Source organism: Nyctibius grandis, chromosome 2, assembly GCF_013368605.1.
Source record: "Nyctibius grandis isolate bNycGra1 chromosome 2, bNycGra1.pri, whole genome shotgun sequence".
In the NCBI taxonomy this organism is placed as follows: Eukaryota; Metazoa; Chordata; class Aves; order Nyctibiiformes; family Nyctibiidae; genus Nyctibius; species Nyctibius grandis.
The window spans coordinates 20,734,515-21,022,872 of record NC_090659.1 but is presented as its reverse complement, the minus strand read 5'-3'; the positions used below and the strand labels follow the sequence as shown (position 1 = coordinate 21,022,872).

The 288,358-nt window shown below is 44.7% G+C and overlaps 1 protein-coding gene across 2 annotated transcripts; it reads left to right on the top strand.

Annotated features, from left to right (window-relative positions):
• The first annotated feature begins 97,120 nt into the window (after positions 1-97,120).
• On the top strand, positions 97,121-271,678 carry RUNX1 (RUNX family transcription factor 1). 2 transcript variants are annotated; one of them, XM_068425022.1, is made up of 8 exons: positions 97,121-97,185; positions 97,373-97,486; positions 198,140-198,393; positions 203,564-203,720; positions 221,112-221,216; positions 239,664-239,855; positions 267,436-267,597; positions 271,185-271,678. In XM_068425022.1, exons 2-8 carry the CDS (start codon positions 97,432-97,434, stop codon positions 271,676-271,678), a joined length of 1,419 nt encoding a protein of 472 aa, XP_068281123.1. In that variant the 5' UTR covers positions 97,121-97,185; positions 97,373-97,431. The 2 variants fall into 2 exon arrangements, with proteins under 2 accessions (XP_068281123.1, XP_068281124.1); XM_068425023.1 differs by lacking the exons at positions 97,121-97,185; positions 97,373-97,486 and having other exon boundaries at positions 198,124-198,393; positions 267,418-267,597.
• The last annotated feature ends 16,680 nt before the right edge of the window (positions 271,679-288,358 follow it).

The following is a 288,358-nucleotide window of genomic DNA, read 5'->3' as shown; positions in this document are numbered from 1 at the left end:
ACCTTACTTACACCATCAATCTTTCTGTTTCCTTCACTGAGAAGGAAAAGTTGATGAATTCTGGGGATGAAATTGTCCACTTGTCTCCTGTGGTTTGCAACCTCAGACTTGGTGCCAGAACACAGGAAAAAAATCACCTTCTCCATAGGCAGGTGTCCATCAGGAGGGGAATTTCTGCCTCCCTTATCCTGCTTGGTCTCTTTTAGAACCAGGCTGAATGCTTTTCCATGCCCACCTCCCATTTCCCACTTTGTCAACACTCCTCCAAAGTGTTCCTAGCTGCTGGTCCAGCTCACAAAGCATGACCAAGTCCTCACAGGAAAGCTTGGCTTCACTCCTACATATTAAAAAAGAAAGGTTTGCACTATTTCTGTATATCAGTGTGGAGGTCTGACCATGATAAAACTCTGTATCCTCACTGTTTCTCTTACTTTCTCTTTTTTTTTTCTTTTTACATCATCATGGGTCTGCTTGGATGTTGTGGCCCTTACTAATGTAGGCGATTATTGCAAAATAATGAAGAGGCAAGAGTAATGCTGCTATGTTGAACATTCAGTGCTAAATTGTAGTATTTTTAGTAAAAAAGAAAAAGAAGGAAAAAACAGGCTCAGAGTGACATAATTTATCTTCTCCTCCTCCACCTTGCACCTGTTCCCCCAACCCTCCTTTTTTGGCTTAACAAAAACCCTAACTTTTTTCCCATAATGTGTGGGCAACTCCAGTGCATATGAGTTTCTGAGAGAGAGGGGAAAAAAGGAGAAAGTGAATGACTAAGAACTGCAGCCAGGATGGGTTTTCAGTGTGGTGCTCGCCACTCATTTTAGTAAGGGTCTATAGGAAACCTGGGGCTGGCCCCTGGTGCTTTATTTTTGCCTCTTCGCTCACAGACAGTAGCAACGCAGCAGCAGCAATGCCTATGTCCTGAAGTTGAGCCTGCTCTGCAGAGATTCACAACTTCAAGAGCTAATCTCCGTCGAGTTGCTTCCTGCCCTGCCTTCCTCTCCTACCCCACCCAGGCCAAGGCAGGTTTAACCACTCCTCCCACAGCGGCTGTCACCGCGCTGGGGTGGCAGTGGGCTAGCCAGCAGTCCTTGCAGGGAAAGTGGGGGCAGATAGGCAAGGAAAACCTGTATGCGGTCCAAATGTACACAGACATTAACAGCAACACCAGTGATGCTCCCTGCGTGGCAGCAGCTTGGAGGAAGACAGGCTGGGCAGGCAGGGGTGCCAATTGGGTTAGTGTGTGTCTGCACTGAAAGGCACGCTCGCTGGCACCCATGGCTGCGTGGTCTCAGTTTGCAGTGGGATTTGTAAGAGGAGGGGTTTTTATTTCCATTGATGAGAAGTGCAAGTGGGAACAGCTGCTGACTGCTTGAAATAATAGCGGAGGCACTGGGATCTTGAAATGTTCAAGTCAACACAAGTTGGCCTTGAAAGTTTTGAGCTCTGGTTTAAAGTGTAAAATTATCCTTCAGCCGCAGGAAGCTGATCACCCATGCCAGTAAGTGAAGTTCAGTGGAGGTGAGGTGACTCACGCAATCACTTCAGAGTCTGCTCGGTTCCTGAAAAGGTGGTTTCTTCTCTTCCTCCTCACACAGGCTGGCCAGGACAGCCACAGTTTTACAACTGCTGCTTCCTCACAGTTGCTGCTCAGTGCTGCCTGAGGTGACGCAGCAGCCCTGGCCCCGAGGGGAAAGAGAAAGTCTTCCCCTGCTGAAGAGAAACACAAAATATGAACCACCCTGCTCCCCGTGGCAGATTTTGGGACACCAGCTGCCTTTTCCTGCTACCCAGAAGGTTTGTAGAGCCCAACCATGAGTCTTCCCTGCTATAGCCCTGCACCACTCCACTGCCACGACACCAGCACCCTGTGAACACTGGCTGGTGCCGTGCAGATGCTCTCACTGCCTGGGGACATTTGGGCTCCAGCTGTATCAGGCCAGCTCCACTGATTCACGCTGGCTGGGGACCACATGCCAAATGAGAAAAATCTCTTGTTGTGCCTCCCTTGTTATTTGGGATTTTTTAATTGGTTATTAGTGGCGATTCCCATTCATTAAAGAAAGGGCATGAGTAATTTTTATACATTGCTGGTTTTGCTAGTAATGACGTAAGGTGATTACAAATGAAAGAAATGAGAGGAAAACCGTTATGCTCTCTGTAATCACTTTCACTGTTTCCCAGGAATAATTACTCAGCTGCCTTTAGTCTTCTGTGGGAGTTTTTCATGTGTCAGAAAAGAAAGTGAAATAGTTCTAAAAATAAGAAAATATTATGATAAAATCCTAGACAGGCAAGAAGAGATGAAGATATGTTTAATGCCTAATGAAGCACTTAGGTAAAGATGTAAAAGGTGTCTAAAGCACAGAATGTAACTGAGATTTTCTTTTTTCCCTCTTACATTCCAATGTCTGATGGAAGAAAAGAGGTGTGTGGATCTTAGGCAGCCTTCTCTAGTACTTGGGCTGAGCTGGAAAACACTTTGGATGACACACATCAGCTTAAGTCTTTGAAGGGACCCATTACTGCTCTAAATACAGTTTGAATTTGATGTAAATTACCAAAGCTTCTGTGCTGGCAGTAAGTAAACAGACATATGCAGTGTAGATGTGTAAAAACCTTGCAAGCACTGTGGTGAGGGGAATGTCTGAAACACCATCCCCAGGTGCTGGGACAGGTCAGCCAGAAGTGAGGTGGGCATCTCTGATACCCGAAGGAGTGCCTTGGGCCTAGAGTGTCCCTCCTTGTGCTACCGGTTCTCACCCCCAGCGCACAGTAATATGGCCTTTTGTCTCCACTGACAGCAAGAAACAGGACCCCAGCAAACCACGAGAGACACAAGGATGCCCTCCTGTGCAAGACAGCTCTCCTTGCTTTCAGTGAATGTGCTCCAGCACATTAGGTTCCCAGTTGGAGAACAACTGGGAATATCCTGCTGGGTGGAAGCTCTTGGACATTGAGGGATGGTGTAGAAACATTATCTTGTGGCAGGAATGTTCCAGCTTTGATCAGGCTTTACCTGGAAGAAGACCTCCCAGAGCCAGGGGAGACACTGAGATGAAAGGGTGTTGCACAGGGCTGACTTCCTGGGCAGGTGGTGTACCCCTTTCTTTGGGTCATGGAAGGTGCAAGGTGATAGCCTGATTCATCCCGAGTCACAGCAGGAGCCAGAGCATGGGCCCTTCATGGCCAAGTGGGTATTACTGGTCCCTGGTTTCTTTTTTATTTTTACTATTTCTCTACCCTTTCTCCCTGCCATCCTCCAACTGCTTTCTCCCTTCTTCCACCCAAAAAGCATCTAGTCTCTTTCTAACATATTGATGTTCTTCTAAAGCCTGGCCAGCAGAAAGAAGATTGCATGGTTAGGCAAGGGGAGATCTGGATTTGGGTCCTGTCTCTTGTTTGCAGGGAAGAAGATAGGAAGTTATTCAACAAGCCTGTTGTCTTTTTGCTGAGATAATCCATCCCCTGGGCTCAGCTGCCCGGCTCTGGCGATGCTGGCACAGAGGTAGCTGTGGTGGAGACGAAAAGCTTTGCTAACCACTGCCCGAGAAGCAAATAGCCAGTGCTTGTTTCCCCCCTGCAAACAAGAAATTTGAAAACAAGAGCAGTAAAATGCGAGTGGTCATCCTTTTCCCAGGCTCCAGTATTGTGCAAGGAGTCTCTTCTCTGTTGCAGAGTGATTGCCCAGATCGGCCTCTCTGCTGCACGTCCCTGCCCGAAGCAAAGCCCCTTTGAGCCAACAGGAAGTCTTCCTTACGCATTCGGTGCTGGAGCATGCAGGCAGCCGACCTCGCTCCCCACAGCTCCCCCATTTATATTAAACTCTTCCTTGGGATTTTAAGATTACCAAACACACTGTTTCAACAGAACAAGGATTTTCAACATATCCTGCCCAGAGGACTCAAGTTTACCTTCCCATGGGGACTTTTTTTCTCTTACTGGGAGAAGCAGCAATCCATTTTGTTTGAGTTGGGAAACATCCCTTAGCCATTGCTGTAGCCCCTCAAATATTTAACCACGTGCAGTCACTCCAAGAGACATTCTTACATTTTTTTGCTGACATTCAAAGACTGAACACCGATATGTCCCCTGCCTAATTTGTACCCTCTGGTTTCAGCATTCTGTTTCTTCTCTTGTTTTCAAGATTTGCAGATATCTGTTTATATTTGTGGAAAATAGGAAATTAACATTAAACTAAGAGTGAATATTAAAACAATCTGTGTTGTGAATATTTTGGTCATATTTAAATTTGTGCAGGAGGTTTCCTATAGATGTCAACACTAACACAGTAAAAGCTACTTGCTTTCTTAAATATGTACAACTTCTCATCAATTTGTGTAAAAAATGCTTTTTCCTGCTAGACTGCCTTCCATGGAAACTCTGCAAGATTTTCATGAAATGACTTTAAATCCTGGACTTAACTGAACCTTATGGGTCTTTCCACTCATTTCTCTTTTGTTGTAAATTACTTAATGTATGAGCTGCTGTGAAGGTTTTCCCAGCTTTCCAGCCATAGAAATCCTGTTACATCTTCAAACTGGACAGCTTTGCCTGCTTTGTCAAATGTCTGTTTTGTTTAGGACTGCTTTGAACTCAGAAAACCAACTATTTCTCTTGTTTTTACCACTTTGAAGGAAAACGTTATTAATCTTTATCTTAGTCTGTTTATATGCAGCCCTTGCTTTTTGGAAAATATTTGCTAACTTCTTTTCTGACTTCTGGCTTATCATCAAGAGATGAGAAGAATTTTTATATTAATATACAGAATTTTTTAGAAGCAAAAGTAATGGTTTGATTTTTGTTTTAGAATTTAGTAGTCATCAAAAATATTGTTTTCTATGTAATGTCATGAAGACATCATGACACCACAGCTTGCATGATGGGAGGGATTATCCACCTATTGGTCTATTAATGATGCTAAATGAACACTCCTTTTTAAACTTGTATTTATCTTCTAATAGATATATTGATTTAAAGAAGCCAAACCCCTTCCTTCTTCATTTTTCCATTCCCTCATGTTCCCAAATAATCATTAAAACACATTGTGGTTTAACATACCTATAAATCATGCCACTATACGCACAGTAACTAACTGATGTGCTTTTCGTATGACTAGATGTTGCTGGTCTTACACCTTCAGAAAGGGCTGGTGCTACACTTGCCTGGACCCCAGGCAAGACTTCTTCCTCCACATTGCTCGGCGTGTGCTTCTACCCCGGTGAGGCTTGGAAGACCTTGTATCCATGCCAGCCCTAATTTGAAAATACTCACGTCAGTATCTTCCTCAACTCTTACATGCCTCCCTGAGGTAAGATGTAATGCTCTTATCTTTTCTCTTGTGCCAAATCTCAAACCACAAAAAGTACTGATTCAGGCTTCAGTGGCTCAGAGAGGGAGGCAGAGCACTGCAGACCAGTGATAGGGCAGTTGTTTGGACCCTGCTCTCTAAGGGATGGGGTTTCTGCTCTAGGTTGAAACTTTCTGTTATGTTAAACAGGATATAATATGCTGGCAGAAGTGGAACATCTCTATTTTGGCAAAGGTAATGATCCTGGCAGGGGAAAGAAGGTAGACAAAATAAGAACATTGGGTTCCAAAAACCTGGAAGTATGCTTGCACTGTTTTCTCCCTCCTTCATTCTCCTAGGCACATTGTGGCCGTAAGCACAGGGGCGCATGTACATATGGCTGCCTGAATGAAGTGTGTGTGTAAGTGGAAAGTGATGGGAGAGCGAGTGGCATTGTGCCTCCAAGGAGAGGATCCTTTGTGCCAGCCAGATCCCCAGAAGAGACAGCCTCTGACCACGCAGACACAGCAGCTCTCTTCCCCACCAACTCAGGATGTGCCACAGCAGCAGCAGCAGCAGCTCCACCACCAGCATGGGGATCCCAGACCACTCATGCTCTGGTCTGGCCAAACCAACCCCTGTCACCTCACAGCAGGTCAGCCCCTTAGCACCTGCGTGTGGTCCATCACGCCGCAAGGTGATAGAGTCACCAGGACACTGGCTCTGCCTCTCCTTCGATCGGGGCCCTGGCAATGTCACGCCGCTGTGAGCTGCCGAACGGCGAAGAGGACAACTGTAACGCTCATCCCCCATCTAATCCCTCACATGAGCCACTGTGCACGGGAGCCATGAGTTAACATGCGGCAGAGAAGCCATGGCAGCTCGGCTTTTTATTCACAAGGCAAAACAACCCCTACTGGCAGCTGAACAGGCAGCCCCTCGGGGGACCAATTACTCCGACGTCCGCTGTACAAACTGCGGCAGGCGGCTGCCAGCTCCCTGGGGAGATGCTCCGCCGGGCTTCGCGAGCGGGAGCCAGCCTGATCCTCCAGACACAAGTTGTTCCTCACGTCAAAGCTGCTGCTAATGACACAATTAACTAACTGGGGACTACTGAGGAGCTCTTAATTAGGTAAACACTGCTCGATGAAAAACGAGTGCCCGGTTCTGAGCGTACTTGTTCGTGTCAGGCTGTTGGGAGGTGAAGCTTCCGCCTGCAGATGAGGAATCTGCTTGGAGGTCTAATTTAGGTGGTAAAACTGTAAGTCAGCTGGGAATTCCCTTTCATGCAGAATTTAAAATAGGTGCTAGAAACCGCTCAATGTCTCACAGAGACACCCTAGAAGTATTTAAAATATTACACCACATATACAGAAAAAGATTACTTCCTTAACCAGAGCAGCAACACAGAAACTGCTGTCTAATTTTAAGTGGATCAACTGGGAAAAACTCAGACACAAAACCCAGGGGGAAACTGCAAAAGCATTTTGCATTCCTCATATGATAATAAGTTTGGTGCGGTGTGTGGCACTTTGAGAACTAACCGAGTATCCTGCAGCCCAAACAACTGCAAACTTCATGGACACCTCATCGCAGGGTCTGCAAAAATGAAGACCACCATGGCCATGTATTTCTTTTACCCCTGCAGTCTGTTATTACTAAGTACTGTGTATTGAAAGAAACCCCATGGTATTTAGTTGGTATTGGCTGGCTGAAATTTAGACTATGATTTTAAAAGGAGCCTCAGGGAGCTGACGTTGAGGAAAACGGGATTTGGGCCTCCAACTCCTGAAGGCTTCTATTGGATGAAATTTTGAATCCTGTCTTTATCTAGGTATTTCCAGGACCTTTTGCCACAGTTACCACACGTGGACGACTCACTGTGAATTCTCTTGCTGGATTCCTGCCCGCCCAGCGAGCAGGGAGTGGAACGATGCAGCACAACCACCGCCAAAGGTAAAGTAATGCCTGTGGCAGATAGGAGAGCTTACTGATGTACTGCAAAGAAAGAGCTCCGTTGTGTAGTGCTAATTAAACCAGAACGTCAGGAGAGCTCTTATCACATGCTAGGGGTCAGCAAACAGTATGTCTGCAATTGGTAAATGTGCATATGGGCAAATAAAAAATCTCTTCTTTCTTAGCACTTTTTACCAGCAGGTTTTACCATGTCTTGTCTAGTCAAGTTTTATTTTCATTAAGCACATAAAGAGATTACAGGAGAATTCAGCTAATCTATCTGTAGTATACAACAGAGCAATTTGCAGCGGGCAGCTCTAAAACCTCAGCTGTGACCTCCAGCAGGTACTGATACAGTTTTTCAGAAAACACTGTAGATGTGTCTCAGTCAGACCCCAGGATACTTTGTTATTTGTTCTGCATATCCATGCAAAATTCATGCTTGGTGGGAAGACAGAAGCAGCACTATCACTTAGATACCAATGATCTCAATGTAGATCTCAAGTTTTCTCTCAGGAGAGTAGGACCATAGGCATTTTACAAAGCTGCATTAGAGCAGCAGTGCTCCTTTGGGGCTACCTTGTAGCTAACAACACTAAGAAATTTGCAGGGAGTTCACCAAATCCTGTAGTGATTATTTATAGCATTATCTGTATATATGGGAACTTCCTTTCCACCCATGCCAATTAGTCATCAGTGCATGCTCTGATGGATATGAAGTTAACACCGTTCCCCTCACGATATACTCATTCTCTTTTAGATTAACTGTCTTTGTATCAGTGTAAGAGCTCAATGCTTTTCAAGATGAGACCTGCTAAGTTTGGTGATGCCTCATGACCATGATAACTCCAGTGGTACCTCTGCCTAATGGAGGAACGGAAACGATTTGTTATACATTGGTTTTGTTTTTTGGTGTTTGCTGATTAGCTCTTGGAGATAGATATTAACTTCATAGCAGGAGACAGAGAAGTACCTCACCTACTGTGTTACTTGTTCTGAAACATATCTGTTCTCTTGGCCCCGCTGTTTTCTTTGTGGACAAACTCTGACAGACCATCATCTTTGGTATCTGGAAAGAGTAGCCCTGGGGCAGGTATCGTACCACTGAATTCACTGATTAAGACAGAGTCAAGAAAACATGGTAGAAAAATCTTCCCTTTAGTGTCTTTATTAACCTGAGTTGATATGTTAACTTCCCAGGGAACAGTTCAGACCCACCATTTTGTTGTTGGGCTTCAGCTTTTTAACACATGGAAAGATATTTTTGTCATATGGATTTTTTAAGACTTTGCTTGCTCTCTTCACCCCCTCATCCCATTCCTCTCATTTCTATCTTTAGAACTTACCTGTGTGTGTTTATACTGTTTCTTTCAGCTGCACTAGATTCAGATTTCCATTTTCTGATGCATACCAGCACGGTTTGAATAACCTCTTGAACTCTGCCATTTAATCCCATGTGTGTTGTTTTATTTTTTGTCCACTGCTTCCTTTCCAATTTAGCCACATACCTTCTGTAGCTCCTCTTATGGGTTGTGCAGGGCATGCACTCAGTCCCCCTGCTGAGTCTAAGGATTTTAATTTCCCTGGTTTTGACATTAGGGTCTTTCTCAACCGCTTCCTCCATTTTTAGAAATCCCCCTGTCTGAAGTTCACTGTTGCCAGTGTAGTTTTGGGGTATGACTCTTCCCTTGCTGAGGTAGTATTGAACTATATTGTGGTTACTGTTGTTTTTGATTTAGCTGGAACTGCTTATCAAGTCAAAACTAGTTGTGCCATAGAAACAGTTTTTCTATGCAGCAGCTCTTTCAGATGCAGAGAATTTCCCCTAATATTAGCTGGGCTAATGGATGTGGATGGCTATGGATGTGGACAGCTAAGGTCACTGCATACCGTTGTTTTGTTTGACTCAGCTGCCTAGTCTTCCTCAATACTGAAAGTTCTCTACTCCACACCATTACTGGGGTAAAACAGCACCAAGTTTTCAGAGCTGTCTTGCTGTTTAAGAACACATTTGATGAAAAAATAACCTTTAAACTTGTTACTCCATCTAGAGTTGACCTGGTTGGAAAATTTCCAAAGGGACACTTTCTCGGCAAAAAAACAGAAATGAAATCAGTAGTGACCACATTGAAAAGAATGTAATGACATTTCATAATTGAAGATATCCGGTTCAGAGGGAACAATAGGTTTACGTTCTTTCTCGCTGTTTTCTCACACTGTCTTCTATAGATGCAGAAAAGCAAGGAGGGTGAAAGTAAGTGTCCCCCTCATTTGAAAAAGTGGAAATTCTCCAGTGAAACAGAATAGCTCAACTTAATTAAGAGTTGGTTGTTGTTCACTAGTCCTGTCTTCCTCCTTCCTCTCCCGTAACAGAGCAAAGCTAAGATGCCTGTGCTATGCATGGAAAGCTCCCTGCCACAGAGTGAGCTTGTATCCCATACTCCAAATGACTTGCGGTATTGGGGCTCCAACATCAGTACCAGACTGTGGTATCCACAGCACTTTCCGGGATACCTCAACAGAGAATGATGTCAGTTCACCATGCAGAAAATAATTTGACTGTAAGCCAGTTGTTGACACATGTAGACTAACCAACAACAATGCAATATAGATACATGCAATCAGAAAGGCATAGTACACGTGTCTGCAAACTGCACCAGAGTTTATTTCTGGCAGCTCCTCTGCTCTGGTCTGGCACAGGAGGAACCTCAGAGCCTCATTAGTGATGTGCTGGCGAGTGTGTGCAACACAGAACGAGTGTTGGCAAGCTGATCACTCAAACCCTGACCGAGCAAAATCCTTCAGAGTGCGCTTCATGGTGGTTCAAGTTCAGACCCCAGCTGAGGAGGGACCAGCAAATCACTTTGGACCTCACTGCCCTTCTGGGGCAATTTTTCTCTGGTTTTCAACTGCAAGCTGTGCCTGCCGCCTTGGCTTTCAGTAACTTTCAACAAGTGCTTCAATGTCAATCCACAATTTTTAATATTGTGGCTGTATCTATCTGGGCTTAAACCCAGATAGTTTGAGGGGTTTTTCTCATTTTTTTGGAAGAAGAGATTTTTTTTTTCTTCTCTACATGCACCAAAGCTATTGACTGTACTATGGCTCTGAAACCAAAACCACAATTACAATGTTTATTTTTAGGACACTGGCTTGTGTCACCAATTTAGAGAAGATGTGGTTAAGCTAACCGTCACTCACTTCTACTACTCGCAATTTTGTGTTTCACATTTGTATAAAGCCTATTACCAGAATAACAGAATGTTTCTGCTTGAGGACCATAGATAATTGATAATTTGAGAGGAAGTCAACGCAACTTCAACATTTCAGTTTGTCAGGTCTTTCTCGCTCAGTTTAATGACTGAATATAAAAAGACTGTCCCTAAAAAAAATCAAGATGGGAGAAAGGGGCTTTTAAGATATCACCACAAGCACCAGCCACCTGTTTTGGTAGACAGTAAGAAACAAATGGCAGTAGAATGGGTGGCCATGGGAAATAAGCAGAATTGTCACTCCTTGGCCTGACAGTTAAGTTTGGCTTAGCTGCTGTGCGTGTTTCCACGGCTCTGAGCATAGAAGATTTTAACTACAAATCAGCAGTAGTACTAGGCCTTGAGTATATTTTTTTGAATAATGCCGCTACCCCAGAAGTTCGGCTGTGGACTATTCCTGCTCTCTACCACTTGGCCATTTTGAAAATTTTCCCTCTGGTGGCTCTACTCAGTGCTTTGGTATTTAATCTTGAGAAAAGTGAGCACAGAACTGAGCTACTCTGATCTGGCAGTGCTCTACACTCATTTTGCTGAGGAGTAAAAGTTTAACATGTAAGACTGAAAAATCCAGTTTGCTGTGAAAGGATGTAGTTTAAAAAAACATTACTACTTATAACTCAAAACATTTTGGACCATGCACAGGTTTTAATATGGTACTTCTGTATCATCGAAAAGCCTTTATCACAAGAGCTTTGACATTAGCTTGACAAGTAAGTGACATCTGATATCACTTACCAGTGACTGTAATTCATTCAATGTATCTCCCTGCCTCAGACTGTCCAACAGTAAAAAGAGTTGGAAAAGGTGAACCTCCCAAGCTGAAGAGTGAAAGGGAGGAAGACTCTTCAAAGAGCTCTGGACTTTACCAGAGTAAATTCTGGTGCCTATAGAAAGAGGCTGTCGAGACCCAGCCTTACAGCTTCAGGGGAAAGTCTTCAGGAAGATGAAGACAAGAAGATCAGCCCCTGCAAATGAGAGATCGGCCTAAACCATCAGACACCTTGCTGTGAGTGGGAGTGTACATGGCTCTGCACCACAGGAGGACCAGACAGGAAGATCTGGGACTGACAGGATCCACACCTTCCCTTGCATCCCTGGAGCTCAGGGAGCAGGGAAGTTAATGGCATTTCTTTTGAGGGATGCTCCTCACCTTCCCCTGGCCCATGTCTTGCCAGCACAGGAGGTGCAGAGTGGTGGCACAACCCACCTCCTGGTCCTGCCACCTTGGTTCCCCCTCCCCACGCAGTCCTTTCTCCTCTCCCTGCACAGCCACTTCAGCAAGCTCGGGCATGGCAAAGGCTTGTGCTTGGCTCCATGCTCATCCCTGTGCAAGCTGTGAAGCCAGGGATAGCTCACCTGTGGACACCTAGCAGTAATGTTCTGATCCATCATCAACACTTCATGAATGGCAGCAGCCACTGACAGCAGTGCAATAGCAGTAAATATATCCCAAAAGACAGTGGTTTACACACTAAGTGAATGGGAAATGGTAAAAGGGTGGTTTTGTGGCATTTGAGAAGGGGGAAAACAAGCTACGAGGTATAGATGGGTGTGAAAGTACGCAGTGACAAGTGGCTGAAAGTGTACTGCTCAGTGGCATAGAGAGTTTCTGCTGAGACCCTGAGGACTGAGAATGCAAATGAAGAGGGTTGAGGTGAACCAGCAAAGAGTATGTAATATCCAGGACCCAGAAAGTCACTTTAGCAAACAGAAGACAACAATTAACAAGGACTTTGCTGGAAGGGAATAAGTCAGGAAGGAAACAGTTCTCATTAGGATTAGATAACAGGCAAGAAAAAAGTAATAGAAACCAAATGAGGGATAAAAAAACTAGAAAAGAATTAAGTTTTTGGCACAGACACTAAAAGCAATCCAGAGAAATTCATCCGCTCTGTTTGGAAAAAGAGATCAAGGATTAGGTAATTTATAAAGCTGGTGAATCATTTGCCGTGAATAATTTATTTTGTGAATGTGGCTTCATTTTCTGCTCAGAAAAAGTCTGCAAGCAGGTTATGAATTAATTGACATGCATTTGCCAGCTGTTTACGAATAATGTTTGGTGCAGTTTGTTCACAGGTATTCTTTGGAAGTAGCAATCTTTAATCTGCTCTGGCTTTGGTTAACAAAGCAGGTAACCTATTTCGAGTTTCCTCCTTTCTTGCCTGATGAGCATCTTTTTTAATCCTGTGTGAGCACTTGAACTAATGACCGAGCCTGGCCAGAAGTATGGCTCCTTTGGGCATTCGGGGTTCTCCATCCTTGAGATATTGTCCGGGCTGCTCTTGGGGTTGCTGCTGACAGGTTTACTCTCTGTACGGATAGCAAATCTCATCGTCAGAAGGCATTTCATGGCATTGCTTAATCAGAGGTTCAGAAATGCATGCTGGTGTTAAATTCGTTTCCCAGTGAGATGCTCCGAGACCTGTTCAGGCCTCCCTGTTGGGATGAGCTGGCTTGTACCGGGGCTGCACCCTCCTTCGCCTGAGCAGTACTTGGCACATCACAGGGTCTGCTGGGACTTTTAGGTGCCAACATGTGCAGCCAAAGGGAGAAAATAACATAGGCATAGATATCTGATCACACAGCTGTGTTCTTACACAGCCTGAGGAGAAAATTAGAGGGATCTACTAAATGCTTTGTGATACAGGTCCTCAGGGAGGCTGATTTTTTTGATAGGACTGCTTTACAAGAAAGCAGAACTCCCTAAAAAAGACCAGGGAGGAAATCCACAAATTTATCCTGTTTATTGCCCAGGAAAATGTTTTTCACTTCTGTGTGTCATATGGATTTTTTCAGTGGGAGGCATTTGTATCATGGGGGTTTTGCATGGAAAGAATGGCCTGTCTGTCAGGGTCCAGCCTTGTGATGAGGCTCCCTTCAGCTTTATCTGGGAAGCAGTAAAAGTGATTAGGTACAACATCAGGGCACATTCTGACTGAAAAAAAAATCTGCGGTTTTCTTTTAGTTAGAGTGATTGCAGAGGCTACTGCTAACTGAAGCAGGTCCAAAGAGCCAAGAACGCTCATTGTTTTTAAGTTGACTGTGCCTCTTTCAGATGTCTCAGAATTTAAATCCAAAATTTTGCCCTGAAATATTTAATTTTAAATTCATGCCACTGTTTCTGCTTCACTGCAGTATCCATCCAATTAAATCTAACTTAAAAAGAAAGAAAGAAAATAAAAGCTTCACATATATTATATTAAATGACTTTCTTGACATATTTGGGAATTAACAAAAAGCGAGAAGCTTATTTAACAACTTGCAATGTATATGATTTTTAACAGCCAAACTTACAATAGCTGTTCTTTCATCTATAAATTAAATGCATAACACAGCCATAATTAAAGACCTTACTAGCAAAACTTCTCAATGGTGTGTTCTTTGCAATGGACTTTGAAGCACCTTCAATTGGAGCAATGGGAATTCTTCTGGACAATACTACAAACTGCAGATACAGCTAGTTAATTACAAGCAGAGCTTTCAGTATTTATTCCTCCTGCCAAAATCCTTATGCATTGCAACAGAGAACTGTTTTTCCCTTGTGCTTGCTTACTAATGCTGCTAGAATGTGAATATAAAACAATACCTGTCTGTCTCTCTTGATCCTAGACATGATTATTAGGCTTTCATGCTAATTTCTCTGTCTATTGAGTTAAGACTGGATTAAGGAGGGGGAATTTCTATATGCAGTTAGGGTTCCCTAAATATTTCAAGGTAATGCTCAGTGACTGAAGGTACAAGGCAGCTATTGTTTAAATACCATGGGGTTCTGCTCACCTCCTCAGAGACAGCGCAGTACTGATGGCAACAGCAATGAGAATTGATCTCAGTCTACCTGAGTGCAGAATGGAGCCCAGAAATACTATCTGCTATATAAGATTAGCAAGCGTTCCTGGCACACTGCATGCCTGGATCCCTGGTCTAGGAATTCAAACCAGTGTGAAGCCAGTGCGGTGCATCAGCATACGGGAATCTCTTAGATCCCATCTCCTAATATTTGAATAATCCTTTCCTCGACTTTGCTCTGTTGTTTGGAAGTGTGCAATTAAATCCAGAGGGTTGTTCAAAGTTTCAGGGGCCACTCTGGAAAATAATAGAGACTTGGTTTTGGCATGGTGCTCCTCAAGCAGAGAGTTCCCTTTCCAGTCCTTTCACAGAAAACCTTTCAACACCTGATCACCCTCCGCATGAAGCCTGCTCCTCCTGGAAGGCTGCACCACAACCTCAGGCCTCTGAGGGCTGGAAATCTTCTATGGTTTCCAAGTTAAATCTACCTGTGGCTAATATATTTCCATTTCTCTTTATATCAATATTATTCTTTGCTAAAATTAAGTTCTGTTTTACCGTGGTGTTTACCTCTTCAGGTACTCTTGGAGAGCAGTCATATCCCTTTTCTGTCATTTGTTTTGCTCACTTCTGACACATTGCTCCCCAAGAGACCCCATGGCTATTCCCTTTTCTCTCCTGCCCAGCACATGCTGGGCATGTATTCGTGGTATTCGTGGCCGCAGTGGAGCCACAGTTTGCAGACTTTGCTATTTGGAAGAAACCAAACAAGATCCACTCTGGATAATTGCTGGGTGGCTGAGCCTTTTCAGTGAATGGCTGCACTGCAAGTCACCATGAACTCAGGCTCATATTTTTGTTTATTGCAAATGTTTTGCAATTATTATTGCATTTCTAGGTATAAAATCCTGTTTGCATTGGTACAGTGTGTGGTAGTACCAAAATGGTACTTGTTCTAAGTTTCCCCACAAAAGGTTTGCTTCCTCTTGCAGAAGGCTGAGCCACCTTTTCCCCTCCACGGGTTCAAGAAATGTAATATTCCACCAAATTGCCCTTGTTCTCCTGTTTCAGAAATGCTGGGGAGAATATAGCAGCACCAGTCTCATGTCATTTCTACTTCCAACCATCCCCTGGCATCCAGCACTCCTGTCCCTGTGGCTCCCACCGCGACTCCCTCTCCATGGGACAGACGAACCTGCCTGACGCATGCCCAAAGCATACTACCATTGCATGCCACGCCAGTACCAAGAGGTGGGCAGGCAGGGCAGGCTGTGGCATATTCCAGTTAATGTGGATGGCAAAAGCCTGCGTGGACTGCCTTGGTCCTCAATCAGATCAGGCCCCACAGATCCTGGAGGAATTCACATTAGTATCCCACCTCTAACTCACTCCTTCCCAGTCTGGCTGCAGTCTGTCCAATTATGTCCAATTCCTACATGACTTGACAGTTTTACACTTCTCCCCATTTTATCTATTTTAACTAAAATCCGCTTAAAACACACTATCAGGTGCCTTCCTGAAGTCCAGATACATGAGATCTACTGCATTTCTTTAGTCTGGAAAACCAGTCATTGTCACGGGAGAAAGATATGAGCCTGAAGTGGTGTAACTTTGGTAAATTCTTACTGACTTTTTCAATTCATTTTCTATTTCCTCCTATCTTTAACTCACCAATAACACATAAAACTTCAGTTCAGACTCTGAGATCAGATTAACAGACCTGTGGTTACCTGGACTGCTTTTTTGCCTTTCTCAAATATAGGAACTACATTTGCTGTTCCCCAATCCCATGGCCCCAGCTGAGCACAAAAAAGTCATTAAAGGTCTGTGCTGCACACCTGCAATTTCACATGCAAATCCTTTCAGAGGTGAAGATGTGTCCTGTACATCCGGTTTGAAGGCAATGAGCTCTTTGAGCTCTGCTTCCACCTCAGGAGTGATCATTTCCAATTCACCTTCCTTCCACTCCCATTAGTCATCCTGCTTTTGCCACCACATTTTGCAGCCTCACTGAAATATAAGGGAAAACATTCATTGAGTTTTGAGGCAGACTGCTTACTGTAGTTATGATCTCTAAGTTGGTTATGATCTCTAAGTTGCCGTCACCAAATAGTGTTTCCACTTCTTCTTTGTTTGTTCTCTTTTTATTTATATAACTGAAGAACGTTAAGTTACTATTCTTATTTCCTTTGCAAGATCTAAACCAGCTTGATTTTTGTTACTTTTCATCCTAGGTGTATCCCTGCTGAGGGGTCCTGTTTTTTCATTCCATGCAGGCTCTGTAATTATTCCTAATTTTCTTTATTTGAGCCGGTTATTTGCACTAGAAGGAGTATTGCCCTTTGCTGCACCATCCCTACATCCCTTTTGCTTGCATCTATGACAAGCAAATTTCAGCCTTTGCATGTTGGAGTACAAGCTGCTCAGCCCAGATGGCTTCAATCAGTAGTTCCCTAACTTTGTCAAACTTTTCCTTTTTTTAAATCAAGAATCTTATTAAGAGAACTGAATTAATTCCTAATCATTTGACTGAAGGTAATTTTCTACAATCAGATCTTCCGTAATGCCATCAGTATTGACAAAATCAAGCCAACAATCACTTATAAAGAAATCTGTCAACAGTCATACCCAGTAATGTATGGATCCTTCTGTGACTAGTCTACCTCTGAGAAGCTGAACTTTCCCACAAGAACAATTTCAGTCATTACTTGCTTCTAAGAACTCTGCAGAGATCTCAATCCATATCAAAAGTGGTTTTTACATCCCTTCCTGCTTTTTTTCTTCCTTGGCTAGGCAATCAGGATTGTAACTCCCTTCCCACCTAGCCTTCATCCATCATTTCTGTTTACTTTCAAAACTCTCCGGCAGTGACTCTGCCGCCTTGTACAGAGAGCAGTCTTGATTTTGTTTGGTCCCCAGACACCACCATAGTTATTAGTCATGTTTATATAGTTATCCTGTATCATCAGGCTGTTATGACACATTTTATTAATGTGTTGGCATCTCTTTGATGCTCAGAAGGGCTGTGAAGCAGAATTATACATCCCCAGCAATGTTTGCAGCAGTGGGGTAAGGAACGTGGGGCTTGTATCCCAACACCGTCTATGTTCTTTGTGGAACATGAGACAGTTGTTATTCTAACCATCGCATACCTCATCCTTTTCATTTAAACCGGTGTCAGCACAATGGCTACTGCTAGTCCAAAGTGTTAACAGCTGTGTTAAGTGGCAGCCAACCAATTTCCTGTAACTTGTGGTGAGGTAGCCAGATGCAGAAAATATATAAAGGCATCTTTTTTTTTTTTTCCTGGAGAGGAAATAAAAAAAAGCCCCTTTTACATTTGAGTTCAGTTTCCATATCTAGGCCAAGAATAGTGTGAGGGCTAAGAGCAAATGCCACCAAGTTGACATACCAGAATGGAGTCAAGAGGTGTTACGAGTTGGGAAATGGGATGAGGTTTACCCTAGGTCAGCTTCTGCTGTAATTTTTCATCCCTCTTGGCTAATCCCAGAAGACCTACTTCAGCTTCTCTTCCTTTACCAAGCATAGCAAGACGATATTCGCTTCATTGCCAAATAGGAGTTTACTATCATATATGTGTGCCTCCTGACTTAAACAACGTGGGGTCTCTCCACACTCTATGGCCGAACCCTTCCCTCTGTCCCTGCAGGAAGCCACACCAAGGGTGGGAGCTGAAGGCATCCTTCAGAAAGCCATATCTCTAAGGCAGGGGAAACTTGAACAGTGTGATAGGGGAGACAAGTCTCGCTGCTGTAGAGAGGGCAGATGGTGTTGCCTCTGCCTTGGTATTTACCTGCACAGCACAGCAGAACAGGGTGAGATGTTTGGTCTGTAGCTGGTGCTACTGCGACCCCATGGGGCTGTAACCTGAGGGTCCCAAGCACACGTCCGTCAGTGGCATCTCCTCTGCCTGGACCATGTCATTAAACAGCCTGGGCTGGAGCAGCTGTTTCGGGTCTGGCTAGAGGGAATGGCTGCAGGAAAGCCCAGATCAGAAAAGCCAGGAGTCTCCTCTGCAAGGCAGGAGGCACTTAGTGGTGGCAGGCAGACTGTGGTACATGTTGAGGTGACAGCTGGGTTTGCTCTTTTCTCCTAGCACAGGCCAGCCTCCCCTGGAGAGACATGGCCGGGGATGGACCCTGGCATCTTTCAGGGTCAGGCTGTTGGGTTAAAGCTCAGCAAGGCATTCAGTATGTGCTTGGCTGAACAGGCAGGGAACTGGCTGGCACACTGGGGTACAGAAAATTAAGAGGCTCCTGTGCCTGGTGCTATGGAGATTGCTTAGGGCTGAGACTTCCTGCACTCAACTTCCTTCCCCAGTACCTATGCAATTCAAGAAAGGACTTGCTTTATCTCTGTGTATTTTGGGCATGTATACATACATGCATGTGTGAAGGACCCTCTGAAATCTACCATGCCTGGAATAGGAAGGTAGTGAATGATGAACAATATCCTTAAAAAGTTTTATCCACTACTAAGCAGGTATGTCCCAAATCGTTTGGGACAGCACACCATTACGTCAATGTTAGGGAGTGAAGAAGGATAGGAAAATTGTCAGAAGGCAATGGAAAGTTGCTGTGGACTCATGCTCTTACCGCTGCAAACAGCACGATGTGATCTTTAATAACTAGACATGGTCAGGACCTCTATTTTATGTCTTGTCTGAGCAATTTGCAACAGAGTCCCTATTAAAACCATTCTGGGGGTATTGGTTTTCTCTTGACTCAGAGGGAAGACTGCTGCTTGAATCACTAACAAGAATTCAGCAGCACCTGGGTTTTCATTGGCAATGAACCATCCATATACTGACCAAGTGGGAGGCTGTGAAAGAACAATTTCCCACCATCTGGGGGAGGAAAAAAAGTATTCACTGTGCCACACAACTGTCTATAATCTGTGACATAGGAGTGATTTCTTAAAGAAAAATTCACTACTTTACTGGGGTGGGGGAGGGGTGGGAGTAAAGTAAGATAAACTCAGATACCCTTCCCCAGGGGGAAGAGTAACATTTTACTGAGTGAGCTGCTTGGACATTCTTTGTGTGTGTGTGCATGTGTGTGTCTAAATTCAGTCAGACAACACCCCTGAACATTTCCCTCTAGCAGCTGAAGGCACGAGGCAGTCAGCACGGTGCTGCAAACATATCATGCAGGCATCTGAACTTTGCTGTATTGGGAAACAGCAGCAGATAATAACAGTATGAACAGCCTTGTGCTAGGACACTGCCTTGTGGCTCTTGTGGCACCAGAATCCCTTCAAGGAGCTCAGACCCTTGTAGTTACATGGCTTTACAGGCCGCTTGTTGCCTTTGTCTTCAGGGCTTGTCACGGTACCTGTGAAATACTCTTCTTAGAAGTGGAGGGTTGGAAGTGCAGCTAATGGTAGTAAAGTCACCCTCCTCAAACCACAGACAGGGAAATTCCTGATGACTCTGACTGCTCTGTCCTAATTCCCAGTTCATATTTTGTCCCTTTCTGGGCAAGATCCAAAAGCTTGATATGCCTGGGGTAGACATAACCAGGTCCTCCCAAAGCTGGATGTGGTTAAGCATAGCCTTATTTATGCAGACTTTAGGATGTGTCTATGCTTGCATCTTTAATCCTGTTGTGGCACAGAAACAAGTACAATGGCAAATCCTCATTCAGCCAGGAAAGAAATGCCCAACGATCAGGCCATATCTGTTGCCACAGTGGCTGAATAACAAGAAGACAGCTATAGTGTCAAATGCAGATCTCTGTATAGAAAGGTTTCGGTTCCCACTCATAAGTGATTATGGAAAAAGGACTCACTTGCCCACTTCCAATAAATGAGAAACATGTTTCTTAGAGGCAGTAGGCTTCCTATGTTTGCAGTGCAGTGAAGCTGTTGGCTAGTCTACTATTTTTGACGTGCAGCTGTTACACAGAAACATCTGATAGTTTCTTTTCTTCAGGCTCAGTTGCTTCGGTGTCAGGAAACAGCCTTTGGTTTCAGTTCTTGTAAGATGTGAGCAGGTATGGGAGGCCAGAGCAATACCTCAGTAACACAGAAAAACATCCTGCAGATTGCAGAAGAAACTAGAGGTACAGAGGAGGGTAGGCTGATCAGTTCCAAATTCTCATTACAAATTTTTTTGCTTTGATATTAAAAAAAGGAGTGCTAAACAGCTAGTTAAAAAAAAAGTCACAAAACAGAGTGATACATGTGGTTTTTTTTCACTGTGAGACTGGGGAATGAGTTCATTCACCTATTGGGCAACACACTGATACTTTGGGTAAGAGCAGCTTCTCACCAATAAATGGAAAACTAAAAGCTCATCCAGTGACTGGTAACACAGAAGACTTAATTGCACATTGGCATAGAATAAAGCTGCTCCAAATCTGCAATGCTGTGAAACATAAATGCAGAAGTGGGAAAGTTAAGTGAAGGCCTTCAAGTACCTAGTATGGCTTAGGCCAATGACCAAAGCTTGTATATCAATTTAATACAAAATACAGGAGTACAATGTACAACATTTTGCAGGATCTCTAGATCAGCCTCTAAGAAACATCACCCTTACTTGGGATCCCAGAGTGGGAGGGTTAGTTCTCTCTGAGACAAACTCTACCTGGACAGGGGATATGCTAAGAAATCTAGATGCCAGCCATAGAAATCACAGTGATAGCAACAGGTCTTAGAGACTGCCCAATTTATCTTTCTTTAAATCCTGGCAATAACTGCAAAAACTGCAGCGGTATTAGCAGTTCCCTCCGCTCCCCACCGTGAGAATAGTGCAGTTCAACCCTTGCTCTGCAGAGTGTGTATGGGTTTTTTTGGAGGTTTGGGGTTTTGTGCATTTGTTTTTTTCTAAACCTCAGCTGACAAGAGCTATAGCAATCTGGTTCTGTATCAGGTTTGAAGCCTTTGGCTTCCACAAGCTGTGGCTTACACTGTGGAGAAAGAAAAGGTGAACATCCTTTCATGTGAGACATTTTTATGCTGAAGCTAAGAAAGCTTTAGTGTGAAAAGGTGTCAAAGCTGCTTGCCTCATACAGTGAGAAGCCTGTCAGTAAGCCAATGTTCACTTACAGTACCTGGTCTTGGGAGCACCCCAAGTCTTCCTGGACTGAGCCGATTGAGTATGGTCATTCCCTATTGCCGATGGTGACAAGCCATTACAGGTGTTGTATCTGCTGTAATGTCCTTCCTTAATGTGGGGAAGTGGGCCGAGAGTTTTGGGCGGGATAGCACCAGCAAAACTGATTTTCACTTTCAGGAGCCGTTTGTCACCTTTGCTCACTGCTGCAACTTGTGATGTAGCTCTGGGGCAACTAGCACAGCATAGCTGGGGGACTGTGAAACCTGCACAGTGACAGCAGGGGGATGAGTCAAGCTGACACATCCCCTGGGCATACAGGTGGCATATGTGCTGCAGCTCACCGTGAGCGAGATCTAGGTTGAGCTTTGTGTACCTGGATCTGTGGGTCACCTCCAAACAGATTTAGTAAGAGGCTACTGTTGTTGTGCCTGTGGATGCTTCAGACCTTGGTTTGTCAGCTCTGGCACAGAACCAGCAATAACAAAGCAGGTTTGTGACCGTTCCCTGTTGTGTTCATGTCTAACAGCTTCAAGCTACCAGCCACTGCCTTTGAGAAGGTGCTTGGAAAGACCCTGGTTTGTGTTCCACCACACTTTCCCAGAGACCATTTTCTGACCATGCTCTAGGATGAAGAACTGCCTTTGCATTCACCTGGTGTAATTTTTTCCATGCTCTCTGACAGCAAAAAGTGTCTGCTGCTCCTGAGGAAGCCCATGACATCTTGTTTTATTCCCCAAGAGTGAGGTTGGCCAGGAAAGGTCACTGGTATATCCTCATGTCTGTAGACTCAGGGATTCAAGGGCCTTGCTCCCACTCTTCCCTTCATCAGGGGGCAGCTGGGTGGGGATGTTGTCATTCCTACCTAGAGCCTCAAATACTCAGATCTGGCTAATAAGTAGCTAAAGCAGAGCTGTAATTTACGGCCACCCATGACAATGCAAAAGAGTAGCAGCTCAGTCCCTGGACAGAGTCGACTTGTGCATGCTGATCTACTTGGTAAGCTACTAAAACAACTTTTGTTTTGTCTAGCTCTACATCTCACCTTGTCTTTAGGGAAAGGAAATCCAAGCCTGGGATACAAAACAGAAAATTTGTCTGACTTAAAAATGCTTCTGTAATGCACTAACTGAAGTAATGGCTACATCCGTTTGAAAGACAGCTGGTTTCTTTTTCTTTTTCTTCTTTTTCTTTTTCTTTTTCTTTATCTTTTTATTTTTATTTCTTGTTCTTTTTCTTTTTCTCCTATTTTTTTTCAGCACAACAAGAAACTGGTGGCTGAAGGAAGAAAAAGGATATAGTTTTTTCTCTTTGGGCTATCCTGCTTTTGACAGAGGCAAACACTCTCTTCCTGCAAACACAGCTAATCCTCTTTATCTGGATATTTTACTAGCTGAAGTTTAAATCCTTGAACCCTCACTTTATCATGTGTTTCCCTTTACTGATGATGTCACCTACCCACCTCCATCTAATGAGTCACACACAGCAGCCAAACATAAGTGCCGGTAGGATATAGGGCTCTGCCAAGAAATTCAGCCTCCTAACACTTATCTTATTACTTGATGAAACAGGAATATAACTTATATACTAGATGATATACCCTTAAACATAAAGGAGGTCATTGAGAGACTATAATTACCTCCTAATTATAGGAACTGAATGCAACAGGAGTTGTTAGTAAAGGGGGAGGGAGGATTGATGCCGGTTCTGCCATGTAACCAACGACAAGTGGGCCATTTCAAAATTATTTTCTTCCTAAACATTTCCATATGCCATGTGGGCACTAGAATATCACTGTAAAGCATCAGCCCCCTGATGTCCCCTTTCAAAAGTGAGAAGAAATGCACTGGGCATTGTATAACTGGTGATGTCATCATGGAAAGCCAACATTTTTATGTTTGAGACCCTGAAAAAGAAGGTAGGGAAGGAAATGGAAAAAATGAAGAAGCGAATCAGACAGATGGAGAGACTAAAGGAGCTGGGCAAACCCCTGCAGGACAGATGACTAAGCTTTCCGTTCCAAGTCAAACAGCTCCATTTTGGGACAGCAACAGGTTTCCATTTAACCTCCCTAAATTTCTTGAACGTGCTCTGGGCTTCCTACAAGAATGTGGCTACTGTCTGTGTTTGAGGCTAGACAGGCAGCCTGCTTTTTCCACGCGGCTACCTTTGCACAGTATGTCAAAAACCTTACATGGCTTTGATAGAAGAACTTGCTCTTGGTCCGGCTGGATATCTGGGAACAGGCACTTCAGTGTGAGTATAAGCATGCAGGGAGGTCTGGACCTCCTAATCAAATTGTAATGTTTGGGACCCACCCAACAAAACTGGACAAAATCTGCTCTTAGATTTGAAGAATGGAATTTTCCAAAGAGTTCAGATCTGCTCCCGAAGAAACCAGTGAGACCAGCACTGGGCTGTGCTTCGAGGGCAGTGTTCAAGTCCCAGTGTCCACAGGGAAGAGTTTCAGGGGAGGATCTCCCATGTAGGATGTGCTTGCTGGGCCTCTTTGGCTGGGCAGGGGCAAAGGGTTTTTCAGTTCCTCATGGCTGTAAGTCTTCACTGCACCAGTGGTTGTGGGAAGTGACTAAAAAAGAGAGGGAAAGACAAATGGCAGTGAAATTCTCAGTACAGAAATGTTGAAGAAAATATTGAAATATAAAATGAAGGAGGAGGGAACCTGCAAGTTAATGTGACCCTTCCTGAACCCTCTGAACCCCTACCTCCTTCTTCCCTGCAGGCTTTTCCTACGCTTTCCCCCTTGCCAGTCAGCCCGCTCCTGTCCTGGGAGTGGCTGAAGCGTGGCCTTATATTTGGTTCCAGATTTGAAAATGAAGAGGCTGGCTGACATCTTCGTGATGTCAGCAAGCCAAATATACAAGGGTGACCGCATTCAAGAGCCCAATGAGCTGATAGGGAGGAGTGGGGTGGGGTGAGGGGAAAGACCAACGTAGACCATCAGTAGTCTCTGGGAAAGGTCCCACTGGAAGCAGAAGTCAGCCACTGAGTCAAAGGGGAGGATTTGCCCAGCTGTTTTGGACTGATTTTCCTTTGCTTTTTCACATTTTTTAAATATAATGCTGGATTTCTTTTGTTTATTAGTATCTTTTTTTTTCTTTTTCCTTTTTTTTTTTTTTGAGTCAGCTGCTGGCAGCTCAGGGCTGCTGATTTTACTGTTGAGAAATAAGAGTCCAGAAGCCAGTTGGAGGGGTCGTTGTAGAGGAGAGACACTTGCAGGTGGTGCAACCTCCCAGTGACGGCGTCACAGAACCCTTGCGGTTAGGTTTACGGCTGTTGTCGTCGGCTGAGTTGTGCTGTTCTCTAAACAGTATGATCTGAAAGAAGTAACCCCAAAGCTGCTTTGTAAATCAGAACCACCAAGTAAGGGCCGGGCAGGGAGCTGTGGGAGGGGATGAGGTAGAGGTGCAGCTGTGTGGCAGCCCTGAGCAGCTGAAGTGGTGCTCTTCTGCTATAATCTTTAGCCACACTTTCAAGGCAGAGAGCAAGGGCAAGGGAAGGAATAAACAAAAAATTGCCTTTTCCCCTAACAAGTAAGTAAACCAGGAAATTCCTTGCCATAATTGATTCAGAAATTATTTCAAAGAAGGCTTTCACAGACTCATAGAAGATAAATCCGACAAGGTTCATGGTAGCCAAAACAATGTTCTAGGACGGCTCAGAGTTCCCACACAGAGGAACCTGAAGAAGGTACCACACCTGACATGTATCCAAGCATTTGCTCCTGGTCATGTTGGAGATAGGTTACCAGGTAGACAGTCCTTAGGTCTGACTCAATACAGCTGTGCTTATGCTACCAAGTGCCCACCATATCAGGAATGAAGGAGGTCAATGCATCTAAGATGATGTCATTAAAGTCAACCTGTCCAACAACAGGGAGGAAGGAGCTACAGACGATGAAGCAGGGAAAGACAAGAAAATTGCAGCCTATTTCTCAGGAAAGATGGGCTCCTGTGCTCCACAGAGGCTGATGCATACCAGGCCCAGCTCAGAGGTCACTGCAATTTTCTCCACTGTCCCTGAGAGGTTTGAGATGAAGCCCATAGCAGATGGGAGAAAATAACTGCAAGGTAACCTCAGTGGATGAGTGGTGGAAGGCATGGGTGTGTGCTACATGTCATGAGGATGTCTCACAGATGCTTCTGCAGGCCCCTCTGCAGTCATTCTTTCCCTCAGTGACTTGACTCCCACACCAGTTTCTTGTAGATGTTTTCTCCTTATGACACTGGTGGCTACACCAGATTTGCCTGCAAACTCTGTGAACCCAGAAGCCCTCCTTAACAGCTCTATCTCACAGTCTTCCTGCTTACAGTTGCTAATCTACTTCATGAGAAAAGAAGATAGTCCTGTCCTGTGGCAGACATTTTACTCCTTGTTCTAAGGAGCATACAGCAACATCCATGCTGGAGAAGAGCATGAGTCCCTCCACATTCATTAAGTGCTAGCTGCCCTTGTCCCCATTCACCAGTGTTCAGAGAGGTCATCAGTGGGGAGAAAAAGCAGTTTACCACACAAAGCAAGCACCAAGTGAATAATGGGAGAAGTGGATGCTGCTAATGCTGTCACCCCAGACCATGGAGAGACATACTCCCATAAAAAGATTTAAAACTAAACAGTGGCTGAGCAGCTCAGTTTCACTGGAGGGGATGCAGGAGGAAAGTTCCCTTTCTCCTGTTTTTTGGGACTGATGAGTGATGGCCAAAGGGTGCTGCATTGCTACAGGGGAAGGGGAAAGCAGTGGTTAGGTGGGCTCATGGGGAGTGCACAGCTCAAATGCCCTCTTCTCCAGCATCCCCCCCAGCCGCTGCCTCCTACACTCCATGGCAGGGCAGGATCCAGCTGCAGGCCTCCCCCGTCTCTTTCTCACTGTGGAAGGGAAGATCCTCGTCTCTCCACCACTGCCGAGGCAGATGTGGTCCATACTGTGAGCAGCAGCATCACCCACCACTTTCTGGTGGAGCAGCCGGCCTCAAGCAGCAGCACGGCTTTCGTGTCAGGCAGCGAAGCAGAGGAGCCAGCGATATGCTGCAATAACACGGACGGCTCACTCTCACCTCATCGAGAAAATGGCAAGAGTGCAAGAGCTGCCTTTGGGTGCCAGGAACGGGGGAGCTCACATCGGGTGCTGCATCTGGTAGCACTAAAAGTGTCTCAGAGCAGAGGGCTGTCTCCTAGCACCAGACAAATGCTGGGAAACCTGGTCCCGAGCGATCCCACTTATTTCCTCTTTAAAAAAATTGTCCTCATTTCAAGTGGAAAGAAACGCTCTGAAAAGGTGCTGGGGGGAAACTAGACAATAGGCCTTCTGGCTTCTTTAGTCAGGAAGATGCCCCAAAAAAAAAAAAAAAAAAAAAAAAAAAAAAAAGAGAAAGTCATTCAAGAGTTGCAGGCTCCCAAATGAAGCCTGAATGCTATCTGTTGCCAGGGCACCAAGCGCTGCTGCTGGTGCTGCTGCAGGGAACAGCTGCACCCAGGCAACACCCCAGTGTCTGGGAACTGCCCGTGTAAAGAGATTATTGTTTATTCTTTGACATACAGAGCCATTACCTACCTAAGCAGCCTTGGCTTCATACTGGGCATTATGCTTAATCCTATTTTTCAAAAAGAAATAGCATTATTCTCTGAGAGTTCATCATTATTAACTTCATTGAATGAATTACTGAGACAAAAGATACATAGTGATTTCTGGTCCCTCAGTATCAGATGGGGGCAGCTGACTGGAATTTACTGTTTTCTTCATGAATTCATTTGATGGTGTCAGTCTTTCTCTCAGTAAGTCAACATGAGTCTCGTGTCTGTAGATCAGGATTTTTTTTTCTTTTGGGACTATAAATTCCTAATGGTGTGTTTGCAGCTATTTATTGTTTCTTTTGGGAACCACCATTGCCGACAGAAAATTTCTGATGAAAGTTATGTATAAGGGCAACATATTTTATGAAAAGCTGTTTACATGTGCATTTCTCCTCACTTGGCCCTGGCCACCCATACTTGAAGGAACTTTGCTTCAAGCTTTCCCATTTTGAATTTCTTTCTTTTGGGTTCTACTCTTTTTGTTTCATTTCCAGCCAACTTACATCTCCAGCAAGTTTAAAAAGCCTTTTTTTCTTTTGTCATTTTGATTACAACAATTTTTATTTTTCCAGTATCTAGGCCTAAATTTAGAGATTCTGATGCCAAAGATAATGATGGTATTCCCTTTGATATTGAATCATCTGGTGCTGCAGCAGCAAATAATTGAAATTTTCTTTAGCTCTCCAACTTCCTCTGTGAAGGAACACTTTTTTTTCTCTGAACATACTGCTAAATCTAGAACGCCTGTTATGCTTTGTTTTAGTGTTATACATTGGGCTTGGCTTGATTTTCCTAGGGCTATATCATTATAAGAATTAGATTCACCTTGCAGGAGAACTATTAAAGACTCAGATTTACTGAGGCTCCTAGTAAAGTGACATGCTAATTCTGCGGAGGGAATGGGAGCCACTGAGAGTTCTCAGAGAATTTCTCCTGAGACACTGAGCATGCTGTTCCTGGACTGCAGGTATCAACTGTCCACACCTATTCCTTTGCATGTGGCCCTGAATGGGTGGTGGCATCCTATTCTGCTTCACATGCAGCATAGGTGGGCTTAGACATGTAGCAAAAAACATTTCAAAAAGTTTGTATATGACTAGGAGTACAGCAGGGCATAGGTATCTGCTCAGACCTGGCAAGGTAGGCGTGCCTTCTCCACACGGTTCCTCCATAAGGTGTGAAGGTGATCCATAAACTTTGATTTCAAGATCTCTGGGGCAAGGAGCATCTCTTTGATATGGGCTTGTACAACCCCTTGGACAGAGGGGATCCTGCCCATTAACTGAAATTGCAAGCTGCTACAGCAATATAAATAACACATCTTTAATAATGATAGTTATGATGGGCAGACCGGTGAGTTTGGATTCCTCACATGGATCTCGTGTCCCATGAAAGTCAGTGGCACATTTCCCATCGGCTTCAGCTGAGCTGGGATGCAGCCTTTCTTTTCTGGCTGTACACTGCTTTGCAAATGGAAAAATATTTGAAGTTCTGTTTTGGTGCCTCAGACTCCGCTTCCTTTCCACTTTAAGAACTCTTCACTCCAGCCAAAAGTTTCCTTTGTCTCATAGCCTCAGGAAAAAAAAAAAAAAAAAGAGAAAAGAAAAGCTTTCTCCAAATAAGAACATGAGCAACAGAAGTGTTAGGAGAAAGGATACACTTATGATCCAAAAGAGAAAAAAAACACAACTTTTCCCACTGTCTAGATGTCCCAGTCAAGGCCAAAAGAAAGCAGTCAGCTTTGCCAGCAAAATCCTAAGCAAAAGAAATAAATGACATCCCTCTGGTGTCACTGGACGTACGAAGTATCTGGCTTTGCTGCTGCTCTGCTCCCCTTCTTCTTCCAGTGCAATAGCTGCCAAATTTGTACTGCCTCGTAGGCATAACACATCAAGCTCAGGGAAAAACCAGGTGCCGAGATGAATTCTGGAAGTCCCGCAAAGGGAGGAGAGCAACGTGAAAGAAAACACAGCTATGTTAAGAAGCTTCCTTCTAGGATAAAAATAGATGGACACACACACAGAGGAACTGAAAATCCCTCACTTCTGTTTGCTTTTTCTGTTTGATTTCTTTTTATTCTCTCTCACCTTGCTGTTCCCCTCTCCTATCCCAAATGAATAGTTGTTTTTCCCATCATAGCTCAGCTCTCTTTCAAGGCAAGATATTTTGGGCTTAAAAAGAAAAAAAAAATAAAATTTAGGAGTTATTTCCCAGTGCATAAAACAACAAACTCCCTTAAGGAAAAAATGAATGTTTAATTTTGCAGTGGAAGCCTTGCAAAATCAGGTTTTCATTTCCGCTGACTGCTTTGAGCGGAAAACTGCATAAACATGAATACATATGGCGCACGCATGCACACGCACACATATATATATACACACTAGTTCCTCATCTGCTGAATACTTGCAGCTTGAAATTGCAGCTTAAGAAGTGAAGTTTTGCCAATGTGGATTTTAAATGATGAGATAAGACGGGAAAATAAATTCTCCTTTGGTGTTGTTCCTTTCAGTTACATACTCTCTGCTTTTTAGCTAGTAGCCATGAATATTATTTTGCTTTTAAAAGTATAGCTCTGAATGTCAGGAGGATGAACCGCTGGCTCCCTTAACAGAGATAGATAGTAAAGAGAAGAAAGTGCCACTTATTGCATTGGAGGAACAGACGTAGAGGGATAAGGTGGATGGGCTAGGCTGCCCTCCTGCATGCATAGCAAACTTTCACACTTATGTTTCCTAGAAGTCAAACAGCACTTATTTTCTTAAAATTAAAAAAAAAAAAAAGTAAGTTCAAACTCAAAGGAATCAGGAAGCTGTTTTTACCAGGAATCGGAGGCTGTGGAGCTGGCTGGGTGCAGTCTGCCTGCAACACCCACCCAGCCCAGCTGCAGCCTATCTAACACAAACGTCGCAGCAGTGGCCGTTTGCCCAGAAACAGCATTGGCCACTGGAGCCCTCCAACGGAAGGAAGCTGGAGTGAGCCCCGGCCCCCCGCCACAGCCCCCCAGAAATCAGCTCAGGGGGTGGGAGGGGTGATTGGCAGCTCCCAATGGGGAGAAGAGCAATGCCCATAAACATCGCTGTTATTTTCTTAGGTGAAGAGGCTTTCCTCTGCTTCCTGTGATCAAAAAGGGTTGTTAACAGTTCCTGTTAAAAGCCAGTGCTCACAGCCTGTAAGTTTACATATGGGCAGCATTAGAGACAGGAAAGATGATTTTTTCCTCAGCATTAAGAAATGCCAAAAGCTTTACATTAACCTCCAGTGTTGGGATTTTATGTTTTCCTTGGTAGGTTTCATGGGGCAGTCAGGTTTAGTAGGGAATTGAAAGGACAAGTGAATCTTAAAGGGGCTCAAACTTATGGCTCCTACTCCTACGCTAGAGAAATAAGCTTGATGGAACTGTGGCCACCCCTACAGATTTTGTTTCTTATTTGCTTTTTTGTCGCCCAATATTTTCATCATAACCCACTTGTAAAAAGGTCTAGATGAGGTCTCACAGGTATGGAAATACCTGCAAGAAGTCATGTCAGCTGTCAGGTAGCACTGTAAAAACACAGTCATAAGGTGTTTATTGAGTCTTCAAAATGCTGAGAAAATCAAAACTCAGGTATGGATCCATGAGACTTCAAACAGCAATTGACCAAAGTATTTAAGAAACACTACAGATGCTCTTAAATTCATAGAGTCAAGCCTGGCACTTCTCTTTGACTAACAGGTCTGCACTAGATGATCCATCTTTTTACCTAGGCTTTGTCAACACTGGCTCCATCCCAAGAAGCGTGTCTTTGTGACAAGATCACGCACATAGTGAGGAACAAATTACTCTTTCATGCAAAGTGGGCCCCAAACCTGCCAGATTTAAGGTGTTTTTGCCCAGAGTGTTTAAATGTGGGGGTAAGCTGGGACTGTTTCAGCTCAAGGGGTTTTGAAGAGTGTAATGTGCCATTATGCTTCAGTGAAATCATGAAGTCTTCCTTTCATTTTCACAGCAGATACTGTTAGTGTCTCACCAAAGGCTGTCTCAGCAGCAGGCAGACACCGAGAGACTACTGACGGCTGCAAGGGTGGCCAGCTCTGGCTGATGTCAAAATGGTGACAGGTTTCACTGGAAATCCTTTATGACTCACTGATAATTTGAGTCAGGTGACATTCGTTCATCCCCCAAGCCCCTAAGCCAGCTGAGATGGTAGTTTGTAGAGGGCCTTTGCAGTTTTCTTGGTCAGGCTTGTGCGCTGCAAACAGCCACAGAGAACCTCAATTCGCTATTTGTAAACAAGGATAGAGCAGTTTTAAAGACGCTTTTGTTCCTCTGCAAGCAGTTGTCTACCATGGAAGTGTTTTTTTCTTCCCAGGGTTCATCTGGAGATGCATTCCCAGGCGATGCAACTCACCCCTCAGAGATGTGGTCTGCTAGCAGGGGGCATGCACTTGGCTGCATCTGGGCAGCAGCAGCCACTCTGCGGCGTGTTGGCAACAGCTACCCAGTGGAGACAGCGAGTCTGGGAGCATTTTTCTTTAGAATGGCATAGTTTGGCCATGATTCCTCATATAGACACAGCTCCTTACTGAGGCCCCATTCTCGCAAATATTTATGCCCATGAGTAATTTCAAGAGCATTAGTAATGAGTTGAGGGGGATGACTCCTGGGTTCACAGCAGACACTGAGGAAAGCAATCCTTTTGCAAGAAGGGCTTATATACTTGCTCAAATGTCTTTTGCAGTAAGGATGGACTTAAGTATGTGCTTAAGTGCTTTTTGGAAGTGAAGGATGAGAATTTCCCCACTGTCTGGGTTCCTTTTTATTTGCTGTCTATTGACAGATATTTTGTGAGGGTTGCCCAGACTCTTTGTGTAAAATTAATGGTTAAATGATTTGATTTCTGATTATATTTCCAGTTCCTTCTCCCTCTAAATATAATAAAAGCCATTACAGCCATTATTCTCTTTTACATTTGTTGCATATAAAAATACATTCCAGCTCTGAGACCTGAAAGATCAGCTTTTTCCTAAAGCACATTTAGTCTGACTTATAAAAGTTTTATGAGTTATAAAACCCCTGAAACAATAAGTTTCTGATGGAAATGATGACTAGAGCAAAACTAACAGGTGTTGATATAATACTCCTAGAAGCAGAGGACATGGAAGTCTAGCTCATCTGAAAATATGCACATTTTTATTTCTTCGTATTACATGTTTAATACTTGGTTCTTCAGGCTGAACAGCAGCAGGAGATCATAGGAATCCTGCATGAGTTTTTGCCTCAGCTTGTGAACTATTAGCAGGCAATGTGTTTGCATTTAGGAGCAAGCAGCTTCCTAGAGAGCTAGCACCACATCCTCGTCTGGTGTCAACTGGCATAGCCCTAAAGAAGTTGAGGGAGCTGATTTAATAATAGTTAAACACAATAAGACATATCTCTGTTTTGAATTGTGTAATTCAGTGTAGCCTAATGTGAGTTTATTGATGTGGCGGTCTTTACGACTATTGTCAGGCTATAGGAAAAAAGGGCAAATCCCCCTGGTTAACCTGTTTAGGTTTGGTTTGCTCATCTGGTCTTTGATCCCCAGGATCCATATGTTGGTGAAGCCTGCATCTACTGCGTAGACACATGGTCAAGTAATGATGCTAACCCCAGGCCTATGCAACACCTCTGTATGCTGATAGCTGCCTCTTTACTAAACCCATTCCCCACAAGCCCTGCACACACAATGGATTTGTAGCCCATCCTGAGAGATCCCCGCAAAGCGGAGGCATGTAAGTGAAGTGCCTGAAGTTGACCAGCACGAGTACCCCTGCTGTGCTCCTCACCTAGGCTGCATCTTCCCTGGTGGGGTTCACTGTATGTCATTATCTCTTCTTTCATGTTTCTGTCCTTGTCTGCACCCTTTTTGCTCATAAACTGCAAGAAACTGCCCCAGCTGAGATATTTTAAGACATGCATTTGTGATATAAATATATGTATATGTGTATAAAAACATCCTTTTCTTGGCCTGAGCAGAAATAGGAGTTCAGATTCTGCTGCCATCACAGTACAACTGCCTGGGGAAGTGATGCAGTATTAGCCATGCAGCTCACCTTCCACAAGGGCTTCCCACCGGGCCTCATTTCCTCGCCCACTAACGAGGGCCCTGTGCATTTGTGTTTCATTAGGGGCACAGATAAGCATTTCCCCAAAAGGTCAGCCTTGCTGATTGTTGCACGCCCTTCACAGGGAAGAATATAAATACAATAATGAAATACAAATAAATATCATGAGCTGGGAACTGATCATGTCTTTGATTTCTTTCCTGGCTGAACACATCCAGCTGTGACGTCCACTTTTTCCCTCCAAGTCCGGAGTGTGACTCAGCAGTGCCTTGAGAGATTACTGCTGAACCCAAATCCTCCCTTTGCTGCTTTAACTGTTTGTTCCCAGCTGTTTGCTGTGGAAATTATTTTACAGAATTGGTGATTGATGATTCAGTCCTATGTAGGGAATCCCCTTGAACCCCCCTATGGATTGACTCATCTCGTTGCTCATCAGGTCCACCTGCTCAGGGCATAACTGTGGTATAAATCCACACTCCCTTACATGGCTGAGGATCCCAGCTGGGGTAGCATATGCTGCCTGCTGGCAGTATGGAAGTGGGTGGTTTGTTGACCTTGGTTTTGTGTCTCATGACATTGTCTGGTTCTAAACTAGCAGTTCTAAATTAGTGTTAATCTAAGAAGTACCTGAACTGCTTCATCTCTCAGTAAGGTGGCACAGACAAATGATGACCCTAATCATCGGGTTTTACATATGTGCAGGTAACTGAAGTAACCTCACCAAAGAAACCAAACAGAACAGCTCTGTTGTGATTCAGTTTTAAAATGTCCTTGAACTCCTTCTGAGGAAGAGAGGCAGAATCAGCTGGTGCAGCTGAAGTCAAACTAGATGGGACATGGTAGATGGCTGAGAAACCAGAAAGTCAGATACCGCTGCTGCCAGCAGGCGCACTTACAGAGTCTAGTTCTCTCAAAGGCTGTGCTGTGAGAAACATTTTTTCCCTTTTATCCTTCTCAATGATACTGATTTATTTGTATTCACATGGTCCTGTGGTGACAATCCCTGGAGTTCCTGTACCAGTCGAGGATGATCACAATGCAGTTAGAGGATAATCGTGCTTGGAACTTGTAATGAACACAGTTAGTCAGGTCCCTGCAAGAAAATGAAGTGATTCAAAGAACAAGGCTAGACTCATTATGACTTTTATGAGGATGTTACCTGGTGGATAGATGATGGTAAAGCTGTGGATGTGGTCTATCTCGATTTCAGTAAAGCGTTTGACACTGTCTCCCACAGCATCCTCGCAGCTAAACTGGGGAAGTGTGGTCTGGATGATCGGGTAGTGAGGTGGATTGTGAACTGACTGAAGGAAAGAAGCCAGAGAGTGGTGGTCAATGGGACAGAGTCCAGTTGGAGGTCTGTGTCTAACGGAGTCCCTCAAGGGTCGGTACTGGGACCAGTTCTATTCAATATATTCATTAATGACTTGGATGAGGGATTAGAGTGCACTGTCAGCAAGTTCGCTGATGACACAAAACTGGGAGGAGTGGCTGACGCGCCGGAAGGCTGCGCAGCCATTCAGAGAGACCTAGACAGGCTGGAGAGTTGGGCGGGGAGAAATTTAATGAAATATAACAAGGGCAAGTGTAGAGTCCTGCATCTGGGCAAGAATAACCCCATGTACCAGTACAAGTTGGGGGCAGAGCTGTTGGAGAGCAGCGTAGGGGAAAGGGACCTGGGGGTCCTAGTGGACAACAGGATGTCCATGAGCCAGCAGTGTGCCCTTGTGGCCAAGAAGGCCAATGGCATCCTGGGGTGTATTAGAAGGGGTGTGGTCAGCAGGTCGAGAGAGGTTCTCCTCCCCCTCTACTCTGCCCTGGTGAGGCCGCATCTGGAGTATTGTGTCCAGTTCTGGGCCCCTCAGTTCAAGAAGGACAGGGAACTGCTAGAGAGAGTCCAGCGCAGAGCCACGAAGATGATTAAGGGAGTGGAACATCTCCCTTCTGAGGAGAGGCTGAGGGAGCTGGGTCTCTTTAGCTTAGAGAAGAGGAGACTGAGGGGTGACCTCATTAATGTTTATAAATATGTAAAGGGCAAGTGTCATGAGGATGGAGCCAGGCTCTTCTCAGTGACATCCCTTGACAGGACAAGGGGCAATGGGTGCAAGCTGGAACACAGGAGGTTCCACTTAAATATGAGGAAAAACTTCTTTACGGTGAGGGTGACCGAACACTGGAACAGGCTGCCCAGAGAGGTTGTGGAGTCTCCTTCTCTGGAGACATTCAAAACCCGCCTGGACGCGTTCCTGTGTGATATGGTCTAGGCAATCCTGCCCCGGCAGGGGGACTGGACTAGATGATCTTTCGAGGTCCCTTCCAATCCCTAACATTCTGTGATTCTGTGATTCTGTGATTACAGCAAAAGCTCCTCTCTCTCCTCTCAGAGCCCCAGGAAAGGGCCACAAGAGTGTGGCTACTGAGTCAGAGTAATGCATCAGAATTGCAAAGTGACACAGCAAGCAAAAACCAAAAAGAAGAAGACAATGGAGCAGAGAGACAGTTGTTGAGATGGGACTGTCTCACTAATGTGTGTATGGAGTTTACCTTAAATTTCAAGCAGAGATCACCTGTCAGTCATAGCACTGGTAGGTGGTGTTTGGGCACAATTTGTGCAAGTGGGAGGTTGTGATCCCAAAAGAGGAAGGTTAAGGTTGCAGGAAGAATGAGGAAAAGGAGAAAGAAATAAATCCAAATCTCTTGGATAGAAAACAGTTTATGGATGAGTCAGTTTGACTCTGGAGGGTATAATTCAGAAATACATGGTGGCACAACGATCCATCCAGCTTTCAAAAGATGAGATCCCAGTCCTAGTGCAGCATGTAAATAATCACCATTACAGCAAATGTGGAGCCTGTTGGATGTTTTATCTCTAATTTTCCCCAGAGTTATCCTTCAGAGACCTGGAAACATGAGGCTGAATCTGCTGTGTGGAAGTGCGTGTGAGTCTTCCCAGGGTCCTGCCCAGGGTCAGACATACAGGAAGTATCTAAGTGTCAGAGAAGACTGGGGGCTCATAGGTACACATTGAAGGCTTCTGCTTTCCTGCTCATAGGGATGTCGCATCCCTGGCAGAAGTGAAGGTGGAGATATGTACCTGGGGCTCATCAGGAGGAGGCTGGGTTCCTCATGCGGACCAGTGATGGGTGGCACACCAGCATCCCACAACTTGGATTTATTACCTCCAAACAGCTTGAGAAATGCTGACTGCTGGTCCTCAGCTGTGCCTGAGGTAGCCATTGCTTTTGTGTGTTTTTGGAATATTTCTTCTGTCAGTTTGTCCATCTCATGCCTGTGACTTCTCAGAAAAGGCATATTCCCTGGAGCTTTTTGAGGCTCTGAGGAAAATGAGACGAAAACAGAAGATACATTGAAATTGGCAAACTTTTATTGCTACCACAGGATACCAGGAGTTGAAATTGAATTTGTCCTCACCAAGATCTCAAGCTGATTGAATAACTGAAAAAGTTAATAGTTTAGAGTGAGTGATTTTTTTTGGACATTTTGGCCTTGGTCTGATACTGGAAGTAAATTAGGGAAAAACTCCGATCGACTTCAGTTAGGCCAATGCTGGACAGTTTTGAAAATCTCGCATGAAGGTCTGTGGGGCAGGGACACTGTTGTGCTCTGACTTGGTGCCTTCTCAGCATTGCTGTGACATTGCTTGAATGCATTCAGTGTTGTGCAACGTGTTTTTACATATCTTTGGCAGTCTTTCTTTTCAGAAAGCTTGGATATTGAAGGGTAAAGGAGGAAGGCATTTATGTTCAAAGCAGCGGCTATATCTCCTTCTGTCCCAGTCTTTAACCTCAGTTAAGGTCAGTTAAGTGCTGCCATAACCCGGCTAATGAAATCTAAGAATTTAGTTTCTTTTTCATGATGCATTTAAATTAACAAATAAACCAAACTTGATAACCCAGGGCAATCTCCACATGAGATGACAGGACAAGTAGCAGAGTATTAGGTACCCCTGCAGTGTCAGCAGGACTTAGACATCCCCTCCAGCCCATACAGCTCTAGGGAGCTCTGGGGTAATCATGAGGGCTGTGTAAGTTTTTAAAGATGACTGCAGGACTTTAAAGTAAAGATTTCCCACTCCTACTAAGCTGCAGAAGCTAAATATATCCTTCCTGTTTACCCTCTGTGTGATTTTAGACTAATCTCCAGTCTATAAAACAAAATGCATCTCTGGCGTCTCATCTCAACAAGGAGCAGTACAGCCCTGGTTAGTAATACAGCATCGTCTGACCATCTGCCTCTACCAAAGCTGGCAACAAAGCATGCTTCAGACAAGTTCAGGGGACAGCTGGTGATATCTGGATCAAAACAGTTCTGTGGTTTAGTTCAAACTTAAGGGATAAGGCATAAGTTAATGTTCTTTCTCTCTCCTTTTTAAGTAAGCATTTCCATTTGTAATGAGCCATTGATTTTGGAGGCTGCAGACTGGATTCAGAGAGAGAACCTATGGAGTGTCTACGACATGTTTGGCTTTGACAAAGACTTACTTTCCAGCTTCTCAATTCGTGACAGACTGATAGCTGGTTTCAGATATCTCATATTTAACTTTTCTGGTTTTCTTACTCTATGATTTTTTTTTCCTGAATCTTTCTGTTCATAGTAAAAACCTGTCGTAGTCCAATGAGACCCTCTGCATCCCACTCACAATGCAGAATTGCACTCAGTAATCATGGACGCTCTGGCTTATTCTCTACCCAAAACAGGCATCTTCTGGGAGGAAAGGGTCACATGATGATGATTTCTTTTTGTAAGCAGATGTGAGGAACATGAAAAAAAAAACTCTTAATAGCCAGTCCAAAAATGACCAGAGGCACTATTTTGCAATACAGGGTGTACAACTTAGTAAATCCAAACCTCTCTAATGTAACATAGCTATTCCTTCCCTACCTCTCCTTTTGTCTCAAAGAAAAAGGTCAATTTTGTATTTAAAAAACACTATCAAAGATTTAATGATTGTACCATTGGCCATAGTTCAAACAATACAGGCAGGAAAGAATGTACAGCTGTCAAGTGTAAACAGAAATGGGTACAGCTCAGAAGTGCTTCAGACAAATCATTGTATGTCATTGACTGGTTTTAATTAAGAACAGACCAAATATTCTCTCCCTTTCCCCTCCCTCTTTCTTCTCCCCCTTTTTCTTCCCCCCCTTCAGTAACTTAAAACGAAATGATTTGTAGTGTATTGTCTTATTGGTGTCTGTCCTTGTGGAAGTAAGCAAATGAATATGGAAATAGTTTGACTCAAAGTTCAAAGCATATTATGACATCCCAAAGAGACCACAAGATTGTAATCTTAAAACTGCAACAGCAATAGGTTAGACTTGTACCTTCCCACTTTCTGCATGGAAAGTCTTGCTTCAGGAACAGAACCCCATCATGTTGTTTCATGTTCTCATTTAAATCATTGTTTTAGAAGCAGATTTCAGGTTGATCACCTCAGTCAAGTGAGTTTTCTTCATTATGTGCCTTGTGCTAGCACCAGGTCTGGCAGGAGGGAAACCTATTTGCAATATATCCTACTTTCAGAAAGGAGACATTAACCAATACTTAGACTCTTCTGGATGGAACTGAGCCAGAGGCAATACAAAGGAACTGAGGAAAGATATGGTGCACGCATTATTTGTTTTTATGTATTTATTTTACATTAGCTTCTCTGGATTGCCCCGCTTCTGTGTTTTGCTGTTGTTACTGGTATGGGTCTCCTCTGACTCTGAGACTTCAAAAAGTAATATCCACCAGTAAACATACTGTAACTAAGGATCTGACACTGAAGAAATACCCTTAGAGTTACCTCTCTCCTAGTGCTGCAGCACAGAACTGCTTCTCTGGAAGTACCAAACAGCAGTTTATCATGCTGTGTTGTATTTTGGGCAAACTTCATCCAGTTTGTTTTCAGAGGATGAGGTGGTTGTATTTCCAAAGCAGCAACAGTATGGTCTGCACTCATACTGCAACCATTTTGAAGGGTAACTAGGAGAAGAAAACACACTGTCACAGTCCAAAGTGGAGCACTTCAACTCAAGGATGGAGAAATGAAGTCTCCGCAAGAAAAGAAACTGTAATAGATGTTCGGGTTTACTTGCCAGATCATCCTATATCTCTTTGCTGTGAAGAATAGCAATAATGGCAATAGTAATAATGTTATGGTACATCGTGAAAAGATCGTAAGGGAGGGGGTGAGAAAAACATTGCATGAATCTCTACTGCAATAGCAACAGTGTGGGCATCTTGTAAGAATGCACTCCTGCATTCCCTTGGAGAGCAGTTTATAGCTTCCCACATGAAAAGAATTCTTGGTAGATGTCATCCCGTGTGCTAATGACCGCAGAAAAGAGTAGACGTCATTAACAAATGCAGTATCAGTTATTTCCATATTTGCTCATAACAAGGAGACAGAAGCAATGAGAAAAACTCAGTTAATTTGTGCCCACCAATAGCTCCATACCAGTGCCAATCAATGAAAACTGCAGACAGGCTTACCCTGTGTAAGATTTCCAAAACCTATTTTGATTTGCTAGTTAAAGAAAGATTTTTGAATTAAAATATTAAGGAAATATTCTTAGTCCCTGAATTGCGTGGAAAGCAAAATGTCTCCCACAGGATAGTCCCCATATTTTTCTTTCTAAATGCTGAATTTTAACTAAAAATCTGTGACTTAAAGTGTAGGGAATTGTTCTTGGTTTCTTAGAGCACTGGGGTTCAAACTTACCTTGTGATCAAAGGCAACATGTTTTCTAGACATTAGGTGAAGGCCAGGGTATAGGCCCTTTTACTATACAGCACATGTGCTGCAGCTGTATAGTTACCAAAAGGCTATATGCCTCCTGATCTAGGCCCTTCAGTAGTTAGGCTAGAGGGCAGTTTATTTGGGTTTTTGTGGACTGGCCCCTTATTTAAATACTGTCAATTAATGCTAAATATAGTGCATGAATCTCTGCACAGGGGGTAAACCGCTTTCATATTTCATTTCCCTCTTCTGCATGTCTTTCTCTCCAAAAGAGGATAGTAGTCACAAACTAAGAGTTGGGAAGTAAAAAAACTTGAAAATTTTACTAAGGATATGTGGAGAGACAGCAGATCGGTCTTGACTCTGGCTCCACAAACAGCCTAACTTGTAACAGTTCTGAGACAAAAAAAGCAGAGAGAAGAAATGCAAATGATCATAGAAACATGAGATGAGTTAAGAAGACATATGGAGATCTTCATGAAATATAGCCTCTAAATTTACTGGGGAACATGTTTCCTATTTGCTTCACACGTTCAAATGTCTGTTTTGTATGCAGCAGAAACAGATTTTCTTGATGTTCTGTGTGGAGTTAGTGTAATATGTACATTAATTTATGAAACATAACTCTACAGTGCATGCATGTATGTGTTTTGTACATTAATTATTATAGTTATATATAATATGCATGTATTATATTGTGTTTATTGCATAATGCTTGTATCAGGTTTGGTAAGCAAGTCAATATTTCTCCCAAGTCACATAGACAGAGGCCCCCCAGATGGATCAGAAGGATTGTCTGAAAAAAGCCGTACTTTTTTACAAGGCTCAGAAGCCCAGTAAAACTTCTCTACATCCTCATGCAGCCTCCCAACAGAAAATAAAAATCCTTTATTAAATAATGTGGCCCTTTAGGGAGACATATATGACATCATCTGAACAAACGTATTTGATGAATAATACATCATAATGCACCACTCTGTGAGTGTGATTATGGAGCTTGGTGTGTGGGAGACTTCCAAAACGGACAACTTTTCTGCCTTAATTTTACTCTTGAAGATAAAGAGGATCTCAGTCTATCTGAGAAACAGGGAGGGATGTTTCCCTTTGAAATCAGTAAGACCCGCTACACGAGATTTACTGTTAAAAAGTTGCAGAGGTATTATGTTACTTTCAAAGCTCCTTTTAACTTATTTTTTTAAGAATCTATTCCAATTCAAACCAATTGAGACAAAACAATGCCTGTATCAGGGGAAAATCAAGTAAAAGAATGAGTTAGTCTCATGATTCATCAAATTCCTTAATTTTTTTTTATCTCTTCTGCTTATTCTGTTAAAGTAGAATGCAGCAGTTATCATGTTCTCTAACTATACCAACTTCAGCACAGTTTAAGCAAAAATACACCTTGTGTTACTGCACATGAGTAAGCAACGGGCAAAAGTCTTTATCTACGCAATGTCTCTTGTGGATGCGCAAGAAGCTCTGGGTTGATCTTAGCACAGAGTAGAAAATTTTTGAGAGGTGGCTCCTAATGACGTTAGTTGATTGGTTTTTCTCTTCCTATTGTTGCTAGGTCATCTTTGTGAAAACCACAGGATGACAAGTTGCAAAGAATAAGATCAGATTTTAACACAGGCTTAAAAAAAGAGAAGTCCCACGAAGTGAAAACCCCAGAAAAATCTCTTCCTTTTTGTTTGTCTAAAGAAATGAAAGATCAGGGAAATTCCCAAAGGCATTCAACATTTCATGTTTTGTTTGCATTGGCTCAGGTTCATATTTGAAGCTCTATATTTAACAAGCCATCCTGAGAAGGCTAGATAGCCATGGCTGATGACAATGGAAACAATTTCCCTTTGTGGTGTCTGCTGTCACAGTAAGCCCAGAGCTTTGATGTCTGCCTGACACCATTCAGAAGCATTACATTAATTAGGAATATAAAACTAAGAACTATTGCCATCTTAATTGAAAGCTCCTACTAATGCCTGGTGGAGGCTCCTCCGGCTCATGTTTGCTCTGCCTTGCATGTCTGCCCTTGGGCTCCAAGGGCTAGCAGGGCTTACCCAGCACACAGAAGTGAGTGCAGTCCATCCCTTGGACCTCTCTAAGAGAGTTTTACAAGATTTTTGGAGTTGCCCTCAGCTTCACTCCAAATGAAAAAGGAAGAACTTCTCTGGCCAGTTTTGCAGTAGGCAAGTTCCAAGTTCAGCTAAAACTAAAAGCGACACAGAAAGACTGAATGGTTCTGGGGTTTAATTACAATGCACTGAGTTACTGCGTTGCACAGTAGTATACTACTTGAAATCCAACTACGATCTGCAGCAACCAGCTGACAGTTTTTTCGCAGCGTGTGCGAAATGAGTTGTAATCACCAATCTGATTTCAATAGACCGACTATCAGTGTTGAAAGGAAATAAAAAGAAAAAAGACACACACTGTTTCTTTGGGGAAGATGTCAACAAATAAAACATGCAGGAACACTTTGTAATTTTTTTTTTTAATATCTTGTAGGCTCTACACGTGTAATTTAGAAAATCATAGCCTTTAGAAAAAGTACTTCGTAAGCTGATTAAGGACTTCTAGAAATAGAGAAAGTGAGGGTAACATGTGGAAACTTGTATTGCCACTCCTGTGGCTACTCTAGGTAAGACATGTAGAATATTTTCTGAGTTCTTAGTTCTGGTGGCACACTTTGGTTTTCAAGGATGGGGAAAACATAGGAAATTAAAACTAAAGAAATAGATAATGCTTCAAAAAAAAATCATCAAAAAGCACTTTTCAGCCAGAAAAAGTCTGCTTCACAGTCATTCTGGTTTGGTTGCCCCATGTCTTACTTCTCAGTGTATATGTGATTTTCTTGAGTAGGCTACGTGAACCATGATGCATTACGGGGAAATTCCCACCGTACACCCTGCCCCCTCACCTTCTTCCCATTAACAGTGTGAGCTAGGAGATGCGGTCTGGCAAGGGCATCTGCAAATTGAGGTACCTGTACTACAGCTCCCTGTGAAACACTGCACCAGCATATCCAGCCTAAAATATTTTGCTTTTTTCTGCCAAAAAAATAATGATATTTGAATTTTTACTAAAATTTTTCATTTTTACTCTCTCTAGTTTAAATGATGTGGCTACTGTGAAAGCCTGTTAAGTTTCCATGAGACTCAAACTTCATTGTTACAGATATGATAAAAAATTCATAGGCACTGAAAATTAACAAATCTATCCTAGCAGTCACAAGTAAACAGCAGTCATTTGTGTTCTCTAAATGACAGAATAAGCTAATGAAAAATGGCCAGAATTAGTTACGCTGCTATACTTTCAAGGGCCTGGGTTTATTGGAAAGAATTTAGTTAGAAGCTAGAGAACCCTATTCATAAAGAGCTTTGTCCCGTTTCCAATGGAATTTCTGCCCAATTTACTATTTGTCCAGTATGTTCCCTCTTCTTGTAAGCAGTTATTTTTACTTGATGCATTTTTCCTTCATGACATGGAGTAGGAACATGAACCTAATTCTCCGTTCTTCTGTGGAAGGATCCTAATCATTTGACTAAATTGCAGAGCATTTAGATTCAGACAGTCACTCCTTCGCTCTGTAAGGCTTTTGATACGGTTCCCCACAACATCCTCCTTTCTAAATTGGAGAGATATGGATTTGATGGATGGACTGTTCGGTGGATGAGGAATTGTTTGAATGGTCACATCCAGTGGTTAGCGGTTAGCGGCTCAATGTCCAGATGGAGATTGATGACAAGTGGTGTACCGCAGGGATCCGTACTGGCACCAGTACCGTTTACTATCTTCATCAGTGACATAGTGCAATCAAGTGCACCCTCAGCAAGTTTGCAGACGACATCATGCTGAGTGGTGCGGCTGACACGCCTGAGGGAAGGGATGACATCCAGAGGGACCTGGACAAGCTTGAGAAGTGGGCCCATGTGAACTTCATGAGGTTCAACAAGGCCAAGTGCAAAGTTCTGCACATGGGTTGAGGCAATCCCCAGTATCAATACAGGCTGGGGGATGAGAGGATTGAGAGCAGCCCTTCAGGGAAGGACTTGGGGGTACTGGTGGATGAAAAGCTGGACGTGAGCAGGTAATGTGCACTCACATCCCAGAAGGCCAACCGTATCCTGGGCTGCATCAAAAGAGGCATGACCAGCAGGTCGAGGGAGGTGATTCTGCCCCTCTACTCCACTCTCATGAGACCCCACCTGGAGTACTGCTTCCAGCTCTGGAGTCCTCAGCACAGGAAAGACATGAACCTGATGGAGTGGATCCAGAGGAAGGCCACAAAAATTATCAGAGGGCTGGAACACCTCTCCTATGAAGACAGGCTGAGAGAGTTGAGGCTGTTCAGCCTGGAGAAGAGAAGGCTCTGGGGAGACCTTATTGCAGCTTTTCAGTACTTAAAGGGAACCTATAAGAAAGATGGGGACAAACTTTTAAGCAGGGTGTGTTGCGATAGGACAAGGGGTAATGGTTTTAAACTAAAAGAGAGTAGATTTAGACTAGATATAGGGAAGAAATTTTTTATGATGAGGGTGGTAAAACACTGGAACAAGTTGCCCAGAGAGGTGGTAAATGCCCCATCCCTGGAAACATTCAAGGACATGTTGGACGGGGCTCTGAGCAACCTGATCTAGTTGAAGATGTCCGTGCTCACTGCAAGTCGGGTGGACTAGATGACCTTTAAAGATCTCTTCCAACTCAAGCTATTATATGATTCTATGAGTCAAAGCAGATACACATGGGACAAGCCTAGCTCTCAGAAGTGCCAGGGTGTTGTAAGGCTCATGGCAGTATTACGATAGCAAATTATTTTCTTAGTTATCTGAAATTTGTCTTTTCAGTGGGGAAGAACAGATTCAGCAAGTTTAAGAGAAAAGTGCACAAAAGGTAGCTGTGGATATTGGAGGATGTATGACCAGAATTCATGTTGTCCCACTGTAGTAGCAATGGAAATATTTCAAGCTGGAGTTTGAAAGTCATGTCAAATGCCAGCTCCACCAAAAAATCAGCCTCCACTGAGGGTAGGTACTATATGGCCAAACTGAAGATGTGAGGCTGAATCCAGGGGAGGCATGTGGCACTGTGATGGTCTTCCTGCTGCATGCCAAGAGCTATGTCCCTAAGACAGGATCCTTGGAGACCAGACCTGATGAGCATGGGCCACGTAAGTTGGCCTACAGGAAAAGCTGTAGTGCCAGTCACAGCTACATCCATGCTTCCTTCCCCTCAGGACCAGAGGTTAGGCTGAAGATCCAGCTGAAAACTGGATCAGTCCTTTCTCAGAAAGATAAAGAGAAAACGATGAGGTTGGTCTTCCCTACTGGTATCCACTCAGGTTCGAATGCCACCTCTTTGTGACCTGGAGTAGGAACATGAACCTAAGTCCCCATTCTTCTGTGCAAGGATCCTAGTCATTCGAGTAAATTGCAGAGCATTTGGGGTCAGGACAGTCACTCCTTCACTCCTGTGGAGTCTGTTGAACTCTGCATATCCCATGCCCTCGCCAAGATGAAATGTTTTCCAATCTGGTACATCCAGCCTTAAAACCTGGGTCTTATATTTTGCTTCATCTCAGTATTCTGAAGTATAAAACACCATAGTGGGATTGGGAATTGATTCTGTCTGGATTTCAGCCCGCATGATTCAGCTTTGAAGTTAACATTATTAAATGGTTCTTCTAGTCTGCCAGGAAGTATTAGAGGGTTGTAGGTAAAGGAGCTTTTACAGTTATCTAGTGTTTAATTGAACAAGCTACGACGTGTATCACAGGCAGTTGTCAGAGGAAGTATTAGCATATGCTTTTACATCAAGGGTATGCAGAGTGCCATGTGCATCTCATATTTAATATGGTAATAAATGTACAACAGTATATTGAATTCTCATATTCATAAAGGTGGTTAGACAGAAGGTGTGTACTTTGTTTAATACCCTTTAACAAGTGCTTCTTAAACAATCAATGTTTAATATGCTGTAATTGCTTTGTATATTTAAATTGAATGGTTCTTTGGAGCAAATTGGAGTGGCAGTAAAACTGTCTCTGGGCTGAAGGGGTGCATTAGTTACGGTACCGGTGAAGAAGAGCTCAGGTGAGAAAGGCTATGGGACTCACAGAGCAGCTGTGACATCCTCCCCACTCTCACCTGTGGGGTCCCATCTGTGGCCTCCTCCAAAAGAGTGGACAGTCACCATCCAGAGGTGAGGGGTTAACCTCAATTCTGCTGAAGCTGGTGGGTGTTATTTCACTTAACTCACCTGCCTTTGGGAGGGTTTGAGCGCTAGGGTCAGTTCTATGTAAAAGTGAGTGATCTACTTCTACTCTGTTATTTCTTCTTTTAATTTCACATCACTGCTTTGCTCACTGACAGCCTAGTTCAGTCCCAGAAGAAATCATGGGGACCTTCTCACTGGCTTGCATTGCTTCAGGGTGAGACCAGATTATTTGCAACAAAGTGCTTATTCACTTTCCAAAAACGTATTCAGATTTCTCAACAACCAACATTGACGGTCATTTAAAATAGGGAGCCACAGAGGAACATGCAAGCCACAGTGCCCAGCATCATGTCTGGGATATTACTTAAACTACTCACACAACCACAGGAATAGCTTGAGTCTCTCTGACTACAATACTTGCTGTTTTGATTTGTTACAGAGTTAATCCAGCCAGGAAACAGAAATAATGCCACATGATGTGCGTAACTAACTGACCATGGCACAGCTGAAAAGATCAGTTCTGCAGCTGAATGCATTAACCAAAATTTCAAAGTGTTACCAAAAAAAGGGGGGGCGGGCAGGGGAAAAAAAGCCATAAACCCAGTCAAACTGAAATTAACTGTTGAATTTAGAAGAAAATCTGTGAATTTTTTTTCAATTATTCATTCATCACTAGTCGCTAGTTTTGTCACAACTTCGGTGATAAAAGTGACACCCTAATCATGATTTAAACTAGTCGCAGGACACAGATGACTCAGCTGCAGTTCAAAGCGCCTCTCATTTCTGTCAGACCAAGGCCAATGGCATTCATGCAGTTTTTCTCAAGTGAGAAATGTTAAGATAGATACACCAAACTGAGTCATTGTGGGCAGTTCTCTGAATGTCAACTCAGTGCTCAGCAGCAATAGAACAAAAAATAGTGCTGTTAAGATAGTAGTCAGGAATAAAATAGAAAACATTATTGGGATACATTTTAACTCAAACTCTACTCTTGGCCTCATCTCAAAGTATGAGTGCAGGAAGGATGCATGGAGCGCAATATGGAAGAGCATCCAGCGCACTATGGAAGAACATCCGTAGAGAGACTAAATAAACTATAATTTGGGGATGTGGCAGTAGGAAAGGCATAATCAAAAGGGGGTGTGCAGTTACAGTTACAGCAGGAAGAATTGACTGGAGGAGGAACTTGTCATCACATGAGAGCTTGGGGGCAGCCTCCAAGACAGTCAGGCACAGGTATGGGATATGCCAGAAGGACTTTTTCCACATGACAGTTTTCCCACATGTTTTTTTAAGCTGTGGAAGTTTCTGCCATTGGATATTGTGGAAGCCAAAGTCTAAATGGAATAAGGGCCATTAGGGACTATGAAACACAACAGAGCAAATGCAACCTCCAGCTCAGTATCTCCCTAAAGCACTGACGGCCAGAGCTGTGGAGGAGGGAGGAGATACAAGATGTACCCATGCACGTCCACTATGTTTCTTGCTCGTTTTCCCTAAGTGTCCATTACTTACCATTGCTAAAAGCAAGATAGTGAGCCAAAAGGACCTCTGCTCTGACCCGCTATTGACTATCCTTTAGTTCTTAGAAAAGGCTTAAGGAGAAAAAGCTTTTGCTTGGAGATGTCCTACCACTCCTCAAGACAGAGCAGCTTAGTGCTAGGTCCTGGTCATCCAGACACTTACAAGCAAGTGACTTCACACATGTAAGTAGGCCCATTAAGTTCCCCAGGACTACTCAAGTGCATAAAATTAGGCATGTGCAAAAAACGCTTCCAGGGACTTTAAAATGCACTCACTGTGGTCCCAGCTAGGCAAAGCGCTTAAGTATGATGTGCTTAAGCCCCCCCGCCAAAGAACTTTTTGGTGTGTTTGGCCAAGCAGGCATGGACTTGTGGCAGAGCTAAACCAGTGATTTATAAACATGTAGAGCACAAATGATGATAATATCATGGGATACTTATTTAAACTCTGATTGAACAAATGAGCAACCAAGAGTACAGTGCACAGCTTTCACGCTGCAGTTGCAGGTTTATGAACTCCACAGACATGATGAAAGAAGACTCAAAATTCATCTAATATAGACATTTATTTCTGATCTTTCCTTTTACCAGACTCACTAATTGGACAGAAATTACCTTATTTGTGGGTATCAATTTATCATAGTCATGACTGTGTGCAGCTATGGTTTTACTTCTTAAAATCTCTTCCAGAGCAATAGGATTAGGTGAGACTGTCATTAGAGTATTCTGATAAACAACAAGAAAAACCTTAAAAACTCGCTGACTGTGGAACAGAGACACTTAAAACAGAATGTGGTGTTTAGCCCCAGGTCTTGGCAGCAATTGAAACAAAATGTTTTGAAACAAAGCAAATTGGCATTTTGCTGACTTTTAATGTACTGTCTTTCCAAGCAAGACACCTGGTTCAACTACACAAAACATCTATTCAGAATTATAGTCTGAGCTTTTGTTATGCAAAAGGTAAATGAGGGCAACATGAACTCTGTGAGATAGTCAGGTTTGGGTTTTTCTTCTTTTTCCCTAGGGTAATCTGTCAAGAAGATACTGGTTACTGACAGGAAACCAGGAGTCTTTTGAGGATGTGTTGGTTTCTTTTTTTGGGGGGTGGGGGGAGACAGTCCAGTGGAAAAAAAGATACCAAGTGAAGTAAAATAGAGTAGCTGCATTAACCAATTGAATCAGCTGCATTGAACATCAGGCTTTATAAAAATGGCGCACGTGTGTGTGCACATGTGCATGCATGCAGGGGCATTCCGATATATAAGAAGCGGAGATTTGCATATGTAAGAGGCTAGAAAGGTATGTGTCATGGCATTGTTCATGTATTACCTTAACTTCAATGCTTTCAAAGGCATTCTATGAGATCCCTGCTGGATGGCGAGTGAGTCATTTGTGTTTCCTTGCATGTCTGCTGGCTTGGAATATTAATGAATTCAAACCATTCAAATCTGATCAATTATCAAGTTTATTAACCATAAAGATAGATCTAAGTCCAGACTAATGGACACTGCAACCCCAGCTGTGGTATTTAAACTTATGGGAGTGTAAAGAGTCAATAAAATCCTTGCCTGCACATTCAGAACACCTCTTTTATTTTGAATTTCATCTGAAGGGCAAAATATGTCATATTTCAGTATTAAATCTCAGTCATGCTGATCAAAAGCCAGAAGAGCGTGACCAGTTTGACCACTCACTCCTCAAGCTCCTCAAGCTTTCAGGCAACAGCAAGGTAGCTTGAAGCCCTCCGTCAAATGAAGCAGGGTGATCTGTCAAAGTACCAATATTACAACAAAAAACCCTGTGTTTGCTCATCAAGCCTCACACATCTAAACAGAGTGCACAAAAAGCCCTCCGTAGCTGACACAGCTCTTGTTCAGGTTTTTTGGAGGTCACAGGAGAAGCAACAGTTTGATGCATATGATGTCTTTAACTTCAGCGCGTTAATCACTGCTGTACGTGGAGTTCCCTTTGCTGCTCATGGGCAGAGCCTCCCATTGACCAACAGCTAGAAAAGAGTTGCTTGGGAATGTTTCCACAAGAAGTACTTTGTCAGAGCTGCTGAGTAAAAACTTCTCAAGAAAGACTTGCCTTTGACTAATTTCTCTCCCTGAAAAAGCTATTGAAAAAAATAGGAGTCGTCTAAATGTCTCCCTTTGTACTTTCAAAGGAAAATTTGGGAGGGAGGAGGTTCTCTTTAAAAGCGCTTTTCATTTTGTAATACAAATAAGCAGTGTTTTAAAAAGCCGAAATAAAAATGAAAAAATGTTTGAAAGTCATTAAATGAAACCTGTTTTGGTTTGTTTTGTTGTTGTTTTTTTTTTAATTTCAAAAAGATACTTGATATTTTAACTATTTGTCCTGACATCAATGGATTTTTTTTTTACTGATTCAAGACAGGAAAATATTCAAAATCTTGAAAATTTCCCATGGGACAGAAAAAAAAAAACGTATCCTGCCCAGCTCTACTAGAAATCACAACACAAAAAGACAATCCTGACTTTATGCCTGAACATGTTTTTTTGGGCTGATGAGCACGAAGGAGGTAAACACTACTGTCAGTGGATGCTTGAGGAAAATCAGATCTGTGCTGGAGCATATGGGTGGCAGATAAATCGGGCTGCAGGGTGACTGGTCACGTGGGTTCTGTGAGATGATTCCCCGGGATAAAACGGTCTTACTGTAATAGTGTGCAGCGGACAATTTGCTACACCCTTCAAACAGTTATTTCTTAAGGCAGAAAGGCCAGTCCCCTTTGCTGGTGGCTGCCTCTAATATTATTATTTAATTACAGCCATGACAGTATTGCAAAGTGCTTCCGTGGCAAGGTATGACTGCAGCATTTCCAACGAGGTGGGAGAGCAAGGAATGGGAGCAGGACAGGTAGCCCAGGCATCGAAACAGGGACTCCAGCCCCAGCCCGGCTGCCCTAAAGACTGGTAGCTCCTGCCTGCCCTGGGCATTTAACCCCCCCGCCCTCTCTTCCCGAAGCTCCTTCAGCCCCGTATCTGCCTGAGGCTTCCCATGCATCCTTCCACGTCCATCTCCCTTACCTCCAATCTTGCACATGGGAAGCCCCCACCCTGTCCTGGTAGATCCTCTAGCCCTGTGCATCTTCCCTGCTTCAGAGCTACCCAAGCCTCCCTTCCCACCAGCACCTCCACCCCACCCCAAACTCCTGCGTCATGGCCCCAGCCCCTTCTCCTGACTCCCTGTTCCCATACACTCTTCTCCCAGCTCCCTGTGCCCACTCTCTGTACAGGAACCCACCTCCCCAGCTCCAAACTTTCCCCATCCCTGTAGTCTCTCCTGTCTCCCATCTGGCCTCAAATGAGCAGATGATTAAAATTAACATAATTAATCCCACTCTCTCTGTGCTAATGGAGACAAGTGCAGGCACTAATTCATGCTCCTGCCCCTTGATGTAATGCTCACTCTTGGCCCCCAGCCCACACCCCCTTCCATTGGAGGGCTTTTCTCTTTTTGGCCCCTTTCCCCATCCCAGTGTCCCATCAGAGACCCTTGGGACCCCTGGCATGCACAAGGTTCAGCCCCGTCCCATGGGCCACAGGCTGCTGGCACCCTTGGGGCTGTCTTGGCTGGCCAAACGTGCCTCCTTTCTTCCTCGCAGAGCTGCCTGGGCCCCTGGCAGAGATTTCCAAAATCCAGACAGGAGCTGCAGCTCAAACTCCACCTGGATTGAGCCTGGAGGGAAGAAAAAGCGGACATGTCTGGGAAAAAGGAGCTTTATGGTAATTCTGCAGCAGGCAACCAGACTTTTAGGATGGGAGCCGATTTTCTAGAGGCTTGAAAGGGGACGGGGAGCCCAATATCCATGCGCAAGAACAAGTGTGAACATAGCAAGATGAGAGTGAGACTAGTCCTAATCTGCCTGGTCAGATCCACACCTCACACCAGATGTATGCTGTCCAGGACAACAAATTACAACATATTCTTCACTCTGACTCACAGCCTGGCGCTGTCAGTGGCCATAACTTCAGGGGTGAGGGGTTCCTCAGGGCGTGCATGGAAAGGCAGTGCTTCTCCCGATCACCAGGGTGGCAGGGATGGCTGGCTGGGGTAGGTGGCCTGAGGGACCATAAGCAGCATCCTCAGCCCTCCCATCTGAGCAATTCCCTCTCGGTTTTGGTAATGTACCAGCTACAACTCTGCATGGGCACCAGATCCACAAGCTCCGACTTCAGCATCTCAGAGGTCTGCCAAGAACACCATGAGGGCATGCATACAAAAAACAGGAGAAAATTAAAAAAATAAAGACCAGGGGAGACTCGAATGCTCCAAACACTGACACACAGAAGTGAGAAACGTTGCTGCCGTTGCCCAAAGCAGAGTGAACAGGCGCAGAGCAGTGAAATTGGGCTGTCACTGAGCGAGTGAGGATGGGGCTGCCAGGCACAATGGTCAAACAGGGGGGCACCAGAAAGCCATGACTGCGTTGCCCACTTCTCGGGTGTCAAACAGGTCCTTGTCCCTATTGGGAGGGATGAGGATGGGCTGCCTGCACACCTCGGGCAAGCCATCTCAGACCTTTGGGCTCAGTTTATTGTTTGGTAAAACGAAGACGATAATATCTGCCTCACAGGTGAGTTGTGAGGCTTATTAACGTTTTGTCTAGTGCTTTGGGATCCACCGAGTGAAAGTCCTTTATGACTATTTTATTGTTTTTGTACGGAGATCAAAGTAAGAGCTCTAATCTAATGCCATCCCTTTTATGTTTTTACCACCCACTTGTATCCAGAAGTCAGCCTGACTGCAGAGTCTGTCTTCAGCCTCTTGGTCTTTCAAGGCTGAGAGTGTTTGTTTGTTGGTGAGGTTTTCCAGGGTAACTGGCTGCTAGTCAGTCGTAGTCTGAACCTTGCAAAAGAATGAAGGCAGACACAAAACTGCATCATTATTTAGCAGGGCTGGAAGTAAACCACTGAGCTCAGTATTTTCTCTAGTTATGTGCTATGTTAAATAGATAGGTGTGGCAGGCCAAAAATGTACAGTACCAAGGCAGTGCTCTATTTGAAATAATTTTTAATATATTGGTGTTCAACCTTTGGTCCTTCTATTATGCATGGGGAGTGTTCTTATAAGTACAGATATATACACAGGTACACGTGTGTTTTTAAGACACAGAAGTCTGTAAGTCACAGAACAGAAGGCAGCAAAAGGGTAATTCATGGATTTTTCTTACCCTATTTGAAGGAGCTAGTGTCAGAGCGTGATCTAATCCTAGAGAGATTTTTTTTTCCTGTAAGGGGAAGCTGCTGCTGGGAATCTCTATTTATTAAGTGTATGTACTTGTTTCTTCTTTGACATCAATTTTACAAAGTGCCTTAATGTGTGAACTATATGCAAAGGGTCCAAGATGTTGAAGGGTGACAGTAAGTGCTCTGTTGACAGGAGACTGTGTGGTCCAATTATTACTAAGGAAAAAAAAAAAAGCAAAAGCATAAGAAAAAAAAAATAGTATGCAACTTCATGTCCTAACCTGAATGAAAAGGAGGAAAAACATGAGCTCTATAGAACAAGTCATACTCCTGTTCTTGGAAGAAGACCAACCCCATGGCAGATATGTTTATTTTAATACTTTTATTGTGTTATATATTACTCTAAAACCTGTTCATTTGAAGTTCAGTACCAGAGGGTACAGCTCCCGCAAGGAACCTAATTCTCCACTTGTGCAGCAATTCACACCTGCCTGGGTATGAAATGTAGTGCTGTCTGGGTAGTGGAGTTTTCTCTTTAGTGACTAAAATGAAAAGGGGGAACAACAAGGATTTAAGAAAATAAGTTGTCCCACAGTGGAAATGTCTCAATTCTTGGCAAATCAAAGAGCAGCGTGTTTTATTTTGGACCACTCTCAAAGATTCTCTGGAGCCAAACCTAAATGTTTGGGGTGGAGGGGATGTTTTGTTTCAGGTTTCTTGCACTTTGTAGTAAGAAACAAAGGAAAATCAAACCATTAAAACAACAACGAAAAGCTCTTTTTAGATGAACAAGTAATCGAGATGAAAACTTAGGAGTTTCACTTCAGAAGTGCTGAAACAATGCATTTTGATGCTCTGGAAATATCTCTCTTGCTCTTTTTTTACCTCGCCTAAAACTGATCACTGAATTCAGCTCAAATTGGTGAAGTTTCTGACTGCCCAAGCCTGTGTTTTCGACTCATTTTTATTAGGCAGAGCAAGTAAGAGCATGTGTTGAAGTACTACTTACAAATAGAGAACTCAAATAATTCACAACTGTGGGATTTATCATGGAGCAGTTCCACAGCCTCATCTATCAGCAAACCAAGCCCTGCTTCATGAAAAAGTGGAAATGTGCATATAACCTGGTGAAAATAAATGAGAGTCTGAGGAACGCAGGCACATCCTGCGAAAATACGCAGGCAATCAAAACAAGAGAGTAAGGGGTAAGATGTTATAAAAACTGTTCGTGCAGTTCAAATAAAAAGGTGCACAGCAGGTGAACTGCGACCACAGGGCACTTCAAAGAGACACCAGTGCTAAGGCAGGTTTGAAATGGGATGTAATTGCAGAAAGAGATTTTGCGATATGGGTTATTTCCAAACGATTACCTATCTAGTTTCAGTGCCCCTGTCAGCTGCAGTATGTGTGTATATTTATGTATTTATATAGGTAAGTATATTTACATACATAATCTATTAAACAGTGCCAATACCTGTTTTTAACCATTCAAAATGTCCTTTTACTGCAAGAAAAAACAAACCTATATGACTGTCATCTCTAAGCCCTTGACAGATTCCTGTGGGTACATTTTTGAACTAGCATTCAACATCAGTAAATCTTCCACTAACACCCTTAGAAACTCATAGCCTTTATCTGCCTTTTTAGGGTCAGATTTTCCAAAGTCCTGAGTGTTTGCCTACCTCTCCCCTCCCAACAAGGCCTTCTCCTGACTTCAAAGGCATGAGAGACAGGCCAACAAAAATCGTTCTCAAAAAACCCACCCTCATCTATTTGGCTGCTCTCCCTGCCCCATCTGAGCATCTCCTGTTACCCTGGGCAGCAGCACACACCAGCTCCAGGTAGCACAGCCCTGACTTGTACAGTAAATAAGGAAAACTACACACTGCTACCCTGATGTGTGTACAGCGTTTCAGCAAGCTGTTGGTTAGTTTGACAGTAATTTTTAAAGATGATTGTGGAATTACATCACAGAAACTACTCCCCTCCAGGGTGGGTGGCACTGCTGCATTATAGGTGAGAAATTATCTTTTTTTGGTTCTTCCTGAAGTAAGGAGTCAAATATATTTGTCAGCAGGCAGCGTCCTGGGACTGCATTATCCGTAACAGGAATGCAAGCTCATTTTTACTGCAGTTCAGCAATGGGGTTTGATTCTTTTTTTTCCCAGGGTGGCCTTTCTATGTGCTAAAAATGCCTCATCATGGTAAAACACAAAATGGGACCTTCCTTAAAATCCCACCCCCTCTCCTGGGGTATTTGCCTCATCCACCTCTTTGGAGATCACTGTGACTCATGTAGACTGTACCAATATACTTCATCATTCCCCCCGCCTTCCCCCTTCATTTTCAGTGCTTGACGAGAGAGGAAAATGTTTGTGAAATAGTGCAGGGTAACAGCAGGGTGAAAGAGAGCTTGTGGAAAGCTGACATTGCCCTGGTGTTTCCTATCCCAGGGGCAAGGCTGCAAGCCTAGCATTAATACACCCTCCAACCCCGCACCAAATCATGGCCCAGGCCCGTAGCCAGTACCCATCAAAACCCACTTGTGCAGGGGGCAGGTGCCAGCCTGGGAATACATTTGGCCTGAATTTTGCCCATGCCCCTGCTCTCTGAAGTCCTTGCTGTGGTGGGCTCCTGGAGTTTGTGCTCCCAGGCTGACAGTGAGCCCTTCTACAGCGGAGCTGAGAAGTCAGCATCATCTTCCTTGCTAAGGCATTTTAGCCTGTTTTTTCTTACTGCCACATGCCCTGAGTAGCTTTTGTGAGAAGAGACTTAACCTTGGCCCCTCTGGAAAGAAGGCCACTTCCACCACAGATGGTGCCTCAGCAGTGCCCTGGGAGCTTCACGTGTGTCCTCTTGATGGCTAGCAGTCAGCTTGCTGCAGCACAGGTGGCAGCTGAACCACAGTTCCTGTCTGTGTGCGTGGTCTTGGCCCCCTGCAGAGGCAGAATGAGCCACCAGGAAGGACATGAAGGAAGCTCTGTCCTATCCAAACAAGTGTCCTAACTACAGGGACAGGGCTATGGGGACACTTTCTCCCTCACCCGCTTTGCAAACCTCTACTTCTGATAAGAAAATTTATCCCTGATGCAAGAGATTTCTGGCGAATCAGCCCTGCCTGGCAAACAAAATACCATCTGCGCTCTTGTTCAGTGGCAATCCATCCTTGCCCGTATGCTGTCCTGCAGGCACAGAGCTGCACCTACCAGCTGCACCCCACTCCTCTCCTTCCAAACAGTCTTGTGTGTACACGAGTGGGATCTCGGGGCGTTTTGATGCAGTTTTAAGATTTACAGAATTTTTGCAGCTCTTGAATGTAATTTAACAGAAAAAACTTAATTTAGTTTGCAAGAAAATAACCTCTTGATGGTACTAATTTGCTATACCCAGTGCCCTTGGGAAAGGCTTGTCTTCATGTTTGGTAGTAGCCTGTCACATTAGTGACTACATTGCAGGGTGCATGTCTGGGGTCCCCTCCATTCACTTACCAGTTACTGATAAAAGTCCCCTGTGATGTACCTTGTGTTGTTTTGCTGTTCTCCCCACTCCAAGCTGATAAATTCTGTTCACTTGGAGATCATCCTGTCCAAGGGAAGCTCTGGGTGTTTGTACATGTCTGTATGTCTTTGTGCCTCTGAAAATCTCTTCTATTACAGCAATAATATTTTCTTCATGATGCGCAAGTTCCATTGCAAAATAAAACCTCATGCTGACTTGCTTCCCCTCACCCCACCAGGGCCAAACTCTTTGTGCTTCCCTCCCCTTGTCAGGAGGCAGATAACCATCATACCAGTGGACTCTGTCTGTCCACATTGCACCCTGTCCCACTGGCGTGGCTCAGCAGTACCAGTGGAATTATGCTGCCCCTGCAACTGGCCTGGTGTGGTGATTTTCCAAGGCCCAGTATACACGAGTTAATTCTGAAAGGCCACGTCCTCAACAGAAGGAAATCAAAGTAAATCTGCAGTTGCTAATCACAGCTAAGCTAGTATTATGACTCGGTTGAAGTTTACACCATGTATTTCTTGGGATCGTCAGCTGCTCCCATTGAGAGGCAGTGAAGACTCCTGCCCAGCACCTTCCGTAGACGTGCTCTGGATTTGGGTTACTGGTGGGATGCAGGACCTCAGAACTGTCTTGACTGAACCAAAACGAGTGTTCACAAAGTATGTGAAGTAAAAAGTTAGTGGCTTTTTTTGTGGTACAGTTAGACACATTATCACTATATTTTCCATTTCGCTCTAAAAATAGAATTAGGAGCCAAATTTTCCTGTTCTTTATTAACTTCACTAATATAAGCTAGATTTACATTCATTGAAATACATGTGAGAACAATGTGGATTTATAATTCTACACCAAATTAAGCAAAGACACTAATGGATAGATTGTAATAATAAATGTATAACAATAACAGAGAAGAAAACAGAATCGAAACTTCAGCTTTAGTCCCAGGCCCACACTCCCATAACTTTCCTCACTCTAGTTTTATTCCATTCATCTTTGTGATAATGGAAGAGCTGAAATGTAAAGATCAGAGTTAAATCCTGACTTTGCAATAACTCACAGCATCTGGTCCCCCCTTCCTGGATTGCGCTCTCTGTCATTCTCCAAGCATCATGCTGATGATTTGCAGTGCCACTGCTATTTGACTACATTATGCATTTATCATCTCCACACTTCAGCATGCTCATTTTTCTTAATTTAACCAATGAATGAAGTAGCTCTAAATCACAAAATGGAAATGAGGGAAAGTGTTTAACTGGATCTAAGAAAAATGCTGGCTAGACTCCTCCATGGGAAAACAAAATAAATTTCTTTATTTTCAGTCTCAAGTTTGTCACAGACTTTCTCAGACTGAGAAAACCTCCCTTACTAGGTTTACAGTTTCCACATTGCACAACAGAGTTTGCTGTGACTCATCTGTACAAATCAGTCATTTTTGGATCTGGGTCCCATTTTTGCAGATCAAGTTGCAGGGAAGAAACATCTAAGTGCTAGAAATAGTCATCCCACACTACTTCTAGTCAATTAGTCCCCACAGATGGTCATCTAAGGTTGGTGCTCCTGCCTGCAGTAGATGTGTTAGGGGCTTTTACGCTTCTGTGAGTTTCTCTCCTTTCCCACCAAGCCCTGCAGCAGGGTGTTCCCCACCATTGTGTAAGGACCCACCACAGTCTGCCTTGTACCCTTGTCCTGTCAAACCCTCCTGGTGCCTCCTAGCTCCTGTGTACTCAGCATCGTTGGTCTCTGCTACACTAAAGAGTCCTAAACTAACTGCTCATTCTTGACACAGAAGCTGTTTGCACATGCTTGGTGATCCTTGCTACCCTCCTGTGCGTCCTTTCTTGTCCCAGTATGGCCTTTTATGAGTGGGGCAGCAGAACTGCACACAGTAGTCAAGTCAGGGACACACCAGGGTTTCATACTGGGTAGTAGTGACAGTGGTTTGGTTTGGTTCTTCCTTTCCCTAAGCACAAAGCTGATATTTCTATACTACTCTTGCCCCAGGACTCCATTCCTGGATGCTCACAAGTGACTCAGAGCCCAGTGCTGCATATTTAAAGTTAAGATCTCTTTTTTTCCCAGGGTGACATCACTTTACAGTGTTGAAATTCATCTGCCATTCTTATCTTCAGCTTAATTTCCTTCTGCAAAGTATGAATGAGGTCCTACGTCTTGGGGTTCAAAAGTGTTCGCCATCAGGATGCTTGTAAACGTCTTTAGAAACAGGCTGGTAGTAATGCATTCATAGTATTATAATTAATTCCTTCTATTGCCTAACATCAAATGCAAAGAAGTATACTACTTTCAAAGCCAGAATTTAAAAGAAACCTCACCAATGACCATTTGAGAACTGTGGAAGAAAAGTAAATAATTAAAAGCAATTGATGCCATCCCAGTTCTTTGCCTGTGAGCAAAGCAAATTATCCAGAGCACACCATTTTCTTCTGCTTTGAAAACGTGGGCACAGGGAAAAAAATCACTCTAGAATTCTCAGGCTCATTAGATCATGTTGAAAAAAGGGTATAATTGTGTTAATATTTTAAAAATATTTTTCACATCTTTCCCTTTCATGTGAATTTTTAAAAATTGTATTTTAAAAAATCATCATATTTCAAATTTTGGAACATTTCTGTTACCTCTGTATCCAGCAAGAGGGAAAAGAATAATACATTTTAAATTGCAAGTGACAGTTTTTTCCTCTACTGAAAATTACTAATACTTACGTCAAAACTACACATTCAAAAATTTCTCAACCTACTCAAAACAGGCATCATGGAACGAAGGTGTAGAAGAATTGAAAGTAATTTAGGGCACTCATGAGCAAAAACAGGCCAAAGTCACTGCTCACAAAATGCATGCGTGGTGATGGATGGGGTAAAGATCAAGGCTAGGAGTTTTCCAAAGCAAAATATCAGAGATTCCTCAGCAGCAGAAGAAAGTTCAGTGTGTGAGGAAATTGGAGCTCCCTTTTGCTAAGGGAAATGGAGAAGATGCATCAAAATAATCAACTGCAAAAGCATTTCATAGTCTATCCTTGACTTTGGAGATGACTGGGATATTATCTTTTTCTCCCTAAAGATATATGTGTGATGAAGAAACTGGTTCCAGTGCTACTATAACCAAATGAAAGATAAATAGCAATTAACAGATGAACATGCCACTTACAAATCAGGACTTTCAAAGCTAGCACAAATATTTTCCTCGAAAAAGGAGAAAAACTGAGCAGAAAATTTCACTTCAAACCAAACAAGTAAACCTGCTTTTGAAGCCTTACCTTGCTGGGTTCAGCCCTGCTCCTAAAGCACAGCGAGCAGGATGGGGAGGCACGCCAGGCACATGCTGGGCTCAGGTTTTGCCCAACTTGCCCCCCACAAGCCCGGACAGCCAGCCCACGGCAGCTTGGCCGCTGGCAGGAAGAGGGGGCACACCATGGCCTGACATGGGAAGGTGCTTGGAAAAAGCAGGAGCCAAACCCATCCAAACCAGGGTTTGCAGCAGGAAATGTTTCAGTGGGAAAAGCAGAGCAGCATCATGGACACAATATGAGAGCCAGAGCTGGGGGGCAGAGCGGTGCAGCAAGGGGAGTGCTGGCCGGTGGGAAAGCCTGGCATGATAAGGGAGGCACATCAAGAAACCGCAAAGTACAACTCTGCAAAGAGGCAGGCTGGAGGGAGAAACACTTGAGACAGAAGGGGAAGAGAGGTGTCTACAAGTGCTCCTGCCCGGATCTACATGCACTGAGAAAATTTATTAAAGCCTGGGCTGCATTTTTGGCTGAAGATATCACGTCTGCCCCTCTTTCCTCGTCTCCAAATTCAGTTTTCTTAGCCAGGTTTGGTTGGCTGGTTTAATCCCTATTTTTTTTTTTGACTGGGGCACTGAAGCTCCAAGGAGTGTTAACTTACAGTCACTGCAGAAAATCTTGAAGGGAGAACAAAAGTATCCCAACTTTTCCCAGGGCGGATGAGCAATGGCCAGAGAAGCATCACTTGGTCACAACAGGGGAGGGATAGCCGACGGGCGGCTGTGGGCAACCGCAGGAGGATGGGAGCAGTGGTTCAAGAGAGCAAGTAACAGCATGTGCAATGAACGATGATGAAAAGTGGCTGAACTAAACAGTTAGGGCCAGATTCTTGCCCTTCTTTCCTGAAGTCAGCAAAGTTTAGCCGACTTTACAGCAAAGCCAAGTGGGGCTAAGAAATCAAGTTCAGTGTCATCCAGTTTTAACCACCCCAAGTGCCTGCAAAGTGTACGCAAGGTTAAACAAAATTTACCGTAACTCATATTTTAAGTGTCTCTGAATTTGGCCGCCCACACAGGAAACAGCTTGGAGCAGGTGGTCAGCGAAGCCTGCGGATCACGGCTGGCTCCACTCAGGGTACTTGTGGGTTACTGACTCACTCCCGAATTATGAGCCCAAACAAAAGGCTTTAAGATAAACTCCAAGTCAAGAAATTGAAGAAGACAAGGTGAAGGAAATGATGATCCCAACCTGTGCCCTAAATGCACGCAATGGCTGAGGAGTTGGTAAAAAGAAAAGTAAACCAAGGAGCTGTTGTGCTGGGGTTTGCTCCTCCTACTTGCCAGAGCACCTGAAGGAGAAATCGTGAGAGTGTGACAAGAAATGGCAGGTGAGGGGAAAGCTGTTCACGATGTGTCATGCTGCTTCTAGCCTGCTAGTAAAAACAAAAAAAAACAACCCTGTATTTTAGAGGATATTCTAACCATCTATTGGGCTGAAGCTGTTTGCTTGAACATATTAATTATGGAAATTCTTACCGAATAGTCACTCCTAGATTAAAGTCTTGAGAATACTGCCAGAAATTATTCCTGATGCCAAAATTTAATTTTTTTTTCCTCTGTCACTTTTCGGAGCTAAAAATCTCACAACTGTGGGAGAAAATCCTACCAAACTGGAAAAAGTTTGCTGTTTGTTTATCAGCCGTATCGCATGCTGAAGTTTTATGTGAGTACTATTTTCAAGGTACTCAATATTATTAAAATAGGTGCTTTTATTTCAGATTTGAATTTCATTACTGCAGACATGAGGGTAAAGGAGAAGTCAGTTTTAGATGACAATATGTCTTTAACCCCTCCCATGCTCTAGTTTTGCTCTGAATGCTGTGCAGTGGGTGAGTTTAGGCAGTTCACTGTGCAGTGACAAGAATGGTTTTGCACAGTGACTCCCAGCCTCGAACTTCCCATGCTCCCCTCCACATCTATAAAACATACTGTATGATGACAGAATTTGGAGGCTTATCTGGTGGCTGAAGGGACCCCACCCAGGCATGTCCTCTTAGGCTGGTTCATGACCCTCTCTGGAAGGGAGAAAGGGCAAGCAGGAGGCCTGGGGGGAGCAGAGGCAGGGGAGGAGGTGAGCACAGCAATGCTACGCACGTGTTTACTTCAATATTTCTCCCAGACACCCCTGCATGGTGCGGATTGTTGTTTCATTTGGGGCCCTTCTGTTTTCTTACCTGACTGCAAGGTCTGCTGGCACCCCAGAAGTCCCCCACCGAAGGGGCCAAGTGAGCATGGTCAGCTCCAGACCCCGACCAGCAATGACATTAATTTGCTTTCTGTTCGTTCTGTTGGCAGGTCTTCTTTCTCCCACCATCCCTCCTGCCACTTTCTCAACAGCCTTCATTTTATGATCTCCCATTTATTTGGTGCATGTACTCCTGCACCAACAGTCCTTTAATTTCTGTTGAAAAAGAGGAAAAAACAATCGTGTTTCCTAAAAGGGGACTTTCATTCAGAGAGCACAGTTCGCACCATGAGTTCGCATACTGTAAACTAGGTCTGTTGAGATGACTCACAGCAGTTGCCAGCAGACATACCTGTACAAACACACACCCTGAAGTATTATAAATTAGTCTAGTTGTCTAATGCACTCACTGAGTGCCTAATACTGCTGGTAAAATATGTGCTGGCTTTGCTAGCACGGGAGGATGTTGTAAGGTCTGATCTGAAGCCAGTTTAACTCAATGAGCTTTAGATCTGGGTTTAGATGGTAAGAAATGCTCCAAAATAGCTCTTGTTCAGCAGAGGACATCAAACCTCTGGGGTAACCCTTTTCATGCTTCAAGTGGAGATTTAAATACCTGGTAATATCAGGGTCTATATGGTTAGCTAATGATGCTAAGAGCCAGCACCCTCCTTCCCAGGTTCCCTGATTTTGTGCTAGAATCTTGGGCCCGGGCATGTACCATAAATGTCTGCCAATGTAGCAACACAGTTTAGAGGTGTGAACTCTCATATGCATTTTTATACCAGGATGCTGTGTGAGCTGAGCTATACCACAAAAGCAATTGCACCTATAGTAGGAAGTTTTAGTGGTATCAAAGTTTTATGAAGAATTGCTCCCCTCTACTGCAAAGTTTCTGTGACAGATCAGGACCACAGAATCATTTATTAAAACTAAAAATGTAGGAAGATTAGTGCTGATCTGTACTGGGGAACCCTTTCTGCCTTATGTTACGTGTGTGAAAAAAAAAACAGAGGTCTTTCCCTTTTGGAAAGAGTGATATATTTCCAAATATTCATATTCTGTGGTTCAGCTTCCCTCAGCTGGGGTATGTGTTTTAAGTCACAAAGATATAATAACGCAGTTCTGCAGAAATCTCTTTTCTGATTTATTTGTGCTTGCTACAATACAACAGGAAAATTTCAAATGCTCTTTCTGAACTCCCCGATCACAAATTTTAAAATACCCATCCATGCAATGCTTTCCAAGAACACTTCAGACGTGACATGTCTTCAGGAAAAAGCCTACCACTCGGAAGCCTGTGTGCATCAGGAATTCAGTGGTCTTTTACATCTTATTGGAAATTAACTTGTTTGGTTTTTAGTTTCACTACCTTAAAAAACATTGCTGTGGCTGTCCTGTTTGCTGAAAGTAGCTGGCAGAGCTAGGAAACAGGAAACAGGAAGATTTCAGGAATAATGATTTCCATCCACAGTTATGCCATTTTTCAGGGCACCCATTTGATTCTCTTTACCTGCCCATGTTCCTTTAAGTCGGTGGAAATAGCTCTATCTCTCAGCAAGGCGGGCTTGGTTGTGGTTACACTCTGGTCACAAGCAGTCAAAGCAGCCTACAGAGGTTCAAATGAGCTTTCAAGAAGTGAGCTTGCACAGTGGAGCCATTTTGCCAAAACGTCACGAGGCTTGAGGATGAGCTACATGACATTTCTGAAGTGCTGAGTCCCAGGGAGCTGTGTGTTGGCTGCTAGAGCCAGCCCTATGCTGGTACCCAGCTGAAGGTTTTAATTGCACAGGAGCTTCTCTTAGTCCCGTTGTAGCAGCTGCGATAAGGCTCCTCTTGCCTAATTTGGCCCTCTAACAGGGAGGCATGTGGTTATCCTTCCCAGCTTTGGCAGCTCTTCTGCAGCCTCCTTCCAGAGAGGCAGGCACTTCCCTCCCTTCACCGTCCAGGGAGCCGAGGTAATTAGCTGGGACTACAAGTCTTGCTTTATACGACTGAAGTTGGGTGAAATTCAACCTTCCCTGCATGAATTCTGAGATGGCAGTGCCCTAAGTGGTTCCAGCATTGGCACCCTTCAGCTTTTGCTATATCTTTATTTCACCACAATATCCAGATTGAAAACACATTGCAAGGATTGTTTGGGGCATATGTTAGTGTCAGATCTGTTCTGTGAGTTTCTGAAATTTGGTATTCCCATGTTTGTAAGACAAGACAGCAGTTTCTGCATTAAGTTTTGGCTTTGATAGTTTGATGCTTTCTCTGAAGCAGATGGGTATTCAGTTCCATATGTCATCCAGCTTTGTTTTGAAAACACCAGGAAGAAAAGAAAAGAAGCGGCAACTTTTGTCAGATTTTAGCCTGGTTCATTGATCATCATCATCACTAAAAGCTGGACAGACATTTAACAGTTTTGTGCATGGGTCTGAACACAGAAACTGGAGCAATATATCTTCCAATTATATCTGCAGCATAGATGAGTCAAAAAATTAATCTGAAACTTTTTTATTGAAAAAAATTATTATTTTAAAATAATAAAATCTTCTGGGGTGTTTATGTCAGTTTTCCCACATTGCTTATATCAAAGAGGTATTTAAAGGCTGCATGACCTTGATGCATTCTCTTGGAGGTGACCTCATTATCACTTCCTTCCATTAGAGTTAAAAAAAAATAAAAATAAGGTTTTTTAAGGGCTTTAACTACAAAAGAGTTTTCTGTTTCTGTGTCAGCTGAGAGAGTTCATTAACCAAAATACACAGTTTTACTTGTTCACCCCAAAATCTCTCCCACAACTTTTCTTGGCATAAAATTGAGTTTCTCCCCATTTAGTATATTGCCACAGAAAGTATAAGTTATTTGTTTCATCTTTAGCCAAAAAGACACCTATGGAGTTGTATATTTGGTCCCCACAGCTCCCGCCTTCTTTTTTTGACACTCTTTTCTCCCCGGCACACTGCTGCCACACACAGCTGTACCTCCTGCCCCGCCACGGGGACAGCTGTGCTCCCAGTCTCTCAGCACCAGAAGCACCACAACGCACGGCAAGATGGGTTCACATGAGTCCTCCCCAAATTTGCCATTCCTGACAGCGGGAGCCAGGTCCTGAGCCTCCCTGGCATCCGCGCAGTGGGAGAGAGGGAGAGCTGGGGACGGCAGCCCCGGCAGACATCTCGGGTGCAGTCCTCCCTCTCGTCTGTCAGTCCAGCATCAGCTAAGGCAGCCGTCGTGGTCTCGTCGCGGGGCTGCATGAGGTATTTTGTACACAGCCGCAGACACGCACACGCGTACACAAGCACCCGCATTTGTTTTAATCGTTAATCCAGACAAACTAAAGATTTTGTTGTCGCATTAAAGGCTAATGTGATGAAAAGATCAAGGCATTTAATGAAGTGCAAAATTCATCCTACTTATGAAAAGAAACGTTGCTCTCTCCAGGGAAAACTCTGTACAGAAAATGTGGCTTCTTAATGAAAGTTATTTGTGTCTGTTTAATATTCTGGACCATGAGAACAGATTTTTGTTGTTGTTTTTTTGGCGTGTTAATAACGCAGAGTGCCGCACCACTTCATTTTTCCTAACAACTTGAACTCTTTGGCAGACAGCCCCGCACAGGAGTAGATTACCTCTCTGCTTTAATGGGATAGTTCATTAGCAGATTCGGTCATGTAATTGGGGGGGATAGTAGAAAAATTTTAAGAACTTCCTAGCTGTTGTATGCTCAGTTCACCTCCTATCGAGCGCTGGGAACCCAGACCCACCGCAGCCTCTGAGACACTCAGTTAATTACTCTCTCTCTCGGAGTAATTATTCATGTCCCAGCTTCCTCCTTGCGGAGGTTAAGCACTGTCTAATGAATGTGGAGGGAGAATTAAAAAATCACAACCCTGAGTGTGCAAAGATCAATAGTGTGAGACTTTTCAAGCTGTGTTGTAAAGACGGAGTTAGCAAAGTGCACGTAAAAGAGAAATCTCTCCAATGCAGGCAGCTGCCCATGACAATCGCTGTGTGAGCAACATCATAAAAACCTCTGAGGGAGCTCTCAGAGCAGGCTGCTTTGCAGGGATTGCTGTGCCTTACACTCATCTGCATCTTGAAATACTTAGATGCACCAGTTGAGTAAGCAGCTTCATACCACACAGTATTTTACTTGCAGTCAAGTACACCTATGTTCCTACCCTCCAATAAATTGCAGAGAGCTAAATTTAGAATTCCTTGTCAGGAGGATTTGAAGAAAAGAAATGCATTACAGATGAATGCTTTCAATAGTTTTCACAGATTCACTCTAAAGCGAAAAATCACCTGTTTGCTTTTGCTAAGGTGCTTTTCACTTACAGCTGAGATTTGTAACTGATGATATCCTTATAGTGAGTGACAGTGTTAAATTATTTATTTCCAGCAGTAAGGAAATTATGTATTATATTACTCACAAGAGGCACGGTGTATTCTGTTTTTGGAAGTTCATATTCATCTGTAAGTTTTACAGGAACAAGGTTGTCAGAAGCACTGAACACTCCTGGCCCACTCACGAAGTCAGTGCAAGCTGGGGATTTACTTGTAGTAATCAGAGTGTGATGACAGCTTGCTCTCAGGAAAACCTGAATTACAGGAGCCATGCAGCAGATATGGAAAGCCTGGACAACCTCATCACAATTGTCTGTAGAGAAGGGAATGCTGCCATAGGCTGACAATTATTTTTAAGTTCTAAAATGTTCCTAAACCTGGAATTTGTGGGAGTGAGGGAGGAATCTTCACCAAGCCGTCCTCACACTGTGATGTCTTAGAATAACTGAGTTTCAGAAAACTGTTCTATAAAATTGTGGTGTTACTTTTGCAAGCACTGGCTCAGGATAGACACGTCTTGTTTGGGATTTCTCCAGCTCAGAAGTATTTTTACCAGGAGATATGGTAGATGCTGAAGGAAAGGTGGGGACCCCTCTAAAACTCTCCATGTACGGAGCTACAGTTGAACATGGACCAGCTTTGGTGAGGAGAGCTCTGGCAGCACTGAAGATTAGACCAGGTACCTAGGGGTGAATGAAGTCACTCAGCACTCTGAATCCTGCTGCCCTTCTGCATTTCCAGACCTTTAGGTACCATCTTCCTGTCCCCACCACCAGGGAGCATAATCAGGGCAGTTCTGTTCATTTACACCCACTGAAAAACACATCACTGTGTGATACAAACCCTGTAAGGCTCTAGCAGACAGCAGGGAGTCAAAACTGACTTACTAAGAAGTTAGAGGTGGCCATGATGGTGCTGGGAGTACCCTTCACTAGGACATTGTGAAAAACACATGGCTTTCAGCAGGTATTGCCAGTTTCCTAACTAGGAGCAGTGAAAGTCCACTGTTTTATTTCAGATCAGAGGCTGCAGTTGTGTTAGCGCTTGCTAATAGGTAGCACTCATAGCCTGTCATAGTTTGTATGAGCAACACGCAATATATAAGTGGTAATATGTGTCCAGAGTCCAAGAGAGAGAGAATATCAGTAGGATGTTTATGTACACCCCAACCTTGATTCATTACAGCTGAAATGGCAGAAGAATAGGTCTTTAATATTTATATGTTAACAGCTGATGTAAACTCACTGTTTAGGGCTAGCCTTCATGGGAAATTTTGCCCTAGCATCTATGCCAGGGTAGCTTCCTTTGTGGACTCTATTCTGGAAGAAAAAATCATTTTACTTCTTAACAACACTTGTACGCACAAAATGGAAATACTATTCTGGAATAAAGGTATGTTTATTCTGGAGTACCACCCATACAGGGAGTCACTCAGAATGGTAACAGAATACCACTTCTGTCCAGAATATTTACTCTGGTTGATTTTTTTTTCCAAGGAGAGAGACTTTGACAAATACGTAAGGGTTGAGCATGCTGGATGCAGAAGGCATGTCTAGGGTAGGAACAGATTTAGAGTAGCTCAGAAAGACCCATTCTTTAAAATTTTGGAAAAATGTCTTCTTCAAAATGTTGACATTTTAGAATTCCAGGAAAGTTCAAGTCTTCAAGACAAACACAAGACCCTTAAAATGAGCAAAAAACACAAACACACTCCAAAGCAAAGCTGTCTATTTGGACAGTTACTACTATCACTAGTGCTTTGTCTACTCATGTTGAGTGCTGGAGTAGATTTTTACTCTCTCTGTACAAAATGGATGTAAGCGATTGCCATATTTCTGGTATTTTATCAGAAGATGAATGATGACCTCACAGGCCAACTGACAACATCCAAGTCACAAACTTTAGCCCAACAAAACACTGGGCTTTTGGAGAAGGTCTACTGAAGGAGGACAGCAGCCCGTGGCCTGTCCTTGGTATGCAAAAATGTATCTTTGACCAGAATCAAGCTTACAGTTTGATGGACAGCCCAGATATTAGGCTTGCCTATAAAACACAAACGCACAGATCCAGCAGTTGAAAAGGTTAAGATGGAGACTGCTCTTTACAGCTGCGCCTTCTGTTTTAATGCATTCTGTACAAAACCTTTTCATATGTCTGAAAAAGAAAATGCCTACTTTAAATGATTAGGGTGCTGTCCTCAGGGGAAGTTAAAGACATCCATGGTAACAAAATAAAGAATGGAGTAAAAAATGGGTCACACTTTATTACAGAATTTCACGATAACACAGATCTTTTTCTGAAGTGTTAAACTGTGTCTTTTATTTAGTAAAGCATACCAGCCAACACTGGCATTTGGCAATCTGCAATTTATTAGCCGTTATCCTCTTTCATCAGAAGTCATTCTAAATAAAATTGCGGCTGTTTTTTATTTACTGTAACTCATTGCATTCACTAAGAATGATGATCTGGCAGGTGAAAGTGAACAGCAGAGAAAACTGTCAGAGATTTTTCAGATGGGGCAGTTGCGCTGGTGGGAATGTCAAAAGACAATGGCAAACACGTGGAGGGACAGCAAGAATTCCACATGTGCTGGAGGTCACACGTGTTCCCAACGTGGGCAGCAGTTACAGAGACCTCTTTCCAGCAATGAGCTTCACTCCCCAGTGCAGAGCCTCCTCAAGGACCTCGGGAACCTGCCAGAGGACAACAATGAGCCTAGCACTGAGTTCATGAGGCAGGTTTGAGAGGAGGTTTAAGGGTAAGGCAAAAAATGGCGCCTCTAGGATGTTGCTGAACAGCTGAAGCTCTCCTCTTGAGATGTAGAAGATGCTGCTGGGAGCAGGGTAGAGGCTTAGCCTTCCTGAATCTTTTTTTAATTAGGACCTCACTTTCTGGGAAATGGAGTCTCTGGGATATACCTTATGTAAGGGCAGAGCACCCACTGCAACATGCCTTGACAACCACTTCAGGGAACGACCTCAGTTTGAAAATTTTCCCTTTATTTTTCCAGCTGGCATGTTACCAGTTTTTCTGAGGCACATGCAAGGAGAAAATCATCACCAGCTTTGAGTTGATCGCTCCTCAGAATCATCCCAGCCTGCAAGGGAGCCTCCTGACACTCAGCAGTCTATTACTCCTTGTTTCGAATTCTTAAATTCCCTGCTGAAAAGTTGAGCCTGACAAAGATACAGGTACATCCTGCCTCCTGTATCTTTTCATCTGTGCTATCCCTGGAAGACCTGGGATCCAACTTTCCCAATTTTCAAAAATCTACACAGTCAGGCAGCTTCCTCTATCCTCTATGCTTTATGATGAGAATAAGAGATATTACCTTTTTTCTTCAAGTCTGAGAGAGGGAAAGTGAGCAACACATAAGAAGTGCATTAAGGTCCCTGTCTAGCTGCTGTGAGAGTGGGGCAGCTGCAGAGGCATGGACACACCATGTGTCTCTTGTAACACCTTTGGTGTAGGCGCAGGAAGGATATGAGTTCCTTGTCCTGGCCCTCTCTGGGTGAATGTCACATCTAAAGACCAACCCAACACGCCATCACTCTGCCAGTCTCCAGCCTCCAGTTATCTGCATTTGTTACATGGAAACATGTATTCAGCATCACCTAGAAGTGGGAGATGTAGCCACTGCTCCAGCAAGATTTCCATCTAAATGGTACCTCAGTAATATAATCTGAACATCCAGCAAAGGAGTAAGATGTACAATGAAGACAGATGGAGTCTTTGATACAGTCATGGCAGGGCTTTTAATGCATTTTTCCTCTCTTCTTGGGTTATGTCTTTTGCAGACAAACACTATTTGGGTTTCCCATGCTCTGAGCTATGTATGCACAAGACAACTGTGCACCGGAAACCACATGGCCATGATTAGTGTAGCGCTGTGCCCAAACTAATAAACTGGTCTCAGAGGCAAGATATGTTAAGTTGGGCTCACTGACACCCTAATCTGCCTACCTGGCATCCATCTGGTACTATGTGAAGGCAAGGCATAGCTTCCTTTTCCTTCAAAAGACCATGTAACTGCACCCTCAGTTATCTCCCCAGTGCTTGGGGGTTAGCTCTGGAGAAAGGAGCATGTTGGAGGAAGGAAATGAAAGGGAGATGTCACTTACCTTCCAAGCAAGGGTGAGGAGGAAACTCTATGGACTGTGGTCATCTTGAAAGAAATTAGAGGGGATTGGAAGGAAGACGCAGTAGGAGCAGCCAGGATGTGCAAAGGCAAATGGAGAAAGAAAGCCTTCATTCACCCAGCTGTGGTAGATTTTATGGTGATATAGGCCCAAAGTTTTTCTGGTGACTGAACACGTTGAGAGCACAAGAACTCATCACTCACTGCCTCAGCCAGGTATGAATGTCCTGAGTAGAGGATACCTCTCACATTGCCATCCACATTGCTTAGCCAAACATCAAAAATCATTTGCAGGATTTTTTTATCCTCTTCCTTCTCAGGTCTCAGCGAGAGTGGGACCCCTTGATCACATCCCAGTCCTCTCTGCACTGCTTCCTGGGAGGCCCCATGGTCAGAAGTGCCCCTGACATCTTAGCATCAGCACCAGCTAAGTCCAGCTGAAGAAGAGGAATGGGAGGCAGTACGGGGAATTCTCCCATCAATTTCCTCCAGCTGTGGAGGTTTGTAAGATTTGGTATGAGAAAATTGCCAAATGAAAAGACAGACCTGTTGTGTTGGATAACTCTGGAGGTACAAGAAAAGAAAATTTGTCTAGACCACAAACCCTATGGAAGCAGAAGCCACAAGGATTTTGGTCTTCCCTTTCATTCCCTCTCTCATCCTCACAGTTTCAGTCCATCTCATACAGCTTCTTCCCATTTCTTTCCCTCCTGTTTCTCTTGAGAACTTGCCTCATGACTGTGGTGCGTTTGATGGAGAAGATCTGGCTACTTTCCAGACTGAGTCACCTCGAAGGGTAACTGCTGAAGCACCTCCTCTCTCAGGTGCGGAGCATCCAGTCTGTATGTCTCTGGTGAGCTGAAGAATAAGGCACGGTACTGCAGAGGTTGAATGTATTCCCTGTGGTTTGCTGTAAACAACTATTTTATTTTGCTGCTACCATTAGACCACCCTAGAGCCTCCTAAGCTTCTTTGAGGCAAAAAGTCCTCATTTTAGAAATAGATCCAGGGAATCATATTAAGTCCTGGATCAAGCTGGGGGTGGGGGCAAGGCTGAGTTTTGGCCTATCATAGACAGAGGGCTCACCCAAAATTTTTGAGCTGGAGCTGGATGCTGTCATGAGATGGGAGGGGGAGCGAGAGAAGAAGGCAGAGGTCCTTGCAGGCGCTCCTCTGGGGACCTGTAATAGATTCCCGCACATTCAATTAGTGGGATAGAGAGCAGATTAAAAACAGATTATTGTCACTGTAGCCCATGCTGAGTAGAATCTTCGCTCTGCTCAAGATGTTGCTCAGATGTGAGCCAGGGTGGCCCTTTACCTTCCCAGAAGTGATTCAGGGGAGCACTACCGCTCCCATCAGAATGGGTTTAGCCTGCAAATGTTCACACCATTTTTGCAAAGGTGACTCCCTGGGTATACATGAGACTGCAGTTAGTTAAAAAGAATTGTATTTATACATTATTCTTTCTTTTTTTTCTCCCTGACTGCTGTGTTGCTTTTAATCCATACTAGAAATTTGTAATTTCCTTAACCAAAATGCTCAAGGTCATTTGCATCATGACCATGCAAATATGTGCATAAACTTCCTGGTTTCTAACAATACTTTCTTCTTTGGTGGAGTTTGGTTGTGAAATTCTGACCTTTATTGTATTTGTGTTTGCATCTTACCTCATTCAGCAGGAACACAGAAAGAAACAGGCTGCACAAACCCTGTTCATACACAAAGCACAGCAGCAGCAACAACAACAAAAGACAGCTACGATAAGAAGAACGCATCTGATGAGAAGATTTTCAGTCCAAACGCGGGGGATGGATGGAGTCGAGGCATGGCGTGGTAACCTGGGGAGTCTGTCAAAGCTTTAGGTAGGAACAGGAAGCCAAGCAAGATGGGCAGCAGTCTTCACTGCTAGCTTGCAAAAAGTCCTGCTTCCCATTCAGCCTTGGAAAAGTAATTTCCTCTCTTTTTGCCTTCATTCACTTCATAAAATGGGGATGAGTGCTTCCTTCTTTCTAGCCCTTTCATTTGCCTCATGTGGCCACGGTAGAGGTTCGGCTTTGTTTCTCTTCCTGTGGACACTGGGTCCCAGATTGCTCCTGAGGGTGCTTGCTCCTACTGTTGTACAAGCAAACGAGATGGAAGAAAATCTGGAGGCAAAAAAGGGGGACATGCACCCTGAAAATGAACCTGGAAACAGAGAGGACACATATTAATTGGTGCTGTAACTTGCCCCAGTTCTTTTGACTGGATTCATGTTGAATATCTGGACAGGTTAGATAGATGAGCCGAGACCAACGGCATGAGGTTCAACAAGAACAAGTGCCGGGTCTTACACTTCGGCCACAACAACCCCATGCAGCGCTACAGGCTGGGGGAAGAGTGGCTAGAAAGCGGCCCGGCGGACAGAGACCTGGGGGTGCTGATTGACAGCCGGCTAAACATGAGCCAGCAGTGTGCCCAGGTGGCCAAGAAGGCCAATGGCATCCTGGCCTCTATTAGGAATAGTGTAGCCAGCCGGTCTAGGGAAGTGATCGTCCCTCTCTACTCGGCACTGGTGAGGCCGCACCATGAATACTGTGTCCAGTTCTGGGCCCCACACTTCAAGAAAGTTGTTGAGGTGTTGGAGCGAGTCCAGAGGAGGGCGACCAAGCTGGTGAAGGGTCTGGAGGGTCTGACCTACGAGGAACGGCTGAGGAAGCTGGGGTTGTTTAGCCTGGAGAAGAGGAGGCTCCGAGGTGACCTTATTGCAGTCTACACCTACCTGAAGGGAGGTTGTAGTGAAGTGGGAGTTGGCCTCTTCTCCCAGGCAACTAGCAGTAGGACAAGAGGACATAGCCTCAAGCTTCACCAGGGGAATTTCAGGTTGGACATTAGGAAGAATTTCTTCTCAGAAAGGATCATTAAACATTGGAACGGGCTGCCCAGGGAGGTGGTGGAGTCACCATCTCTGGATGCGTTTAAGAAAAGTCTGGGCATGGCACTTAGTGCCATGGTCTAGTTGACATGGTGGTGTCAGGGCAGTGGTTGGACTCGATGATCCCAGAGGTCTCTTCCAACCTGATTGATTCTGTGATTCTGTAATATGCTCCTCTCAGCCTAAAGACAGAGAAAGAAGTGATGCCATCAATAAAGGCAGAGTTTGGAGAAAAAGGACCATATGAAGTACAGTTAACCATAAGTTAGCTAACCACCTAGCAATGCAAAATGAAGGATATGGCCCAGGCAACAGCCAGAAACGTCTGCCAGACAGAGGAAACAGACTTCCAGGAACTTGGACGGCATGGAAGTAAGGAAGGGTACAGACTGAAAAATGCAGGTGTTTGAAGAGAGAGAAGAACATCAGACCACAAGGCACAAAGCTGGTGCTGAGAACTAAGAGGTAACTCAGAGGACAGAGCACACTTCTCTGTACGAAAGATCTGATCTTAGAGATTTCTATCAATTAACGTGGATTGACCGGCACAAGATGAAAACGTTTTCTCCTTCTCATGCACTCTTAGTCATTTTTGGAGGAAGTGGGCAGGGAGCAGGAGAGGATATACATATATGAATGTATGCATACACATATATATTCATGGTAGGACCTTTACATTGCACAGAACAGACCGTTTCTGGGTACTTCTCCATATTTAAAAATACGTTCTGGCAATTCAAGTGAATAACACCCAGCCACTTCCACTTTGGCCCGACAACCACCTTTCTTTTCTTGATTTTGTATGTCTCCCCCTAACAATGTGCTAAGCAGAGCCCAGGGGCTTGCCAAAGCAAGCCTTCTCACCACGGTGTCCTCCAGACACCTGAAGGCTAGCTCTGGCGAACTCTTGGAGGAAGCAAATTCCAGAAGCAAGAGTTCGCCATTGGAGCAGGCGCGCAGATGGGAATATTCCTCTGCTGCAGAGATTTCAGGTACGTGGTTGCTGCCCCTGTTTAGCAGACACAGTGTATGTTGGCATATAAGTGATACAGTTATGCTTTGTATAAGGTAATCTTCCTTTTTTATGTAAATAGCTTTCTGGTTGCAGAACAGATCTTTCAAAGTACAGTACAATGAGGTTGTCTGGAATTCGTGGATAATGTGAACCAAAGTCTCAGGAAAGTAAGAAGTTGCCCATCCTGTAATCTCTCTGCAGTGCTCACTCAAATGGATATATTTGAGGGGACCATGTGGGGAAAGGAATCTAAAAGTAAGACAGACAACAGGGTGAAAGAAGAAATACAAACCAGGTCAAAAAAGAAAAGAACATAAAGATTATTTTAGCAGAAGATGGTGCTGAATGCAAAAATATGGCACCAAATAACACTAGAGATGGCAACTAAATGCTAGTGTTTTTGGCTTTTACACAGCCAGAAGAAACCTCCCAGGCTGGAAGAAGGACACAATGAACTGCAGTCCTGGAGACCGGCTAGAGGGTGTCCTGCTCTGTTCCCATCACCTGGGACCAGAGGGCACATTCAGCCTCAGGGCTTGATCCTACTGTCACTGATACTGCAGAACCCATGGGGGTTTCTCTGGAGAAGCAGCTAGAAGCCAGGTAGGTGTGTTAGAGTACCACAAATGACATGGCATGCCCAAGTTTAAGTGAACGAATTTCACTCTTCTCGACTGGGCCATTTTTTGCTGCAAAACAAAAATATGTTTTTCTTCTTTGTCAAAGTGTGCTGTATGTTTTCATCCTTGCTTGTCAATACTACAGTGAAAAATAAAATAAACAGGCAACCAAGATGAATGGTCTGCATTTCTAGGTTGCTTTCCAAGGAAACAATACCTATCTGGCCACATGATCTCTTATTGTTCCCCTGTAATAACTTTTGGAGAGGTAGCCACTTTCAACCAAAATTTTGATGGCAAGTAGAAGCACCAGAGATTACCAGGAAGGGCAGGTAGAGCTCTGTCTCCCGGGAGACAGAGGCCGGCCAGGCAGCGTGCCTACACAAGGAGCCCAAGAACCATGGGCTCCTGGTGCAGCCACAGCCACTGGCTGTCCCCTGTACAGCTCCCGGCAGGGGACAGGAGAGGAGGAGTATGGCATGTGGGAGGGTGCTGAGGGCGTTGAGTCTGGGGACAGGAGACAAAGTGATGTGAAGATGCTTAGGAGACATAGGGAGAAAAGCTGGTGATGGAGGAGCAGGGGAAGATGGAGAGCTGGGGAAGATCTGGGAGCTGTACTGGAGAAATGATGGGAAACCGGACGTGACAGCTGGAGGAAAGATGTCTTAGCAAGAAGCCTCTCAGAATGCAAAACCATAATAAATAGTTATGGAATAACTTTTTATTTTCAGGTCAATAAGGGAAAGAAGGCACACAGCTGGGCTTAATGGAAGGACTTTGCCTTGCCTAGGTCAAACAAGCATTTTCTTCAGACCAGTGCTGAAGGTCTGGATCTGAACCTGCTCTCAGCAGTAGCTCTGTTGTAAGGGAGTAACAAGGACCAGCTCCAAACTCTGGGTTAGCTGGAGAGGTGCTGTTTACAGGAGTATGGGTACATCCTCCTTCCTCCATACCCTCCAGCTTAAAGCGATCTGTGAGGGGTTTTCCTTAGCCCGGACCCCTTCCCTGCCCCTTTCAACACCTTCCTCTTTTACAAAACTCAGAAGAAGTATTTTAATTTTTCAAACCCTGCAACTTCAGGGGAGAAGCAGGGGGCATTTGGCAGTCCTCAGATTTTTAAGCCCAGCCAGAGGCTCAAAGGGAAAGACATGGGCTGAGAGCACTGGAATGACTGAGCCTATCTATGGAAAAGTCTAGCAAGCAATAACAAAAAGTTCTGACTCAGCTTTCATCCTTATCCCACTACTTATGAAAGTTAAGCTGACCGTATTTGCATTCCCTCAGACATATACGCAGACCATCAGGTTTGGAGCCATTTGTCTTGTGATACACAAAGAATTATCTGTAAATGATAAATGTTCCAGGTCTTCCAACAGTAGATGTTCTTGGGTCTCCGACAGATATCTACATACCCCTGCATATAAGGGGTAGGGTAAGGAAGGGGTAGGTTGCTTTTGGAGAAGTAATGCATGTCCGTAATACCGATGGAATATATTGAAGGTGCAGTTTTAATTAGACGCTTATAAATGCAGGTTTTAATTAAATATTTAAACTATCAAGGATAATCTGTGTGCTTTTAACCTGACTTTACAAATCTCTAGTGCACCACAGAAGAAACATACCCACGCAGCTCCATAGCTGAAATAATTTGTTATACTGCCAACAGAGCTGTGATAACTCTTTGCAGTTAACTCTGCCCCCACAGTATTTTCCTCTGCTGTATACATTATGTATGTAACATTTAAAATTAATTACTGGACAGATAACACTTGACACCTGTAGCACTTTCCAGGTGAATATGAATGTATCTCCTGTACAAGGCAGAAGCATTTTGCTGTCCTTAGCTAAGTTGTGGAGGAACCAAGGCAGAGCAGTTAAAAGACTTGCAAGTCAGCACGGTGAGTGCTGTTTTCTGTCTGTCTGGTAAAAAATGCAGATGAGACACAAACCCTCAAATTTTAACCATTGTCTTGTGCACAGGCATCCTTTTGGGTCTACCCCAAAGTTTGGTGAGAGCTCCAGGGGGTGGCAGCTGGTGGAGAGCTGGCCTGTTCACGGGCCATGTAAGGAAATGGAAAGCAGATCAAAAAGCAGAAATAAAGAGTGCAAATTTTTAGTGATATTCAAAACAAGTCGCATGCAGTGTTTGCGGCATGTTTTCTGCCTGCAGTCTAGTCCTTGAGTCTTTTTGAACTCTGCGGTAAACTCACGTAGGCTTTTTTCAGCTTCCTCTTCCCTGAGTGCCTAGGAATAAATGCCACTTACCTCAGCAGGTCTCAAACTCTCAGCAGATGAGCAAGCCTGGGCGATATTTGGGGGAGCGGAGAAGGCTTTGTTGCAGGTGTTGGGAGAGCCAGGCTCTGCCCTTAGTCTTGAGGGGAACTTCTCCCAAGCAATTGCTCCAGCTCCAACATGGGGAGAGTGAAACAGATGTTTCTGTGCTTTAACATGCACTGGTGAAGACTGAAATCTTGCTCTTTCGAATACCAGACTCTCCAGACGAGTCCTCTTTCCCGTGTCTTAATTTTTACTGTTGTGGTCTTTTTTATTCCATCTATATTTAGACAGAGAAGGGATTTAGAGGAATGTAAATAAGTTGAATGTATGTCTGTAAACATATGAACGAACTTGGCAGTCCACTGTCAAGTGCTCTGTTAAATGTGTTGACATGATCATACTGTATTTTGACAGATTTAGGAGCCTGCCTGGTTTTCCACTCTCACTTTCTCTCCCTCACACACACACGTACTCATTCACATTTTAAAAGCTATCTAACCAGGCAGGCACTGTATTTGGCTGCACAAAAGACAAACTGAAATTTCTTTTAGATCTTGGGCACCTCAAGTTAACCAGTTACTGTTACACAGATAGACAGATGGATAGACTGTAGATAATTTACTTGTAGATTACCTGATGGGTAACATTCATTTTCTTTTGATGTCTGCAAATAGCTCAACCTTGCAGGCTGACAAGATAGATAGTCACAAGTGGAGTCATAAGGGTACTGCTTGCATGTCCTACAGCTTTGTCACCCTGAATAGTTTTTGAAAGATGTGAAGGCAGTGGTTGGAGTCCCCAGAAGTGAGTGCTCCTGCTTGTCTGCCAAGAGGCAGTCTATATCAAAAGGAAAAGCATGCTGGGCTGGAGCCTCTGGAGTGCATATGCTGTCTAATATATCCTTGAAGAGAAAGTATAGTCAATTCTCTGCAAATGGTCATCCGACCTACTAGCCAATAATATCAGGTGCTTAAAAAGTCCCTCCATATAAACTATCTCATATTATTTAGCCACCTCTTAGACTGTCTGGTAAAACAGAAGGATTTTTGCCAGCTATTTTAACAAGTTTTCCTGAGCAGCAGCAGCATCCACATAATAGGCCTTAAACAGTGCAGTGGCCAACAGTGAGATGACATGACATGTTCTGGAGAAGCAAGTTTTACCTGGAAATTAAGATTGTTTACTGAATTCTCCTGAAGTGAGACAACAACTGGTCTCAAAAGCCTTTTTTCCCCCTCTTCCTTCTCCCTCCCTTTTGAAAACCTGATTTTTCTGGAGTGTTTTGGGAGCGGGCATGCTCACATATGGCAGACTCCACAGTCTGCCATCTTCCAACCCACACAGCCACCCTGGGGGGAGCCTGCCCTGGGGATGTGCTTGGAGACCTGACTGCTGCAAAGACAACTGGTCTCATTCAGGGAATGACCTCAGGGCAGCCGGTCTGTCCACAAGGATCGTTTCCATTGCACTGGCAGTGGAGGCCATGACCACTGAGCTCTTGCTGCTTTTCAGGGATGTGGTTTTGTTCCATTAATAAAAAAATATGGAAATGCTCAGTGATGTCTACTAATCCAGAGTAAGCTGGGGGCACAGTAGACAAGAGCCAGTTCAGGGGGTTTGGGAGCTTGATTTATATGTATATACATAATTCTAATGAGAAGAGACAGAGGAATAACTCCGTTTTGAGCTGGGGGGGGGGATGTTGGAGTTGTTTTCAAGCTGCTCCACAAGGCATAGTAAAAAAAATAGCTGACTTGGAGCGAGAAAATAGGTATTTTCCTCAAACCTTTTTGACCTCAGTGGTTGAATTGCTGGTTTTGTTTTGTTTTCTTTTTAGTGTAGGAGAACAATGAATTTCCAGCTCCTCTGTGCTGATTCCATGTGGTTCAAAGTAATCACGATGTTGTATGTGAAGTCGCTGTTTAGTTTTCACTTTTGACCGCTGAAGACCAGGCACGTTTCAGAGGTGATAAACTGCTCAGTCTCTGATGGGAGAAAAGGCAAGCGGTACCTGCATCCCCTTTTAACCACCCATCGCATTGCAACCAGCCGCTGTGCCCTGCTCCTTGCTCTACGCAGCTTCACGCACACCCAGACACCAGCTGAGGCAGACAGAGCCTCTTCGGCGTTAAATCAAGCCTGTGGTTTGCAGGCACATTATTTGCAAACGCGGCCAGTGACCAGCTCGTGCGTAATGTCAGAGGTGGAGTACTTGGACAGCGTGTTTTTCTGGAGGAAGCAGGGAATGCCCCAGGAAGCTCCTGTGGAAGGAGCAGCATGGGCCACTTCTGCAGCCATCTGCAGGCAGGCAGCCAGCTCCGGTCCTTGCTGACTGTGAAACTGTGGGGAAGGAGGAGGGGAGAAACGCAAACAGAAACATCGTCGCTGAAATCTTTACCATCTGGCTTTGAGAAGACGAACATATTATGTTGTTGGTTTTTTAATTGACAAGCAGTGAAACGGGGGTTTTTTGGTTTCTGAGGGTTTTTTTTCTTTTTACATTGGCGTCTTTGACACAGTCTCCTAAACTCCCTTGTCCTGCCTCATCCCCCTTGCTTGTCTGTGCAGAGCCATTACAGGCTGATAATGGAAATATTTTTGCATCTATGTAGTGGAAAACACCCGTTCAAACCGGATGTTTGAGATCAGAAGGACTGACCCAGAATCTGCACTGAGGCAAACATGAAAGCATGAAAATTTCATTCACAAAGGTTTTCTGGGACCAGTTCTCTTCTGCCTAAGCAGAGTCACGCACATGCTGGCTCAGACGCTCCCACAGCATTTCCAGAGTGGAGTCAATTGCTTTTAAAGTTATGCAGGGCTACATCCTTAATGGACAGAGGCCACGAGCACGACTGGGAACAATTACCAGCTAAGATGTTCATCTGCAAGGGGTGCACTTTTGCCAGCTACTACCCTTGGATAGCCCAGGGAGCGAGAAGCACAGTCAATCCCACGCCTACTTGTTTTCCTTCTCTTCATCGCCACAGTTTCAACTGATTTTGATTACTCTGGCGCCAAATAAATGAAAACATTTCATAGACATATAATCATCCATCACTGTGAAGAAAGGAAAAAATCTTGTGTACTGTATGTTTATAAATACACTTAATGAAAAAAGGGACAGATCTACCCTTCCCGGCCTCATGCGGCTGTAGCCAGCGTAGCTGCGTGCCATGTCGGAAAAGCTGGTTGCTGCTTACGACCCGACATGGTCTCTGGCACAGCTGCAGAGCTGGCGGTGCCATGGAGGGATGCGTAGCCTTGCCCTTTCCCTTCCACCAGATTATGGAGGTTACTGCCCGGGGAGAGGTAAGTGATACGAGGTGTCAGGAGGCAGGAGCACACCCTGCGCCTGTGGACCGCAGCAGAAACACAGCACTGGGGAAGGAGGAAAGGTAAGGTGGGGAGGGGGGAAGGAGGAAAATAACTTGCAGACACAGTCTGCTGCAACTTGCTCTGTCCCTGGAATGAACCTGACTCGGCTCCCACCAGATCAGAGGACTTCAGCATTGCCAGGTGAAGGGGAAGAGCGGTCATTGCTAGCAGCGGTACAATAGCCTGAACGCTGCTCTCATCTCATGGGAGCATCCAGCTTGTCACACAAACTCTGTGTGCAGATGCTCATCAGGAAGTGTTTCTGACTATTTGGCAATGGACTTTCCTTACGTATTCATTCATTTTTTACTATGCGGATCATTTGGCTTGCCTCTGTTTTGAGGAGTGCACTGCTTGTCACATCAGGCTAAACACAACTCAATACAAGAATGCCATGCCCTAAATGAAACCTTTAAAAAGGCCAGATCCTCTTCTGTAAGAAGAAAATAAATGGGCAAAAATGTCATGAAAAACTGCCACTAGGATCTATCCATTAAGCTCTTTTGACCCTTCTTCTTTACATGTCAGATCTGCTGACAGGTTACTGTTTGCATCTGCCTTGGACCCATCAACACAGGCATACTGGTGGCCTTTTCCAAACTATTACCTGAGATGCAGTTTGTAGAAATCATTCACATCAAGCTTTTTTCTCTTTAAAGGTCTTGTGAGCATTGAGTGGAGACGAATAAAAATTAAATACATAAAGTGGACAAATTAAATGGACAAAATATTGTGGCAAGATGTTATGCCAGGTGCTTGTGGAGGTGGATGCTGCCGCCAGGGCAATTAAATTGCACCACACATTGTGCACTTACAGGACTGTGGTGGGCAGGGAAGGAGAGAGATTGGATTATCAAAGGCTCCTTCTAAGTTGCTACACCTAGGCAGGAAGATACTGCAATACCTAAGAGATGCAAGCACAGTCACTACTCAGCCCACAGTGAGTTGCTCTTTCTAAGGCACAGGCAGCTTGTAATTCACATTTTTATTTCTTCTTTTTTTTTTTTTTTCAATGCTGTGTAGCTGACAGAGCATTTCACATTTTATGACCCTGTTCTAAAAGTAATAGTGTTTCATGTTCCACTGGAAGCACCACATTATGAAGAGAAAATTATTATTTTTTCAGTGAATGGTCAATGATTTATTTTTCTTGCATCATGGTGGAGGATGGCTTTAAAATATTTTTCTCTTCAGGCATGCTTTGAAGCCTGTCCTGTGGCTTTTGACGGCTGTCTTATGATATCTGAAGGTTTCAGATGTGGCATCAACACCACAGCAAGAACTGCAGTCTGGTGTGGGCTGTAGAGCAGTGTCCTGCCTTCCAAGGTGGAGGATGACCCTTTCTTTCTTGAAGCCAAGACACCAAGTCATTGTAACTGTCCCCTGGGTGTAGGATGGCCAACAACACAGACTGGCTCTGTGGAAGGAAGGGCTGGCTATGTTGTGTGTCCTGATAGAAACACAGAGTTAGGGAGTTGGAAGAGACGTAGGAGGTCATCAGTTCTGTTCCTAAAATACAAGCAGGACCAGCTATATCTATGGGCAGGACTAGTATTTCAAGCATCCGTGCTCTTCAAAACTTCCAGTGATGGTGAGTTTGCAGCCTCCCTAGACAGTTTGGTCTAGTGCTTGATTATCCAAAACTGTAGAAAGTTTTTCCTCATGTTTAGCCTAAGTTTCCCTACCTGCAGTTGAAGACCATCACTCCTGTCTACCTACAGTGAATATAGAGCACAGCTTACTCCCTTCCTACTTGTTAGCTTGTGACAGGCTTGACGACAAGTATCAGCTCTCCCTTGAGAGACTTGGAAAGAACCCCACCTGAATCTGTCCTACAGACCACATTTTTCAAGACCTTCTCCATTGGTCTCTCCAGTTTGCCCACATTCTTGAACAATGGTGAACTGTGGAAGGCACAGCGCTCCCACTGGTGTTTTGTCAGTACCGACTGAAAAGTTGTGTGACTTGTTGTGTGACTTGCCTGTGACAGTCAGCACTTGCTTTTTCTGTAGCCGCATAACATGTTTGCACCGTGTGGACTACAAGCCCCATATCTTCCTCTGCAGAACTTCTGCCAAGCCAGTATTTCTCCAGCTGGTATTTGTGTATTTGGTTATTACTGAATATAAGACCTTGAACTTGCACAGACTGAATTTCACCCTCTTTATTCACACTGTTGCTCACTGGGTCAAGATCTTTTAGGATTTTAGACTTGTCTTGTGTTTGTGGTTTCCACTGTTTCAGTAGCATCAGTAAGAGTGCTGTGTCTTTAATTTCCCAAGGAGTTAACGCAGCATGATCACACCTGACGCTTGTTTTCTTTGTCCTCCTTAGCTGCTCCTCCATGCCATCTTAGCTTCTACCTGCTCACAGGCAGACAGACTAGGAAAGCATCAGAAATATCCTGGAGTTGGCTTCCCTCTTTTACAGTCTCCTGGGAAGTTATCCGTTACCTCAGGTTCCTAAGGGTAGTTGCTATAGTCCTGGGATAGCTTCAGCTAGTTGCCAAACCATCCCAGTGTTCAATTCTATCCAGTGTATCTGATGATGAAATGCCTGAGGGCGCATCCCCGCTGGCACTTCAGTGCGAATCAAGAGTGTGCTTTTGAAGCAAACTTCCTGCCCGTTCCCCAGATGAAGCTTTGGCTCACTCCACGGAGCACTCTCAGGACACGCGAACAAGGTGAGTTTCAGATGAAAGTAAAATGCAAGGTGTGCTCTGGGCCAGGCTAGAACTAATTTGAGGTAAACCTCCCTGAAATGTGTGTGATGTAGAGGTCAGGTCCTCAGCAATGGCCATTCCTTGGCACTATTACTTCTTGCCATTATTTTCTATATGAGCTCGGATGCTTGCCTCCCTGTCAACAGCAGGACCATGTAAGTCAGCTCCTTGTAGCTGACCATTTCCATAAAGACTTACATGAAAGATGTAATACTCACTGTGGTTTCCTTAGGATCTGTTATCAGATTTCCCTCCCCAGTGAACAGCAGACCCACTCTTTCCTTGGAGGGCAAGTGTTAGATTACTGCTTGTTCGGCACACATGTGCATGTGCACACAATCTCCTCGCAACTGCAAAAACACTCCCGGGGTACCGCTCCTCTGAAACACCCTTTGCAGCCAGGCATCTGTCTGTGATTAAGGTACAGTTTAACCCTATGAAAAATCCCTTCTTCCCTCTTCCCATCATTAAATACAAGGAATCTATCTGAAAGAGTCATTATTTGCATTAATGATGTTGCTTAAAGGGCTCAGAAAGGACAAAAATATTTTTCCCGCACTGACGGAGAAGTGAGTGCATACTTGGTAAAACCACACCTCTGTTCCCAGGAACACCATTCTCATCTGGTGACTAATGTTAAACAGTGCCGAAGTAGGTAGGCTTTAACGAACCTGACCTAAGCAGGTAACTGAAAGCAGATCATAACTTATTAAAAATACATATATTAATATTGACTTTCATTTAGGATACTGACCAAAGTGGGTTTTCTCACATATTTCTCAACTTAGACAATTTCAGGGCTGCTGTCCAGGCTCTGATATCAAGACATAACTGGCTGACTGCTACCCTCTGGAAATGCTATTTGAGGTTTTTCTTATGATATTATGTCATTGGCCATGGCATAATATTTCAATACCACGTAAAGTACGTGCATTATGCATTATTACCAAATGATATAGAAATGCATGAATTTCCTAAGTAACAAAGAAGAAAATCTGTTGTTGATCACTTCTACTCAACTTTGATGCAGACTGTTTTAATATTTTATTTAATTAGCATTTACTGTGCCTCCCATACCACAGCTATCTTTCCACTGAATGCCAGAGAAATGTCTGAACAAAAGAAAAATGAAGATAAAGTAATGGAATATCTTCTATTTTGCATGTGTGTATAAGGTACAGTTGTGTTTTGTTAGGTACGAGAGCTTATTTCAAAGGCTTATATGCTCAGCCTCACAGCCAATTTATTCTCTGGCTTGAAAGGAAATAAAAGGGAACAAAGAAACAACCTACTTTGTACAAGCAAACAAAAGCAAATTAAAAGATAGAATTCCAGTCTTTTACAGTAATTTTCTCCTACTTTGTAGTGCCACAGATCAATTTGCATTTGGAGGGAACTCTTGCTTCTGCTTTAGTTGTTCTTCACTCTGCTGGCAGCCTGAGAATGGAGGCAGGATTGTCGTCACACTTCACATCTGATCTTCAAGGATGTGCATCAGCTCATCCTGTACTGCCTTTTGAAGATGACAGAATTGAAGTGCCCTTTAGCTTAAAATCGTAAAAGTCTCAAAAGGTCTAAATAGAAAAGAAAACAAACTCAGACATTTATTAAGAGCAAGTAGAGGAAGCAAACTTGAAGGAAAAGAGCTGGCATATATTTGGCCCATTCAGCCATAGTCAAGATGGTTTATTCTCAGAGTAGCTAGAGTTAAGCCGCTTTGCTGTTGAGTTCTCTGCCCTCTTGCAGACTTCCTCGGCAAATTACTGCCACTTTCTGTGTCATTGTCCAAGCCTGAAGGGAGGATCAGTCATGTCTTATATACCGTTTAAACTGTAAACTGTTCAGATCAGTAGCAAAAACTTGCTAAACAGTTGTAGAGTGCATAAACCCCCAGGCTGGCAATACAGTTGCTAGGAACAAACAGTTACAGAAATGCATCACTGCCACTTCACTGATGTTCCCCCTTTTTTACTCCCTTACCTAGTCTGGCTCTGAGGGGCATTCCTTGATCTCTATGTCTTTGTTGTCCCGCTCCTGTCACCTCTTGCAGGTGCATGAGTGCACATTTCTACATGTCTTGACACTTTCTTCTGCACTCTATCACATGCAGATCAGAAGGCAACACTAACCGCTCTGTCACGCTCTCCTCCTAAAAGCAGCGTGGCTTTCGGGTTGAATATATGTAGTCTCCAACTCATAAAGTCATACCTTCATATGCTTCATATACTTCATATGGAGCTCCTAAACTGTTCCAGGAGCTTGAAAGTGGTTGGGAATATGAAAGACCCCCCACTGGGAGCAGGCACTGCCTCTGGGGCAGCTTCTGTTATCCAACTCCTGAACAGTGATGGGTTTGCACAGCAAGGTATTTACTTGCTGGACAAGAAAAAAAAATATACATATACAAGACATATAACTTTGTAACTTTATAACTATGTAACTTTGGTGGAATGTATTAGATAGTAAAAGCCAACCTCTGCACCATGGGCAAGCCAGTTAGTATAGACTCTGTAGGCAAAGCTTTGTGATGAGTACAAGGAAGGGCTTTCAGAGAGCTCAGAAGGGAAGCTTAGCTACAATGCTACCAAGCCTGCCACGCCCAGAGACTTCCCTTTCCTTGGCCTGCCTGGGTAAATGGAAGATTTCTAGTACCCCCAGCAAGAGAGAGATTATTCAGACATAACTTCTCAGCATTTTTTCATTAACCGCCTTAAAGGGGCACAGGAGGAAATAGTACGTAAGAACTGATGCACTCCTGATTAGCTCATCTCAGACCGTACCTCTTCTCAGACTCCACGGAGGAAGAAACGAAACCAAACTAGGTGACAGTCACTCTTCAGGTTTTAAAGGAATCTAAATAAGCTGCAACCACTTTCACTGGAAGTCCTAAGATTCACTGTAAGGCACAAAGTCTCCCTTCCCTTGAATGTGCTTGTTAACCCTTTTTTTGTTCTTAGCAGTGTTCACAGTCATAAGACCTTAAAGTTAGATAAATGTACAGATAAGGAGATAGTTCTGTTTTTTAAAGGGACAGAGCAAAATAAAGGACATGTAACATACTCTCCTAGCAGGATAGCTCTGTGAGGGATTAAGTTGCAGCCCCAGCATGCCTGAAGCTGCGTACAATCTCACAAACTCTACATAGCTAGCTTTAAGCAAATAAACCATTGCCAGCTCCCAAAGACAAAATAAATAAACCATAGACAAAAAAAATAAATGTGCTTATTTTAAGACTACGGTTCAAAAATCAGGGGCTCCCTTCCAGTGACATTATTTCCATTGAGTTTAGTAGGCATTAGAGCAGGCTTTCAGATGTTTGAAATGGTGATTTCTGTCGATATCCCAGTAAGCAGTCTCCTTTCATGGATTTCCTTCTGCTGACATTTCATCCATCTGTGTGGTCTGTTCTGAAGCTCAATGTGCCGTGATGCTGCAATCAGAGGAGATCCAAGGATTCCCCAAATGCTTTCCCTTGAGGGCACTTGGCATGAGACTTTGCCAGGGAAGAAGCACCTTTGAACACTGTTTGGTTGTATGTTTTCAGAGATGAACAGGCAGCAAGTAGCATTCAGAGGTTCAGTCTGGGAAAGATATCCCTGCCCCATTCACTGCAATTTCTCAAACAGGCACCCCCCACACCTCCAGCTAAGGGCTGTTCAGTTACACTGCAGGGCAAGAAACTCACGTGTTATGAATTGACAGTGAAATGTATTTTGTTATCGATCCACTGGCAAACTGACCCACAAAGATGAGAATGTCAGCTTGTTTCAAGGCATTTGCTCCTGGAAAGAGCAAGATCACTCTACCGTTGATGGTGAGTAATGCAGAGCAAAGAGGAACAGAGCTCCAGGGTATCCAAAAGTTTTCACTGGTCAAGCTACTGATCGCAGCAGGGTTTGGAAAGATTTCTTTCCCAAGGATCCCACCTTTCATTCCAGGTCTTTGTTCCACATCACTTTTTTCAGTTAGGCCCTGGCAGGCTGGAAGACATCATAATCCCTCCAGCAAAATGGAAACCTGCAGCAACTTTCCTTGATTGCCTTGAATGTTTACTGAACCTAAACCAGGAGGAACTACTTATTAAATAGAAATATCTGTGGTAGTTGTTGGGAAAGCATACCCTGTTGCCATGATTTTTATTTTGATGCTATTGGGCATTGAAACATTGGGAACAAGGGCTTCAGAAAAAATTGATAGGTAAGTATACACTATGACCAAGAGTTTCAGAAGCAGCTAATGGTGAAGAGTGCCTCTGTCTTCTGATAGGTTCTATGAACCAAATTAAGGGGACTTAATTTTCAGAAAGGACTAGACTTCCTGTTGCCAAATCTTTCCACAGGCTCATGGTGGGAGTATGGAAAATCATTAGGTACTACCAACAATTTTCACCATCAAGTCTACAGGAGACTTTCTAACAGAAGGATTGTTTCAATAAGATCACCTTCCCTCCCAAACCAAAGAGAGTTGCTCGTTTTTCCTACAGGTGTACTAAGTTCACAGCATTAAACCTTTGTCAACACAAAAACCAGTTTTGCATATTGTTGCTTTCTGTGTTGTGGTATGATCTTTTTTTATGTATATGCTTGTAGCCTGGGCTAAGAGGGCTCTGGTATGGTATTTCAGGGAAGATTTTCCTCATAATTTCTAGAACTACTGAATAGAAGTTTGCAGAGAGAAGCATGAAATTCTGTTCTCAGTAACTCTAAGCTTGTAACAACAAATTCTACTGAAAACTGGCATTTTCCTGTATTTAGCTACTGAACAAAGAGTAAAATTTAACAGAGAGGGTTGAACATGATTCAGTGCTTGTAAAAACAGAATCAAAACTTTTCATTTGCAGGTTTCCTTCCCATTCTGGTGTCTGCCTGTTTATTGCTATGCACTACCTTGAGGCTACAGGGAATCTTGCATCTTTGCAAGATGCAACTTTGTAGGTTGGCCAACAGATGACAAGCTTATTAAGTGATGTGAATGGCGCTCTGTTGCTAATGACTGGACCTCTCATCAACTCACACTCCCATTCTATGATCCACCAGCACTTCTCTCCTTCAGGAGCAAACCTTAAATGAAGGTGAAATTACAGTTAACTCTCATTAACCTTCTCCAGGCTACTTCATCCTGCTGACAAACATGAATACGCTTAAGTTTTTTTAAGGACTAAGAGAAATAGTATGTTGATTATGGCACTGCCAGCACATCTACATTATCAGATATACTGATATTGGGTGAAATAGTGGCCCAATATACGATGATCTACACAAAAAGTAAGACTGAAGCTCTCTTTTATGGAGCAATCTGACTACACCTTATCTTGCCTTCAGCCCTTTTATCTGTTGTATGAGTAAAGGTGTGGATGCTGCATGGGCAGGAAGACTGTAGTCTCTGGGAAAACAAATGCATTCTTTGCCTGCTCGAGAGACTTTTCTCATCACAAAAACGTGTCCAGTGCAGCAGCTGCTGGCTGTTTAGGAAAGCCTTCAGTCGCTTTCAGTGGGGGCTGGATCAGACCCAGTCATGCCTGTCACTGAATGGCCACACATGTGTAGGGGCCAGGCTGTTTGCTGGCCTGTAGGCGAAGGTCATAAGATACAGATACTCTCATAGCCACAACAAATTTTATTGTAATCAAAAGAGGGTATAGGTTTGGGATTTTTTTTTTTCTCCAGCCATTGTCCTGACAGGGACCACCAGGATGTTTGTAGTATATGTAATGGTGGAGATGTGCTGTGGCTGACAACAAGAGAAACTCAAACATTGTTTTGCAGGATGTGCCCAACTCGCAGCTGCCCTCCACTTCAACTTAGCACATCTGCAAGCCAGCAATTAAGACACTCAAGCATTTCATGTTGCGGAAAGGGGAAAAAACCCAGACATGCCATGAGGAGCACATATGGAAGAAGAGACGACTAAATCCAGCATGGAAAAATTAGGTAAACTACCCATTTGACCACTCTCTCTTTTGTTAAGCTGTTTCTCAGGATGCAGTCATAGCATTAAACCTTTCCTTCAAAAAGTCTGTGACAATAACTTTTTTGCACTAGTTCAGGGCAAATTGTCACTTCCACTCTTTCATTTAAGGCTGGATGAACAACAGCACTCCTCTGCTTCATTTAGTGGTAAAGGTTCATTTATATGATGCTACATGCCTTTTTCATGAATGTCTGGTTCTGTTTTCTGTAACAGAGTCCACCTGCCCTCATTGCAATTCCTGCAAGACTTGTCCGTTTCCCTGATCACATTCTTCTCTCTCTGAATTTATCTCTGACTTTCCATTTTCTTCTAGCTTCTCCTCTCTCTCTCTTTCCTTCTCCTCTTGACTTTTCTCATGTTGTGGAATTGCTATTGCAAATGGATGCTCCTCAATCTCTTGTTCACAGCCATATTTCCTCTGTGCTGTCTCTTACACCCAAAAGGTCCTCCCAGATCCTGCTTGTTAGGCATCTTCCCTGCTCCTAATCATGACTAGGCAAAATTAGTGTACTAATCATTATCAGACAAGGCAGGGGAAACCATTAAAGCTTGTTAGGAGTGACTTTTATTAAACATATATAAATAAATCTGGTGAGCATTTTTCAGCCAGATTCCTTTAGTATATGGGTGCCTGAATCCTTTGTACAGCATTTGGAAAATCTTCCCTGGGAATCTGTTTGTGGTTTACAGGGGCTGCACTGGGCAGGCATCCATCCGTCTTTCATACTGGATCAGACTGGACCTTGGTGCAGAGTCAGTAGCAGACTGTTTTGGCAGAGGGCAGTAACCAGGTGCAACTCCCAAGCCACCAGCTAGTTCACCCACAGCCAACTCATGTCATGGCACCATACTGGGAAGAGGTTGGCATAGCCATAAAAACAGCAGCCATCCCTGAGAGCTTGTTACCAGCATCAGATTTAACATATCCATCATTCGCAACATGCTGATATTCTTACAGTGAGAGAGCCCTGTCGTAAGCATTAAAGACTTTTATGAGCAATAAGACAGAATAAGGTAGTTTTGCTAGAATCCCCTGTGAAATACAGGTGCCAAGCACTATTCTCTAAGCCCAGAGAGAAGTACCAGATAAGTAATTTGAAGTTTTATCACTAAATTACCTGGATTACTTCTCTTTCTAAAGTAGCTACTTCTTATTAAGTAGATATTTAATTTCTCGTTTTCTACATTTGTAGGAGAACAACGAGTTGCTTTGAAAAGCATCACCTAGTACATCCTAAAAAGCAAACAGTGGAACAACAGCTCATATCTAGACAATCTTACTGGTGTGCCTAAAAACACAAAGCAAGAGATGGCAAACTCTGCAAAATTTTCCCCCACTTGTGAGTAATCCCACTGATTCCAGTAAAACAACTCACATGAAGAAAAGTGAGTATGTATTACCCGTTTCACTGTGTTACCTTTGCGACTTTACTGACAAAAGTTCAAATTCAGTCCTTGAATATTTAACCGAAGTTCACTTCTAGCCACTGATTAGTGTCACGATGTTGTTTAACTGCCTTGAGCTGTTTCTCTATTTTATTTTCATCCAAATGGGGTTTTGCTCGTGCAGATATTGAGACGGTGTAAAGTGGTGGCACTTGTGGATGTAAAGGGTGGGCTGGGACTCTGGCTGGAGTTTGCCCCTCAGGAGGTGATAAAAAAAGGAAAAAAGTCAATAGGGTGGGGAACTGCTTGTTTTTACCAGTGTGCATCACCTCTAGTCAGACATAGCTGTGTCTATCCCGAGGGAGTAGCACATCCCTGGCACTCACTGATTTTCACAGAGAGTTTAGTGATGTGTAGGACAGATCTGAATTGGGGCTGGCCTGCAACCTTTGCAATATTTGCCAGAAAATAAAAAATGCTCAGAAGTTTTATGTGAGCTACTATGTGCAAACATGTTTAGGTGCTTATCTGGATTTTTGAGACCTTTCCTTTTCCCCTCCTTCCCCACAAGTTTCTTGTTATTCCTTTTTTTCCCACTTTTCCACCTTTTCCCCCACTGCCCACAAGCATTTGACTAATCCACCAGCAAAAGGCTGATGAAAAACCCTTCAAAATCTATTACTGAAAATAAATTATTGGAAATAAATAAAACAACTCTTGTATTCAGGGAGAAAAAGGACCAAAAGTGGTGGAGTGATACTGGTCAGGTTTCTGTACCAGAGCACTCTGCAGCAGCACTGATGTAGCATTTTTGGTATGGCTGAAAAACAGGAAGACCAGACGGAAACAGTTCATTTAGGTCAGTCTTTTTTTAGCTTAGTTATTTAATCTGGGTCAATTTTGAAATGAAAACTTAAAACATTTTATTTTGAAACTGTCAGAGTGAAACATTCGGGTGTTGTTTTAAAATGTTTCCATGCTCTCCTCTGCTGTGTTGACTGACAGCATCAATTCACAGGCAGATCCAATTCCTCTGAAATGGCATCTTTTGGTGAATATTCTCCTTCGCATTTGTTTTAATTATTATTTTCATAACTCTTATGCCTCATTCACAAGATTATGAGAGGCCACCATAAACCAGAGCTCCCTGCTGATGGCAAATGAGTGCCAGCAGCTCCAGCTTACTACAATATCAGTTTGCTGTTCTGTAACTCAAGCTCTGCTGTTCCTTGGTGATTTTGCAGGACTGCCTGGCCCATGACATTCTCAGCCTCTCAGCGCTAACTCTATAAGTGATTCAGACTCAAGGTTCCTAATGCTGCCATTCGATAGCATCCACCTTTGACACACGGTGAGGGTTTAGGTTGGCAGCTGGCAGTATTTTTTCTTTTAGAAAGGCTGAGAACTTGAGGTCTCTTTCTGACACTGCTGGATAGAGGAAGACTCATGCAGGTGTTGGAAGCCTGAAGCCTTCACTTCAGCTTCCAGAAAAGTAGGAAGCAAGGGAGAGTGTTGAGGGAAAACATAAATTATATATTAAGCAAAATACACAGGCAGCTTCTCACCTCCTCTCAGTTTCCTCTCTGCAAGATCTGTGCCAAAAGCCTTAGCATGCAAAGTTTTGACAGGGAGAACCTGGGTCATGTTTCTTTTGGGTATGTTGGGCGTTGGTGAGAGGGTGCTGTGAAGTGCAGCGTGGTGTGCCTTGGCTGACTAGGGCGTTTACCGAAACTGGAGTGTGCAAGATTTGGAGTTTGCCCTTGCCCGCTAGCCTCAAGGAAATTTTTGGTCCTCTCACTGTGAGCATTTGCTTTGCTTTACTCTTGCTCTGTCCTGTTGATGGGACAAGTGGATGTAAAGGAATGGCATTCTCCTGGCATTCTCCTGCTCTGAATCGCCTCAATCCATTTAGCACTTGTCCATCCCTGCTTATGTTTGAACCCAACCAGCTTTGTCTGAGGCTGGTCAGGCACACTGTGCATTTCACTTGGTGAAGTCCAGGCTTTGCCTGTGATGGAGCAGAGCAGCAGAGTGCATCTAACATGCAGATTATGCCCCAGGGTTGAACACATCCTGCTGCATTGAGACATACGGTGTCTGTCTGGAAGATCTCAAGGGATTAAAGCCAGCCTAAATTGAAACGAGGATGAAAACTGAGAGGCTGCTATCAGTGGAGGGAAGGAAGCCGTTGTTTATATACAGCCAGTCATTTGTAGGGCAGATGGAGAGACTATGCGCCTCCCTACATTGTTGTGTCAAACCTCAAACTGTAAACCTGACCTCCCAACACCTCCTGAGAGCGGCCAAAATAATCCCTAAATCATTCTGTTTTGGGCCTCTCAGTAGCTTGCAGGATTTTGCAGCCTGCAAGGTAGCTGGCCTCTGAGGCATACCTTGGTGGGATAGGGTGATTACTGTGCTCTGCGAAGGGAAAAAGTTGGTTTAGATGTAGAGACTGATAAATCTTAGCGCTCAGAGCTTTTTCTGTGTCAATTTATCATTCCTACCAGTGAGACCTTAAGTATTTGCTCTTAAAAAACTGGACTTCTGTTGAGGGTTTGAGGGAGGGAGTGGTGGTGTTTTTTTCCAAATGTTGGCAACCTTATGAGATTCCAAATGGGACCTGTTGACCAAGGCTTCAGAGTTCATACATGCCTGGTGTCAGGGCTTGTTTGCTGGAGGTCACGTTCCAGCCATCAACCCCAGCCAACATGGCCATGCTCTGCAGTACTAACGCAGGAAATATATTCTTCAGTATGCCTAAATCTTTGAGTCCTACCCCATACACCGAATTAAACAAATGACTGCTGGCATGATAATTTGATCTTTCCATTGTCATGTGGTCGCTTGTTAATTTGTTTCATGATGTGTCAGCTTCTAGATCTAAGACTGATATTAGTCCCTGAAGGTTAACCATTATCTTACATCTTATTCATTAGAAAGCAAAGGATGTCTAAGTACCAGTGACATGAGCTTTCTAAGGGCTTCTGTTTACAGTAACTATAGGATAGCTTTAAAAAAAAAATTGTGACTGGCATTAATGGTGGCGCAGCTCACATAGCAACATTTGGATGCGGGGCAGGAATTGTGAAATGATCCAGTTTATTCCTCTCCTCTGAGCAATGCTAGCTATGCTAACAGTACATTTTGACATAGATTTGTTGTAAGGCTGTAGGAACAGCTGATGTGCACCCAGCATAAAATGGTACTGTGGTGCATTGAGCATTGCCAGCAACCCTTGCCCACTTTTTTAGGATTCATGTCTTCTCTGGTGGATGTAGCAGCGGCCTGGAAGAAGAGTCTTCCATCCTTCTGCTTGAGTCTAGCACAGACCCACATAGCACAGTCCTTTCCTTGAAAATTCAAGGTGGTTAGACCTTAATAAAGCATATTCCCATGTACTATTTGCAGCTGACTGTTGGCAGAGCAGAGACCGGAGTGGCAGGCTACATGTCGAAACACTCAGGCTTTTTCCTTGCATCATATGCCCTAGCTATGAGAAGACAAAACCAGCCCAACTGTTGCTTGTCGCATAGCATAGCTATGCCACGGCCTTCATGGCAGATGACTGAGGTGAAGGTATTAACATAGCTGACATTCACTGTGTGCTGGCATGCTGTGCTGCTGGGTGCTGCCCAAAGCTCTGCGGACGCTCATGGCACATACTCTAGCTGTCTGGGTGTCCATCCCAGCCCTGGCAGCTCTCCTGCCCCAGCCCATTGAGTGCTAGAAAAAGAGAAATAAAATGCAGCACAAATAGTGATTTAAGGCTGTGATGGCTTGTGCCTTCTGAAGTAGCCAGGGAGTAGATCTCCTGCAGGAAAGGTCTCTTTCCTGGATGCCAAGACAAAGGGTCAGAAATAAGGGGGTCTGATTTTTCCCTGCCACAGCAGTGAGCTTGCCCAAGCACACCCCCGCAGCAGCCTGGTTCCTCGGGCTCCCTGCAATACATTCCTGTTGGCCTTGTCTCAGACCTCTGATGTAACTTAAAATCTTTATAATACATCCTACCTTTTGGGAAAGAGCAGATAGATACATAGCCACAGGTAACTCAGCACATGATATATCTCTTCTATGTCCCTGATTTTAAAATCTCTTTTTTATGTGGTGACAGATCAGTCTGAAATTTGGGGGCTTGGCTTACACTTAGGTGAACGTGCTGTAAGGTCTTGGTTCTGCTCTCTGACCAGCCGGGTTAAACTTGTATAATCACGTTTCTGGGGCAGTTACCCTGAGAAAGTGAAGCTGAAATGAGCCGACATGCTGGATGAACGTACAGCCGGTTGCGTGACTTCCAGCCGCATCACACCGCATGGCACAACCCAACCGCACAGGCAGTGCAGGGAGAAATGGAGCCAACATCCCCCTCCCGGCTCGGCCACCCGCCGGTGCCTTCCCGGGTCACTTCGACTCCGAGCTTTGCGCGGCTTCGAGCTCTCTGCCCTTCCGAGGGAGCACCGCTCCCCGGGCTGCGGGCTCGTCCCGCCGCCCCGAGCTCCCTCTGCCGGCACCGGCCCCGCAGCGCCCGCCCGCGGGCACCCATCCCGCCCGGGGCCGGGGCCGGGCCGGGCCGGGCCAGGTGGCGGGGGTGCACCTCCTGGAGCATCCCGTCTCCCGGGCAAGCGCCCGAAGGGAGTCGGTGTTGCTGTCAGGTTTCGTCTTTTGGCGGAGGCTTGTTGAATTATTTACGTGGGAGTGGAAGGAGTCCCAGCTCTGGGAGTGGGGAGAGGTTTATCCCGGACCAGCCAAAACGTTGGTTTGGTCTGGTTGCAGAAGGCTCTGGAAGAGCCGGTAAGCAAAAAAGCCAAGCTTTGAGTTACTGGCCTGATTCAAGCACAGCAGGTGTTCGAGCTGGGCGCAGCGCATGGTAGCAAACTCTCCTAACCTTCCTGGTCTTGCTGCTCAGAATGGCTCTGGTTTTTTTCTGGAAATTCATTTGGGAAAATTTCCCAATTTCCTCGGTAATATGTGTCGCTAGAACTGCCACATCCTTTTGCATCATAAGAAGCTTCTGTTTCAGCAGATTGAATTTTTCTGAGGAAAACCTATTGCACGCACACATGTAGCTCACTGCTAACCCTGAAAGCAATTCAGGATGCTCTGGGTAGATTGCATTTGTGCTAGAAATGGAGGCAGTGTCATGAAAAGTCATTCCACTTCCATAGTTGCAACAAGCAGAAAAAATTCAAACGCATTAAGCACCTAATTTTGTCTGAGAATCCCTGCTCCTCAGTGCAAGAGGTGTTTCTGCAGAGTCCTACAGAAGTCTGGCATCAGGCTGCGCAAGTGGTATCTGTGTGCCAGGGGGGTTGGCTGTGAGCTCCTTGCAGGAGGAACTGTGTGTTGCTACGTATTTGTGCTCCACCTACCAGTATTTTTGATAATTTTGCAAAGGCTTCTTGCTTTTCTTCCAGGGGAGTTCTTTCACCGTGGTAGTCACTCAGAGGGTGCGGGGAAAGTCTCGTGCTGCTTCAGCCCTGCTGTCGGTGCAGTCCTTTTATTGCCACGGGTTTCTTGGCAAAGGTTTCATGGGTTTCAGTGTGCTGAACCTCAGGCTGTACAGGTGTGAGGCGTCCTCTGGTTTGCAGCGAGGTGGGAAAGGGCTGCTGCCGAGTGTTCAGAAGAGAGGAAACAGAGACATAAGGTGGCACAGCAGCTGTTTCTCTATGCTGTATGTAGTAAGTGACTTTTCTCCCCTCTTTTTGCATTGTCACAGCCAGAGCCAGAACTGCCAATTGATTATTAGGTTTAGGAACTTTTTTTTTCTTTTTTTTTCTTCTTCTGTGGAGGGAGAAGGAAATGGAAGAATTTTGGACAGAACAGATCTGTTATCACCTCAAGAGATGCTGAGATAAATCCTGAGGATTTTACTCAAGTTTTCTCTTGGGTAGGGATCCTTATGATAGGAATAGGAATTGTGCTAAACAAGGACTACTGGACTCGACCCTGTGGAAGCAACTTACAAACCTTTCCTGTGGGCTGAGAGACTAGTGACCTTCAAGCACTTAAAGGATGTCATCATGCACATTCAAAATAATGTTGGGGCTTTTTTTGTATCCCCTGACAGTTTCTTTTTCTTTTTTTTTTTTACTTTTTTTAAAAAACCTCTTTACAGTGTCCTTTCCCCAACCAGTGGTCTTTCCTACAGTTGATTTCTGATGTTGTACAGGGTGACTTACACATCCTGCCTTAGCAGCAAACTAATACCCGGGTTTGAGTTACTATTGAATAAGCAGCAATGAAATCTCTATCAAAATAATCAGTAGTTCCAAAAACCACAAACAACAAAACAAGCAGAGTTGAACTAACTCAGCAAGACCACTTGTAGCATCAGGGACGGTGAGTCATTTTTCTTTTCCCTCCCTCAGCAGACTCCATCGCTGCCTCGCAGAGCCCAGGGGAGGGCAGGTGGAGTGGGTAGGGCATGACTTCAGAAAGTTAAAAAAAAAAAAAAAAAAGTAAGTAGACATCACTCAGGTCACGTGATGCAAAGGGACCAATGGAGGCAGGTCCTGGAAAGGGGAACAGTTAAATTTGTAATTTTGGTTGTGTGAAACACTTCTTTGGGCCTCATAAACAACCACAGAACCACAAGTTGGGTACAGAGGCAGTCACACAAGAGCGGGTCCGGGATATTGGTCAGCAGGCAGGGCGAATCGTTTTGACTGCAAACCACAGAGTTTCATAGAGTGGTAAGCATCATCAACCACAACCGATCCGCTATTTTTTTTTCTTTTTAAGAAACAATTTCGGAGTTCTTTTAGCAAAAGAACCTTATAATCCGCTTTGTGCTGCTCGTGAGGCACCCGGATAAAACAGAGCGTGATGGCTGGGAGGAGGGTGGTAGCAATGACCATTCTTCATTTTTCACTCCCCAAGGTAGAAGAAATCATATATTCCTTCACTGTAAAAAGAGAGTGAGTTTTAAAGAGGAAACAATGGCTTCAAACAGCATATTTGACTCACTTCCTTCTTACCAGCACTTCTTGAGAGGTAAGTACCATTCAGACTTTCTAAATATACTTTTTACTTTCCCATACTTAAGAAAATGCATGTTTGGAGAGTATCTGGAGACATTCTTGTAGTACATGCTTTTTCCCACTTCAGTTTTCTTTGAGGCACTCTCATAGAAGCTAATATCTGAGCTTGCAGGAATACCATCTCATTACTTATCAGTCCATTAAAGAGATTATAACAAGGATTCATTTAAGCTGTTCAAACAGCCATTGCATGCTTGTGAATTTTCTCTTCATATACCAAAGTGTGCTAGAATAACTCACATGGATTACTGCAGATACAATAGCAGCTGCACAAGCCCCTTTTGATTCTTTTTGGCAGAATTACGACTTTTTGAGCCACTGCCATGAAAAATGACAGCCAACAGCACACGACAGACATTACAGGCTGAAAAACAGGGAGTGAGCAGCAAGCTGGTGTGTACAGCCAGCAGAGCGTGATGCTGTTTCACTTATGCTAGACCATCAGCCTGGGTAAGGGCATGTTCACCGGGGAGAAGTCAGAAAAAGCTTATAAACCTGCTTAAAGTTAGCTGCAACTCACGTGACTCAGGAAAAGAAGTGGCGTGGATAAACTTGGAGTTTCTGTTGATGCCTTGCAGTTCTCAGGTGACTGCAAGGCAGCCACCCTTAGAGAAATGAAGCAGCCCTGTGAAGGCTGAGGGGAGGATTGAAGGGCTTCACCCAGCAATCTGTCTTTTTTTACCAGTGACCAAGTGTGCTCAGAGGCTCCTTCTGATGTTCTCACAACCCCCCGTGGAGCTAGTGGTTTAGTCATGGGTTATTCATAGGAGTAAGCCAGGGACTGGCACGAGAAACTTGTCTGCTTCCTCGTAACTACCTTCCTAAATAGCTCATTCTACAGCTGAACTTTTCCCCTTTCCACGCAAGCCCTCAGACCACTCAAGCCCTTTTTGCAGCAGGGCTGCGACCGTTTGGATGACAAGGCACACAAAGCTCGTCGAGCTTGGCCCCGGGTGCTGCCAGAGAGCAGCACTTCATAACTCTTTATAGTTACAGACTACAGTTTCCCGGCCTCGCTGGCGGTGTCGGTGTGAGTCATGAGTTATTCGTATTAATAAGCGGGCTGGGGAATGCGGAAGGCTCATCCCAGCTGCTGTGTCACAGCAAGCAGCGGCTCTGCCGGCGCCCTGCTGCTGCTACTGTGGATCCGCGCTCCCTTGAGTGGGATGCGGGCGGAGGGCAGCCTGCCCAAACGCGAGCCCGCTCTCCTGCCTTGCTTCAGTTCTTTTTTTTTTCCCCTTCACGTAAAAAGCTTTTCTACCTCTGTCTTTCCTGGCACTGGAGGAGAGCTGAATCGCAGCGAGCTGCGTGAGCCACTCAGGCTCGCAGCACCTTCTAGCCTGGGCAGGAGAGATGCTGAAGGGTGAGCAAGAAGTGGCTAACTGCTCTGCGGTGCTCGCAGTGCTGACATTTCCTCAGCACCCCTAGCAAGCAAAGGAAGCAATACTGCTAGAATAACAAGAAGGATCTTCCTGCATTTCATCAGCCTTTTTTTTTCCATTCTTTTTTTTTTTTTATCTCACCCAACTGTTTACTGTTTAATCTGTAGCACAGGAAGACTTATTGAGGAAATTTTGTGTTTCTGATAAAATAACAAACAGAGTGAACCTCACGGGGCAGTGCTTGCAGCGAGTGCCAGAGCACAGCCAGCCCACGGGACAGGCTGAGGCTGTATTGCAGGCAGGAGCCCAGAGAGTCTGGGAGCAGCTTGTTGGAGATCAAGGACTGATTCTTCCAGAAAAGGAGGAGTTTCATTAAAGTTGGTTAATCCAGCAAGTGATTTAGCTCAACACTCCAGAATGGGTTTTATCCTCCTCCTTATTACTGTTCTCATTATTATTGTTAATGTTACTATAGTACCACTATTTAGTGTTTCTTCGCGGACTGGGCTAGAAGTCTTGCGCTAGACACCTTAAGACATTAATCCAGTTTTGGCAATCCAGGTACAGCTCCTGGTATGTACCCAGCACAAGCAAGATCAAACTCCTGCTGTACAGTGCTAGAAAAGCTTGGGCAACAGCGCTTCAGTTGAGTTATAAAGCAAATGTTTCATTGTTGTGAAAGAATATTGTGTTTGAACGTGGAAGGCTGTGACAGTTTTCCAGCAGTTCTTTTTTTGTTCCTTTCTTTATTCAAATGAACTTCACACAATTTCAAAATCCTGGGCACAGCAAAAGTAATGCTTGGGCCTCTTAGCAAGAAAAATAATCATCCCTAGGGTCAGTTGTTCTCACCCGCTTTCTCAACAGTGTTTACATAGACCGGTCATTCAACATGTCCAAAACTGTCTCTTTTTTTTTTTCCTGCCAAAACTTATTGCACTTTCTCTCTTAACTGAAATCATGAGGTAAAGTGAAAAATAACAAGTTGTTTTCTGCCATGGATTTCACTTTATCAGTCCATACAGTTCTCTGAGAAGGAAATCCATAACTCTTTTTTAGCGTGATACTATGTGAAAATTGGGAAAAAAAGAGAGGAGTGGGGAAGCAGAACCATTGTTCTAGCCCCTGCGAGCAGTGACAGACGTAGAAAGCCTGACATATTGATTGAATGTGGTACACCACAAAGGATATGGCCCTTTTTCTATCACACCACACCAGGTCCTCGCTTCTGCCACTAGGTAAAGAAATGAGGATTATACTGAAACCTCCAGTGGCGTGCTCTTCATGCTGATCACGATTCAAATGTTGACCAGCTCTGCTTTTAATGACATCCTCATTTTCCTAATGGCCTCTTTCAGTTTACCGTCTGGGCCTGGTGTCAGGAGTACAGGGTAGGAGCATTTCTAAGTGTCCTGCTGCAGTGCAACCCGCAGAAAAACATCACTCCATCTCTTTCTCAAATCTAGGACTGCACCAGCAAGGCTGTAGTTTAAACTTTTATTCTAGCAAGATTCACAGTATAAGGACAGGTTTGCTGGTTTTATTGAGGGTTAGACACAAGTTCATGTGTATTGGCCGGGTCAACATAGTGATATCTTTTGGGCAGGGAGACCAAAATGAGACCTGTTGGAGAGTCTTGTATTAAAGAGTGCACATATATTTTTAAAAGGGTACCTAGATAATTACATGGTATTGCTCCACCTCATAAGTTCTTTTAACTTCTTAAGGGCGTTAAACTGTCCTGTAAGGTTTCCTAATAGTTTTGCCTGTAAAGGAAGACAGAATAACTAATCTTTTTGCAGGGTTTTTACAGGGCTCTAAATAGGATGAAGGGTAATATTTTCCAGAAGGGCACTTTTTCCTCATGTTTCCTTTTGCTGCAAGGTCTAATTATTTCAATATACAAAGAAGGTTACTCCTGGTTTTGCCTTTGTTGTATTTTTTATTAATTAATCGAGGCAATGAAAACTTGTGGTGCAATATTTCGTTGGTTTCTTATCAAATGGAAATGAACTCCAGCAGAGCACTTTTACAACATGGAAAAATACACTGTACACACGTTCTTCTTAGTTCTAATACACCCCCAATAAGTAGGGCCCAGCCATTGTGAGTTTCTTCCTTTGCAAATAAAAAAAACTGTAGCAAGAAGCTATTCCTGCTCTGAACGGCTTCCCTGCCCAGACCTGTGGACACCTATACCTAAGCATACTGCTTCTCATTGAAAGTTAGTGGCTCTGACTTGCCTTGTGATGGGATTTACGTTGGTAGACTCCTAAAGGCACGGGCGCTGTAGGCGAGCGGAGGGATGAGGTGATCAGAGGCTCCCTGTTATCCAAGACTACATCTGCAGTCTCATACTCTCAGCATATGAGACTTCCCTAGGGGTAAATGTTTGTCTGCAGAGGGTGCTGCGTGAGGAGCAGGGTAGCAAATTGGTATTGATTTCAGCCCTCTAAAATTGGTGACATTAGGAGAAGTGGCCATATACTAGGAGTAACTCTGCCAAAGATGCGCTTCTCTGGGAGATGCACAGTACCCAACACTGCCACTTATTTTCATTCATTCGCCCAGTAGAAGAAATCTATCTTTTCACAATAACTTAAACTACGTTGTCACTGCGTGGAGGAGAGAGAAAGTTTTCCAGCACTTTTGCAGACTGCCTGAACTGTAACAAAGAGTTAATTTGTGTCATCATTATAAAATACTAACTGCATCTTGTGAATAGGAAATAGAACTAAAGCTCATAAAAACCTTGGCTTACTATAGGAAAAAACTTGCACAATGTCTGCCTTCTCTCTGTTTGAGCCTTTTTTCATTTAAAAGCCTTGAGAAAAGTTGCAAGACCTGAACACAGGGATTCCTGTGAAGCAAGGGGTAAAGTATCTGACAGAGATGAATACAATGCTTTGGTAAGATCAAGAGATTTTATCCTAGGCCAAAATATTAGACTGTTTAACCAGCCACACTCAGCGTAATGATGTGTTGTGATGACAGTCTTAGCAAGGACTTAGAGTTATGGCTGGCTTGCAGATCCCCCAAATTGACTTGCCCTTCATCATGTGGCCATTAATAAGCGATCGTTGGATGACAGCTCTGCCTTGGACCATGTTTTACCACGAGAGCCAAACTCCAGCTCCGAGGTATCTCTCTAGTGCGAAACAAAAATATCTTCCCCAGGCTGACGGTGCATGCAACATGAATAGAAAATAAACTGCATTTGTTTCACGACTAGAAGATAATCACTGTTTAGTTTGACTGCAAAGACATGACCCCAAAAGAACAGTCTGCTTATCTTTAAATGCATATGAAGGCCAGTGACACTGGCAAGTTTGTGAAAGTAATTTATGAACTCCTGAAGAATTTTACTTCAGAACACAGAATGAGTATCTGCATCATCCTGTTATTTGAGAGGGCAGAGTCTATACCTAAACCAAGAGTGACAAAGAAATTATTGTTCTTGGATTTAGAAATAGACATACTTGCTTTTAAAAGCTAAGTAGAAGCAATCCTAAGGAAATGGCAAAGGCATTTCCCTGTAAAACTATGAGGCTGTTAAAACAACAGGAGAAGCTCATCTGATTTTGACACCCCGCCACAGGCAGAGGGGATCTGCTGGGTCCCAGTGGTCTCTGCTGCACCTCAAAGGGGTGCCCTGAGGGCTGGGCAGGGGTGTTAGCCTAAGGTCCTCTTGTACTGTTGTGCAGAGCAAGGGTGAAATGCAGAGCAGGCTCGAGAGCTAAGGGGGATTGCCGTCTGCAGGAAAAAGTTAGGGTGGGCTAGTGCTCTGCAGAAGCTGCCAGCTGTGGTGCCTCATTAAGTGACAATTGGAGGTTGCTCACCCCTGTGATGAGACAGGGAAACTTGTCTTCCTCCTGCACACACAGGGCAAGGGTTTGCACGTAGGAGGCTGCCACAGAGTACCTGGCTGGCCCTGGTAGCTCGGCGGAGGAGGAGGGCTGCACCACGAAGCTGTAACAACCGCCGTCAGAGGCTTGGTCTGCTTGTGCCCAAATGCACGGGTGCCTGATGGGCTGCTGGGTGAGGGCGGCAGCAAGGAAGATGTAACTCTGGCTCTGGGTAAGAGGATGGATTGAGGCTGGCTGGAGAGGGACCTGCCTGATTGGCATCTCTATCTTCCCTGTGCCAGCACAGGCCTCCCGGACACGGAGTGTGAGTTTAAATTGGGGTGTGCAGTGTTTCGGGAGGGGTGGCTGCCATGAGCATCAGCCTGTGCACAGAGACGAGGCACTCCAGTGTGCAGAGTGGGAGCTCCGTGCAGGCCATGCAACCCCTTCACTGCAAGGGCATGAGCCTGACGGATTTTCTGTGTTCCTGCAGACTGCAGTGTGCAAGGATGTGTTTGCTCAGATTTTTTTCAATTTTTATTTATTTACTTGTGTTTTCTGTTTGTTTGGGTTTTTTTCTAAAACAACTCTGACAGTCAGCTCACTCAGTCACTCCTATTCCTTTCTCTGTACTTAGTCAATGGGGCAAGGTATGGTGGAATTTTTTTTAAACAGTGGGCAATTACAGCCTAGAACTCACTGCCATAAAAACCCATTGAAACCAAGAGTCTAGCAGGATTCTTAAAACATCTGTGTCTGTATATACACAACAGTTTCTTAATATGTACCAGCCAGGAAAAGAAAAAAGAAGCTTTGGAAGGGTTAAGTTCTCCCTTTGTCTCTCACTGCCATATTTCAGAGCACAAACCGATCTCTGTTAAATCTTGGAAAGAAAGCTTCCCATGTAAGCAGGTCTGTCATCTGCAAAATGAATTGTGGCTTCCTCCATGACATGTGGTACTGGCCACAGAGAGAGACAGACCACTGGACAGGTGAATCACTGGTCTGAGAGAAGGACAAGAAAACATTACACTACCTCATTACCTCTTCTGGCGTCCTCATTCCATTAGAGAATGGGTAATATTTGTATAGACTTGAGTCAGCTTCCCAAACAGTAAATGAGCAGTATGGATATCTCCTCTCTGAAGAGTATTAATGAACTGTACGGGGTGGCAACAGTGGTGGCGTTTGGAGCAATATAGCACCTGCAAAGATCTACACTACATTGGTGAGGCCCATGCATGCACCAGCATATCCACAGTGATACTGAATGCAAGACATCATTCTTGCTGCCAGTGGAAAGGAGACTAGAAATTATATATACAGATTCCCAATGCAATCAATTTTCATAAGAAATGCCTTTTCTTCCACTTAGGTCCCAGCAAAGTAAAAGTAAGGCGTGGGCTTGTGACTAAGATACATTTTAGTCCAAAACATCAAATTCTCTATAAAGATGTATTCAGACAATTGAAATAGGAAAAAAAAAAAAAAGAGCACAGAAGAATTGACTGTGAAAGCAGGGAAAGAGAGAGTGATTGTAGCTGCTACCTGGTAGAGTTTCCAATTCATCCTTAATACTGTCCACAGGGCTCACCACTTCTGCTTGCAAGTGAAACTCTGTGAAATTGGGTAGTTTCACTTCATGAAGATCTGCGAGAAGATTTTCTCTGGCTTTGATCAATCTGGGGTTTTTTTTCAGCCTCTGCTTTTAGTTTTAAGTTTCTGATTCCAGTGAACCCACAAGCAGTCTGAGTCAGGGGCTTGGGGCTTTTTCTTTTGCCTTCTGAGTATTTTGTCTTTCAATGTGTTTTCTGTTGTCTGGTTTCACGCTGAAGCTGTGCTTTTGGGATGTGCTCAGAAGCTGCCCTTTGGTAGGGTTTTGACTGTAAGTTGAAAGGCTCACCTCTCTTACAAACCTTTCTGTGAATGAGGTGCAAGGAAGCTTGAAACCTGTCAAGTTTTATGTGACTTGCTATAAACATTTAACTCAGCTGTACTATAGGGCAAGCCCTGCGATCATTCTCAAATCAGCAACCTCAGAAGGCATTGACCCAGCCCTTCAAGTGCCTTTTCGTGGTCTTTAAAAGAGAAAGATGACTCTTTGCAAAATACCTTGCATGTTCGGGGCGAAGCGGCACAGCGTGGGGCTGAGCATGTTTCTTTTGTGACAGACGTCTTGCATGTTCTCAGCCCCAGCACTGCCTGCATCTCTCATAAGTCCATTTTCTAGCCTGTTTTATGGCATATGCCTGTGCCATGCTGGGCAGACATGTGCCTCGGAGGTATCGGAGCACTTATAGGAGCCTTGAACAAGCACCGAAGGATGCTGAGCTCTATAAGCATTGCTAAAGCACCTTGCAGTTGCCAGCTTTGGCGAAGGCAAATGCTGTGAGTGTGCTGAGCAGGGGCTGGGAGTGGGGTGTCACAGCCTCTGCAGTGGGCAGGCCAGCCTCCTTGCCTGTCAGCGCTCAGGTCTCTATTTACACTTGCTGCAGTATCAAAAGGTAGTGGAAGGCAGGCTGGCACAGCAAAATTAAGGCTTTCATCTCTCTAGCAAGGATAACAGAGACAGATGCAATCGCATGGGTGTAAGTCACCGCCAGCCAACCTCTGGAAGACATTGGTACACACCATGGTGGCGAGCAGGGGCAGGAGACATACCTCTGAGTTTTCACTACTGTTGTTATACAGACTAGGTAGATTTAAGCTAGCATTGCTTTGCTCCCACGTGCCTGCAGGCACGCTTCCCCTTTTGTCTGTAGACATGATCAGGAGCAGAAAGCATGCCCCAGAGCCAATTCTTAGGATAATATCTTGACTCCACCCAGACAGGGACAAAATTGCCATCAACTGCAGTGGCGCAGGGTCTGTCATTTAAGAACAATGAAACCTGCAAGAGGTGAACTCTGAATGCCAGTGTTGACATGGGGGTCAAAGAAACGTAGCATTAAGGTGCAAGTGTAATTCATGTGACTCCAAGTAGCAGAACTATGGCTTGAGAATGAAAGTTTTTGTCTCTTACTCAGGAAATATTGATGTGGAACAGTTATTTGTGGCATATTGTGGATGGTTGTAGAGGGAGCTTTGAGTTGTCTGGGATTTTTTCTGTGGTTGGTAGCTGTTGGTTTGTACTTAGCTCGTACATCAAGGGTGTACACCTCACCCCGTGGACAGGTGAGGTGTATTTCCTCACTGAGCAGTGAGGAGAGACTGAAAGAAGCACTTTTTAGCATGTACCATCTGCTGGTCTTATACAGGACAGAGAGGGACAGGACTTCCATGAGCACAACCACAGCTTTGGAAAGCAACCCTGAAAGTGTTTTCCACATAAGAGGCAACAAGGAGGAGGCCTCACGTGTGCAGTCAATCTCCACAAGGCTGCTATGGCTGCTGGCCATCTTTCCAAGTTGCACATCATTCTGAGCAGGATACTCATATGAGACTACATCCTATGCCCAGTACATAGGAAATGTAATTTATTTTACAATACAGTTACTAGATAATATCAGACTTCTGTAAAGTGCTTCTGTTTTTCAGGACCTTTGTGTAAATGAGCTTCGGGTTTTGCATATGTCGGGTGTAACAGAATTCATATCTGGAAGACACGCTCAAGTTAAGACCTCATTAACCCCATTTGCACAGGGGTTGGCAAATCAGTTACTGCAATATAGAGTGGTTTAATGGATCCTATACACATTGTCCAAACACTTTGCAAAGAAATTCAGTACCACTTTGTTTATCTCTGTGGACTCCAGGGCAGAGCTGCCGAGGTTACTTCATGCAGGATGCTAAGCAGACCTGCATTCACCAGATCACTGAGCACGCTCCTGCACCAATCTCGTACGTGTTTTGTTGCCACCATTTCACCTGAACTCAAACTTGGGGGGGCAGGTAGTGTGTGGAAAACGTTCTACTCATGACTCCAGCTAGGAAAACAGGGTGAGCCTGACAGCTTGTCAGGTAGGTCACATTCTCTCTAGAGAAAGGACAGTACAGAGAGCTGCCATGTGGTTTGCCCCCCACGTACTTTCTAAGGACCTCCACTAACACAGCCTGGAGAGATGGCCACCTCTGAAAGGAAAAAAAGACACCTTAGTCTCTGCATCGATTCTCTATTTAGCTTCTGCACCAAGCCTGTAAAAAGTGGTAATATATGGTGCCAAACACCCACACATTTTTTTACACTAACCATAAAATAACTTGCATATTGAAACCAAGATTCAGGTGTCATATAAGAACAGGAACTTATTCTGGCTGTACCTCGCTGCATTGGAGAAAATTATTTGCTTTTCTAAATGAAACGGGGTGTTTCAAGTACAGTACATTAGGCTATTGTGGAAACTAAAGAATGTGAATGTCTTGCCTAGGTAAAAAGGAAAAGTAATAGGATAAACGTGAGTTCAAAAGTGGTGAACCACTTAAATTTTAGTGTAACAAAGAGAACTTTTATTGTTGTGGGGTTTTCTTTCTCCTAATAGGAATTGCAATGCAAATAGTCATTTTTTTACAGTTTCATACACAGTCCAAACAACTTTGAATACTACTTCTGAGGAGTGATATTAATTTTGTACTGATATTTTTAGGTGCATGTATTTTACACTATGCAGCAGAAAAGCTACATCAGCCCCAAACAGCTTCTTTCCTTTACTACATAGGAATAATCTTTACCAGCATGAACACTTTTATACCTATATAAGTAAGTCCATTCCCATTTTGGAAAGTGCTCTGCTGTAACATGTACCAACATGAAGAGGGATTTACAGCTCCCCTGAGGGGTGAAGTTATATCATTAGACAGATGTCTATACAAGGAAAGATGATTTAGATTCACATTTTACTGGGGCAATTAAAGCAGCCCAGTATTTCGTGTACATGGCACCTGATCCAAGAGCCAACAAACCAGTGGAAAGATCTGGCTGACATCCTTGGGCATTGGATGAGACCTGTGATGGCTGTTCTCCTCCAAATAAAGGTGCTAACCACCTGAGGTCACATCGCTGACGGCCCAGGTCAGCAGTCCCTTTTTGCACAGCTGTCCTTACACCCTCGCACATGTGAAATATGGGTGGGTGAGGCTGGCTCCCCTTCTGTGCCACAACCTGCCTTGTCTTTGGAGTGGTGTCCTGGCACTTTCTGCCCTTTTTGCCATGCTTGCAATAGCTGCTGAATAAAAAAATGGCATTGTGCAAGTTAGAGATCGCATTTCCAGCCACCCGCTGACAGGCTGGCTCCCTTTTATAGGCTCATTAGGGCAGCCCCATCCTGCTCCTTCCCTACCTCTAACAGCTCCGTGCTTCGGGCACGTCCCTGGCTGGCAGCATGGAGATGGGCACAAAACAGCTCCATAGGCTGTCATCCTCCAGGTTTCGGTGTGTTGCTGCTTTGACTAAACCGCACCACTTGGAGATCAAAAGTGTTATTTAAACAGAAGCGGTTGGAGGTTTTTCAGGCTGTCTCACCTCCCCTTTCAGCCTTCAGAAAAGCCTGCTCTAGCCAGAGGAATTAGGAAATACAACAGACCCCCGCTGTGTCCAAGGGGATTAGATGGTGTTGTACAAGCTCAGGGCAGTGGTTGGTCAAAGAGAGCGCCCTTGGTCTGCCTGCTGCTTTTGTGAAGCCCTGCAAAGGGCATCAGGGAGCCAGGGCTGTCCCTGCGCCCTGCCCAGGGTCTGGGTGTCCTGCCGTATGACTGGGAGACGGCTGCCCCATCACGCATCTCCACCCGTCCTCCGCTCTGTTCAGAAGTAAGAGCAAAATCTCACGTTTTGCTCCACAGTACCTAGGGGTAAATAGGAGCTCCTTCACGGCAGCAGTGAGGCTTGGTTTCAGAACGCTGGGCTAGCTAAATAAGTAGAAGGAGGAGAAAGGTAAACAGTTTTTCAATACAGTTTTCATCTTCAGCTTATTAATTATTCTCTCCCCATCAGACATGCTCTCATTTATTCTTTGCTAATTTCTTCAGCAAATACTGCTCAGTCTCCAGCTTGTTCACGAGCAAATCCTGGTATACCCCGCAGTCCCCACAGGAGAAACTTCCCTACATGAGTGGCACAGCTGCTGACCAAGCAGCATGCACAGCTAACCAAGGCAACACGAGGTGCCAGCTCGGTAGGTTTTGTCCCGTGTACATGCCTTAAGCCAGTAATTGAGCATTCCTGCCCAAAACTATAGCCTCCTCTGAAGTCTCAGGCTAATACAATTTGTTCACACACCCATCTTCATAAAAAACATCCAAAACATGATTTAACAGAAATTTGTTGTCAGATTCCAACTTGTTTTCAAGGAAAATCTTTTCACTCTTCCCCAAATTCCTTTCTGCCTGAAGTCCCTCACTTGTTAACACCTCAGTCCCTTCTCCTGCAAGGTCTTGTTGGATTTTTTTTTTCTGCAGGAAATACAAGCAACATTAAGGCATCCCTTATTTGAAACTGCAGTTCAAAGAGAGATTGAAATCAGAATTAGAAAAATAACCTATAGAAAAACATTAGCTGTCCTATTTTAGGAGATAATTAGCTGTAGCAAAGTTTCCCTCACTTATTTTTCCTTGGTGAGAAAACAAACTACCTTGTCATTGAGGTTTTTATAAAATGCTGCTGTTTGCAACATTTGCCACGAACAAATTAACCCAAACATTTCTAGTGTATGACTTACATTGCTAATTTTGCTGCTAGTTTTCATTTCTGCATCTGGAGACCAAAATGCCTTCACTTATCACATAGTAAAGGGAAAAAAAAATGTGAATCATATATTTGACTGCTAAGGAATATGCATGCAAAAAATCCTTACCAAGCATCCAGAACCCAGCACAGAAGGGAGGGTGCGAAAGTCAGGAAGAGAGCAAGAAGGGAAAGAAGTATTTTATTGTGTGGCAGAAGCAGCATGCCTGATTTAGCCCTTTTATTAGCAAAGGTACTTTTCCTCAGCAAACCTCTGGGACATAGTACTATTTCCACTGGGTACTGCATTTTCCAGCTTGAATAGGGCATAATCCCAACCAATTGTAGCTGACACGATTTCAGGGGATCGGCGGGTGATGGAGACACCAGCCCCAGCTGCTGACATTTGAGACACAGGTGCTTGGAGCTGCCTTTGCCAGCCCGTCAGCCAGAGCCAAAGCAATGCAATATAGGCAACTCCCACAGGTTGTGCTCCAAGAATAATCCACTGGCATTTGTTTGGGTTTTTTTAGAAGCTCTGTGTTTGAACTAAGTCCGCCGTTGCTCATAACATCATCCTACTGGCTTATTAAATTATCGACCTTTTCTTCACTGGTATCTTCCCACTTTGGTTAGAATCAGATGGATACAGGTGGCCGAAAGAAACCATGCTTCTGTGCCTAGCACCTGGAACCGGCCCCCTTTGATCACGATGTCTGCAGCCTCATCCCTTTCCAGCTGATACAGAAAGTCAGAAAGGGATGGAAGGATTGGTTTCTTGTGGTGCTGGTATGCAATCCTACTCTTTCATTTCTAAGCTTGCACATAGTCCTGAGACAACACGTTGTGTATTTGGTCCTTTCTATGTAAGTGGTGAATACACCCACAAGGTTTCTGATTTTTTTTTCTGAAATCTCAAATTTAGTACACTGTGCATAGGGATCAACAGGTGTGTGTTTCAGTGGGTTCTTGCTTTCCTTTTTCCAGCCTCTCCTAGAAGGCTTCTGCAGGAGACTTAGCCTGTTAGTTTAATTTTGATAATGCAATGAAATCAATGCAAAGCTTGAAGGTGGTGTGTGCTGGGTGTGGGAGGGCGAACAGAGGTAGGAAAAAGAGACGTATTTCTAGTCTAGTTTCTTAGCCTCTTACATTTCATATTTAGCATACACTAATAGATACGAAACTTGGTAGGCAACTTGTGTCAGAGTTCTGATGCAAGTTATGATGTGGTAGATAAATAGTCATGAGGATATTAAGCTAAAGGGTTGGTTCAAGTACTAAAGATTATACCTGCAGGATTTTTTTGTTTGTTTGTTTTTTAATCCTACTGTAGCATTACCTTTCAGTGTGCCTTACAATAAATAAGTAATGCTAATCATGCTGGCCTGCATTCTGCAGAGGATATCAGCACGTCATGGGGTATGTCCTCCAGCAAACCAGAAGCCCTTTGCAGTGTTAATAGTTACTTTCTTTGTGAGACTTGGTGTTGGACATCTGTGTTACTCTGCCTGAGCCCCATGAAATTTTAGGATGCTAGCATGAGATTTTTTTCAGTGTTCTTATTCGGGAGATAGTTGAAACTGGAGCATGCCAAGACCTGTCTCAAGCCACAGCAGATGTTAATGATGTGATCAGTGACATCATAAATGTTCTTGTTGTGTTATTAAGGAATTGTTGGGGAAGCACTTAGGGTAAGGATGGATTGAGATCTGCCTCAAACACTATGGGTAATTGTGCTGTGTATATTAACTCTATTAAACACAAATGCTCTCCTCATGTTGTTAATGTGGGCCTTCCCCACAACCAGTGTAATGTGGTAAAAAGCTCTCATGCTACTGGGGCTGTGGGAAACTTCCCATGAGAGTTTGTCGTGCTCTTTTCTGGGTAAGCCTTGCTTCACTGGGAAATTTCAAAAAGCTAATTTGGGTTGTTTGACTGAAAGCGTGCAAAAACTCTAAAAAATCTTCTCCATGGTAATGTTGGGCTTACGGTAAAATTTCAGACGGAAGGAGCCTGTGTTCTGAATTCAAGGTAAGTCTAGTTAGATGCATTTAAAAAACAAAGACAAGCTGTACTAGGCAGAACTAGTGAAGGCCGATTTCCTACAGACACGGGTCTTGTGGCTACATTCTCTATCATCCGATAAGGCTTTAATCTGATTGAAGGTTTTTCTCTTCTTGAGGAATCTCTAAAATCTCTCTTGGGCAGCCTTCAGCTGGGAGCACTGACAGAGCCTCTCTGCTACTGCCATGTTTCATGAAAACTGTAGGAACTTAAGACCGCTTCTGCTCTATCAAATTTAGTTAAAGTTGGCCCGCAAACCAGAAAAGCTAGGGGAAGTACACAGAGAATGTGAGCAATCACATAAACACTGCCTCTACAGAAAAGCAGGTTGATAAAGGAGTTTTGCAGTTCAGCTTGGCGTGCACTGGGACAAAGCGATACACAAAGATAGATAGTCAAATACATTCCGAAGCTGCTTAAACTACTCTGAGAATAGAATGTTCCTCATCTTCATGGATGAAGAACCAGGGAAGAGTGGTCATATCAGAAGTCTGGGGGAGAGACAAGTGGAAACAGAACCTCAAATTTTTTGACTTACAGTTCTGAGCCTGACTATCTACAAAATGATCTCTTGTTTACTTTGAATTTCAAATCTGATCAAATAGATGTTTTCATCAGAAAGTTTCATTAGCATTACACTAATTATTTCAGGGCCCAATATTGCACATCTCCAGCTGCAACTGGGCAATCCAGTTCAAATAGCAAACCATAATGAAAATCCAGGGAAAAAAAATGTTTTCCAATTACTTTTGAGCAGCAGGAGAACTTGAAAATATTACGAGCTGTTTGTGGACAATATGGGAACAGGAAAAGAAATAATTTATGATACAAGTCTTGTTCAGCTCATTAGAATTTCAGAACCAGGAGGAGCGGTGCACTAGGGTTTTCTCCAGCCTGGCTTAGCACCGTCTTGGCAGTAGGTGATGCTTTGCACCTCCTTGTGCCAGCAGAGCAGGCAGCATGGCCATGGGCAGGGAGAGCCAGAGTAGGGTACAGTTCAGTCCCACCGCTCAGCTGGAAACATCACTACTTGGAGACTCCCTAAAAAACACCCAGGGTCCAGCAAACCTGGAGGTTGGTGTTGTGGGACAGGGAGATGTGAGAAGAAACTATGCATCTGTTTAGAACTGTTTCTTCTTTTTTTTCAGAAAATATATCAAAAGGAAAGATCAATTTTTCTGAAAATTTCATTCTAGAGCTATATTTTTTCTGCTTTCGCTGGTGTTGATCTGCCACAGCACTGGGCAGTGCCAGACAAGCTTGCATGTTAGAGAGCTCTGCTGCAAAGCCCGAACTGCTGTTGGCATGGGCTCCACCTCTGCCTAACCTTTGGCCAGGCAGTTATCAGATCAGGGGCAGAGTGTGTTTTGCTTTTCCCATATCTAGCTTCTGAGTAGAAACCCAGGCTGGTACCTCACTTATTTGCAGAGACCGAAGGCTTCTTTGTAGGATAGCCCAAGTGACATTGAAAAACAGAAGGTGCTTGTTGAGGAGCCTGAGCAGCAAAGCTTTGTGCAGTGTTTTTGCTAACACTGGGGTAAAAACGAGCAGTAGGAGCTGCCGAGCAACAGTGTCAGGAGCCCTCATTCTGCCACAGGCTCTGGTGCTGCTGGCTGTGAGGGCAGTCACTCCTTTGCCTCCTCTGGTAGCATCTCCATTCAACCAGTCCTGCCTTGTGCCTTTGCTCCAGCCTGTATAGGGGGACTTCATAGCAAAGAAATTGTGCTATCCATGTCCCTGCGGCCATCGTGCCATGGGATGTCAGTGGCTGCTGCACAGGCTGGAGAGGAGGTGAGCAGCTTGGATGCGGCCTTAGTGCCTAAACATAGCACAAGCACTTCCTTAATAATTACTTTTAGGTGGAATAATAAAAAGTGAGCAAGATGGAAGCTCAGCCTTTCCCCTCTGACGCTACCAAGCCTGTACCGCATGCTTCTTGTTTTGCTCATCAGTGGAGGGCTGCAGGAAGGAGATAGGTCTGTCCCCTCCCCGGCACCCTGCCTGGGGTGCACCTGAAGCCTCCCTCCCCGGGAGAGAGAGACAAGCGGCCCCGGGGCGGCGAGAAGGACCCGCGCCGCCCCTCGCCCCGAAGTTACGGGGAAGCTGTCAGCCTAAGCGGAGGCATCCTGTTTGTTGAAAAACAAGTGGCAGTTGAAGAAGGGTTGCAAGAGCGAGCAAACCGCAGCCCCTGCGCAGGGCTGATAACAGCCCTGCGCCGCTCTTGCAGCAGTTCCGTCCCCGCCGGGGGGGACAGCGTGAGCCTCGCCGGTGCTTTCCTGTTTCGCGCTTTTTCCCGCCGCCGTTTCTTGCTGTTGAGTTCTGCTGTGTTATTTCAGTTACCCGCTGGTTTCTCAAAAGGGCCCTCCCCTGCTATAAATGGCGTGCCAGGGGCAGCCGGGCGCCTGCTCCCTCCGAGGGGGGACCGCAGGTGTCCGCGGGGCTGAGCGCGGGGATAGGCCCTGGTGGTCAAGAACGCGGCTGCAAATAAGTGCTCTTAGAAGTGTGTACCTGTTGCGGCTTGGGGTTTCGTAAGCTTGCACCCACGCCTGCCTCCCTGCCAGTGCTCCTCAGCCTGAGATCTCAGAGCACTTTATGAGGCTTTGTCTAACCCCGTGTTCAGAGGGCTTCTGGAGGAGACCAGAACTGGCAACACAAAGGGAAAAGCATTTTTGGGCTCAGAGGCCCGCAGTTAGGCAAACAGATCTGTGTTTAAATCTCAGTGCAGTGCAGACTTAGACCCCCATTCTGCGATTGCGTGTGACTTTATTGACGTGACCATCGCTGGCTCCCTTGGGTCTGATGGGAACCCTGCTGCGGTGGTGAAGTGTGTGCTGCGTGCGTGTGTGGTTTCTGTTTGCAGCAAGAGGATCCTTGACTTTGTGTACAACTATGTAAATGACGGTACTCACCTCTTCAAAGCTAAGCACACGTGTGAGGCATGGAAAGCTCAAGCTGACAGATGCATGGGCTACAAAAGTGTTGGGACACGTGTATCTCCCTCCACAGGAAGCTGGGATGTTCACTGGGCTTCCCATAACTTAGGTTTACTGGGTTTTGAACATCTCACCTTAAGGTTCAGACATGTGTTAACATAAATGGCTTTCCATTCTTTCTCTCTGATTAGAATGCTGGGGCTAGAAGAAAAAGGGTTTTCTTTCTTCAACCAAGAATGTTATTTTTCTTGAGCTTTGCATAAAGTTCATCAATATTATCAGAGTGCTCTTTCTCTGGAAAGATATCTCAGGACATGCTTGTTTAAAACAGCTTGACCAGCATTCTTGTCGGCATCAGTTACGTAATCCTGATAATTGTTTTTCATTTGCTAAAAGATAGGCTTCTAGTGAGGAATTCAATTTTCAAGAAAAAATATGTTGGAAAATTGCTTCAATAAAATGTCGATTCACTTTGTTCTTATTAAAGAATAATAATAAAAATGTGGACATCATTTTAATTTCAAATGCTGCCAAACCACTAGCTTTTGAGTTTTACAGTTTTCCCTGTGACTTTTCTCTCTTTTTACTAGCATGCTCCACTGCTGTGCTAGGCCCCGTACAAATGTACAGGAAAGCACCCTGAAGAATTTACAACCAAGAAACCAAATTGAAGATAGGTGAAGGGTACGGGCTAACTGGACCAGTACTGTTGAAACTTGGTTTGTGAGAAGCGTGAAATGAAACAAAGATTAAAATGGTTTTGGCAAGAGCTAACATCAGTCACACAAGTGTGCGGAGGAAGTTAGAGAGCCCTCTGTAAGGCAAGGCTGTCTGAAGTCACCTCACTCTCCACAAATTACTCTCCACACGTGTTTTTACTCCTCTGCTAGCTGCCACAAAAGTGCTCAAATGTTTTTGGTTTTGGTTTTTTTTGTTTGTTTTTTTCTGTCCCTGTTGCAGGCTGTCTCATTTCAGCCCAAATACTGGGATCCCTCCAGCCCTCCCGGGGCTCTGTTCTGTGTGGACACCCTCCCCAGGCATGTGCATGCTCCTCTCCCCTCTGCTCCTTCCCAGTGCAAGACCTTTCCTGGCCCTGGCTCCTTGCAAGAGCCTCACTCTCAGTGGGGGCATCACAGCATGTCCCCTTCCACAGCCACCTCCTGCCCCATCACCCACTCTGTTATCCCACTATAGAGGTGCCGTGGCCAGCGCTGCCCTTTGGTCTCTTCCCCTCTCCCTCCCATCTGGTGACACGTCTTCTGGGACTGCATACCCCCTGTCTTTCTCCCTGCCCAGATCATGAGAATAGTTGCAATTTTTCTTTGCCTTCTAAGTGGAAAATCTCCAAGAAATCTTTCTGCAGAGCTCAGACATTAGAAGGGCATTGATATTCGCGTGCTAGCGAGTGTTTAGCCTGGGATCTTCAAAGGAATCTAGGCAAGCCACCACCGATAGGCTTCAGAGTAACTTGCACATCCAGTTCCCTCAGTCACTCTAAGTCTCTGGGCTTGCTGTGGTGTCTCTCAGCGTAGCAAGTTGTGATGAGAAAGTGGAGTTGGCATTCATGAGAGACTGCTGCTGGATCAAACTTACTGACTTCAGCTTATTTTTTTAGTGCTTCAGGCTGTTTTTTAGGTGTCAGAAAATGAAGAAAGTGTGCTTTCCTGTGTCATTTATTGGTAAGTAAGGGAAACATACATGACCACCTGTATTTAGTAACTCATCTGCATTGGTTTCTCTTTTAAAAAGATTGGTTTAGGGTACAAAATCTTCTTTCCTTTTTCAGACTTTCCTTTCCTTGCCAAAGAGCATACCTGAAGAACAGGGCAAACAGTGAGCTGCCTCTTCAGCTGTTGGAGCCAATTAGCAGAAGTTGCTACAAACAGCTGTTCCAGCCAGCGTGGTCATTTCCCAGGGCTTGTTTTCCTTGTCTTTGAATATGAAGTCAGGAGGTGAAAAACAAGCTGGCAGCTCACCGCTCTCATTCCCCTTCCCACCCCATGCACCCCAAGGTGATGGAGGTTCCCCCAGAGACCAGGGTCCCTCAGGGACCTGAAGCTGGCTGCTGAGAGCACACCGAGTCCCCGTCCCAGGCACTCCGGCCAGCCAGTGACCAGGGCTATGGCATTGCTGCCCTCACTTAACAGAGACACTGTTGCTTTATAAGTTGTGGTAGCTTTTTATTTTGCTGGCATGAAAAGATAGCCTTTTGGTGCGTGGCTTGCTTTTGCTGAAGCCTTTTGTGCCCTCTCAAAAGATAAAGAGAGGAGAAACTTCCAGGTTATCCAGACAAAGCTTTTACAAGGCAGAGTTTAAGGGTTGCAGGGTACTTGCGTTGATGGATTTTGAATGCTGTAGTAATAAGGATTCTTTCCATCCCTTCCCTTAGGTCTTTCACTTGGAGAATTTATGGTTAGAGATTTTTCCTTAGCATTCAGCAAGTTTCTCTTCATCTAACTCGCCTAGTTACTGTAGACTATTATAGTTTATGAATGTGTGTTTGCAGTATACAATATAGAGGTGTATATACATGTGTGTGTGTGTGTGGGTATGTTCATACGCTATGTGTATGCACATTGTATTTTATTTACTTTACACCCTAAATAATACCTCTTCTGTGTTTCACACCCTCTAAGTGTTTGCAGGATGTGCTGACCATGCCACATACTCATTACTCGGCCAAGGACAAGCTCTCCAAGCTGTCCTCATAAACCTGTTCCTCGAGCCTGTTCGCTACACACTCCTCAAACCACCTGCTCGCTCTGCACCCAGGGACTACGGCGAGCACAGCAGCCCATCCCCTGGGCCCGCCAGGAAGGCGGCTGCAGCCGAAGCCCCGCTCGCATCTCTCGCAATATTTCTCACTGATGCATGCAACAGTGCCGCATTGTGCCACATGCTGGGAGGAGCATGCAGAGGCGCAGAGGGACAGTGTTTTTGCAGCACATGGCTTCGAGGGGCAGCCAGGAGGGAGAAAGTGGCTCCTTCTGTGCCCCGCGATGACGGCTACATGAGCCAGGAGCCTTGTGTCAGCCTCGATGCTGATATTTTACATCACCGCTGGGACCTAACCGTAAATTCTCCCAGTGAATGACCTAAGGGAAGGGATGGAAAGAAACCCTATTACTACAGCATTCAAAACCCCGAATCAGCCTGTAACAAAGCCGGCCAGCAGTCCTCTGTATAAAGCCCCAAAAGGGATCTGCTCTGGGAAAGATGCTCTTCTCCCTGGGGCTGGCTCAGAGCATCCCCTGAAGTGCTGTGACACCTCTGTTTGGGGCACTTACTCCTGTGCGTGGATCTGCTAGGTGTACAGGGAGGGAGCGAGATGTCCAGAGCACCGGCTCCAGCGCTGGGAGGGAGCGTGCGTGAGGCCGAGGAGGAGGCAGGAATGGGAGGTAGGAAGGAAAGGTTTGAGATGAGCTGAGAAGGGGCACAGAGTGCTCACAGGGGGCGGTCCTCTGGGAAGAACCGTCATTGTCCAGCACAAATAAAGCTCAAAATACTGTTTTACATACCGCTTCTCTTCATCCCCTCCTTTCAATTCGCAGCTACCCTCCCAAAATCAGAGTAGGTAGTAATCACTTTACTCTAAACTGAGACTAGGTCTCCTCACTGAGCTGAGTGCTGTGTAAGAGCAGATGAAAGAAAGAATCCCTTCCTCAGACAGTTTCTCAGCTTAAAAAGATAAAAAAGCCAGAGACAAAAAATGGGCATGCAGGCATCCAAAACGGGCTGGCAGGTTAGCCAGTGCTGTGACATGGCATCAGCTCACACCAAGTTTTTGTAGGTACCACAGCAAAGGAGGACTTGGAGGGGGATAGTGGGACAGTATCGCAGGTGTGCAAAAAAGTGAGGGCAGCGTAGGGGAAGGGTAGAGGCATTTGTTTGAAAAAAATCTCCTAAGTGGTTGTGTAACGAGGCACCACAGGCTGAAGACTGGAGCATTCAGCCCTTTGATCCTAAAAGGCAGGTGGTAAGCAGGGTGGGGCGGGCTGGAAGCCTGTCTTTATTCTGTCAAGGGAGCACCGCAGGTATGCGGCTGCGCTGCTTGCTGTCATGTCTGCGCAGGGATCAGAGCAAGAGCGTGGGGTGCCAGGCACTGCAGAGCTAACAGGCAGCGTGAGTGATTCTCTCCCTGTTCCCCTGCCGGCACTGGGGTGATCCTGGGCTGTGCCTTTGGCGATGAACCTGCCAGGTGTGCGTGTGAATCGCGGTCCTCCCAAGTGGGTGTCAATAGTCCCTGGCTTTTCCCCAGGAGATGCAGCACAGAGCAGTCCTTCCTGGGTGCTACAAGCTGGGACTTGATACCTCTCTGCACAGGTCTCCGAAGGAGCCTGCTGGTATCTTGATCTGTTGCCAACGTCAGTTCGCTTTGCTTTTATTTACCCTTTCTCTTCGATCAATGGAAAAAGCTGCTCCTTAGAAGACAACCGTAGTCAGCAGCTTTGACTTTATGGTCCTGTGATTAGCTTTGATTTCATCTTGTAGTTACCAGAAGTGTGAATGCGATGCCATTTGCCCCTACGAGTTTCATAGAAAGTGAAGCTGCAAAAAGTATTAGGTTTTCTCTTGTGGGAAGGCGAAAGCCACATACACCGCTAATTCCACCACAACCATTCCTTGGTTGCTGATGATAGGCAGGCTGGAGGTAAATGGGGTACTCTGCTGGGCTAGCTGACCTAATTTTTTCCAACAGCATTTCACATTTATTTTGCCTTATTCCCAACACATCCTTTTTGCCTTTGACAGAACAGCAGAGAAGTGCAGTGGTGCCACCCCTCACCTCCCAAAATTAGCAGCCTAGCTGGGGGACAGGAACATCATGCGGAAGGCTGGACTAGAGAGCTGATGGTGCACGGGAAAAACTTGCATCTGCATTTATGGATGGGCTTTCCCTGGACGGAGAACTTTTGATTTTTTTGTTTAATTTTTTCAGTCTTCTTCCTAGAAAGCATTTCTTTACTAAAATGCAGTAACAGAGCTAGGGTTGGAAAGAAGCACGACTGATCTTAAAATGTTGAAGTTCAACCAAAGCCTGCTGTAGGCATGAGATGGCCATCCTTTGTTTTGGCCGAGGTGCACTGTTCAGACTGCAGTTTTATTTCATGTAAAAATATAATCTTAAAAGGATTACTGGATTTAGCCACGTATCTGCAGTCTCCTGAGGGGGCTTTGCCTCCAGCCTGTGCCTCTCCTGATTCAAAAGAAAATTCAGGCAGAGCTCTGCCTGTCCTGATTCAGCACAAACTCTCATAGTCCAAGGGGCAGGTTCAACTTCAGGATTTCAAGTTGGCAAGCTCGGATCAGAGCTTCCAGTTTAAGCTGTAGGGAAAAACTTACAGCTTGTGTTTTACACTTCTGACTCTCAATAGAAGAGTTGCTTAGGTGTGAACCATGAACTTCTATCAGTAGACTTCAAAACACACTGTATGGTGGTTCATTGTCTGTTCCCTACCATCTAATTTGCAGTACAAATGGCTTTCTTCTGATAAGGGTTTTCCACTCAGATGACCACAAAAGCCATTATTTGTTAACTCAAGCTACTGTCAAAAATAGGTCCGTTTCCCTTACACGACTAGCTAAAGGATAAGTGTCACTATTAAACACCTCTGTAATGTGTTACTGTCTCTGAAAATTTTGTTTTCTTAACAGAAAGCCATAGAGAAGATGGCTTGTATTAATGACCGGCCTGACAGAGCCATTTCACAGGGATTTCATTAAAACCCAAGAGGTATCACCTCTTCTGGAGAATGTCACAAAGCCTTTGTGGCAGTTTCAGGCCACCCCTTTAAATGAACATAAGTCCCTCCTAGACTATTTGTGGGTATCCCTGCTTTTCGAGATGCAAAGCCACTTGTAAAAGTGTTTTAGGATGAAGAATATTTGGCAGCTGCTACAGTCAGCTCTTCTAAATCAGCTCTTTTGGTAAAGGCCGGGGCTCAGATGAATGGGCCCCCCTCTTCAGATTATTGAAGTTCATTGCATTGCTTGGGAAGCCACAAAGGCTGTACCAGAGCTGTCAAACCTGGAAGTCCAAACCCTCTGTGCACTGGTCAGATGAAGAAGAAGCAGCAAGTGTGTATCCCTCTCCAGAGAGCCTGGCTAATGCCTGATGTGTCTTTAAAGGAGAGAGGGCAATTCATGTACCTGTTCCTTGTCATTTTAGGAGCAGGCTGTGGGTTAGAGAAGAGCCAGAAGGGATCTTTCTTGAGGGGAGGCAGTTGCTGGGTAAGCCTTGAGCTGAGCTGCCCAGTAGGCACAGCAAACCCATGGCAGACTAAGACATTGAGTAAGGGATCAAACCTGGCTCATATCCTCATCAGCTCTCAGTGCAACAGGAGATGCTACTCACACTGTCCTCATCCGGTTTGCAAAGCCAGGTCGCTTACTCTAGATGTGTTATGTGGTTGGTGCTGGTGGCCTGGATGCACGACTTCCTAGAAACCGCAGGGCAAAGGCTGCTTATTGTGTGCTCGGTGAACGCCTCCAGGTAGTTGGGAGGATTTATGCTGTGCTAGAGTATGTATTTTAAAAGTCCCTGAAACGCAAGTGCCTGAATTCTATGAATTACTGTGAATCAGCCTCCGGTAAGGCTGCTACTGAGTAAATCAGGAAACACACAGTGTTGCGCATCCTGCTTGCGTGCTTTGGGCTTTGTGGTGGGCTGCAAGCAACTTACGTGGGCTCCAAGGGTGACTCTGCCAAGGGGATTTCGGAACAATTCCTGCTGCTGTCTGGATATGCCTTATGGAGGGTTAGGAGCTGGCGGCGGGGGGGCGCTGGTATGTTGATATGATGGCACTGCTCAAGTAGATGAAAGCTTCTCCTCTTGTATAAGAGCAAGCTGCCAGGGAGCAGCCTCATTTTCCATGAGGACAGGTGCACTCACTTTGTGTGGGAGATGATGCAGTGAGCTCTCCTTTTCATGTGCCTTCATTCCAAAATGAAATGACGCAGCTGATACAGAGGAAGGTCAAATGTTTGTAGATGGAAAAAAGGCATAAAAGATGAGAAGACAGATAGCTGCAAAACTAAATGCTATTATTCCTAGTTTAAAACAAACAAACAAACAAATATCTCTAGCCTCTATGAAACACTTTTCCCACTATGCTGAATTAGCTATCTTTTCTTATCGGTATGAAATTATTCCTTTCCTAATGCAAACAGTATGCTTGCCATACAAACAACAAATAGGTGTGAAGCTCGCACTGTAGAAATTTCTGGAGGATCAGTAACACTGACATTACTCCTCTCCTTATGAATTTGCCCCTGCCTCTTCAGGTCAAGTCTTCAAATTCAGCTCTTCAGATTCTGCATCTAGAGCAGAAAAAAGCAAGCTATGAAATCAGAGCTATAAAAAAGCAAGTGATAGTGTCTGGACAGGAGGGGTTGGGCAAAGCTTCTCCTCTGGATGAGTTCCTGCTTGGGCAGATGGGGCAGAGATGATTGTTGGGAAGGAAAAGTGCAAAGAGAATCGGAGAGGGTTTTGTAGGGGTGAGGAGGAACCATGAGCGACAGGAGGAAAAAGGAGCCCAGTTTTAGGGGAAAGGGGATAACAGCAGAAGAGGGGAAAGAGAAGTGGAAAAGGTGGGGAGGATAGAAGGGGAGAAGCCACTGAAGAAGGACCCCTTGGGACAAGCAAGGAGTCGGGGCACATCTTTCCCCTTAGTATCTCCAACACAAAAATCCCCCTCCAGGCTTTTGCTTCTTTGAAGTGAGAAGCTGGTTCATGTGCTCCTCACATGTTTCCCTCAACAGCAGGGAAAAGGGTCTCCCACAAGTCTCCTTCTCCTGCAGCTCTGCTGATGCATGGAAAGTGTGGTCTTTTCTGTGAATGCATGACTTGGTGAGCTTTAAAACCTAAGACCCCAGCTATGGGGTTTGAATGCTTATACTACCAGGAGACTATTCCTTATTATTCTACCACTCTGATGCCATGGCTTCCTAGTCAGTACAAAAACCTGGCACCCTATATTTGACAAAGAGATTAGCTACAGCTCTGAGTCCATTTCTCAAGGCACAGGACAACAGAAATAAAGCTGAGTGTCCTTGCCCTTGCTGTAGCACCCCTTTGAGCGCAGGTTGGGATGACTCCTGTCAAAAGCAACTGTTGTGCTGGCTCAAGTTTGGGGATGTTTTTGCTCAGTCTTCAGGGGTGAATTGACAGTATAGTGTCATGGAAGCTATTCAGAATGAGAGTATGTTATTTCTCAATTGCATTCAAGAAAACAAAACTGTTATATAATTTTTAATGAAATACGTACACACAAAAAAAAAACCTTTCTGCTACAAAATCTCAAATCACTGGTAGGAGATAAAGGAGGGTTACACAGCCAATGATGTCTACTTCAGTAGTGCAAAAAAAGCCCCAATTCAGAATTTGTGCATGGCACCCTTAATTTGGTAGCACCTGCCAAAGGACATCCAATAACCCACTCTTTAGCTGGGAGGGCACACACAAAAGAGATCGTGTGGCGCAGGACTCGTATTACAGGCCAGCTGCTCGCTAGGATCATTAGGCTTCTGGAGGAAAAAGGGTCCAGATCGCTTTTGTGGCTTTCAACTGAGTTTATTTAAAAGCTGGGGTGGGAGGCGGAAACTGTATGTGCAAGTGCTGAAGAAGAAGAGCTACTTTATAAGCAAGCTGAGAAGAATGTCTAGACTTGGATTTTATGCATCTTGATCATTGGTGTTAGCATGTGGTTTGAAATGTCAGGTAGTATTTATTCACTGTGTGCAATTCGTCCTTCCATAGGAAACAGGCTACAGCTAACAGTGGTAGGAGGTTGTGGTGCAACTCTGAAGTGATACACAATATTTGGTCTACTTAGGGGCACAACTTCACATTTCCAGAGATTCCCAAGGGAATTAGGAGTCTGTCTTCCACTTACTTTTAATGGGGCTCAGGTACCCAGCTTGCTCCATGTCCTTTCTAATCCAAGACTGGGAGGGGGTCGCAGGTCCAAAAGGACCTGGAGCTGCCATCTGCCCACCCACCTGATATCAGTGGAAGTTCTGTGGAAGGAGAGCAGAAGATGATTTTATGAGAAAAATCTCATTTTTCTTGTCAGATCCCAGCTTGAAACAAGTGTGGCTTTGACTGCTTCAGATTTTAGCCACAAATGCAGATCCAATAGGGCTGGTAGTATTTTGTGCAGTCTCTGATTAAAAAAGCAAGAGCCTCATAACATGGAAGCACAACCATACCAGGTCCATCCAAAAATGCATCTGGTCCCATATCTTCTCCCTGAGAAAGGCAACCTGCAGGTACTTAACGAAGACATGTAAGACATATAGCAAGCATGATATGGTTTTCCTGACTTGGGTAGGGGCTTTTTCTGCCGTATATTTGCATAGTTGCTTTCAAAACTTTTGACATCCCCAGCCGACTGTAACTTAAATTATGCATTGTGTGAAAAATATAGACCCCTGTGATGGGTGGTGCTCAGGATTTACATGGGTACATTGAATGGCTGGTAGGATTGTTCAGCTCTATCAGTCCTCCATCATTTTTCTTAAGGTACTTATGGTTTTATTCCTCAAACAAATTCAAGAGAGGTTGGATGGATGTGTCCTCTTTGGAGATATGACTATATAATAGATTTTTATGTAGGGCAATGAAAATAGTAATCCATTTGTTTAGTAGAAAAGCCTCCTTTTTGGAGACTAGCTGCTTAGAAATGGTAACTGCATAAGAAATTGAGGTTTTAAGGATCCTAAAGACTCTCTAACTTCAAATAAACATTCAAGTGATTGTCTTCTGTGAAAATATAATCCTAAAAATATACTGAATATATATATTCAATTTTTTCATTATATGTCTTTGAAGAAGTGTTCTTTTTAAAAGAGAAATGGCAAGTCATAGGCTTGGGGGGTGTTCTTTTAATTTTCTGTGGAAGTCTAAATAACTATTTTTCTTCCACTTAATGTCTTCCTCACACACACCCCAAATTCAATGATCAGAGGTTGCCAGCATTTCTTTTTCTCCTTTTTGCCTCAGACTTTACACTAAAGAAGTTTAGAAAGCTATAGTCCCAGAGACAGAGATGCATGTTCGCTTTAATCAATCTGTAACTCATCAAAATCAAGGAAGTTTAGCGAACTGTCAGAATAGTAAAAGAAAAAAAGGCAAATGGGAGAAAAGAATTAAGAATTCATTAAATATATTGCACTCAACAGAGAGGGGAAAAAACTGGAAGGGGAAAGTAAAACTTTAAGATAGAAATTGTTTTTTTAAGCTAGTATTGAGAGTGCCCAGATGTTCTGTTTCAACATATTTCAGATGTTTTGTGAAACTTTTTTCTATTTTTGACCACTTGTAATCCCCTGAAAATCAGTGTGTTCTTCAGTGAAAGGATACACCCAATTTAAACCACTTGAAATAGGTTTAAAAAAAAAAAAAGAAAAAGAAATCTAATCTACCGATTGCACTAAAAAGAAGGGGGAAAAGTTTCAAGGAAAGATTACTAAAACATCCCAGTGAAAATGGTTTGCCTGAGGTTAGAAGCAAATGAATCTCAGTACATGTTCTCCTTGGAGTTTTTAGTAGAGGCACCAGTTCAGTCTGTAATTCCCATCGCTGAGCAGCTGGTAACTTTAAAAGGAATGATAACTCTGGCCAGAGATAGGGTCAGCATAACACCATATTCTGTAGAAAACATAGGAAAAGATGGATTGATTTCTATTTGTACTCCTAGCTTGAATATAAATATTAATCTGAACTTCAAAAGTTAGTACAGTAAATACTAAAGGGAACAAAAAATCACTTTGGCTGAAAAATATGTTTCTTTAAATATTTTATTTGTTGTAACACTTCGTGGTAAACACACTTTACATTTATTTCACAGGCCAACACTTAAACTTGAATAATCATTGCTTTCATACCTTGGTCCTCCTCTAGGGTAGAGAGCACAGCTGCCAGATATAGCAAATAACTTCACATCTCACAGCTTGAGGCCAAAGGATGGGGTTTTTTGCACAGGCTGTTGGGTAACAAAGCCGTGTCGGTGTGAGACCCGCCAGAAGAGGTAGAAAGGTCTGTCTGCAAAATGCTCACGTGCTTTCTTCTGGCCAGGCCAGGGCATGTTGCTCCCTAGCATGGGGACAAGTCCTGCCAGGGACAGCAGTTTTGCGAGCAGGGATGTGCAGATGCTTCCTCACTGGTACCTCAGCCCTCGTGTTTCTCCCTTGAGTTTCTGACCAGTCAAAATGGGTCTGCACTAGGTTAAATGCACAAGCATGGGGGTGGATTAGCAAAACTTTCTTTGACTTTTCATATCAAACTCAACTGTGGAAACAAATTGGACCCTGGTCCAGCCAAACTGGCATAGGGTTAAAGATGCTGTACTGTTTTCTCTCCTGTAGATCAAGTTTCAATTTGATGCTCTTCTACATTCTTTAGGGCAAACAGTAAAACTGGCGATAATTGCCTGTTATTCAATGCACACACGACCAATTTTCCCTCTGAGAGCCACACATCTGCCTCTCCATTACCATCATGAGATTTATATTTTTTTGGACCAGTGGCTCTTTTTATGTACATGTCTGTTTGATGTCCTACGACAGTGAAATTTCATCTTGCCCTCTAAGCCTGTCCTGTTCAAAACCATTAATTATCATGCCATAATCACTAGAGCCTGTTCATTTGGTTTAACAGCATGTGCTCACTTGCTATTTAGAGTATACACTAATTATGTTATTACTTTGTCGAGAACAGGTACTGGGATAGATGGAGCGAGTCTGTGCTGGGTCTCCAAGGGGATGTTCAGGAAAAGGTGGAGTCCAGGAGGAGTAAGGTTTGCAAAGGCTGTGGCAAGGCATCACTGGCTTGTGGCAGCTGAGTCTGCGGGCAAGGAGCTCTAGCAGAGACATGGTGGAGGTGGATGCTGGAGCAGGGTGAGAAACAGCCAATGATCCACTTGTTTCTGTGCAAGGGGATTCACTCCCTTTCCCCTAGCAGCTTTGGAGATGGGGACCGATGAGCTTAAGAGACTGTCACCTATGCAACTTGAAAGTGTTTAAAAGCGCTATCAGGTAGGCCTTATCTCACAGTGCTGGTAACCCCAAGCAAGACAGACAGACAAAGAGTGGCAAATGGGGACCCGCCACCTCCTATTTCGCTGAAGGGGAAGTAAGACAGAGGGAATAACCATCTTGTGCAAAGTCATATGAGAAGTTTGTGCGAAGCAGAGAGTTAAAGCCAAGCTGCATGGGGAGGGCTCTCTGAAAAAACAGCGTAACTGATCAAGTCCCAGCTCTTCTTTTTAATTCCATTTCAGGTTAACCCAAACTGTGACAAGAATCCATATATTTTATATAGTTTAATATCATATTTATTTCTTTCTACCAGAGTAGAAAAAAAAAATGCCTTAAATGAAACTTTTAACTGGATCCCAAACCTTCCCTCATATTTTCAGTGACACAGAGTGCAGTGACACAGAGTGTTACCAGAACCAGGTGCTGTTGACAAGAGCAGCAGAGCAGGGGGTGATACAGGGTCTGTCCTCTGGAGGCCAGGGCTGCAGACGTGCATACAAGACCCGGAAAATACTTTTTGCAAACCCTGACTCAATGGCTGGATGACTCCTGTCCTGTCAGGAATTAAGTATACAGCTCAGTATTTCACACTTGTGTTTTTGTTTGGTTTTCCAATGAGCAGCTGAGGTGTAGGCAGCAGTCTGCATAGGTTAGCCAGAAAAAAAATTAGTCATTGGGAATTATCAAGAGGCTTCAGTTGCTCTGTTTTTAAAAGCCCAGAGTGGATGTTTTCCTCTTGGCTTCGTCATGTTTTCATAGCCACTTGGAAACTCAGCACTAGCATCATCTGCAGTGATCCAAGCTCCCCTGCTGCCAGTGCAGGATAGTTTCCTACTCTGCCTTCTTGATCGTTTTTTCCTGTGTAGTTTTAAATGACTCAAGCTATCATGCTTCCTACCACTTCCCTTGGGAAACAAGTTTGCAGTCTAAATAGGCTATATGGTAGCAAATTTTCCTCCTATTCAGCTTAATTTCTTTCCCCTTGGTTTCATCCCATAATGCCTATTCCAGACAGAGGCAAAGTTGTTGGAGCAGGAGGAAGCAGCCAGAAGAGCTGGCAGGACTTGTGTTGGCACCCCTCAGTGATGGAAAGTGTGACTGCTTTTCGTAACACAGGTGCATTACTTGGGTGCGATGATAGGTCCTGGGCTGCTCCTGGCTACTGAGGGCTGTGACCGAGTGTTGGAGAACCAGCAAAAGCCAAACCCCTCTGTTACCCTCTCCGGCATCATCATAAGAAAGTAATATGGAGCAAAGACAGGGCTTTCCCTACCACAGCCTTATTTCCTCTCCTTCCAACAGTTTCTTTTCCTTTAGTCAGGCAAAGTGAAGCAACTTCAGACCTGTGGTGTGCATTGACCTCCTGTTTTTAATTGCCTTCTTACCATGAAGAAGTTTCTTATTCCTCACCATTTCAATCACAGCATCACCCTGTCCTGTGTTCTCTCAAGCACATCACCGAATCCCTTCCCTAAACTGCACACTCTGCTTTAAAAAATTTAGTCTAGATCACTTGCACAGGTTTCTAAAATATTTTAGCGTGGGGGAGGGGAAAGGAAAGGGTTTCTCTTCCTTCATTTCTGTATTTGGCAGATTTCTAGTTTTAAAAAAAAAAGAGAAAGAGAGAAAAGCTGTCTGAACTGAAAGAGGGAGGGTGAATCTTGCTTAGAGGTGGTTCTAAAAGCAGTATTTTTAAAGTAGGTTTCCTGCAAATTGTGTGTTATGTGCAGAAAGCATGTCGGTGTGATATAAACGTGTTATTAGTATTGGATGGAGATGACCTCAATCAATGACTTTGCCACTCTCGAGTAGTGCAAGCTTTTCAACAATCAGTAGTAAATTTAATTTCATATGTAATATATTAGAATTTGTGCACATTTATTGTATTTACATATTGCTATTACCTAGCAAGGAAAGCAGCTATACCCTCCTACTCCCATCTTAAATTAAGACTCTCAGGACTGGTTTTCCAGTGCTGGTGACAGACAAAGCCCAACGGCAACGGGATATGAAGGGAGAGGACTTCATAGAGATATGGCTGGAGCCAGATCATACAGCCCTGAGCCTGCACGTCTCCAAGAGGAGGGCGCGGCCAGGGGATCTACAGCTCTCTGGGTTCCCTCCAAGAGACCGATGGAAAGACTCAAGGGACCTATGTAAAGACTTCACATAGGTCTTTGCAGATCACCATGCAGAGGAACATGCGCCTAGCAGAGCGAGCTTCCCGTCACCAGCTCTTTGCTGAGCTCCCCTACTCTGAGGGAAGAGTGAGGTCCACCTCTCAGTGCATGCTGACGTGCCTGTGGTTTGGGTAAATGCACTGCTGGCTGCCTACAGCTTCGTGCTATGGTGTAACCACCCCCAGCTGCCCGCCCCACCTCGTGCCAGTGCCGACTGTTGTACAAATTGGCCGACTGCAGCTCCTGGTGCCTGCACATCTCCCCAGCCCTGGCACAGAGGCAGCACCCCCTTGCAGAGGGATGTGGAGGAGACCTGAGGACTTTAAATCCTAGAATTGATAGAGGTTTTCTGGAATCCTCCTAAATCACTAGGTGAACAAATAAGCTTTTGTTTTTCTGCCCTTTCTTTTTTTTTTTTTTTTTACAAGAGCATAGAAGTGGACCAAGGAGGGCATGAGCATGAGAAACCGTTCTGCCCTTGTGCCCACAAGAGAAAATAGGTCATCCTAGGAGCTGGTGAGAGTCTCAGTGCAAAGCCCAAGCTGGAACAGGCAGTAAAATAAAGATTTTAACTTTGTACATCTTCAGCTTGAGAGGAGTATTCTGTTTCAAGAGCTTAATGTGGTGGAAATTGTCCTAGATAGAAACAGAAAGATGAAAGTTACAAAGTTGTGTTCAGCTAGTTCAGCTGTGTTGAAGGGAGAATGGGGGTCGAGGGGAGGGAGAGTAACCTGCTAAAACAAAACCACGTTTTTTGAGCTGCTTTACAAACTGGAGGCTATGCAATGACATGTTTCTTGTACCAAAGTGAGTTTGCTGTGTTGTCTAGTCTGGTCTGTGGAAGGATTTACACAGCTAGAAGTGCTGACATTGTGCGGTAGCTTCATTCCAGGAGGTGTTGCCAGTGTCAAGGCAGGACTTCTGAGCATGATGTCAGGACACAGCTGCATAACATATTTGTGGACATATGCACCCCTAAAATGCCCACAGGTACCAGACAAGCAATGTGAAGAGGAACTGACTTTTAGAAGTGAGACATGGGATAAATAAACATGTTATCTCAATATTCAGTAAGTAACCCAGTGGGTATTTAATGTAAAATGTGAGGATTTATTTTATTTTCTTCCTTTTTTTTTTTCAGATGTGCAGACTAATTAAATTACTCAGAGAGGGGGGAAAAAAATCAGTTTGATCTGACTTCAATTTGACTGAAGTCTGGAACTAAAAATGTGGTGCTTTGAAAGACAGAATAAGCAGTTTCCTGAGTCATAAATTGAGTCACACAGACCCCTAATGGTGTTTCCAGGACTGCAGACAAGCTGTTGCTCTTAAGACAAAAAGTAAAACCTTTAAAAACAAACTAGAGTTTGTGGCAGATGTCCAGGGAGATTTTTAATGTCCTGTGAGAGTCACTTCAAAGGTACAGATCCTGCCCCTGTGAGCCTGCATCTGCACATGAAGCAGGCGAAGGGAAAGTTCCAGCGATATGCAGACACGGGAGCTACATGATAATAATAGCAGGTTTGCACCCGGGGAAGCCCAAGAGCAGAGTACTTTACCGTAATGTTGCAGCATGCTTAAAAATAAAGATGTTATTTGCTGAGAGGCTGATGGAATTAGCTGCCACTGCAAGCACGCAAGCCCTCGTACATTTTCTTGTGCATGTAGTAATATAACCAGGCAAAACATCCCTGTACGTTAATCTGGCTCACTCTCCCGGAGGTTTTCAACAGCAAACAGAAGGCGATTGCTACCTGTCTGTCCAGCAACCATTCCCAAATAAATAGAGAGCCCATGCTGGACAAGAAGGAAAAGCCATCACGGCTCCGGTGTGAATGGAGTAAGGCACCTGAGCCCAAACCAGCAAATGTTTTAGGAATGACTGAGTGCCACGAACTGACTGCTAGATCAGAGAGTTCCTTTGTGGAATGAGTGGGCTGCTTTATATCCTAATTGTGAATTTGTTTGCTGTCAGTCCCAGCAGAGACTGGGCTGCCTGCAGTGTCTCCTCTTACCTCTGAAGCCAGTCCTTGCGAAAGGAGATGCATTGTGGGGAATGGCGAGTGGGAGAATTGTTTGCTTTCTCTCTTTTGTGGATTAACTGAGGATCTTAGTCTCCACAGCTATCGGTGAGTCACCCTTCACAAGCAATAAATTCACACAGCCACAAAAATGCTGCTTTATATTAATGCTTTGGTGCCATTGTTGATGATTTCTTACTGCAACCTATGCCAACACCACAAACATTCATACTAACATGGGAGCTTCCAAGCCAGCTGATGGAAAATATTTAAGATAAGAAGGAGAAAAAAATTGCCAGAATGAACCCAGAGGCTCCATTTTTAATTAAAAAAAAAAAAAAAGACCAAAAAAGAAAACCAACCCTAGAGCTTATACCTCTGACTTATGTATATTTTCTGAAGCAGATTTGGTCTTTGCTCTTGGCTATAATTCTTTGCTGGTCATCATAATTAAACTCCAAGGGGGGCGTGGGGGGGAGAGTGTCTCTATGATATAGAAGTAACCCACCACCTCATTTTGATTTCAGATATGTCCCATGTATTCTCCTTGAGACTGTGGTAAGAATTTAGACTATGGAGGATGCTCCAAAGCAGCACCTGAAATATTGTCCTTTGTGATGCCTCATGCCCTGGTGTGTGTCCTGTGGTACACGGCGAGCCTTAAGTCTTGCAGCTGGTTCCCAAGCAAGAATGGATCCAATCCTCCCCAGTCATGTACTTCCTGTTACACCATGGTGTACCTTGCTGGGTGTCCAGTCCATGGTCCTTTCTGACTTCCCTCTTACCCTTTCACCACCACCCCATACTCTCCTTTCTTTTCGTCGACAGTGATTATCCAGCAGGTCTGGTCTGATTATACACACATCTCTTAGACTACCTACAGTGTCAGAGTATCAAGTATCAAGTGCGGCTTGCCTTGGTTTTGTGCCTGGAAATAGAAATCCCAACCATACTGTAAGGGGTTTCATTTTACTTTCTTGAATACAGTACACCACTCTTTGGCAAGGGAGAACTCATTTAGAGAAGAATAGACTATACACACGGATGTAGACCTGTCATAAAATTAATTTTAGTTTCCAGTTGAAATTACCCTTGCTAAAAAGATCTCATTACCATGCGGTCTGACAGCATAAAGCCCTGTAGAAGAAAAGGGGCACCACCATGAGGCTGGGGGGTGGAAAATGACTGTAGATAAACCAGAACCTGTGTTTGCTCTGTTTTCACCAAACTCCTCCCAGCCAATGCTGAAAATCCCATCTACTGTATGGCCTAGGGTACGGAGAGCGATCACAAGGTAACACTGCTGGCATTGTTTGTATGTGTTCGGGGCATCCCGCGTAAGTGTATGCCTGGCCTTGCCCAGTGCGATGTACCTAGCTCAAGCCAGTGCTGTAGGAGTGGCTCTCTGGCAGCTTTCACACAAGATGAGAAGGTTTTGGGAAAAAAGCCAGAAAAGGAATTAGTTCCCAGGAGGCCCTATGGTCACTGCTGTAGAAGAGGACAGAGCCTGTGACCCGGGCCACCCCTGCATCTTTAAACTATAAGTCTGTTTTTTACAAACTGGATCAAGGATGCACGACGTAAAGGTGCAGGGAGGTGCAGACTGCCTCCCTTTCAAATCCATGCTAAACCCCTACAGGGCCAGGCGGGTGGCAGCCCCAGCCCTGGGGCTGTGCGTGGTCACCTCCTGCCCTCTGGTGTGCAGCACCAGGAAAGGGCACAGGCACCCCAGGGCTGGGGGAGAGGTGGTCACCATGCAAGGGATGGGATGCCCCATCCTGGCAGCTGACCACCAACTCCTGCCCAAAAGCAGAGTATTTCCCCAGGTGGCTGTAATCACTGTCTGGTATGTCACTGGCCATAGCACGCATGCCCATGTCCAGCAATAGGACCTGGCAGAAACCCCCAGTTCGGAAAGCCCCAAAGCAAGGAGTGGCAGCAGCTGAACTAGCTGGCACCTAAAACCTGGGTTTGAAAAGGTGTTTAGGAAACTGTCTCAAAGATTTTTTTTGAATTTTGGTTGTATTTACGAGTCTGCCCCTAGATGCTTGTTTAAGTAAGTGCAGCCACTTATGGTAGTTCAAGATGAACTTGTCAGTTCCTCTGTTTCAGTGCAGGACATCTCTTCTGGCTTTGCGGTTACTCTCTGAAACACTGCTTGTGCTTTCAGAAGGGAGATGTGCTTTTCCCATTGCAAACACTTTTCCAAGTCTTTCAGGTTATTTAGGACAGAAACATTGTCCAAAGCAAAGCTGTGAGGATTTCCTGAACGTTTTAGGACATTCTTTCCACACATATGAAAAAAAAAATTTTGATTTCTTCTCAGGTATGTTAACATACCATATTAGGCCCTCCGTTATTTTCATGTCCATCTATGTCCCGTAGATGGGATGAGCCTGGAGTTCAGCATCCACCAGTTCCCCTGTAGAGCTGGCCGTGCTGCTTTGGGTGCAGCTAATGGCAGAGCCATGGCCCTGGAACTTACAAGGAACATTTTCATGTATATTCCTACTATCGGTGATGTCATGCAGCAGCACTCTCTCACAAGGGTGGGTTTTTTTCTTCTATTTTTTTTCAAGAAAAAGAAATGGATGAGTCATGTCTTACAGGCAGCTCTTTCCCTTCTTGTTCACTCATCATCAAAGTGCAAATCATGACTTAACTATGTGCAATTGTAAATTGGTTTGGCATAGTTATGTCTAGGTCCACTGAGTTTCCCACTTGTGGGAGTCTCCCATTACCCTTTCTCCTCTCTGACTCACTTGCATGTGTACCAGTGATTTCACTACCAGCTGTCTCACTGCTGCAAAAGGTCTAAAATGGGATATATGTATATATTCCCTGAATTAGATATCTATCTTGCTGCCATTTTGGCATTGTGTGCATAACCTAGGATACACCTCAGCCCATTGACATTTCACTCTCTAATATTAAACTTGGGTGCAGTAATTGCTTTTGCAGACTGGAAAAATAATTAGGACACACATTTCCAAAGAAGTGTGTGGAGCATTAGCCATGCAGTTCCTTCTGACTCTAGTGGAGGGTTTGTATCTAAAGCCTTGTGCAATTGCTTTGGAAGTTTTAGGGGAATTTATTACATAGTCTACTGGTTGAGAGGTTCTGTTATTGTTTTACTGGTAGCCATAATCACCATAATGAAGTTAAGCCTTAGAAAAAGAAGGCTGGAAAACAAATGTCTTCTAGTCATTACACTAATGCTGTTAGATCAGTTTGTACAGCTGTTGAAAAAAACTTTGCATGTATGATAGGACAGTAACTATTTCAGATTTCTGTCAGTCCTGTATATCTGTAAGTTGTGCTCTGGATCTGCACACCAGAAGACTGCAAGTTCAAAAAACTGCACAGGAAAAGGTGACTGCTGCTCTGGGAGACTTGTAACAGAAAGTATGGGATGAGGATCCTCTCATGGATGGAGAGAGGCACCTCCATGTAGGGTTTCTTCCCATCACAAAATAAGTCTCTAAGATAAGTAGGTTGAATCACCCTCTGGCAGTGTCTTTCTAACCTCCGGTGACTATAAAGGGAGCATAGTTTAGACTGGCTTAGACAAGACAAAGCTAAAATTAGGTGAGACGTATCCCACCCTAAGCTTTGCACCCAGATAAATTGCTCTACAACAGCATGACTGGGGAATCTGAGACCAGTAGATTAGGATTGCTGACCGTTTAGTTTCCATGCTCTGTCATCCCTGGGCTACCATCTTGCTGTCTTGGAGAGAGAACCCTACCCCACAGGGGTCACAGGAGTCTTTACTAAATTTGAATCAAGCCTATGGTCCTTCTTGATAAGTTACACGTTTAATTGTTCTTTCAACTGGGAAAACTATGAGGTGTGGGAAAACAGGATTTGAATAGGATGATCATAAGGATTTTTACCAGTGCTTTCCCCTGGCTTTTAAAAAAAGGAAACTTTGGCAAGGATGCAAACCCCTTGAAGATCAGTCCACCTTATTTCTCTCTAATCTTATCTATCTCTTCTGCCCTGCAGGCAAAATGCATGGGATTCCACAGGCTGACAGTGCCTCCTTAGTTCTAGGAAAGTACTTAATTATCTCAATCACTTCATTATTGACTCACTTCCACTACTACAGAGAGAAGCCATACCAAGGAGACAGAGTTGGAGTGCTAAATCCCAAGGAGTATAGCTGGGGCAGTGAAAACTTGTCGATTTCTGTAAGTGTGCTTCCAGGAAACCTATCTCAGTCCACTGTCCTAGTGGACAGTGTCAGAAGGGCTTACTGACTTTTGTCCCCTTGTCACTGGCTACTGTGTTTTGGATTAGTGCCCTTCTGAATTGCAGAATTGCTGTCAGCATGCAACTTTGGTTATCTTTCAGGTTGTTTTACAAACTAAAATGTGATATTGGAAATACGTCCCATTCAGTGCCAACAGTCCTAGAGAGAATCTTGTTCAGATGCTTTTTTCCCCTACTTTCATAGAGCAGCTGCCATCAACAGGAGCATCACGGGTAGATGACGAGTGAGCTGTCAGAGTGTTGTCATCCATGTTGCCAAAATGCTTATCTGAAATGAACATAATTCTTGCGCCTCCAGAACTGGGCTGCAGTTGTCATGAGATTGGGATTGCTCGTGAGCTCCTCAGTGCTTCCCACATCAGGAGTGCTGGACCTGCCATGAGAATGACCTGTGTCAAAGGATTTGGCACCTCTACCTTAAACCCTGGCCAGACCTCCCCATCCAGAGTTCTGCAAACAGTGAAATCAACTTCTAAATCAGCTTAGAGCGACAGGCTCATTCACACAATTAGAAAACCACTTCTCTGCACTTTGTTTTTTAAATGTTACAGAAAAAACTTCCATTGCATGGTGGGAACTGTAGGATTTTTTAGATCAAAGGAAGTTTAGAACTATTTATGTCAGCATTTCTAGCAATGAAATATATGTACAACCAATCAAAAAATAGTATTATCTGAATTCTCATAAACAGGCATTCTCATTTTTAAGATGATAGTTTTTAGGAAACCCTGGGAAAAAGGAATGGATTTACCATCAATTAATCAACACACTATAAAAATGTCTAGTCAATTAGCCATTTCTATATAATTAAGTGTCGGGGGCTATGGCAATTAACCACACCACTCTGGAAACTATGTATTTTTACCCTAAAATTTTTTAAACAATTTCCGTAGTTGTCTGGTGGCTGTTCTTTTAACTTTGACATTGTAATAGGAAGAGATATAGTGTAAACTCATATTTATTTTTATGTGCATGTTGAGATGATTGCGGTAGCTATTTCAGGAGTCAGCCATTTGCTACAAAGTACAGTCTGAAATTACCATATTTTCTTCAGTAATGTAGGTATGAGATAGCAGTGCTGGCCTGGCAACTGCCTAGTTGTTTTATTCATTCTCTTATTCTGTAATAGCTTTAAGTCCCTCTCCCCCCAAGCCAAATCCTATTTGCAGAGGAAATATCAGAGGGGTAACTGAGGAATGAATTTAGACAGCATTTTGAAAGTGAAGCAAACTACCTCGCCCTGATGTCCACAGAGAGTATCCACACAAAGTAATTAGTCTGAAATAACTTGTGCACTGGGAGTTCACATTCTTGATTACATTGAAGTTCTTATACAAAGTCTGAGACATGTTTAAAGCCAATGGCAGAGTTTTATAAAGATAATCGTGTAGTTATCTACAATTTTCTGGTGCTTTCCAGTTTACCCTTGTGCTTTGCGATATGATCTCATAAACCAGACCCAAAATGCATTTCCATTAGTGAAAGTTCATTAGCAGGGTGACTACAGGGTATATATTAATAGCCTACTGGCTGCCAGGGAGACTGACCAATGAATTATGCCTGTCCATAGAAAACAGAAGATTTTTTGTGGCCAGCCATTTCTTTTGAAGGAAAGGAAGAAGTCATCTGAGTCATCTGGATTTCCTTGATCAGTCCATCTCAGTGAGTAGCTCAGGGTGAATTTTGTAAAGCTTATGGATTTCATACCCAAAACAGTCTGTGTTAAGGAATTATTTTAGACTCCAAATGTTTTGAATTTTCTTTGTATTTATAAAAATAAAAAAAATCCTTTAATGCTTAATGTGAGTAGATAAAGCTTTCTTAACACTTTTGAAAATGATTAAAAGGCTTTTGGATGCACCCTCCTTTGTTATAGGAAATTAGTGGAATTTACTCAGCTTTTACCCAGATACATCAGAACAAACTTTTGGCTGAAGTTCCACTTGCTTTCCAGGTCAAGATGAAGGACTTTTCTGTGCCTTTATGAGCTAAAGCCCTCTCCCTTAGCTGATACCTCTGTCCTTACATGATATCCTAGCAGCTAGAGAGAGGTGAAATGCTCAGACTGGCTTCTTCCTGAATTAAGCTCTGGTAGGAGGTAGCTTTCAGTGAAGGATTCCTATCTCTGACAGCTGCTGGACGTCCTGATTTATAAGCGAGACTGCCTACTTGGCCAGTCTTGCCATGAGCAGAGAAGCATGTGGGGACAGTGGTATGTGTGGGATGGAGATATTGAGTGTCTTGGTTGGGAAACAGGCTCCCTACTGCACATCTCTGCTCAGCATTTCAATGCAGCTTTACAGATTGGGAGAAGACTCTGCAGGAGGTTTTGGTGGTGGATAAGAGAGGTGATGTGTAGGCAGCTCTGTGGCTTCTCTTTTGAGCAGGGCCTTGATCTTGATGGTGCTTCACCTGCTGAGGATCGCTCTTGCTGAGCGCAATTGAGCTGACATTGGCAATGCAAAGTTACGACACCTTTCTTTCTTTCTGAATGGAGTGGGAAGGAAGGCAGTTGGGGGCCTTGAGGGGGTTTCTGCTAGGAGTAGGTGCTGGTGTTGAAGCCAGATATTTGTTTGCTGTAATCCTGTTTGTTTACAAACACTGTGCGAAGCCTTGTTTCCCTGAACGCAGCAAGAATCAAACAGAAGATGGTCTCTTTGATGGTGGTTCCAAGTGCTCTGCTCAGACATGCCACTGCACAGCCCCATGTTGTCTTTTCCCTGCTCTCAACTGTCTGAAGTCAGCTCTGGCCAGGGGAGCCATAGGTCCACATTAACTGGCCTGGGGCTGTATGTCCCACCAAGGGGCTGAGGATGCCTCTCAAATCCTTCCGGGCTGGAGCAGGTTCCTGTCCAGGCTGCCCAGTGCAGGGGCAGAGGACCGGGGTCTGTCCACATGTGGGTTGTGTAGATGTTCTCCTCAGTTATGCCAAAAAGCAAGTGATTTTGCAAACAACTTGTTAAGAGAATTTCTTGAGCAGCAGCATCTTTTTTGTTTTCTCTAAATGGAGTTATTTGCTGGCAATTATTTCAGACCGGAATAGCTGGAGACTGTAGAGTTGTATTTGCATTTTTGTTCAAGTGCCTGCACATGTACTGCACACTGTGTTCCTTGTGAGGCAGTCATTTATTGTCCAAAAAGCTTTGCTTTCCACATCCAAGCACTAGAGCAGGAACCTCACAGGCTGACCTGGGTTTGGAGAACAAAAAATGAATGGCCGTGCTAATGTAGAGCCACACTTTATTATTATTAAATTATTATATTAAACAAACAAGCCCTAAACCTTTCATAAAGTGGTTGTTTCTTCCCTCCTCTCTATTGCTTTCCCATAAGATTGTATGCCAGTCAGACTGAAATGTGGTCTTAGCTCAGCACCAGAAAGTTGCCTCAGTGGTCCCTGAAGGATATTGTCCCCTCACACGTCTGAAGGTGGATCTCCCATCCAGCATCTCGCTGTGCTGCTCTCAGGAGCTGCTGAGCTGCAGTTCATGGAGTCTGTTCAGGAATCAGACATAAGTCACATTTCAGTTATTCCCTGACATTATCTTTAATAAGTGGTCCTTTACAAGTCTGACACTGAGCTCGTTTGGTTTGAGCAGGTAGTGAGCATGGATCTCACTGAAGCTGCACACAAAACACTGGTTTCTGAAATGAAATGCCTAACTAAAGTGCTACCTACCCATTCTCTAGGAAACCCACAGTAAAAAAGTCTCCTAAAGACTGCGGTTATGTTTTTTTTCTCTTAGCTAGCACAGAAAATGCAGAGTCATACATGTCAAGTAGTATTTACTGGAGGCAACCAGTGCCAGTTTTAAAGGCAGCAAGAAATGACCCAGAAAGAAGGTCTTCAACTAGGACTCCTGCAAGAGACTCTTCCACAGGCTCTGATACAGATTTGAGACCAGCAAGACCCTAACAAGCAGGAAAGCAAAAATCCAAAGTGTGGTGGAAAGATTAAATCAAGAACAAAATTTTAGCAAAAAGTCATGGTTTTATAAGTAAACAGTAAAGTGGTTGCAGTATGTGTTAGAGTGCAAGCACTCCTTGCTTTGGTTTGGTTTTGATTTGTTTCGAGAGGATGGTTAAGCAGAAATTTTCAGCTTGCTGCTAAAGCAACACATTCTCAGCCGAACTGGGTCCCCAAATCTGTTTTAGAATCACCTCTTTCCAAGAAAGGGAGTGGGGATTCCCTCCTCTGGTGTGGGAGTTTCCGAAGGCAATCCCCTACCCCTCGGTCGTCAGCCAGCGATGCACCCGCCAGGCTGGAAGTCAGGACTCGGTATTTTTTTGGAAGGAGTCAGCTCCTAACCTGAGTTCCCACATCCAGAAATAAACATTTATATTGATCTGTATCCAAAGCGCATTTCTACAACATCAAATCAATGCCTTCCAGCTTGTCGGCCTGACAAAGTGCGGCATTTACAGCTCACCAGTGAAACATGGAGAGGGATTGCAGCACTGGGGTGTCATCTGAGCAGCATCACGTTGTGCGGCCCGGCAGGGTGGTTGTGGGACCAGTGAGAGCAGAGGTGCTCAGTGTGCTCACTTTCTGGGAGGATAACCTCAAAACCCATCAAGTAAACCGCACCAACTTCAACCTCCAGCTTTTCGTCCTCACCTCTCTCTGCAGCTCCTGTATTCCTGAGGTTTAAAAGAAGTTTTAGATGAGGGTTGGTTTCAGTATTGCAGTTTTGGATTTTTTTTTTTTTTTTTTTACTGTCCTTTGCTCTTTGCTTTGGGAGCCCACAGCAGGACAACCTTGGGGGCAGCTAAGCTGGCCAGTAGGTCGCAGGGGCTGCCATCTGGCACGCTAGCCCTCCCTGCCCCATGCCTGGCTGCCGTCTGAACCGGCAGGGACAGGGGCTGCAGCCGTGGAGCAGACTAAACGGGATTTAATTCAATCTTTAGGCAGCGGTTCACTGAACAAAGACCTGACTGTGCCTGGCCTGGCCCTCCCTCAGCAGGGAGTCTGTGGGACAGCCAGCCCGGACTAAACAAAATTTGCCAGTCTGGCACTGATTGAAGTTCAAAGCCCCACGAAGGCCAGGACCAGCAGGCAGGGTGGCTTTGCTGTAGTGGCGCGGTAGGGCGAATGATGTGGGACAGCTGCCATTGAGCTTGGTTTACCTGTTGCAGGTGATGCTTATCGGGAAATATTAACTCTGTATGAATAATTGCCTCCCTCCTAAACGCACAAAAACGTGGCAAGTAGTTTGTAGCTTACTACAGGTTATTCCCAGCACAAAGAAATCACCCACCATCTACCATCAGCTCAATCCACTTGTTTTCACTGCCTTCAGTCTGACTTACCTGTGACTATCCTAAAAGTAATCCAGGGTTTTACAGATTTTTAGATTTGTTTTTATTTTATTTTTTGAAATGCCTGTGATTTCTGACAGCTTGAGGGGTTGGCTGAGCAGCTGCAGCTCCTTCGGTGATCGGTTGCAGTGTATCTCCCCACGCCTAGTGTGTCTCCCATCACTGTCTCTGACAGGGGACAGAGCAGCAGGGGCTGTAGAGGACACCTCTACTTTTCTCTCACTTCTCCCATCAGGAAAATGGCATTTTTCCCACTCGGGAGTGCTGATTGCACCTCCTGTGTCCCTGGGCACAAACAGAGCAAAAGGTGATGCGGTGCAAGGCAGCCAGTCTGGGGACTTCACACACATCATTTGCTACCTGTTGCAAGCTCCTTCTCTGCGTGCTGGGGACTGGAGGAGAAAGGAGTCCACACTCCTCTGATATGGCCACCGAGGTATTTGAGCCAGTCCTCGTTTTCTCGTCTCCCTGGTGCGGGCTGCAATAAGCCTAGGCTGGCTTTCCGATCTCTCCCTCTGGATGTGGTGCCCTGAAGGAGTCTTTCCATGGGCTGGAGCGGACTTCTGCACAGAGCTTGCTTGTACTTACAAGGTAGCAGAGCAAATAAACTCTGTTGGTACAAAGCTACGCCTGTAAGTTTTTCCTCTCTTTAGGCTTTTTCTTCTCTTCCTGCATTTTTTCCTCCTCCTTTCTATGAAAACATTGTGGCTGCCTTGCAGCAAGCTGGCCAAAAGGGTCCTCTGAGCTAGGCTTTTTCTACCCAAAATCTGAGGCTGGGTGCTCGCTGCCAGCTGGTAGCCAACATCTTTTTGACACACACACTCTCAGTAGAAAAGACTAATCAGTGGTGTAGAAGTACGCATTTCCCTCCCTGCTAATCAGAGTAGTTATACTCTGTGCATGTATCTTAGCCTCATTCTATGGAATATACGAAATTTAAGACACTAGCTACCCTCTGTTTAAATGTCGTGCCGCCCCACAACATTGGAATGAGTAACCAAACTGAATCCTGAATCCTCTCCACCCGGGCTGCATCACATGTGAGCCTCGTTAAGAGCATTTAAGCAGTCATTCAGTCACGAGAGAAAATAAAACTAAATGAATGGCAACAACCACACTGGGGAGAATTATGCATGCTAATAATGGTGTCAGCACTTGCTGCCGGAGCGCTATTAATGTGAAAAAGCGCTGTCTGTGCTCGATTAGAGCATAATCCCGTCCCAGCCAGGGGTCCCGGCTGGTGCTGTTGGCAGTGCATTTGCTGGGGCCCAGATGTGCTGGCCTGGGGCTGCACTGTAGGACCTGCTCCCTCCCACAGCCCTCTTCCGGGCTGGGGGTAGGAGGGACAGCAGGCTGTGGGAGTGGGACATTTTGTTGTTGGGGTCAATGGTTATCAGAACCCGTACAATTCCAGTTTAGTATCCTCTGTGACTTGTGCCATGCTCGGGAGGGGATTGCGTCGAGCTGGCCGGGATTTTGCAGAGCACGCGGTCACAGTGATGGAGGGGACCTCAGCTCCTCCGAAGGTGTCCCTCCCGGGAGGCTGGTGTCAAGCTGGTGGTCACCAAGGGGGTCCTCCCCGCTGCAGCTGAGCAGTGGAGCTGCCTGCAAGGGCTGGGTCCTGCAGGCTCTGGGCTGTGCAGCCACACGTCTGTGAGCATTAATTCTGCTGGCGTTGCTCTTTTTCCTCACCTAGCTCTCCAAATCATGTCCAGAGGGTAGATGATGTCTGGTCTAAATAAATATGCCGGAGAGGCTGAGTTTCCTGCCTCCTTCTCCCCCTCCTAGCACATCTGTGCAGGAAGAAACCTAATTTAAGCCCTGTGTCTCTGGCACAAAAAAACATGAGCTCCAAGCCCTTGGAAAGAGTGGACTATTCTTGCTTTCTTACTACCTTCTTAGTTCTTGCTCTTCCGTGTGGTTTCAGGTCTCGCTGCATTTGATGAAGGGGGCAGCAATCCTGTTTTGAAATTATTTTTATTTTGTACGCCAGAGTAGCCTCTGAGTTGAATTCTGCTGTATGCAGCTTAACGCCCTGCCATTTTGGGTTTGCTTATTTGCTCAGCAGTTGCAAGAATCCCTCCAGCCCATGCATCCATCAGTGAGCTTGCTGTGGTTTGAAGTGGGTTTGTCTCAATCTGCAGAATGCGTAGCAGTGCATTGGTGACTCATAAAGGGCTCAGTCCCGCAAAAGCACATGTTCAAGCACATGTTTAACTTTCAGCACATTATTATGTCTCACAGAAGTCAATGGGACAACTCACTTTCTTAAAGTCGGGCTTGTTCTTAAGCACTGTTGAGGGCTGGAGTCAGAGAGCTCAACACCTCGCAGGAGTGAGCCCATAATGATTTTCTTTTCTTGCCTGCGTAACCACATTCCTGAAAACACGCTCTAAAGGATCAAGTTCTGCTACTGTTGAATAGCACATATTCACAGATAGTCTGGTTTTAATCAATCGGTGGATGACTTTGAGCAAATAAGATCCCCCTTCCTATAACTCAATTACCCATGTGTAAAGTAGAGATAATGATACTTGCCTTGTTTGTAGAACACTTAAAGATTTACTGAAAATTCACTCCATAAGAGAAAGGTTCTGTATGCAGCTCTGAATAAATCAATATTAACACATTCTCACACCAGTGAATGCAGAATCAGGGCTGGGGAGGTATTTTTTTAGTTTTATGCAGTTGCCGGCTCTCAGCTGTAGGCAAACAATCTTTTTATGAGAAGACTGGAGAAAAGTTTTGCAGCATATCTTTTAGTACAAGAGTCACAGCCTCAGGGGAATAGGTTCTCATTCTCCCTACGTGCACATATGTTAAGGCTATTACAAGGTACCTCAGCAGCAAAATTTAGGCTTGATGTCAAAGAGAAACTTTCATGCTTGTGAAACACCTTTTCCTAGGAGAGTAAAAACTGTAAGGGGTAGCGTTCCTGCTGCTCCTGGAGGCAGATCTCTGCACATAAAAACTGAATTTCCTGGTGACTTGGAGGCGGTTGAACATATTTCCTACCTTCACCTGAATGAGACAGGGTGACATTGTGTCATGTGCCAGCTGCTAGGATGGAAACCTGATGACTTGTCCTAGCTAAGGACCTCGCTCTATACATTTAATTGTAAATATTTTAAATAAAAGGAAAAGCTACCTATAAGGTATATTTTGAAAATGGTGTTGGAAGGATGGTCTCATGAGTAGGCTGTTGACATTTCCCAGCAAAATTCACCTTTGCATCTTTCTAATGACACCCACATCATATTGTTTAACCTTTTGGCTACATTTAATCCTAAAGCTTCTGATGTATTCACATTTCACTGTCTATTTTTGAGTCTTGCAGTTATTAGCATATGGATAATTCTGGTTTTCCAATCCTGCAGATGTAACATTGGTTGACTCTTAAACCTGTAAATCCAGTTTCTGCATTTTCCACATCTTTGTGTTTTCTTTTCAGTGGAGATTTTGTCTGCCATGTAAAACGAAGTGATTATTCAATCCAAAGCTTTGGAAAATTCTGTTCTTTGGCACAGTGTTGTGTTGTCTGATACTTCTTTTTTTTTAAGTTTTAAATTTCTGGAAGGGAAGCCCTTCCTATGAGGAGACTTAAGTTTCCATCGGTCATGAGAAAAACTGTTCCCTCTGGAATATTAGAGGTAAGCTTGGAAGACAACATTAAACAGAAATAAAATTCCAGATTGCTTCGTTTTGAATTTCAGCCCTGTTTCTTTGGAGGGGTTATTGTTTCCAGAAAACACCTTGTTTTTTAAATTTTCTTGGCCTTTTCAAGTTTAGTGCATTGACTGTAGTAGCCAAGACTTTTGGACATGCATCATATGGGAGAAATGTACATCTGTCAATAGATAAATATACACGTGTGTGTTATACAGGACATAAAACTTTGTGTTGTGCTGCTATAAATGCAAAGCAATCATGAAATGTTGCAACACTGTCTTTCCCTCTCAGTTGTTTTGCTTGGACCAAGAGAGGACTGGGGATTCTTGCAGAAAGCTGTTTTGCAGATAACTTGTGAGACATATTTAGAAAAGTTTCAAGTAAGTTCTCTGCCACTTTCATGGTTTGGATGAGCCTACCTTCTCCTTACAGCTTCTGAACTCTGCCCCTATGTCCGTAATATGTAGTTCAGGCATATGCTAGTTCATTCAGATTGCTTTTCAATGATCCTGCAAATTATGTTCTGATCTTTCTTAAGACTAACCTTATTTCTCTTGATCCCTGAGCTGTAGGTAAAAGTTTCTGTTCTGATAAACAGGCAGTGATGTGTAGCTACCAGTAACTACATGCTGTATAATTGAATAAATGCTGAAGCCTGCATTCTTCTTACGAGGGCTGACAGGGTTACAAATTACTCTTGGGGATAGGTGTCCCTAAATAAGTATTTCCTAATGCCACCAGTGTCTTGATTCTGTTGCCCACGCATAGACATCTGGTGCCATTTGAGATGCCCTGGGGTTTTCCAGATGGCCTCCAGTTGCTGCTTGGCATGGCTCCCCTGTGGTGAGGGTCCGCCATGGGTCACATAGGATGTCTGCTGTCACCAGGTGGACATCCTGGACTCCTTAAGGCATCTCAAAGGGCACTAGATACCTAATGGGGGTATCTGAATCCACTCTAGTAGTCCAACACAATTATCTGCTCTCAGCCAAAGACTTCCTAGAGATACGAGATTCAAAGACAGAGCTGTCCTCAAGGGAAGGAATGTTTCTGTGGTAAATCACTCAAGAATGGGTTTGTGGCATAGGAAAATGCCAGCTCTCCTTACTTCTCCAGATATCATGGGACATTTCATGCTGTTTCAGAACAGCTTTGCTCTCTGCAGCTCTGAACGTCACTGCGAAATATTAAACATAGAAAGGGCGCTATATGGCTTCCTTTATGCAACTGATTCCTAAATATTTGCTTTGGAAGGAAACAGCCTTGTTGTTTAGTATAAATGAAAATGTAATTTACTTCTCCTTTGATCAAACTGAAGCCAGTCACATGACAGGAGCACTGCTAACACACGCTGTGTGTCTGCTTTTGTCTATTCCCACCAGGCAAGCAGGGATTGCTTTCAGTAGCAAGGCATCCTAGTGCTTGGGCGTGGTACAGAGTAAGGTTCAAGTAATGAGCAAGCCCTCATTTCTCTCAGAAGACCTGGCAGAAGGCCCCGTCTATTCTTTAATTACATTTCAACAGCTGTTTTTTATATATTTGTGTTTCCTTATTCAAAAGTGTCTAATTAAAAAAAAAGAAGGGAAAAAAAAAAAAACCAAACGATGAGCATGCTTTTAACCAAGAAACACAAAACTCTGCAACACAAGAAACTGTCATGGACTAGCCAAAATCTTTCCAAGAAAAATTATTTCCTTCCCAGACCCACGTCAGTGTTGATGCCACTATGGATGAGGTGGAAAGAAACCAGAGCATGTTGGGACTGGATTAAGAGCAAAGGCTGTAATCTATATTGACTTGCAAAGAATCAGACATTGTTAGTTATCAGTCAGTCATCCTAACAGTGAAGTAACAGGCCCACATGACAGTACCCACAGGGTGAATGGAGAGCAACAGCTTTCCAGGTCATTCCAGGGAACATTCATGCATAAACAGCAGCTCCCAGACCTCAGCTGTAGAGCTGTGCTTGGTTTCAGGGGAGTGATTTGCAGTACTCTCCCCCATGCATGCCCACGCCTTTCCCCAGACATCTGCTTCCTGCTCAGGAAAGCCATGGTGGGAAGGGGAGCTATGGCTGTGAACATCATCTCTGCTCAGAGGGACTATCCCAGCCACCAGAGTCCATGTGCCATTTCCCCTCAAGGCTGATGCCAGCCCATCTGCCAAGAGGTGTGAAGACCCCTCCAGAAGACTCCTTCAAGATCGGTCATTGGGAGACAAAACTTCTCCCCATTAGTTTAGCTGATGTGAGCTAAGGGGAAAGTTTCCCAGCTGTGATGTGATCATTCATTGTCTTTGTTCCAGCAAAGGTAAAACTGAAAGGGTTCATGCAAAACCCAATGCGCAGAGGCAGACGTTTTTATTACTGAAAAACAAAAGAAAGTTTTGTTCTCCCTGGGCAACCTCAGACTCTAAGCTAAAGAGCAGGACTGCTCTATATCTTTGCTGATGTATGAGATGTTGTCTCGACCCATACATCATGTCTGTCATGCCCCTTCTTCACTGCCCAAAGTTGTAAAAATAGGTATGTGAGGATGAAACCAAAGGGTCATTTTGCCTCCAGCAACCATCGGTAGCATATGGTTACGGAAGGTATGTAGGACTTGGAACTCATGGCCCTTTGCAGCTTGTAGTGTTCAGCAGTGTGGGGATTTCTTGGGCTGGAAATTGCATATAGACTATTGTGCTTAGTAGATAGTAATAGACCTTTACTTCCATGGGTTCATCAAACATGTTCTCTATGAACATGCTTAAACTCCTTTGAATTCATTCCTAATTTGGCCTCTACAACATCCTGTGGCATAAGTTCCATGACTTAAATAAAAGCTGTGTGAAAAAGTCCTTCCTTAGCTCGTTACAAAAATGCTGATTGTTCTTCTAGAGTGAGAAATAGTGAATAATTTTTGCCTTCAGCTTCTTCACTCTATTTATCTTTCATACTTTTTCTACCGACACAAACACATGCAGAGTCTTTTCTGGTCACCAAGAGGAGAAGAAAATGGAATGCATAAGCATCTGGAATACAAGTGGCTACATGCCATCTAGTTAAAGCAAAATGGTTGTCTGTAACTATTTGTGTACACATCTGCATAAAGGGAAATTATAAAAACAAGAAGGCTCTGTTATCTTTGTTGGTTAATGAAGACAGAGCAAAGAAACAATATATTTAAACTCCAGTGAGGCTAGGTAGGCAAAACGGGAAGACAAAAGTCCTATCCTCTGTTTCCAAAAGGCTAGCTGTGGAACAAGTTTAGGACCAAGACAGCCAAGTTTGGACTAGATGTTTCCTACTGAGGAATGTGGTGGATAATAATAAAGTCCATTAGAAGTGGCTTCCAGCCCAAAGAGGATAATAAATGCAAGATTACAGTTGTCTCCTGAAAACAAAGCTGGTACTGTGCTCAGAAACACAGGTGTTAATGAAATGCATCAAAACCTAAAAATATCTTATAAACAAATGTGCCAAAGTGTCACAACCAGCTGGCGAAAAATAAGTACAGGCATTAAAATCAAGTGCATTTCTTGCGGGAGGTATGTGAGTAACCTCACCTTCAGAAGAGTCTGATATAAAACCTCTCAGAAACATTTGCCTCTGGTTTTGTTTAAAGGGATATGCTTAAGCACTGTTAACTTACAGTTCTTTGCTTTTGTTTGCACAAGTGAAAGCAACATATGTTATTTTATGAACTGCCAGACATCACGGCAGAGAAACAAGCTCTCCCCCCACGGTGCAGAGTGGATGGGATTCCAGTGCTTACCAGTGTTACCAAAGGTAGTGCTGAAAAAAGGGAAGGACAACCACCTTTCAAGGCATCTCACGTCTCATTCAGTGCACAAATCCCACCCCAACCTTAAAATACTCATAACCTGAAATGCTGCAACCTAGAGAAAGGGTCTCAAGGAGGTGAGGTTGCAGACCTCAGCATTTATAAGGTACCACAGTGCTAGAGCTGCTATAGTTCATCTTGGGTGTTTTCAGATTAATTTCTATAACAGATTGTTCATCCCTGCAAAAATATTCAAATATCCAAAGCAGATTTGGATCTGAACATTGTAAACTGCTCATTCAAAGTAATTCTAATGTATTGCTTTTGCTAACTTAGCATGACACCAACCTTTGGACTTTCTTTCAGTTCTCATTCCTTTTTTGCTTATTTGTGGAAACTTATAATTAGATTTTCCTTTTCCTCCTTCTCCCCCCACCCCAGCTGATAAACTGCCATAAATCCTGGACATCATCCATGAGTGCAGTCATTTATGAATTTTGCTATTTTTTGCACATTGCACCATATGTAAGACAAACTAACTTAGAGGCACAGTTTCTTATTCCTGGCATGCAGGAGAGTCACTGAGAGATATCATATGGTCTCCTGGCAGAAGTACAAAGTGGCTCTTGTTGTTTGATCTACTGTCTTAAACTTAAATGCAAAATCTGATAATTGGGTCAGGCAGGAGAAGAACCTTACTAATAAAGCTCTTTTCATTTCCTTTTCCTATATTTCCTCTTTTCATCTTTTCTTTCTCCCTTTCTTGGTTGGTCCAAGGAGCTGGAATCTGCTGTTAGCAAAAGGGTTAGCAGTGGAGCTTAGCTTATAGAATTTCATCTTCTCCCCAAAATCCCCTTCTGTCTGTCATCCTTCAGCGTATGCTGTTCTCAGCTGCCCTGCCAGTGGATTCGCTTGCTCTCCTGAGCTTGCTATGAATGTTTTCTCAGAAATATCTGTGTCTTTACAAAACCTGAATCGTTGAATGCATGGTAAACATTCTCAAAAATCATTGCCTCTTTAAAAACAAAAATTGTCTAGGAATCTCTCTTTCATCTAGGAATCTCTTTCATGCTATTTTTAACAAAGGCAGAGGTTTGTACTCCCGAGGATGCACAAGCTAAATGGATGCTGAACTTTCTTTGCAAGCCTAACTTTTCCATAATATAAGAAGCTGAGACCTGAGCACTCACTCAGCTGAGTGATTTTTTAAGCAGTAATAGAGCACTTCTGTTCTCTGCTAGGAATAGCACAGCAGGAACATTTCATGGTCAGTTTAATGAATGGAATTAGATACTTGACGGGTGCCCATGAAATGAAATTGTCTGTATTTTTTCCTCTGTGATTTTGCCCAAATTTCATCGAAAAATGTGAAATCTGAATTTTGAAAAATCAGCCTACGCACTTTAAAAAAGCCCTCGAGCTTCTGAAGCAGCCGAGTGCCTGCACCCCCCACCTCGGCAGCAATCAGGCATCCCGCGTGTGAGGGCTGTGCCTGCAGCTTTGTCTGCTGGGTGGCCACTGTTGCGGCTCCATCAGCCCAGCACTATTGCTGCAGAAGGGCTTTTAGATCACACAGGAGAGGGTTGCAGGAGCGAGTGGTTGTTGGCCAGGAGTGACTAAGAGCATTTTAATTGATCACTAAGCCCCAGCTGTAGCATGCTTAGCACACAGGAAGCCCAGCAGAGATTCCAGACCTTTGAAAACGATCAGTTCTACTACAATATGAACTTTCATTCGACTTACTACATGCTTGGACTCATGACTTTCTTCCATATCTCCCCTTGGGAGGCTTGGGGGTTCTTCTCAAGGCAGAAAACAGATTTGATATTTGGTGAAGGACCAAAGTAGGTATTTTTCTCCTCAAGTATGGACCACAAACACAGAAGATCCCTAGCTATGATCAGGAAAAAATATTCTGAAAGCTGTTTCTCTCTAGCCAGTTAGGTGCAGAGCAGGAGAGGTTTTGTGGGTATAGCTGTGCCTGCTCTCAAAACTGCATCTTGGCTGGTGTATTTGTGGGAGCAATTGCCCAACTGGAGTCCTTACAAGCCAAGTTGGCTTGCTGGTTAAGAATTCCTAAATAACACCTTGCTCAGGACAGAAACTTAGCTGATAAAAAAAAAAACAACCCACAAAACAAAGCAAAACCCTTTAAAAAACACCTACTAAATAATGTGTATTGGAAGGGGATATCTTTAGCAAAGATCAGCCATGCTACATTTTCACTGTGCATTCCAAGTTCAGCCTTAAATACTGCATCTTGGTCTGTGGAAGTGACACTTGAGCAGCTGGGCAGTTTCATAGAAGGAAACATAAAGCCAGCAAGTACAGAATACGTGAGCAGAAAAATAAAATTAAAAAGTTGTAAGGCACCCTCAAGAAAATGAAACTTGGGAAGAACGTAAGGTTTTGCGATTGTTAAATAAGAGGGAAAAATAATAAGGCGAGGGGCTCAGAGTAATTTTTACTTGTTCCCAAAACATTTTTTTCCTGCATTTCTCATTTGAAGAAGTTTAAACAAACTCACACAGCGAGGTGATAAGAACACAAGCAAGGAGTATCAGCAGGGCTTCTGGGTTATTTTTACTTTTGGCAGACATAAGAGGGCTCAGCTCCTAGTCCATTTCGTGTGATGACTTAGACCTTTTGCAGGTTTGAATATTTGAGCTGGGGGCCAAGTTACAGTGTCAATTTTCTCATGTATCAGCTTGACAGGCAGCTGTGTTGATCCACTGTCAGACCTCAGCCTTGCACACTACTGAACGTGGACAGGTGTCATGTGCATTATGTGTCTTTATTGGCCCCCATTTTACACCCTAAGTTGTTTCCATTCCTACTTTTATTGTCATTAATTACTTCACATCCCATCTAAAGTAACGTACAATCCAGGTGATGGGCCATGTGTGTACCGATAACAAGTGGCTACATTACAGTGTGCCTTTTTAGTCATTTTACAAACTGAACATTTCCAAACAGGTCTCTATGAGAAATGAATGAATTCCTGAGGGTAGCAAAAGATACTGGTGCTGATTTGCAAATTCTCGTGTCCTTATCTTTGAAAATTATCTTGTCTTTTGTCATTTGGGGTTATTGTGCTGTCATTAACCTCTCCTCAGTTTGGAGATAACTGCTTCAGATCAAAATAGCTGTAACATTATTGGCAAAAAGACCAGCATATTGCCCAAGCAAACAGATCCGTACTAACAGTGTGCACTTATAGGCAAGGAATATTACTGGTGAGCTTGGGCCAGACCCAGCAGGCAACCCTGGTGATCCTCAAGCGCCAAGGCCAACGTTGTAGACCAGAGCAAGCCTTTTGGGGGTGCTTTCCCCAGGACATGCCCCCCTCTTTTTGCAGCACAGCTCCCCAGGAGTTGTGTGGGATGCCCAGAGCCACCTGTGCCTGAGCACCAGCTGCTTGCTTTTTTCTCTCTGCAGCCACAGCATGAGGCTTTGTGGCTCAAGGGAGCCTTCAAGGACACCATGGGCTGAAGTAGGACAGTGGCTTCTCCCTCTGTCACATGGACATTGATCACCCAAGCCCACAGTCTCTGTCAGTGTTCACTGAAATGAAAAGTCCCTGGGTGGTGAGACAGAAGGGCAACGCCACCTTGGCTCCTTCCACCCAGCAACAGTCGGCTGGGCTACAACCACTGCACCAGGGAGAGAAAGAGAGACAATAAAAAGCCTTAGCCATACAAAGTCTGCCAGGAATTGCATGGCTTCAGTTATAACCGGTTTGTGTTGTTGGGTTTGTTTTCGTATCTTTTTTTTCTATTATTATTGTTCCAGATTCACTGGTTCAATATTTAATTCTATCCAGAACTTCCTTTGTTTGGTCCCTTCTGGCACAGTGGCTGAAGATTGCCCAAACTTTTCACTTGCATGTGTTTACTAGTTGACTTTAAAAAAAAAAGGTTTTACTTGAAAGGGCAGAGGCAGTAACAGTGTTGTTTTAGATCAAAAATAAATGTGAACAAAACTACTCCTGACAGTTAACAAATATGAAATACACTTGACTTCTAGGCTATTAAACAAGAGCAGCAAAATGTTCCCAGCAGTTGCTTAATGCAATTACTTGATTAGAGGAAGGCATTTCATTTCCTAACCGCTACAAGAATAAGCAATATAGCTGTCAATAATTTTGCAGTGAGGGCTGAGGGCTGGTGGTCAGCCTTAGACCGCATCTTTGCATGGTCATTAGCACATATCCATCAATGCACCTAGCAAAGCCTTAAGATTCTTAAGGGATTTCAGCAGTATGCGAATGACCTTTTCCTTCATCAGTTTCCAGGATGTTTTTCGTTACTGAATATGCAGCACATCATAATGTTTTACATCAATCCTCCATTTAAGTCATATCATGTTATTTTGAGAGAGCCTACGGTCTTGAGTGCCTATTGCATTAAAGAGTTGATGTGTAAGTGGGGTGTCTCCCTATCAGAAAACACCTTCAATGGGCTGCAAGACCTTGTAGGTGGTAGTGCTTGTACAAAATATATGTTCTATTAGGAGAAAGAGGGATTTGTCTTTTCTGTGACTAGTGTTGCAGCAAGCAACTAAGGGAGAGGTGGTGGTCAATCAGACAGCATTGTGCTCAGCTCCTGGGGCAACATCAATCCATTTCTGACTCGCTTTTACAGTTCTGAGGGCAAAACTGACTCCATCCCAAAAGACAGCGTTTCATCCCCCATTATGTCTGCTAGTGGGCAATGGTGGGCCTTCGTTTGCATTGCAATGTGATCAGGATTGCACCTCTGACAGGCATCTCCCAGCCATCCCCCACCACGCTGTGGTGCATATCATGGAGGAGTATCAGCAAGCATGAGCTGGCTCCCTTTCTGCTGAAATAAAACTGAAAGGTGGGGTCCAGGGTGTTCAGGTACATGCCCTGGCCAATGAAGGGCCCAGCCTAGCCTCAAGCAAATGTCTCTCAAACATGAATAGTGTGGCTATCAGGTCTACAGCACCAATGGTTTCTCTGTGCAGACCTACCCCTGTTGCTCAGCGCTACTTGTGCTGTGAACACACCCAGAGCTTATGCCTCCCAATTTAAAAAGCTGCTGGAGCAGTGTATGGTGGTGGGCCACAGCAAAATTGTTCTTCATTTGTCTTTCAGTCACAGCATATGCAGCCCAATCCAGCACAAGAGCTAGGTGCTGGTAGCCCCACAGGGAGGGTCATCTCTGCCGTGAAGAGCCAAAATCCACGTGCCTACAAAACCATGCACATATGAAAAGTGACATGCCTTTGCTTAAAACTAGGCTTCATAGGCAGCTATGGGGTGGCAGGGCTGAGTAGTCCATAGCCAGAAGGGGCTGTTCGCGTTTGTGTGCTTCCTATGGCCTGAAAGGCGGGAGCATTTCTGTTTCCATAAAAGATGGAATAGTTTCCCCCATTCGTCTGTCTTACTTGAGTCATATTTATAAATACATTCTGTCTGTGTTACTAAAGGAGATGTCTTGACCATGTGTTCAAAATTATAAGTGTGAACTCATAGTTTTCTGTTGTACGTAAATATTGTCTGCCACACTGTCATTCCTCAGCTTTATATTGACACCTTTATACTCATTTATGGTATAAATAATAATGCTTCCTTTCAGGGGGCTACTTCCTGAGTTGAGCGATACACCATGCATGGGTTTATTCAGAGGATGGAATAGAATTAAAGGCAGGTTTTTTCTCATCCTCTCTCAAGCTCCAGGTCACATGATACAGGAGGAAAGAGCCAGATCTGCTGTAAACTCTCCACCTTGCTGAACTCTATCACAGCTGAAGTCATTCATTCAAAGCAGGTGGATGACTTATGAATTTTGGGGTTAATTTCTATATGTAAAAAAAAAAAAAAAAAAACCACCACCACAGAAAGACAAACCCCTGGGGTTAAAAAAAAAAAAAAAAAGAAAAAATATTGTGGGAATATTAAAACCCTATAAAAAATATCAATTTAAGTTGGTGCAAAATACTTTTGCTCAACCTGAATGTAAATGTTTGAGTTAGGTTTAGCACTGTTTTATAATTTTTATAGTCTTCAAACAAAAACTACCAAAATGAAGAGTCAAAATATTCATTTAAAAAATACCTTAGTGCAGTTTAAAAAAAAAATCTCATTTAGAAAATATCAAAATGAAATAAACTGCTTCAAAACAATTTCCCCGTTTTTCTGCCCTGAATCTATATGCAAATATTATTCAAATTCATGAACTAGTTCATCCCCCCGAAATAACAACTTTCACTGGAAAAAAAAAAGTCTTCAGCTCTGCTCCGAACTTTTCTATGATTATTTCAGAATTGGAGGTATTATTTCCTGCATTTCTACATCCTGCTGCACATCGACACCGAGAAGACCATTTTTTTTCCCTTTGCTGTGTCTCTCGGATATTAAGGCTTCGAGTCAACTCCCCTTTAGCTACTTTTCAAGTAGAGCTTTTCTTGGCCAAGCCAATGGGCATGATACAGTTGAGCTTTTGCTAGAAATTGGGAGGTTTTCGGTGTTAGGACTACTTTGTGCATTTTAGAGAGATGTGAAATCAAGAAGGCATCTGTTCACAGATTATTAGTAATACACTTGTTCATATAGTGTGTAAGATCATTAGCATGCAGCTGTGTGCAGGAAGCCAGCATCCATCAGCAGAGAGTCAGTGGTACTACAGCTGACTTCTCTGCCTGGGCTTTTCATTCTCCTGCCTCTCTCTCTTATCGGTGAGTGAATTATTACAAATTGGGTGCAGATCCAGCGTGACACAAGGAAATCGGGTGCATCTCTGTTGTGTTCAGCATGCTGACAGAGCGGGTGCTCATGAGCATGGCGGGGGGCATGCAACCATTAGACATGGAAAGGCAAAATCCCCTGTGGGGGAACAGAAGGAAAATGCCCGCTGCTGTAACTGCTCGGCCCCCAGTCAGCCTCTGGTGTAGCCCAGCGCACACACCCGTTACCTTACCACATGCGGGAGCTGCTTTCTAATTTTACTTCAAAAGGAATTTGAGCATATGTATAACCATAGTTGGGGAAAAACAGAATCCAGAAGTGCTTTCCTTGATGTGTTATTCATTCTCCTACTTGGTGTATCGAGGGCAAAATTCTCTCTCCTTTGTGATCATGAGTGTAGATCAAAAGGAAAAAAAGATCCTGTATTTGCTGTTTGCATTTTCGGGATCCAGCCTTTACACACACATATACAACGTTAATGTTTGCAACCTGTATCTGAGAAAACTTCTGCGTGTTTGTAGTAGTTTGCAAACAAATTAACACAGCACTCGTTTCTCTAGACAAGTGAGTTTGTAATTGCAGTTCTGGCTACAAAATGCTACTGAGCTGAGCTGAGTGTCCTGCTGAGACTGGGTAGTAGTCTTTGCATTTGATACTCCAGAGTCAGATATTGCATTGGTAGCAAAGTGTCAGGTTTTTTATCCATCCAGTTCTTGGGCCTGCAAATAGTTTATTTGCATGAGCAACTTCTCTGCATTTTCGCTCATACATAGGTTTTTATGATATCAAACCCCTATCTTGCATTAATCACTAAAAGTGCCACACTTCATATGAAACCAGTGGGAAGTTTAGCTTGTGAAATATTTTTTCCTCTTAATTTTTTAGAAGTTCTACAGTGTTATCATAGGCTTCAGTTTCTTTTTTTCTGTCTTTCTGGGTGTGTGTGTATCCATATATATATGTGTGTATATACATATATACATGTAATGTGTGCTTGTGTAAGTTTGCATACACAAAACCACCTGTGTGCAATGCAATACATTTTTCATCTGAAATTATAAAATACAACAGCCACAAGGATTCTTATATCTTGTAAGAGGAAATCATGCCCTAGGAGCCTGAATTTCATGTTTCTGTATCTTACATAATTTCTCAGCCATTTCCATTGCAAATATGAAATGTATCATGTCAGTGAATGTGAGGAGAGATGCTTACTTTCCAAATCCCATACCTAGATATTGCATGTTGCAACAGTAAAGTGACAGTGCATTAGAAGCACTGGAATATAAAGCTGGTTGTAAGGTGGAGAACTATTCATTTTGTGAACAAAAAAAATGCTTTTTTTTTTTTTTTTTATTCTTCTGAAGGAACAGCCCCTCAGTTTCTGAAGCTGGGGGTCTTTTGCCCAGTGCTGTTCAGCTCTGTTATGTCCTCCCGGTCCCCCACCCTGGGGCAGTGGCTGTGCGGGGAGACCTCTCTCCACCCCAAGCAGCCCGCAGTGCGATGCTTTTGAAGTGCTGCGCCTGATGCACCCGCCTGCTCGCCCCTTTCAAGCCCAGCCCATTCCAATTTAGGCAGCTTTAATCTCTGCCTTTCAACCAGTGGGTGCGTGGGGGTATCTCCAAACACGGACCATGGGGCGCGCACCTCCTCCGCCTGCCCACGCTGCCCGCCCCGATGCCCCCAAGAAACCTGGGTGAGGGGGATCAGCACACTCCTGGCCTCGAGTGTCAGCCTCCCCCTGCCCCTTCATCAGCCTCCAGTCCCCCCACCTCCCCCATAGCCCCCCTGCACCCCCTGACCCTGCCACGGTCATCAGGCTGGGGTAGGCTGGGTGCTCACCCCGGCTCCGGCTGCTCTACTATATATATATACATCTAGGAGGGAGATCGCTCTTTTGGGAGGAGGAAGGAGAAAAAAGCTGTCCCTTTGGGTAGCATTCTTAAGTAGAGCAAGTGAGGAGAGAAAGAGTAGCGGGAGAGAGGGGAGAGAAAACAACTGGAAACCTCACATGAGGCGATGCAATTGGATGTCAGAGCAAGGGCTTTGATGTTGGCGGAGGAGATTAAATGTCCGCATAAAGGGCTGGACTCGGGCGGTCTGCGCTGTTTCCTCTCACGTGCGCTGTGGTGTGACAATTGCTTTTCAAACATTAGACACTTACCACCTTCTAAACCAGAACTTAGAGAAAGAAGGAAAAAAAAAAAGAAAAAAAAAAGACATCAAAGAGGGAGGACTTCTGGGAAGGGTCTGGGCATGGCACTGATTCATGTGTCACACAATCCCGTGGCTTCCCAGCGATGGAGCAGTACGGCGCTTTTGGAGATGGAGCAGAAATATAGCTGCACTGTCAGGCAGAAAAAATGCCACTGTCGAGGCCCCCACACAGTGACGTGTCCCGAAAGGAAAGGTCACCGGCAGTGAGTTATTCTTCCCGAACCCCCTGTGCTGGGCTCCCAGGCTTTCACCAGCGTGTGCTCCTGAAATGATGGAGGAGCTGCTAGAAACCAGAGTGACCCGGTGGTAGCATCACACATGTACATTCTCGCCTGGGCTCCCCTTCACAGGATAGCACCTTCCAGCACAGCACTTAAGAGCTTTCCAGATTTTTAAGCATGTTCTTAAGCCATATCACCTCTGCAAAACCTTAGCATACTATTAATTTTACATTTAAGTGCTTTGCTAAGTTTCAGCCAGAGCCCCTGCCAGTTTCTCTGCAAGTCTTGAGATGTGAACCACGACCTTATGAACCACTCTCCATAACAGAGGATTTATTAGACTATTATTATTATTATTCCTGGGCACAGATAGTTAGGAAAATTAACTTTGCAGATGAAGACAATCAAAAATCCTTACTACTTAAGATTTAACAAAATACACAGAAATACAGGGAGTGTATAGTGCTAATGTTTTGCCCCTTTGGTATCATTCCTGTAAGCCATAGCTTAAAACATGGTCTCATGCTTCAGTATGCTAAATATGACCTAAAGAAACCCATGGATGCAAACAGGAAAGTGTTGATTGACGTTAATGGGCTTTGGATCAAGCCTAAAAATAAGAAAGAATGTACCACAAGTGACAAACTGCAAACTCTTGTAACTAGGGTACTGGAGGCTGAGGCTTTTGCCAATGAAGTTAAAGTTTGAACTCGCAGTAATTTGGCTAATGTGGTTTTGTGCATTTTCTGCTGCAGTCAGCATTTTTATTCTGCTCTGATTATAGGTGCATTTGGAATTTTTAAAGACTTGGGTAGGGTTTTTTCCCACTGAATAATTACAGAATAGTATTTACTGTTATTCCCTCAAACATTTTTTACTTCAGTTATTTATTCTGTTCTTTTTTCTTCTGCACAAGTTTTCTGCAATCTGTAATTTTTTGTAAAGATCAGTAATCGTAACACTGAGATGTGTTCTGATAGAGACAAAAAGAGGAAGCATTTCTGTTCAGAAAGGTAATGTAGCAAAAATCTCATTGATTTTTGGTGCCAGAAAAATAAAACATCCTACAGATTAAACTGAACTGTGAAATCCAGCCAGACACTCCAGGCTTTATCAGGAAAATGTATATACACTAAGCATGACACATACACAGCATTTTAAATGAATATGCTAAAAATTTGCCTGAAAAAATTGCATCGATGCATATACACCTTATCTATTTCAGGTTAATAAACTAATTTGAAATATGTAATAAAATACTGCTGTATATTGTGTGTAATAACAGTTCTGGTTACTACGCTTTCACTCTCTGTCTGGTCCTAAACCCCTACCTGCAATATCTACTTAGACCATAATTCCTCAATACTGAGAGTTTCTCCTCACTAAAATAGAAAGCAAGAGAATGAGATGGTGAAGGTGAAATGGCTTAATTTATGGTAAAAGCACTAGGGACAAGTGAATGGAGTGTGGTTAATGTGGTAATTAGTTCACATTTTTGTCACCCTTAGAAGGAAAGTTTGCAAATCTCACTAACAATAGTGCAAGGAGTGAAGGCTTGGTCGTACTTGCAAGGAAAATATTTAAGTCTATTTGATGCATGAACTCTAACACTTCTCTCTCTCTCTCTTTCTGGTATCTCTAGAATGGATAAGATATTTGTATTGTGTGGTTCAAAATACCAAACATAAATCAAAGGATTTAGCATAGTTTTGTAGGACACAGAGACAGTCTTAGCTAACTAAGCTTAAGTTACAGCATATGTTTTTCATTAAAGGAACCAATCCCTGATCTTCATAAAAAAACCACCAAAAATTATTGTCTATAACAAAACATCAAACAATAAAATTATCATTAGCTTTCTAGACCATTACGAAATGAGAATCCCTACATTAATCTTACTGTTACTTGGTTTTAGTAAAGTGACCTTCAAAAAGAGTTGGGGTGAATAAAGCAGTGAGGCATTTGCAGCGGAGCAGAGAGCCTGACATTTAAGAGAATTCCCCAGTTTTACTGTAATCAACATAACATCACACATGCAGAAGCAATGATTTTAAAAGTAAGTCTGGGAGATAAAAAGGTCTGTTGCTCAGGGGAAAGACCTTAGAAACATTTAAGAAAATGTCCAGACTGTAGCACAAAACATATAGGATCATCTTGAGGCAGGGAAGTCACCAAATAAAAGCATATTGGCAAAAATTATTCATGAAGAATATACAGGTAGAGTCATGTCAGCTTCAAGGCAGCTCTGTGAATAAAAATAATTCCTTTACACGTCACTTGCAAGAAACATGCTCTGAGAATTTTCCCAAATTAAATGTATAAAATACAAAAAGGAGCTACTTCTGGCTGGAGATGCTGCAGGGTGGGGAAGGATGAATCATTTATCCAACGGCAAAGGGGCAAAGGAGCGTGTGACTGTAAGACTGAGCCCGTGCATCAGCTCTTGTCACCCTTGACGAGAAGCTGGCAGCAGCCCCGAAGGGGCTCAGGTGCCAAACTTGGGCGGCAGCTTGTGCTGCCAGAAAAATTTTAAGTTCTAAAAAGCCACACGGCTGCAGTGGCAGTGGCTCTTCCCTCTTATAATCACCTTGGTTTGGCACCCAGGAGGACCAAAGGGCCCGGGTGGGCAGTGGGGAAGATGCCAAGGAGGGGGCAGGCATGCTGCCCCTGTGCCCAACGGTGACAGCAAAGCCCACAGACCCTTATTAGGGGGCTGGACAGACCTGGTCACCCCAAAAGCCCACAGGCAGGGTGCGTCGGCGCCTCTGAACTTAGTGCAAACAACTTCCACTGGGCTGCCCTTGGCTTTATTTCCGACTTTATTATCTGTTGCTTCTGATTATTTTTTGTTACTAATGGATATATACAATAAAATACAGTTATTTGTGGTGTTTAGATACCTTTAATTCAGAACACATTTAACAAGGACATTCAAGGACGGGCGAATACTTAGCACATGGCAGATCACATGTTGTTTTTTCCTTTCATCTGAAGGATTTGGAACCTAAGCTAGAGTGGATCCTACTATTATTAATTATAGCCCAGATCACTAAAGTCCATTTGGCACTCCCAATTCATTGACTTCCTTGGACATCCTTTCCAGGCACCCATGCTACCCTGGGCACACCCCGCTATTTGGTGTAGGGGGACAGCAGTGAAAACCAAGAGGAGTCTGCTGGGGGAGTCACTCCCTGGATGGGCATGCTTTGCTGCCCATTACCTCGAGCTGGAGGGACACTGCAGAAACGTTTGTGTATGTGAACGTGGCTGAGAAGGTTCAGCATACGCACGCCATAGCAGATAGATGGTTTTGTTACCTGCAGCTGAGATTTGATCCATTCGCATAAGTCAGGCAAAGGCTGTACCCATGAAAGAGTCCTCCGGGTTAGAAGTCAGACATGAGGTTTTGCTAGTGCTTCAGCGTGGATCTTGAAGAAACCATAAATTTGTAACAGGACATCGTGTTGGGTTCATAGAGCCCCTGCCCCTGACTTCTCCCTGCAGGCTGCCAGGTAATTCATTCCTCTTCGGGTTAAAAAGCTCCCGCGTTCCACCTCAGATGTGGTTGCACCTATTTGGTGCTTCCAAATACTTTGTGATCAGAAACGCCCAACAAAATTCTTTGGGATGAAAAGAGCTACATAAAGGAAAATTAGTATTGTGTATACTGCTAAAATAGGGGGCAAAGGATTTTTAAATTTGCAAAGGCAAATAATGAGGTATTGAAAAATCCCACTTATATTGGCCTATGTTTTTTCTTTTGATTGCGTATTCGTAGGACTCAAAGCAATAACAAACTTGCATACCAATGTAAGATTTGCATATGGAAGAATTAAAGTTGCACAAAACATGCAAGAATTTACAGCAGTGTTTTGGAGCCAATATTATTATAAGATGCAGTTCCAGAGAAGCACAGTTCAGTGCTGTCAGCTTTTTTTAATTTATTCATTTGTGAAAGAAGATGGACATACACAGCTTCATTCCAGGCTGAGGAAACAAGAGCTCAGACTATGAAGAAATCACTCTGTTTTTTCTTTTTTCTCCATTCAACAAAAATCTGCTGGATCCAACGTGGAATATGAGTGCAAAATAGATTATTGGGTCCTTGCTTTTCATTTTTTTCACTCATACAGCTAAATAATTTTCCAAACAAAAATTTAATCCTGAATGATTTAATAGTGTAATCTAATTGCTTAGATATTAGACAGAACATGAAACAAATTCAGCCTTGGTACGTACAAACTTGCCTTGATTAATTCTACCTATTTGCTGAAAGGGCTGGGTTTGGTTGCACTTTTTTTTCCCCCATCATAAGGTTAAAAGCTGGTGTTGAGTGAATCTGAAAAGCTGCACTAAGCTAGTGAGAAACAAATTCCCAATTTTTGTCTCATTTTCCTCCAGGTTTAAATAGGGCTGAGAATGGTAAGCTTTTCAAAAAAAAACTAAGCTTTTCAAAAAAAAACCATTTCCTAGCCTGAAAACAGCACTACGAGAGTTTCAGCTTCGGAATATGAAAAAATCCTCCCTCCCTTCATACACTCAAGAAGTGTTTACTTTCAAAAGTGCCCCAGCATTTTGTTCAGTTCCTACGCTCTAATCCTATAAGCATGATAAAATCTCCTACAAAGCGTATGATGTTTGCCCTCCACAGAGGTCTCAGGGATTTCTGGGGTAACTGGCATCGTGCCTGTGGGCCTCTTCGCTGTTCCAGGCACCAGGTAAACAAAGAAAAAGGTATCATCAGTGTGTGTGACAGCACTCATGGAAGCACCTGGTCATGTGAATAGGTAAACCAGTGCCTTAAATTAATCCTCCACTTAAATTCTATTCAAGAAAAGCGTCGTTGGCTTTCGGGGGTAGGGGGGGTGCTGGGTTTTTTTGCAGCTGTTTAGCCAAATAGCATTAAAAGAGCATCCCAAACAAAAGAATAGGAAGGAGGAGAGGAAACCTCATTTCAGTTTAGACTTTGTGTGTGCAGCACACTGTACAAGCCTGGCAACGAGGAGCAAAGCCACAGCCTCCGCAGGCAGGAGCAGGCAGGAGCTGCCCAGGAGAGAGGTGTACATCTGAACCTTGTCCCCCTCGCCTGGGTCCAGCGTCAGACCATGGAGCAGCACGGGGCTCAGTGTACACCACGGCTCCCATGCTGGCTTACGTCCCTAGGAAACTCCTGCTCACCTCAGTGGTGGGAACTGGTTCTTGGTCTGCCCATCAAAGCTTCATCTCTGCTTTTGGGTTTCCTGCCTTCCCTTGGTGTCCACTGCAGACATAATCTGTACATTCAATTTATTATATCTTCTTAAGTTTGAAATACAAAGGGGAGGGGAGGCAGGGGGAGAGAGGAAACCATATGTCAAGAAGAGTGAATCAAAGTGAAAGTGGTGTGTGTGCATGCATCGGAGGAGGCTAAGCTTGGCCTGATGTTTTCTATTTTGACTATTGGAAAATTTTGGTGAGATGTGGGCTTGGTGTGACATCTGTTTAGCTTTGGGGAGCGTGTACGTGTCCGTGTGTGTGCGCGCGCGTGTGTGGCAGGGACTGATGTCTTTCTTTGTACAAAGCTGCACAGTATCATATGGTGATATAAAACATGAACACCCACTTAGAAAATCCATGCAGAGTCTGCTGGGGTGTTTCATCTCTCTTTATTCTGGTGGGTTTAACTCATGGGGCACATGCACAAAAAGCCTTTTTCATGGTCAATATAGTGTCTAGGAAAGCTGTACACTGGTGATGTCTTGTGAACCAATGGTCCAAACCTGGGGATTATTTTAAAGCTTCTTGACAGTGTATCTATCCTAACACATTCATCCAGGCTCTGAACAAATATTACAACAGACATCAAAGGATAGTGCTCCAGCTAATGTAGCTTCCTATCCCAGTCTGCTACTTACCCTAAAAGCCGTGATATGTGTGATTGGCAGAGGCACTGCCATCTTACATCTCCTCGTTTGAGTCACCCCTGGAAATCAGGCCACCGATTTTCTCTTCTCCTGATGAGAAATGAGACAACCACCCAAGGGGTTTGTTGTTGGTCTTTTTTCTACTTTCTCCATATTAACAGTCCCAATATTTGTTTATAAAATAAGGGGGCGGGGGGCTAACAAACCTATTTAAACAGAATTTATAGAATGTTGTGTACAGCTCTGCTGAAAACAGAGCCTGATACTTGAAGGGTAATAAAGTGCCTTCAGACCAGCTTTTCCACCACTGCTGGCAATAATTAGCCATTCAGACTGCACTAAAAGCTGCCTGAAGGCGGAGAGACGTCACTTGTTTGGGGAGTTGCTTTAAAAAAAAAATCCATCAATATTTCTTTGCTGCTGTTTTGCTTTAATTTCGTTCCATTTTCTGTGGCGTCTCTGTAGAACCTGGAAATTTGAGGTGCCTGAAGAGCAACACTCAATATTTGTCAGTTTTTCAGGCACTAAAGCATTTGACATTAGTGTAGTTTCTATTTTTGTGTAAAATCCCAAACATCTGTTCCACAGGAGATGGTTTTGCTACCAAGCACTACTGTTAGATTTCTCGCCAACAAGTTTCATTGCTTCATGTGGTTTGTGTTTTGTTCTTTAAACAGTTAATTATGTTTTATTCTTTCTTCCATAAAAGCTAAATTTAGCCAAGATCTTCTCTAATCTGAAACATTTTATGGAAATGACAGTGTTGTTAAAAAAAGCATTCTGTGTAGAGATTACAAATGTATAATATAAGTGAGCACAGTATCATTTACATCATATCTCTGTTCACCACTCCATCTTTGATGATACGGGCAAAGGCTGTTATAAATGGAGATCAAGCAGCCTACTACACATACACGTATGTATACTAGTACACTCACACACACGAATGGACACACACGCACATACACACAGTGGTTCGTATGCTGCTGTCAGCAGCTGGTCCCTGAATCACGGAGCTCAAAGAGGGAGATCACAATTCAGCTGATGGGATTTATACGAAAATTTTCTAGTATCTTAGAAAAGCAGGGCTGAAAGGGACCTCAGGAAGTCCATCCTCACTCCATCCATCCCCTGTCCCTAGAAAGATCAGCTTCATCTATATTATTGCTGAGGAGTGTTTTTATAACTAGCCCATAGAGACATCCTGTACAGGAGATTGCACAGCTGATCTCTGCTGTAGAGAGGGTTTGCTGCTGCCTTGCAGCCACACGCATGCTTTGTGTGTGCCCTGGGGTGCATCCCGGTAGCTGCTGGGCATGGAGCAGTGCTAGCGGGACTGGAGCCACTAGTCTGAGCAGGCAGAGCGATCCTGAGCTCCTACAGCAGATCTCTGATGCCAGAAGATCACCTAAGGAATGGAGAAGTTCTGCTATTCACTCAAGTGGTGTCAAGATTTCAGCCAAAACATATATGTTTACCACAGGGACATGAAATACAGGGACAAACTCATAAAATACTGCCAAGAAATCTGGCAGTCTTACTTATCTGCCCCTCAACTTTTATCAAACCAGAAGATAAAGTCTGTTTATGAGAAACTGCTGAGAAATTAGTCTGTAGTGAGTGTGCTTAAAACAGGTTACCAGCTTTTCCAAACATTCAGCATCTATATCTTAACCTGACTCCTACATATTTTATATGTTTTCTTTTTTCTCTCTATAGAAGGATACAATTTAATGCCCCCATCATCTCTATGATGATGAAACGGACAGCAACTAGTTTCGGCAAATGAAATGTGGGTCCCTGTACTTCAGCTCCATCAAGGTGCCAGTTTTTCCTCTGTCACGGTTTAAAGCTGGGCCAGCTATTAACCAGGTGGCAGATGCTCTCTGTTAACCCTCTCCCCCCCCCAAGGGAAAGGGAAAGTGAAAAGGGAGAGAGACTTATGGGTTGGAAAGTTAAAACAGTTTTAATAAACTATAATAATGAAAAAGAGTATAATAACAATAATAATAGAACTAATCAAATATATACAAATATATACAAAACCAAGACTGAGAGCTTGGAAATCCTCCTCAGGCAGAGTTGCTCCCCCCAGCACGGGCAGAGGGGAAAATGCAGTACCTCCCCCCAGCACAGGCAGAGGGGAAAATGCAGTAGCTCCACCCAGCACACCTGCAGGCTTTTAACTGGAAAATTGGCAAAGCTGGTACCAATCAGTGGGAGACAGGAGGGCCCCTCCCTCCTGGGCCCCACCTCCAGGAGTCAGTGGGTTAGTGATAAATAGGAAAGTGAGAATGACATGTATGGGATGGAATATCTCGTTGGTCAATCTTGGGTCACCTGCCCTGTCTGCTCCTCCCTGCAGGTGCGAGCCCCCTTCGGCTCTTCACTCATAAGCAGTGAGGAATTTAGCAGTGACCTTGGTTTCTCTAAGACTAATTGGCCTGGTTTGGGCCAAACGAGGACATCCTCCTTACACTCCCTTTGACGAACTGCTGCCTTCTTGGTCAGACCACACAGCGCTAGGGTCAAGAAGCAGAAACTTAAGTGCTCTCGTTATGAATCTCCAGTACTTTTCATACTGGCCTCCAGCAAAACATAAACGGGCAATATTTGTATGGAAAACTGCGGGAAGCTCACGGTTATGTATAACCTGAAAACCCTGTGTGGAGGAGGAGCTGTGCTCAGACAGCGTGCATCCTCCTGCTGCCATTCCGCATGTAACGGTGGGATGGTTGTTTCTGGCTACCCAGTTTGGTAGCCATAGATTTCTGCACCGCTCTACCTCACACCGAGCACAGGGTGCTTCCCTGTAAGGGAAAACAAACAAATCCCCTGCTAGTTTTGCATGGCAGTGCAGCGGCCGTTATCTGCTGCTGCTGCTTCACAGGATGCCCCACCACCTCCTAGCAAGGAAGGAGCTCAGAAAATTTGTATGGCATTTGCATGGAATAGCAGAGAAAGGCACGCCTCTTGGGCACTGAGCCCACTGAACACGGCCTGCTCTGCTTTGCTGGAGAAAGCAAAATCTTTATGGTGGTCACAGCAACAGCAAAATGCAGCACGTGAAAAGCGGGCAGGGTTGTGCTGGATCTTGGCACGGTGTTTTCCCACCTAGTCTGGATTTTGTACAAATGTTTCCAGCAAGCTCGTGAGGAGAGGTAAGGGGGCGGGGGGAGTGTGGTGGAACCAAAAAGAGGGCTAAATTTGCTTGGAGCAAAAGAGCGAGGGGAAAGCCCATCAAAATGGCAGCTAACGCTTTGTCTCCCTCCCGTGACTCATGGTGGGATCTAGCCACGCTGAAGGCCTCCCTGATGGGCAGCTCAGAGGAGACCTCGACTCAGGCACAGGACTCCCACTGATGCCCATGCACACAGCCCTGAGCAGGCAGCCCATGCAGACGGGGGAACCATGCCCAAACGCGGGGCCTCTTGGTCATTCAGGGGAGTTTTGGGAGGCTACAGCCCCGAAGGTGCATTGCTGGGGCCTGTGAAACTCTGTAAAGGTCAGTGCTGCCACTGGTTCACTCTCTTGGTGATCATTTTTTTTAATACCGTTATTTCTCTGTTTTTTTCTAGTTTTTTACTTTTGTATTTCACTGATTCTTCAGGGATTCAGCAGCTTTAACCATCTGCCTTCAGCTCTATGGCCCTCAGCCATCACTTAGGCTTTGATGAAAGACTCCCAGATTTCAGGGGCGAGGGCTTCTAATGCAGGGAAGTCATCTTCAGTCTCCCTTAGCAGGTGCTCTTTAAACATCTAGCAATACTAATTGTTGTTCTGCATGGAACATCGCCTGTATTGCAGAGTGACAGCTGCCTAATGAATAGTGACCATCAAACTGTGCACCAGCTTCTGCCCAGGGGCTGCACTGCCTGCGTCTAGTGCAGCAGGGAAAGGAAAGGGGCTAGAGGCAAGGATATATTTTTTTCTGCTCCGTATGTAGCTTTTGTAACACTTTGTTGCTCTGAGTGGTTATAGCTGTGTAGCAGATACCAAACAGTGACAGTGTCTGGAGGCAGAATTCAGGTCCATGGCATACTTGACACCAGAGCACATCCTCCTGTGTGCTTGTGTGCAACTGTCCTCACATCAGGCAGCACTAGAGCATCCATACCGCCTGGTTCCCTTACTTGAAAAGAGATATTGGTGCAGTTGTGGGTGACTGTGGATATCATGGTGTGTTTCATGGCTATGGAGGTAGTTAAGCAATTTGAAATATGTAGCTTTTATATCCAGGGATTAGGTTTTCCCTGCAGCCTTTCTGTGTGTGTGCAATACATATTTATGTCCAGGTTACACCTTGTATTGGGGAAATGAAAATGGGCAGAAATGCTATGGAAATACACATCAGCACCCTGTGTTTTTTCCAGAGCTACAATATTCCTCTGTGCTCCTCCCTTCACTACTTTGCATGCATTTGCAAACTTCCAGCCTCCATCTTCCTGGGAATTGTGTGACACATCCTTCTGAATTTTCTGTTCAGCGCTATCAAGCTTTAGCTTCAGAAATACCTGTCACTTCCTGGATCTAATTTCATTTTGGCTATAAAATAGACCACCCAACTGGAGAAGGAAATATCGTTATCTCCATGCTAATTGTTAAATGGTTTTGTTCAGTACTTGGGCTCCACTGGAAAGGAGCCAGATGTGTGGTCGGATACAGACCACTAAGAACTGAACAAAGACCACCAGATACACTCTTCTACAGGCAACTCATCAGCAACATACAAAACACAAAGCAGGCTGCCTTTCCCGCAATGTGAAACTGTTGCTGGAATTCAGCAGCACAATTTGAACAATTCTGCACTAGGTTCCTCATCTTTTGCTCAGTGCTAAGGTACCTATCGCCTTGCTCTTATACAGCAGATTTCCTTGTAAAATTGGCACTAATTCCAATGTACTCTAAACTTTTCTTGACCATCTCTTCACGTCACCTTTCATTGCCAGTCTCTCCCTTGCTTTTATCTGCCATCAGAACCATGCTAACCTTGTTGTCTTTCTACATTGCCAATAAGCTCACCATTGTTTTAAACTCCTGTGCTGGCATCTGCCTCTGCAAATCCCTTTTTACACAAAGAGGTCAGCACTGTCCCCACTTGAGGCTTTGCTAAAGGGAGCCCTGGTGCTTGGCTGGGCTGAGAAATGGCTTCTCGGGGGGGCTTCCCAGCATGGGTTGGGGTCTTGGCTGCAGGAGCCGGTGCCTCACCTTTGCATCGCCAGCCACTGTGTGCTGCCACCTCACATCCCTGTTTTCTTCTCACCATTGCCACCAAACGAACTCACTGAATTTGTGGTTCCTTCTTCACCAAGCATGCAGTGCTGAAACGCTAAGAGTATAGCATATGTATGTCCTTGTATAATTTTCTACTTCTCACCATTTGGATGGAAGGAAATCAGTAATCAGTCCTCAAGGTAAATGGCAGCATAAGCAAAGGGATGCTATTTCTTGCTGCGCTCACCTGATCTAATTCAGGGCAAATTATGACAGTGGTTTGCACCACCTAATGCCAGGAACCATTTTAACACAATTCAGAAGGCAGTCCAGATGTTTATGGCACAGGTAGATGAAAAGATCTTCCTCCCCACACACATGCATAGGCACATAGTTTCCACTGGAACAAAATTCGCAGCGAAATATTTCATAAAACAAAAATAAATATAAAATGCCGCTCATACTTATGTACTGTATTTAACCTAAATCCCAGAAAATACCATCATGAACTTAATTTCAAAATATTTCAAACCAGAAAGTGTACTTTTCCCTTGAGAAATAAGGGAACACAATGTCAACTATTAAAACATTTCAGACTATTTAAAAAATATTTTCAAGGAAAATCATCTGAAGCAGGTCCTTTTTGTTACGAAAAGTTCGAACTTGATAAATCAGTACGGGAAAAAAAAATATTGCACCGAAAAATTTACATCCAGCTCCAGTATGGATCATAATTCTCACTGTATCCACTAAAAGTTAGTAGCTTCAGACTGTTACTGAATCATAAAATAGAAGATGACAAATAATATTTTTTTTTAAAAGCAGCCACATATGAAACCGGACTCATTCAAATATGAATATGTCAACCCCAGAATGCTGTCTGTTACCTTAAATCTGACATCGTTCAGCAAATTTCCAATGTTTTCGTAATCTCTTCATCTTCCGCTTTGCAGTTCAAAAATCTGTGAAGGATAGACTTCTACTTTTCCTTCTTGCTGCTCCAGGCTCCAAAGGCTGACACGGGGGCTTATCACCCCAGCTCTCCAGTAGAAAACATATTTAATTTTCCTGCTTTGGGCAAGTGATTTGTGAGTAGGAAGAGGGCAGCAGTCACACAAAGGCTAAAGGTGGCTTGCTCGTCTCACGAGCTTACAATCATTTCTAGAAAGAAACATGCCTTTTTTTCTCCCATAAAAAGTGACATAATAGAAAAGAACCCAGGCCTTTGCTACCTGTGCTGATGTGGACAGGTAGCATGTCCTTCTGTGAGTCTGGGGGTTGAAATAATAAACTGAGGCTTGAAGGATGCTCAGTTTTCATTCTGACTTTTGGTTAGGCTGGTGAGGAAGCCCTTCAGTTTACGCTGTTTCTTCCACATCATCTACATTTATAATTTAAGAGAAGAGAAAAAAGTGACACTTGGAAAGGGTGAGACCAGTGGTGTCCAATATCCTTGTTCTGGCTGACAGGAATGGTGAGAGGGGACATACAAAAGAGGTATTTCAGAAAGGTGAGTTGTTTCTAGATACAATGACTGTAGCTGTTTGTCAGTGCTAGCTGTGTAAAAAAAAAATAATTGTAGAATACCTCAGAAAATATTCTATTTTGAGTTGACTCAAAGGAAATCATTAAGAATTTTGGCAAACTACTTTAAAAATTAATCTAGAACCAAGAAAAACCCCCAAGAGTAATGGTTTCAGCTGCCAAGGCTCTCAGCCCATTTTAAAAATAAAATTAAATGCAAAGTATTATTTACAGTAAAAATATTTGATTAAAAATTTCATTCTGAAGACAGTCGTAAAGTATTTCATTTTTGTATTTTTCACTCCTCCTTGAGCAAAATAAGTTAAAAAATATGCATAAATGCATGAAATGTCATTTTAGTCTAGATCTGCATTGCTTCAGTGGGCAAAAAAAGGTTTTGGCCTTAACATTTTATCCAGCTCTATAAAGCAGGATTTCTTTTGTCTGTTTTCTGTTACTCATCCATCCACCCTACAATTTGTTGCCTACTTTTCCCACTCTTTCTTCCCCATAAGTATTACCGTGGGCTATATAATACGGCGTAATCAATGGCGCATGAGCAGTGCTGGTGAGTGAGAGGAGGAATCCCATTTACCAATGGATCGTATATCGGACACTGCCATCCAAGTGGCTGCTTTCACATCTTTTCAATTATTGTGTCAGAAAATCAATCCATGACTTCAGCAAAATCTTGACACTTTCTCCCATCTACGAGAGGACCGTTAATAATTCATGACCTCTCTTCTTTTTCAAAATTCATTTATTCTGAAGCTGAACACCCCACAAAATGCTCATTGCTGAATCTGCCACCATTCTTCTGTCACTCTTCTTCTGGAGTAAAAATAAGTCATAACAGGGTTGCAGGTATTTTTAATGGCCAAATCTCAGGAGAGGATTGGTGATAAATAATTCTGAGGGTGGAGATTGTTTTGCAGTGTGGGACTCTGTTCTGTGCCTTGTACGCAGAGCCAAGTCAGCTAATACTGTAATTGCATAAACAGGATGGTCTTGGTGAAGTTAATTTCCTGTAGAGGCTTCTAGATTTTGTGACAAGGCTGAGTGTGTATAAAAAATGTTCTCATATTCTTGATACACAAAAGAGAAAAATGACAGGCTTTCTTGAGGTAAATATGGATATAAATAGATGAAGAAGTGTTTGTGCACCACAAAGATTCGTTTTTCCCTGTTTTTACAGCTGATACAATAAAAGTACTTACTTCTCCCCACAAACACTTTAACATAAAATATCCATAAAATATCTATTAAAAGAACACTTTTAGAGGAGAATTGGACTGTTCCTCAACTTACGTTTCAGTGGTATTTTGTAGCAAGGGAAGGAAGGAGAAAAAATACTCTCTGAGAACAGAAGCAAAATAGTGTTCAACATGTGAAGTATTCTGGAACACATAAAAGCTAGGGATTTGACCTTCTAAGTTATCCATGATGGGATTACCTATATCAAAGCAGAGATCACAAGCAAGTAAGCTCATATCCTCAATAATGAATGAAAATATTTCCAGTAGTGTCCCCCACACACTATCTATCCAGGTCAGGCTTTTCAAGCCGAAGTAATTAAACAGTAGATTTCTGAATTTGTGATTGTGGAGCATAAAAAAGGTTCATAAGTTCCTCAGATACTTTCATTAAAGCCAGAAAAAGCTGGTCTTCTTTTATTTAGTTATCTAACAGAATATGGCTGGTTTGAACATTTCAACCACAGTAATTCATTTAACCTGCAGTTGCCACCCAGCCCTGGAGTTTATTAGAGTTGGTGACTTACAGTAAAGATAAAAAGCTGTATAAACCACCTTTAATCCCCAGAAACGGGTTCTGTCTTTTTGTCTTCCTGCTTTAGACTCATCCATATTCACGTCTGTAGTGCTCCTGGGTTTCAAACAGGGAAGGCAACTTAGTATGGAGAAAGGACATGCTCCAGCAACCTCTCCCAGTTCGGCTATATATATGCACATAAAGCCCTTCTGCAAACTCCCTTCTTTCTGCAGTTCAACATGTGATATTGTCTCCAGCTGCCACAAATTGTGTTTTCATATCTACCGGATGTTCTAAATTTGAATACTATTGGTCTACTGTAAATAACAATGAAATACTTTACTCTGACAGCATTTGAGGCAGCATATGGATTCAAGTTTTAGACAACACTACATGTAAAATGTCTTTCCTTTTATAGCAGAATATATTTAGAGTCTTTTAAGTTCAGCTCCTGAACTGAGTATGATGCATCTAGTCATCCAGTCCAATCAACAGCAGAATCACAACTTCATGTCAGTGCAATACATTGTTAACTGATATGTCAGAAAATCAATTAATTACTTTTAAGTAGCAGTTAAGAGTATCCACACAATGCTGCCATGTGAATTATTAAAGAAAGCAAGGTTGAGTTTTCTCCGCAATTGAAACCTTGTCTTAGAAGAAAGTGCAAAATGCTGCTTCTGCCCTGAAGCCTAATCAACATTATTGGGCAGGCAACAAGAACCAAAAGAGTTGTGGAGGGTAGCAAATGGGAAGAATGCTGCATCCCGAAGCAAAGGCACCAGCAATCTGTAACGGCTACAGCTGTTAAGAAGCCTGCACGATAAACCCTTGCTTCTTTGGAGGTACAACCACCTCCAAATGGGAATAATAGCAGACATGGCTCTGAGAGACTAGCAAGCAGAGCAGTATGAAAAGGGCAGAAAGGACCTTCTGTATGCTTCTATAGCTTCACCAAGGGACCTGCTCAGACTTCGTGCACTTCCCTGTCACTGTCTGTTATAGATTTTTGCCTGGGACTCTCCCCTGGCATGCTGAAGGGAAACATAGCCTTAGTGGGTCATCATCATCATGAAGCTTTGTGCTTTCTTCATGCCTTGGTCTGTTGGAGATGCTACATGGGTGAATAAATCAGTGAAGGTGGAGAGGTGACTGTGAGGTGGGATTTGGCTTGGGCTTCTGATTTTCTCTCTTCTTGTGGTGGGAAAGCTGCGTGGACTGGGGTCTGGAGGGGTCAAGTAGGTCTTGTTAGAGTGAGTGCATCTGAAAGGTTATCCCATCGGTGCCACCATCAGTGAGGTTCGGCAGGCTGTGTCATGGTCCGCGCTCTGCAGGATGAGATCGTGCCCTGGAGTAATGGGAAGCTGACAGTATTTGTTGTGGCATTCCTTTCACAAAGCATGATGCTCTTGGTTTAGCTTGGCCACTGGCAAAAGTGTCCCATCCGAGTCTGTGAAAGATGACCCTTGCCCTTCTCCTTCCCACCCTTCTCTTCTCCCTCTTCCTTCTGCCAGGAGCTATTGCAAGGATTGGAGTGGGGGAAAAGAGCAACCCCATGTTCAGCCCAGGTTTTATAGGGCTAGTCCTCTCCATCACCATAGCCAGGTAGCTCCTGTTGGGTGGCATGCAGAAGGGAAGACACAGCAATGTGTCTGTAGTGCTGCAGTGCTACCACTACCCAAATACTTCAGCACATGGTGAGTTCAGGCTCCACGCCATTGCAGCAGTGGCTACAGCGCAGACACCATGGTTTGCTTACTGGGGGTTTCAGTCCTACCTTTAAACTACTCACCAAATCTCCAACAGCACTTGAGGCCTGACACAGTGCTAAATGGAGATCTGGGAAAGATTTTGCTCCAAAAGCTAATGAGTCATGGCGTATCTGTGGTGCCTGTTTTTCCTTATCTGCATGGCCTGTAAGAATTCTGGCTTTGCAGGGTTCAGATACAGAGGTCCCAGGTTTGGTGCTTTCCAGTCAGCTGCCTGGCACTGGAGAAGTCTAATAAATGACTCAAATTCATGACCGATACTTGTCAGGGCCCTCTCTGATAGTGCTTCTTTGGCTCCCCAGATCACATCTGTCCTTCTGGCTAAGATGAGAAATGGTGGGTAATTTTAAACACACACATGCTTTTTTTTTTTTGTCAGAAAAAGTCAGTTCATCAGAACTAAAGCTTTTCACAAAAACATATGTACTGGTTTTGACCAGAAAACATCCTTCAGCTTCTGGGATGGGATGCCGGGTCAAACTAGAGACTGCTGCTGCAGCCCTGCCTGGTTGTGGGAGGCCTCAGTCCTGTCCCTGCTCCAGTTGTACTCAGCTATTCTTGCAGACTGGACTCGCTCCAATAGGAGAAACTGGGAGAGCCAGGTTCTCGGTGGCTAGCGCTGTGCAACCTTCACCTCCCGGGTATGGCTCATCCTGGCCACCCGGGCAAGCCCCCTACCTCCTGGGAAGGTTTGAAGTTTTGAAGCCCCACAAAGGAGGAAAACTTTCTGAAGTATCACACTCAGACAGGACATGAGCTCCCAGCTAGCCCTGTGTCAGGTGTCTTTGCAAACCTCAAGCAACGAAGAAGTGCAAGGTCTTCAAGATGGTGACAAAGATGTTGATGGCTTGTTGAAACCTGCATGGGAACAGCTCTGCTAGGCTTCTAGGTGTGATTTCATTTGGCATTTTAGCATTTTAGCTGTACTGTGGTACGTGTGCCTGATGCTGTTTCCAGTCCTGTATTTCAAACCAGGTTAGTCTACACCAGTCTGAGTCCATGGGCTAGCTTCTGTGCTGGTACAAGGCCAGGAAGAGGAGGGAAGCTGAGCTGACAGAAAATGTGTCGGTTCTGCAGTGATTCTGGCTGAATTTGGCTGAGAAAGTCTCACGTAATGAACTTAAGTTTTGTCTAAAGTGCGTGGGTGGGTGGCTCTGGGTGGAGGAGGTAATGGGCACTCTCACCTCTTCCCTGTGGCCATGTAATTACAGCCTGCGGTAGCCCTCAGCAGAGAAGAGAGGGGTGAAAACTGCTCTTCAGTGCAGATACAGCTGCTGCAGACATAGCAGGGCAGGGACCCTGGCACTCGGAGTGAACGGAGAGTTGACATTTGGCTACAGCACAGCCTAGCTGGGCTGGCATCGTTCCTTGGCCAGGTCATTGCAAAGCTCCCTCTCCTGGCCAGCACTGACCTGAGACCTGCAAACCTGAAGCAGAGCTCAGCACAGGGATGGTCACGCAATGCAGAAAAACCCCAAGCGCTGTGTAGAGCGTGTGCTGCTACCGCCTCTCAGACTGCCACCGAGTGATGCAGCGGTGGATGGTGGCAGGGGGAGGCAGCGGCCTGGCAGCTGTGTCCCCAGAGTGGCAAGTCAGCAAACGTATTCCCACATTGCAAGGCTCCGTCTTTTTCTAAAAGTAACCATTTCACAACTCTTTGACTTTATTTAAAGGAGACAGTGATGGAAGGACAGCTTGTGTTAAAAAAAACCAAAAGGATAAACACGCTTTTGATCACTTTCAAATGTCTAGTAGGCAGCTCCAAAACAAATGGAATTTTAGCTGTTGTTCCAAATGTCTCACAGAGTTCGGTTTCACTGGAGAACACATGCAGCTTCGGCATGGTGAAAGTGCACATAAATATTATCCCTTATCCGAAAAAGCCCTGGCATTTGAGTTTTCCCAGTAGCCATGTGTATTTTTCAGTGAAATCCACCTTCATCCACAAGCTTGGCAATCCCCTCAAGGACGTGGGCAAGCCCATGACATCCCACTTCCAGAAAAACAACCTGCTTCAGAAAGGAGTTGCTAAACACTCTGCAAAGAGGATGTAGTGCTTCAAAGCTAGTTAAAGAAGGTGTTGCATGTCGAAAACAGGACGTGTGCTCCATCCTGTTTCATTCTTACTTGCCTCTTTGGTTTTTTTTGGTCTGCATTATGCTTTTTTAAAATATGTCAGTCATTTAGCTCAGTTCAGAGAACCCTAAAAATACTTCTGTTCATAAAGCGAAACTCTCTGTGCTTTATTGGGTAATCTCTCTGCACAGTCTTAAAAAAATGATTGACAGAGGCTGGGTGCTAAGACAAGAAAGAAACATCAGATTACGTTTCTTTCCTTGCGTGGTTTTTTGTATAGCACAGGCCACAGAAGCCCATCATTTCTATAGGGAGCCTAGACCTTTGTGTCTGAGAAATGTTGTTTATCAAAGCATTGCAAGGTACACAAAGGGATGTGTGTGGGAACCCAGCCATTTCACAGTGTTCCTGTCTTGCGCATTCAGTGAAGTAAGGGGTTTGTTGTAAACATGAAGCTGGTTTAGACAAGTGTCCTGCAGTATGTATGGGGACGTTAAGAGCAATATATAAGACGACAAAACGCTGCATAACTTTGGGAAACCTACTTTTATTAACAGGGCTGTTTTTACAGTTTTGGAGAGCTGTATGGCTAACATCCCTTCAGTCTGAAAACAGAAGCTATTAATCCCCTTTCATTTTTCATATTACCTGCTAATGGGGCACCATCAAATGGCACAGTGTTCCCAGCTACTTCCATTTTATTTCAGACTGTTGTTTACTTTTGCTTTACAAAACAGTTTATAAAGCTCCCCAAGGACTAACCTTAAAATTTGTGCAATTCCCCAGATTACTAAGATGAAAAAGTTACCACAGTCCTGACTTCCAGATGATCTGAACACCAATAGCTTCACTGAATATCCATGAGAGCTGCAGGTCTTCAGCACCTCCAGAAAAAAGATATTTCCATTTTTTAAGCTAATTCCCTGCCAAAATGTATGTCTTCCTTAAATAAGTATTGGGTCAGAACTTACTGCTGGACCAATGCTTGCAGTATATATATACAAATTAAGAATACCTTTTTTCTTGGCTCTCATAACCTCCTCTCTGCCCCTTACCACCTCCAGGCTAACACTGTAGGATATGGCTGAAAAGTGGCCAGTGGGACAGTGGGTAGAGTTGATGCAATAAAAATTTAGCTGGGGTTTCACCTGCATGTCCATTTGACCATCTTTGCACTGTTGAACACACACACTGTGAGTAAAAAGCATTCATCTGAAAGGACTGATAGCTTTTTCCTAGAATCCAAAAAAACCCCAAACTAAAATAAGTGGTAAAGAAAGTCTTTTACAATCTCTTCAATTCTCTGTCAACTAAGGTATTATATTAGGGAAGAAAAGTATGAAACCCAAATCCATCCTGAGTCTGTAGTTCAGTTTTCCCTGGAGATCCGTCCTGTCTGATGACAACATACATGTATCTTGCATAGCCCTATCATTCCTTATCTTTATGTAAATGTCCACAAGGTGCTCACACCCTGATAGACGGGCAACAAGCAATAGGAAAAGGAAGGTAAAAACTGATAATAAAAAACCCATGAGAGCGCCGAGGACTAAAGATCTGTACATTTCAAAAGCTCAAACCTAACGCTATATGGAGAGATGGAAAGAAGGAACTTTTTCTGTAGAGTTAGCATCTGAAGATAGCAGCTAGCGGGGGGTGCTTTATCTGCCCTGTAACAGAGGGGCTATTGCATCTCTGCCGAACCACTGTCGGCAAAGCCCAGGAAACATCTTGCTGTGCAGTTGATGAAACATATGCCTGAGGCCTCTCGTAGTCCTCCTGTGGCAGTTGAATAATGTCATAACCCAGGATTGTGTAAGAGTTGCTAGAGTGGTGGAGGTTGTGCTGTTTCATTTCATGTCACTGGGCTTTCTGTGGGGCTTTCTTTATTTTTTTCCTCTTTCCATTATATTCCTTGGGAAAAGAAGTGTGTTTCTTGTGCAGGTCTCTCCTTTACTCAGGCAATATTAAGACAAAGTTCAAAAGAAAGGAAAACAACATACCACTTCTTGTTTTTCTGTTCAGTACAAGAACAACGGCCAAACGGCCCCAAACAGTTTCTGGATTAGCTTTTCCCAGAAGCACATTTTATTTCATTGTCCCTTTTATACCAGCTGTGGTGCAAGAGTTCCTGTGATTCCATGGGAATTGGAACCTGCTCTCACGGCCTTGGCCGTTCCTGGAATAGCTTAAGCACACACGCAATTTTCCCCATAGGCAATGTTGCATGTGCTGAAGTGTTTGCAGGGCCTATAGGTTTGTGGCCATGTGCTGACAAGTGAGGTTTTAACATTTTTATGGAATATAATATTTAAAACACTAACAGTGGTCTCTACTTGAAATGTGAAATTTGGCCAGCAGCAAATACCTAGTAAATCTCACAGCCTTTTATTTTCACATGCATTCCCTGATTTCATCAGAAATATCCCATCCTGGAATCTGGAAGACACAAACCAAAAAACAAACAAAAACCAAAACATAAGCAGCTATGCATTTGGCAACATTTTTTTTTGTCTACCCAGGTACAACTGCTGCTACTTGATTTTGTTTCTGCTATGGCCATCTCTCCATTTTCTAGGAGAAGAAGTGGATTACAGAAGGTGAGGTGAAAAATTACAGGGGAATACATTTGGTATCCTGGCCAACACTCCCCTCCTTAAATGAAAAAAAAAAAAAAGAGAGGAAGGGGATTGCCATGTAGGCCACTAAGTGCACAGGGGTTTTACAGTGCTGTGGCATAAGAGGTGCTCTGTAGATCTCCATTGCAAGCTAGGTTCTGGTTGTCCTCCCACTGCCTTTTGCACTTTCAGTGACTGAAACATTTTGGCACACTTTGCAAAACAGCTGGACTACACTTTGGAGTCCAGTTTAACATTTTTTTAAATGTCTCTACCTCTCTATCCATACATTCCTCCATTCATACATATATCTATCTATTAATCTTCTCACAAGCACCCTATGGAATTGCTGAATTTCAGACTTGGTGACAAATGTGACAGGCTCTTACAAAGTATATAGCACTTGTACACTTGTCCACTCCTAGGAAGGATTATTTCCTCTTAAACACTAGAGAACCGAGATGTCTATCAGTTCACCTACAAAAGAAATTTCAAGCTTTGCAGATACTGACTCATATTTACTGATTTATCAGAACACAGTGCCTGACTTCTCTTCCCATTTCTCATACAAATTCCCATCCCAGGGATGCCAGTGAAATTATACTTATGTACAGGGGGAAAGAAGTTGGATTTAAACTGTCATGTGTATCTACTGGGAAAAAAAAATCTCTTCATAGTCAGGGTGGTTCTCATGATACCACTGTCTGCTGTTACTGACTATAAAATACTCTAAGCAAGGGAAGTCTGAAGAAAGGATCGTTATTAGTATCATTACTGTATTTACTGGTAGTAGGCCCTTGCGCCTTTGAAACAGAGCATCAGTCAAAACAACAGGAACAATCCCAACCTGGTTTCTAACAGCAAAACTCTGAACTTAAATCTTCATCCACTTCCACTCTAATTGGGCAGAGAAAAATCATCTGAGAAGCTAAATGAAAATTACTAGCCTATAAATGCCTGAGGCAAAAAAAAAAGAGAGAGGGAGGGAGAGAGAGGAGAGAGAGAAAGACTGGAAGTCTCATGTGAGTTTGGTTAGTGGAAGGAAAAAAAACACGTACTAAGTATGGCTGCATGTCATTTTTCAATTTGCTCATGTTCAATAATGTTCTCTAGGGCAGAGAAAGAGGAGTGAAAAGGAAGAGCTCTCCCCTCATCTTGTTCAGTTTCTGATGGTCTTTTGCAGTGTCTGGTCACTGCCTGGCTACCATATAAACTTAAACATGAACCACAGGCAGTTTGGTATGTCTTCTCCTCTATCCTGGACCATGTACCTGATGAGGAAAAACAGAGCAGCCACTGGCTTTTTTGGTAAAGACTTTTTTATCTTCCTTTTAAAAAAGTTTCCTTTGCATTGTAATGAAATAGGAATCTTGATTGTAAAGTAATAGAAATTATTTGATTAAAAAACTCTTTAAAGTAATTTCTGTTGGAGCAAAATAAGGAAATCCCTTCCTGTGTGCATGTGTGTGCATTAATTTCCACGAGACAGTTAAATACATATGGAGACTTTCACTAGTCTGTTAAGCATGTTGCAAGCTTTTTAACTGAATCGGTTTCTTCAGAGGAAATACTTCAAAATAGTTTTCATTTCAAATGCTTGGGATGGGGGTGCCACCGAAGCCGGAAGGAATTGTGCTGCTGAGCACAGTGGTGGAAGGTGATGTCTGTCTGATGGCACTTAACGTTCGATGGTTCGCAACTTTGCAATAGCCAAGTGATCATGGAGGACCAGGTAATACAAACGGATGTTGTCAATTGATTTGAGTCCCAGGGTTATGATCACTAGTGATGCTCTTTTATACAAACTAAAGGTTCAGCCTATATACTTGATGAGTCTTTAACCCGTCAAAAATGACAATGGAGAAAAAATTTTCCCATCAGAACATCAAAGATAACTTTTTATCACAAGGATATTTTAGATAAAATAAGAGGAATTTTAACAAAACATTGACAAATTGTACAGACTCTGACATGGTCCATTTTGCTGTGTATCTGTAGAGAATAAGACTGCCTTTTCCAGCATCACTGGTACCCCTTGCACAATGTGCCAGAGAGAAAGACATCATACGTCTTTTTTAATATTTGGCATACTGTGAATTTTTTTTCTTTTCTATAATCCTGGAGCTAGCTTTGTTCTTAATGACTCTTTTTCTGCTAAATATTTACTGAACTAAACAAATTGATATCTCTGTGCAAAAGGATTTTATAGCAAGGTTTTAACTATTTTTACGGTTTTGATTTTAAAAGACACAGTGAAGACGAATGAAAGCTGGGAATGAAGAAAGGAAGATCTATTATTTTTCATTCCCACTCGAAGACTCCTTCACTTTTCCTCTCCCATCTGTGTTTTAGAAAGCCTATATGGCACCTTCTTCAGGGGGCTGCTGTTAACATAAACTGCAGCAAAGTTTCCATTTGCAGTTAGATGAGGGGGCAAATTTTCTTCTGATTTATAGTCCATGAACCCCTTGAACCCTGAATTCCAGTTGTCCTAAACCAGTGCCAAATTGAGAGGATCACCATTTGTTTCTGTTGCAGAGCACTCGGGAAGATGGCATTGAATCATTTCACAATATATCTTAGTGCCAGATAAAGCCTGACACTGAGGACTTACCATCCCAGTGCTAAGAGGTGATGTGCAGGCTGTGACTGCCAGAGGAGCAGCCATGTGCCGTGCCCCTGGGACAAGTCTGGCCTTTCCCCGGTTTGCTTCCGCAGAGCTTCACACACAGTGCAAGCACTGAAAAAGCCTGCCAGGCAGCTCGGTGATTTATTAGGCTTTCCAAAAGCAGGCAAAACAGTGAGACATTATTTTGCTGACCTGTCCGGGGTATTATGACCCATGCCTAGAATAAATTTTGGTGTTTGTGGGATGCTTTCTGCTTTGTAAGATACAGGGATTCTCGGTGATTATCTTTTTCACAGCATCTGAGGAAATAGCCTTTTAATTTCATGCTTGCTTAAGAGCATGGAATAAGAAGCAATTTATAGAAGGATCGCAGAATCCCAGAAGGGTTGAGTTTGGAAGGGACCTCTGGAGGGCATCTGGTCCAGCCCCTCTGCTCAAGAAGGGCCACTTAGACCTGGTTGCCCAGGAAAAACGTGAGTGTCAAATTAGAAATATTTGTTGTATTTTAGATTCTGGTTTTAATAGAAGTATGTAATTCTGCTCTGCAAGACGTCAAAGATATTGTAGATAAATAGAACATTAAGTGGATGTCACGAGAGAGGGTTTGTGTAGCGCATAAAACAAATGAGCAACTACCTTTGTTTAATATTGTCCTGTGTAGGCTTGATTCAGTGGTGATAATTCACACCTAAAAATCATGCAAGAATGCTTTGTGTTGGCTAAGAGAGGCTAAAATATATTGCTACATATGTCTGTTGCCTAACAAAGCTAAAACTAAGGCATTTACAGTCCCTAATTTCATAATTGTCTGAATGAGTTAGAGGAAAAACAGATTAAAATATCCTGTCTTCTTTTAAAATGAACTTGACAGTTTGTAGATGGCACATTGTGCCACTGGGTATCATGTGCATCATCTGTGACTGGAAAGCAGTAGACGAATACAATCTCAAGCTAATCTTGCTAAGCTTTGTTCACTCTACAGCAAATTTCCTTTTAAGAGAGTTGTCTATTGTAGTTGGTATTCAGGGAGCCATTTATTATGACTTGCTGCCAAGAATATTTCATGCTTTTAAATATTCTATAAGGTTAGGTTATATTTCAGGGCAGATTTGTAGCAAGGCTGAACTTAAAGGTCTGGAATTACAGCTTTTCTTCTCACCTACCCTGACACAAATTAGGGCCTCGCAGCTAGAATTGAGTAAGCAGAGAACCAGGCTCAAGGAGGACTTTGTAGCTCGGGGAAGATGGGAGGCATCGGGTTTTGTTAAGCCCTGCTAGATCATCATCCTACTGTATGGCACTTCCAGGCCATGAGAGGACAGCAGCTCTAAGGTGGTCCAAGCCCAGCATCACTGTCTGGGGACAATGAGGCATCAGGGAGGAAGAGGCAAAGGATGGCGGGCTGCCTCCGCATCCCCACTTAGGATGCATGGGAGGACCTGACTCACCTCAGCTGCTCCCTCCTTCTCCCTGGACAACACTCCGTTCCCTTGCTGGTGCACAGATCTCATCTTGGACAAATGAGAGCAGAGGCTTTGATATGAAGTTGTGCTTCATTATGACCTGAGGGAGATCTGTGAGATCAAAGGCAGTAGATGACATACCTAGTAAATTAAACACACTTAAGAACCACCCAAGAGGAGTAGCAATGATTTCCACTAAAACAAAGTAACACTTTTCTAGCAATTATTTACACATGTTTAAAGTCCAGTTGCTGGTGGTGAAGGGTGACAGCCCTGGAAATGCCACCTTCTGCCTCCATGGGAGCAGCAGTCTGCTCCAGGATGGCCCGCCAGCCCTGAAGCAGGGCAGCCCCAGTGAGTCCAGCTTTGCCCAACCTGGTGCTCGTGGCAGAACTGCTGGGCCTGTTCAAGAGCCCTGCAGACCTCCCACCGCACACTCATACACTGGTTTTCTTCCAAGGGAAGACAAATCATGGAGAGAGAGGTGGTTCGTGCCGTGTCACACCCCTGTCACACCTGCAGTGCTTGCCTGTCACCCTGTTCAGGGGTGGCCTCTGATGTCCCCTCTGTTTTAGTGGTTCAGGGGTGGCCTCTGATGTCCCCTCTGTTTTAGTGGCTGCTAGAGGGAAGATCTCTACAATTGATGAACAGAGGCCATTCCTCCATGCCCAGCAGATCCCAGGTACCCTACACCAGCCATGCAAGTGATCGGTTCAGGTGCATTCTAGGACTTGCACGGAGGGAGTCCCATGACTTCTCCAGGAAGCCTCTCCCCACCTCCCCTGCCCTCATCATTTTGCCCTGTCCACCAAACATGGTGAACCTCCTGTGTCCCACAAAAGGTGCCCATGCAGAGTGAAGTCTTGGCATAGTGTTGACAGACACTGGACATGGGCTGAGGTTTGCCCAGTGTGAACTGGTGTGGGCCCAGCCATCTGAGCAGAGTCTGTCATATCTTGCCTGAAGGCTATTTTTTAAAGTAGAAATTTGCACTGGAGTTAAATAAGGATTTAGGCTATGGAGAGCTGAAGGAACTGCCAGTGCTGCAAAAAGGTAATCCTTCAGTCTCAGTGAGAGTGACACCAAGAGTGACACTGAGACTGAAGAATTAGCTGTCTTTCCTAGAAATTAAAGATGAACCCACCTCTACTACTGCTAGGGTATCCAGGCCTATTTTGAAGCAGGAGAGGCGGTGGGGTAGCGCTATATGTTAGGGAGTGTTTGGACTGTGTTGAAATTGAGGAAGATGGTGAGGATGACAAGGTTGAATGTTTATGGGTGAAGATCAGGGGGAAGGTCGGCAGGGCGGACATTACGGTGGGAGTCTGTTATAGACCACTCAACCAGGATGAGCAGGCGGACAAGGCGTTTTACAAGCGGCTGTCAGAAGCCGCCCGGTCGCCAGCCCTTGTACTCGTGGGCGACTTCAACTTGCCAGATGTCTGCTGGAAATACAACATGGCAGAGAGGAAGCAATCTAGGAGGTTCCTCGAATGTGTGGAGGACAACTTCCTCATGCAAGTGGTAAATGAGCCCACTAGAGGAGGGGCCCTGCTTGACCTGTTGTTTGTGAACAGAGAAGGACTAGTGGGAGATGTGAGGGTCGGTGGCTGTCTTGGGAGTAGCAACCATGAAATGTTAGAGTTTTTGATAGTGGGGGAAGTAAGGAGGGGCAAGAGTAGAACTTCTGCCTTAGATTTCCGGCGGGCTGACTTTAGCCTGTTTAAGAGGCTGGTGGACCAAGTCCCTTGGGAATCGGTCCTGGAGGGCAAAGGAGTCCAGGAAGGCTGGACATGCTTCAAAAGGGAATTGTTAAATATTCAGGAGGAGGCTGTCCCAGTCTGTAGGAAAGCAAGCCGTCGGGGAAAAAGACCGGCCTGGTTAAACAGGGAACTTAGACTAGGACTTAAGGAAAAAAAGAGAGTCTACTTGCTCTGGAAGAAGGGTCGGGTAACTTGGGAGGTCTATAGGGACGTGGCCAGGTCGTGTAGGGAGAAGATTAGAAGGGCCAAAGCTCAGTTAGAGCTCGATTTGGCTGCTACAGTCAAAGACAACAAAAAAAGCTTTTACAAATACATCAACAGCAAAAGGAGGGTCAAGGAGAGCCTCCACCACTTGCTGAATGAGGAGGGTAGTGTAGTGTCAGGGGATGAGGAAAAGGCAGAGGTGCTCAATGCCTTCTTTGCCTCGGTCTTTAATGTCAAGACCGCTTGTCCTCAGGAGACTCGGCCCCCAGAGCCTGAAGTTAGGGACAGGGGGCTGTGTGAACCTCCCAGGATCGAGGAGGAGACGGTTAGTGACCTGCTGTGCCTGTTGGACACCCACAAGGCTATGGGCCCAGATGGGATTCACCCCAGAGTAATGAAGGAACTGGCAAATGAACTTGCCAAACCACTCTCGATTATCTACCGGCAGTCCTGGTTAACTGGAGAAGTTCCAGCTGACTGGAAATTAGCAAACGTAACGCCCATCTACAAGAAGGGTCGGAAGGACGATCCAGGGAACTATAGGCCTGTCAGCCTGACCTCAGTGCCAGGCAAGGTGATGAAACAGATCATCCTGAGTGCCATTACACGGCACATGCAGGACAATCGGGGCATCGGGGCCAGCCAACATGGATTCATGAAAGGCAGGTCCTGCTCGACCAACCTGGTCTCCTTCTATGACCAAGTGACCCGCTTAGTAGATGAGGGCAGGGCTGTGGATGTAGTCTATCTAGACTTCAGTAAGGCATTCGACACTGTCTCCCACAGCATCCTCCTGGACAAACTGGCTGCCCGGGGCTCGGATGGGTGGACTCTTAAATGGGTTAAAAACTGTCTGGATGGCCGAGCCCAGAGAGTGGTGGTGAATGGGGCAAAGTCCAGCTGGCGGCCGGTCACTAGTGGTGTTCCCCAGAGCTCAGTTCTGGGGCCGGTGCTGTTCAATATCTTTATAGATGATCTAGACGTAGGGATTGAGTGCACCCTCAGTAAATTTGCAGATGACACCAAGCTGGGTGGGAATGTCGATCTGCTGGAGGGTAGGAAGGCCCTGCAGAGGGATCTGGACAGGTTAGATAGATGGGCTGAGACCAACAGCATGAGGTTCAACAAGAACAAGTGCCGGGTCTTACACTTCAGCCACAACAACCCCATGCAGCTCTACAGGCTGGGGGAAGAGTGGTTAGAAAGCGGCCTGGTGGAAAGAGACCTGGGGGTGCTGATCGACAGCCGGCTAAACATGAGCCAGCAGTGTGCCCAGGTGGCCAAGAAGGCCAATGGCATCCTGGCCTCTATTAGGAATAGTGTAGTCAGCCGGTCTAGGGAAGTGATCGTCCCTCTCTACTCGGCACTGGTGAGGCCGCATCTTGAGTACTGTGTTCAGTTCTGGGCCCCGCACTTCAAGAAAGATGTTGAGGTGTTGGAGCGAGTCCAGAGGAGGGCGACCAAGCTGGTGAAGGGTCTGGAGGGTATGACCTATGAGGAACGGCTGAGGGAGCTGGGGTTGTTTAGCCTGGAGAAGAGAAGGCTCAGAGGTGACCTTATTGCAGTCTACACTACCTGAAGGGAGGTTGTAGTGAAGTGGGATTTGGCCTCTTCTCCCGGGCAACTAGCGATAGGACAAGAGGGCACAGCCTCAAGCTTTGCCAGGGGAGGTTCAGGTTGGACATCAGGAAGAATGTCTTTTCAGAAAGGGTTATTAGACATTGGAATGGGCTGCCCAGGGAGGTGGTGGAGTCACCATCTCTGGATGTGTTTAAGAAAAGACTGGAGATGGCACTTAGTGCCATGGTCTAGTTGACAGGGTGGTGCAAGGGCAACGGTTGGACTCGATGATCCCTGAGGTCTCTTCCAACCTGGTTGATTCTGTGATTCTGTGAGTTATCCTTGGGGCTTTGAGGTCTGGTGCCACCAGAAGACCCTCAAATTGGCCTGTAAAAGGGCAAAACTTAAGAACTCAGAATAGCCTGTCATGGACACGAATGTCTTGGAAAGTCCTCATTTAACCGACTGACACAGATGGTTCCTGCAAACATTTGCATCAGCTTAGGAGTCCCCTAAAATAACGAAATTGCAGAATCCCCTAAAATAATCAAATTGTAAAACACTTTTATGGCTTAAACTGTAATTGTAGTACCAAAAGAAAGTAACACTGAAAAAGAGATGTAAAAAAGAAAGAAACAATTTGGAAAATATATTTGTTACCATGAGAAAATGATATGCCATGGGGAGTATCACAAAGAATAAACCTGCTGAGTAATTTTGGTACCTTTTGGCTCTGGGGAGGGCACATTTTGAAAGGAATGCAGAATCCGGCCTGCGGACCCCCCACTTCCCCTGCTTGTGCTGCTGTGGGATTAGTCATGTAAGATTTTAGTGAAGGGTGATAGATCTAGCTGCGCTTGTCATTTACAAACCCCAGGGCAACCCAGGGAAGACATAAATGGAAAGATCCCACAACAGAGTGTCATCTATTATACACAGCCATCACCATCAGTTGGTCGGCAGAGGGATTGCTTTGTCAGTGAGACCAGCTGAGCATCAGGTCCTTTCTCTACAGGATCACTAAAAGCAAGTAGTGATATAACATTCAGCATCCAGATACAGTACTGAGCAGCTGATGCTGAAGCATCATTAACATGGAGAGATCTTCCAGCACTGGGAGTGCATATCCTACGTAAAGCATGTCACACACACACTTGTACTAGATTCCTCTAGGAAATTTTTATTATCAAATCAAAAGAATAGTTTATAACCTTACACACAGATAAGACTAGTCCTAGTACATCCTGCTCTTTCCTAGGCCTTGTCCCGTAAGTACGTGCTTAGCTTAAAACTGCAAATTCATCTTACTGGGTGAAGTTCAGCAGAAGCTTACATGTGTCTATGTGGCAAATGCTGGTGCCACCTTAGGAGTATGTGGCTTTTTAGCTGGAGTTTTTATTGGTAATCACGTTCAAAATTATCCAGAGATTTTCTCTTCTTATTACTGTCATTAAGGTCTATAAATAAAGAGTCTGACAACATGTATTCCTGAAACTTTTCTAATTGCTAGCCCATGCATCCCACAGATGATGAGTTGTCCTGTGCAGGGAGTCTGCTCCCTGCTGGGTACAGGACAGCTGGTACAGGGTGATACCAGCATACCCAGGCTCAGACCTGCTAAGCACGGGCAGAATCAGGCACAGGTGGGATGTTAAGTGGAGAAGAAACAATTTAGGAGATTAACTTGTGGCTTCATCTGTGGCTGTGAGAATGCATTAGTGGAGCTGAGCGTGGTTAATAGTGCCTTCACATCTCAGTCGGGCTCTTCTTCCCCCATCCCCGGTTCGATCAAGTGATGTTGCGGTAAAAGTCCCAAGCATGATTCCCCTAACAGCTCAGAAGCAAAACACTTTTTCACTGTGTGCATGAAGTCATTATTGTGTTGAGGAGGGTTAAATACAAAGTGTGCTGGTCAGTGAAGAGCAGACAGATGTGGAACAGGCTCAGTTGCCAGCTGAAGGCATTCACAGAGCCTCGGGCAGCTGAGACCAGCCCCATCATCTGAGATAGACGCTGGGAGAAGCCTAGTTCAGAGTAAGGAACAGCTTCTAGACAAATCTCTGTGCCTCTTACAGAAATGAGGTATCTGAGACTTACTACTCCTAATCACACTGAGATTCATGCTGGAAGAAGTTTCATGTTAGCTGTGGGTAAGGGGGCTCTCTGTGTCAAGACAGCAGTGTCTGTCCCAGAGACAATCCATCTCTAACCATGGCAGTTCGCTGCCGAAGCTCACACGGCAAAGGTACTGCCTGCCTTTCCTGGAGGGCTGCAAAAATATTGAAGGAAACTGGTTCTGTTTCACACCATATGCTGTACTTAAAGTGGCAAACTGGATTCAAGACTGAAAGCCAGTTTCTGTCTTGTCCAGTCAAATTAAACCTGAAGCTGGAGCTACAGTAGCCTCTCACTGTGTCCCCTCTGCAGCCTCCCTGGGAAAGAGACCCCAGTCATTTCCTTGCTGCCAGTTTGTCGAACAGCTACTGGAACTGCTCTGCAAACTCACTGCATGGAACATTCCCACGTGGGCAATGAACAAGTTACCAGCATTTACCCCATCACCCTTGAATGGGTCGTGGAACAAGGGGAAATGCAAAGAGAGAAATAAAACCTGTCCTGACCCTTTAAAACAGGAGATGAAGGGCAGGAAGGGACAGGAGGAGCGGAGAGGCCGTCCCTTCACCGAGTGCCTTTACTAATAATATCACTTGCTGATACAAGCATCACAATGTCATACTGGGAATAATGTCATCATTTTCTTCTGAACTCTTCCTGTTTCACCATTCTAGTCTGTCACCATTTCTAAATGGTGGAAGTAATGTAGGAAGAAGGATGCAGTTAACATCCTTATTTCTCCTTGCTGTTAACTCCAGTTCAAAGTGTTGCAAGACCACAGCTTTCCTTCTGGCAAGCCTGGGAGAAAGGGAGCCTCCTCTGGAAACCATCTTTCTTCCTTTCTGTTATGCTGTCAGGAGCTCCTTTTCATTAGGACCAAAGCATCTCTGCATCTTGTTGACCTGAACAACAAATCCCTTATTTAGAGGGATAATGGAAGGACATCTTGGATTTAAAAGTCTTTCTGTCTTAATTTCACTGTCTCAAATTTGTGCCAAAGTTAGTAGTGATTTAGGCTTCTGTACAAAGTTTTGATATCACTTATTTATTTGCTGAAAAACAAAGTTAATGTCATAAAACTCCCCTGTAATTGACTTCTTTACTGGCAGAGTCAGAGCCTCCCAGTAAAGAGGCCATGGATGATGCCCCAGAACTTCCCAGGTCAGCAGTAAAGTGCAGTGAGGATGCCTGGGGAAGGAGCTTTGTCCCCAGAACACACCAAGGCTTTCAATCTCCTGCTTACGAACCTATAGGAATTTTTGCAGTCATTTATAACTCATACTAAATTTTGACTGAAAACCAAGCAAACTGTCCCTGAGAAAGGCAAACCCATACCAAGTGAATGCTACCATTACATTTTGCCTATTAGCACCATGGCTACAGTGAATTATTCTTCCTAGGCTGAGTACATTCTGATTCTCTGTCTGGTCAGTCACCGTTAACTGCAGTAGCAAAGTCAGGGGTACAGAAGGGAAATATACCTGCACGGCTCCTAGCATAAATCAAAATATCATCAGGGCTTCTCCAATACGATTTGAGCTGTCCAGAGCACTCAGGGCCAGCTGTCAGCTGAGCTGCAGTTCCTGCTCTGCCGGCGTGCCCTTGCTCTCGTAGAGGGAGAGAGGGGAATAAAGTAGTTATATTAATTCTGTGCCATCTGCAGAATCCTCCTTGTACCAGAGTTGTTCCCTGCTGTCCAGGTCAGTCATATTTACTGCTCCTTGTAAATGTCCTGGAACCAAAGGAGCTGGACTTTTTTCTTTTTTTTTTTTAATTTTTTCCCCCCATTCGCTGGTACAAGGCATCTGTAGTGTTCCTACCAGAGCAGAAGATCAAAAGCCCAAATGTTACAATTAGTGCTGGAGGTTGTTATGATGTGAACCTGAGTACATAAAATGCCACAGAAAATACTAGGTGTGGGTGATGTTATCTGCATTAATCTAGGCATGTAATGAGCATAGTATAATGGCACACAATGCGTATTTTTTAAGTTTCCAAACCAGCAAGTACTTATACCAGATGGCAGCTTTTCAACAATTTCCATTCCCTTCTCCACCCCTTACTCCTAAGTATTTCAAGTAATTGGCTTCTCCTCTAGGGATTAGCCACAGCACAATCATATTAAATTACTAATATTCCTCGCTTAGCCTTTCCCTCCTCCCTCCTTTTAATTTTGAACTGTGCGGAGCAAGAAATCATCCAAAGGCTCTGAGTGTTTGTGTGTGTTTCTTTTCCGCAGCCCTCTCGAATGGCCTCGAAATCATCTGGGCTTCTAGGTCATGCAGTACATCCCAGCGCTTTTTGGCTTTGCTTCTATTATTTCTTAAACTTTCCCCTCCAAGGTGCTTGTCAAGCTCTGACTTGAAAAGTTCAAGTGATGTTGAATCTGCAGCTTCCCTGGGAGCATATTCTCTGCCTATTTGATCTTAGGATCAACGTTGCCCCTGCTCTTAAAACTGAACTCGTTTTGCTTCAGTTGGCATCTGTTATTTCTTGTCTTATCATTTTTCACTAATGAAAACAGTTCCTCCCCTTCCTCTTTATAGTTGTCTTTCATGTACTTGTAAACTGCAGTCACGCTGTCCCCTTGGCTTCCCTTTTGCCCGAAATTATATGTATGTATTTAATTCCTTTAATCTTTCCTTATAGGTAGTTCCTTCCAGACCTTTAATCACTGTAGTTGCCCTTCTCTGTAATCTCTCTCATTCACTGATATACAGCCAGTAACACAGTGGCCAGGACTAAACCCGCTGCTCTCCCTGCGGTTTGAGTGCTGGGAAAATAAGACTGGATGCTCGCTCGGCTCTAGTGACACCTCTGCTTCTGCACCTCCGGATAGCCTCTCCCTGCTTATCGTGCACCAAGTACCCAAATTTCACTTTGAGAAAGGCAAAATGCATTGCATCCTAACTGCACAGGAATGCATTTCACACATCTGGTCCGCAGGTATGAGGAGCGTACACAAGACAAACTGCCGAAAGGTATTTCTGCAGTGGAAACTTTAACCCAGTCTCCACTCCTACTCACATGTTTATCAACAGCCGTGTAAGACCAAGCAGAAAACTGTCTCACTGGTGATATTCTAGTGAGTATTTTTAAAGCCAGATTGGGACGCTTCTCGTGAAGCAGAGGAGGAGAGAGGCATCCCCTGCCCTATGCCTGGGTCTGCAGGCCTTGACTCTGGGCTCTAGCAACAAGCACATGCTGCATACCTGCATGCTGGCACACACCCGAGGCAGGTGGGCATGAGAATGAGCCCAGCCTTGGCTTTGGCTCTTAACAAACCTCCCAGCAAAGCTGAGCTGGCTTGACTAAGAGGGATACGACGGGGGGGCGGGGGACGGACATCAACACAGGCAGCTGCTGCAGTAGCTTCATGATTATTAAATCTGCCCCTTGAGGAAAACAGGGAGGAAGGATACCGTGGAGAAATGTCTCCAGGGGTGGTGGCACTGGTGAAGTGCTGCATCAGTCATACAGTTGGGTGCACTGCATTGCTGGGCATTGAGATCGCATCCATGCCGGTAGGAAGAGTCAGCCAAATTGCGTTTCACCACCCATACTTTTGGGGCTCTGCCCAGTCCAAGCTCCTCCTTTGGCTGTTGGTTTGACTCATTTCTTCACCCAGCAAAACCCCAGGAGGACCTGCAAAGCTGGGGTTAACACTGGATGCAAATTCACAATTCAGCCTCTCCTGAAAATTGTCCTTCCCTGGGTGTACCCCACTCCTGGCCCATTGCTGCCACCAGTTGATAGTCTGAGTCAAGAGAGGTGCAGCTCTCTGGGTTGCAGTTCCTGAATGATGAGGGAGATGAAATGGTAAAAGGTAGCTCCCTTCCTATGTAGGTCCATGTCCTTGCCATCTGTGTCTCTGATAACATGCCAACTATTCAGGCAAATCATTCCCCACATCCTCAAAACAGGAGTCATGTCTACCCTCTAAAACATTTTGAGTGACAAGAGCATGGATTGGTCTGCCCTATTTGAAAAGAAAAAGGTTATCAGCTTCTGCCCAGGAAGAATGAGACAGGCTTTTGGCCACCGTTATCACCTGGAGGTCCTAAATAGGATGGAGAGTCCTTGGGAACTTTTTCAGTGGTAAACTCGGGTCACACGTAATTAGATGGCAGGTTAAAGATATTGAAAGAATATGCATTATTTAATCTTTCCTCACAACCCCTCTGGTTTGCATAAACTGAGCTGCAGCCAGTTTCCCGGCTTCCAGAGTGAATAACCTTGTATCAGTTAACAGAGATCAAAGACGAAATCCCTGGAGGGATTTAGGCAGTTCCCCCTCCCTGAAACAGTGGGAAGTTAGACATCATGCACCTGTGTAGTCCTGGCTACATTTCCCCTGTATTATGCTGCCCATCTCACATCTCATTCTTGGTGGCATCATATGTGCACTTTACACGCTGGGGTGAAATACGCCTATTTCATAGTGCGTGAGAAATCACTGCAGGAAATAAGGAGAATCTTTTCTTTTTATTTACCAGCTGCTGCTTTTCTCTGTGCAATGTTTCATTATTCCAGTAGCCAAAAAATAAGGTAATATATCATAGCAATTTTTTTCACTTCAGTCAGTGGAATTACCCATGATGGTAACAGCTATGCAATAAATACTTGCAGGGGCAATTCAGAAGCCTGATCCTACAAATTTCATTCACAGGCATTAACCCACTGATTCATCACTAGTAGATGCAAGGCACACTTACACCACTATAAACATCTTTAAGAGGGCCTTAATACATATATTAAATGAATTCAGGTGCAAGAGGTAGGAGGTGACCCACTGGATAATGCCACGTTAAGCTCAGATGCTCTGAACAATTAAGCACATGCATAATTGCAAAGAGTTTTCTATTGCATTCAGCAGAAACACCACTAAGAATGAGGTTAGACATGTTTCTAAGTGTTGGCAAGATGAGAGTCTGCAGCCAGTTCTCTCCGTTTGTGCTCCTATGACATGTATGCCAGCTCTGTCAAGGTCTGCATTTTTTTCTCCTTTAACAGGATGTTTTGTTGTCTGTTTTGTGCAAATTTTCTCCCATCCCACACAAATTCAGCCCATTACAAACAAGTGGGCATTGCTGCCTGCCTGGCCATGGAATATTTACCTGTGCAGTGGGAACTTGCATTGGTTTTAGGCTCTAATTCACCCTTTGCAATTTAGGCTGTTTAAAATTCATCCCTAAATTATTGCTCCTTCTCTCATATTTCCGAAGCTTTTGCTTAACTATGTTATGTAAAAAGCGCGGTGCTTTGTGGTCGAGTAATACTGTACGACAGAGGCGAGGCATGGCAGATAGAGATTCACTTGTGGTTTGTTTACGGCTGTAATAAATTGTTGTCAAAATACAAACGTAAGCTGTGCTGCATGTGAATTGGTACAGTTATAACACCGGTTGTGAATCCCGCTTCAAAAGGATTCCTGCATAAAAGACTGACTGTCCGAGGGCAAGTCTTAGCATTAGGGATGCTAAAAAGTCTTACCATGTGAGAAGAAGCATCAGCTTTAAATACCCTGCATCGTTTCCTTACTTTGCCTTATCACTGATATTTCTGCAAGCTGCTTAATTTGCTAATTCCTATTCTTCCAGAGTACCTGTTCAAGATATAATAAGGGGACAGTCAATTCCTATGGGAGTTCCTCTCTTTGTCGTGCAAAAATAAAATTATACGGAAGATGAATTAGTGAATTAGCTAAACAAACTAAAAAAAAAAAAAAAAAAGACCAACCCCCCAAAAAAACAACCCATGTGTTAATGGCATGTAAAATACATCGCTCAATCTGCATCAAAATATCATCACCACGTTATTTTCCCTGTCTGCCCTCTCTTACTTAACTCTTTAACTCACCTTGCAAAAGCTTGGCTCCTGCGCAGCTAAAAAAAAGAATACTGTCGCCTTTAGTCTACATTAATGTCCTTTATCTCAGCACTGGTAATGCTGCTAAGTTCTAGAAAACTGTAAGTGTGTGATGTTTTCTGCGTCTTCTGTTAAATCGTGGCATTTTGTATCTTTCTGACTATTCACGTGCGTAATAAATCAGGTTTATTTCGTATTTATAAGAAGTTCAGATTAAGATGGGATGCAAAGCAGCGAGTGCAATTCAGCTCAACGTATTCATTAATTTAAATATAAAATACTCCCTACCTCTTGGCTAAAACAGAAGAGGGGAAAAAGAAAAAAAAAAACAGACCTCAAACACTGTATGCGTATTTTAGCATTTTAGGCTATGTATGTAGATGTATGTACATCAGTAAAATAACTCTTATCTCTACAATGCCCGTAAAAAGTTATCGGCCACTAATGTACCCCAGATGGCTTTTAAGCTGCAGTTTATAACAGCTATTTGCCTGTATAATTTTTTTTTCGTTAAAACAGAAGGAAACCTCTCCCTAATAATTTAAATTCGGGATAATTTCATACAAGAAAGAAGTAACCCGGTAAGAGACGGATTTTAAAAAAAAAGAAAACCACACACAAACCATTGGCACTTGGTGTGAAACAGAGAGCTTTCTGCACCAAACTCGCCTGCTTCACACAGGGACGTGTTGCAAGCGGGACTGGAGGGGGGGCTGAGCCCCGCTCTGCCGCTGCCGCCCCCGCGGAGTCTCCCTGTCCCGTCCGCGCTCCCACCGCAGCGCTTTGGAGTGGGGGGGAAGACAGAAAACCGGCCCTGCGTCATTTGTCAGAGGGGAGTGAAGGGAAGGAGGCAAAGGGGGCAGGTCATGCGAAGATGAAGCTGTAATCCTGCGGCGCGGAGGTGCCGCGGGGCAGTCCCGGGCGCGGACGGGCAGCCCCGGGATGGGCAGCCCCGGGCCCGGCGTCGCCTCAGCGGTCCCTCCGCGACGGGACGGCGGGGCAGCCGGAGCCTAGCACCTCCCCCCGCAGAGGTGAAGGCGCTCCTGACCGGCACCGGAGGGGTGCGAGCAAATCTACATCTGGCGCTTGTACCGTGAATTTGGTGGCAGGCGGCTGCGCCGCTTCCCGAACTCGGTTGCGCTGCGCGGGTCTCCGCGCAAAGAGCGCTGCCCCGCCGGACATCCGGCGCATCCCTCGCCCCGGCAGCAGGCTCCGGGGAGGCAAAACCCAATTCCTCTCACCCGGGGCGCTCCGCCTGCTTTCAGTTTAATTGCGTGTAAGCCAGGCAGTGTAAATGGCAGGAGCTCGCTCTCTGCTCCCGTCCCCGCAGGTCGCGGTGTGCCAAAACGCGTTACCGGCGGTTATTTTCCCAACTCCGGAGCGTTTCCAAAGAGGGTGTCGGCAAAACCGAGGGTCCCCTCTGCCCTGTCCTCGCCCTGGGGTGGGTACCAGGGGCTCCCAGCCAGCCGCACCGCAAGGCCACTGTCCCCGCGGAGCCGCGCCCCAGAGGATGCGGCGGGTCGCGTCCCCCGCGGGACCGCAGCCCCCGTGGGCTCCGGCGGGGACGGGCGGTGCTGGCCTCAGCGAGCCGAGCAGGGAGCGGCCGCCCTTTCCCGGGGTCGCCCCGCGCCCCCCCCACTCGGCTCCCCTATGCCGGACCCACTGCGGGCGGCGGGCCCCCTCTGCCGGCCCCGCCGCGGAGCTGCACCGCGGGCCGTCCCCGGGACAGCCGCCGCCGCCGCCGCCGCTTTGCGCAAGCGCCGGCGGCGGGCAGCAGCCCCGGCCCGCTTCCCGTGGGCCTTTCCCAGCCCGGCTGCCTGCCGCGGGAGGCGGCCCCGGTGGTGTCCCCTCCGCGGCCGCGCACACCCCACGCCCGCAATCCCACCCACCCAGCCCGCCGCAGCTACTGTCGCTCCCCTTCAAAGCCCGCCCGGCCCGGGGGAGCGCAGCCGGCCGCCGCCGCGGCTGCTGAGCTGGCGGGGGCGGAGGAGGCGTCCCGGGGTGGCCCTGGGGAGCGGCGGCCCTGCCGACGGGCACACGGCGAGACCGTGGCGGGGAGAGGAGACAAGGGGGAACGAGGGGTGTGAGATTTAACGTAAGGAACCCCAAGCCCGTGCCAAGAGCGCGGCGGGGACAGGTCGGGGCTCGGCCGAGACGGCGGCAGCGGGCCGGGATCGCCCCGTCCCCAGCCCGAGGAACGGCAGCGGCGAGCACACGACATTCGCGACCAGCACCAAAAAATAAAAGAAAAAACAAAGAACACCACCAAAAAATACAACCCCAACCCCAACCCAGCCCGACAGGACAGCCATGCCTCCGCCCAGCATCCTCGCTACCGGCTCCGCGGGTCCGGGCCGGCCGGCGGGGCAGGCGCCGGCGGCCTGCTGCTGCCCCTGCGTCGCTGCCCGCCCTCCGGCCCGGCCTCGTCCCCGGCGGTGCTGCCGGCAGGCCCGGCTGGTGGCTGGGCTGCACCGAGAGATGTGCCCCGTCTGGGGGCCGGGCGGCTGCCGGGACATGTCGAGCGGCCCTTGGGGCCGCGTCCTTGTCCGCGGGGGCGGGAAGTAGCGGGGCGGACGGGGGACGCCAGCCCGGCGGCGGCTGCCTCGGCGGCCGCCGGTCCAAATCTCCCTCTGTACGGATGCGACCCCCTCCGCGGGGAGGAAACGCCCCAGAGCAAACGCCGCCGGGAGCTCGCTCGGGGGACGCGGGACTGCCAGGGCGGTGTCCGCGGCGCTGCGGGCACCTTGCGGGCACCCGCCGCCACCGCCTTTGCGGTGGGCTCGGGCAGCGGCAGCCCGCAGTCCTCCCGTGGGTGCGCGGGTGCGCGGTTGCGGTGTCCGCGGCGTCCCGCCGACCCGGCGCTCACCCCCCGCGCCCCACAGTAGCAGCGGCGGCGGCGGCGGCGGCGGCGGGCGCGCCAATTCCAGGAGCCCCTTGGCCCGCGGCCGCGCCCTGGCTGCTCCCGGAAAGGGCTGTGATTGGCCGGCGCCCTCCCCGTATGCAAAGCAGCCGGGGGAATGACATTCCTCCGCACTCCGCCCGCCGCAGCCAACTCGCTCCCGGCCACCTCCATTCATCCCGGCGGCGGGAGTGGGGCGGCGGGCGGGCGGGCAGCGCGGAACCCCAGCCCCGCGCGGCGGAGCAGAGCGCGGAGCGGCAGGGCCCGGCCCGGCCCGGCCCGGCGGAGCGGCGGTGCCCCAGCGGCGTGGGCGGCCGGGCGGCCAGAAGGAAGGCTGCGTTCCCCGCGGCTCACGTGAAGACCCGGGAGCTCTCCGCTGTGGAAATGCGCTTTCTCTGAGCGGTCGTCTGGGCTGGAGGCAGTAACTTCTAACCCTGGCTGGCAACTTTAGGGGTTTGATCTCCTCCGGTTCTTTTGCGTCTCTCTCCGTGGGCTCCTCCACCCCCGCCCGCCACCACCTCCTCTTTTGCGGAAGGAAAGCTTTCACTCGTTCAAAAGTAGTGGCTTATTATTTTTAAAAAATCTTTTTTTTTTCAATTATTGTTGCTGGTTGGTTGCTTTTGGTTTTCAGTGTGTGCGTGGGGGCTCTCCGCGCAGGCTGGGGCTATCCGTCCCGCTGGCTGGAGGCGGCCGAGAGAAAAGCCATGCTTCCGAAAGCAGGCTTCCACCTGCTGCGGTTCAAATATTGTTAAGCAGCCGGTTCCTGCGGCCGAGTTAGAGGAAGACTGCCTCAGATACCGAAAAAAAAACATTGGCAATGACTGCCGAAGTTGTTGCAGACTGTTGGTTTGACTGCTGAGGAGGACGTGAGTGAGAGAGAGAGAGCGCTGTTGCACACACAAAACCACAGAGAGAACCCACAATTTAACCAACATCCCCAAACCCAAGTTTTCAGCTGTGGACCTTTTAGCCTCAGAGTTTGCGATCGGTTGCGACCTTTCTTTGAATTGGTGACAGACGGTATACCAAAGACAAGGATAGAGGTTTAAAGCTTGAATGCTGGGCACTGAGCTTATTTGCTTTTTTTATTTTTGCGCAAGAACAATTGAAAGGTCATGACACGAGCACTCTTAGAGCAACACGAATCAAACTACTGAAGCTGATTTTCAAGGCTGCTTAAAAAAAAATCTTGCCGAGAACATTAATGGATTCCTGTTGTGCTTAAATTCTCTACAGATGATATTGTAAATATTTTATGAAGTATAGTATATGTGTGTGTGCGTGCGTGTGTGTACGTGAATATATGTACAGTTGTAGCCAGCTGACCTTTGATCAGAAAGTCTAGCTCGCGTACCGCCTTCTCTGAAGACTGACCCCGAATTTCCCTCTCTTAAAGAGCGATTTTGCCTGCGGAAGACGCTGATGTATTTTGTTTCCTCTAGGGACTGTAGAGAAATCACCTGGAAGAAACTGATAGGCAACTGACTCTCTGGAAAGCCCAGGCTTTGCATGCGTTTCTGATCGCGTCTCCTGTTTGACTTGCCTAATTTTTTTTCCACGGTGCTTGGGAGTTTGAAAGGAGCTTTCCCCGCGATAACTTTTTGCGTCGCGGCTGCAGCCTAGATGCGCAGGCATCGCGGTAAAGCCCCGCACGGACGACCCTCTCGCTTATCGGATTAACGTGATCTGTTCCGCACCGCCAGGAAGCCAAGAGTTAAGTCTCGGCGTGCTCGCTATCTCAGCCGCCTTCAGCAAAAAATTAACTTTGGGGACTGGCGTAGAAACAAGTTTCCCCCGGGTCCTCAGCCTGTATCCGTTTATGTTGGTCCCCAGAGAGCAGATCGCTGAAGAGTTTCGCTCGTTTCGCTGTTTTGTAAAAACTCTGTGGAGGTCTTTCACTCAAAAGGCTTGTTGTGATGCGTATCCCCGTAGATACCAGCACCAGCCGCCGCTTCACGCCGCCCTCCACCACGCTGAGCCCGGGGAAGATGACCGAGCCGCTGCCGCTGCCCGGTGCCGAGCACAGCGGCGCCTTGCCGGGGAAGCTGCGCAGCGCCGACCGCAGCATGGTGGAGGTCCTGGCGGATCACCCCGGGGAGTTGGTGCGCACCGACAGCCCCAACTTCCTCTGCTCCGTGCTGCCCACCCACTGGCGCTGCAACAAGACGCTACCCATCGCCTTCAAGGTACGTCTGCCGGCTCCCGAAAATCGCGCTTCAGGGGGCAGGGGCGGCGGGGTGGGCCGGCGGGGAGGGGAGGGCAGGGGAGGGCAGGCTGCGAGCCCCGCGGCTGGGGGGCACGGGGTGCTGACCCACGGGCTCGGACCCGCACCCGGACCGGGACCTGGACGGCCAGGCGGGACGGCTCGCCCCGACGGGGAGGTCACGTCGGAGCCGGTGGGTCGCGGCCGACCCCGCACCTCCTTCCATCCTTCCTTCTTCCTTCCGCGGTCGCTGCCACTCGCGACAGCGTGGGAAGGCGTGGGGCGAGCAGGCGCGGCGCGGCTCTCGCCCGGGCTCCGGGCAGGAGCGAGCGGCGGCTGCTGGGGCATGCGATGGGCTGGGCAGGCTCCTTCCAGCCGCTGCCTCCCTCTTCGGCCCATTCGTAACTTTGGTACTGAGGAGCGGCTCTGCTCAAGCGGTAAAAAAAAAGAAAAAGAAAAGGGACAGACCCAAGGAGTCTGGCTGCCCTGGGGACCAGATGCCGGCGCAGCCCGTTGCAGACAGATGCAGGCGTCCCGGCACTGGAGGAGCCCCGGGCTCCCCCAGAAGCCGCCCACAGCGGCGGGGCGTCCCTCTGCCCGCAGCCCCCGCGCCGCAGCGCCCTGCAGGGCTGCCACCGTCGGGGGACACAGGCCCGCCGCCGCGGACCCTCCCGCAGCGAGTGCCCAGCGGCACCGGCCGGCCCCGCTCCGGAGGTGCCGGGCTTCCCCCCGCCAGACTGCCAGGGGCTCTTCGGAAAAAAAACACATCTTTCCTTTTTTTGTCTGTTTTTATAATAGTAAATGTCGGGGCCTACCCTGGGCAGACCCTGCGGCTGCTTGGAATTCTCCCGTTTCCAGAGCCCCTTGCTAAATCTGTACTCGGTAGTCCAAGCAAAACCGCGGCAAAAGACGGGGGGGAAGCACACCCCAGCTTCCCCCCTGCCGCGGGCCGCCGGCGGCGATGCTGCGGGGTGGTGCGGAGCCGGGGCCGGGGCCCTGCCGAGCGGTGCCCCCCGGCTGCCTGCGGGCGGGGAAGGGCGGCGGGGGATAACTGCTGCGCTTGTCTCCCTTGCCCGGCCTGCTTTCCCGTTACCCGGGTTCAAGCAAAATTCACCCCCCCGCCCCGCCCTTGGTCACGCTCTTTTTTGACTTGGGTCTATCGCTAACTTCTTGGATGCGCTGGGTTTCTTGATGCTCATGTAGTAGATACGCTTGCGAGCAGGGAAAGGAAAAGGTAATTATTCTCGTTATTCTTTCCTCCGAGGCGGGAGCCGCAGAGACATGCTGCTCCCTCGGAGCCCTGGGGTTAGATTTAGGATTGGGATTTGTAAAATTCGTGCTTTCTTTTGCGGTCACTAAACACCGACCGCCTCAGTACGACTTTTCTGAAGGCGACCAAACCCGAGTCTTTCCGATGGGTTTTTTTGGGGGGGGAGGAGAAACGAGGGAGAAGGGAATCAGTTCAGCTCCCAGAGCTTTGGGAAATCCTGCTGAGGAGGCGGCTTTAGGGAAAAGTTTTGTGTCAGGAGAGTCTTCTTGTTTTACGCATGAGTCTGGGGAAAGGGAGGAACTCATCGGCAGGGTCAGTTCCTAAATTCACACATTTAGATTAATTATTATCCTGTCACCCACGCAGTAGGCAGCTGCTGCTAATTACTCGGGAAGCTGGAAGGCAGCGTTACGGTGTGGAACAGGCGTGAAAACCCGCTCCGCCCCGCCGGGAAGGGAGATAGCGAAGTCCCCAAACGCCGCCGGTGTCCCCGCTGGGGGACCCCTGCGGCCGGAGGCCACCGCGGCGGCTCCCCGCCCGTGCCACGCGTGGCCGTGCCCGGGCCGCGCTCCCAGCCCCAGTCATCTCCCGGCGGGGACGGGGCGGAGGGGCGACAAGAAGCGGCTCTTCCCGCTCCTGCCCGGCCGCCCAAGCCGCCGGCGCAAAGCGGTGCCGCCGGCCGGCCCCGGCTCGCCCCGCTGCCGAGGCGCCGGGAGCCGCGGGGTCCCGGCGCCTCCGAGGCCTCCTTCGCCTCCCCGGGCACGGGGGTGCTTCTGGCGGCAGGCGGCTGCCCTGGGTGTGTGAAAATTGCCCGAGGAAAACAAACGCCGAGGGCTGGTTTCGAGAGATACCCAACGCCGCGCTCATTCCGCGTGTGTCCCCCCGCCTCGCTCCGTTTTAACTAGCCAGCCCGCTCCCAGCTTCTGCAAACAAGAGTAAGGGGTCAGGTTCTCCAAACAGACGAAAGCAGGCATTTGTAACACTGAGGTAGTTTAACCTAGAAATACGCAAACAAAAGAAAAAAAAAAAACCCGCAAACCCGGGAGAGGGTTTCCTCGTGAGCTCCTGAAATGCCGTGCTGGGAGGCACCTGCTTGCAGGGGCGCTCGCTGCTCCTCGTCCCCCCCCTAAAAACGCTCCCGCTGTGGATCGCTGAGAAATGAGCCCTGGAATAGCTTGCCACGTATCAAACAAGCTCATTGGTTTTATCCTAAATATTGAACATTCGCAAAGGCATTTTTAAAAGTCGTAATTTTTAAGATCATTTGGAACAGGAACTAGAAAAATCAGTTCACATCATCCCTATGCTGCCAACATCTTATTTGTATCTGACAAAAAAGCGCTGAGTTTAATCAAGTGTTTGAAACACATTGCATCAATAACAAGAGAGAGACGGAGAGTTTTCTCTTCACGTTTCCTTAGAAAAATTCACTCATGTTTGATCTTTAGGATCAGGATATTATTTCAAACCAAAATTATCATTTCCAGGTATTTTTTTTCCTAAAATAAAGAATGGTTCTGAGAAACTTAGAAAATAATACATAATAACTGTATTAAGGTGTCATATAGATTCACTGTCCAAACACTGTTAAGAAAGAATCTAAATGTTAATTTAAAAGGCCAATTTTGTTTGATTAATGCAGCAGAATTAGCTAATTTAGATACCCATCAGCGCTGCAACTCTGATACTCTTCTCGCTTCTCTAGAAATACGTATTTTTTAAGAGCTAAAGAGTACAACAAAGTACTAGATAACTCCAGTCAGCAAGTCCCAACTTATCTGTTTAGTCTTTTTTCTAATGTAAATGTTTGTATTTCTGTTTCTATTGTCTGTGACTTTTAACTCTAGTTTCTTTTCTGGGCTGTGTAATTTTTATACTTGTTTCTAATATTTTCTTCATGTGTGTTATCTCTGAGGTTGCCTTCAGTGTAATTTGGAAATGGTGATTTAAAATGTTTTTTCTTTAAGAGACAACTGACCCTGGATTCGTGAAGGTTTTTCATCCCTCAAAATGCTAGCATATACTTCCTTAAACAAGCACGCAAATATTTGCATCACAGGGAGGTGAGGGTAATGCCCCAATTTTTGCCTTTCCCTTTCTTGTGCCTTTAATATATGTGCATGCATTAAGGTTTACAGTAACTTTTTAAGAACTGGGTTCACCTGTGCCTCATGACACAACGCTGTGCGAGGAGAAAACTCACTAGCTTCGATGTTTCAAGCAGGTCTATTTTATGCCAAGATCAGGGAAATGTGAAAAGCACAACGCTGAGCGTAGCGCAGGCCACAGGAACGCATTACGGCACACAGAGGAGAACAAAAAACCAAAAGCCTGGGCCGCAGAGGAACGGGAAAGAGGAAGTTGAAATAGATATGTAAAGAGGGAATTTTGACACAGTGATTTTAACTTTGCATGTGGAACTGAAAATAAGGGTTATCGGTGACAAAAGGGAGAGCACTGAAGTGAGAAACGCAGCCTCCTACAGAAGGAAAGGCTGTGAAATACCTGAGACTGGAGACCTCTCTCGTATTACGGGAGGTAGCTGTGGCTGGGGAAGAAGCATCAGAAACAGAACAAGTAAAGGAGCCGCTGATCCTGTTTGGAAAGAACAGGGTAATTAGAAACTAATAGAAATAAGACTGGGCCGTGACAAGTTTGAGCTGATTATAACTGCATGGACACAAGCTAGAAAACGCTAAGAGGAAGGAAAAATACTGAGCTGCAACTCAGAGGACATGATGCAGGACTACTTCCTCTTAGAATGTGTAAAAGAGGAAATAAAAACTAGCTATTTTTTTTTTTTTCTTTTTTTGGGGAGTAGTCCTGAGGGCGCTACTGTAGACTTAATTGGGGGAACAGCAACAGGATCTAAAAAGAGTATGGTAGAGGACCTAATTCAAGCTCTTACTTTTGCCAGAGTAAATCCAGAGACACACCAGACATCCATTCGGTTACGGCACTGTAAAATTCTTTTGAGAATTCGGTCCTGCTCAAGAAGATCAGATAAAATTAAATTTTTCATAGTTTAATCAATGTGAACATTGTAGATACAACTCAGAGTATTTAAGGTTAGAAAACTGTCTATCTCTCAGTGCATCACAGCAGAAATGTGGCGCATCCTGTGTTCCTAAATATTTGTTTGATAGATGCTGGCACCAAAGAGCTACAGCGCAAACATTTCGGACGAGGTGAAAGCCTTTGTCTGAGCGATTGCAGATTTCATTAGTTCAGATCACAATTTCCATCCATCAGGTTGCGGGTGAGGTCTTAAGTCAATGATTTGCTTTCATGCTTCTAAAGGAAAAAAAAAGAAATTGTTCAGCAAGTTGTGATTAAACATTTGATCGAGGCCTGCTTTTCCATGGACTTATTCTGAATTTATGCTGGGGCAGCTCTGTTCAGAGCAGCAGGCGGAAAAGATAGGGAACTGATACAGCTGTGGGGACTCTGACTCTCTGCATCCATAAGACAATCAGCTTGGTTTTGTTTTCTCTTGAATTTTACATTTCCATCATTGTGCTGACTTCGCTGTAGCTTAAAAGTAATGCTACTGATATAAATCAGACCAGAATCGGTTCCTGTTACTTGAATTTGTTTATTGACAATTACGGAAGTATATTTTGGAAAGCTTATTTCATGTATTTTTCGTGTCAGCGTACACATTATGCTGTGTATTTCAGAGGTGCGTCAATGTAAAAACTTTTCTGTAGACCTGCAAACTAGGAATGGAAGCAATTCCTGTTTTCCCCAAACAGCTTCTTAGTCTACATAGATATTTGCTGTTGCTGCTTTTTCCTATTTCATCACGTTACTTGTTGATCTTCTGCACCCCGAATGAAATGTCACGTAAGGAAGCTGAGGCTTCTGCTCCTTGATTTCGTAGGTGGTGGCCTTGGGAGATGTGCCTGATGGGACACTGGTAACCGTGATGGCTGGAAATGATGAAAACTACTCTGCAGAACTCAGAAATGCCACAGCTGCCATGAAAAACCAAGTAGCAAGGTTCAACGACCTCCGATTCGTGGGTAGAAGTGGAAGAGGTAGGTGTTTGTTCTCAACTACACTTCGGTCATGTTCACCAGTTATGTCAAGTTCTGGTTACATGAAAGGAATTTGAAGATGGCGTCTACTGGGTTTTCTGCAGCAGGGAATGCTGCAATATCTGGCATAGGCCAATTCCAAAGGCACAGAATTAGCTATATGGTTTTCTTGCTTTATCCTAGCTCATCCTCCGTGTCACTTCAATTTTTAAACAGTGACATCTCATTTGAAAAAAAATTACCACATAGACAGCAAGTCACATTTTGACTCCAGAAGCCATCCCGTCAAATTCAGAACAGCACAATATTGCCCATGTTTAAGTTTAAATAACGTATTTTCAATTTTAAATGAGAATTTTCATCTTTTGTGAAGACTCATCACCATCTCGGGGCTCCCAGGCAGTCTCTGCAAAAGTAGGTCTCTGTAATGGAGCGAGTCAACCTAAAATTACAAGTAGTTCTTGCATAGATCTAAAAATTTTCTGGCTTCATCATAACCTGATGAAGGCACAGGGCACTTTTTCTGACCTTTCTTTCTCTGAAGTAGATACAGAACAATACGCAGTAGTCCTGTTATTTAATGTGCTCCTGCAAGGTGCGTAGGATAGAACAGAACAGAAGAGCTTAGTATCTGACTTGCCGTATCTCTGTGATAACCAGTGATTACTAGTACATAGTAAATAAAAAGGCCTTATGAGCTTAAGTGACAAGTAAGAGTCGAAGCCGACTTAGACTAGAACTATATTAAAATGTTGTTAGAAAGCTGCAAATAGTGTGTGGTGCATGTGGCTCAAGTCGCATGTGAGTGGGCAGGTGTACAAATCTTGATCCAAAAGCCCATAAAATTAACAGAAGGACCCTTCGCAACTTCACCCTTTGGCACCGGTCCATAATCTTAAACCCCATAAATTCCAAGCAGTCATGTTTACCTCTCTATTACAAGATTATTTTAGGCGCTGCTCTTGCATTACTGCCCTTGTTTTGCTGTGAGTGGAGTCCCTTCGCATGGGTCGGGGGGGTTCAGTCAAACCCACAGAAGAGAAGCTGGTGCGCTGTTGCTCAGATAAAGCTCCTAGAAAACATGCGCCTCTCTCTTTTAAGGTCAAGAATTAAAAACTGTCGCATCTTCCATGTGACTTCAAATGATATTTACTTATGTATATTTCTTCCGTTTCTTTCATGTCTTTAAGCAAAATCGGAACATAACATTATGGCATTCCAAACATAGCAGTGTTATTTAGGGACAATTCAGTGCTGTAACACTCACAAATCAAAACGATAGTGTCTGCTGCACTTAAGTAGGTTTCTGTATACTGCCCTTTTGAGGAATTTGTGCGATGGTGTCTCTCTGAACCAGACGAAGTACTCGGGGCTCGCTGACCCCTCCTCACCATTTTCCCCTCCCTCTCTCCCCATGTGGGCACCTGAGACATCTCCTGATGTGTGGTTGCATCATGGCTCTTATGAACACGAACGGAGTTATGAGCACACTTCAGGAGAGTTACAAAGGTGACCCACTTCTGCTTGCTTACTCTCAAAATGTTTTATTGCAAATGGGAGATGGGTCAGGCTTCAGACCGAGGAAGTTATCCTGATTATACACAACAGCCTTTATTTGCCTTTGAAGTGAAATGCATCTGTAGATATTCTTCCAGTATAAATACAGTCAGCAGTTGTGGAAGAACATGGCCCTGTTGAAACATAGATGCAAGCAGTAAATACATTTGAAGAATAAAATACCAACCCGATCCCTGTGTATCCTGCAGCATTTTTAGCTGAGGATACAGAGGGAAATGTATTTTAAATCGTGCTGTTTGGGTTGTCTTCAAAATGCACTTGGAGGAAAACACCCGCAGCTGAGAACGTAGCTTCGTAATGCTAGCAAAGAATAATAATAGGGTAATGCAGAGAAAATTATATCCATTTACTGAAAACATGAGAGATGCTGTAATGTCTAAAAGTATCAGTCATTAAACATGTTCATTTGTTATATTAAAGGTACCACCTTTTCAGTAAATGGAATTTGCATTATGATTCAGAGATGACTGTTTAGAAGATTCAAATGAATAGCTGGCAAAGTGGCGGAGAAGCTAATAAAAACAAACCTGTAGTTCAGTTCCTGGCCATGGTAATGAAGCTAGAAATCATAACAGTGAACTGTGTGAGTTTCAAGGTCAAAATCCAGCAGCTGAGAGAGAACAGTCCCTATTCATATGGAAAAGCTTGGCGGGGAGCGTCGCCGAGCCCCTTACCATAAGTGGTTGCCAGTAGCCGGTCACAGGCACACGTACATAAACCTTGTATGCTGTATGACATTCAGGTGCTCGGGGATCCTTTAAGTGATGGAGTGATTTGGAAACGCTGCACGCTATTAGTCAGTCTTCAAGGTTAAATCTCATCACCTCCATTGGCTGCCCATCTTTGGAGCGAGTGACTAATGTATGCTTTTGTTTACTCCTCGACCAGGGGATTGTTTTCCAAAGGTGGGGATTGTTTGCATTTGGTACGGGATTTCTGAGGTGCTGTTCTGTTGAATTTGTTTAAAGCCTAAAGCGTAAGGTAGCTGCTTCAAAGGGCATTGCTTCCTTTGATACTTCGCTGGAGGAAAATTAACCGAAACTTTGTTTGCTGTGTAATATTTGAGTTTGAATAAGTTCAGTTGCCACCAGTGATAATGTGATGCCAGGAGTATTATGTGAACGGTGATTGAAAGTTCACGTCGGTTACGGTCAGAGTGGACGCTCTTTGTGTACCTCGGGTGATTTAAAATCCCCGACGGAGAATAAGGAACGGCTTCGACCGGTGACAGTTCCCTGTGCATCGGTTATCGCCCGGGTGTAACCATCCCCATTAAAAGCCTTGATGAACTGATGGCAAGCCACCACTCTCTCCCTTCTAAGAAAGCAGGAAATTGTCATTCTTGACATTCTTAATAAATAGTTTAAATTTTGTTCTGTGGGCTTTAAATGAAGTCTAGCAAGACAGTCTGACGGCTGCTTCAAATTAAGACTATCATTGTCCACATTTTCATCTCAGTGAATAAGTGGCTCTGCACTGGCCGTGAGAGAGCTACAGCGGCTCGGGGGTCTGATCCTGCCTGTCTGTCAGAGCAGATGCACCAACCCAGTATTGGCCAAAGCTTAAAAAAAACGAACTGCGTTTCAGCTTCATTTCGTATCTAACAGCAAGCACTTGCCCCTGTTGCTCTGCCTATACCTGTCGTTCAGAATTAAAAAAAAACAACCACTTGATTTTCTTGACACCCAGAATGGGAGCTGAGAATATCACAGGTCACCCGAAACATCGAGATGTTGTATAAAAGCAGTTTGTCTCGCTTTCCCAAACAAAACAGATTTACACTGGAATTGGCTGGGCTCCAGAGTTACTATTCCTCACCCTAGTTTGAGAATGCTACTGGGAAAACCTGCCCGTCTGGCTTGTAAGCCCGAGTAAGTGATTTCTGAAAGAAAAATGTAGTTTAAAACTTCAGCCAATCTCAGCTCCCCTTGCCTGATTACCTGGTTAAAAAAAAAAATCTTTATTTTTCTCCCTCCGTTCATAAATACTTCAAAATGCTGCTACTGCAAAGTACGCTGTTTTCTTAATGTATAATGAACTGGTTTAGGTTACTATGATGAAATAAATCTGATGCAAAAAGCCTGACACCATGGAAGTTCATTGGATAAAATTAAAAATAAATAGTTATTTTGGAGAGGGAAAGCTTTGTGGCTCGGTAAGCATTACATATTTTCCTCATGGAATCATTAAACCCAGTAACTATCTTCTTTGTAGAATGTAACATTAAAAAAACCCCAACAAATAAACATGTTTTCCAGATGAAAATAATTATTAATAGGTTATCATGATAGTAGCTAATGGGGAAGTGTCTTGGCTTGCTGCAGAATATTTCAATCTAAAGCTGAGATCTGGGGCTGGAGCTTCATGATAGCTTTCCAGTAAGGCCTTTTTAAAGACTGCGACTTGGAAAGGACTGAAAATTAAGCCTACGTATATATTTCTTACCAGTTATCAGGATTAGACTTGTGAATAAACTTTGTGATAGTTTTCAGTTTCCACAGAGCCAAAGGACTCCTTTTTCACAGGAGTAGCTGGTAGGAGAACATGAGCGAGATATATTACGAAGCATAATCAGAAGTTTCTGCCATCAAGACTCTTCCTTCTGGATATAATTTTGGGGAAGAAAAAATCAGTTTAAGCTGGAATCTCAAAAACACTTAAAACCCAGAAATTACTGGCCTGGATTCTGAGTCCAATTATTTTTGTTGGTCTTCTGAAGTCAGAATTTTGCTCCTGTGCAGCTTCAGCTTGTGGTTGCATTATTTAAGCACTTTGTTAAAAATTGTTTTGTTTTTTACTTAAACGGGCTCAAAATTATAAAAGTATGTGCAAAACAGAGGAGGATGCTATTCAACAGGATCGTAAAATCAGTATTAGGCAGCCGGACGGGTCCTGGTCCAAACCATTGGAATGCTTCAGGATACGCAGTATCAGATACTGGAGTAACAATGAACCACGCTTGCCAGACGGGATGAAAATAGAAGAAATCCAACAGCAATCAAAACTGCAGAAAGAGTCAATTGATAGAGTTTAAAAACAACCGCTTATTTATACTATGGATTGATAAGTGTGCGGTGCTAGCAGGATGCTATAGCCAGCGGGAGGGCGGTTTGGCCCTAGAGAAACGGGCAGCTCCTTGGGCCATCCTGCAGCCCTGCTGTCACGGGCAAGGCTGGCACGGCCCTTGGGGTGGGAAGGCTGGGCATCTGCCCCACCGCTCACCCGGGGCTGCCGCTGCTGGTCCTGCTACCCGCGGGCAGTGCCCAAGGGAAGGGGTGGCGTTGCTGGTCCTTGCCCCGGGTGCATGTTAGAGGGTCGGTGTTTATCACAGGGCTCTCCTCCCTCCAGTCCGGTCTGAATGGTGAATTTTTCTCCAAAAGACAGAGGCCAGAAGCAGTAATTTTATTTTTAAGTGGCTTAGGGTTGCTCAGTTGTGTTATTAATTTTAATTGAGATTTCTGCGTAAACCGAGTAGCCGTGGAAGAATTCAACGTGCAGACTCCCCGCACTGGTACAGAGGAGCCGATGCCTATTTCAAGCCAAATAGCCTGGGTCAGCGTTAGATTGACCAGCAAACCCGGTCCTTTCAAGACGACGGCTGTCTCAGTGCTGGCCTTTGGTAGGGACGTAGTGGCAGGAGGAGGGGAGGGGAGAAGACTTTCTCATGACGCCAGTGCTGCCCGAGCCGTCTTCGGCACACACGGGCATGAATCGCTGATTGTGTAAGGAAGCACACGTATGGTGCGGCTCCGTGCAGGGGTTCAGCTCGAAAAACATCATGTGGTCCGTGAGGCTGAGCATGACTGCGGCCGGCTTTGCCAGCTCCCAAACACTCTCTGCTGGGTTACTTAAAATTTCGTCTGGGTGAAAAAACTCGCCATCAGAAAAGCGTCAACAGGAGAAAAATAATGGCAGAGCGATTTGGAGAACTTCCTGTCTCCGGGAGCATTACTGCTGTAAACAGTGGCCATGCCAAGTGCTGAACCACTGCCCTCAGTCCAATAACAATAAATCTATTTTTTGGTTCTGCAGAGCTCTGCTTGTACATTTTTGAAACTCGGGCTAACGATGAGGATGAGGCAGACGCTATCCTCTGAGCGTTTTCTTATTTTTTTTTTTTTTGCCATGATAAAAGGAGTGGGGCTTACCAGGATACTGCTTAGGGAAAACAAAGTACCTCTCTAGATGAAAAGGTTGCATAGTTTCAAAAGATCTGTTTGCCCTTCAGCTTTTTTTTTTTCTTTGTTTTTATTTTGCTTTTTATTTTTGTGTGCCCTCCTTCAGAGGCTGCTTGAGTTCTGGTAAAAAAATATTTATTTTTGTGTGTACCTACATACCTACGTATGTATGTACCTGTGTTACAACTCAAATAGCAGCTGCTATTTTGTCATTGACATAAAATTCTGAGAGACAAATTAGGACCCTGGCTTCAGGGCTGGATAGTGAACTTCAGCTGACTATCCTACAGCATGCAGTTCTTGTCAGCTCACTCAGGATTAGCAGAAGTGAGGATGCTGCAAATCAGTGCCTCACAATTGCTGTCAGGAGAGTCTTTTCCAGTATAGTCATGTGCATAAATCCTCAACAGTCTGAATCAGTCTCTGTTCCCTTCTAAAAACCCTTCAGCAGCAGTAAAAAAATATATTTTTTTCTATTACCTTAATGCTGTGTGATTTGCCACCTCTTTTGCTCCCATCCTACTTCTCCCCTGTTTTTCCCATCATATTATTTCAACACAGTTTTTTCAGCCTCTCCAAACTGACCTTATTCCCTTCATCTCTGTCCTGCTGCATCTTTGTCTCTTGTCCTCCTTCTCCTGTTAATGCTCTTCCTGCCTGTCCCCTTTGAGAGTTGCTGCCTCTCAGCACAGATTGAGATTCCTGGGTGAGCCTTTATCACAGGAGCACATTTTGGCCTCAAAGTGTGCTGCTAGGAACTATCTTAAATTCCTTACGCCCTTTCCTAGTGTTCCCTCCAAGGACAGGGAGCTACCTGCCATGTGGTGTGGTGAGGGAGCAGGCAGTGCGCGGGGGAGAGGTTCTGGAGACCGAGGCGAGGAGGAGGGAAGCAGCTGCTTTGAAGGCTTGATGCCATAAGAGCTCTTCAGCGGGGCGGTGCTTGGAGCAATGTGTATGCACATCAGTTCCCTGAAGTTTAGGGAGGAACTGAAGGAAACGCTTTGGCAAGGCCACGAAGTTTCCACAGGCTAGACTTTATGCACCACAACTCTAACAAAGCTGCGTCCATATCTGAGGCCACAGAGGTTGCTCTATGTTTGAAAGTTGTCTCTGGTGGAACTTGGCAGGTTCCAAGTTCATAATGGCAGTGTTATCTCCCCCATCACTGACTGCATGGATATCCATCGAGTGACCCCAGACCTCTTCTGAGCTCTGAAATCAATGCACATTGCATTAGTGTAATGACAGCACGGAGGAGTCTTTCCTCTAAGAAAATGATCTCCGAGTAAACAGTCCCAGTGCACTCCCACGCTCAGCTAGCTACTGAAGAAGTGACTTGTCAGGTTGTCTTTTGGCATTCACCTGCTTTAGGCCACTGCAGACAGGAAGAACCTCACTTGCTAAAATGGCCCTGATGATCATAAAACTGCTTCTTGCTTTTCATATTCAGAGCAGCATGTTGCTCTTCCAGTGAACCCACACCTTCCTTGTTCTCTGTACCTGGTGCCTCTGCCTGCAGCCATGCCAAGAAGTCATCATCATCATCGCTCTGTAGGCCAAGGAGCATGTTTCTTCCCAGCTCCTGCACCATGCCAGAGCACTGAGGTATGCCAGCATCTGGCTGGACAGGTAGCCAGACTTGGGATGGTCCCAAATGAAAGCCAGTGCTGGAAAAAAGGGGAGGGACTGAGACAAAATCCAAGTCTCAAAGGGTTCTTTCTAGGTTCACGGGACAATGCACCGTGAAATGAAGATGCCTCAGAATAGGATCTGCCAAAAACCACAACACCCATTACACCAAGGTTTTCCTGGTCTGACAATTAGGCAAAGGATGAGAACAGGGCTTTGAGGGGCGAAGAAATCATGGGTTCAAACACAAAAACAGTCCTTGGAGAACAGAGTGGAATAAGGTACTCCTCTCACCCCAAACGCTGCAGCCACCAGCCCCAAGAGCCATGTATGCACCACCCCTCTCCCAGAGGACCTCCATCCACCAGCATTGAGGACTCTGCCAACCCACTGCAGTCATCTGGCCATGGTGCCCTTAGGGGAGGTGTGAAGTGTAGGTCTGAGACACATCCTATGAAGCAGGGACCTTCACTGGGGAAATGTCCTAGTGCTTAAAGCAAGAGCAGGGGCCACCATGAGAGGCTGTCAGTTGGTGAGCCCTGAGCAGCAGCTCCTGAACCAATCCTCCTTGAGGAGAAGGGTCAGAGGAGGGCTCAGGCTGAGGGTAGGAGCCAACTGACCAAAGAATAAGGCTTCTGTGGATGCTTTGTAAACCCTGCACCTCATTTTTGAGCAGAACCTTTCTCAAGTCCTGGGGAAGAGAGTGTACCTGAATTTAAGAACCTATGCAACAAACCACGAAACTCACCTGTCACCAGCAGTGATCTTACCAGCTCTGATACCAGATTTCTGTGAGTGGGCTGTGATCCCAGAGGCTGAGCTTGTGGCCTCGAGGGCATGGGGTTGTTTGGCAGGGGAAGCCCCCTCAGATATCCACTGTGGCTGCTGCTAGGCTCCACCTGGATGGGGAGGTGGGAGGGGTGAGGGATGTAATTTTGGACTTAAGCATTTAAAGCAAACCTGAATCCCACTTCAGGCAGCTAAATCCTCTTGTGAATCTGGGACTTAACCTTTTCATGTCTCTCTCATTGCTTATAAAGTGCAGGTGATAATTTCTACCTCAAAAAGCTTATTAATGGTTAGAAATTATAGCTGGGTTAAGGACTATTATTAGGCTTAAGGATCCCAAGGCATTTTCTGTGAGAAGGTGGTAGCTTTGGATTTAAGTCATTTTGTTTCGAACTGTCCCTTCCACCTCATGTTCCTGTTGCTGTTTTTCCCTGCCCCTGAACCATTCAGCAGTGACACAGCAGTCTGCTGAATGATCATTTCTTCATTCCACCCTAGAGCTGGATGCACTTCGTGGAGGCTAAGTCACTTCTGAACGCTTATTCACAAACACTCCAAGAACCAGTACAGAGAAGCACTTAGTTTAAGACTGAAATGATACTGCAGTGAGAAAAAAAATCAAAATGCCCTGATATGTAGTAGGTCACAGCTTTAAATCAGAGGTTCAGGTTTTGGGGTAGCCCACTCATAGGAGCATCAGAGATTTACATTAGAGTCATCTTTGGGGAAAAGATAATTGCACCCTCTCAAAATCTGTGTTCAAACCTGAGTGACATGTGCGTTTGTATAAATCGTGTATATACATATCAAGTCTTAAAAGTATTTTAACAGTAAACACTGCACTTTAAGACTCAAACTGTAATCTCCTTGTGCTGTCATTCTGCTGCAGAGGCTGGGCACCCCATAGCATCTCATTCTTCTTGTGCTGTAATTATTGTCTCCACCCAAGTTCATAAGAATTTTATAGTGGTTACTCCAGCAACTCCACTTATAGTTAGAGGCTGCTTGGCTTTTCCTTTAAAAGGTCTTCCCCCCCCCATCCCAGTCTTTTAATGCTTTAATCCATTTTGCAAACTTGGATCTGCAGGCTTTCTGCCTAAGAAGGCATCCCACCCCAAAAATTCAGTTAAAAAAGGTCACTTGGGTCATCTTTCAGAACAGAATGGAAAAACACTTTTTTAATATTGTCAAACATTGTTTTAACTCTGGTGCACACACTCACACACACATATACATACACCCCCTCAATCACAAAGCCTAAAAGCTGATATTTACATAGGACTTAGACCTAAGGATGCTAAAGTACAAATAATGTTCCTGCCAGCCAAATTCCTACCTCAGCTTGAAATAGTCTCTCTTCTGAAATTAGACAACATCGCAATATGGGGGAATTCCTGGTGGTTTTGTGCGTTTGTGGATTGTTGATGTTGGCATGTGAAAGTGACTAATGTCTATGTTAACTACTGGGTGTCACACTAAGCTGACTATTGTAGGACAGTCTGTCTTCAGAGACCTTCTTCTTGCAACCTTGGTCCCAAATCTCTTGACCCTATGCCTCTTCTCCTCAGTTAGTTCATTTATTTCTTTTCCCATAAGCTCAGAGGTATTCTCCTACCTGTCTTCTGCTGCAGCTCCCTTCCTGATAAATGGCCATGGCCATTTAGTACCCACACCTGGTATCTCCTGCTACTCAATTGCCACAGGTTTTTTTGCTCTAAACAGAATAAATTGTTCTTTTGTGGCATCTCTGATGAAGCGCATTCACAGGAAAAACAGCATGAAGGTAGTAGAAGTAGCAACCTGAGGGAAGGAACGTGAAGGAATCCAATTGAGACTGATGCCTTGTGTCTAACATTTTAGACATGAACATTTCAAATGAGTGTGTTTCAAATCCAAGTTCCTTAAGCAGAGAAGGGCATCAGGTGCCTTGCAGGCAAACAGTGGAGCAGCAGCAGCGGCGGCTGCACTTTTACACACATTGTCAGGCTGTCAGGGAAGGGATTAGCACAGAGGCCCCTGCAAGGCTGGAGGAGGCGGTGGACGGTATCATCATGACAGCACATGGGACTGGGAAGTGAAACCGCTCATCAGTGCAGAAGTGAAACTGGCTGCACACAAACTCTTGTCAAATTAAATTGTAAACATCTGGTCAAAAAAAAAGAGAGAAAAATTGTGGCTGTTTTAGTGAGCTGAGTCCCACCCTTGCAACACTTGAGAATGTGAGTGATCCCTGTTTGTGCAAGGGAGAATCACTCTTCTGAGGGCTTCAGATCAAATACTCAAGGTGTTAGTTGCTTCAATAATGGATAAAAAGCAGCATTCAAGGAAATACGTGGTTTTTGAATTGACGGTGACAGGTTTCTGGGATGCTGGGTGCTGGCATTTTTTGTTTATTCCAGCAGCAAGTTGTTCTTCTTTTTTTCTGAGAAAAGGGATTTGAATGTTGGTACCACTGTAGCAGAGCAAAGCAGGGGGGAAGTGACTTTAGGACCTGCTACCTGTGTGGGCATTCTCCAGTGCAAAGGGAAACGTGTAGTGCACGGGACAGGTCTTGTAGCATGTCTGGTACGCCTGATGACAAGGGGCACGCACACAGCTTTGCTGTGCATCACCAATACGTGTCTGCTGGAATAGCTGCTGAGGGCCTGAGTCAGCTTTAGTTTAACAGCTGTAAGTTACACTGAGTATAGAACTAGCTTCTGCACCTGTTTGCTTAAATATTCCATGTCTACAGCTTGCAGACTTAGGGTTAGGTTTTTGATTTATGAAATAACAAGATTGTCAGGGACAATTTCCAGAACAGTCTCAGGGACTATCCTTATCACCCACACAATGAGCTTAAGGTAAAATTCAATTCTGGTGCCTGTTTAGGTTGACAGCATCTCTATTAATGTGACTTGATTTCAGTTATGAAATTTTGGTTGCTTAATATAGTTCCTGTGTTGCCTTAGGTTAAATGTACATACACTTCACCAAAATAATGCCTTGAAACAATTCTACCCCACACAACCTTACTCTAGCTTTCTGGCTCCAGGAATCCCCAGAGGCGTGGCAGGAGAGGCAGGTGGCTCTGCTGCTCTCCACCACAGCATTTGACTTGTTAGCTGGAAAAAAGCTTGGAGAATGAGCAGGGAGGAAAAGAGAGTGAAGTGCACATCTTGTTTAAGCACTCAGTAGTGCTGCAGGGAGCTGGAAAGGAAACGGAAGGGGAGAAGCCAGCGCCAGCCACGCTCCGAGTCGCTTTTCCACAACTTACTGGAAAGCAAATTCAGTAGTTCATAGGTGGGTCCATGTTTGCAGCAAGGCCACTTTTGGCCATTTGCATGACAACTTGGACCCATATAAATCCAGAACAAAACACCTACTGATTTAATGAGATGGAGATTTCATTCTGGGTAAGTAGATGCTATGTAAACACAGACATAAGAACTTCCTGGAGTGAGACACTCGACAGAAATGTTCACAAGTATACCTTTATGCTGACCCAGGCTGGTTTGGCAGGAGGCAAGTGGGTGTATTTCCCAAATCTCCAACTTGACACACACTTACACCTGCAAAACATCCATATAAATACACAAACAGATCCGTTGCCCATGCAACTGATTTGCATGGGCAGCTCTTGCATTTCTTTGGGCAGTCACCCTGATTTGCTGACATCTCCCCGTGTTCGCGTTTATCTGTTCGGACCGTTGGTCTGTGGCAGTCAGAATTTGTAAACCATTTAGAGCGTGGTAGCGGAAGAGGTGAATAGCATTTTTTTCTCATATTTAAATTCAGTGGTATCTGTGGTGCTGATGGTAAACAAATGATGTTCTTTTTTTTGATGCCGCTTGCTTCAGCTGCAGCTCTTTTCTGATGAAATAGCCGCTGGACCAAACATAACCAGCAAAGTCGTATTCTGACTGTGTGAAACTCTCACCGGGGGCAGGAGAAAAGAGTCACCACCTGAGCACAGAATTTGGACTTGTGCAGGTTTTTTGCAATTGGATGTGTGACTTGAAGACCTACAAAAACATTTCACTCATATGATGAGCAGCAGTTAACTAATGAAGGGTCAAATTATGTTGGCCCTTCTTGTCTTATTGATTACATTTGGAGTATTCAGTGGCTTGAGTGATAAGAATGGCAAAATTTGGCCTCAGTATATAATAGTCAATGTTTGAGAATGAATATGTGAGCATGTGTGTGTTACTTCCTGCCCAGAGACACAGTCAAATGTGTTATTAAAATGCAGTAGGCATCTTTGCGTTGGCAGATACCCAGGAAGATGTTGTGAGAAATTGTAAAGATGTATAGAATTGATCATTAGCATGGTGTAATAAAAGTAAGCACGTAAGCATTGAAAAGTAGAAGCTGGGTAAAAAAGAAGTATCCTAATCTTTCTTACTAGAACCTGGAAGTCTCTCACTAATATAATAGAAATGTCTGTAATATAATTTGTATTGCATTTGTGTATTACATTTCATATTTTTCCATCTATACCTTTTGTCGTTGTCAGCACAAGCATTCTTGGCTCCTTTCCCTTTTTTCTTCTTCTGTTTATCTAATAATTTACTGTAACAATTTAAAAAACTAAAACATCTCTAGTGACACATCTGTGATCATCAGAATAGATTCCAAAAGCAAAAGATAGTAATTGTAACTACATCATCTGTTGGCCTCCCTTCCCTGCCCCCCCCACCACGGGCAAACTTCTGAAGCTTTAACTCCATTTTTTTCTGCCCTCATTTGGATGAACCTTCATCAATGGAACCAGTGACCCTTTTTGCCTAAGAAAGAGGTGGATTAAAAAGAAGTGATAGGTTCAAGATGTGGCCTCTCTTCCCTAAAGTGTGTCTGTTTTCATTCCCCTTTGCATCTGGCCATGCATCCACTTATATTTTAAGCATGCCTGCCCACTCCCGACCCATCTGGTTACAACACTGTTCAGGGATGACTAAAGCAGCACACAGGAGCTTCATGTGACCATGTTGTCACTTGGGATTCGTTTTTTCCCCCTTGGTTCCTCTCGAACATTCCCAGGGGCCGTAGCTTACAAGCCTATTGCTCCCTCTAGAGCCCTTCAGTGCTGTTCTGTGGGACCACTTAAATAATCTCTCATCATGCTAGATGTGAGCTCACTGCTCGTTTTGCTTCCAGGCTCTGTCAGATGGGATGCAGGCTGAATGCAGACTCCAAGTTCCTGTATTGCAGTGTAGAACATGGGCACACCACCTTCAGACGCTTGGGTCTTGGAGGCTGATCTTCACCTTTTGCTGGTCCAGGAACAGTATTGTTGAGCAGGCAGTAGCGGACGATGTTATTCTTTGTGCTTCCTCTTAAATTCTTGCAGCTTTGCACAGCATCAGGGGATCTCACGAGCAATCCTGTTAAGTCATGAGCTGGGGACAACTGATTTAGTCTGTCTGACTTTTTTGACTGGCTGTCAAATCGGCAGTGACTCTTGAGGGCACTGTTGATAATACAGTCTCTAGCAGACCCATCAACAGAGTCTCTAGGTATCATTTCAAAAGTCAGTATTGCGTTTTGACCAGAAATGCTACTGTTTCCATTATTTTTTCTGAAAGGCTTCTGACCTTAATGCTCTTGCAAAAATAAACATTACCAAGCAATTTTCCTACCCTAGTTGTGAGGGAGGGCTTGATGGAAGCAGTGAGTCTTGTGCTCGGCCCTTACACATATGAGGGTATGCTCAATGTCTGTGGGAAGGGTTTCCAAAGGCAGAGCCCTGTCCCACATGTGGAGAATTTAATCCTTGTGCTCATGAGGTGCTATGTGCCTAATATTAGGGGCTGCCAGGGACAGTTACCAAGAAAGCAACAGCCTCTGAAGTGACTCTTGCAACCCAGCGAGGCACAGCTTGACATTGACATCACCTTTCAGCCCTTCCAGCATCGGCAAAGACTCCCATGATGACGCAGTAGTGATTGGCTTCAATATACTGAAGCATGCGTCATAGACCCCAGATAACTAACTTCTGTATGGTTTTCTGTAGATTTATGGGACTGTTTAACCCAGAAGGTCTCAGATTTTGATGTTAGGTAATGGAGGGCTACATACCAGCTTGCTGTGACTGCTGAGATGTCATCCAATTGTCATCATGGCTATCTGAGGCATCCAAACCAGGCCAGTGTTTCAGAATGCCTTCTTGGGGTGCTTAGTACCTCTTTACAGTCACTAGAGAAGTCAGTCCTTCACTTAGGCTGTCTGACTCAGTTTTGGTGGCATCCACCCCTTTCTGAGCTGAGCAGAGCACTTAAGTGTTCAGTGTAGGTCTTCTGGTAATAATTGGGAGGTCCACTTACTTAGGCATCAGAAATCATGGCATCTAATATAGGCTCCAGTGCTAAGGAGTCCGAATACAGCCTCTGCTGACTAATCTGGTATTATTTCCACAAGTGTAGTCTGCTGCATGTTGTATATGTGCGTGTATGCGCGTGCGCACGCACTTTTGCATAAGTGTATTATGCAAGTGTTATGTTGAAAATAAAAATTTATCTTCTACCTTGGCTGTATCATAATACATAAAAGCAAGGAGGAGGCATTTATAGTCATGCTGTCATCTCAAAACAGGTATATCCATAAACCATAGATTTTACTAACAATACCTCCAATCCAATCTAAATCTACCTTTGTCAGCCAGACACATAAATGATGAATAATGCAGAAGCTATGAATAAAAGTGATAAAACCACTTAATAAAGCTAAATGTAAATGAAACAGAATAATCAGAGAGAAAGCACAGCCAGAATTATTGGTAAGCAGCAATGAGTGACACGTAGGTTTATGGTTACATAGTCCTGTGGTTAACCAGTATGTGGTTAATGAATAGTCTTCTGTCAACAAGAAGTAAGCTAAGTATGTTCCTGCTTTTGCCAACTTGTGTCACAACCTTACCCAGGCTTTGAGATCTAGTCTGTTCTGTAGAAAATCTTGAAAGTAACTTCACCTTGTTCTTTATTCTAGTCTTGTAGACTGGTAATGTGGTCACATTTTACTACATTTCACTATTGTTAGAACTTTTTTCCTGCATTTCTTTTCTACCTGGAAAATCCACAAGAGCCATCTAAAGAAATAAATTGACTATGTATTCTAGCAAAATAGCAGGAGCACCTTACCTAATGCATCCACAGTTGTCAAAAAAAACCCGAACAGGAAGCAAGACGGAAATACTGCAGATTAGTAAAGAGATTAATGTATGTTTTCAAAGTCTCTTTCAGTCTTAGTGATCTAGGTGTTGTATATAACAATACAGGGAATCTATTTTTGTAAAGAAGGGAGATCTACAGGTGCCTCTCTGATATTTGTTAAGTCTAATGCTATGGGTGATAGAGTTTTTTGGAAGGAAGTTTATTGAACTTTATTACTGATCCCTCATAGAAAGATCTATTGTGCTGGCGGAGAATGAGTAACAAAGCTGTAAGCTTTATCATGTAATTTGGTATTTAAAGAATGTCAAGAACACAGCGATCCTTGGTCTGGGTAGATACAGGACCCAAAAGTTGAGGGCCAAAGGCCCTGAGACAGGGATCTAAAATGACTTTGCTTCTGTTGCAATTGTGTTGATCTCAGGGACTGCTTTCTAGTGAGGATGTGGAGGTGGGAAGACACTGGCCTGGCATTTGCGAGGCTTAGGTTTCAGCTTCTGTTCTGTCAGGGTTGTGATTCAGGATTATAGTCAGATTTGGTTGCAGCAGCAAAAGTGGTTAGCATCGCTGGCCACAGGCTTCCTGTGAGATCTTGGCCAAGACACTTTATCTCCCCACAGTTCCTCATCTGTAGAGTGGGAAGAATACCTCCCTAATTCACAGGGATGTGATGAGGACAGTTTCCAGTAACAGCTATGTGTGTTTGCTCGCTGTGATGTTGATGCAGACCATTAGCACCAAAGTAGGAACTGCATTAAGAGAAGTATTGCATTGCAAGTGAATGTGCATCGGAGTAGGGGGGGACATCACTGCAGAGGCAGGCATTTACATTTATATTTAAATTTATATTTGTTTATATAGATAAACGAAGCGAACACTAAAAACACTTCCTTTAGAAGGGAAGAAACTCAGCACTCAGAAGGTCTGGAGCCAAGTAGTAAAATGAAGCAGGCAGATCTGCATGGGAAAGCTCGCACAGCGTGCACCCAAAGGAGGAGAACCTCCATTTTGTTACAACAATTCCTGGTTATCTAACTTGGGGTGATGTCCCTTGATGTCTCTTACTGATAACGAGGATTCCTGTCAGTATCTGAGTCCTCCGTGATGCTGAGATAACTATTGTAAACCTGCTGACAGGCAATGTTGTTATTGTTGTCCAGACAAAAGCCACAAGGAATGCATATATGAGGTCTTATCAAAGATGCAGAATGTTACTTTTGTTACTTAAAAAATGCCTGAAGTAAATGCTGGCATTGGCCAAAAGCAAATCCAGGGACAGCAGAATTTTAAGGCATTGCAGTTACAAGGGGATACGAAACTCTCCACAGCAGCCACCAAAAATGAGTACTTTTCCCAGTTTAGAGCTGTGGCATGCACTTAACAATTTTGAAAAAGCCTTCACAGTTTTCTTACTGAATAACAGAGAAACTAAGCATAATGCTCTGCTATGTCTTCATAAAATGTTTTAATTCTCTGTGGACAAGCTGTAGGGCTTTTTTTATTTTTTCCATTCCCTTGTTTCTTGGCATCGCAGTAGCAGATTATTTGTAAAGGGTTCTGATTCGCATATAGAATTGATCTAATGCGAGCTTCAACCACAAAGCATGGGATTTTACGGTCTGCCTGGGGGATCTGAGTACTCAGTTCTCTTTAATTTTAACAAGTGCTGTTGATCAGATTCCCGTGGCAGTTTTGGACGAGTCAGCCACAATTTCTAAGCCTCTCTGAACTAACACCCTGTAGAAAGTACAGATAACATACCAGCAGTCATGTAGATCAGATAAACTCTAACTGTTAGGGGTAACCTCCTTTTTTTACAAACAAAGTGTAGATCATTTAAATAGAAATTAATTTTTTTTCTGAAAGCTTTGAGCGGTTGCCACAGAGGGAATGCATCCAGCACCCGGCAGTTGTGAGGTTATATACCCCGCTCTCTGAGCACGTATCTATCTTCAGATATGGACAGCTGAAGTGTTCTAGTGCCATTTGGCGTGTTCGAGGGCTATCTGAAATCAGGAGTACACCTTTTCTCAACACATATGCTCAGTAACATTTTTTTCCTGTTTCAGGGAAAAGCTTCACGCTGACTATCACGGTCTTCACAAATCCGCCACAAGTAGCCACATACCACAGAGCCATCAAGATAACAGTGGACGGACCTCGCGAACCCAGAAGTAAGTGAGCTAACGACAGCATTTGCAGAAGGCCAAGTTGATGGTTTAGTATAGGGATTTATCACCAGCCTCATGAAATGCAGCAATATCCAGTGCATGTGGAACAGTGGGTATGTTTTAAGCCAAGGCTGTACTATGAATGGTTTTAATTATGCCTTCCCTAAGCCTTATTTTTCACAGGTGTCCAGCTGATCTAGAATATGACTTGCATTGTATTTCTAAAGTGTCTACCCAGGGATGACTTGGATCATACCCAAAAGCTGACAGAAGGGATGCTGGTAAAAGGTGGGCAGTGTATACCTTACGCATCATTTCTTTCTAGTCTTGCCTTTCAGATGTTAAGAGGATTTTAAAGCATTGGAAACCAATATGTCATTGATCTAACTTTTCAAGCTCAGCCACCCTACAAAAATAAATAAATGCCTGAGAGAGGACACCTGGTTGCTGCCTTGTGGAGTTCACTGTACCTCGTGCTGTCGCATAGCTTAGGAGTACCATTTTTACAGACAGCCAGTCTTCCCTCTTTTTTTTTTTCTTTCTTTTTTTAAGAATTAAGTACAAGGAGGAGATGAATGGTTTGATATCTCCAGGGGAATACCCACAGCTTTCACGCAGGCGGTTGTTTGTTCGGGTGGTGAGGGCAGGCTGTTTTGTCTGGGTGGTGAAGTGAAGTGAGAGTGGAGCAAATCCACAGGTATAGCTGCTTCTGCAGCACAGGCGCTGCCTATTGCCAGAGGCTATTGTTAACCTCAGTCACTAGCCCAAATGGGGCATTTTCATATTTTTATCGAAATGCCCTGATGTAAATTGAGGTTTGTGGTTAGTTTCTTGCACTCCTTCCGCATGCTTGGCAGAAGTTCTGGCTGTTGCTTAAGTGGAATCATCCCAGGAGAAGAGAGGAGCAGGATTCAAGCACCCACTAGAGAATGAGACTCACTGCTCAGGATTGCTTAATTGGGGGTGAGGAGGGAGAAAAGAAAGGTTTGAAACTTCAACTAAAATAGCTTAGAAAACTCATGTCTTGCCTGTGCGTTTTCTTCTCGAGCCTTCATTTTTCTGGGTTGCATCATGTTGCTTCATGCATTTAGTGGAAAAATCTGACCTGTATTTGTTGGATTTGAGGCCAGACTTTAGAACAAATACTGCTGTCCGGGTAAGGCTTCTTATTTAGTTTGTTGTTTTCTTTTTTTTGAAAACTGTGGTTGAATTGTCACTGAAAAATATCCCCAGTGAACCAGGCAGCTGTGCACATAAAGAAAATATTTGTATATGCAGGTTCCAGATTTGCATATGCAATTACCTGGGCATGTTCATAGTTTGCAGACAACAAATAAGCTTTAGTTTTTGAATATGAGTCTGCTAGAATGGTAAGAAACAAAATTATCCTGCAGGCACACCTACTGTTTTAAATCAATTCTTCAGTTGGTATAATAGTTAATATTTAATAGGATTCTACATTTTAAAAAGGGAGTAGAGATATAATACATACTGAAGCAACACATGTATCTTCCCAACTCAAATGTATGTAAAAGCTTCCTTGTAAATAATTTCACTTTGTCATAGGCAAATGAGCTGCACAGTGGAGGAGGTTTTATGCATAGCATGAGAAGAGATCAGACTCCCCTCAGTAGGAATGCACGCCTCCTTTTATTGCTGTCATTCGTGATGCGGCGTAGAAGGGATTATGCTCCTTTCATTTGTCGGTGGGCTGCAAAGTCCTTCGGTTTGACTTCTCACCAAGGGTTTCTGAATCGCAGCAGCTGTTGCGATCAGTCTGGTATCTCCTCTCCTCTTTATACATTCGACTAAGATAAAGATTGGCCTGAAGAGATACACCATGGGCTGTGAAGGGAAAAAGAAGTGGTACCCAGTGCATTCTCCATTCTGAGTCAGTTCTGGTGGGTTTGGGCTATACGTTTATTTTTCTGTGCTCTCACTTGGTAGGTGTATCTATTTTGCATTGGTTCAATGAGATCAGTTACATGTGTAGCCTGTACAAAAACAGATTACAGGGCTGCTACCTGCGCAAAGTCACATACAAAATTTGTGGTTACACGTATCAAAACATGCATGCTGTGTACTGAAGGGATTTAAAATTATATCTGCCTTCTTGTATTGAGACTAGAATCAAAACTGCCAGATTAGAATGTTTCTAGTTTCAGAAACTGATATTTGGGAACGTTCATGCTTACAGATCCATGACTCACTTGCTCACTTGAGCTAAAGGAATTACAGAAATACTGAGATGCATTTTCTAAGATGTCCTGATTCAAAAGAAATCTGTGGAAGACAGTAATGGGAACAAAATTAGATACTGCTGTCTTACAGAGATCTGGAAAAAACATGCTGAAGTCCAAAACCAACTCCAGCAACGGTTTTTGATTCATTTACTTTATGCTTATAACGGTTCTCAGACAATCTGAATTCTAGTGAGTGCCTGCATTCTCTGTGAAAAATGCTGGAAGGTAAGGGGGCATTTCTGAGTGTGGAGCTCATCTGAGACAAAAGTCAGAACTTCACACCAGGACAACTTTTAGTGAACTTTACAGGACATAGAAATACCTTTTTTTAAAAAAAAACCACTTTAAAATTGATTAAATTAAGAAATAACAGAAACATTTTCTTCTGTCTTCAGAGAATGTCAGATCAAGAGCAGTTTCGGAGCCAGAATTAAACAGGTTCTCAAAGTGTTTTTTCTAATGCAAAAGAAGGACAGCCTCTTCAACTAGGCATGCTTGGGGAAAAAACTTCAAAAAAGTAATACAAAGCAGGATGTGAAGCCATTTTTGGAAATAGAAAAATACTGAAACCAAAGGCTCCAAAAGCAAATATGCAAAGCACAGACTTTTTGGCTGACTGGGATATGTGAAGATACACGATGTGTATCATCACATGTGCCTCCTTCACTTTGCACAAAGGCCTGTAGACTTTGGGTTCTTGCACGTCCCATTGTACATTGGGTCGCAGTTATTGTGATGGCTAGGTTCTTTGCCTAGCAGCATATTTGCCTCTGTGACTACCGGATTTGCATTTACAACTGTGATAATTACTTGTGCGCAGGACTTACACCATTGTCCTTTTTTTGCCATTGAATTTCTGGCTGTGTCTATCCAGATGATACTTCTCATCAAATTGTCATGGCTTGTAGAGAGCCAAGGTACTTAAGAATTTGGCTCTTCCTCCACTGCTTTCATTATGTATTTTAAAAATCTCTTTTGAACTTAGCATTTTCATTCTCCAGCTCTGAATAAATGCTTATTTTCAAAATTTTTTATAAAAAGAAATAATAACTGCACTGTCAGAAGCGCAAGATGACCTAACGCATCATTTTCTTCTCCAACTTCTATGATTCTATGATTCATAAAGCAATTTATGTTTTTATGAGCTAAGTCCATGGGGAAAATCATTAGCAGTAACCAGATCAAGAGTAGTGCTCCTGATGAAAATACTTCTGGTTAGGAAACTTGGTAGAAATAGTATGACTCTTATATTAAATATTTCCCTTAGGCCATTTGACCTACTGTGTACGTCTGCTGAAAAATTAGGTTTTTCTTCTTTTGACTGCTTCTTACTGGTTTTCTCATTGAATTGTTCTAACCTACATAGCTCTGAAAAATTCACTAATGGACCAGGTGCCTGAAAATGGCTCAAAATGAAAAGGCTATATGGATTTAGCCCCAGTGGGCCTGAGATGTCCAAGGCTAAGCTGGGCATTAAATGTGATTATCCCGTATAGGGTATGTGGTTTTCCCAAATACTTTTTTGGCATTCTTATATCAAAGGGCAGGATGCTGAGGAGTGGAGAGAGAGAGAATAACATTGCTGAGCGGGATTTGAGAAGGAGCTTAAAAAGCTTCTGGCCCAAGAAGCGCCTTTTTAGGAACAGAAATTTCCTTTTGCCCCCTGGCAAAACTAGACAGGGAAGAGGGGGGTCAGGTACACCTTTGGTCGACCATGCTTGAGGACACCCCCACACCTTGATCTGAAGTGATCCCATCTCACTTGTAAGTTTCAAGGAAAGCCCATGGCCTGTAGCTGTTTTGAAGTAAATCTTCAAACGCCCCGGTGCCTGGGGTTGAGGTCTTTTTTAGGGAATCCCCAAGGGCTGGTGGTGTTAGGTGCACCTGATCTACTTATCCTTTCCCCTGCCCCATTCCACCTTTGCCCACAGACCTTAGACTCCCAGAGCAACTTCTGGGAGAAGAGTTGGCAGAGCCTATGAGGAGCCAGCATCCCCCATCCTGTGGCAGAAGTGAGGAAGACTCTGCACATGTCAGGCTGGGGAGGAGTGATTCCTCTGAGGGTTTCACATCACTTTCACCTTCAGTCTTTCATGCAAGGAAAAGCCACACAGTTCTCCAAAAAACCTTTTCTCAGTGAGCTGAAGTAATACTAAATGCCTTCATTTCTTGCTTGCTTTCTGCTGCAAGTGCCTCCATCTGTTGGAAACTGAGACTAATATGTACCGACGAACCGTTTAGAAACCATGAGAAAATGAATCGTCATGTCATTGGAATAGACCCACCATATAAATTTCAGTGATGGCTTTTCAGATACTTCCATGCACCTGGAGACTTACAGTACCTAAAAATTACTTAGCAGAAAACACGTAGAGGAAAAGGTGATGTTTGCAAGTTGATTGTCTATATAGCAGAAACGCAACGGGGACTCTTTCTTCCTTTGCTAGCACTAGCTGCGTGCTCCACAGCACACCACCCTCTCAGTATCACAACCCAGCTTTGCTAATCACTTTTTAAAAAATCTTGGCTAAGGTACTTGCCCCTGAGAGCTTCCAATCTAAATAGACCGTGTACGGACAAAAGAAAGGGATGGGCTGCAAGAGAAGCCAACGGTTGAGCACTGCCAGGTCTGTGCCTATGTGTTTGTGCCCCTGCATCCTATTGTCTGGGTGACACCGACGTGGGCAGACTAGTGCTTAAATGATGGGTGCACTCCGGGGACATTTGTAGCCGGCTTGTGCAATGGTTATGTGCAAGCGTGCGGCGGCTGGGGGAAGTTACAGGACATCGCTAGCTCAAATTCACACAATGTGACTCGATGTGTTGCTGTCTCTAAATGGGTAGGGGTAGGTAGGGGATCACTGTTGGTTTCCTTTCTGTGTGTGTCTCATCGAAGGATGGACAGAAGAAGAGCAGTTGAATCCGTTTAAATAAAATAAAGTGGTATATTATTGCAAGGGCATGCTTGCAGACCGAAGGAGCTGTTTCTGAACAGGTAGGACAGTCCTAGCAGCCCCCCAGCAGCCAGACCAGCTCCGCGGTCCCTCAGAGCAGCAAGGGAACAACTGCCTAAAACGTACATCCTGCGTTTGGGCACGTCTCCCCCCGCTGTGAAAGCTGTGCATGCCACCAGCCCATTTTTCATAATGAAAGTACACAAAGAGCAAAAGAGCAGAGAGCAGTTTATCCCTTTGTGACTTGTGTTTTCTGAAGAAAAGTGAAGAGTGAGGGGGAAATCGGCCTGTTTCCATTATGCACGCACTTTCACCAGCCTAAATTGCTCCAGTGATATAGCATGGGGCCTTCTGGCTTAGCACAGGACCATATAGCACCGGACCGTACAGCACAGGAGCATCACATAGCGCAGGACTACCTGACACTGGATATTAAAAGTTTGGCTGAAGAACAAGACCAGAGGTCACACGTCTGGGTGCAGTCAGCTCTGCAGAGCATCTGCGGGCACCTCTGCAGCTCTCGGGTCCTCCATGTCCCAGAAAGACCTCTCTATGCCCCACATCCCAGCTGCTCGGCAAGCCCCCTCTCCTCTGTGAGAGGATAGTAGAGCAGCCCCCTTGGGGCAGCTCCATGCTGGGGTTGGACATCTCACAGCAGCTGGCAGGGCTGGCACAGCACCAGCCTGTTGTCTGAGGTCTCAGAGTGCCCTCGCCCGGAGGGCTTTCACTGGCAGCAGGAACCTGAAGCAAAGCCCATGCTCTCAAGAAGTTGGTTTCAGACTGGAAATCATATGGACATACCAGCAGGCACGCTACCCATGAGTTGAAAAGGCCAGTAAAAGCAACATGTAGCTGCTGTCACTACCCCGGCGCAAAGATCCCTCAGTGCAGGCAAGGTCCAGGCAAGACCTGCCTCATATGGACTTTAAGTACTACTGCTACCCACAGCTCCTAAAAACAGTGCTGATTTTTCTCTGTCAGACATGCAAAGGATTATGAAATTTATATGAACACTCAGCACTCCCTGGTGTAACAGTGATAGGGGGGATCCTTTTTGTCCTACTCAACAGGTAGGACCTCAACAGGTTTTTAATACAAGCTCCCTTGAGGTTTCATGGTGCAAATGCTTCTTTTTCATACGGAAAAGATGGAACAGGATTATTTTCCCTGTCATTTATCAGTCTCACTGTTGAGTCAGTTAGGAGAGTTGATGTTGGGTGATGTGAGGCAGGGAATTTGTCATTTTAGTTCAATAAAATTGTCAAATATGTGCAATATGAAATCTTGTCTCAAGACTGCTTTTCTGGGAGTGCAGTAGCTCATATATGTTTGCTTGCCTGGTTATTTGGCTGTTTTTTTAAAGATACACAGAAGTGTTGACAGGACAAGCTCCTTCCTCACATAAAACAGGTAAACAGGAAACCAGAATTGCTGCGATGTGGGCTGGGAATGGTAGTAAGTCTGGCCCAGTCCTATAGAAATTATTTCAGCTCCTTTTTTGCGTCACTTAATCCCACATGGCACTTTCCCCCCTGCCTTGTATTAGTGGGATTTTAAATTTAAAACAGGTAGGTAGTTATTTTTCACTTCTTTCACTTTTTTTGTCTTTGTCAACCCTTTTTTTTTTGCACTTAATATTCATTATTTTATTGCCTAGTGGTTGAACGGCTACAAAGACTGTGATGAATATTTTTAAGTGTTTAGCTGTATTTGCATGGTGGGATTTTCAAGGGATATACAGCCTTGGTCTAGCTCTGCTGAAATCAGTGGGCAAGTACTCTGTAGCTGTGACAAAAGCAAAATTAGGTGAATGAATACTACTTCTGAAAATGCTTCCTAGGCAGTCAGTAGGTCTGATTTTCTCCTGTCAGTGGCACTTACCGACAAAGAATTTGTAGCTGTTAAGATCGGTGAACAAGTCTTTTGGGGGGGAGCATTTTCCAGAGAAATACAAAAAAAGACTGCATAGATGCCACTTGTATTTTGTGTGTGTGTATGTAAAGAAAAGCATTAATGTGCAGCACCCTGGCAAGTAGGTTGGCCATAGGGGATATGACTATATGCTGGTCCCCACTGAAGACCCTAGTTCACTGACGTGCCAAGTATCTTTCCAGTGAAGTTAGTTGGTGGTGCTCTGAATCAAAGATTTCTGAATCTCGTCCTTCATCCATCATGTTTCTTCAGCAAAGATGGACTTTTGAATGGCAGTCATTAAATGTGAGTGAATGAAAGGTTTGAAGCAGCTGCTGGGGCTTTGCATGAGCTGGGGAAGGATGGACTTGTAGTTCAAACACCATGTTGCACCTGCCTACTGTGGTTTTAAGGGTGTCATATAGCCCCTACCCTTCCTAGAAGGAGGTTAGCTAGCAAAGCTGGGCTGTTGGAGCATCGGTCAGCAATCCCGCTGTCCCCTTCAGGGTTCACCACTGAATGCCTACTGAGTACTGGCAGATGAGAAAGTTCCCTGCAGGGATGGGCTGGAGGGCAGCTGATTGCACACAACCTCTGCAACCTGCTTCCTTCAGCCTGCTCTCCACAGGAGATGGGAGAGAGGGCCTTCTCTTCCTCAGGCTCCTACGGGAGCTGGGAGAAGGGGGAGGGAAACTTTCACCCTGTCTGGAGTGGTCAGATGCTCCCTCCCGTTCACCAAACACACTTTTGGCAGCACAGGACCTTTTCTGAAGCCTCTGTTTTCGAGGAGTTGCCTTACTTATGGGTTTACCAAAACAGCACACGTCTAAGAGAAAGGCTGGATGAGGCTGTGCAGCACTTTCAGTGAACAGACATATTTTCTTCTTGGAATATAACTGGAAGGGGTGGAAATCCATCTGCACTGCAGTCCCTCCCAGCTTTGCCTACCCTGGATTATCAGAAGGTGCAGCAGTTTCCTCCTCGCAGGCCCATATGAAAACACTGCAGGCTTTTGCTTCATCCTCTGTCACCCGTTGTGAAGAATGCAGAAAGGACTTTTGCTCTGCATCTCCATTTGTGCCCTTGCTCTTTGCTCATCCGCTGCATTGGAAATTGTAATGAGTAAATGCATTTTCTGTTAGTGTTAATGATAAATCTTGGTCAGATTGTTCCTGTGTCAGTGCTGCACAGGTCTGTGCAAAGCGCGAGGGAGAGCAATGCTTGGGAGAGGCCATCTTGATTCTGCTTCTGAATAAGAGAAGGAGTTGTCTGTTGTGTGAGGGCACGATGTGCTTGTTAGTAACTGAAACACATCCTAAAGAGAGGGAAGGATGGAAACATCTCCCTTGCCTTCTTTAATCATGGAACAGATAAGAAACAGCCTGTAAAAATGGGAGGAGGCACAAGAAAGAATTTAACCAGCCACAAACGAAAAGTTGACTTTTTTTTTTTTTTTAATAGCGCCTGACCTTTATTCTTCCTTTGCAGAGTGTTGTAGTTTGAGTCCATTAAGCACGCTATGCACCAGGCCATCTTCTCAAGGCTGACCAGTCCTGAAAAGCCAGGCTGTGTCATAACCTTAGCACATAAAGCTGCAGAACAATTTAGACGACAGTGTTGATTTAATTATTAAAGATTCTGTTTGTCTGAGTCTGTCTGCCTCTCCTACTTACACCCTGCGTTATGGGCTGTTCTTCATTACCTGCTCTACCTATCTTCGCAATCTAGCCGCAAACAGTTTTGGTTGACCACACCACTTCCCTCTTGAAAGTTAATACTGTTTGACTCATTCTGTACTACTAACACCAAGCCAAAGAAAACAAGCCAAAGAATAACCTGCTTGTGTGCAGTTTGGAAACTTCTCAGAGGCCCTGCTTTCAAAATGCTATACAGTAGCTTACTATATCTCTCCGCAGCTGCAAAGAAAATGAGGAAAGCAAAAAATGGTTCAAGAACCTAAAATAAAGACTAGGCAGAACCACATGAAATTTATGAGCTTTCAGTGAACTGCAGTCCTGTGTAGGCACAATGGAGCATTAGTGCAGAGGAGGGACTGCTTAGTAACTTACAGATTAAAATATCCAAACTCATTTCATTGGAAAAACAGGTATTTTCAACTATTGTGTGGAAACACCAGTCACCAGACTTGGTAAAAGCAAAGGTCTTTAGTTCAAGAGAAGTGCGTAGCCCAACTATATACTTTTTTTTGAGAGGAGTGAAGTTTTTTACATGTCGTCAAAATCTGAATGGTCAGTATCCATGGGCAGTAAATTTACTTTTGTGTTGCCAAATTCCCCTGGTTTACACAAACAGTGAGCCACAGGACTTGACCTTTAAGTTGCAAGTCCCTTGTTCAACTCTATCTGAGGCTGAATGACAGAGACCTTTTACTGTCTAGAGATATTTCTGTGGAGTGATGAAATGGGTTTCTGTCTAAGCCTTTTCTCTGATCTCCAATACCATGATGTTTGTGCAACTCACTTTCCCATTTGTTTGTCCTCTCACGGGAACTGCAAAGGTGGCAAATGCTATCATTATTCGCTTTTCCTACTCAGGATGAGGGAGGGGGTCCAGATTCATCCCACCTAAGCTTACACATTTGATTGAGGTGCCTGAGTTAGGAGCCTGTTCCCCCATATTCAGCAGAGGGATAACCTTCTCCCAGGGGCTGCTCAAATGGTGGCGCAGTCCTTGCTGCCTGAGCCTTGTGTTTCTGTGGCTTTTCTTTGGACAGAGGCATCTTTTTGTGCCTGTATTTTTCTTGGTTGCTTGCTGAGCTGCTGGTTGGCTGGTTGTGTCTCATTCTGCACATACTCTTTCATACATATCTTCAACTATGATGTCTCAGCCCATGGCTGGAGGGTATTCTTATGGCAGTTTGTACGTGTGGGAAGATGTAAACTATAAAGAAACAAAAGAGACTTTTGGCAATGCGTTGCTTAAGTTGGGAGTCATTCAAACTTTGTCAAGGAGTCAGGATTTTTAACGTATATACATTGACATGGGGGAAAGGGAAAAGAAAGCGAAGGGTATAATTTTGCAGACTAATTTAACTTTCATGAACAACTTCTTCCCTCCAAACTCCTAACACTCGGTACCCTTACTTTTACTTCGCTGCGATGACCTAATTCCTGTGGTGAACCCACAGAATAATTGCACTTCCACGACAGAAAGAGAGGACATGCATAGGTCAGATTCATCAGAAGTTTTGGTGGATCCATGGCAAGCAAAATAATTGTTTTAAGTGGAAATATGTTTCTGCATCGCTATTTGTTAGTACAGCACAGGCCTCACCAGAAGAGCGAGGGGGAGAGGAAGCATATTTCCTGCCTTGCAAAAATTGTGAAGATTGCTTTTTCTGGCTGTGGTACCTCAGGGTAGACGTGAGGCTTTTTATATATTCATCAGGAAGCAGGGAGAGAGCTGGAGGGACCCAGCCTGGAGGAGCCCATAGTCTCGCACTCAGTGTGCCAGCTGGAGCAAGGGATACCGGCAGCCTCTGCTTGTCCCTTTTGCTGGGGACATTCCCTACTGGAGCTCTCTCGATGCAGCTGGATAGTGAATCAGTGATGAAAAGGGCTCTCAGCCTGCAATTAGAGCACTCACCTGGAAAATAGGAAACCAAAGTTTGTTTTCTAGTATAGACCAGACAAGAGGGGCAGGACTCCCTCCCATTGCAAATTTTGCTCTACCTATAGTGTCTATTTGTGTGAATTTTTTAAAAAGCACTGATTTAAAAAAGAAGAGGTAAGAAAAAAAATATTGCCAAAATACTGTTTAACTACTGTTCAAACAACATAGGAAAAAAATGCACCAGCTGCTCGGGGTGCGTGTTCTTACAGTAGGGTGACTAACCCCCCCAGCAGAGGTGGGAGAAGCTACCTGGGTTTTTCCCCAGACAAAGTGGGGAGTTATTGGAGAGCAGGGAACCTGCTGTGTAAATTTTTCTTCACCTTGTTGGTATCACTGGACACTTGTTCAACACACAGCCCAATTGGATCACCTGGTGGAAAAATTAAATGCTCAGCGAAGGATCGTTCCTGAAACGTCTAGTCTGTCTGCAGTTACTCGGAGTAAGAAGCAGATTTTTCCACAGAGACACAGAAAGGGTGAGGTTTGCCAGGGAGCTGATAGGAGAAGTGCATCTGGAAGGGCTTCCCAGTGTCAGTCTGTCTGTACTTCGCGTTGCTCAGCATTCTGCTTCTGAAGCGTGGCTGGATGTCAGCCTGGTCATCGAGTCACGTAATATCCAGCCTCATTCACATGTTTCCCAGCACCTCGTGCCTACGGTCAGGTCAGGTCTGATGACCAACACTGATTCTGCTGATAATTACAGACACGTCACAAAAGCTTTTAGCATAATATCCTGTCTACCACGATGTTCCTTCTGTCTGGAAAGAAGGCTTGCGTTGTACAGTGCTTCAGAAAAGCAGCAAGAAAAGGATAATTGCTGATGAGTCTACTCGAAGCTCTGACTACCATCACCTTTATTTTTCCTCACTGCAGCAATATTTTTAACTGAGGAAAAAGAAAATATTATATGATGTGTCTAGTTCCTTTTTTAGGAACTTTTTATGTTATATTTTTAACACTGTACAAGAGGTTGGTGAGCTCTGATGCTGTCCTGTACTGATCCTTCTAATGCCTGAGTGCAGTGTAAGTCTTTTCCAAGTGATGGAGGCTAGAGAGGAAACCACGCTTCAGATCGGTTTTATTTTGAAGCATGATTTCCTAGAACCCCGTGGGCTGCCATATAACAACGCTTAGTGCCTTATGCTAAGCATGTGCATATACCTCTGCAAGATCAGGTCAGGTCTGTTTGAAAACACAGCAAATGGTGTTGTAGAAAATTCATACTAATTGCTGATTCTGTGCAGATAGGAAATGGGGGAAAAACAGCATGCAAGATAGATTACATCTGGTATATTTGGTACATAGAAAAGTATTACTGGTTTATGCACTTATGGCACTATTTCCATTGTTAGCAAAAAAATTGGGTTTTTTTCAGGCAGGATAGCCAATTTTCAAGCATTTGCATTTCCCAGCTTGGTACTAATATAGAACCACTGTATTTTAACCACTTTTGTTTACAAGAATATATAATTTTTTGCACTAAAGATAGTGTGCTCACTTCCTAGAATAATGTGAAAGAGTATATTTTCTTCTCATCCTCCACTATGTACAAAATTGTTGGATTTGTTTTAGCTCCATGGCACAAAACAATGTTTACCACTTTATTAACCAGACACAATGAAACGTGGCTTATTTTCTGCCCCACTAGAGCTGAAGCCAAAATAAAGCCCCAAACACAGCCCTGAAAAGAGGAGATGCTGGGGCCGAGGTCCAGCGCGGTGGCGAAGTAGCCAGCTTTCCTTAAAGCAAAGCATCGGGTCTCATCGGTCACTCCCTACTTTGGCGAAGTCTGGCCAGATGCTGTATTTTCCTCTGTATAACCCACTTTTTGGGTGTGAAAAGTCTCCATTTCCACCTGGGGAAAAGAGGGCATAGGAGAGAAGAGGAGGCATTCTGCTCCCCTCAGGGAGAAAGGGCTCCACTTAATTCAACTCCCCTTATACTATCCCATGCAAGTATAACCTGCTGATTGTAGGCAGACAACCTGTGGATAATACACATGAAAACTTGTAGCATTTCTAGCTGGGTCTGCCTCTGGCCAGGATGCTCAGCAGCCATGAGCCAGTGATTCTCCTGGTTCCCCAAGCCCAAACCTTTTGCGGGCGTTAGTACTTCCCGATACATCAGCTCCAAATAGTCAGTTTTGTGAGTGAATGAGAGCAAGCAACAGAAGAGTGTACTCGTCCTGTGACTTGATTAAAAGAGAAAAAAAATGTCCGTTAATCCATTCCATCAGTGTTTACTTGTAAAATGGTCCTGGGTACCCAGAGGAATTTCAGTAGCTTCAGCTGGCAGAATGAGAGTAGCGATGCCTTTCCTTAGCCTCTGTTTTACCTGCGTCTCCCCCTCTAAGCCTGAAAGACATCTACTGACACTTTTAAAAAGCAGGCTAAAAGGAAGGTAATGGGAGACCTGTTTCTTTTGCTGCATCTAGAGGCAGCCTGGAGTCTCCACAGGGCCAGCCACAGTGTGAAACCCAGACCAAGCAACCATTCCCAATGAGTGCCCGATGTGCACAAAAACAGGGGCTGCCAAGGCACTTTGTTCTTGTCATTTCCACATGCAGAGGCCCAACCAGATGGCCGCGGGCCAAGCTGAGTGCTCCACGGTCTCTTAAAGTCTATAAAACTGCGTTTCCCTCCCATTAAGAGGGAAAGCACTTTCATGTTGCAGTGCTGTAAAAGTATCGGAAAAGCTAATGTTTTCTCTGCCCTCCTTGTTTAATATTCTACGTAAAAAAAGTCCACCTGACCTCACTGAGACAGTATTTGAAAGGGATAGGGAAAAAAAAGTGTCCAAAGCCCCCCAAACCCTGTGATTTATCTAAGCAGGCTGGATGGCCTATTTATTTCAACGTCTCAAACACTGACCCTGCAACCCAAGGCAAAAAAATAAAAATGCTGCCCTTTTCTTTCCTCTGCTAGTACCTGCAGATTGATGCTTGACAAAACGTATGGGGAAGTGGGGAGGGAAAGAGGATAGCAGTGCTGTCTCGTGGCAAGCTGGCTCTCTCTGCAAGCTCTGGGCCAAGGTCTTCTTCATTCAACAGCTGGATGTTTGACTGACTTCCATAAAGTCCCACCTGATTTGTAAAAGTGGCAGATCCTCATGGCCGAACTGCCAGCTCAGCAGAGCTGCACCAGTTTCCAAGTGCCTTCGTGCTGCTCTTTTTCATCCTGCATCATGCTGCTTTCCTGTGAAGGGGAAGCCTGGGCTTGTGGTCACCACGCTGAGCTGGGAGGTGAGCGTCTGCCATAGGGTCACTGCCTGGCCACGGGCAAGTCACCTCATTTCTCTGTCATTCAGTTTTCCACCTATACAACGGGGATAATAATAGTCCTGGGCTTTACAGGGGTGAACTGAGGATAACTTGCCAGCTCTTTAAGCAAGGTGTTTAGAGGGTAACTTCAAAGTAAAGCTAATAAACACGACAATACAGGTCATCCTAGCAAAGCTCTGCCTGTGCATTTAGAGTGGCTTGGGAAAACCATATATATTTGTTACATTTTTCTGACACAGTTCTGTACTTTTCCTGCTGCAGACCTTCAAGCAAAACAGGTTCTGTGCTGCTACCTGCAGCAGTCAGCAAGAGAGAAAAGGTTAAATAGCTCTTCTCATTGGGGGGGGAAGGGAAAGAGACACTTTTGGAGCTACATCTTGAGGTGACAATTGCCTGGCATTGATTCTAGGTAGTTCCTATCAAAACATCAATGTGCTGGAGAGTGTCCAAAGAAGGGCAATGAAGCTGGTGAAGGGTCTGGAGAACAAGTCTTATGAGGAGCAGCTGAGGGAACTGGCGTTGTTTAGTCTAGAGAAAAAGAGGCTCAGGGGAGACCTATTGCTGTCTACAAGTACCTGAAAGGAGGTTGTAGCGAGGAGGGTGCTAGTCTCTCCTCCCAGGTAACAAGTGATAGGATGAGAGGAAATGGCCTCAAGTTGCACCAGGGGAGGTTTAGATTGGATATCAGGAAAAATTTCTTCACCTGAAGGGTTATGAAGCATTGGAACAGGCTGTCCAAGGAAGTGGTGGAGTCACCATCCCTGGAGGTATTTAGAAGATGAGTAGATGTCATGCTTAGGGACATGGTTTAGTGGTTGACTTGGTAGTGTTAGGTTAATGGTTGGACTCGGTGATCTTAAAGGTCCTTTCCAACCAAAACGATTCTGTGATTCTGTGAAAAATTACAATGTATGGACAAAAACAACAGCAGAGTTCCCCTGAGGAGGAACCTGATGGCGCTCGCCTTTCCTCCCTGAATGCATTGACACGAGTGGGATTTCCTAACAAGCCCAAGGGATGAGGCAGATCTCGGGTGTGCTGATGCCCCACTAGTACCCCCAGGCTACAGAGGAGGCGCCGTGCAGGAGGCTGCTAGCTGAGACACCCCTCTTCAGTGCCCAAACTTCAACAGGATGATCTGGGGCAGAGCAGGGCTGGGTGGAGGGGTCCAGGAGTTTCACTTGGTGGATGCGCGGTGCAGAGACAGGCAGAGATACTCCCATCAGCTTGGAGGGAGCTGGCCTGGGAACAGGGTGCCCTGTGGTGACCTTGGGAAGATGCTGAGCCTGGGTTAATTTGCCCTGCTCACTGGTTTGTTCTGAGCAAGCTCGGGTTTGTCTGCCCTATCTGGCGTCGTGTGCCAGCTCGACGCAAATTTAGCACCTGAGCTAGGTTCAAAGCAGGAAAGTTAATTCCTGCCTCAACGGCCTTAATGCAGCCCTTGTCCTGCTGGCTTCAGAGAAACCGCTCGCTCACCTCCGTGTGAGGCTGCTAGCACAGCAGCCCACGTTGCCGGGACACCTGGTTTTGTGCCAGGCAGGCAAAATACCATATACTGGGAGGGCAGCACCAGGGAGGTGGGAGGAGAAGGCAGGGTAGTGGGGGGTCAAGCTTGGAGTTGGTACACTCACTTAAAACAAGAAGGTGTCTGAGCAGAATTTGAAATTAGGAATAAATTACATCGGAGGGGGTGTATTTGGAATGACCTGGCTCTTGGCTCTGCAAGCCCTGGGTTCAGCCTGCTGAAGCTTAAAATAATCCAAATATATGAGGTATTTTACACATCTTGTATGACTCCGCGTGTTTGCGTTCAAGTTCAGGGTCAGGAGCCCAAGGCTTGAGGCAGCATCCAGCTTTGCACTGCTGACAAATGAAGCATTTCCTCTTGACCAACCAGAATGTCAGATAAAAGTCTTTTTCATCTTTCTTCGTTTCTCCCTTCCTTTTTTTTTTTTTTTGGAAGTCCTAATGGGTCTCTTTAGTGATGAAACCGCTACTATATAATATGTCTTTTTACATTTTAATTTCCCCCCCGCCCTTGGTATAATTTACAGCACAGTGTGGAATCTGAGACAGTTCAAGCTGTGCCAAGGGGCCTGGCAACAGGAAGAAACGCCGAGCCACTGCGATTTGGAACCGTAATACAAGTTATAAAATTTAATTTTAGAAATGCAGCTACTGGGAACTGCTTTTAAATGCACATTTTGCTTTTAGTGCATGAAATGGTCCTGTGTCTTGATTGAGCTGTTAGGGTGACTTGAAAGAGTGCTCTGTACAGTAAGGGGTATACAAAACTCTTCAGAGATCTTTTGCTGCTTATTCACTAATACTAAAAATTGGAAGCTGGATGGTTATGAATGTTTATGCATTAAATACTACAGGGATGTGTGGAATAGAGCACGGCGGATTATTTTCAGGAGTTTTGTGCCAGTGGATTATTTTCAGGAGTTTTGTGCCAGTCTGTTTCACTACCGTAGCTGTGAGTTGAGCGAGGACTCACCATAGGAACAGCACTGGCCACCTCCTTGCAGGGATGATGGTGACGCAAAGAAAGCTGCAGAAGGCAACTCTTCATGACAAGAAAATGAAATCTGGGAGCAGATAGACAACAAACTATGGTGTTCAGCAGAAACCAAGGATAATGTCACGTTCTTCAAGGGAACAAGTATTAAAAAAGATGTTTGACCTCTGAGCTAGAGATTTGACATGCATTCCCATCAGGGTAACAGTGTCCTAGGGGAAGAAGGGGAGTGGATAAGCCACAAAGATTCAGGAGGCAGCTGATTTCCTGAGACAAATGCAATGTGCAGAAATGGGATTGGGTTTGAGGGGAAAAGGAGGGACGATGACATCCACTGCTCCACAAGAAGGTCCCCAAGCAGAAGGTATGAAAATTGTATTTTTGGAGCTGGGGATCCTACTCCATTGACTAAATACAGGTGGGGTCAGGGAATGTTCTCATAGACTCATTGCAGTCAGTATCTTGCCCTCCATTTGGAGAGAGCGTCTTTGAAAGGACAACTTGTGTGCCAGAGAGTCTGCTTTTGGGCTTTCTGCTGAAGGGCTGTTTTCTGTGGTCTTTAAGAACAAAAAGCCCTATTGGGGGATGGGGGAAAATTACAAAGGAAAGTTTTGATTCTACCTGGTTGGGAATATGGCTGAACCATCCCATTTCAGACATTTCACCAAACACAAGTCTGCTAGGGAGTTTTCCATTTCAGCCCCAAAGCGTAGCGTCAGCATCCTTCCAGGATAAGATACCTCACTTTTGAAGGGTATGTCATAAGACTGGAAACCAATGGACACAAAAGTGGTTTGCAAAGCTGTGACAGTAGGTTAGCTCTTAAAGAGGATGGAAAAAAGCATTTAAAATCTGTGCTTTCGTCATGCCTACCAGAAAGCAAGTGCTCCAGCAGATGAGATGTCCCTCTTGTATGCTCTGTGTGCAGCCTTTGTGGTTACAGGTTGACACACAAAGGATCCCAGAGCAGAGAGCAGCCACAGGGAACAGTTAGAAATGCATTACCTTGTTCCTTGCATACCGCTCACTGCTGCTAGCTAAAGCTTATCTTGAAACCAGTCCTGCCGTGATGAGATGTTGCTGCCCTTCCAGATGAATCTGGATGTGCCCCAATGCTGCACTGGAGCTGGGCCTTTCCAGCATCTTCCCCGTCCCCTCCAAGCCTCTAAGGGCCGCAGCACCAGAGCTTCATGGGTATTATGCTCCAAGGGCTGCCCTGGGGAGTGCTGGACCCCCAAACTCCCACGTGGCCATGGCCAAGTCTGCTGTGCACTGGCCAATGCTGTAATGTCATGGTTGGATGTGTGGTGGGACCTCATGTTTTGGAAGCTCCCAATGCCGCTAAGAGACTTCATTACCCCACAGTTTCAATTCTGCCAGCTTCTGGTGTTTCTTTCCTGTTTCTGTCTGTAAATCCATTGCTAAAGGATCCAAAAATTGGATTTGTTTGGGTTTGTTATTTTATAGCCTCATAGTACTTGTCTAGTTACGATACCTTATGACAATCTGGAATTGAATTTTTGAGGAGTTATTCCAGTGCATGTTTAGCACAGGGGCCACTCCATGTTTCCTCCTTTTATGCATCCCTGCAGACAGTCCTTCTTTTAGAAACGCCTCCTCTCTCAGCAAGAGGTGTAAGAAGGCACTGCAATTTTCAGTGGATCTGGTTCTTCAGAGTAGGCCATATCTCAGGCTACCCCACGATATGGTTACAATGCATGACTGGTTTGTGTCGCCTGTGCTTGCAGAGAGGTGGTTTCAGTTTAATTTCAGATGGCCGCTAGCTGGTTAGGTATTTTGCCAGTGGATGAGGGGTTAAAAAAACAAATTTTTTTTTAAAAGAAAAAAGTCAACAGACCTCATGTGTCAGTGAGATTTTCTGATCTTTTTCCCCCCCTCCCACAATAGGACATCGTCAGAAAATAGATGAGCAGACAAAGCCCGGGAGCTTGTCCTTTTCAGAGCGCCTGAGTGAACTGGAGCAGTTGCGTCGTACGGCCATGAGGGTCAGCCCACACCACCCAGCCCCCACACCCAACCCACGAGCCTCCTTGAACCACACCACTGCTTTTAACCCTCAGCCTCAGAGTCAGATTCAGGGTAAGTACCTGAAATCCTCCACCCGCTCACCCACCTCCACCCCACCAGCCTGTGGAGCGCGGGGGCTCGCAGGCATTGCCCCCCTGTCCCTCCATCTCTTCTGGACTCTCCTTGGCCGCCTTTAATGAGTGAGAGCCTTTAAGGAGTGAAAGGAGGGGCTTCCTAACATATGGCTGTATTTCTAAAGACCTGACAGCTTTTAAGGGGTCCGTACTGTCTCGTCTTCCTGGTGTCAGTACAGCCCATGGTGTTAACCTCAGCTATGTTAGAACCGTAACGTCTTGGAAGTTGTTTTCTTGCAAAGATGCATTATGCCAGACCTTTTCCTATGAGTAGGTGTATTTCCCAATGGATATTTATCAATTACATTGTGTGCTGGAATGGGAGAGATATACTGTCAATGCCTTGCTTTGACCTTTCCCAGGAAGGCAGTAGCAAAGAAAGCTTTGCAAAGTGCTTTGTCCCCTGAAGACAACCTCTTAGTGCTAAGACATTAATACGGGCAGGCTGGTTTGAGCATATTTGTGTAGCCAGTGGTTATCCAGTGGGTTTTATTTGAATGAAAACCCACAAAACAGTGACTCAGGAGTCTGATTTCCTCTGAGGCTCAGGCTGGGACGATGCCAGTGAAACCAAGTCATCTAACATGAAATCTTATCTGCCACCGCTAGAGCTGAGTCTGCCCCTGCTAAAACCAGCTCTGTCCCTTGGATCAGCTGGAACTCGGTGAGCAGTGAATCAGGTCGCTAAACCGTCAGCTGACACGTGGTTTTGCAAAGCACATAACAAAATGCAGATTCATGGTGAGATGCACCGAAAGGGAGGGTGCGGGACAGTATTAGTTTTAGTGAGCGCCGTTCCTAATGGAGTTTTCCTCTATTCTTCCAGCCAGAATGAAATGGCCTTAATGGAGGTTTTTCTGCTGGGGTTTTGGGGAGAAATAGTTACCGCGAATCAGAACAAGGGCTTTTTTTCGGCATTTGTTTTTAAAACCAGGGTACTCTTCGTTGCACACAGAAAAGGTTATTGCTTACCTAAGGCAAACGCTTGTTACATCCTTTTCTTCCTAGGACTAGGAAAGTCTTTATCTTAGTGAAATCTACTGCAAATCTGACATTGACTTTGCTGTGAGCAGAAGCGGGTATTATTGAGAAACATGGGAAATAAATCAACACATCGTCATGTGCCGTACTGTAGAAAGAGGTGGGCAGAAAGACAGTTGGAAGGACCATCCAGCTCTTTTCCTCCCTGGAGCCCTGCCGGGTCAGCTCAGGCAAAGGATCCAATCCTGCACCTCTCCCAGCCCCTGGCAGTCCCCTCACTTAGTTTTCTGATTTGCAGAGCAAACCATGTTGGGTTTCTCCTAGCACGGCTCCATTCCTATAAAAGAAAACGCACATATTGTTATGGCTACTCAGCAGCCAGCAGCTACGTGGGTGGAGGTATCAGTCGCAGACTTGCATTCTTCAGCTTCTTGGGAACACTATATACTTAGCAGAGTATCAGGTTTAACGTCAAGTATCCCTCTTCCCTGGTTCCCTGTGAAAGTCCCTCGCTTGTACGACTTCAGAGGAATAGGCTTTTCACGCTCAGCTGGGGATTCAGTTGCTCTCTCCAGAAATAGTTTTAGTACATTGTTCTGCTTTGCTCTTTGCAAACAAGGTTTTAATGTGTTACACCTGCAGATGTAGCTCAGAAAATGAGAGCCATCAAACTTGCTAACGTTCCCTCGTTGATACCTTCCTCTTCACCTCTCGGGCTGCTTTCTCCCAATTCCTCTTTTCCTCTGCCTCTGAAATGTGCATGTTATCCATTGAGCAACTTGTTGAGACTTGCAGTCACTATCAGTAAAATAAGCCCCAAACTGAAGCATCGCTTGTTTAGGACTGTCTGCTGCAGACGCCTTTTAATTTCTAGGGCTCGTCTTCTCAGGGTCACGCTATCAATCACCACAGGGGAAAAAGGGTGAGGGTGGGAAGGAGCTTCAGCACCATCATTTTCTCCTCAGTGTTCAAAGGGTGGTGATTGGTTTTTGGGCTGATCTCCTGTGTGACCTCTAGGGAGTAGGGATATTTTCATTTTTTTATTTTTAATAAAAAGCGCTGCATTTCAGAACGCAGGCTCCCAAAAAGGGAACACTTCTGACCTGCTCCATAGCATTGTTATACCTATCTGCACATCTTTGCATCCTGAAATACTTCTGTTGAAACTCTCTCACTGAAGAGAGCACAGAGTGCTTTTTATATAGGCATAAAATAAACCATAAAACTCCATACATTGCTAACTTTCAAGTAGTAGCATTAAACTTTGCTTTAACTCACACCAGTATGAATCACAGACTACACCTCTATTCATCCAAGTCCAATTATCTTTTTTTAAAAAACAAAACTAACTCAAAATAGACATCTCGGACTAGTTCTTGGATTTAAAGGGGCAGGTTGCCATGCCACTAAACCACTGTTTATTTGTTGAGGTTTTCATCTATAAAAGGATTGAGGTTAATTTTAACTTCCTATTTTACCAAGTCTTGATTTTGAGCATAAAACTGCTTGTGTCATGGATACAAGTCCAAGCAAGTTAAGAGACCATAAATTGCTATAATCGAGTTTTATGCTTCTTTCATATCACAAGGAGGGAGAAAGTGCACCTGTTCATTTAAAAGATCTAACCATAACCAATTCCCAGACCAAAGGGGAACAGAAGGGGAGAAAAAGCTTCCACCACATCACACGTGGTTTAAGTTGAAAGATTACTCTGTGCCAGTACCAAGCATATAATGTCAAAGGATTTGACCTACATGCACAGGGTAAAGAAATTAAGTTAAAGCTCCAAACCCAGCCAACGCTTCAACCTTAACTCACCCCTTCCTTTGTAGGGAGGGGAAAAGAAAATAGACAGAGCCATGTGAGCTGTGCTGTGTTGTTCCTTAGGAAAGTTTAGCTAAGACCCTTGATGAGCATTTAAGTTTACATATATAATAACTATAAATATATCTATCTATGTGATATGACTGAGTTTCTTCTAACACCAGCCTGAACCAGATAATAAATACATAATTACTGATCTTACAGTGGTTAATGTTAACCAGAGTAGGTAGATCTGTAATTCAAGAGTTTTACATAAATACAAATTTATATAGTTTCTTTACAATATCAATTTTTTCAGGGCCAATGGAAATATTTTAATGTGTAAGTCATCAGGCCAAGAAGGTATTCTTTTGGAGGCATTAATGTTGAATTAATAAATTGCATAAATAAATTTCTAACTACTGGGGTTAGGAATATCATCCAAAACCATGTGCTATTAAGTAACTTAATTTCTTTTTTCAAATTAGCCCAAACAATGTTTCCTACTGATGATTTATTAATTACCCATGGGTTAAAAAAATAAATAAAATAAAGCTGTTTCTCCTGTATAAGGAAAACAAATAATCATTGTAATCACTCTAAGCTACAGGCTTCTGGTTCTTTTCACACTTTTATAGCCTTAAAAATATCTGAGTTTCCTCACTCGCTTTTTTTTTTCTTTTTTTTTAAATTTTGTAACCTTATATGTTAAGTTTCAGCTGGGACCACGCTTTTATGACCAAGTCTAAAATCCCTGGAAACAAGAGGCTGTAATAAAATTGCTGACAGATCTTTAAGCGAAGCAGCAGAATTAGCACCGATAGCAAAGCAAGAGAGATCATTTAAAGATCAGCTCTTTGAATTAGCAAGAAACATAATGACTGAGAGATTATTTTGTTACAACCCAGCCTTTTGTCTTCCTCCAGGTGCAATACGCTTTGTTTAAGAGACATTTCAAGGTCCTTGCTATCGTAATCTTGTTCCACCAAAAACAGCCCAAGTTTATCAGGGTTCCCATGAACCGGTAAAACACAGGAGTGGAGTCAAGGGCAGCGTTTAAGCCCGGGGAATTAAAATGGCTTTGTTCCTACTATGGCTGTATCCTGCCTTGATTTTTAATATTTCTACTTTTAAATCAGCTTCATAGGCTGTAGGTCAATAGAGTTAGAAGTGTTCACAGGGCAGCACTGCAGGGCGGGCTTCGGTGGGGCTGTCATTCTGCCTCTGCGTTATGCTGCTGCAGAGCACAGTTTTGAGAATCTCAGGCGCTTTTGAGAATCCAGACTGACGTGCTCATAGCTCCCTGCCAAAACAGATAAACAGGCTGTCAAGATTAGGAGCTCGCCAACTCTTTCTGTTGTGCAACACGCTAAATGCTGATATTTTTATGTTCTCTTTGGACATGTCTGCGTCTCCCTGTCTTTCCTTAACCCGGCGTGCTTTAACAGCTTATCATCCCATTTCCACTTGATTAACCACCTGACCTCTCCATCCCAAAATACAGTCCCCAGCATGTCGAGCGAGTGCCGCCTGAGCTTGGCACCGTTCCATCTGCCTCCCCCCGGCCAGTGGAGTAGCGGGGGGCGAGTCGCTGTGGTGGGCAGCACGGGCAGCACAGGAGCTGGCAGCGGTGCGTCATTTCCAATCAGTGCAGCCAGAACTGCCAACCTCCCCGGCTCCGGCGCTTCTCCTGGATGTGCAGGAGGCCTCCTCCCCAGCCCCAGAGTACACATTCCCCACCACGAGCCAGGTCGTGAACGTTTTGCTAGCAGCCAGGGGAGATCCCCTTTGATGGAGCTCCCCTCCATTGCCCGTCTCCTGGGGCAGGATACCAACATGGTGAATACGTGTTGGGAGCCTGCTTCAGGCAAGGGGGAGAGATGCTCTTTCTCCTTTCCCCTCCTTTCAATGTCAGTAGCCACCTAATAGCTCCTGCATGGTGAAGAGGCAGGAGGAGAAGCCGCCCTGATGGTGTGGACCCAGAGCCTGAGTGCCACAGCTACTGGGAGGTCACAGGAAGTTTGTTGAAATAGTGATGTTTTCCCAAAATATTTTGCAAACCAAATCTGTTTAGCTGGAAGGTTTCCAACTGGCTCTATCAAAAAAGAAATTCTATAGAGACAAAATATCTTTTTACTGAAAGTACAATATGTTTCTTTCATTCGCAGTTATTGCTCGGCACGTAATACTTTTATATAATGCCATGACTAACCTCAGCAGTTTTTCTTTTTAAGGGGTACAGTGTCATTAGCAGCAGAATCACGCTGCTATCTATTTATTGTGTCATAAACCAGCTTGCATTCAAAGGGATGAGCACACAAGCATTTGAACTGGATGAGCGTGCACAAAACAATTCTTCTTTCATTCAGTCAAGTAGAAGTCCACTCTGGGGAAAAAAACCCTCCTTTTTCACACCCCCTACTAACAAATATATATAAACCTTCTGTTTAAGGGTGTCTGAATCCATCCTGTAGCTCTGCAGGCACAGGTTCTCCTGCTTTTGTCCAGAGCTACTTGCATTGACCAAACTGGAGCATGTCTTAGGAAGTTTGCTCTAAAGCATAAACTAAAAGGGAGCAGCAGAAATGTGACTCTTGACATCTGCAGAAGCACAAAAGTAAGTTGTGTAGCATTTCTGGCCAAGTGAGACTTCTCATTTTGCTGTGAAACTAACACCCTCCGTATTTGTATCTTGGAGAATGTTTGTGAGGTTATAGCATGTACAGAATATATTGTATAGACCAGAAAATATCACTCTGGTAAAGATAAATACAAGATGTGCATAATATAGCTAAATAACCCACAGCTTCATAGTGTCCATTTTTTCTTGGCTCCAGCTTTCAGCATTGTTTTTTACTCAGTCATTTCATCCCATGTGGAAACAGCCTTCTTACAGCAAGAGGCATGGCTTCCATTTGGTTTGTAAGGTTTGTGATGCCATTTGGGTCCTCTCCAAATGCTAATTTTGACAGGTATAAAATTTTGTTACTGTGACACATTATCTCTGCCAAGATTTCGGTTATCTGCAGGGCTGGTTGTGCTGTGACACACGAGGCGGGTGGTGATACCCAGCAGTAGCCCAGGAATGAGAGCAGCCCCGAGGAATTCCCTCCGTCCAGCATTAGAAATCTCCTCTGTTCCCTCCTTCCCTGCCAGGAGCAGGCGACCAGTTTTGCCATTTTGAGATACCATGGGTGGGATACTCTATTAGTAGCAGTATAGAAAGTTTTGGAAAAATCTCCTCTGAGGTCCAGATGAAGTAATGATTATCCAGTGTTCAAGGAAAATTAATTCAAATGGCAGCGGGTGCAAAGAGGGGCTGTTAGTATGACAAGAGGAATAAAGACCTTACTTTAAAGAAGAGATTAGCATAGCTGGGTTTATTCAGTGTGCCAAAACAGAGGCTAAGAGGGAAGATAATTAAAGTCGATAAACTCAGCAGAGGGGTTCAACATCGGGGAGGGAGGAGAACCGTTTGCACTGAAGGACAGTGTTGGCTCGAGAACGAGCAGTTATTCTGTAAACTGACCATCAATGAATTTAGGCTGGAAATTAGAAGATGGTTCCTAGGCATCAGAGCAGCCATGGCAGCCTTCCAAGGGGCTATTAGAGACACAAAGACATAATTTAAGAAAGATCTTGCTATGTTATATAAGCGCAGAACACAAGATGTGGCTGGGCTGCAGGGCGCAAGAGATGCTCTCTAGGCCCGTATTTTCTTCCCTTCAAGTAATTCTCCTCACCTGTTGCTTCTCCAAGGCAAAACAAGGGACATTGCATTCTCCGGGACAGACAGAAGGAGGCTCAGGGATCTTCTCAACTCGTTGCTCTGTCAGATCTCAGTGACAAGACAAAACCTTTGCCTGCTAACTCCCAGTGCACTCCTTACTCCCACCTGAACCACCAGGTCTTCATCATCTCTCTGAACAAATCCCATCTGGGATGCAGGCTCAGCCAGCTCTCCAGCACCGGCACTGGAGACCTTGCCCTTTGCCTGCTGAGGGGAAGGCTTTTCTCATTTGAGGGTGGCAGGAGTCCGTCCTGCCACCCCCTCCGTGCACCTCGAGGATTCATCCCCTTCAGCAACAGATTTGTGCCTTCTCCTACTGCTCCCATTCGGGGCAGAGCGAGGTGAGGGAGCCAGTTCCTCAACACCTGCCTGCGTTGCAGGCAGCACGCCCAGCTCCAGGGCATAAGCCTTGCTCAAGAGCCTCCTCTGCCTCCTCACATTCAGCTCTAGAAAAAAAAAGGGCTTGAAATTGTTTAGCTTTTTCATCAACTTAAGGCACTAATGGAAAGAGTTATGTAATGGTGTTTAATCCAGAAGATTTCCAAGTGTCGATATATTTAAAAGATACCAATCTTCATATTCCAATTGCCTGGCACTTCCTGGGATTGAAAAAGCAGTAGATAAGGCAACAAATATGTTCTCAGTCCCCAAGCAACATCTCCACTTACACAAATTTTCCTTCTGGGCTGTTTTTTTTTCCCTTTTGTCCTCAGCATGGAGCATCCTAAAGGATGACCTTAACTAAATAAAAGTAAATCTTGGTTTTAAAGCAGAAATCAAGGTGTTTAGAGATCTGTATTTTGTTCTAAGGCTTGTCAAAGTCATTCTGCGTATCTTCTGGCAAGCTATTTAGAGCTTGATTTTATAAAAAGTATTTAGGAAAACTTAGCACACCAGAAAGGTACCTTAGCAAGATTTTTGATAGTGCCCAAGCACCTAAGCCCCAGAGAGATCAGTGACAGCTATGGAGATGCCTTTGGAAATCTCTCTAGCTGTCTAGCTGAATCTTTAGGCACCTATAAAATTTGGCAGCTTGTGCCCAGACACAGTTTTATTTTTCATTCATCAGTCCATGTCTTTTACCACATGAGAACAACGTCGAGCTGATGGACTGCTAAGAGAAACGGAGCTTGCAGGTAGGGACAAGTATCCCTGGTTCGGTTTTTAACTTGCAGAGCTATCCTCTCTGGTTTGTTTTGTTTTGTCATCTTCGACTCAGCATGCCAAAGTCCCTTCTCTGTTATGTCATTGCAAAAGTGGAGCCATTCTCTGACCCAACGCAGGAATCTTGTGCTTGCACTGATGCTACCAGCCTAGGGTTAGTGCTCTCAGCGGTTGCTGTGATCGCCAGAGAAAAAGAGTGAATTACTCAGGCTCGCTTCTTGCTCTTTTAGCTCTCTCCTGGTAAAGCAGTGCTGGAGTCACCCCTCCGAGGTGGAGCCTCTGCCTGCTCTTCTCTCCTCCCCGTTTTTGGGGCAACTGAGAAGGCTCAGCATCTTTCAGGATGGCAACTTTAATGCCCTGTACCTTAGGGGACATTTCTATCTGCTGTTGAGATTAGCTGGGTCAGTGGGCTTTCCTACTTTTCCATGGCAACACCTTATTCTGGCTCACCGCTTCTCTTGCCCGACACTAAATCTCACCTATGGCATCGGTGTGCTGGAGATGTCTAAAGCAAATATCCCCGCCTGCCCCAGAGGCAGGTGCTCCCACCATCCTGAACTTTGGATGGCAACAAGTGGCCATGTGTGTGATAGCATTTCAGCATTTGAGGCAGCTGCTCCTTGGTTTTTGGGTTATTCCTCACTGGCCCTTGAAGCATATTCTTGGCCTTTGAATGGGCCAGTTGTGAGGAAGATTAAAAGCCCTGATTGCAAAACTCTGGTAAATAAAATCTCTCTTAGTTCTTCACTGACAAACCCAGTTTCTTTCCATAGCATTCTCCTCTTTAATCCCCTCTTGGCAGAACATGACGTGTTTTGATACCAGAGCTCAAATTACCTTCCATGGTAAATAAAACAAACAAAAAATAAATAAGAGCTCCTTACCCTAAAAACAAACACCCACTGAAACCAGCTTATTATTCAGCTGATGCTGCCCATGTGCCAGAAGATACCACCTGGATTTTGTAATTGAATGTATTCTTTTCCCCTCAAATACTGAACTGAGCCTTTCCAAACTCGAAATGCTGAGGGGTTAGAGCAGAGTGACCACAGACACCCTTACTGTTTGCCATCTAGAAAACAAAGAGGGAGGAAACGAGGAGGCTAGCACACAAGTTAGTGTTCAAATGTTTGTTTCTGAGGTAAAAACCCCACCTCAGTACATAGAGCCTGCATGATCTGGGTTGGTGCAGACAGCTGGATTTGGATGGAGTGAAATCAACCCCTCTAGCTCCACAGGAGGCTGCAGCAGCTACAGGTGCTCATAGCAGGCAAGGGGCTTTGCATTCAGGACTGGCACGGTCTCTGCTTTCTTCACCAGTGGGATTTATCCATGGGGCTGGGGGCTCCTTTGGAAGCATCAGGTACAGACATGCCCTCACCTCTTCCGCTGCCAATGCCTTTTAACAAGATGTTGCGTCAAGCAGATCTTCTCTAACGATCCCACGTGGTTAGAGGGTTCACAGGGCTCCTTTTACATGACTTGAGTACACAGTACACCCTTAGCAAACTTATTTATAAGTTTTCCCTGTGTATTCAGTATATTATGACCCCTACAAATGGAGATTGTTCACATGCAAAGAACAATAGGCTTGGATGTGCTCAGTAAAACAATCAATTATATGGGGAAGTGCACATTATATAGTCAAATAGACAATCATCTCCGTCTGTCCATTTTCATTCTATTTATACAACTCTTCTCTTAAAAGCATTGAAAAACGAAAGCATATGAAATAGATCCATTAAAAAATTGTGGTTTTGCTGTCAGGGTCGGCTTGATTTCCAACAATAAATGCCCAGGTCTGTTTCAGAGGTTTACTTGGTTTATCTCTGTTGGGCAAGATACTAGTTCAAGATTAGTGACTCTGAGAGCTTCCAGGATTTGGTGCTCAACTCCAGGCACTGTCAGGAAACCTGGATATCTGCAAAAAGATATGTTTTGAATGTCTTTTTGATTAGGTACCCAAAAATGGAACTGGATCATTAGGCATGCTTTAGAATATAAACCACCGTAGTTTGCATCCTTTGTGTTTTTGAATAATTACAATTATCATAGCTTTTAGATATGACTTGGCCAGTTTAAGTTCCCTTAGCTTCCGGTAGTTCAAATTCAGGTGATCATTACCAACAAAAACCAATGAAACCAAAAATCCTTTGCATAGCAAAAAGTTATATATTTACTGCTTTATTCATTGATAAGTTTCCAGCATCCAGAGAAGTTGCTGTAAACTGCTACATCCTTTGGCCTGTAGAAAAGACAGTGTTTTTTCAGAAGCTGTTCTTCATTTTACTAGTGTAGTGATGATTTACAGCTAGCTGAGCAAGTGTAGCATTTATGATGATTTCAGTTCATTGTGTAAGGTTAGTGAAGTCTATTTAATTTTAAAAATCCCAAGTCCAAACAATGATCCTCATTCTGCAGTAAAGCACATGAATAACTGCTCAAAAGAATAGTCTCTTTGATATCCTTGAGACCTAAATATACATGAGCAATTTTACATACAAAACCATTTGCAAATTCAAACTCAGTGTTAATTGGCTCATGGGGGAAGGTATCCACCAGAAAACAGTGCTGATCTGCCATACATTATAAAAGTGAACACTTGTGTTAACTTGAAAAGGAACCGAGACATTTCAAGTGAGTGAAAACCAAGATTTGCCAACTAACGCTCACTGAGAGAGTTGGGGCTTTTCAGCCTGGAGAAGAGAAGGCTCCGGGGAAACCTCATAGCAGCGTTCCAGTACCTGAAGGGGGCCTACAGGAAGGCGGGAGAGGGGCTTTTTACAAGGGCATGTAGTGACAGGACGAGGGGGAATGGTTTTAAACTGAAAGAGGGGAGATTTAGATTAGATATTAGGAAGAAATTCTTTCCTGTGAGGGTGGTGAGACACTGGAACAGGTGGCCCAGAGGAGCTGTGGATGCCCCCTCCCTGGCAGTGTTCAAGGCCAGATTGGATGGGGCTTTGAGCAACCTGGTCTGGTGGAAAGTGTCCCTGCCTGTGGCAGGGGGACTGGAACTAGATGATCTTTAAGGTCCCTTCCAACCCAAACCATTCTATGATTCTATGAGATACAAATGGATCGCTAGTATATTGTCATTTTTACCCCTCCTCTGCAAATACTTTTTTGAAAAGCTCTCTTTCAGCTGCATTCAGCTTTTAAGCACATACCTGAGTGTTTGTGCCAGGCTCTTGTGCTGATGGCGCTCCCCAGCCTCCACCCTTGCAAGCCCTCTCCCATTGCCTGGCCAGCAGATAAGCCCCACAGGTGGAAGCGGCAGGGGACCAGCCTGGGACTGCAGGAGCCAGCCCTGGCCCAGGGAAGCCTCCTGTTAGTCCCCCTTTCGCTCGGCAAGGGACTGCAAGCGCTGCCTGCCTGTGTTATGAAATGCAAGAGCCCTGCGAGCTCCCCGAGGATGGAGGCACTGCAGAAGGGAGAAGGGCTTGCAGCTGGCATCAAGGGCAGCTATAACTGAGCTGCTAGGGCATAGGGAGAAACTAGGTGGAGCAGGGCTCGCCAGAGGCCTCAGGCACGGTGGAGGGCCCGGCCGCCACTAGCATGTCTGTGGGTCACCTGTGGGTGACCGAGCCCGGGGTGGCGGGGTGCCATGCAGGATCTCTCCCTGCATGTGCCGGAGCCTGGGGGAGGAGCGGGAGGCCACCGGCACTGCCCGCTCTTGCCCTCACCGGGGTGACTAATGCGGCCAGACGTAGAGCTGGGACTAGGTTGAAGCACGTGAGAGAGGTAAAGGCAGAGAGGAGAGAGTGTGAAAGCAGGTTTTCCTGGAGAAGTGAAGGAAATACATCCATGGGAAAAAAAAAAAAAAAGAAAGAAAGAAAGAAAGAAAGAAAGAAAGAAAGAAAGAAAAAAAAAGAAAAACAGCTGTGCTAATTCTTGTGCTTGTTTGATCATGTTCAGAGCCTCCTAAACTCCCATGGAAGGGAACGGTTTTGTTTCATGAGGGTGGTGCATACTGAGTGCGTGTCCATGTGATTTTTGTATTTGTACATTAAACATTTCCCCAAGATGTAATTCCTTCCCTCCTGTACTTGGAATGAAGTGACTTTACAAGAAGGACTGCCTCCAAACAGCAGGCAAAGGAGGGCTGTTGGGGCAAGATAGGGCAAATGTAAATGTGTCTGAGCTAGCTGCTCCACCCAGCCTCTCATCTTTATATGAAAAAAAAAAGTTTCCAATAACTGAAACAGGCAAGGTCTGATCCGCACAGACGGTCTGCAGGCATCTGCCCAAGACGCTGACGGTTGGCTGGTACATCCTCATCTGATTTATGTTGTGTGTGTGTTAAGCCTTAAATTGTTGAGTCTCTGGCTGGCTGCAGTGGTATTACTGGATGGTTGGTGTATGTTTTCAGCTCACAGAGCTGGCTCTGATACTGGGATTGTTGGCGCTGAATCAATTCCAATCTCACACCTGTCTGAGACAATGAAGGCCTTGTTGCACACATCTCCACCAAAGGCTGTCATACAGCTTATTTTTCACATTTGAAGAAGAAGGAAAAAAAATAAAGGGAGGACTGAGGAAACACTGTCTCCTCACAAGACACATTCCCCATGCCTTGATGCAGCATGGCCCTCTTTTCTTTATGGGAAAATATATTTACAAAACAAAGCCAGTGGAGTGCTTATGGAAAGTACAGCTTAATCCTGGCAGTTAAATGTGGCTAAGGCTTGGTCTCCAGGGACTTTACTCTGTAGGACTATGCCTGGTGGATCAAGCATGGGAGATAGGCACCTAGTTTGTCGCACTCTTACTGGAAAGTTTACCTCCAGCTGGGTTAGTGCTATTAATAGCTTCTTATCTGTGTGCCTAGCACCTGTGCCATTTACCTAGCATTTTGGGGCCATTTCTTGAGATCTCAGAGGTGGTGAAAGGTGCTAGGCACGGATGCCAGCGTGACTGAGATCCTCTGCTTCCTGGCGCTGAAGCAGCTCAGCCTGGGTGGAGGATCAGCCTGGCTCCAGACACCATTCACTCTCAGTTTGAAGGCAGGAGCCTGATCTTTGTCTTGGTCATCCATCATTGGCCTTGTGATCTCCCTTCATCCACTCTTTCTCCTCCAGTTCTGTTGCACAAATGTCTTTGATGGGCATCCTCTGGAGACTGTAATGTGGGCTATTTCTTTCAAAGTGTTGTGTCCAAATGGAGTCAGCTTTATTTTCTAGCTCTATTCTGGTCAGATGGTACTTCTGGTCCTAAATTAGAACCTTTTCCTGGCCTTTCTGTTGTGCCCTTCTTTCCGCTGAGAGTGGGTGGCAGAAGGAGGCAGGGGCTGAAGACCTGCAGGTTTTTTTCCATTTACTATGTTAATGGCAATTTTTCACGAACTCAGACAGGAAGCATGTGGCTGAGCATTTACTTGAGCTGGAGTTCACTCCCTACTGCTGAAACAGCCTGAAAATGCAGAGTGGCCTTCCAGACTCTTGCCACATACCTGTTTGCCATGTGTCAGCAAAGGCTAACTGAGCCTCCTGAGTTGGCAGAAGTACTGTGGTACTGTTAGTGACTGGGTCCACCCATCCAGGTGAAAGATCAGTTGTACAGTTCAGCGGCTTTCCCACATCCTTTTTCCTAAGCTTTCTAGCCTGATCTCCTCCATTTTTGCCAGTGCCATCACTGGTTGCATCACCAGGGCTGTGCAGATGGGAGTGGGTAGATGGGAGGGCTGGGTGGGAGGAGCAGCATGAAATGCACCTCAACGCTTTTTTCTCATTCCTCCCCACCTTGACTCTTACCGCAGTCTCCGTTCTTTGCCCCAAAACACCTTTCAAGGAGGAAAGTAGGAAGTGAAAAAGGAGACCATGAAGCACTGCAAACCTACTCATATCCAGTGAGTTTTGAAAGGTGCAGAACTACACCAAAAGACAGCTCTTCAGTCAATGCAAGTTGACCTTGCTCTACTAACTAAGCCAGCTGAGGATCTGCCCTTGCACCTTGTTGGGGTGGTCTTCAGCATAAAAATAAATGATTAACTATGTAATGAGTGAATATAAAGACAGATGTTAAAGTATACTTCTGTTGGTACTTGCATGCCTTTGTTTAAGAATACAGAAAAAAGCCCTGCGGTGATGAAATGCAGACGGGAGCGTGATGTTATCTTGCACCTATAAACCTTGCTCTGAGTCCACTGGTGGCCACTATCCAGAACTGCTGAGTTCAGACACACTGGCTTGTGCTAAGTAGAAATGGCGCTTTCTGTCTTCAGTAAACAGCATTTTTGCCCCAGGGCCCAAAATCCTTCAAACATTTGCCTAGGTAATTGTCTGGTTTTGCCTTCTAGTGTCTCATCATCAGCTTATCTGTAAGTTCAGACTGGCTAAATGAGCATGTGAGGATGGGGGAAGAGCTGCTGGAGGACGGGGGAATAAACCATTTCATACTTAATTCACTGGCAGGAGAGACTAATGCGAGTGCAGCTAAGCAATCATTTTAGGATCACGTTGGGGAAAAAATGAGTAATACAGCATATTAATTTAAACAGAGTAAAAAGCTGCACAAATAAATGAAGGGGGTTTTTGTTTTGTTTCTCTGGCAGTCCCAAAATATCAACAACTGCAAAACAACAGCAGCAAATGTATAATTTCTGGTTGAATTTAAATGAATTGTTTCAAAATTTTGCCAATTTTTAAAATTGTGAAAATGTAGACATAAAAAATATTTCAATTAGGGCAATTTCTGAAGTGTTTTTTTTCCTGACCAAGCCAACAATCTATAACCCACAATAACCTTGTTTCTTGCCATCACACTGGGTTTTTACATTAAATGTAAATGCCTTTGTTTGTTCTTACTCTTCCTTAAATATTTATTTAATAATTGCTTACAAATCACAATTATGTTTAGCATTGATATAGTTTCTTAAATGAGAAAAAGTTATTTTTGCTTATAATGATGACTTGTGATCTTACTCTCCATGCCACAGTTGTCTAAAACTGCTCAGTTCAGCACGCTCAATGGAGTTTAGCTGTGTTTAACTAAGTTGCTAAAAAGTTTTTGATGTGTCAGTGTTTCATAGGTTCATAACTGCTGACAGAGAACAGTAATTTTACATGATATTTTTGAGCAGACAGGGTAGTCACAGGTTGTAATTTGAAAAGAGGTTATAGGAAGCTAGGCTTTTCAAGCCATTCAGAAGTGGTTAGTCTATTAAAGGTTAATTTTTAAGATGTTTAATACAGAAAGTGAAACAAAACTGTTGTTTGTGTAGAACATCACACATTGCCTATTCCAAAAAGAAACTTTTCTCAGCCTCGCAACACAACAGCTGTTTGTAGGTTAATACTGGGAATTACTTTATTTCTTCCACACTGGGCCATTTTGCAACATTTGACATGTGTTGACACTTCTTTTCTATACTGGATTACAATTTTCCTTCAACACTGTTATTCCTTACTCCACCCATTCTGGTAGCACCTACCTGCACACAAACCAGAAATTACAATCGGGACATGGGCACACAAATTTGGGGCCGCAGAGCATGTTTCTGAGCAGCCTCGTTGTCCCAGGTCCCCCACAAGATGAGCTCCAGGAGAAGGGGCAGGGAGGAATACGGGAGTTGGGGCATCAGCAGGCTCCCCCCGGGGCCCCTCCAGGCATCGTTGCCCTGATGGGTGGCACAGGTGTATCCTCCCTGTTCGGGGCAGACCCCTCCCCAACCATCCTGATGGAGAGTGTGTGTCCAGGGCGTTTCTGGCTGAGCCCTGCATTCAAAGCCCTGCGCCTGCTTGTTCAGGAGTCTCATTTTTTGGCACCTTGCTTTGGAAGGACTACTGAGGGGCTTCAGCCCTGCAACACCTTCTCTGTGTGTTGATTTGATGAGCTTCTGCTTGGCAACTTGAGTAGCACTAAAGAGAGAAGCACTTTTAACTTCAAAGCTCATGCTGCCTGTATCTTTTGCCCTTCAGATTTAGATCTAGCTTGCTCTGAAATCAGTAACAAATAAAATAATAAATAACAATAATGAAATAACATTTAAATATGGCCAGCAGAGTGAACATGCCGACTGAGCTGGACCTAGTTCATGTCTTGAGCACTCCTGCTCCTGCAGCTGTGGCAAAGGGTTGAACAAGGAGATGAGTCTTTACCTTCCTTTTAATATCTCTTCCTCTGGCTGTACTCCTCCAGCCTCTCTGATTCAGGGGGGAGTCAGGGGAGATGTCCTGCTGCCACCCGCCAGGGCCATAGGTCGGGTGGAATTGGTGATGGCCGAAGCACAGCAGGATGCTGCATTCCTCAGCTACACAGCAAGTGCCAAGGGATTTCGTAAAGGAAGCAAAGCATTTCTTAAACGGTATTTTAAATGTATTTCAGGACTGAATGCTCCCGACAACCCAGTGAGTTGGGGCTTTCAGCACATACTTCTGGGCTTGACTCATTTTCCATTTCAGTTTTGCAGATCTCCTCAAAACCAGCTTGACAGTTTAGAGGAGCAGATCATTTAATAGAGTTTTCAACAAGTCCGTTTTAGTTTAGTACTATAATGACCAATGGTTTCTTAGTTACCTCCTTTTTAAAAAAATCCATGCATCATTCTAAGTCAAACTGACTTTACAAATACATGTTCACATGAAGAAGACCTTACTTCACCTTGTAAATCAAAGCTGCACTCTGGAGAGAGGTTTCATACCACTGGGCTCAGTATCATTTTTCTCAAGGTGACCTCAGTTGTTAAAAGTATGAAGGTTGCATTTGATATGTCACTTAACTTTCTCTAAGTCAATAAAATGAACCAGTGTGTCTTTAGATCATCAGAGATCTGCTTATTACCAAAAGTTGTTTTAATCCTGGTTTGTGTAGGAATTTAAAAGAATCTAGGCAAATTTCATTTGCCATCCTGAATAGGGGTTTGGAGGGGTGATACTCAGCTGTGTGTGCAGAGTGCCCCTGGATGAATTCTGCTTTATTAGTTTATAGGCTTTCTTCTGAGCACTTGGGATGAGATCATGAAAGTGTAAATGGCTGTTATTTTCAAAGGCCTCTTTTATACTGACAAAAATCCACCTTACCAACTCGTATTAATAATCTGTTGCAATCCTAATTAGTTCACATCAAGGTCAGTGTTTAGTGGGGGGATAAAATGACTGTAAGCTCCAGAGACTACATTTTTTCTTCCACTACTTTCATGTTGAAAAAGTGGAGGGAGCGCTGAAAGTGTAAAAGAAGAGATTGATGAGAACTTTTTGTTTATCTGTAGGCTAAAGAACTTTAATATGGAGTAATTAGTTCACATCATCAGGAGCAACCTGTAGATACCTGAGGCCACATTGCAGTCATCCCTTTATCACCGTGTCTCCCAGTGGACTGCAGAGACTTCTTCATTCAGCTCTTCTCTTTTTTTTTGTGGCATTGGTTTTCCAGTGGGAATAATCCATCCAAGGAATTTTCAGCCTCATATTTAATTGTCTTGAAATGTAGACGCAAAGCTAGGAAACGTTTCACTGTGACATGAACTCGTGACTGCCTTCTTGAACACCCTAAGGCAGAGTCCCTCTCAGGCAATGGCTCTGGGGCTGGGCACCAGGGTATCAGCAATCCCCTCCCAGAACCAGCAGGGTCAGGTCCAGCCTAGGGGCATGGAGAGTATCGCCCTAGAGAGGAAGGTGCAGGTAATCCGATGTCTGCAAATAGTGACTCAATGTGACTTCCAGGTCCTGGCCCAGGAGGTATCTCTCCACTTCCTTTGGTCATGCTCCACCCCATGAAAGAGAAACTTTGGAGGTGTAACCGTGCTGGGATTCATTTCACCTAACTTTAGACATCCGTGTTTTGTGTGTCTCCATCTGACACGGTCATCTGGTATCTTTGCGATGGGAGAGAGAAGCAGCTGTTCATCGGGTGTGATTCACCCGCCTGGCTTGGCTTAGGTGTCTCCCTTAGGATGAAATTACTTGCACCCCACAAGTGTCTGTTTTACCCTGTTGGCAATAAAGTCTAGAGTCTAGACAAGTAGCTCAGAGGTAGACACCTACATTGTAGATCTCTCAGGTGGGATGAATCCTCCCCCAAGAGCCAGGAGACAGCATTACACTTTGTACACAATTAGCATCCTAGTTTTGCGTCTGCATTTCCAGGGCGTGATATAACTGCCCAAGGCAGGCTGGAAGCAGCTGCTGTCACCAGCAGCAAGGTAGTGAGATGGGCTAATTGACCTGCTTCTCAGTGAGCATTGTACCCCGCCTGAGCCCTGCGCTTCAGGTAGACTGCTTTCAAGATGTGAGCTAACTAGGACAAAGTGGATACATTTACCCCAAGGTGTTTTTACAGGTGAACTTTCCCTGCCGGGGTGACATCAGGTAACTCACATGTGCTCTGAGTCAGCCAAGTACTGAGCTCTGTGCCCTGACTGCTCTGCTGAACTGGAGCCTTGCTTTCTGCACGCATCCGATCTCCATCTGCTACAATGAGGGTTGCAATAATACCCTTCCTCAGGGGCAGTGCGAGGAGCAAGGAATTAATTAGCTGGGAGGCGATCACGTACTTCACAGAATCACAGAATCACAGAATGTTAGGGATTGGAAGGGACCTCGAAAGATCATCTAGTCCAGTCCTCCTGCCGGAGCAGGATTGCCTAGACCATATCACACAGGAACGCGTCCAGGCGGGTTTTGAATGTCTCCAGAGAAGGAGACTCCACAACCTCTCTGGGCAGCCTGTTCCAGTGTTCGGTCACCCTCACCGTAAAGAAGTTTTTCCTCATATTTATGTGGAACCTCCTGTGTTCCAGCTTGCACCCATTGCCCCTTGTCCTGTCAAGGAATGTCACTGAGAAGAGCCTGGCTCCATCCTCATGACACTTGCCCTTTACATATTTATATACTTGTGTGGTTCAGGGAAAGGCAAAGAGGAGAGCAGTAGCTGGGCCCTAGAGCAGCAAAAGGGAGAAGCTGGTGAGGGGATAAGTAGGACAGGAACAGAGGTGCTCTGTTGTCTGGCAGAGTTTGTCATACAAACTGTGGCAGCAGCTTAGGGGAAGCTGCCACAGTCCCCACGTGATTCCCCTCCAGACTCAGAAAGATGTGATTTCTAGGTGTGAATTTACCAAGATGATCAAGAGAGCAGTAACTCCCCCAATATGTTCCACCCTCTAGTCCCTGTGCAGGTCACTGCAAATCATACACCCTCCCAGCAGCAGCACACAACCTGCTCTCTCCCTGGCATCTCTGAAGCTAGAGGAAACCACAGTGCCATGCAGCAAGTAGACAATTGTATGTGCGTGTACACACGTGTACCTGTGTGTACACATGTGTATGTGCACGTACACAAGTGTACATGCTTGTACTGCATCTTTATGCCTGTGCCACCGGACTCTCTGCATTGCGCTGCCTCCCAGGCTGGGCACAATGGGACGAAGGGTGAAGTCTGCTCGCCGCTGCCGTCCACATAGTATCTGTCCCTGATTCCTCACTGTTTCAGTTTGTGTTTCATCAGTACGCTCAGAGATAGGGGAGAACACTGCAGCGGCACCGAGTCTGACAGCGTGTCTCCTCCAGGGGAGCCAGAAGAGTGGAAGGTCAAGGTTGAATTCTTGTACTTCATTCCTCGTTGATGTGGGGAGGGAGGGAAGAGGAGGACGGGTGGTGGAATGGAGTCTCCCTCTTGAACAAATAACTGCAGCTCTCCAGGGTGACTCATACCTCTGAAGACAAAGAACAATGCATCCTTAATTTGCAAAACTCAGCTTTCCAACTTATGCATGTCACTGGCACCCAGAGACTTTGCAGTTTGCCCATAATGCCATCATGTTCTTCAAAGCAGCAGTGACGCCAGCCCAGAAGGAGTGTGCTTACTCAGGAGGAGAGATGGTTTATATTTCATTTGAGCAGCTTATGTACTAACCTGCTAGGGCAGCACATACATTGATTGTGAAATCCGAGTTTTCACAGTTTGGTATTTGGAGTTGTCTGCACTTCCTGATTCTGGCACCAAGTTAGCAATGAGACCTGAGAGGTTTTATAGGGACACCCCCCTTCCCGCAACGACTTGCCATTGCTAAAATGCTACTTTAAGGCACGTTGCGCATATATGGTTCTGCTAGTCTAGGCAGCTCATTCAGTCAGCTTCAAACTTGAAGAAATACATACATCTTCTCCTTCTATTCCCAAAATACACACAGCTAGAACAGGTACTTTCTCGTGCTGCCTTTTGTATCATCTCCAGGTACCTTAGTATCATTGGAGCACTGATTTCCTTGACATGGACATGAAGAGAGTGAAGGAAATTTAAACAAACCATTAGGATGCACTTGTTTGGTTTTCTCCCTCCCCTGCCATCTATTTCTAAAGAAAACCTAGCAAAAAATCTTCATATAAGACTTCCAGTCTTCTGCTGCATTCAGCACTGGAGAACAGATATCCTCAAAGGCACTGGCAGATTTGCATCATTTTTGTCCTCAAGACCCTTTCTAGTGCAGCCCTGAAAAGAAACGAGCTAACACAGAAGATTAGTCAGGAGTAGATGATTCACAGAAACTGAATGCAAAGTACTGAATGAACAGCAGAAATGGTGCTCTGCACCCCAGCACCTAATCACACCACTCTTTGTCTGTGGTTTTCTAAGGTCTTTTTTACTATACACTCGATCCTTCTCAGGGGCTGGTACCCTTCTGTATGTCCATGCAGCACCTAGCATGCTTTGGGAAGTTCTGTATCAACACTAAGCACTGCAGGTAGAACAAACAGCTTCAGCAACTGTTTTTTGAAAGGTTTCTGCTTGAGGCTGATATTTTTCTTCTTTAGTCTCAAGTGTGATGCCTCAGTGTGGAGAAACTTCCTCGTTCTTCTATCCCACAGGAGATTTTTTAGAGGCTCAAATGCCTCTAGAACTTCTCTAGCCTTTGCAATACTCCACAAAACCACAGTAATATTGAAATAAAATGAAAGCAAACATTGAGGCAGGAGGTCGCTGCCAAAGATCTCTCTTCCAGAGAATAGCTGGGGATTTGGGTGGTTCTTCCCCCCTCCAACTTAAAAATTTCCAGACACGTGACATATCTGTCATTGTCATTCTCAACTAGAGTAAGTCCTGTCACCTGTCAGCAATCTAAAAGGGGCTTTTCAAGGCCACGGAGAGGAGTGGATGCTCATCTCCTATAAATTTCTAGTAAAATTAGAAGGCTTTGAAAAACTTTCCCTGGGGGCAAATCAGAGCTCGCACCCACCTCTGTGAAACCAGCAGGTCTCCCAGCTGTTGTGGTGGGAGGTGGCTCTGTGGTGTGACAGCGGTTTCCACAGCCTGGCACATGGAGGGAAACCACCCTGAAGGGTGAAGTAGCTGCTGGTGGAATTTTACAGTTTGCTCTGTAATTTTCCAGCTCCTCATGTTCCAGCACTGAGAGGTATGAGAATACCAGCCTTGTGCGGCTGCTGCCACTGCTGCTGCCGCTGCCAGTGATGAAATTGTCCTTTGGAAAGTCCCCCTTATTTAAGCTACTGACTAATTCTCTCAGCTGCCGGGAGATGACACACCTTTTCACAGTGCTGCATTAGGCTGAGGATTTGCTGGGTCCTGAGTGAGGGAGGGAGATTGAGTCATCTTGGATGCCTTGCTTCAGCGGCAGACTAGGTTAGACTCACGCAGGACCATGTTACAGTCCCTAGTGCTTCTCACACCTTCACCTGAAGCTGCTGGGGCTTGGGGCAATGAGAGAAAGCAAGCAGGGAGAAGAGGCAGAGACAGGCAGTTAAGAGATGTTGGCAAAGGAGGGAAGGAGGCAGACGGCATCTTTCTCCTGAGCACAAAACTACGCGGAGTATTTCTGTGCTCATAGTCCGTTTCCTCTGTTAAGCAAGACACCTCTCTGAATGAACAAGTCTAATCAAGACCATTCCTGCCCTGCGCTCAAAGGAAGGGAAAGTCACACTATAAAAACTGTTTCCCTTTGGAAAGATTAGCAAATCAGACTGGAGGGGGGGCGGGGACGGACAAATCCCAGACTAGAAAAGCCTTTCAAAGCAGTTAAGGATCCGACTCTCTCCTTGTCAGCCTCCGAGTTTGACACCAGTAAACTAATCCCAGCTTTCATTCACCCCATGTCTTCTGCCAGTTGCTGCCTTTGAAGTGCTTACCAGGATGGTGGAGGAATTGCAAAGCTCGATGCTATGCGACTTTTGGGGTATGTTGCGTATGACTGACAGAAATTTTTGCAACTTGAGAAAAAAAAGTCCGGCAACAGCAGTGGCTATTTCACAATTCCTCTTCATCTCGCTGTGCCAAGGATGGGGGGGATTTTCATCAACACAGATAGAGGCTAATTAGCTGCTTGGTACTAAGGGCTGACTCCTGGTCTCCCCTGACAAAATCACTCGTAGTTTGTCCAGGTAATTATATTTTCAAGCAGGCAGCTGTCATTTCTGAGGCGGAGGGGTGAGGGAGGAGAGAGGACGTGCAGGCAGTCCATGTGCAAGCACAGCCCGGCAGGACGGGGAAGGTGGAAAGGCGGGGAGCCTGGCTGAGTCCAAGGCATACCTGCTCCCTCCCGGGCTGCTGCCGGCTCCGCTGCCATCCCTCCTCGCGCCACGGCCTACTGACTCACATCCTGCTGCTCCTTTCTGCAGCTTCCAGGAACATGCTGTATCATACCGAAATTTGGCTACGCAGCACCTCTTGGCTAGGAGCAGGCAGCAGTCTGACCTGCAATGACACACGGAGAACTGTCTCTCTGTGCGCTCCAAGAGCATAAAACAGATTCAGAGGTGCGCAGTGTCCAGCCCAGCACGAGCCACACGCATCCACATAAGCATTTTTCCTCTCAGCTCATAGTGGGACCTGTTATCTGATTTTAATTCAAAGCTTAAAGCTTTTAATATGGCTAAAAAGAATTATTTTCTGATCAGAATATAACATCTTGCAGGGGCTTTCTTTTAAGGCGACTTGGTATGGACTGTTATATTTTTTATATAGAAATGATGCGGTGATAGACATTTATGCTATCATCTCAAGCACCATCCTGAGCTGGTACTATGAATCACCACAACCCCACTGAAACTTGCTGATTCATACCTTCCGAGTGCCCAACATCATCACAGAGTTTTGGAGGGAGAGGAGGGTGTTGTTTTACATTCTAAAGCGTGTGCCCCCTCTGAAAAAGAATCACACAGAAATAGCATCCTAGGACTTCATGTTTGTTATGTCCCAGTGATCTCTGTGTCCTGTGTGCTCAGGATCAGTTTTACAGACAGAAGGCTGTTCTGTGCGAGCTCAGGAGATAGGCTGTGGTTTTGACTGAGGTCCTGGCCCATCCGTCCTGTGCTCTGAGCCCAAAGGGAGCTCTTCTCTTTTTGTACTTGACTATCAATAACAACTTTAGATGCCAAAATGTGCCCTGTGTCACACTAGGACAACTCCACTGCCTGGCAGGTGTGTGTTTGCCCTGCTTAGCCGTGCCACTTCTGCTGAGCAAGGGTATCTTTGGGTCAGGGCGTATACATCTCCTCCTGTGCACTCATGCTCTTGGATACCCGCTGGGCCCAGAGCTGCTCCTAAGAGAGATGCTACTTCTGCGCGGTGCCTGCACGGAGCAGAGCCCCACAGTCAGGCAGCGCTGGCGGCCTCCCGGCTGGGAATGACTAAGAGGCGTTCGCAAAGGTCGCACCAAGGGCTGCGGCGGCTCCGGGAAAATTCGTGCTGCGGCTGGTCATTTTACCAGCGGGCCTGGAAGGCGGCCGGGCCGCTGCGCCGTCCGCCCGGCGCTGGGAGCCCGGCGGCCGCCGGCCGGCCCCGGGGCGCGGAGCGAGGCGCGGAGCCGGGCGCCGGGGGCTGCAGCCGGCACCGGCCGCCGCCTTCCTCGCGGTCTCCGCTGCCACCTACTGACACACCGCTGCCCCCGGCATCGCACCCCACCGCCGTCTGCCTTCCTCGGGGTAGGCTTTTTAATTTTCCACGGCGAAAATGTCTGGAAAAATGCTAAATACGAGGCCCAGAGGGAGCAGCATCAAAGGAGGAGACCGGCTTTTTTTTTTTTCTTTTTCACCGAAGTCTCTAACCAAAGCTTGTTTCATTAAACTGTTAAACATTATGCAACATTTGTACAGCTTCATTACAACTTTTTAAAACAAGCCGAACGCAACCTTTTCGTGGCAATAAAACATGACGAGGCATGAAAGATGGTTCAATACTTTCTGCTTAATAGCTTGTTAGGCATGGGGCTGGAGGCTGAGAGCTCGTGACTACACAGCAAGGTGTGAATTATTGCACCATAATTCTCGCCCTGGAGTGTTTTATTGCAATTAATAACTGTTTTCATGTTTTAAATACAGTTTCTCACACCATAAAAAGCAGAAATGGAAAGTACTTGCTAATGGGAGAAATACTGGGAGGACTGGGCACAGATCAACAACTGGAGAGACTTCCTTGGTTTTGTGCTATTTTGATCTGCTTTTAAATGATTTTAGGATCCTGTTTGGCTTTAAAACTGTGTAGGCCCAAAGCCCTGTTATTTCCCTTCGTTGAAGTAGCTCTCCCTGCAAATCTCTTCACAGATACACTGAGTTGGGAAGCAACTCCCATTTATTTGCAGCGTATTTGCACCAAATTAACTTCAGCCACACGAACCCACACATTCAGTTCCCCCACGCCAAGCTACTAGCTCCTGAGAAGTGCACCTCGTTATTTTGAAAGCAGAAAAGAGATAGGTTCAGAAAGAGTCTGTTGCCTTTTTTGAGTAGCTAAGCTCTGTGGCAAATTTGGATCGGTTCCAGTTTAATTTTGGGTAACCTGAAAGCTGAAGAAAAGCAGATATCACAAAAATAAAATGCTATTTGAGGCCCCTAATCCAGCTCCTACTGAAGCTTCTGGAAATGCAAACCTTGCCTTTACCGGAAGCTGAATCTGCCTCTTGATACTGAAATGCTGCCATAAAAATGCTATTACAGTAATATTTTCCTCCACTTGTTATTAAACAACTGTGAAGATGATGCCTGGGGTTAGTCAACACAACCTGCTTTAATATGTGTATATCATATAATGCGCTGTATTAACATCACTGGATAGATTGCGACTTGTTAACGAGTCTGATGTCAAAAAGCCAGTCTTTAAGAGCAAATACAGCGATTGGGCATACAAGTACCAAGACAGAAAATTGATTGGTAGTTTGAGTTTTCACTTAAGAAAGACTTAATGGGATAAGGAGATTAATAATGAGCGTCTCTCGGGCTGTCTGTCACTGGTTCAAGTACCCCAGAGGTCAGTAATAACAGCAAATGGATGAGGCAGGTCAAATACCTTCGTAGTCTCTTTCTAGATGTTACTAGACACATACTGGGTCCATTATCTGGCTTCTAGTCAGGACACAGCACAAAGCTAATTCTAGTAGCACTAAAAGAAAGAAACCATATTTCAGTTTAGTTTTGTCAGTGTTTAGTAAATCCGTGACAAGGTCTTGCTTTGTCTTCTGCCGCTGCGGCAGCTGCTACATCTTTTTCTGCATCTTCTTACTGTTGTTCATGTGTTTATTGCACTTGGGGCTGTTTTATGGACGAGGATCCCATGCATGCTGGGCAAGGTACAGGACAAAACTATGTCTCTTGCCATGAAGAGCCAGCAATGTAAGAAACAGGATAAAAGTGGCAGATGGATGCATGCAATGCAGTTTGTAACGTGAGAGAACAGACAGTACATTCTCTCCTTTCAGCCTGAAAAACAAGGATGGGTGGCAGCACCCCCTTCACACACACCCAGATCGCTCTGAAGACAGACTTTTCCCCTCTTCTCTGCATTGCTAAGACCTAAGGACAGAGCACCTGAAAGCAGGGGATAAAACATTTCCAGCCAAAGGGGTTCAGTGGCTCCTGCAGTGACAGTGTTGAAGAGAGCCCTTGAGAGAGAGGTGACCAAGGGGAGGCTCTGTCACCTGTGGCATCAGCCTTGGCAGAGCACATCGAGGGCTCCCAGGCAGGAGGACTAGCCGAGGGACTTTCCATCCCTGGGCTGACGATCCCTCCAACGCACATATCATGATTCTAGTACTCGGCTGCATTGCTGAACTGAAATCAATGGGATTGCGTGCTGAAATAAGGGAGTAATGATTTAATTAACCCCATTTTAGAACTGAAACGCACAGTGTCATACCATTATAACGCTTGCTCTACCAATGCTTTGTGGTATTTATTCTAATGCTACCTCTGGAGACTGAATTCCCTCATCTGTCTCCCTGTCATCTTTAATAAACACGGACCATACATTAACAGTGAGATGACGTTGTAATTCAGAATAAGACAGGCTTTGTGCCTATGTCTTTTTGTTTGTTTCTACTGAAGTCCATTTAATCCAATTGGATGTTGCTTTTAAAACAGTATGAGTCAACTGAATTTATTTTTAAGGAAGTGTGCCTGAAAAAAAATAAATATTAATATTATCTGAATTTGAATGTTACTCTGCACAAAAATCTTTACAAGACTTCAGTTTATTCTGCAAGTGACTTCACTAGTTATTTTTTAGAAGCTTGGAGTTTTGTATAAATCTTTCCTTCTAAACAGATGAAACAAACAAAATGTAAAACTCATCTCCATAAAGCACAACAAAATAATAATTTCCAGATGGGCTTTCTGATGGAAGATCAAAGTCCTTCATCTCAAACTTGGGAAATTTCCCTTCCATTCTGATATCAGTTTTATCTGAATGCAGTTCATCCAACATTTTCTCTTTTCAGAAAGGCAATTAGCTCGATGAAGCTGCAGGAGAATGCTCTTAGAGCTTAAGAAAATAGAAAAGATTTTACTAAAAATAGTAAAAAAATTTCTGGGTAGGTAAGGGGGGAGGAATCTTTCTCACTTTGGTTTATGCAAAAATTAGACATTTCTATACACTGAAAAATGCCAGCTTCATATGCAAAGATGAAATAAGCAGAAAGGAGTTGTTTCTGCATTGGTGCAACTGGTTTGGACAAGCTCCCTGCCATGCATCTTCGATTTCAAACGTCAGCCAAACCGGTCATGTGGCCAGAAAATAATAGGTTAGTGTTTTTCCATAAATGTTTTACGCACCTGAGCATTTTGAGATTTTGCTTCCAAGAAGCAGCAGTTTCTACAGAAAGCCTATACCCGTAGGGTGTCTGCATTTTCAGCTTAGCAGTGCCATACAGTTTGTGTAAGACTTTCTGTTTCTGAAGTTCAGCCACCACTAGTAGATGTACCCATCGCTCTGAATTGTATTGCTGTATTTTAGTGTATACAAAATAGATGTACAAAATACCTGTTAATTTCATTAAGCCTGGGATTTTCAAAAGATTGAGGAAGTCAAATTCCCCAGTCCTATTCCTCCATTTCAGAGTCTGCCTTCTGGAGGACACTAGTTTCACTCTTCATCTCTGTCTCTCACACATTTTCATCTTATTTTTCTCTCTCTACTTACATGCTTGCACCGAAACATTCACAGTTCAGTATTTTTGTCTCCTTGGTGCCATGCAAGACATGCCTTTTTGGCTGAAAGGGCTGTGAACACACAGCGCGAAATACTAATGCATCTCAGCAATGAATAGTCTTTCACCTTGGAAAGCTTAATCTGCTTTTCCTTGACCGCTTCTCCCTGCCCACCATCAATGTGAAATATCAAAAGCTTCACAAGAAAAAAATCAACCAATCAAAACTCACAGATGCACAAATAATACTTTAGAAGGCAATTCATTTGAAGGTCTCTTGACAAAGGGGATTATGGAACTGAAATGTAATTATCTTGGCATTTAAGTTTTTATTTCCGCCATGAGGTTTGGTTCACATATTTGATTGCAAAGTTTTATCATTCAAAAAGCCTATAGGTCTCTTTTTCATTGCAGACACAAGGCAAGTACAGCCATCTCCACCATGGTCCTATGACCAGTCCTACCAGTACCTGGGCTCCATTGCCACCCCCTCCGTGCACCCCGCCACGCCAATATCACCCGGCAGGGCTAGCGGCATGACATCCCTCACCGCAGAGCTTTCCAGCCGGCTGTCAAGTAAGTACCTAAAAGTTAGTCCTCCCACACCAGGCCTCACCAAAGCCTCCAGGCTGAGTCCAATACAAACCGGTTGCAACGTCCCAGGGTGCTGCCACAGCTTCTCTCCAGTTACAGTGAAGCCTATTGCGGGCCCTCTGCAGCAAGCCTTCTCCAACGCTTTGCTGGGATTTGTGCACAGAGTAAAGAAACATGGTATGGGGCCCAACATATCGTTGTCAAAAAAGAAAAAAAAAAAAAAGAGGAGAAACCAGCACTTTGAAGATGTATGGAACTATAAAAATAGTTTGGAGTGCTGAAGAGCTATCGTAGCTGCCAAGAAATGAATGCCACAGATATTTCAGTTCTGTTTCCTTCCCTCACTCTAAATTCAGACCAGAGCACAGCAGGTTATGGGTGGACACACTGACTGCAGGATGGTGGGGTTTGACATTTTAAGTGTTGTGCTGGATTGTCTTGTTACATCTTCGTCAAATTGTACTGCAGAGCTTTACAAGCCAACATAAAAATATAGTGTGGAAGTGAAAGCTACACCCCTGGTTTCCACCATACTCAACTGACCATCTGCCGACATATTGAACCAATATGTGTGTTCAATAGCAGGAATTTTCTTAAAATGAATGACAGCCATATAATTCAAATTTGCACACGGCTTTTTCAAAAATATCTTATTTGGCTGCACATACTGCTCTCATTGGAATACTCAGGGCTTCTTCTAAGATCAGAGAGAATCACTTGAACGTGCTCCAGCCTGTCTTATTGTTGTCATATAGAGCCTTCTTTGAAAGAGTCACAGAGTTGATGCCCACCAAAAGTAAATTATTTGTTAGGTCTTATAGATACCTTAGAGATAACTGAAAATACGGGAAGTCTTTCAGAAGGAAAAAGAAGGAAATTTCTTGTTTTAAAAAAAGGCTATAAAAATTCTCATTCTTCCTTGACACACTCTTCCTTTAAAATGCAAAGACTCCTTTTTACTTTCTCCCTTCTGTTTCCCTCCCTTTGCACTCCTTTCCACTGGCAAAATGCAGAAACAGAGAAAATGGAGAAGGATGAAAAAAGGTCTTCTTCATAGCAACCAGAAAATTTCAAGTAAAACTTATTATTTCATCAAGTTTTTTACTTAGAAAAGTAATTTTTCTGGACAGAATTGTTTTATATATTTACCAGCTATTTTGATTTTCAAACCCTATACAGGGATGCCTGATGCATGTGTACTTGTAGGTGTGGATATATAAATCAGACCAAATGGAAACGTTAGTCACATTTTACCTTTACCAGTGTGGCGGCTGAGGTTGCACTCAAATGAGTGAATACACTCAGTATTGAAATGAGGTATTTATTGCATTGCCGTAGTGCCCAAATGTCATCATTGTGTACCAGGGCCCTTATTGTGCTGTGCACGGTATGAGCACCGAAGGCTTCCATAGTGGCTGGCCCCAGGACTGCACGCCTAACAGAAGATAGCATGGAGTATGTATGGAGTGGAGTAACCGCAGCGTGTATGCGTGGAGCAACCGCACGCTGTGTTTCTTTTGTGGCACATGGTGAGCATCGAGGTAGAGCACCAGCACTATCGCTTGCCAGTGCTTTTTGTGCCTGTGGTCAAAAAGTGATTTACCTTGGGGCAGGCATAGTTTCTCCATGATTTGTGAAGAAACCTAGAAGAGCTTTGTTTACATGTCAGCATTCTTTCTTTCCTGTCTTAATTCTGTACATGGGGGCTCATCTCTACACATCTTCAGTGTTTTTTATAATGCTTCTGAAATGTTACTTCTATATTAAATGTCATTCAGTATCCTCAGAAAAATCTTTCACAATATTTTCTCCCCAGTCCCATTACTGTCACACACACTTGCTGTCTATCTAAGAAATTTCTCCTTGTCAGAACAAAGAGAAAATTTGAGGGTTTTTTTATGCCCTACAATCTAAAGACGTGGTGCCTCAAAAGAAAAAGCAAGGATATGGGACATACTTGAAACACCTTGACATTAAGTCGTCTTATTCTGCTTTTTGCCAAACTGGGCAGAAGAAACCCTCATCTGATAAGTGATGTGTCCAGGCAGTTTCAGTAAGTTTGATTTCTTTCTCAGGAATGAGGTGTGGAAGTACCATTTAAAATCTGGCAGGTTGTCAGATGCCACCTTCAACCTTAGCTACTCTGAAGCTCCTGCCATTCCATACCATAGTGTATCTTGCCATGTTAAATCTAAAGGTGCTGGGGTCTAGGGGAAGGAAATGTGTTCAGGGGTCCCATTCATCTTCCAGAAAAAAAATGGAAGGCAAACTCAAAAAGGAAGCATACAGCATGCATCAGAGCTTTTCTAAGAAATTTATAGAAATTCATCAAAGTGTGCTGGCTGTGGTGTTGACGAGCTTTCAGACCTTGGCGCTGGAGTGTGTCTGCTCTAGTTTTAAATCCAGTCAGAGCCAAGAGCTTTGTTTTCTCTCTGCTTCTTCTCATGAGTATTTCCTTCAGCGCATGGCTCCTCTTCTGCAGACTCCACGCCTTGTCTGACAGAAGAAGTTGTCTTCTGGAAAGATTTTTTCTTAATTATTATTGTTGTTATTTTAATCATGCACTGCTGCCAACTCTAGGGACTGACACCTTCCATTAATCTGAGTCATGATGAAGATCCTTCCTAAAGTGGCCATTATCTGCTCCGCTTGTTTAATTCTTGCACACCAGGGAAGGAGACGATGGGACCGGGCATACTTCCACTGATGTCAGACAAAGCAGAGCAGAATTTGACTGTCCTATAAAACATTTCACTTAGCAGGATGAGAAAGGCTTCTAGCAGACATGAAAGGAAGAAAAAAGGCCACCCCCAAATATATCATTCTGCTTTAAAAAGGCAGTACTATTGTTGTCCTTTTTAACATACTCATTAGAGCCAAGATTTTCAGAAGCTGGTAACAATTATATAGACATTATATGAGGACCCAGATACAAAGACCTTAAGTGAACCTGATTTATCTTTACTTTGGTAGTGTTGAGAGTCAATGGGGAACTGTACTGCGAAGTGCTGACAGCTGGGCTGAGCCTGTGTGCGTAAATCCCGCCTGTGCAGGTTTGTGTACACGAAGGACAATCTCTGCACCATGGAGCTTCTCATTTGAGTCAGCAAATAAAACTGGGACCAAGGAGAGACTATGCAGAAGCTGGACAATTTATATTTAGGCCCCATCAGTGTCCCTGGTGAGTCAAGTGATGCTGGGCAAGGAGCTTGAGATCTGTGTCCCTGTTCCCCACCCACACACCTGCTGAGGACAAGGGCACTCTGGAACTGTAAATAATGGCATGTGCTGGAAGGTCTCTAAGAGCAAACACATACACATACAGAACAGGGCGAGAGCTTGGCCTCCTCTTTAATTGCTGCTTTACTGAAATTAATCCAAAACATCCAGATCCACGAGCACTACAGTGACTGCATTGGAGAGCAGGTAAGGGATAGCTCTGTTCTGGCAGTACCAGCACAGCTTCAGTTAACCGTAGACCAGAGTTTGGGTGTTGGTTATGGCCACAAACAGGAGAAGCTCCGTTCTGTTTGTTCAACAGTTCTCTGTCTCCCTTCCCCACCACCCAGGTGCTCCTGAGTTGACTGCGTTCAGTGACCCCCGGGTGGGAATCGACCGCTCCTTCTCCACGCTCCCCTCCATCTCCGACCCTCGGATGCACTACCCGGGAGCGTTCACCTACACGCCAACGCCCGTCAGTTCAGGGATAGGAATCGGTATGTCTGCCATGTCCACGGCCACAAGATACCACACTTACCTCCCGCCTCCCTACCCTGGCTCGTCGCAGGCCCAAGGCAGCCCGTTCCAGACCAGCTCGCCCTCCTACCACCTCTACTACGGAACCTCCGCCGGCTCCTATCAGTTCTCCATGATCTCGGGGGGAGACCGGTCCCCTCCACGCATCCACCCCCCATGCACCAATGCCTCCACGGGATCGACGCTCCTCAACCCCAACCTCCCCAACCAAAGCGATGTGGTCGAGGCAGAAGGGAGCCACAGCAACTCCCCCACTAACATGGCGACCACAGCGAGGCTAGAGGAAGCAGTGTGGCGACCATACTGAATAAATTTTAAGTAGTTATGGGCCAGGACTAACGTGCTTTCCATTTCCTGGTGCCCATAGGTATCCCATAAACACCTGTCTTGCTTATGGGCCCTGCCATGTTCATACATCACTTTGAGAAGGAAACCCTCCAGAAGCCAGCGCTCCCAGGAGCGGTGGTATGTATCAGCCAGCTCCTGGTGAAGCGACGTCGCTCCAGCAAAGCATCCCTCACGGTGGGGCTGAGCTTCTGGAAAGGAGGATACCCGAGTTGGTGGTCCAGAGGTAGCGAGGGTGGGTAGAAAAGTACCCCGTCTGTTTCCAGGCCTGTGGCTTTCTAACGTGCCTGGGCTTGAAGGTCTCCACAGCCCTAAAGAGAGTTTCGGTTCACTTCTATTTTTAAGACTTAAAACGTAAAAAAATCTTAGTGAGTTTACTGCATCTTATGGACATACTAACTGTAAGGAAGTATAGGAAGATTCCCAGAGGGAAACTGTGAATGCTTCTGTTTTAGCAATGCTGTGAATGAGAGGTTTTATATGTTGAACTTCATTCTTTCTTTTTTTTTTTTAACCATGTTGTATATTCCAAAGAATATGGAATTTTTTTATTGCTGGAGTTTTTTTTGTTTTGTTTTGGGGTTGTTGTTTTGGGTTTTTTTTTTTAGGATGCAGCTCATCCTGCTTTGCATCTAATTTGTTTTATTTCTCTTGGCACCTTATAAATTGCAAAAAAAAAAGATTTTACTCTTTTTTTTTGTTTTAATCATGCTTGCTTCTTTCTTGCTTTGTCAACTGAAAGAATCAGCCCCTTTTTCAATGAGTTAATTTAACTTTTTTCTCTTGGACTTTTTTTTTTTTTAATACAACGGCTACAGCCTTGGGTCATTTTCAACTACTGTACTATTTTGATGAGTTCATTGATATTTATGCTTGATATTTAGACTTTTCTTATTTGTTGATACTATTATTATTTAAATATGCCTATATTAAAAAAGATCAGCAGTTGCCTTTTTTGGTAGCAGCCAAAGTCAAATTTATCACATTGAAAAAGGCTAGAATAACGATGGGTAAAGTGACCTCCTAATTACCTAGAAATATTGTTTACAATTATCTCACTCTCATTTTACTCAGCTAACTGGGCTCAGATCCTCAAAGGCATTTAGGTGCCCAACTCCCACTGAAATGATTTAGGCACCAAAATCCCTGTGAATTTCTGTGCCTTCCCACCCAGTGGCGTCATCTCTCCCTACTCCTTCCTTGCTTTTCCTTTGTCACCAGTGGTGACCCTCAGGATCAGTAATCAGGATGTACATATTTCATAAGGCAGACTCAATATTCCCTAGCTAAATACATCCCCATATGACCCCATTCTGCTCCTGAGCTTGCCTGGGCTTCCTAACAGCGCCGGTGGAGGCCTCCCAGTCTTTCAAAAGTGAAAGCCAACACACAATTAGCATGGCAAGAGTGAAGTCCTGGCCCTGATGGAACAGATGTGAGATTTGCTCCTGGCTCAGCGAAGCCAAGATTTCTGCGCAGTACAACAGCCACGTTCCAGTGCGCTGGAAAATAGATCAGTTCATGCATCACAAAGTAACTTGAACTCAACAGGGTTGTCAAGCTCATCTGGAAAGCAGGCTAGCAAAGAAGGGGCCTTAATGGTTCCTCCGTCACCATCTTCTGAGGGAAGAGGAAGGGTATTTAAAACTGGTGCACACAATATTCTGTCCTGTAGCAAATATGCAAGGCTTATACTAACAGCATGTTAGTACAGAGTCATCATCATTGCCCATCGTTACAGCACAAATATATCAGATGTCACTGTAAAGTTTATGGCACTATTTTATTTGAGGGTTTGGTCTGAGTGCAGTTGTTGTACTACTCATTAATTACAAACTGCTGATGTTGACATGTGTGCGTTCCAAATTAGCTGATTATTATTTAATGTACCTCTTAAATGAGTGAAACAATTGCAGGTCAACTCAGAGAGTATTTGAAAGCAGGACTTCAGATCAGTGTTTGATGTTTAAAAAAACCTAAAAGGATTGAAATTAAAAAGATCCTTGGCTGCAGGCAGCAAAACAGCTGGACTTATTTAAAACCATTTGTTTTTCAAGTTTTCTTTTTTTTTGTATGATTTTGCTTCTTTGTTTAAGTCAGATGCAGTAGCACTTTGGTATTGAAAAGTTACAAATTGAAGAATTAAATTGTCAATAAGGTCATTTTTGTGCAGAAAATAGGAAGTGTTTCAAGAGATCTCAGCAAAAGTTCAAAATGGTTCTGTTAAAATACATGCATGGCCTTGTGCTTTTCATTTAGCATATTTGTTATCATTTTCTAGAGTATGTTCCAAACAAAAAAGGCAGAAAACATCAAGATTATATCAGAACAGTTAAAAATACGTTTTGGAAGTACAGAGACCTTGCTGAATATGGAAATACAGAGACCCTACCTGTTGTGACATTACATAGTTGGAATCTCACCTCTTCAGTAGCCTAAAAAAAGTCCTTCATCACTAAACAGTAGCTCTGTTGCAGAATCCATCTTAACACATTCTCTGTTGCTGTGCAATTAAAATAATCATTTACTGCAGCTCTCACATCTGCCTTGTGACTGGACCACCCAAGTGCATAGGACTGTGAGAGTGAACCCAGAAGGGAGGGAGAGGAGAGGACCTCAGAGGAGATGCCTCACCATGGAGGACAAAGCTGCTGTGGCCGGGTGACTTCAGCCCAGTGGCAGAAGTGAAGTTGATGTGGCTAGTACACTTCAAGGCCTGTCTGTCAGCACAGACTGCTTTTTGTTAAAGCCCTTTGCCCCTTTTAGCCTGTAGTTTGTACTATGCACTTTTGAAACGAGAAGATCAGGGATTTACAAGAATGGGGAGCTGGCATCTGTCAGCCTGGAGATTAGACCTAACATTGAACATTTCTTATGTTTACAAATCTACTTTCTTTACATTTGTCCTAAAGGTGAAGTTTAATTTTATGCTCCCTGATGTGAACAGGATGAGAAATTGCAGAACTGGTCACCCCACTTACCCCATGTCTTTACTGACACATAACAAAACCCTGGGATTTCCCATTGTCTCACATGTGATAATTGCCAGCAGTGAAACTTTTGAGTCTAACCTCTCTGTGTACGTCAAGCACAGCACACAGCAGCACCTTCTTTACGGAGGAAAAGCTAAGTTCATTACCCTTTGCAATTAGTCTGTTTAATCACTGTGGGTTTCAGTCTATTCACACAAGTGCTTATGAGAAACCACAGTTCACTCAAATCTATATTTTTGTAGCCATCCCCTGTCCCACTAAGGACAGCAAAGATCTTCAAGGCTGTAAAAATGCTCATGTCATACCTTAATAGGACTTAGCAGGCAGAAAGAGGACAGTTGGATAAAATTTTCCCCATTCACATGTCTGCAAATTATAGTATATAAGTATATATTTTTATATATATAATATATATATTTATATAGTTTTATCATCCCAGTAGCTGAATGGAATCAAAAAAGAACTATTGTGCTTCTGTTTGCAAGTCGCAGTTGGCAGAGTGCCTTAGATACCTTCCCCTACTGAAGTACAGCTAATGGCAGTCCTTAACTATCAGCTTGTGTGTTCCTTTCACAAGACACAACTCGTTGTCCAGATGCAGCCGGATCAAACAACTTCAAAGCAAATATAGGGCCTGGCTCTCATTTGCTCTAAGGCCCATTACTTTGCTCTCAAACAACATTTATGCTCACTTCAAGAGTTCTTGCTACACTTCCAGGGCGATGTACAGGAGCTTTAGTGCAAGGGGGAGGCAGATGCAGAGTGCATCCCTGCTACGAAGGATCTGATTTGTAGAATTATGTCAAATTATCTGCTGGAAAGGAGAAAACCCATTTCCTCCAAATGGCCCTCAGTCTTTGTCAGAGTGTTCCAAATTGCCTGCACTCTTGAAACATTCATTACTGCTTTTCTGGGTGACCTTTTCTTTGGTGTATTTGAAGATTCAGGAGAAGTGGATCATTCTTCTATTTGAGCAAAACACTTGCTTGTTTTCCTGCATCATAACATTTTCGTATTTTACTTTTGTTAACCTTGCTTGGTCAGTACCGATCACTTGGCATTTTTCTCCTTGTCCTAAAAGGGTTGCATCAACAGAGTTACTTGTATTTATGTATGTAAATAGATTTCAAAAGCTTCATAGCAAAATATTTAGTGCTTGTAATTACTCTGCTTTTTTTCATTTTTCTGTGTTTTTAATGAACTTACCTTTGTGTTTGCTGAAATACTGTAGTGAGACTTATTTCTTTCCAAATTAATTATTTTAGGCTTCAAGATTAACTACATTTTATTCACTTTTGTAAACAGTTATAGCATGGTCTCTATTCAACACACTTCACTTTTTTGTGGTAGGGGAGAAATGAATGTGCAAAAATCTGTGGGTTATTTGTGGTATTCTGGGTTTGACAATTACATCTTTCTTTAAAACAAAAACTAAACTTTCAGTTTGAGGTGGTTGCATGGTGAGTCCGAGGGGAGGACACAGCAGGAGACGCACTTCTATCAGAATGGCATCAGAGTGTACTTGTTCAGCATTTACTGGCTATGTTTACAAAACAGATGCTGCAGCATCCTGCAACAGTCACATTTTCCCTTGACACTGTCATGCTGAACATTTCCAGAAGGGGAAACTACCAGGTTCTGAAAGTTTGGGTTTTTTTTGTTTTTGATTGCAGGGGATTTTTCTTTGGGGGAAGGGTGGGAGGGGAGGGGGGGGCTGCTGTTTTTTGGAACCAGATAGGAAAGGAGAATAGAGTAGATTTTTCCCCCGCTACAGGAAGTCTCTAGATACCACGTCAGAGTAGACTCTCGCTGTTCATAGGGATGGCTGTGTCCAGCGCCATGGGAGAATTCATTACAACTAGCATGCAGAGCAGCTGGACTGCTGCGTTAGTTCTAATGAAGACTTTCTTTCTTTCTTTCTTTGTACCACAATTTCCTCTGTAAATTCAATATCATAATTAATGTGAATGACAAATAAAACGTTTGACAAGTATGCACATTGGCCTGGCGCATTCTTTCATCAGGGAGAAAACAACTCTCTCAGCGAAAAAGTAACCATCAGAAAAAGGATATTGAGCGTGTTATCACCCACATCAAAAATATGGTTCCATACCTTTTTCTTTTACTGATTTCTTTCTTTTTTTTAACAAAAAACGGCATTTTCCTGCTATGGAATGGCCTGGCAGAAGGCCTTCTATCCAGTTGGACTATCAAAATGTGACTGAAAGAAGACTTTGCAGGTACAGAAGCCTAGTAATTGCATTATATCTCTGGCCTCTTGATTAAATTTTGATATTTCAAGGTTGTCTACAGCTCTCATTTTTCTCCCTTAATCTTTTGCCTCTTAGGTTGGATCCTTTTTGATATTGATGAGTTGAACCTTACTTCAGGAGCACCAAAACAGATAGTTTGAGGTCATATTACTTATGAGATACATTGGTTGTTTTTCTCTTTAAATAAATAATGAAACAGTAGTGTTAATGAAACATTAATATGGGGGAACCAAGCTTTCAAAATGAGGAAAAAAAACAGAGTCAATATTGAAAGTTCAATCTGAAAGCCTCTGTATCTATGCATATATAGATACCTATTAACATTTTCTAATATTGGCTTTACACCATATATTGTATTATATTAAAGAAGCTTTCAGTAGTATCCCCCTACACAATAATCTATATATACAAAGATTAACTTTCATCTACTCCTGTCAGTGAAGTTAAAAGCAAGCTACAAAGCAAGCTATTAAAGGTGTATTTTTTCTGACTTGTCAGGTAGCACGTCATCTCTCAAATGATAATTCATATTATCTTTTTAAAATTAGGGCCAAGACACTAAGAGAAAACAGTTACTGAATTCCAGGTACTTAAATTTCTAACCTCTTCAGAGGTTAGAGATTCTAACACATACCTTTAACATGGTTACTGGTTACCCTGCTTAGTACTACCATCTGACATTTCTTTCCGGCACAATCCCATGTTATCCTAACAATATTGCACTTACATTTTTGCAAGGGTCTACCCTACAGGTTCTTCTCCTTACCCTACGAAACCCAAGAGCACTTCTTTAGAGGTGGATGATGAAGTAGAGCACATATTTATTTTGTTTCTTACTTTTAACACAACAGGAAAAGAAGCTCCAAATAGTGACAGTCAAAACAAAACCAAAAATATTACACCCAAGGGCATTTCAGCAGAAATATTTGTAGCTAGATTTTGAAGACTATGTAGAGGACATACCAGCAGAATTCTCATTTTGTGTAGGAGGGTAAGGCATTGGCCTGCCATGGCCATTTTAACCGGATGCACATATCCCACTGCTGCTGAGGCTGCTTGTCCTTGTGAGAAAGGCCGTGTCTTTCTTACTCGACAGCAGCAGCAGCTCAGGCATTGGTGCAGGCCAGCTGGACTGAGGCGAGACCCTCCTAAACCTGTCAGATTTCACAGTGGTTGTGCCATTCCAGATCACCGGGTGAAGGGAGGAAGCATGGGCTGCTGCCCTCTCATGCCCCTCTGCCTTCCCCCCTGCCCAGGGATGCTGGCAAAGGGGGGAGCCGACAGCTCACAAGCAGGCAATGAGCAGTCAGGGCAGCCCTCTGGAATCCTTGGGCACTCGAGGTGACCCTGCCATGCCTGTTTTGGCAGCTGAGAAAGGCCAGATCAATCCCCCCACTCTGGCTGCTTGGGGGGGAGGAAGAGGAAAGGGCAAAGAAGGTGATGAAGACTAAGGCTGGAGGCTGCTGTTTGTGAGAGGAGGGGCTGGGAAGGGTGAATGTAAAAGGTTGTTGACTTCTTGTTGCACCTCACACCCTGACTGACAGCCTTTAATGACCTTTAATTATAAAGGCCATTGTCATGGGTGTTCTCCCACACTGCTTTGTTTGACTTGCGCAATGAGGAAACATTTGTAAGCCAGGCTCCAGAGCAAAAGCAGCTTATTAAACACTATCAGCCTGCAAGGCACGACACAACTCAACACAGATGTCCTGGAAAGACAACACAGGTGTGTTACCTTCAGTGTACATGGCGTTTTCCCTCTTTTCAGTGGCTTGTCTTACAAGACAACAGGCTTGGATTAGTGGTGCAGTTTACTGTGCCCAGAAGTGATACCCCTTTTTCTGAGCAGGCGTGGAAATGGTGGTTACTGGCGCAGCATGTTGTCACAGAACAGATAATAAACTCTGCATTATCTGCTCTGAGACAGACCTTGTTCACAGCATTCATAGCTTAGAAGCCTATCACCACTGCAACTGCTACAATACTGGAAGACCTTGTAATGGCACTGTGGTTTCCAGACATGACTAAAATATGACTCAGTCCAGCACTGTAAATGGGCCAAAAATACAATTTATCCATGGCCCCATATCTTTTTACAACTCTGGGCGTTTTACAGTTCTGTAAGATGATTTGGGAACATATCTCGTCATTACTCCAGGCACCCCCTTCTTTTCCCTGGAAGACAGCACCTTTTTTTACTGTTTAACTATGTTGAGGGCTCACATTAACTTTGCCACCAGGATGCCCCATGGAGCACAACTTCTAACGTAGGCAGGATCCCAGGGAAGGAATGTCCGAATTACAGCTCATCTCAACTCTTGCCTGCTGGGGGAGGGAGGCACAGTGTAGATAAAAGCGTGTTTAACCCTGAGGAGAAGGAAAATAAAAGCTGAGAACCTACAGGTCTTCATTGGAATGTCTAGCTACTGAATTAGGAAGCTTGTTTTCTGGTTTTAAGTTACAGGGACACCTAGAAGTCTCCCAGACTGGATTAGTCAGCACGAGTCACTGTCTGGGAATTGTTTGGGTTTGTGAGAGGAGGATAAAATAATTTAGAAAGAAAATCTAATACACAGATTTAAAACATAGCCTGCTTTCAGAGCAGGGAGGGGGTTAGGCCTGATTTGTGGGCTGTATAAAATGCTGGTTCCTAAGGGTAGGAAGGCTGTCAAAAGAGAGAGAACCTGTTCCCTGCTGATGCAGAATTGTTTCCTGTAGCCTGTATAAAGTGCCTCTGGCTGTTTTACTTTCAAATGCCCCAAACACAGGAACACCTGTAGCTTTTCTGGGGAAGCTCAGACAGCGGTCTTACTATGATCTGCTGCTGCACTTGACACATCCTGTAAGCAGAGAAGAGAGCCTGTATTCAGGGCAGCCTGCCATTACAGTTCCTCAGGAGGTCTCTGACATCTGTGTGTGCTTCATGCGGCCACCAGGTTTATGCCTATTGGCTGCTTAGTCCCATTTCCCCTGCTTTCTCACACCAGAATCCCTCAGGACCAAGACCTCCCAGTTCAGAAGGCAGCTCCAGTTGCCATCTGCAGGGATACCACAGGTATGAGGGTGCAGGTTTCCTGGCCCTAGGAGCTCATCAGGTGTGTGCCTGAGGGGCACTGAACCTCATGCCACAGAGCCCAGCCTGGGTGTTCCAGTGTCCTCTAATATCAACCACCACTCAGCTTTTTTACATGGCCTTCTTCAAAGGAGCCCAGTGGTCAAACTGCACTATGTCCTCGCATTGGGTGATCATCACAGTCATTGAAGTCCTTCAAAGTTGACTGAAAATCAGCTAATTTTCACTGAAATAGTAAAATCCCTGCATGAAGCCCTTGTGGCAAACTTCACCCTTCCTCTCTTAAATGTCTGTGATAAAGAGTTGCTCTGAAACAAGGCAATATGGGGTATTCTACATGGGGAATATTTCCAGTTTCACTTTCGCTGTGTAAAACAGTAGCTAAATTTGCAGAGGTGGAAAGCAACTGACCTCCTCCCTTTCTTCTTCTGTTCTGCTCCCTCCTCAACGCACGCATCTCTGATATTTCTCCAGCCTCCTGCAGAACTGGGAGCCTGGTGATGTCAGTCCAACACATGTAACTTTGGGGGATGTATGATCACAGCCAGTCAAATGCCAGCATGTCCATCCCATGGGCATTATGATTCTGGGGCTGGATGAGAGGAAGAACAGCTGTTCTATTTTGGAACAGAAAGTCACATTTCCAAAACTTTCTGCACACGGCAAACATCTGTCCATGTGGTCCTGAAATAATGTTCAGCAGTATCCTTTCGAAAATGCTGAAACCAAAATGATCTTGGTTGCCAAAGGCTGGAGCCTGCCAGCTTAGCTGGGAATCCTGGGCCTTCCAGGCTCCTTGCCCTGTGGGAAGCAGGCAACGCTGCTGCTCAACAGCAATGGTGACATGGTTGGGGTGATTCAGCATGTTGTACCACAGTTCATCAGAAATAATTCCAACCAGCCCCAGGTATGAGTGGCCAAAAGCAAGCTCTTCCAAAACAGGCATTTTGGCTACTTTTCAGTACTGTCAGGACTATGGCTGTGATCCCACAGGCTCACTTGAGTGACCTTGCAGACCTAAGGTGTTAAAGGGGCAGATGTTTTGCCTTGTAGTTCTGCCTTTCCAAATGTGATCCCTTTAGTATGACTTATTAGTAAGATCACTTTGTAAAGCCCTGTATACTTCCAAACCTCCCTGGGTCTTTAAGCATATCACCTACCAGAAAATATTTGTGTCCTTTCTCAGTGTCCCGTAGCCAAGCTTGACATTTTCTGCTTCCTAAAGTCTTACATGCACCTTGATTCTCCTTAAGACACAAAGTTTTGGGGTTGCAGTTCTCTTTAGTTCTCCCGAGGGTAAAGTTAATAAATGAGGTGTGAATCCAGCAAAGCAGAGGTGCCTTTTACCCACAAACAGAAAATAAGCGGCTTTAAAGGCTGGCAAGCTACTCTTTCAATGAGTAGCCTATAGCTGAATCGGTATCTGGCTTCAGCTGCTGTCTCCAGAACAAACACCTGCCAGTGTTCTTCCTCACCCTTAAAGAGGAGGCTGCTTCTCAGTTATGTTTGCTTGCACTCTTTCCTCAGATAAGGTCATGTTGGTCCATAGCCAGCAGCCAGAGAGGACAGGAGATGGGGAAGGAATGAAAGGAAGAAAAATTATGAAAATCATGAAGCATGATTTGAAAGATAAATCTACAAGTATGTAGTCACTTTGCAAAGCATGTTTGTTCTCCATATATGCCTCAAGCAATGGCCTTTGGGGCAATCTTTGTTGCCATATCTCCACTGGTGCCTGTCTCACAGGAGGTGACTATTCTTTGACCCTCCAATGTCTGCTTATGAGATTTTAAAGTCTTTAAGATGCAGCATTCATCCACACCTTGCCATAGCATGTATACAATTACGTGGTATGGTCAAGAAGTTTCCAAGTGTCCATTCAGCCAGTGCGGTTCCATTAAAGATGAAAAACGAATCACTCACTGCTGAGTACCCTCCTTGGATGTGGTGAATTTTGCCACTTCTCAAGGCTTTCAATACAACAGTGTACTGCGACAAGAGTGGGTGGAAGATAAAGAGCCCCTCAGTCACTTCTGTGAGGGATATTTTTGTGCCCTGTTTCCAACAATATCTACCGGCATATTGAGGTTTGCCTCCCACAAGAAGGTTGGTGATTTCAGTGACACAGCTACACATGAGGGAAGAGTGAGTTGTGTTTGGTCTGTCCTGTGGGGAAGAAGAGGGGCGAGTGGGAGGTCAAATTTATTCCAACTCTTTAAATAAGCAAAATTATGTTTCCTGTCTGTTATCCTTCCCACATGTATTTTTCAACTAGGAAAGAGAAAAAAGTTCTAGCAGAAAAAACAATTATGTTAAAGAGAATGAGGTTTTTCATTGTCTGTTAAAGAGGTGAAAGAACAGTCCTCAAAGAGTGGTTTCTCCCTCCAGTGCAGGAAGCTGTAGACAGCTGAAAAAAAGGAAAACTTCTGAAGGGTTTTTTTCTGTCCTTGACAAAACTAACATATGTTAGAGCTAAACCATGCTAGGAACCAGGTTCTCCTCTGTGATGCTAATGGAGACAGATGCTGCAAGGAGGAGAATAACCTCATCTTCCCACAATGATTGCTCAGCACCTCTCAGAATCACATTCCTCAAGTGTCTCTTTCCTCATTTGTACGACCACTCACACACACTGTGGAGCTTTGTGATCTAGAGCTCTCAGCTGGTGGTAATAGCCCACCATTAGAAACTAACATGGCTCCCACAAGTTGCGTATCTCCTTGCCAGTTGTTATGATGCCATATTAAATGTAGCTACTTCTGTACTTTTCCCCCTTTCCTGTCCCTCCGAACAGCTCTCTCTCAATTTGCCCAGCTCAGCTGTGCTCTTCCATCACCTCTGGCTCGTATCCAGCCCTGTGCAGTCTCATCAGATGTGTCTCTCTTTCAGATGAGTCCATGCACCATACAGACATCTGAGAGCATGATGAAGGGGTAAGCCCCTGCTCCTGCAGTAAGATGTGCCCTGTCTCAGGTACCATTTGTAAATTTAGACTTACATTTGCTAAGTGACATATCTTAGCACCAAATGTACTTGACTAAGGATCTGTCCCTGGGTTCTTCACTTGCTGACAGCTGTAGCAAAATCCCTTCCTTCCTGTGCCTCGGTTTCCTCATCTGCAAATGGGTAGTGACACTGACCTTCTTTGAGAAGCACTATGAGCTCCATTGATGAAAAGGTCCATGGAGAGGAGGTTGTTGTTACTGTTGTCTGCAGTTTAAAAACATGCTCATAAATCATCTTTCAGGGATGGTGAAGCAGGTTTCATTGGCTCTGGAGCTGGGTGACTGAACAGAGAAGAATTTCCTTCTTCGGCGTTTTCCCCTAGTTTTAATAACTTTGAACTCTTGCTTTAGATCTTGTTTACATTGGGCTGGTTTAGTAACTGTGTGTCTCCCTCCAGCAATTGTCTCCTTCTTCCCCACCTTCCTCAGGTATTTGGTTTAGGTACCAAACATCTGACTCAGGTCTTCCTGGAGAATGGCTGAGCCGGAGTGGATGGAAGAAGGAATTATTTTTCCCCATTGGTGAGTAGAGGGACTTAACAGGGGAAGGAGGCAGAGGCCACGACTCTCATGGATACGGGCCCTGGGAACATAAAAATCTGGGCTGTTACCACACCCATTTGGCCTCTTGATGAAATGTTAAACACAAACTGTAGCAACGGCCTGTGCTAAAAACGTTCAGGTCAGAGAATTTTAAGGGGTCCTTCTAAGCTTTACAGGCTACAAAGCTGCGAAAGGAAGCTTCTTTGAAAGCAGCAGGTCACTCACACCTAATACCGACTCCAGGTAGGTATATACGCGCATTTATCACAGTGCAGCCCCCAGAACTTGGTCCCCACCAGGAACAGCAGAGCTGCTTCGTGTTCGGTTTGGTTTTGACAGGCTCTGAGAAGCGCAGGGGTCGGTCAGAGCCCGGCCCGAGCCGTCCTGCCAGAGCAAGGCCTCTGTTCCCAAGAGGCCTGAGCTGGGACCCCGGGTTTCGGGGCAGGCAGAGCCCTTGCTGCAAGGGGGCGGCTTCCCCCGCCTCCCGGACCTACGCTGTGCAGCCCTGTGGGCTGGCCGCCCGGCAGGCGCTGCGAGCCCGGGTCCGGCCCCGCTGCAGGCGCCGAAGTGGCCCTGCCGCCGCCCTCACGGTCCCCAACGGCCCCCGGCCACCCCCGCCCGGCCGCGGCCCCGGGCTGCGGGAGCCCTCCCCTCCCTTCCCAGCCGGGGCGGAGGCCGCTAGAGGGCCACCGCGGCTAACGGCGGGCCGCCCCCGCCGGCAGCACAGGCCGCCGTGGCGCCGCTGGCAGCGCAACCGGCGGAGCTGCTGGCGGCGGGCCGCCCCGGGGAGGTGGGGGCGGGAGGGTGGCAGAGCGCTGCTGAGGGGCCGGGAGCCGGAGGAGCCCCGGTGCGCGGTGGGCTAGGCGGGGCGCGGCGGGGCGAGCAGAGGGCAGGCCCGGGGAGGCAGCGAAGCGCGGGGCGCAGGCGGCTGAGGGTGGTGCCTCCCAGCCTGGCAGGAGCGCGTCGCGCTGCGGGGAGGAACAAGGGCTGCGGTGCCCTGACGAGGAGGGTGAGATAGGACGGGGTGGTAGATAAGGAGTGCCTCAGGGGCACCGTGTCTGCTGTGGCCGGGTAAGGTACCCGGCAGGCGGGGCTCGGCTCAGCCCTTCCTCCCTGAGCCTGGCCTTACCTGCCTCGGAATGAGCTGATTGATGTTTTGAGGAAAAATAGCTTTGTAAAACCCGAGTCTTGTCTAGCCTGCGTGTTAGCAGAGCCCAGCATCCACTGCTGAGATTTTCCCCAAAGCTGGTACCCGCTGACCCCCCCCAGCATTTCCCTCCCTCACCCAACAGCCGGGAAGCGCTTTGTGATCAGCTGGGCTGGAAGGCGCCGGGGTCAGGGCTTAAGATTTGTTCTTAGGCTGCCCTTCCAATGGGTCATCACCCTCCGCGGGGACCTACAGCGTGACGGCGCCTCAGAGCAACGAGAAACTGGAATTAAATATAACTAATGGTCAGGCATTAAATCTAACCGTACGTGAAGGCCGCCCACGACAGGGCTCTGCTGTTTGCCAGGAATCTGAAAGCTGTTTGATAAGCTTTTAAATCAATGAAGGGAGAGGGGAGCGTTGGCAAAATTTGTTTGGTGTCTGTGAGCTTAGCAGATGATAGTTTCTCGGTTCACATGGTGCTGCCTTGCTGGGATTCCATCGGAAAGGTCATTATATGAAGTAGTAACTAGGTGGGGGGCTTGAGGGGAACACCGTAGGCAGGAAGGCGAAAGGCCTCAGCCATTCCCTGGGTCTCACAGCAGAGCGCAGCCCTTCAGCTCAACAGGGCTGCAACCAGGCACTACCAGGAGGAATGGATATACGTCAGCGGCAGCTGTAGGAAGGATAACAACACGCTTTTCCTCCTGACAGAAGGGAAATTTTAAAAAGCCATTGACCTTGTCTGCAAGACATTTTCGCCTGCTGTGTTCATTGCTGCTGGATGAGACTTTCAAAGCTGTGCCAAGGGTGTATGTAGCTGTATATCTCCTGTGAAAACAAATGGAATACATCCATCTGGCGTTTCTTTCAAAGTTTCAGCCACAGATCCTTTCCTCGCTGCTTCGTCAGGGAAAAAGTCTTGTCACTCACTCTGCCACCACGTGGGGGACGTGAGCAGTATGACTCAAGCGAAGGAAGGCTTGGAGCAGCCTGAAATGCGGCGTTGCAGGGAGTAGGGGAAGTGAAATCGGAGGAAGAAAAGGCTCAGGCATACAGCTGAGACAAGATGGATTATTTTAAAGCTTCTGGCAATTGCAGATGTCTAAATCTGAAGGAAAAAAAATTCTTAACTTAGTTTTACTCTAAGAGGCTTTTCTAGTTAACTGAATCCAAACCTGGCAGGAAGGTGAACAGTATTGTATCTCTGGGCTTGGGCATTGTAATTATGGCCCATTCAGAGAGAAATCCTGACCTTTCCAGACAGATGGGCTAGCTGCAAATGTGCCGATCAGACAACCAGACAGATCCATAAATGCTTATGGGGAATAAATTTCAAGAAGTCTTGATCAAAACTGTCAGGAGCCATAAATGCATCCAGATGGGAAATAGCTCAGAAGAACTTCTCATTGCCACATCAGAGACCTGGAAGCTTGAAGAATGTTGAAAGTTGACTGTAATATGAGGTTCAAAGCTAAGAGGCTGGCTTGTCTGCAGTATTGTTATGGCTGTAATCTCAGCAATGCATCAGGCGCCCTGGCTGGCTGATAGGAAGACTTTGACCCCCGAGACAGGCCGTTTGCTACTCCTTCAACAATATGCAGAATATTAGTACTCATTGCTCGCCTTCCATTAATTTATATCCAGACTTTTAGAGTGCCAAATACTTTCTCATCCTGGATCTGCAAGACGGCTTGAGCCCTGTGACAGCATGTTTCCAGTCGCATCTGATGAGCTGTCTCTGAGATTTATGGCTTTTTTCAGTAGAATCCAGACTGATCCAAAAGTCATAAGAAGATACCAGATAACAAACCAGATGATTGTACAGATGTGTTTCTCTGCTTTATTGATGTTGTATCCTCTACATGTTTGGTTTCACTTCAAGAGTAAATCAGTACCACTTCACTGTGACTATAGCAGGTATCAAAGAAGTTCACTGGAGTATTCCTCTTGGCAAAACCAGGACTTGCAAATGTCGGGTGGTTTTTACAAACAATCTGGCAAACAGTCTTTTTGGTAAAACTTTGGCCTGGATCTGAACATACCCCGTATCCCATTCTACAAGTTCAGACACAGAGGCTGGGTTGTATCTCTAAGAAAGAGGCTAATCAAAGGGAGAGACTCAGGGACAATATTTATTTCAGATGAGCATTCCCAAAAGAAGAGCAGATTATTTTGCTGATCAAAAGCAGAAATTCTCATTTTGATACTGTCAGGCACTAACAGGCTTGAGTGTCCCTGACGAGCCTCCCCTGGGCCTGCCCCCACCCTTGCCCATGGGCCGGGAGCCCCATTTCAGTACTGGCCTGGACTCCCAGTCTTGCCTCAGCTGTGCTTGTAGGTGTGCTCATCTCTATCCCTGCTGCTGACCATGCATTGATCCTGGCCCTGGCTCACTCCCTCACTGTGTTGGAGGCTGTCAATGGACCCTGCTACCAGCTCCTGGCTCTGCCTGCTGCCTGAAGACCCTGCAGGTCAGTGCCTGTCAGTGAGGGCACTGCCTGCACTCGGGTCACCCTTCTCTCCTGGCTCCCCATTCCTTGGGGATCATCTGGCCCTTGCTGCTACCTGACAGGTAGCCTGAATAACAAAAATCACAACTAATAATTTTAAAAGTCCAGCAAACAACATCTTATATCAACAAGAGGCATTTGCATCCAAGACCAGTTATCTTCCCTTGTAGGGATATGTGTTTTTTCATTGAAAATGCACCACGATTCACACTAATGAGCTCTGCTGTTGTTAGCTTCTGCAGAGAGGTCAAGGGCTCACCAGATGTGGAAGTTAAACTGTTCAGAGCTTGGGCCAGCCCTCCTGAGGCAGAGTAACAGTACTGAGCAAGAGAAGCTGCTACTGGTGTTGACCAGGTTCTTATCAGGAGCTTGCTTGTCTCCAAAGTGATCAAGCATTTCCTCCCCAAGGGTTAATATTAAATTTAAAATAAGATTTATGAAATTCTGTAAAGTTAATAGAGAGCTATGTGGTGAGAATCATAACATTGTAATGAAAGAAAGTTGTGATCTTAATATGACATGGATTTGGCAGGTTAGAGTAGGCAATGTAGGTATACTCAAGTATTCCGAATTACGTGTTAATACTTATGTAGCGCAGTGGAAAGACCCATGAGGTTAGCCTGTAGTACTCAGAGGAACCTAAGTAAAACAAGCCCTCTGAGATCTTCCCACACAATTTCCTGAGAACCTTGCCTTCGCCTTTTGGTTTGAGGCATATGCCCAGAGCTAGCCATTAGCATTGTTTCTGATAAACATTGCACTAAGGAAAGGCAGAACGTACTACTTCTGTTCCTGGGTCACCTGGCAGAGTGTCTACAGAAGAAATTTAAAAAACCTGTGGGGTTTCTTACTGAACCCCTTACACTCCTTGTCTGAAACCCTGGTAGAGATCTGATACTCCAAAGCAGTGTGCCGGTACCCTGCCAGCCAGTACCATAAGGTAGACTGCATTTCTTTTGGTAGCGTTGAGCTGGGATGCTGTGTTTCATTGCCATGCTTAACTTCTAACACTAACCAGTTCCAAACATGGACGTAGTCTGACTAATTGTGGGTGCATGAAAGTAGGTGTGTGTTCTTTGGCTTGGTCCAGGCCTT

What these genes read in the sequence shown, in the direction of transcription:
- RUNX1 (XM_068425022.1), top strand. Translation starts at nt 97,432, where the DNA reads ATGGCTTCAAACAGCATATTTGACTCACTTCCTTCTTACCAGCACTTC. An exon ending in CGTGGGTAGAAGTGGAAGAG is followed by an intron (nt 203,721 to 221,111) that starts GTAGGTGTTTGT and finishes TTCCTGTTTCAG; the next exon opens with GGAAAAGCTTCACGCTGACT. An exon ending in GCCTCAGAGTCAGATTCAGG is followed by an intron (nt 239,856 to 267,435) that starts GTAAGTACCTGA and finishes TTTTCATTGCAG; the next exon opens with ACACAAGGCAAGTACAGCCA.